At 41.5% G+C, this 259,062-nt stretch overlaps 8 protein-coding genes across 18 annotated transcripts in view; 2 read left to right on the top strand and 6 right to left on the bottom strand.

The window, feature by feature from the left end:
• Positions 1–28,096: 28,096 nt before the first annotated feature.
• On the bottom strand, positions 28,097–70,737 carry LOC115141698 (alpha-2-macroglobulin). 6 transcript variants are annotated; one of them, XM_029680833.2, is made up of 36 exons: positions 70,358–70,737; positions 67,713–67,896; positions 66,249–66,405; positions 65,962–66,014; positions 65,398–65,418; positions 61,883–62,051; positions 61,656–61,740; positions 61,326–61,443; positions 61,080–61,191; positions 60,888–60,997; positions 60,515–60,682; positions 60,115–60,351; positions 59,710–59,773; positions 59,279–59,424; positions 50,904–51,053; positions 50,178–50,414; positions 49,817–49,913; positions 49,599–49,734; positions 49,152–49,377; positions 48,835–48,961; positions 48,144–48,265; positions 47,922–47,973; positions 47,680–47,763; positions 47,380–47,556; positions 46,860–46,941; positions 46,406–46,562; positions 44,289–44,363; positions 42,459–42,624; positions 42,170–42,366; positions 41,634–41,849; positions 41,315–41,433; positions 40,767–40,857; positions 40,468–40,536; positions 40,149–40,254; positions 30,090–30,131; positions 28,097–28,442 (listed from the first exon to the last, which is right to left on the bottom strand). In XM_029680833.2, exons 1-36 carry the CDS (start codon positions 70,456–70,458, stop codon positions 28,420–28,422), a joined length of 4,476 nt encoding a protein of 1,491 aa, XP_029536693.2. In that variant the 5' UTR covers positions 70,459–70,737; the 3' UTR covers positions 28,097–28,419. The 6 variants fall into 6 exon arrangements, with proteins under 6 accessions (XP_029536693.2, XP_029536694.2, XP_029536697.2 ...); XM_029680834.2 differs by having other exon boundaries at positions 49,599–49,731; XM_029680837.2 differs by having other exon boundaries at positions 49,599–49,713.
• A 20,279-nt stretch (positions 70,738–91,016) lies between these two features.
• Positions 91,017–95,814, top strand: atf5b (activating transcription factor 5b). The gene is made up of 4 exons (XM_029680856.2): positions 91,017–91,546; positions 92,337–92,573; positions 92,870–94,055; positions 94,617–95,814. The coding sequence occupies exons 2-4, from the start codon at positions 92,435–92,437 to the stop codon at positions 94,801–94,803; spliced, it is 1,512 nt and encodes a 503-aa protein (XP_029536716.1). The 5' UTR covers positions 91,017–91,546; positions 92,337–92,434; the 3' UTR covers positions 94,804–95,814.
• An 8,590-nt stretch (positions 95,815–104,404) lies between these two features.
• Positions 104,405–121,233, bottom strand: zgc:113279 (uncharacterized protein LOC553749 homolog). Its single transcript, XM_029680851.2, has 10 exons — positions 120,665–121,233; positions 119,304–119,425; positions 119,168–119,192; positions 118,573–118,619; positions 117,662–118,446; positions 116,102–116,207; positions 111,068–111,214; positions 110,729–110,789; positions 108,889–109,052; positions 104,405–107,929 (listed from the first exon to the last, which is right to left on the bottom strand). Exons 1-10 carry the CDS (start codon positions 120,882–120,884, stop codon positions 107,912–107,914), a joined length of 1,695 nt encoding a protein of 564 aa, XP_029536711.1. The 5' UTR covers positions 120,885–121,233; the 3' UTR covers positions 104,405–107,911.
• A 22,299-nt stretch (positions 121,234–143,532) lies between these two features.
• On the top strand, positions 143,533–152,972 carry LOC115141714 (POU domain class 2-associating factor 1). 4 transcript variants are annotated; one of them, XM_029680871.2, is made up of 6 exons: positions 143,533–143,631; positions 149,177–149,304; positions 149,670–149,781; positions 150,844–150,886; positions 151,067–151,281; positions 151,451–152,972. In XM_029680871.2, the coding sequence occupies exons 2-6, from the start codon at positions 149,279–149,281 to the stop codon at positions 151,781–151,783; spliced, it is 729 nt and encodes a 242-aa protein (XP_029536731.1). In that variant the 5' UTR covers positions 143,533–143,631; positions 149,177–149,278; the 3' UTR covers positions 151,784–152,972. The 4 variants fall into 4 exon arrangements, with proteins under 4 accessions (XP_029536731.1, XP_029536729.1, XP_029536730.1 ...); XM_029680869.2 differs by having other exon boundaries at positions 150,992–151,281; XM_029680870.2 differs by lacking the exons at positions 143,533–143,631; positions 149,670–149,781 and adding an exon at positions 145,121–145,240.
• Positions 152,973–162,576: 9,604 nt separating this feature from the next.
• On the bottom strand, positions 162,577–167,765 carry linc.pou2af1 (lnc RNA pou2af1). 3 transcript variants are annotated; one of them, XM_029680872.2, is made up of 5 exons: positions 167,590–167,765; positions 165,551–165,651; positions 164,832–164,883; positions 164,005–164,234; positions 162,577–163,820 (listed from the first exon to the last, which is right to left on the bottom strand). In XM_029680872.2, exons 1-5 carry the CDS (start codon positions 167,594–167,596, stop codon positions 163,497–163,499), a joined length of 714 nt encoding a protein of 237 aa, XP_029536732.1. In that variant the 5' UTR covers positions 167,597–167,765; the 3' UTR covers positions 162,577–163,496. The 3 variants fall into 3 exon arrangements, with proteins under 3 accessions (XP_029536732.1, XP_029536733.1, XP_029536734.1); XM_029680873.2 differs by lacking the exon at positions 167,590–167,765 and adding an exon at positions 166,713–166,790; XM_029680874.2 differs by lacking the exon at positions 167,590–167,765 and adding an exon at positions 166,461–166,706.
• A 1,634-nt stretch (positions 167,766–169,399) lies between these two features.
• On the bottom strand, positions 169,400–183,803 carry si:ch211-213d14.1 (POU class 2 homeobox associating-factor 2). Its single transcript, XM_029680867.1, has 5 exons — positions 183,597–183,803; positions 181,633–181,733; positions 172,468–172,507; positions 171,307–171,602; positions 169,400–170,748 (listed from the first exon to the last, which is right to left on the bottom strand). Exons 1-5 carry the CDS (start codon positions 183,604–183,606, stop codon positions 170,350–170,352), a joined length of 846 nt encoding a protein of 281 aa, XP_029536727.1. The 5' UTR covers positions 183,607–183,803; the 3' UTR covers positions 169,400–170,349.
• A 37,111-nt stretch (positions 183,804–220,914) lies between these two features.
• Positions 220,915–242,688, bottom strand: LOC115141706 (zinc finger and BTB domain-containing protein 44-like). Its single transcript, XM_029680848.2, has 6 exons — positions 242,348–242,688; positions 239,381–240,432; positions 238,510–238,594; positions 234,901–235,052; positions 224,903–225,203; positions 220,915–223,941 (listed from the first exon to the last, which is right to left on the bottom strand). The coding sequence occupies exons 2-6, from the start codon at positions 240,414–240,416 to the stop codon at positions 223,647–223,649; spliced, it is 1,869 nt and encodes a 622-aa protein (XP_029536708.1). The 5' UTR covers positions 240,417–240,432; positions 242,348–242,688; the 3' UTR covers positions 220,915–223,646.
• Positions 242,689–252,374: 9,686 nt separating this feature from the next.
• LOC115141703 (A disintegrin and metalloproteinase with thrombospondin motifs 8) overlaps positions 252,375–259,062 on the bottom strand; it is an 8,545-nt gene continuing 1,857 nt past the window's right edge. Inside the window, exons 2-9 of the mRNA XM_029680844.2 lie at positions 259,012–259,062; positions 258,050–258,182; positions 257,534–257,701; positions 256,119–256,411; positions 255,422–255,605; positions 255,085–255,257; positions 254,779–254,954; positions 252,375–254,587 (exon numbers count right to left, since the gene is read on the bottom strand). The exon at positions 259,012–259,062 is cut by the window's right edge and continues 189 nt beyond it. Of these exons, the coding sequence (XP_029536704.1) occupies positions 253,855–254,587; positions 254,779–254,954; positions 255,085–255,257; positions 255,422–255,605; positions 256,119–256,411; positions 257,534–257,701; positions 258,050–258,182; positions 259,012–259,062 (1,911 nt within the window). The 3' untranslated portion in view covers positions 252,375–253,854. The remainder of the gene's footprint in view (positions 254,588–254,778; positions 254,955–255,084; positions 255,258–255,421; positions 255,606–256,118; positions 256,412–257,533; positions 257,702–258,049; positions 258,183–259,011) is intronic.

Here is a 259,062-nt window from a genome sequence, read left to right as displayed (position 1 = left end):
GGCAAAAAGGCCATGGTGGTAAAGTAAATACAATATATCAAGTAAAACACTGGAATGGTAGTTTTGCAATGGAAGAATGTGCAAAGTAGAAATAAAAATAATGGGGTGCAAAGGAGCAAAATAAATAAATTAATTAAATACAGTTGGGAAAGAGGTAGTTGTTTGGGCTAAATTATAGGTGGGCTATGTACAGGTGCAGTAATCTGTAAGATGCTCTGACAGTTGGTGCTTAAAGCTAGTGAGGGAGATAAGTGTTTCCAGTTTCAGAGATTTTTGTAGTTGCTCCAGTCATTGGCAGCAGAGAACTGGAAGGAGAGGCGGCCAAAGAAAGAATTGGTTTTGGGGTGACTAGAGAGATATACCTGCTGGAGCGTGTGCTACAGGTGGGAGATGCTATGGTGACCAGCGAGCTGAGATAAGGGGGACTTTACCTAGCAGGGTCTTGTAGATGACATGGAGCCAGTGGGTTTGGCGACGAGTATGAAGCGAGGGCCAGCCAACGAGAGCGTACAGGTCGCAATGGTGGGTAGTATATGGGGCTTTGGTGACAAAACGGATTGCACTGTGATAGACTGCATCCAATTTGTTGAGTAGGGTATTGGAGGCTATTTTGTAAATGACATCGCCAAAGTCGAGGATTGGTAGGATGGTCAGTTTTACAAGGGTATGTTTGGCAGCATGAGTGAAGGATGCTTTGTTGCGAAATAGGAAGCCAATTCTAGATTTAACTTTGGATTGGAGATGTTTGATATGGGTCTGGAAGGAGAGTTTACAGTCTAACCAGACACCTAAGTATTTGTAGTTGTCCACATATTCTAAGTCAGAGCCGTCCAGAGTAGTGATGTTGGACAGGCGGGTAGGTGCAGGTAGCGATCGGTTGAAGAGCATGCATTTAGTTTTACTTGTATTTAAGAGCAATTGGAGGCCACGGAAGGAGAGTTGTATGGCATTGAAGCTTGCCTGGAGGGTTGTTAACACAGTGTCCAAAGAAGGGCCGGAAGTATACAGAATGGTGTCGTCTGCGTAGAGGTGGATCAGAGACTCACCAGCAGCAAGAGCGACCTCATTGATGTATACAGAGAAGAGAGTCGGTCCAATAATTGAACCCTGTGGCACCCCCATAGAGACTGCCAGAGGTCCGGACAGCAGACACTCCGATTTGACACACTGAACTCTATCAGAGAAGTAGTTGGTGAACCAGGCGAGGCAATCATTTGAGAAACTAAGGCTGTCGAGTCTGCCGATGAGGATGTGGTGGTTGACAGAGTCGAAAGCCTTGGCCAGATCAATGAATACGGCTGCACAGTAATGTTTCTTATCGATGGCGGTTAAGATATCGTTTAGGACCTTGAGCGTGGCTGAGGTGCACCCATGACCAGCTCTGAAACCAGATTGCATAGCAGAGAAGGTATGGTGAGATTCGAAATGGTCGGTAATCTGTTTGTTGACTTGGCTTTCGAAAACCTTAGAAAGGCATGGTAGGATAGATATAGGTCTGTAGCAGTTTGGGTCAAGAGTGTCCCCCCCCCTTTGAAGAGGGGGATGACCGCAGCTGCTTTCCAATCTTTGGGTGGTGAATTATAAGTGAAATAATGTCCGTAAACAATTGTTGGATAAATGACTTGTGTCAGGCACAAAGTAGATGTCCTAACCAACTTGCCAAAACTATAGTTTGTTAACAAGAAATATGTGGAGTGATTGAAACACTTATGTTGCTGTCATTAACTTGGTTTATGTAAACTTCAACTGTATGTAACATGTGAGCGTTCTCTTTAATACATTTGCAAACATAAAAACAAAAAAACAGGGTTTGCTGTGTCTTTATGGGGTACTGTGTCTAGGTTGATATGTTTTATTAAATCAATTTTAGAATAAGGCTGTAACTTAACATTTCTTAAAAGTCAAGGGGTCTGAATACTTTCTGAATGCACTGTATAACAGCTATCACAAGTAGGATTTTTCAACCCAAAAATCTAGTTCAATTTGCCAGCATGGCTCATAACAAATGAAAAGCCTCACATGCAGAGAAATAGAGGTACTGTATGTATAACAGTGATGTCCTGTGGCCTTACCACTATCTTTTTTTGTATTATTCACAGATAGATGCTTGCAATTGTCTCTATTCAGTTGTCAGTGCAGTGAGCATAGAAAATACTCTTTCATATTTAATATGTTTATAACTAAAATATTTATATCGTTTAGGTTGGCTATTCTACACCTGTATAGCGTGAAGAATTCAGAGTATAATTAATTCCTACATCTGTTGCATCCAGCCAGACATGTAAATTAAAATAGATGATTGTGTGTTTAATCTACTGCTTTCTACATCAAATGTTTTTTAGTGTACTTACGATTTGAAGGTGCTCGATGTCACGGTTTGTATAATCACTGATGTGATCAATACAAAGAAAGGTACATTGAGAGCCATGGCCATAGCTTCGGTAAACAGCCAGTCTTGCTCCGCACTTCGTGATGCTCCCTTCTCTTCCTCGTCCAGGGAGATTGTCAGGAAAGTTGCACAAACGGTGCTATATATACCCAAATGCACCCTCCCGTGTCACTCCCTTCCAAATAGTTTGGAACACTGCAGCCAGCTCCTGTTTCCTCCCAATTACCGCTGAAGTCCTCATCTAGTCACAGCCCCCGACCAATGGGATGGTCAAAATGATGATGAAATCACCTCAGGCTATTTTGGCCGGAACACCTGAGAGAAGAAATACCTATGTAGCCTGGCTAACCTGTCGATTTAGTCCACCTGTCAATTTAGCCATTATTCATGTGAAAAGCCACCATAGCCTACAGCTTTCTGCTTTGACTGATAAAATGCAACACATTAGCTAACCAACTTTACTTTACTATTGATAGTTTTGACAACTTGTACTTTTACTTCACTACATTTCTAAAGAAAATGATGTACTTTTACTCCATATATTTTCCCTGACACCAAAAAGTACAGGTTACAGTTTGAATGCTTAGCAGGACAGGAAAATTGTCTAATTCACACACTTATCAAGAGAAGATACCTGCTCATCCCCATACTGCCTCTGATATGGCAGACTCACTAAAAACATGCTTCGTTTGTAAATTATGTCTGTAAATTTAAAAAACAAGACAATTATGCTGTCTGGTTCCATTTATAGTTATACTTTTACTTTTGATACTGAAGTATATTTTAGCAATTACATTTTCTTTTGATAGTAAAGTATATTTAAAAACCAAATACTTTGAACCTTTTACTCAAGAAGTATATTACTGAGTGACTTTCACTTTACTATTCATTTTCTATTAAGGTATCTTTACTTTTACTCAAATATGACAACTGGGTACTTTTTCCACCACTGGTTATTCTAAACATTTGTTTCTGGGTGCTGAAATGAGTCACATGTCAATGTGAACAGTTGTTATGCCATTATCATGTGGATATCAGGCCCTGCTGGGCATTAAGAAGATAGATACATGGGGTCATATGTTCCCCCAGGAATGAAGAGGAGTAAGTTAATAATGTGGATATCATGGAGAGAGTTTTCCATAAGCCAACCATGGCTGATATAAATAATATGAAGATGGTGAAACTAAAACAATGACATTTCCTAAACAAAATATGTATGCTTGCTCGTCTTGAAGTATTATGATTTAGTTTAGTTTACTAGGATCCCCATTAGCTGCTGCACATGCAGTAGCCACTCTTACTGGGATCCACATAAAATACAGTCACATCTGAAATGTATTAGCACCCTTGATAAAGATGAGCAAAAAGACTGTATAAAATAAATAATAAACACTGAGCTATAATGTTTGCTCAATTCTTTTCTGAGAAAAATATTTACTTTAACAGGTATTGTTTTTGAAATCTTAAAAAGATAGGTGTGGCCAGTCCTTGCAACCATAGCTCTGTGTATGGATGCAGAGAACTCAACTAGTCGCAGCCTTCTGACCAATGGGACGGTCAGAATGACGACCAAAATACCCCCAGGCAAAAACATTTTTTTACACATGCTGGCGGTAACACTTGAGAGAAGAAATACCTGTTTAGCCTGGCTAACCTGTTGATTTAGCCCACCTATCGATTTAGACATTAGCCATTGAAAAGCCACCATAGCCTACTGCTATGTGCTTGGACGGATAAAATGCAACATATTAGCTCACCAATAGCATATTTATTTCCCATTGTGTGAGCAGGAAATGTCCTTTTCTAGTTTCACTATCTTCATATTATTTATATCAGCCATGGTTGGCCTATGCAAAACTCTCTCCATGATATCCACATTACTGACTAATTTAACAGTAAACCTAGTGGATCAATATACAACAACAAGTGTAATTTCATACAAAGGCTATTGTATGCTCCAATGCAGGAGGATTAGGCCTCTTGTTATTCTAAACATTTGGTTCTGGGTGCCGAGATTAGCCTCCGCAATCCAAAATGTGTTGTTAGGAATAATGTGGATATCAGGCCATGTTCCTTCAGGAACTAAGAAGATTAAGTAAATAATGTGGATGTCATGTAGAGAGTTTTGCATAGGCCAACCATGGCTGATATAAATTATATGAAGACATTGTGAAACTAGAAACGTTGTATGCTTTCTAGTCTTGAAGTATTATGGTTTAGTTTCATTTAGTTTATTAAGATCCCCATTAACTGCTGTAACTCTTCCTGGGGTCCAACATAAAACTTAACATACAGTCACATCCAAAATTATTAGCACCCTTGACAAAGCAAAAATTACTATAAAATAAATTATACAAATACTGAGCTGTATTGTATGACCTCATTTTTTTGTATATATATATATATATATATATATATATATATATATATATTTATATATTCAATTATATTATTTTATACTCATACAATTTCCTGGTAAGGACTTAAACTACCCAAGGAGGTTCTATCAAAATAACTATATTAAAATAAGTGAAATCAACACATAAAACCAGACACTTTATCCTTTCAAACCCTTCATTCTATGTTGTACAATCTAACAAGTAAGTCATACCGTTACACACATGCTTCATTACACAATTTCATTCATGGAAATACTATCATCATAATAAAGCTTAAGTCTACAGGCAAGGTATTACTTCTGTCAACGTGACACATACACAAAGGGTCTGTAGACACAAGAGGTAAATACATCTCAATGTTTAACCATTGTTTCCATAGCTCTTACCACAATGGGGTTGCATTGACATACAGTACCAGTCAAAAGTTTGGACACGCCTACTCATTCAAGGTTTTTTTTCTTTATTTTTACTATTTTATACATTGTAGACTAATAGGGAAGACATTAAAACTATTAAATAACACATATGGAATCATGTAGTAACCAAAGAATTGTTAAATAAATCAAAATATATTTTATATTTGAGATTCTTCAAAGTAGCCACCCTTTGCCTTTGCACACTCTTGGCATTCTCTCAACCAGCTTCACCTGGAATGCTTTCCCAACTGTCTTGAAGGAGTTCCCACATATGCCGAGCACTTGTTGGCTGCTTTTCCTTCACTCTGCGGTCCAACTCATCCCAAACCATCTCAATTGGGTTGAGGTTGAGTGATTGTGGAGGCCAGGTCCACATTCACAGATGTGACAGGCTTAAAAAAATCAAAAATCAAAAATCAAAAAGTATAATAATAATACATTTGAAAAAAAAAAAAAATTAAAATGAAAGATTAAGAAAAATAATAAGTGTTTTTATTTTATTTTATTTATTCATTTTCCTTGGTGCATATATATATATATATATATATATATATATATATATATATATACATGCATACCCACACATACACACACATATATATATATACATATATATATATATACATACATACATACGCACACATACTCAAAAATAAAAATAAAAACACAAAAAAAACATATATAACAATTGCAGCAGCACTATCAAGGTTCTTATTAGCTATTTCTAGCCTTCGCTGAGACGACGGGCCAATAATTCGTTTTTAGATTTTACAGCACCTTACACAACATGTATCTGCACATTTCCCTAGTCACCCCGTTCACTCTGTCCAATTTGAAATATAGTTGAATAGTAGAGACCAGAGTCTATCCAACTTGGGCTGTCTCTTGTGGAGGTCATAAGTGAGCTTTTCAAGAGGAAGAAAGTCAACAATCTGGTCAATCCACATTTTAAATGTAGGAGGGGTATTAGAGGCCCACAACAGAAGAATACATTTCTTAGCAAAGTATGTAATAGTCATAAGCAAATTTTCTCTGTCAGGATCAAGAACAAACTCCTGCTGGGCATTAAGAAGATAGATACATGGGGTCATATCAAACTGTACATCTAGTATTTTCTGTGCAGCAGTATGTATAGATTGCCAGAATCTGGCAATCTCTCTACAGCTCCAAAATACATGCATATAGGTTCCACTTTCAGAGGTACATCTTTTACAGTTAGGAGACATATCTGTTTTCATTCTATGGAGTCTCAAAGGAGTATAATAAAATGTGTACAAAAATGTGTAGTTAGATTCTTTCATTAGTAGAGGTGCAGTATACCCTGTTGCAAACCTCAGCCCATAACTCATCACTGATAGTCAGACCAAGGTCCTTTTCCCAAATTATTTTCAAAGGAGTAAAGGAGGAGCCTCCTTTCTCAGAAAGGAGTCTATAGATGTAAGATATTTTGTCTTTAATGGATTGTGCTGTGACAAGAAGGGTTTCAACTTCATTCATCTGAGTTCTAAACCTCCTTTTGGAGGTAAATGAAGAAATTACATGTCTAATTTGAAGATATTTAAAAAAATGGGATCTTGGCACATCAAATTCACTGCAGAGCTCTTGAAAGGATTTCAGTGTAGTGGTTTTCTGATGAAATAGGTCTGAAAAGGTCCTGATTCCTAGAGTCTGCCAAAGATTAAAGTTGGCATCCCTCAGGGCTTTTGGCAAGTCTGGGTTGCCTACTATAGGCGAGTGAGAACATATTTGGGAGGAAATGCCCAGGTATTTCTTACAGTCCCTCCACGCTAGTAGGGTGCTGTAAATCACAAAGGTTTTGGCTATGTTGCCCACTTCACTAAAGTTATTAATGAATATAATTGAGCGTAAGGGCAATGAACCACAGGATTGGGCTTCTATCTGAATCCACATTGACTCTTGTCTGTTTGTGATCCATGTTAGCATGTTGCGGATTTGGGCAGACCAGTAGTACAATTGAAGGGAGGGAAGGGCAAGACTACCCTTAGATTCAGGTTTCGATAGAGTGGGAAACTTGATCCTAGGTTTTTTATTGCCCCATATAAATTTGGTGATGCTTTGGTTAGTTGTTTTGAAAAAGGAAACTGGGAGATAGCATGGGAGCATCTGAAATAAGTAGTTCATTCTAGGGAGGACGTTCATACGTATGACATTAATTCTTCCTACTAAGCTAATTGGGAGGGAGATCCAGGTTTGGAGATCGTTCTTAATTCGATCCAGGAGTGTAAGATAATTTTCCTTGAAAAGGCTATTCAGATCTGGTGTTATGAAGATCCCGAGGTATTGAAACCCCTGTGTTTTCCATTGTAAAGGACATAGTGTCTTCATAGAGCTGGTGAGTGTTGAGAGGGCAGACAGTGGATTTGTTAAAATTGATCTTATAACCTGAAAACTTGCCATACTGAGCAATTGTGTCTAAAATGAGAGGGAGGGATTTCTCAGGGTTGGATATGTAGAGCAAGACATCATCCAGGTAAAGCGAAATCTTGTGCTGCAGGCCGCCTGCAGAAACACCCATAATACTTGGATTGCTCCTTATCAGCTCTGCCAGAGGCTCCGCCCCCAACAAGTAGAGCAGGGGCGACAGCGAGCACCCTTGTCTTGTGCCCCGTTCCAGAGGGAATCTGTCAGAGTTCAGTCCATTAGTAGTCACCATGGCATTTGGATGAGAGTATAGTGATTTGATCCATTAATAAAATTCGGGCCCATATTGAACTTTTCTAAGACTGAAAACAGAAAGCTCCACTCCATCCTGTCAAACGCCTTCTCCGCATCCAGTGAAGCCAGCAGGAGAGGGGTCTTCTGTGCGTTTACTTGATCAATAATATCAAAAAGACGGCGAATGTTATCAGAAGAGTATCTGTCTCTAATAAATCCAGTTTGGTCCGCTTTTATTATTTTGGGAAGAAGAGTGTTTAGTCTTATGGATAAGTATGGCTGTGCCTCTATTGTTTGATTTGAAAGATGAGAAATACACCTGCCACACCCAAGCTCTGCGGAGTTTGGCATGTTCAGCATCACAGAGGTGTGTCTCTTGTAATAGCGCGATGTCTGCTTTTTCCTTTTTTAGAGCACATAGTATCTTTTTCCGTTTTATTGCATGCCCTAGACCATGGCAGTTCCATGTCAATAGATTTAAGGTACTAGTCATCGTCATCGAACAGTAATCGAACTTTAGTGCAAGTCATCGCTGGGTAAAAGTGGATAGTAGTTACAGCTGCGTTCACATAAAAGGAAAATAAATGGTGTACATAAAATAATAATCTCTGAACACCCCAGCCGAGTTCCCAAACAACTCGACACATCCCGTTGGATCTAAGGGTGAAATGTGGCAGCTGGCTTACACAGAGGTCTGATCCCTGACCGCAACACTTCCTCTCTCTGTCTGTAGGCATCTCCCTGCAGTTGCCAAGGTGCACCTGTGGTGGCTCACCATTCCGCCAGCGGTAAATCTCTAGGACAGGTATTCCCAAACTGGGGTATGCGTACACCCAGGGGTACACGCAATGACATCGGGGGTACGCCAAATCAAAATGTGATTCAATTTTTTTTATATATATATTTATTCTTCACAGTTTCAAACAGTCCATTTATTTTTCAACGGGTCCATACATTTGGGTGAGGTTTTTTTCTCGACTGAGTAGCCTCGTTTCACTGCCAAAAATAAAATTAAACCATCTAGTTTTCAGCAAAATAACAACAAAATGTCAAATACAGGTAGCCTAGTCAAATAATTAACGTCCAATCACATTAACCGTTACTCTCTCGCAAGAATTCCACTAACGGTCCGCATGTAGCCAAACGTAGCTGCTGCTCATACCATTTGCTTGTAGCCAAATGTAGCTGCTGCTCATTCCGTTTGCGTGTATGAGCTTAATATTTGTATCTCAGTGCCATTTGCTTGGATAGCTATAGCCTAATGTTAGCTCGCTGACATTGAACCTGGTTGGTTAGCTACATGTAGATTCATGCAGGGTAGTAACGTCATGAGTTGGGATTATGGGTAATTGTTTACCTAGCTAACTAATCTTAGCTGGCTGGCTCGCTAGCTAATGTTACGTGTATGATCTTATTATTCATATCTCACAGCCATTTGCTTGGCTAGCTATAACCTAATGTTAGCTATCTAACATTGAACCTGGTTGGTTAGCTAGCTGCAGATTCATGCAGGGTAGTAATGTCATGAGTTGGGATTATGGTTAATTGTTTACCTAGATAGCTAGCTACATGTCTTAACAAAAGATTCCACTATGCAAGTAACCATTTCAGGTGCGTTCGTAAATTCTGTCTGGCCATCTACTCCGATTTCAAAGCACTCTTGTCTGAGTATGCCAGAGCGCAGAATAACTGATTAATTTACGAACGCTCAACACCTGTTGAATATGGCCGGTGTCAGTAACAGTCTGCAAAAATGCGTTATTCAATTGTTGACAGCAGCCCAGTTACAGTCCCAACGCTCTGGATAACATGAAAACAGCCTAACCAGCTCTGCTAGGGTGAGTAAAATGGTCAGAGTGGGGTATTTTCTCATTTGTGTCTGGAAGTAGCTAGCAAGCTAGCCAATATTTGCTTGGGTGCTTGACTGCAGTTGTGAGGTCAGAACGTTCGGATCAACCCTACTCATCGGCCAGTCGCTGTGAATTATTTAGGAATGTACAATTCTACAGCACAGTTGCAGTCACCAACGCTCTGGATAACATAACAGCCTAACTAGCTCTGCTAGGGCGAGTAATGTTTAGTGAGCTGTTCTCTCATTCGTGTCTGGAAGAAGCTAGCAAGTTAGCTTGGGTACTTGACTGCTGTTGTTAGTACAGAATGCACAGATCAACCCTTAAAGAGATGGGTGGGGCTAAAACTTAAGATGGTGTGAGCGATGCTGAATGGGTGTAGACAAAGAAGGGCTCTCCAGTAGTAGTACCAAATCATTCAAAGGCCATTTTTTCAAAAGTGAGTTTACAAGTTGATCTACTTTCAAAGCACAATTACTTTCCCATTGTTGCTCAACTGTAGTGTATGATATGCCATTTTGTAGCACCGAGTCTCTACTTTTATTGAATGTAAAAAACACAATTTCATTTGAGCCAGTCGGTCACTATGTATTCAGCCACCAATTATTCTGTTCATAAATCAACTATTTAAAAAAACAACGTTATTTTTGGTAAATATATAGTTTTTTCAACATAATACAAACCTGTGTAGCAGCTATTCTATCACGGAGAGCAAAACGCCTCTCCTCATTTCTGTCTCGATGCACCTGCCTCTGCCCCCTGGCTCTCCCTCTAGCCCTGCTAGTCGGACTGCCATCATCAATTTTGTCCAACGCAACCTGTGCATACAATGAATGACGTTAGCTAGATGTCCTGCTATGTGAAATACTTTCTTACAAACATTGGCTATTACTAGCTGTAGCTGCAATTGTGTCAAACTAGCTTTGGTTTAGCAAACATTAGCAAGGGAACCGACAGAACACATCACGGAAAATCGAAAAGTTGGTTCAGAGATCGTTTTGATATTTCAATCTGCGTGTCCTGATCGCGTCTGGTGTGGGTGGACAAAATCAACATGCGCGCGACAGCGGTCTGGTCAGCATGTTAGCATTGCAAAATAAATTGACACATACATTTTATTCAATCATTGCACCCACACTGCTCGCAAGCGTCTGCATTAGTAGTTTCACAGTTCTAGGCAAAAACACATTCTTGACCAGGCATTGACATCGCATTACTAGTTTCACAGCCCCATGCAAAAAACACATTCTTGACCAGGTATGGACATCACATTACCAGTTTAACAACATTCAAGAACACACGATAGGCCAGGAATGGTGGTTGCATTACCAGTTTCACACTGTTTACTTCAGATACAATTTACTGGATTTAATCAAGTCAAACTTTGGGATTATTCAGTAAGAACAGCAAGCACACCAGTAACTAGTAGTAGGAACCAATATAATTCAGTCTGCAAGGGTATATCGCATTATTCTTTAATCCTTCCTCTTAGCAAACACTATGTTTACCAAGGTAAATGTGTGTGCTTGCTAGCCTTGAAGTATTAATGGTTGTGAAATAGTAGTACGTGATAGTGGTAATGAAGGCAGTAGGCCTAGTAATGGTAGTACTTAAAGGTAGTTATTTCGTGGTGGTTTGTAGGTGTGGACTTATTATAGTGGGTTATAGTGGGAAATTATAATAGGCAAGCGTGAGTGCTAGTGCATTATTAGCAATAGAATGGGTTTTTAAAGATTTCCATTTTTGTTTGTTATAATAGTCTGATTGTTCTGTGGCAGTGATTTCAGTTTAAAATGTTGAAGCTTGCATTCCACATTCGAAATGAATGGAGATACAACAAGCTTTATCGTTTATAAAGTATGAATGGTGGCAAAAAGCTGTGTTGAGGAAATCTAAATTAAGTCAGTCAGCACGTGTAAAAATTGGGTGGTTTTTGTTGTTGAAATGGATCAAGAGCAGTGGCGAAAACAATTTTTGCTCCATATTCTAAACTGAAGTCACTGCCACAAAATGTTCAGAATGTTTAAAAATATAATTAAGCTTAAAATCCCATTCTATTCCTAATGACGCTATAGTACTTACTCTAACCTATTATACTTTCCCACTATAATAACTCCACACCTACAAACCAACCCAAAATAACTAACTTTAACTAACCCATAGCCTATGACAACCCTATTACCTATTTCACAAGCCTTAATACTTCAACACTAGCAAGCACACACATTTACCTTCATAAATATAGTGTTTGCTAAGAGGAATGATAAAACGATATTGCAATATACCCTTGCACATCGAATTATATTGGTTCCTACTACTAGTTATTAATGTGCTTGCTGCGCAGTAATATGAACACAATGTGTCCCTACACCCACTCAACCTTCCATGTGGAATCCAACACTGCTCTTGAACCATTTATGCTACAAACACCAAACCAAATTGTACATGTGCAGTCTGACTTAACTTAAATTGCTTCAACACAGCTTGTTGCTACAATTCATGGGTCTTTCAATAAATTAGGGTACCAGTGAGCATTTCTTGTTTGGAGCTGTTACAAAGTCATTAATAATAATTTGCCTTTTTAAAATTGTGAATACATTAACATATAAAGGGGGAACATACTGTAGATGCATTCATTGTAATTCATGAGTTGAATCAAAACCTATGTTTAAACCCTTTCTCGTGCTGTCCGGGTAGCTGGTCAGACGATCCCGCAGGTGAAGAAGCCGGATGTGGATGCTCATAAATGCTCATTATGTACACTTTTTGTGCGTATGATACATTTTGGAATCTTTTATTTCAGCTCCTGAAACATGTTGCGTTGATATTTTTGTTCAGTATGCTCTAAGACAAGCTAGAGAGCACACACATTTTCTTCAAGGAATGTACAGGAAACTGACAAAATAAAGGAAACACAAACATAAAGTGTCTTAATAGGGCGTTGGGCCACCCACGATGCAGAACAGCTTTAATGGAGGGATGTGACACCATGCTTCCATGAGAAATTCCATAATTTGGTGTTTTGTTGATGGTGGTGTAAAACGCTATCTCAGGCGCTGGTCCAAAATCTCCCTTAAGTGTTCAATTGGGATGAGATATGGTGACAGACGGCCATGGCATATGGTTTACATCATTTTCATGCTCACCAAACAATTCAGTGACCACTCGCGCCCTGTGGTTGAGGGCATTGTCTCTCTTGAACAAGGCATATTCCCCATGGACATGAAACACACTAAAGTTATACCTATGTATAAGAAAGGGATAAAGTCTGACCCTGGGAATTATAGGCCTGTATCTATAATCAGTGTAACATCAAAGATCCTGGAGAGAGTTGTACATGAGCAAATGTATGATTTAAGTTGGGTTTTAGAAAAACATACTCCACTTATTCATGTCTACTCAGTTGTGTAAAGTAACGAAGTAGAAATACTTTGTTACTGTACTTAAGTCATTTTTGGGGGTATCTGTACGTTACTATTTATATTTCTGTCGACTTTTACTTTACTACATTAAAAAAGTAGACTTTTACTCCGATACATTTCCCCTGACACCTTCGTTACTCGCTACAAAATCGAATCAATCTGAAGCTGGAAGAAAAAAACGAATCATGTTGGCAAAAAGATTCTAGCAACATCGGAGAGTCGGCACACTCATGGGTGAACTTGTTTTGCTAGGCAGCAGGCAACGACGTACAGAGTTGATCCAATCCTCATCAGTTTGGGCAAATCCAAGGGTCCTAAAGTGTAAACCCCATCCACCTGGAGCCTGTCACTTGCAAAACAGTCATCCACTCAGCAGCACTTCGCCCAATTTTGTCCGAAATCGCACAATAATGTCCGACATCGCTCTACCACCACCGCCAGATGAGGACGAACACCCTTGGGTGTATCTAAAATAAATGTTTTATTTTCTCGGAATGAAGGATTCATCCTACCGGATGAAATGTCTTATGTTTACCAGAAGTTCAGGAAATACTAGCGTTCAAGAACTCACCGTCGATCCTAAAAAAAAACACATTAATGTAAGTCTACTGTTAGCTTGCTAGCTAGCTAGAATAACGTTAGCATGCTAATTAGTTAACCTAACATTAGCTAACCTAACTAGCCCACATTTGCGAATGCAACAAGCAGTGTTAGTTGATGCTAGCTAATCCTATATAGTTCACTAGCTAGTAGCTATCTACATTAGCTGGCTAAAATGTGCCCAGATTCAGAAGCTTTGTTAGCTAAAGCAATCGTTTTGCAAGACGGTGCCGATAAAGATGGCAGCTTCGATTCAAGTCCTTAGGAAACTGCAGTATTTTTGTTTTTTTAGGTGGTATAATTTCTTAAGTGTTATTACATGCAACAGGGAAGAACTATTGGATATCAGAGAGATGTACATTTACCAGAACAATCAGCACTACAACCAGGAATACGACTTTCCCAAAGCGGATCCCTAGTCTGCACCTCCCAGGGCAATTGAACTGATTGCAGAAGCCGACCAAAAACAACACCGTTGGAGGAGAGGGTGCTGGAGCAGTCTTCTAGTGAGGCTTCGGATGCGCGCACACCACCCACCGCTTCCGAGTATATTACTCACTAATGTCCAGTCCCTAGTTAACAAAGTCGACAAAATTAGGGCAAGAGTTGCTTTCCAAAGAGATATCCGGAATTGTAACATACTCTGTTTCACGGAGACATGGCTAGCTGGGGACGGCTAGCTGAGGACATGATGTCGGAGTCCGTACAGCCAACAGGATTTTCAGTGCATTGCGCAGACAGGAACAAACATCTCTCTGGTAAGAAGAAGGGCGGGGTGTGTGTTTCATGATTAACGACTCATGGTGTAATTGTATCAACATACAAGAACTCAAGTCCTTTTGTTCACCTGACCTAGAATTCATCACAATCAAGAGAACTCTCCTCGGTTATCGTCACAGCCGTGTATATCCCCCGCAAGCGGACACCAAGACGGCCATCAAGGAACTTCACTGGACTTTATGCAAACTGGAAACCATATATCCTGAGGCTGCATTTATTGTAGTTATTGTAGCTGGGGATTTTAACAAAGCTAATCTGAGAACAAGGCTACCTAAATTCTATCAGCGTATCGATTGCAGTACACGAGCGAGTAACACACTCGACCACTGCTACTCTAACTTCCGCGATGCATACAAGGCCCTCGCCATTCCGCCTTTTAGCAAATCTGACTCCATCTTGTTGCTCCCCTCCTATAGTCATAAACTAAAACAGGAAGTGCCCATGCTTAGCTTTATCCAACACTGGTCTGACCAATTGGATTCCACGCTTCAAGATTGCTTTGATCACGTGGACTGGGATATGTTCCGGGTAGCCTCACAAAATAACATTGATGTACACTCTAACTCGGTGAGCGAGTTTATAAGGAAGTGTATAGGAGATGTTGTACCCACTGTGACTATTAAAATCTTCCCTAACCAGAAAACGTGACTTGTTGGCAGCATTTGTGCAAAACTGAATGTACGTACCACTGCATTTAATCATGGCAAGGCGACTGGAAACATGACTGAATACAAACAGTGTAGTTATTCCCTCCGTAAGGCAATCAAACAAACAAAGCGTCAGTATAGAGACAAAGTGGAGTCACAATTCAACGGCTCAAACATGAGACGTATGTGGCAGGGTCTACAGACAATCACTGATTACAAAAAGAAAACCAGCCCCGTCACAGACATCGACATCTTGCTCCCAGACAAATTAAACAACTTCTTTGCGCACTTTGAGGACAATACAGTGCCACCGACACAGTCCGCTACCAAAGACTGTGGGCTCTCCTTCTCTGTGGCCAAAGTGAGTAAAACATTTAAATGTGTTAACCCTCGCAAGGCTGCCGGCCCAGATGGCATCCCTAGCCGTGTCCTCAGAGCATGCGCAGACCAGCTGGCTGGTGTATTTACGGACATATTCAATCAATCCCTATCCCAGTCTGCTGTCCCCACATGCTTCAAGATGGCCACCATTGTTCCTGTTCCCAAGAAAGCTAAAGTAACTGAAATAAATGACTATCGCCCCGTAGCACTCACTTCTGACATCATGAAGTGCTTTGAGAGATTGGTCAAGGATCATGTCACCTCCACTGTACCGGTTACCCTAGACCCTCTCCAATTTGCTTACCGCCCCAATAGGTCCACAGACAATGCAATCACCATCACACTGCACACTGACCTATCCCATCTGGACAAGAGTAATACCTATGAAAGAATGCTGTTCATTGACTACAGCTCAGCATTCAACACCATAGCTTGAGACCCTGTGTCTCGACCCTGTGTGCAACTGGCTCCTTGAGACCCTGTGTGCAACTGGCTCCTGGACTTCCTGATGGGCAGCCCCCAGGTGGTGAGGGTAGGAAACAACATCTTCTCTCCGCTGATCCTCAACACTGGGGCCCCACAAGGGTGCGTTCTCAGCCCTCTCCTGTACTCCCTCTTCACCCATGACTGCGTGGCCATGCACACCTCCAACTCAATCATCAAGTTTACAGATGACACTACAGTGGTAGGCTTGATTACCAACAATGACGAGACAGCCTACAGGGAGGAGGTGAGGGCCCTCGGAGTGTGGTGTCAGGAAAATAACCTCTCACTCAATGTCAGCAAAACAAAAGAGATGATCATGGACTTCAGGAAACATCAAAGGGAGCACCCCCCTATCCACATCGACGGGACAGCAGTGGAGAAGGTGGCAAGTTTTATGTTCCTCGGTGTACATATCACCGACAAACTGAAATGGTCCACGCACACAGACAGTGTGGTGAAGAAGGCACAACAGCGCCTCTTCAACCTCAGGAGGCTGAAACTCTCACTAACTTTTTACAGGTGCACAATTGAGAGCATCCTGTCGGGCTGTATCACCGCCTGGTACGGCAGCTGCACCGCCCACAACCGCAGGGCTCTCCAGAGGGTGGGTCTGCACAACACATCACCAGGGGCAAACTACCTGCCCTCCAGGACACCTACAACACCCAATGTCACAGGAAGGCAAAAAAGATCATCAAGGTCAATAACCACCCGAGCCATTACCTGTTCACCCAGCTTCCATCCAGAAGCCAAGGTCAGTACAGGTGCATCAAAGCCGGGACAGAGAGATTGAAAAGCAGCTTCTATCTCAAGGCCATCAGATTGTTAAACAGCCACCACTAGCACAGAGAGGTGGCTGCCTACCTACAGACTTGATATCATTGGCCACTTTAATAAATGGAACACTAGTCACTTTAATAATGCCACTTTAAGAATGTTTACATATCTCGCATTACTCATCTCATACTGTATACTGTATCCTTCACTATCTCTTCTTTACTATCTATTGCATCTTAGCCGCTCTGTCACTGCTCATCCATATATTTTATATTTATATATTCTCATCCAATTCCTTTACTAGACTGTGTGTATTAGGTTTTGTTGTGGAATTGTTAGATATTACCTGTTATATACTGCTGCACTGTAGGATCTAGAAGGATAAGCATTTCACTACACTCGCAATAACATCTGCTAACCATGTGTATGTGACCAATATTGGACACAAGCTAACTAACTAGCTTCTGAAGTTTACGAATCTGGGCACATTTTAGTCAGCTAACGTTAGTCTAGCCAAATACCTTTTTTTCAAACACCCAGTCAAGCTAGTTAGCTAGCTAATGTTAGCTTTCTAATTTTAGCTAACACCCAGTTAGCTAGACATTTTATTATTTGTGTTAGTTGATAAAGTTGTTCTTAACTTGCTAAGTTATTGACATAACCTACTGACTAGCTAGATCAATTAACATATTTGTTTATCATTGTAATATTAAATAGTCACTAACTGTCACTTAACTAATGTTGTTTATAGCTTTAAAATTAGGATCCTATACCTTAAGTATTTGGTGATGGTAGTTATCTAGTAACTGTTTTTCTCTTTTCCTTTTCTTATTTCAGAGAAAGCATGTACTGTCACGAATCCCGCTTCCTGAGTCTGTGTTTGCCTGTGTTTCTGTCCTGGAGTGTGTTTCCGGTGTCCTGGAACGCACCCTGTCTGGTTGCCGGGCGAATAAGCTTGTTGGGAGATCGATGTTCACCCGCACCTGTATCCCATCAGTAATCTGCACACCTGTCCTGATCATCACCTCTCCCCTTCAAAAGCTCTGACCTGACATCCATTCCCTGCCGGATCGTTAGCCATGAACAGTATGTTGTGCCAGAGTATCAGCCTCAAGTTGGATAGAATTTGTTGTTTTTTACGTATTGCTTGCCTTAAACTTACCTCCGTTTGTTCTGTCTTCAGTTACTCACCCGGATCATTTACCCCATTCCCGCCTGGTCGTCGGAGGATTCCGCTACCCCATTGGATCCACCTATTTACTCCCATCAACTCACCACCGCTGCCCGCTACGCCACCTGGATATATCTACCCATTCACATTCACTTGTAAATAAATACTCACCTTCTTCCTACTCTCCTTGTCCTGGTCTGCTTCTGGGTTCGATTTTGAAAGAACGTGACATGTACAATCTAGAAGAAAAAGAAACGCACACCTATTTAGGCGAGGTGCTGGCTAGCAGAGTAGAAAACTTGAAAATTAACCTCTTGGAGATACATTTACATTTACATTTAAGTCATTTAGCAGACGCTCTTATCCAGAGCGACTTACAAATTGGTGCTTTCACCTTATGACATCCAGTGGAACAGCCACTTTACAATACTGCATCTAGGTCTTTTAAGGGGGGGGGGAGGGGTGAGAAGGATTACTTTATCCTATCCTAGGTATTCCTTAAAGAGGTGGGGTTTCAGGTGTCTCCGGAAGGTGGTGATTGACTCCGCTGTCCTGGCGTCGTGAGGGAGTTTGTTCCACCATTGGGGGGCCAGAGCAGCGAACAGTTTTGACTGGGCTGAGTGGGAACTGTACTTCCTCAGTGGTAGGGAGGCGAGCAGGCCAGAGGTGGATGAACGCAGTGCCCTTGTTTGGGTGTAGGGCCTGATCAGAGCCTGGAGGTACTGAGGTGCCGTTCCCCTCACAGCTCCGTAGGCAAGCACCATGGTCTTGTAGCGGAGATAGGGCTGAATACTGCCCCCTTTGGAGGAAGTGCGTGCCCATAGTAAACTGAAAATATTTTTTCCCAAAATTGCTAATATATGCATATAATAATTATTATTGAATAGAAAACACTCTAAAGTTTCTAAAACCGTTTAAATTATGTCTGTATGTAAAGCAGAACTCTCAGGGCAGCCATTCTCCCAAACTCTCTCTTGGCAACAGAAAAGTTGGGCCAACTTTGACGTCATCACCCCCACCCTTCCCAAGCAGCTACGGATTTGGGTTCAGCGCGATGTCTGCTTTCAAATGGCACGTTCATTGTGAGAATCTCGCAGGCTAAAACGTTCGGGTCACTCGAAAATACATGCACTCTATTGCGCGCGGCCGATTTGGGGCGCTTTCTTTTCCAAGAAACACCAATTGATGTCGGTTTGTCTGTTCGCGCTGATCATTGTTTTACACGTTAAAAACTTCAAGCTCGATTCTGCACTTAGTTTGACCAGTTTAGTCGACATATAATATGTAATTTTGAAGTTTTGATGCGCAAGAGTGCGGGACCAGAAGTCATTTTGGGTGCATTTCAGCTGAAGCTGTTAGCATATGCTAATACAGAGACACACAACTTGAAACCAAACGATGTATTGGGTAAGTATGACTCCTTCTACGTCTTCTGATCGAAGAACATCAAAGGTAAGGGAATATTTATGTGGTTATTTTGGGTTTCTGTGGACTCCAAACGTAGAGGAGACATACTGCTAATATCTGAGCGCCGTCTCATAGTATAGCCTAGTGAACGAATTCTGTAACGTTAAAAATAAATGTAACACAGCGGTTATATTAAGAAGAAGTGTATCTTTGTAACTATATGTAGAACATGTATATTTAGTCATGTTTATTGCTTGTTATCTGACGTTATCTGTCGGAGCTATCATTTCTCCGGACATTTGAGTAGCATTTTTTGAAATGTCGTCATTGTAAACAGAGATTTATGGATATAAATGGCATATTATTGAAAAAAACCATAAATGTACTGTGTAACATGTCATATTACTGTCATCTGATGAAGATTTTCAAAAGGTTAGTGAATTATTTATTTTTTAATCCTACTTTTAAATTTGATATTTTCTGGGACAAAATGGCTGCCTCTTGTCTTTTGTTTCGGTGGTGATCTAATATAAATATGTGCTATGTTTTCGCCGTAAAACATTTTAGAAATCTGACTTGCTGGGTAGATGAACAAGGTGTTTATCTTTCATTTGAGCTATTGGACTTGTTAATGTGTGGAGGTTAAATATTTCTAAGAATATTTTTTTGCATTTTGCGTTATGGTAATGAGCTTGAGCCGTAGTCACGATCCCGGATCCGGGATGGGTAGCATCAAGAGGAAGAGCTGTACACTGAAGGAGCTCAGATGCAAAAATGTAATATCCAACGTTTCGACAGCCAAGCTGTCTTCATCAGGGAATAATCACAAACACTGCGGGATGACTCGTTTATATAGTGTCAAAAGACACACAGGTGTCTGTAATCATGGCCAAGAGTGGCCTAATATCATTGGTTAATTCTCAAATATTAAAATGGCGTACAAAGAACATACAAAAAACAAATGGATAGCATACGATCATAAATACATTTTAGACTACACAAGCTTACAAACAATTACAATGGCAAAGTCACAATAATCACAAGAATGGCATCAGACTCTACGTTGAGACCGAAGGGAGCAAGGGTCTTTAAGTTAAAGATCCAGGCAGCCTCTCGTTTTAACAATAAATGATCAAGGTCACCCCCTCTCCTAGGGAGGGTGACATGTTCGATGCCAATATAACGCAGAGACAAAATCGAGTGGCCTGCCTCCAAAAAGGAATTTATGATCGTATGTTATCCATTTGTTTTTAACTTAAGACAGAGCTTCATTGGTGTTACTGCCCACTGTATAGACTCTGACAGTTTCAACAGATGCTCTGCAGCCCTGGCCTGTAAATATGACAGGATCGCACACCTTTGATGTGTTGGCAGGTTCCCTAAATAACATCCATTCCGAGTTTGAAATCATGGTTAAGATTGTGAGAACAACAACAGACAACGGCTCTAACTTCTTGAATGCTTTCCATGTTTTTGATGAAACGATGAAAAACATCGAGACAGTGGAAGCAGTGGGTGGTGAAGCAGCTCAGCCAGGACAGGAAGATTGCGAAGAGGAACAAGAGAAGAGTGAAGAAGTGGAGTTTGTTGATGTGGCAATGATCCTGAATGAAGATGATGGTTTTGAGTACCAGCTGCCGAAGCACCAGCGCTGTGCTTGCCACAGACTCAACTAAGTATCTACAGTCAATGCCCTGAAAGCAACATCCAGAAAAGAAAAAAAAGAAAGTGTCCCATTCAACATTTGGCAAGTGTCAAGCCCCAAGCACTTTGGAACAAATGAGTAAGATCCACACTTGCAGCCGAAACGTTTGAAGATGCTTGTAGCTGCTGCGCCCGAATGCTACAGTACAAGGTGGAACTCCTGGTTCATGGCTGTAGAAAGACTCCTGAGGATCGTCAAAGACAAAGGAGATGCGGCCGTCAGAGTTCTCTGCACAGACTTCGAGGTTCCAATGTAAGTAAGGATTATGTATGATTTTGTCATCATTTAAGTTCTTGAATGTTTAAATCTGTTGCAGTTTCCTGACCCTTTGCTTGGGGACTTATAACTGTTTCACATGTTGTAGCCATACACTAACATTGATCCATTTAGTCAACTACTCATCCAGCCATTGATTACTGTAGTTGGATCAGGTGAAATGGTTGGTGGTCCCCTTTGTATAGGGTTAGGAAACACAGTATTATTATATATTTTTTTTTTCATAGGTTCAATCCAGCTGAACTCACCTTCCTCACGGAGTATGCTGCCACCATGAGCCCAGTCTCAAAGGCCATCAACATCCTGCAGGCTGAAACCAATGTCCAGATGGGGTGGCTACTTGCAACTACCAACCTGCTCATTAAAAAAATTGACCGAATCAAGTTGTCCCTGAAGTACTGTAAGCCTCTGGTGGATGTGCTACAACTGAGACTGAAGAAGCGCTTCAGCCACGTTTCACGGCCCTGAGCTGATAGCCGCTGCAATCCTTCTCCCCAAATTCAAAACAATGCGGACAAAGGATGACGCCACCATCAGAATGAGACAACGTGGTAGATTAATAGTATTTTATTATTCATAAACACTGTGTATAGTGTACATTTTGACACTTCATAGATTTGAGAAACACCCATTTAAAGTACAATCCTGACTTTGTAGTTCAGTCCAACGTGTAGCCTATTTACCCCTGTTGCTTGGTTTATATAGATAGGGGATGGGGATGGATTAATGTAGGCTCTTAACTGCATGATTTCTATGGGTCGTCTTCTTTGTATTTCAGGAATGGACTACATCAAGGACCACCTGGAAGAACCCTTGCTGCAGCTAGGTGATGGAGCCAGTTCATCTGATGAGGACTTCTTCTCTGCCATGAAAACGTCTCAAGCACATGAAAGCTCCAAACAGATGGACGGACACCTGGCCTGTTCAGCGGATCATATGGAGTTGCTCAAGTCCTTCCCGGCAGTCTGTAAGCTGTCTCTGAGGTTAAACACACCCTTACCTACATCAGCTGCCTGTGAAAGGTTGTCCAGCATTGCAGTACTTGTTTTCAGCCCCAGGAGAGCAAGGCTGGATTCCAGAAACTTTGAAAACCAGCTTTTCCTGAAGATGAACCGTAAATTCTTCAACTTCAAGTAATGACAGCTTAACGCTAACAAGCCCAAAGACATGACTGCCTAATGCGTTTTGTTAATTTATGTTTAAAATTCACAAGTTTTACCCCCAAGCCATAAGACTCCTGAACAGGTAATCAAATGGCTACCTGGACTATTTGCATTGTGTGCCCCCCCCAACCCCTCTTTAACGCTGCTGCTACTCTCTGTTTATCATATATGCATAGTCACTTTAACTATACATTCATGTACATACTACCTCAATTGGCTCGACCAACCAGTGCCTCCACATTGGCTAACCGGGCTATCTGCATTGTGTTCCACCACCCACCACCCCCTCTTTTACGCTACTGCTACTCTCTGTTCATCATATATGCATAGTCACTTTAACCATATCTACATGTACATACTACCTCAATCAGCCCGACTAAACAGTGCCTGTATGTAGCCTCGCTACTGTATATAGCCTCGCTACTGTTATTTTTCACTGTATTTTTACTGTTTTATTTCTTTACTTACCTATTGTTCACCTAATACCTTTTTTGCACTGTTGGTTAGAGCCTGTAAGTAAGCATTTCAATGTTGTATTCGGCACACGTAACAAATAAACTTTGATTTGATTTATAGGTGTCCTTGTTACAAAGATATGATCTAACACACCGATTTCTAATACAGTTCCATCAGTGGTGACGTCCTCATATTCCTACAGTGAGGTTGTGTGCAGTTCTAAACATGTACAGAATTGTTTATTTTTTTATGTATAGGATTCTATTTTTTCTAAAGCAAAGTGTCTGATTGTAAGTGCTTGCATTTACCGGCTATAGTCCTTCATTAAGGCATAATTCTATTTTGTCTGTAAGAGATGTATTTTGAAGTGCTGCCTATTTGAGAATCCAGTTGTTGTTTTTTTTGTATCTGAGCTATTCTTGCATCTGTAAGACTACCTTTCAGAAAAGCTCAAACCAAATAAAAGGGCTGGCTGTTTTGCTTTTTGGATTTACAGCTCCTGTGTTTCATACTTTTAATTTTGGAGCCAGATACTTAAGGACATCCAACAATGCTTAAAATAAGGAATTTAATGTACAACTTTTACTTTTACTCAAGTTTGAGTACTTTTTACACCATTGAACTTGAGTACATTTAACACCAGATACTTTTAGACTTTTACTCAAGTAGTATTTTACTTGGTGACTTTCACCTTTACTTGAGTCATTTTCTATTAAGGTATCTTTACTTTTACTCATGTATGACAGTTGAGTACTTTTTCGACCACTGTGTCTACTTTAATTCACTGACCTCATCAGGAAAGAGATTGATGAGGGAAATCTCTGTGGAATGGTACTGCTTGACCTACAGAAGGCCTTTGATACCACTGTCTCCTAATCTCCAAACTGGAGGCACTGGGGTTAAGCAGTATCCCTCTAGGCTGGGTAAAGTCCTATTTATCAGGTAGTGAGCAAGTAGTAGAGGTTAATTGTTCACTGTCTCAGGCAAAACCAATGAGGTGTGGCGTTCCGCAGGGGAGCGTGCTTGGGCCTCTCCTGTTTTTTACTGTATATTAACGATATGAAAGATGCTTGTTCTTGCCATCTTTTCCTTTATGTGAATGACTCCACTTCTTGTGTCTCACAAAAGTAAAACTGTTGGAGAGCATACTTATCACAGAGCTTATTAGCAAATGGCATGGCGATAATAAGCTATCTCTGCACTTAGGTAAAACTGAGGCCATTATTTTTGGAGCCCGACCTAAATTGAGTAGCTCCTCTGAAATCAGAGTGGAGTTAGGGGGTGAGGTGCTGACAACTAAAACCTGTTAGCAACCTGGGATGCTTCCTTGATGGAAGCTTGGGAGGTGTGAGAAGGGTCTCTAAGTGCAAGGGACGGTTAATGCCAGGACTAAGCTTTTGTCTAGAAAGTCCAAGCTGCTTGATAAGGACTCCATGAAAGCGCTAGCCACTGCCCTCCTTCAATGCCATTTTGACGACACTAGTAATTCCTGGTTTGGGGGCTTATCTAGGCTTAAGGGGAAGCTCCAGATAGCCCAGAATAAGCTGATCAGGGTAGTATTGAAGGTGAAACTCAACAGACTGCCTGTTGAGGCTAGGGTGTCCCAGATTAGACTGGGTTTGGTTTACAGGAGTATTTATGGTCCTGCACCCAGATATCTAACTGATTACTTTCCCCATGTTAGGGATACACAAAACCACAGCACCAGATCAGGTGTTGCTAATGTGTGGTTATACAGATTCAGGAGTAATGCTGGGAAAGGCACTTTTTAGTTTACTGGAGCCTCAGACTGGAATGAGTTGCCTCTGCCCAGCTTTAAAAATAAAGTAAAAAACTGTTTGATGTCTTCTGTGTCCATATGAATGACCCCTATGATGTAACTGCAATGATAATGTTCTTATTCTTTGTTTCAAGAGGACCACAACAGAAATGAAGCCCCAGACTTTGTGTTATCCATGATGATTTGACTCATGTACGGCTTTTTCAAGTTTTATGTATTTTTTTTTAAATAGTCAAATTAATAAACTAAAACATCCTATCCATCCTTTGCCATGGTAGCCAAAATCAAGGCCAGCCCAGCAATTTTATACATAATCCTAAGTATGATGGGATGTTAATTGCTTAATTAACTAAGGAATCACACCTGTGTGGAAGCACCTGCTTTCAATATACACTGCTCAAAAAAATAAAGGGAACACTTAAACAACACAATGTAACTCCAAGTCAATCACACTTCTGAGAAATCAAACTGTCCACTTAGGAAGCAACACTGATTGACAATACATTTCACATGCTGTTGTGCAAATGGAATAGACAACAGGTGGAAATTATAGGCAATTAGCAAGACACCCCCAATAAAGGAGTGGTTCTGCAGGTGGTGACCACAGACCACTTCTCAGTTCCTATGCTTCCTGGCTGATGTTTTGGTCACTTTTGAATGCTGGCGGTGCTTTCACTCTAGTGGTAGCATGAGACGGAGTCTACAACCCACACAAGTGGCTCAGGTAGTGCAGCTCATCCAGGATGGAACATCAATGCGAGCTGTGTCAAGAAGGTTTGCTGTGTCTGTCAGCGTAGTGTCCAGAACATGGAGGCGCTACCAGGAGACAGGCCAGTACATCAGGAGACATGGAGGAGGCCATAGGAGGGCAACAACCCAGCAGCAGGACCGCTACCTTCGCCTTTGTGCAAGGAGGAGCAGGAGGAGCACTGCCATAGTCCTGCAAAATGACCTCCAGCAGGCCACAAATGTGCATGTGTCTGCTCAAATGGTCAGAAACAGACTCCATGAGGGTGGTATGAGGGCCCGACGTCCACAGGTGGGGGTTGTGCTTACAGCTCAACACCGTGCAGGACGTTTGGCATTTGCCAGAGAACACCAAGATTGGCAAATTCGCCACTGGCGCCCTGTGCTCTTCACAGATGAAAGCAGGTTCACACTGAGCACGTGACAGACGTGACAGAGTCTGGAGACGCCGTGGAGAACGTTCTGCTGCCTGCAACATCCTCCAGCATGACCGGTTTGGCGGTGGGTCAGTCATGGTGTGGCATTTCTTTGGGGGGCCGCACAGCCCTCCATGTGCTCGCCAGAGGTAGCCTGACTGCCATTAGGTACCGAGATGAGATCCTCAGACCCCTTGTGAGACCATATGCTGGTGCGGTTGGCCCTGGGTTCCTCCTAATGCAAGACAATGCTAGACCTCATGTGGCTGGAGTGTGTCAGCAGTTCCTGCAAGAGGAAGGCATTGATGCTATGGACTGGCTCGCCCGCTCCATCCACCAACGCCACGTTGCACCACAGACTGTCCAGGAGTTGGCGGATGCTTTAGTCCAGGTCTGGGAGGAGATCCCTCAGGAGACCATCCGCCACCTCATCAGGAGCATGCCCAGGCATTGTAGGGAGGCCACACAAAATGATTATTTTGACTTGTTTTAAGGACATTACATCAAAGTTGGATCCGCCTGTAATGTGGTTTTCCACTTTTCCATTTTGAGTGTGACTCCAAATCCAGACCTCCATGGGTTGATAAATTTGATTTCCATTGATAATTTTTGTGTGATTTTGTTGTCAGCACATTCAACTATGTAAAGAAAAAAGTATTTAATAAGAATATTTCATTCATTCAGATCTAGGATGTGTTATTTTAGTGTTCCCTTTATTTTTTTGAGCAGTGTACTTTGTATCCCTCACTTAAGTGTTTCATTATTTCGGCAGTTACCTGTACTTTTCCAGTCATTATTATTCGCCTTCCACTGGAACCTCTGACGCAACAGTTTTTAAAGTTACTGAGACCAAAACAACTTTAAAACCTTTAGGCTGACTTTCTCCAGGTTGCTTGGAAAAAACATTTTTTATAGTACTATTACTTTTCCTACGACAACCACATTTGCATGAATCACAATGGAGTTTACCCAAACAACCCAATATTCAAGTCTATCAAAGTAGTCATAGTGCTAAACATAACTCCACCAATCCTTAGAACCTCCATATGCAGATTACTCTGTGTCAGTCTTAAACAGCACTTCCCAATCTCGGTCCTCGGGACCCAAAAGGGTGCGCTTTTTGACCTAACACTACAAAGCTTGATGATTAGTTGATTATTTGAATCAGCTGTGTAGTGCTAGGGCAAAAAAACAAAACGTGCACCCCTTTGGATCCCGAGGCCCGAGATTTGGAAACCCTGGTCTAGAATGGCAACACAGTACGCTATTGAAGCACGTTCTTTCCGTGGCTTACCGCCCCCGGTTGAGCTGGCTGTGCCTTCACTGCCGTGGCTGAGGAGAATGGTCATTGGAGCCAAGGGGGGGTGGCATTGTACTGTGCTGGCTCTGGTATTTTCTAGACACATTCTCCTTTCTGGCACAGTTCCAGCAATTATGCTGAATGCCCATAGGAGAACCCTTTGAATAACCGTTTTGGGTTCCAGGTAGAACACTTTTCACTGATGGTTCTACATGGAACCAGAAAGGGTTCTAAGCTGGAACCAAAAAGGGTTCTCCTATGGGGACAGCCGAAGAACCCTTTTTCTAAGAGTGTAGAGACTACATAATGACACCACAGACAACAGTACTGGATATGTAATAAATCACTCTGTGCCTTGAGATGTCATCATACTCCTCGTCTGTTAACTGAGCAGAATCGTGCTGGTCTACAATCTTTGTTGTTGAATTCTCATACTGTTAACAGCAATACACAAGTGCATGTGAACAGTAACCTCCCCTGAATTTCAAATCAAGTTCCAACCCCCACTACATCCTATGCACTTTCAGATTCAGGGTACATTTCAGTTTTAATCGAACATCAAATGATCAGGTAGCTTGACATCATCATTGTAAAGGATTCAGATAGGCTACACGATCATAACAACATTTATAATCACCATCTGAATATCTTTTTTAGAGAAGACTACGCTGTGATTTTGAACATGTAAACCTGTTTAATGTATGGATTATAGAGATTTTGTCAGATGTATTTTTTTAATAGATGTTGCTATGGATTCAAACCACTGTAGACTCAACGTGGCCATAGTTTCATTAAAACATTTCATTTTCAGTAGATGCAGTCGTATGCATTTTCATCATCGCAGTAGAAACATTGAAATGTCTCACATAACTTTAATAGCAGGTTTAGGGTTACAACAGCAGGTTGTGACATGTGTTAGCACAAATCAAATTAACCAAATAAAAAAAGGAGTTAAAAAGGTCAAATCCTACGGCCCATCTACGCCCATGTATTAAAATGTTTTTTGTTCACTTACAATATTAAAAACAGATCATGAGTTGGGCAATGTGTTACCAGGAACTTACAAGCATCAAACCAAATCAATGGAGAGGTTCTATGAGCTCTGCCTAAAAATAAAAAAAACACATGACTTCCTACACATGAAAGCACTTGGTCGGGTCCAGGTCCAAGGTCTGTCACACTTCATTGACTTCGTCACCTGTGAAAATGTCAAATCATCAATAGAACATTCCCTGCTTGGCCTAGGATTTTACTGCATATAAAACAATGAACATCAATCTTCACAGGGCCGACCCCCAACCAAATAATATTAATATATATTGAGTATATAAAACATTAAAGAACACCTGCTCTTTCCATGATAGACTGACCAGGTGAAAGCTATGATCCCTTATTGATGTCACTTGTTAAATCCACTTCAAATGAAGGGGAGACAGGTACGTTTTTTATTTTTAAGCCTTGAGACATGGATTGTGTATGTGTGCCATTCAGAAGGTTAATAAACAAGACAAAAAAATGTAAGTGCCTTGGAACGGGGTATGGTAATGGATGCCAGGTGCACCGGTGTGTGTCAAGAACTGCAACGCTGCTGGGTTTTTCACACATTTTTTTGCAGTTTCCCATGTGTTGTGTGTTATAATTGTAGAATACACAAGGTGCAGTTTCGAAATTTTGTTGTGGATCAGCAGTTTCTCTTGTTAAGTCCATCACTCAATCAGCCATGTTAGCTCACAGTTCTTAGATTGGAGTCGCTCTGGATGTGCCCAATTAAAGTAACCGTCCACTTGATCAAGGGCACCAACAGATTTTTCACCTAATAGGCTTGGGGACTCGAACCAGCAACCTTTGCTTTTAGTGGCCTTTTATTTATTTTTTGTAGTACGTTTACTAGTTTCTCCTCAATTTCATAATATCCATTGGTAATTACAGTCTTGACAGTCGCGGCAACTCCCCTCCAGACTCGGGAGAGGCGAAGGTCGAGGGCCATGCGTCCTCCAAAACGCGACCCTGCCAAGCCACACTGCTTCTTGACACACTGCTCGCTTAACCCGGAAGCCAGCCGCACCAATGTGTCAGAGGAACCACCATCCAGCTGGTGACCGGGGTCAACATGCAGGTGCCCGGCCCACCACAAGGAGTCACGTGAGCGCAAGGTGGACAAGGAAATCCCGGCTGGCCAAACCCTCCCCTAACCCGGATAACGCTAGGCCAATTGTGCGCCACTTCATGGGCCTCCTGGTCATGGGATTGAACCCCGCGTCAAGCACTGCGATGCAGTGCCTTACCACACCACTGTGCCACTCATGAGGCCCCTCAGCCCAACGATCTTAACCGCTTGGCTATCTGCCACCCCGCTGATTTTGTTAGTCACTCTCATATCATTAACATGGCATAAGTCTTGACAAAATGTGTAGAATTGCAGGACATTAGCTTTAAAAACATAAAAAATTCTCTCAATCCCATGACAAAATGGGAAGAATTGTAGGAAATTAACTGTAAAACTACACATTTTATACTGTAGAATTGCATGGAATTTGATATAAAGTTGCTAAACTTCTCTCTGAACCATGGCAAAATCTGTAGAATTGCCAAAAGTTTGCTTTAGAAATGCAACATTTTCTTTACTCCCCATGACAAACGTATAGAATTGCAGATAATTAGCTTTACAACAAATATATTTATCTCTGCCGTCAAGAGGGGGGCCACTAAATGTTTTTCCTGGGAGGTGCAAATCTCACTTAGGGCACTCAAAAGGCTAGGGCCGGCCTTGCATCTTCATTCCTGTCATTTAAGCATGAGTATGAGAAATGTAGGTTTGGTTATAGAAAGGTTGTTATGTACTTACTCTCTGCACACGGGGAGCTGTATTCACTCACAGCTTCATCACCTGAGAACAGAAAAGAGGAGAATGCAGAGGTCAGTTCCATTCTAATGATAACTACTTCCCTGTCAGTCAACGTCATTAAATTCCCACTTCAATGGTGAACCAATGGGCCCATACTGGTGATGTCTCATTTCCTTCTTCAGGGAACTAGAGTTATGGACAGTACCAGGCAAAAGTTTGGACACACCTACTCATTAAAAAAAAAATACATTTCGGAATAATAGTGAAGACATCAAAACTATGAAATATGGAATAATTTAGTAACCAAAACAAAGTGTTAAACAAAATCAAAACATGTTATATTAGAGATTCTTCAAAGTAGCCACCCTTTGCCTTGATGACAGCTTTGCACATGCCTGGCATTCTCTCAACCAGCTTCATGAGGTAGTCACCTGGAATGCATTTCAATTAATAGATGTGCCTTGTTAAAAGTTATTTTGTGGAATTGCTTTCCTTCATAATGCATTTGAGCCAATCAGATGTGTTGTGACAAGGTAGGGTTGGTATACAGAAGATGGTATTTTACCAAATAGGGCTAAGTCCATATTATGGCAAGAACAGCTCAAATAAGCAAAGATAAATGACAGTCCATCGTTACTTTAAGACATGAAGGTCAGTCAATGTGGAAAATGTAAAGAACTTTCAAAGTTTCTTCAAGTGCAGTCGCAAAATGATGAAACTGGCTCTCATGAGGACCGCCACAGGAAAGGAAGACCCAGTTACCTCTGCTGCAGAGGATACGTTTATTAGAGTTACCAGCCTCAGATTGCAGCCCAAATAAATGCTTCACTGAGTTCAAGTAACAGACACATCTCAACATCAACTGTTCAGAGGAGACTGCGTGAATCAGGCCTTCATAGTCAAATTTCTGCAAAGAAACCATTACTAAAAGGACACCAATGAGAAGAAAATACTTGATTGGGCCAAGAAACACAAACAATGGACATTAGATCGGTGGAAATCTGTCCTTTGGTCTGATGAGTCCAAATTAGATTTTTGGTTCCAACCACTGTCTTTGTGAGATGCAGAATAGGTGAACTAATGATCTCTGCATGTGTGGTTCTCACTGTGAAGCATGGAGGAAAAGATGTGTTGGTGTGGGGGTGCTTTGCTGGTGACACTGTTGGTGATTTATTTAGAATTCATGGCACACTTAACCAGCTTGGCTACCACAGCATTCTGCAGAGATACGCCATCCCATCTAGTTTGTGCTTAGTGGTACTATAATTTGTTTTTCAACATGAATGACCCAACACACCTCTAGGCTGTGTAAGGGCTATTTGACCAAGAAGGAGAGTGATGGAGTGCTGTATCAGATGACCTGGCCTCCACAATCATCCAACCTCAACCCAATTAAAATGGTTTGGGATGGGTTGGACTGCAGAGTGAAGGAAAAGCAGCCAACATGTGCTCAGCATATGAGGGAACTCCTTCAAGACTGTTGGAAAAGCATTCCAGGTGAAGCTGGTTGAGAGAATGCCAAGACTGTGCAAAGCTGTCATCAAGGCAAAGGGTGGATACTTTGAAGAATCTAAAATATATTTGGATTTGTTCAAAACTTTTTGGGTTGCTACATGACTCCATATGTGTTATTTCATAGTTTTGATGTCTTCACTATTATTCTACAATGTAGAAAATAGTAAAAATAAAGAAAAAAACCTTGAATGTGTAGGTGTGTCCAAAATTTTGACTGGTACTGTATCCCAGACATGTATGGCAGTGCCACCAAACACTGAGCAAAAATATAAATACAAGATGCAACAATTTCAAATATTTGACTGAGTTACAGTTCATATAAGGAAATCAGTCAATTCAAATAAATGAATCACTATCCACAAATGCAATTCACTATCCACAAACAAACACCTTTTGATTCGTAAATCGATATATTGCATTCGATTTTTTTTTTTTTTAGAACTGCAGGTCATTTCCAAATGACTGCCATAGATACAAAACGTTCTCAGGCATAGAAAGCGATTTGTAGTCGTAGAAAAAAAGGTTGATCCCATTGATGCTGTTGACTCAGATCACTGGTTGCTGCGGAAAAGGAGGTGAGTGTAACCGGTGTGAAATGGCTAGCTAGTTAGCGGTACGCGCTAATAGCGTTTCAAACCGGTGACGTCACTCGCTCTGATACCTTGAAGTTGTTGTTTCCCGTGCTCTGCAAGGGCTGCGGCTTTTGCGGAGCGATGGGTAATGATGCTTCGAGGGTGACTGTTGTCGATGTGTGCAGAGGGTCCCTGGTTCAAGCCCAGGTTGGCGCGAGGAGAGGGACGGAAGCAATACTGTTACAAAGTCTGATCCTATGCCTCTCCTGGGGAAACATTTAGAGGCTTCAGAAATACCTATGTCTCTTTCATGCGCATCGTCTGTGCAACTTGAGACAGCGAATGGATTATAATCACTTTCAATGTATGACATATCCTTCACATTTAGTGGTGCTATCACACTTGCCAGTTAATTCAACTATTAGGACGATGAACAGGTGTACACTGCAATAGCGTGTAATCTAGGGTTTTGATTCTATACGTTGGACATTCTGTGATTACACATATGGTTAGCATATTATGGTTAGCATACTATAATTTCTGCAGCCTTGAAAGGCAGGCATCAACATGCCCAAACGAGGCTGCCAGCGATTTATAGAAATCGCTTTCTTTGGGTACCAACCTTTTTTCTACGACTACAAATCGCTTTCTATGCGTAATAACTTTTTTCTATGTGTGAGAACTTTTCTACGCGTTTGAACTGTCTTTTTCTTGTCATCAAATCCCTGCCAAAAGTCAGGTAGGTGACCTAAGTGCTTCCAAATATGGAGTTGCAGGTTTGCCATATCTGTCATATTTGCGCATACGTCTCCAAATCTTTATGGCAGCCATTTTACTTAAGGCCCTTGGAAATGATCTGCATATCTGCAGTTATAAAATATATATATATATATATATATATATACACAAATCAAAAGGTGTATGTGTATAGTGAATTGCATTTGTGGATAGCGATTTACATTTGTGGAAAGTGATTTATATTTGTGAATACATTTGGCGCGTTTTGTGCGTGTTTTGCATGTTATTTTTCCATTAATATGTGTCACATATCAGTTTGCAAACAATGTACAATTTTTATAATCAATGAGTTAATAAAGCTGTATACAAACATGGTCTCTTTTTTTTCTTTGAGTAATGCAGGTGTTTCAGACTAGCCCAGTGCTTTCTGTGGTGATGGGGCAGCCAGCGGAAAATACGGAGCGTAGGGGGTTGGTAATGTTCTCCAATTACGCAGTGATAGGCTCAGTGTTCTGTCACTCATGGGGACACTATGTCACTGCAAAATGTACGGGTAGAGCTAAAAAATTCAAGCCCTTTGGATGCTGCAATAGAGTTGCATTAGAAGTGCCTATCCAAGAAGGCTCAAGGTCATTGGACAGAAATAAAATGACGTCAAATCACGTTATATCTCCCGTAGCTTTAATTGGACTGATCATGTCAACATCGTACTTTCAGAATCTTAGCTAGCAAGCTAGCAGTCATCATCATCATGAATCAAGTCAACAATCTACTGGCAAATCCTTTTCCATCATTGTCATATGAAGATAAATTATGAAGAGAAATGATAGATAAAACACTGCTCATCGGCCATAAATATTACGCAAGTTGGAAAATCGCAAATTCAACAATAAGTGGTTTGGAAGGAATCAGCGGCTAACTGCAAGCTCTGCAAAGCAATCACTAGCCTGCTATTCATTGGATTGGGTGTGTGCTCCAAGTCTGGATTTAAGGGTCAACATTGGCCATTCAACATTGGCCATGCTTTCAATCCAGCATCACTTCAAGACAACTGGGAACTCTGAAACTCTGAAAAAAAAACAAGCTCAGACTGGGAAAATACATTTTGAACGGTCATCTATCTCAGAATTCCAGGTTGTAACTCGGCCTCTTTCTAGAGCTCTTCCGTTTCCTGAAGATCACTGACATCATGATTGGACCTTGTTTTTTTGTTGTGGAGTTCCCAGCTGTCTTGAAAGCCCTTCATCAATAAGTGCATCGATGACGTCGTCCCCACAGTGACCGTACGTACCTGTTAGAATAATTTGCATGGTTTGAGATAATGGCTAAAGTGTTCCACTCTGATATTGTATAATGGTGTGAAATGTTTGAGAATCATAAGAAGATAATATGAAGATGTGTGTAGCTATGTTAGAATTATAATACTAGAGTATTATAGTCTTTAATGGGGGTGTAAGCAGAGTGAAGTTGTAAAACCATCAGAGGTTTTCAAACCAAGAGGGCCCCAAACGGGGGAGGGGAAGTGAAAGCCAAGACATGAAAGCCTTCTCCTTTCCCCCTTCTGATGACCAGGTGGCGAATCGCATCTCTGCATGTCTGGCAGACATATCAGTGTGGATGACGGATCACCACCTCAAAAGCTGAACCTCGGCAAGACGGAGCTGCTCTTCCTCCCGGGGAAGGACTGCCCGTTCCATGATCTCGCCATCACGGTCGACAACTCCATTGTGTCCTCCTCCCAGAGCGCTAAGAACCTTGGCGTGATCCTGGACAACACCCTGTCATTCTCAACTAACATCAAGGCGGTGGCCCGTTCCTGTAGGTTCATGCTCTACAACATCCGCAGAGTACGACCCTGCCTCACACAGGAAGCGGCGCAGGTCCTAATCCAGGCACTTGTCATCTCCCGTCTGGATTACTGCAACTCGCTGTTGGCTGGGCTCCCTGCCTGTGCCATTAAACCCCTACAACTCATCCAGAACGCCGCAGCCCGTCTGGTGTTCAACCTTCCCAAGTTCTCTCACGTCACCCCGCTCCTCCGCTCTCTCCACTGGCTTCCAGTTGAAGCTCGCATCCGCTACAAGACCATGGTGCTTGCCTACGGAGCTGTGAGGGGAACGGCACCTCAGTACCTCCAGGCTCTGATCAGGCCCTACACCCAAACAAGGGCACTGCGTTCATCCACCTCTGGCCTGCTCGCCTCCCTACCACTGAGGAAGTACAGTTCCCGCTCAGCCCAGTCAAAACTGTTCGCTGCTCTGGCCCCCCAATGGTGGAACAAACTCCCTCACGACGCCAGGACAGCGGAGTCAATCACCACCTTCCGGAGACACCTGAAACCCCACCTCTTTAAGGAATACCTAGGATAGGATAAAGTAATCCCTCTCACCCCCCTTAAAAGATTTAGATGCACTACTGTTCCACTGGATGTCATAAGGTGAATGCACCAATTTGTAAGTCGCTCTGGATAAGAGCGTCTGCTAAATGACTTAAATGTAATGTTAAATGAATGAGACAATATTGATGGTTCTTTGTCTACAATGTAGTTATTGGAAAAGTACTGGTCATTTGAGAAGGGAGTGACCTAAAGATAGGAATGTGTGTGTATGTTATAAAAAGACAGTCTTCATTTTTGTCTTTAGAGCTCTCATGAATAAACTATACAAACCTTTTGTATTAATCTGAATATTTGTCTAATTATTATTAAACCTGGGGTCCTGCAAACCTCGGGAAATTGGACAAAGGTTGAATGAATGTTTAATTATCATTATTGAAATTGAAAATTCTCGTGACAATATCCCAACCAGAAGCCATGGATCACAGGGAACATCCGCACTGAGCTAAAGGGTAGAGTTGCCGCTTCAAGGAGCTGGACTCCAACCTGGATGCTTATAAGAAATCACGCTATGCCCTCCGACAAACCATTAAACAGGCAAAGCATCAATATAGGACTAAGATTGAATCCTACTACACTGGCTCCGACGCTCATCTGATGTGGTTGGGCATGCAAATTATTACAGACTACAAAGGAAAGCCCAGCCATGAGCTGCCTACAGACGAGCTAAATGACTTCTATGCGCGCTTCGAGGCAAGCAACAAAGAAGCATGCATGAGAGCACCAGCTGTTCGGCTATGGAGAGCATAATCACACAGTCGTCCCGATGTGAGTAAGACCTTGAAACAGGTCAACATTCACAAGGCCGCAGGGCCAGACGGATTACCAGGATGTGTGCTCCTAGCATGCGCTGACCAACTGGCAAGTGTCTTGTTCAACCTGTCCCTGACCAAGTCTGTAATAACAAAATGTTTCAAGCAGACCACCATAGTCCCTGTGCCAAGGAACACCAAGGTAACCTGCCTAAATGACTACCGATCCGTAGCACTCACGTCCGTAGCCATGAAGTGCTTTGAAAGGCTGGTCATGGCTCATATCATCCCAGAAACCCTAGACCCACTCCAATTTGCATACCGCCACAATCTCGATTGCACTCTGCCCACCTGGACAAAAGGAACACCTACGTGAGAATGCTATTCATTGACCACAATTCAGCATTCAACACCATAGTGTCCTCAAAGCTCATCACTGAGCTAAGGACCCTGGGACTAAACACCTCCCTTTGCAACTGGATCCTGGACTTCCAGATGGGCCGCCCCAGGTGGTAAGGGTAGGTAATAACATCTGCCACACGGATCCTCAACACAGGGGCCCCTCAGGGGTGCGTGCTTAGTCCCCTCCTGTACTCCCTGTTCACCCATGACTGAGTGGCCAAGCACAACTCCCAACATTAAGTTTGCTGGTGACACAACAGTGGTAGGCTTATAGAGAGATGCAAGGACAACAACCTCTCCCTCAACATGGTCAAGACAAAGGAGATGACCGTGGATTACAGGAAAAGGAGGGCCAAGCACGCCCCCATTCTCATCGACGGGGCTTTAGTGGAGCAGGTTGAGAGCGTCAAGTTCCATGGTGTCCACATCACCAACAAACCATCATGGTCCAAACACACCAAGACATGAAGAGTGAAGAGGGCACGACAATGCATATTCCCCCTCAGGAGACTGAAAAGATTTGGCATGGGTCCTCAGATCCTCAAACAGTTCTACAGCTGCACCATCGAGAGAATCCTGACTGGCCACCTGCTATGGCAACTGTTCGGCCTCCGACCCCAAGGCGCTACAGAGGGTAGTGCGTATGGCCCAGTGCATCACTAGGGCAAAGCTTCCTGCCATCCACGACCTCTATACTAGGCGGTGTCAAAGGAAGGCCCTAAAAATTGACCCCGTACGGCCAGCGGTATTGGAGCGCGAAGTCTAGGTTCAAAAGGCTTCTACCCCCAAGTCATAAGACTGCTGAACAACTAATCAAATGGCTAACCAGACTATTTGCATTGAAACCCCACCCCCCTTTTTTTTACGCTGCTGCTACTTGCTGTTTATTATTAATGCATAGTCACGTTACCCCTACCTACATGTACATATTACCTCAATTACCTTGACTAACCTGTACCCCCGCACATTGACACGGTACTGGTATCCACTGTATATAGCCTCCTTATTGTTGCTCTTAAATTTCTCTTATTTACGTTTATTTAATTGCTTTGTTGAGGGCTCCCGAACAGCGCAGCGGTCTAAGGTTGTGGCGTAACTACAGCCTGGGGTTTGATCCCAGGCTGTGTCACAACCGGTAGTGACCGAGAGTCCCATAGGGCAGTGCACAATTGGCCCAGCTTCATCCGGGTTAGGGGCGGGTATGGCGGGGGGGGGGGCTTTTTATTCTGGTTAGGGACAGTTTGTGCTGTTCTGTGAAGGGAGTAGTACACAGCGTTGTACGAGATCTTCAGTTTGTCGCATGGAATAGCCCTCATTTCTCAGAACCAGAATAGACCGACGCGTTTAAGAAGAAAGGTCTTTGTTTCTGGCCATTTTGAGCCTGTAATCGAACCCACAACTGATGATGCTCCAGATACTCAACTAGTCTAAAGAAGGGCAGTTTTATTGCTTCTTTAATCAAAACAACAGTTTTCAGCTGTAAGGTCTAATACCTGTTGTATTCGGCGCATGTGACAAATATAATGTGATTTGAAATCCATAGAATGCCAGACTTTGATGACGAAATTTCCCCACGATGGCCCGCTGCACCACCTTCCTGTTCAAGTGAGCACAGCACAATAAGGTAAGTCGAAAAGTGTATTGTATGCTGCTGCATAAATTATGTAATATGCCAGGGAGATACGTATACTGTAGCTAATTAAGTAATACTAAGTGTATGTTCTGTAATAAGCTATTATTAGCCCATGTGCCTCACCCTAATAATTTGGTCCCTTTCCCCCTCATTTAGGCTAATGTTCTGACTTGGTGGTGCACATGTAGCCTATAGCCTGTTTAGAGAAATGTAGTCATTGAATATTGTAAGAGCTTTCATTGTCTGCTTATATGCCCCTTTTACTTATCCTACGGTTCTGACTTGGTGTACAGGGAGAATACTGTCAGAACGCCCATGTTCTGAATTATGTTGCTGTACATTTCAAAAGTGCTGAACAAATAGTTATATTGACTACGTCCGTCCTAGCTCGCTCATTAATGTCTTAACTTCTTTGGGGTAGGGGGAAGTATTTTCACATCCGGATGAAAAGCGCGCCCAGAGAAACTGCCTGCTACTCAGGCCCAGATGCTAGGATATGCATATTATTAGTATTGAAAACATTTGGATAGAAAACACCCTGAAGTTTCTAAAACTGTTTGAATGATGTCTGTGAGTATAACATAACTCATATAGCAGGCAAAAACCTGAGAAAAAATCCAACCAGGAAGTGAGGTTGGTCGTTTTTCAACTCAGTCCCTATTGAAGATACAGTGGGATATTGGTCATGTTGCACTTCCTAAGGCTTCCATAGATGTCAACAGTATTTAGAACCTTGTTTCAGGCTTCTACTGTGAAGTGGGAGAGAATGAGAGCTGATTGAGTCATGGGTCTGCCAGAAGGCCATGTGCTCAGTCAGGCGTGCACCCGTGAGAGTTAGCTCTATTCCCTTTCATTTCTAATGACAAAGGAATTCTCCGGTTGAAACATTATTGAAGATGTATGATAAAAACATCCTTAAGATTGATTATATACATTGTTTGACATGTTTCTACGAACTGTAATATAACTTTTTTGACTTTGTCTGGACCTAGTGCCTGCGCATTTGGTTTACTGTACTAAATGTGAACAAAAAGGAGGTATTTGAACATAAATGGACTTCATCGAACAAAACTAACATTTATTGTGGGACTGGGATTCCTGGGAGTGCATTCTGATGAAGATCAAAGGTAAGTGAATATTTATAATGCTATTTCTGACTTTTGTTGACTCCATAACATGGCGGGTACCTGTATTGCTTGTTTTGGTCTCTGAGCGCTGTACTCAGATTATTCCATGGTGTGCTTTTTCTGTAAAGCTTTTTTGAAATCTGACACAGCAGTTGCATTAAGGAGAAGTATATCTTTAATTCCATGCATAACAGTTGTATTTTCATCAACATTTATGATGAGTATTTCTGTAAATTGACGTAGCTCTCTGCACTTTCCCAGGATGTTTTGTGGAGGCAAAACATAACGCGCCAATGTAAACAGAGATTTTTGGATATAAAAATGAACAAAACATACATGTATTGTGTAACATGAAGTCCTATGAGCGCCATCTGATGAAGATCAAAGGTTAGTGATACATTTTATCTCTATTTCTGCTTTATGTGACTCCTCTCTTTGGCTGGATTTTTTTTTTTTTTTTTGTAATTAGGTACTGACCTAACATAATCGCATTGTACACTTTTGTCGTAAAACCTTTTTGAAATCGGACACTGTGGTGGGATTAACAACAAGTTTATATTTAAAATGGTGTTTAATACATGTATGGTTGAGGAACTTTAATTATGAGATTTCTGTTGTTTGAATTTAGCGCCCTGCACTTTCATCGGATGTTGGTCAGGTGGAACGTTAGCGTCCCACGTACCCTAGAGAGGTTAATCGAAATAACGTATTGCCTCTTATCCGCTCGTCGTCCCCTTATGCCATAGTTTGTACATCTCAAATGTCAGTAGAAACCACATTTGTTTAGGCAAGTCAGCCATATGAGCCATGTATTGTTTTCTTTTAAAGGCAGTAAAATTAGGCTGAATTAACTTTTTCACTGCCAGACAAGGGTTTCTGCGCATGAGATTACATTTTTGCTGTCTGTGTTAGATGGAATTCTTACTTGTCTGGTAGTAGTCATACACTTTCACCACAGCTGGTTTCAGATTCCTCACAGGCACATCCTCCTCTATGGCCAGGCTGTACGTCTTCGTTTCCTTCTGCTTGAGCTGGAAGAAAAGGAATAATTCATTTGACATTGCAGTTCAATGTTATAGATTCACATAGTGTTACTGTGTAAAACCTCCACTACAGTCTTACTTTGATGTTACTGTTCAAGTTAAATCCAGTGTGTAGATGCAAATGAGACCACATCCAACTAGGTTCTGTAACCGATAAAGACAGCCCCGTTTAGATGCAACATTCATTATTCATGTTCCTACCCCATCTAGGTAGATGATGACATGTCCTTCCTCCAGGTCAACACGTTTGACAGTGGGGTCATTTTTCAACTGGAAGTACAGAACACAGGATAAGATAGTGTCATAGACAGTTCAACTGATACGTTCGAAGGACAAGTACAGGCATTACAATTAGAACAGACACCATTATCATGTTATACATCAACTAATCCTCAAGGGGATTATACTTAGGGCCAGGAGTGTTCCCTAAACTGGTAAAACTCCTGGCCCTGATTAAAGGGTGTTCCCCTCAACTGAGGTTCTCTTTCTTATTGACTCACAGGCCTGAGGGAGGACTTGTCCAGGACGAAGCCGGAGAGAAGCTTGACATTGATGATCACCATGTTGGTCTCCTCTCGCCGACCATTGTACCTGTCAGTCACAGAGTCAGATGAAGGATGGATATTATCTACAAATATGCAGGAATCGCTCTGCCATTTCCTGATTGCTAAAATTCTACTAGTTAGCTTAAGTTAAGTTTGTGACAAACAAGCAAGAAAATCAATGTACATTCTAAACCGCCTTGAAATATATTTTCAGTAACCAAACATTTTTTATGCTGTTCAAAACCAAAAGTAAAAGACGCAAAAACGATACTTAAGAATGGGAATCATAAAAATAGCGCACATAGAACAGATCTAACACTTCTTAGACTTGCTGTCAATAAGGATGACAGATCTATAACTCATATTTCTACATGAATTTGGTCAGGTCGCCCAAAAAGTTACACAGTGCAGCTTTAAAGATACTTTTAAAATGCATCTACACACTGGTGGTTCAGTCATTATTTTCAGCTGCTATTTCAAGGGTAAAAGGAATACCACTGTACCTGACAGCCACAGACACGATCAGAGATTTCTTGGTGCCGTCACATTTCCCAAGCGTCTCTGTTGAGATGTTGAAAGCAGAGAAGTCAGGAGGAGGGGGAATATTGTAGTGCATGGCGATCTGAAAAGACAGACGATACTACTGAGATGCATGAAATCAACACACATTTCAATGAACAGCACAATTGCATTTCCATTAATGCTGAAATTCTAGGGTTGAAACGTTAGTTTCTGTGCAACAGTGTGCTCTACTGAACAAACCAGATACTCAGTACATGCAGTACTGAGAGGCAGCAAAGGGGAAAACGACTGGAGCCTGACCTGCACAAACACGCAGCTCTTGCCCTGTGCCTTGATGTTGTAGTCCCCAGGGACCTCCCTCAGCTGCCCCTCCTGATAGAGCAGCCTGTTGTTCTGATTCACAGTAAACTCCATCTTCAGGCCGCCGGCCGAGCTCACACTGACTGTACTGGCGCCCTCTGGACTGAAGGTGGCAGCACCGTACTTGGCCAGGGCCTGCAGTGCAACCACTGTGTCCTGGTGACAGGGGCGAGGTGGGAAGAAAAGTACTGTTGCAAAAACAAATCCAGGTCGACTATAGCTTGGGTATGGATGGAGAGAATCAATATAATAAAGCAATACATATGAAGATTGTAAAATGAAGCACAACAATTCAAGGAAATCCATGTGTTGTGTTATGAAATTATTGTAAAGCTTTAATACAAATGTCCAATTTACTACATTTCATATACAAATAAGGATTTGGTGTGATCCATGTTTGGCCATGTACTAACAGTAGGATCTATTGGCAGAGGAGTTGCTAGAGGGAATAAATGTCTACCAGACCAATAAAGTACCTGTGTGGAGGCGAATCCTCCGTAGGGGTTCTGCTGCTGGGCCAGCCAGCGGACGATGCCAGTGGAGTAGTCCAGCCCAAATCCTGGCATGGTAGGACCGGAGAGCAGCGCCAGCAGCACATAGGATGTCATCTCCACCTCCAGAGAGTCAGTCTTTGTCCCAGAAGCCTCTGGTCTCTCCCAGTGACGATTGCCACCTGTGGGAATTTTCATTGTCAGTGGTCGGCAGTGATCGTTTTACGGCAGACAAAGGTAGAGAGAGACATTTTCACCAAGAGACAAGACATACCGGAGGTAGCAGCTATCTTGTCCAGGTGGGTGATGAGCTTGGCCCTCATGTCCTGGTTTTGGGCCAGGGTGAAGGTGTACGATAGCAGGGCCATGGTGTAGGTGTTCTCCAGCTGGTCAGACACTGCTGCCTTCAGACACATCAGACTCTTCTCCACTATGGGGTCCTGACACACCCACAACATGATTGTGTTTATTAGGCACCAAACAGAGGAGCACTGATTAAAACTGGAAGGGAATATCTGGACCAATAAGAAACATGCACATTATCAGTTGCAAAATGTTCATGGTTTTTCCATTGCGCTCCCTAATGAATACAACCCAGACCTTTATTCACGTTTTAAATACGGGTATGAGTACCAAATAATTTTTGCAAAATAAATACATTAACTAGTGTAGATACTGTGTAGTGACAGCGCTTGATATATATATATATATACACAATAATATATTTTTGATTTTCTCCCATTCTTCTCTGCAGATCCTCTCAAGCTCTGTCAGGTTGGTTGGGGAGTGTTGCTGCACAGCTATTTTCAGGCCTCTCCAGAGGCAAAACAGTCGGAGGTCCTGAGCGCTCTGGAGCAGGTTATTATCAAGGATCTCTCTGTACTTTGCTCCGTTCATCTTTGCCTTGATCCTGACTAGTCTCCCAGTCCCTGCTACTGAAAAACACCCCCACAGCATGCCACCACCACCATGCTTCACCATAGAGATGTTGCCAGGTTTCTTCCAGACGTGACACTTGGAATTCAGAAAAAATAGTTCAATCTTGGTTTCATCAGACCAGAGAATCTTGTTTCTCATGGTCTGAGAGTCTTTATGTGCCTTTTAGCAAACCCCAAGTAGGTTGTTATCTGCCTTTTACTGAGGAGTGGCTTCCTGGAAGTCTGGCACTCTACCATAAAGGCCTGATTGGTGGAGAGCTGCAGAGATGGTTGTCCTTCTGGAAGGTTCTCCCATCTCCACAGAGGAACTCCAGAACTCTGTCAGACTGACCGTCAGGTTCTTGGTCACCTCTCTGACCAAGGCCTTTCTCCCCCGATTGCTCAGTTTGGCCAGGCGGCCAGCTCTAGGAAGAGTCTTGGTGGTTCCAAACTTTTTCAATTTAAGAATGATGGTGGCCACTGTGTTCTTGGGGACCTTCAATGCTGCAGAAATGTGTTGGTACCCTTCCCCAGATCTGTGCCTCGACACAATCTGTCTCGGAGCTCAACGGAATTTTCCTTCAACCACATGGCTTGGTTTTTGCTCTGGCATTCACTGTCAACTTTGGGACCTTATATAGATAGGTGTGTGCCTTTCCAAATCAAGTCCAATCAATTGAATTTACCACAAGTGGACTCCAATCAACTTGTATAAACACCTCAAGGATGATCAAACAGGATGCACCTGAGCTCAATTTCAAATATCATTGCAAAAGATCTGAATACTTGTGTAAATAAGGAATTTCTGTTTTTTTATTTTCAATACATTTGCAAACATTTTTTTTGTCATGGTGTATTGTGTGTAGATCGCTGAGGTTTTAAAACATGTTTTTAATCCATTTTAGAATAAGGCTGTAACGTAACAAAATGTGGAAATAATCAAGGGGTCTGAATACTTTTCCAGAAGGAACTGTATATTGGGATGTTGTTTAACAAATTCGAATACATAGCAAGTGAGGTGTTCTGTGGGTGTTATCGTCTTATTTAGAATTGTGTGAAGTAGTTGGGCGGCTAAGCAGAAATATCCACTAGGGCCGTTCATGGTTTGATAAAAGCACCAAATGTGGCCTTGTTATTCAATAAGATTTCTTTTTAAATACTTGGATATGAAAGAGGTGATAACTCACAGAAGTGTTGCCATCCAGCTCCAGCAGTGCAGCGGTGATGTAGGCAGTGAGCGACACTTGATCCCCAACACCTCCCTATGACAGCAAAGGATGCCAGTAAACTTCATACAGTACTCCAAGGTGTTAGTTTCAAAGTCACATTAATATCAACTGATATCAGGTAAAAACGTTGCACTGTTTAAAACAACATTCACATGATAATGGTGCACAAAGATAAGGAACGGGGGGCAAAAAAACTGTACTGTTTTGGAGATGAACAAATGCTGTCGGGACTAGTCAGACTGAGGTCCCTTTAGGGAGGTGGTGTGTTCTCGGGACTGGCTAAAACATGCTTGGGATTCTTGTTGTGCTCAGCGTGTGCCATTTTGTGCTCCTTTGGGGCACACGTGGGGTTCTAAGGTTCTCCTGAACAGTACATGTCAGTGCAATATGAAGTATGCAAAGTACAGTCATGGCCAAAAGTTGAGAATGACACAAATATTAATTTTCACAAAGTCTGCTGACTCAGTTTGTATGATGGCAATTTGCATATACTCCAGAATGTTATGAAGAGTGATCAGATGAATTGCAATGAATTGCAAAGTCCCTCTTTGCCAAGGAAATGTACTGAATTCCCCAAAAACATTTCTACGGATTGAGTTTGAATAACAGACTGGAAGCTTCAAAAGGAGGGTGGTGCTTGGAATCATTGCTCTTCCTCTATCAACCATGGTTACCTGCAAGGAAACACGTGCCGTCATCATTCCTTTGCCCAAAAAGGGCTTCACAGGCAAGGATATTGCTGCCAGTAAGATTGCACCTAAATCAACCATTTATCGGATTATCAAGAACTTCAAGGAGAGCGGTTAAATTGTCTTGAAGAAAGCTTCAGAGCGCCCAAGAAAGTCCAGCAAGCTCCATTACCGTCTCCTAAAGTTGATTCAGCTGCGGGATCGGGGCACCACCAGTACAGAGCTTGCTCAGGAATGGCAGCAGGCAGGTGTGAGTGCATCTGCACGCACAGTGAGGCGAAGACTTTTGGAGGATGGCCTGGTGTCAAGAAGGGCAGCAAAGAAGCCACTTCTCTCCAGGAAAAACATCTGGGACAGACTGATATTATGCAAAGGGTACAGGGATTGGACTGCTGAGGACTGGGGTAAAGTCATTTTCTCTGATGAATCCCCTTTCCGATTGTTTGGGGCATCTGGAAAAAAGCTTGTCCGGAGAAGACAAGGTGAGCGCTACCATCAGTCCTGTGTCATGCCAACAGTAAAGCATCCTGAGACCATTCATGTGTGGGGTTGCTTCTCAGCCAAGGGAGTTGGCTCACTCACAATTTTGTCTAAGAACACAGCCATGAATAAAGAATGGTACCAACACATCCTCCGAGAGCAACTTCTCCCAACCATCCAGGAACAGTTTGGTGATGAACAATGCCTTTTCCAGCATGATGGAGCACCTTGCCATAGGAAAAAGTGATAACTAAGTGGCTCGGGGAACAAAACATTGATATTTTGGATCCATGTCCAAGAAACTCCCCAGACCATAATCCCATTGAGAATGTGTGGTCAATCCTCAAGAGGTGGGTGGACAAACAAAAACCCACAAATTCTGACACACTCCAAGCATTGATTATGCAAGAATGGGCTGCCATCAGTCAGGATGTGGTCCAGAAGTTAACTGATAGCATGCCAGGGCGGATTGCAGAGGTCTTGAAAAAGAAGGGTCAACACCGCAAATATTGACTCTTTGCATCAACTTCATGTAATTGTCAATAAAAGCCTTTGACACTTATGAAATGCTTGTAATTATACTTCAGTATTCCATAGTAACATCCGACAAAAATATCTAAAGACACTGAAGCCGCAGTCTTTGTGAAACGTATTATTTGTGTCATTCTCAAAACTTTTGGCCACGACTGTACTCATATTTGATGTTACACTATGTATTATTTTCAAGTCTCTTGTTTGTTAGTCATCTAGGATTTTATGCAGACTCCACCATTGCACTCTAAATAGAAGGGGACACTTGCACCAGAACCTCCTGCGGAATCTCTGCCCATAACGTTACCTTCTCACATTTGGTGGCAGCAGTATAATACTCCTCTTATTACCCACTGAGCTCTGACTCCTCTTTACCTTCATGCCGTTATGGAAGAGTTTCCCCACTGACGCGATGCAGCCATCCGTCTGCTGGTGACTGGCCAACCAGGCCTTGGCCTGGGCAATGTGGGCGGGGTCCACAAAGATGTAGGGCTTGGCCCCTCCAAAGGACTTCAGCACAAAGGAGGTGAGCCTGAGAGGACACAGGTCAGATGTCACTGGAGTTACACGGACTAGATGCCGTGAGCCTTGCCTAAACTATGGATCATAGACTCTAGATAACAGTAGCCATACTGTATTGTGCTGAAGCCAACTATATTTGCCATAGCACATACTAGTATGGATTTGAGACCATCACATTCCTACCTTGATTACATACTACAACCCACTTTGATCTAATGTCATTTTTATGACTTAAAAAAACGAACAAATGTAAATTGAGGAATAATCTAAGAGAAGGTATTAGGACTGTGCGGACAATTGAACCGACCACGTGTTTCCAGACTCATCGCTCTTCCCAAAGGCACTGTAGGAGCCATCGCCATGCTTGTAGTTGAGCTCTCTCTGGTAGCCTGCAACACAAATGGCCAAATGAACAAAGACACTCCTTCTAGGGACTTGTACTGTGTGTGGAAGGTGACGTTAACTGGTTCAGAGCCAAATATATACAACAGGTTGTTGCTAGTCAGAGGCGAGATGCACACAGGATCAGACAAACTGTCAAACAGTATTGATCTTTGCAGAGTCCTGTTCAATCACAGCTCATTATTTAAAAAGTTCAAGGCTTACTGCAAATTCTCTTGTCATATCCCATTCGATGCATTAGGTTAAGCAATAGTCTTCAGAATAGATAGTGGTTTATTTCACCAGGGTTGTGTCCAGTAGGGAGATTACATTTTTATTGAGTAAAACAGGGAGTGCAGGCTGTAACTGAACATGTCTGATAATAATTGCTTGGTTTTCGTTGCAACACATGTTGTGCCTTACTGAACTGGATCCAGCTCACTCACCACTGTCTAGGAAGCCTGTGGCCCTGGTCTGGATCTCCTCGGTGAGCTGCCTGGTGCTTTGCAGGTAGTTGAGGATGTAGATGTTGGGAGCAAAAAGCACCATGTTCTGCTCTCCACAGCCATAGGGCATCTGCAACAGGCTGTCCAGGTTCTTTATGGCCCGACCCATCAGGTCGCCTGGTGAAAGAGACCAACAATTAAGACAATCAAACAAACATAGGTCTCTAGTCAATGGCAATGTATATTCGACCGGCAGATCCCTAATGTGAAAACTCAGCAAAACAGATGAATAATTCTCACCCAGTACTGAGAGGGAGGCCTTGGCAGAGCCCTCCACAAACACCTCAGGCAGCTTCAGAGAGATGTCCTTCTCCACCGGGCCCTCTGGTGACACGAGACAGATAAACGAGACAGACTGAGTGACTTGAGAACCGTTTTAACCAATTAAAAAGTATCTGTCATCTAAACCAAAACAAATGCACGTCAACTTAATTGTCGGGGTAATTATGAGAAAGTATGACTGATAGATGTCAGGAGATTACCTGCAGGGCAGAGCAGAGCGTTGTGGCTGACCGTCTCCTGGGTTCCCTCGGCCTGACAGAGGGAAAGTGACATTGAGAAAAGACAGGCCACTGGCTTTCTTCAGCACTAAAATAAAACGGTCTAATTACGACAACTCTAGTTCATTCCATTATAGAATTTATATGTATAACCACTTAAAAGGTTAATTAAACGTAGACTTGCTATACAGGACAGACACTCACCTCCACCAGCAGTGTTTGCACAACGATGTCAATGCGTCCTTTTTCTGGCACCGTGGCCACCTCGTTGCCGCAGAGCTCCTCAGTTTTCAATGCCTCGGCGCTCACTTTCACACTCACCTCCCCTATAGTTCAGGCGAGGGAGACATTAACATTCCAGTCTAGACCAGTCACACATGAACCTGCCCCTCCATCAGCTTGCTCCCTTTCACCCACTCCACCTCCAGCCTCATGTGCCCTGGATCAACTGTTCCCGCCTTCCCTCCTCATTCCTTCCCTCGTTCCCTGCCTCCATTTCTCCGATAGCCATGGATACCTCCTGAGGGAGAGCTTTCTGAGCATGTCATCAGATATCCCTCCTGACTTGTTAGTACAAGCGATTGTCAACATTTCTTTACAGGGCTAGGATATATACATTTCAGTCTGACAAGAGCTGTGCAAAGTGAACAACCCTGTCCTTATGCACCACAGACGGAACAATTCACATCCTACCCCCTCCACTCTGGCCCTAACCTTTCAACATTTGCATGAATTGAGGGTCTGGATAGCTATAAGCAGTATAGTGGTGGAGATACCACCATATTTCTTAAACCTTACAGAAGGGTTAGGGGGTAAGGGCCTAGGACATAGGGAGTAAATGTGGAGTCTATTGCAAGAGCCTTGTGATAGATTGACAGAGTACTGTAAGGCTCACCTAGAGCAGTTGGGGTGAGGATCCACTTGAAGGTCCTGCTCTCTTCAGCACACAGACACAGTGTGTACTGGCAGCCTTCACATGGCCTGGCTGTGAACTGGTTCGACTCAGCTAGAGTCACCTTCACCTAGGAGAAACACATGGGGTCAATCGCAAGTCTTTACTAGATTCCATGCATTTCTCTCTTCTCTCGTCTTTAAAACGTCAGAGCATCTATAGGTTGTCTACGTCAGAGCATCTATAGGTTGTCTACAGGGACTATCCAAATGAAGTGGGACTGGAGAGGTAAAGAAAGACACAACCCTGGGAGGGCTTACCATGATACACTTGGAGAGGTAGTTGAACACTGTGGCCTTGAGTGTGAACACCTCCCCCCGGATGACAGAGTAGGGCAGCGTCAGGCTCACAAAGAAGGGTTGGAAGGCAGTGAGGCCAGTGTTGGGAGCCAGGCCAAAACCCACTGGGGAAGTACAGAACGCCCCTGCAGCCCACTTAGTGATGGTGTCTGGGACAGTCTTCTCAACATTCACTTTTCCTGTAAGTCTGGTCGTGGTGAAAAGGGCGCAATAAAAACCATGTATATTAACATCAGAACACATAACATGGTCAATTCAATAAATAAACCTACCCCATGGACAAAAACATTCTTGTAGTCTCAGTATAACCCTATTACAAGGCAGTATCAGTTAAGCACCCCATGAAAAGGGATGTGCATTAAACTAAATATAAATGGATACAACTTTGGCGTCTGTTACAATGCTTACCCCACAGGAATCAGGTCCCAGATCCAGGTCTCAGGGAAGTACGTGCGGACGGTCTCCTTAGGCCTGTCAGAGGCTCTAGCGGCTGAGGTCTCTGGCATCATGTTGGCCATTGACACTGGAGTATCAAGTTTTTCTACTGATTTAAATTGAATAGCTGTAAATAGAAACTAATCCTTTATTATTAGGTTAAGACTAGAAAGGTTCACACATTATCGTACCCTCTTCTACCATACCGTCATGTTCCATTGAAAAGGGTATAACACAGTGGTATGGTTTTTTCACGTCAGAGTTGGTCAGGATCTTGATTCCAACTTCCTAAAATGAGAAGTAAAGCAATAGAACAGTCAGTGTAAAGGCCATATCATACCTGTATTTCAGTTTTGCTCAATTATGTGGGTATTGGTTTAAAAACCCAAACATTTGTATAGATACGGTGTATACGTCTTCACAGACTGCATTCCATTTGAATTCATTCAGTGTCTACTTTCTTACTTAAATAAATATTAAGTATTTATTTATACATTTTCCATATTCCAAACAGACAAAAACAATAACATGAAACTTATTTGATCCTCTTACTTTAAAGATGTTGTAAACATCGTTTTTGTCATTGTTGGGGCCAAACCAGAATGAGCGTTTTTTCCTGTCAGGTACGGGTGGTGGTTCTAACTCCTCGGCCAGTTTAGGGACAGGTGGAGGGAGCACTTCCATCTCCTCTTTAATGATTGGAGGAAATGGTCGGCATGGGTAGGGGTCAAAGTCTTCTACCCTGTATGAATATCCAGACAACTTCTGAACAGGCAGCTGACTGAAGACCTGCGGAGAGAGAAGTAATATACCTCTAGTAATACTGACTTTATAATCAGCAGCACCTTGACACGGTCAGAGCGTGGTCGGTGCATGGTCAGATTGTGGTCAGAGGTTATAGGGTCAGTACATAGTTAGGACAAGGTCAGTGCATAGGATAACACCTGGGTTAAATACATACGGCTAATACTTGATCTGTACTCGATTTAGCTTGAGTGGTACAAGACAACCAACTAAATAGTCCCACAAGTTGAAACTTCTAAACTTTAATTATCAGACAGTGGTTAAGACATGGTTAGAGGAAGCTGAAAATGAGCCAAATCCTATCTTGAAAAACATGGGTGCACAAAAACAATGCCAAAGGTGATGTGTTTAGTGCTTCGTGTGGTGAGTGGTGGTGGTGGTGAGTAGTGTGGTGAGTCAATGGTCCTGGTCAAAAGTAGTGCACTACATAGGGTATAGGGAGCCATTTGGGACGCAGAACCATGGAGAACGTACAGAGTCTAGGCTGAGCTCCTGTTCAGGCTGCAGCAGCAGCACACTCTGGTCGATGGCCCTGAGAGAACACAGAGACCCTGGGTGGGCCTGGAGGCTCAGAGAGGTCTTCTCCCCTGGCAACTCTTGGAGGGACGAGAACTTCAGGGACACCTGGAGAGGAGAAAAGGATGAGACATCACAGAAAATGTTTAAACATATCTACAGTGCCTTCAGAAAGTATTCATACTCCTTGACATAATCCACATTTTGTTGTGTTACAGCCTGAATTCAAAATGGATTAAATATGTATTTTTTCATCACCCTTCCACACACACACACAACCCCATAATGACAAAGTGAAAACACGTTATTAGAAAATGATCGCAAATGTATTTCAAATGAAATACAGAAATCTAATTTGCAAAAGTATTTCTCCCCCGAGTTAATACTTTGTATAAGTACCTTTGGTGGCGATTACAGCTGTGAGTCTTTTTTAGTTATTGCGCACCTAGGGCTGTGGCAGTCGGTGATTGTCAAGCAAATAACTGGTCGGTCTGATGGTAATTGACCGTTAATGAACAAACATTTAGCATCTCCTGGCTTACATACATAGCATACATCCATTTTAAAAAGTCTAATAAATCCATGTAATATAGCCTACACCTTCACAATAAAGCCATTATTTATTTTAGACAGGTCTAAAGAAGCATGATATGAAGAAAATGTAGTCCATTTCAGAAGAACAGAACAGCATACTCTGAGTTGTCCTTATGTTAGGTCCTGATGTGGCTATGAGTTACACTTGTTAATTAGCAGACATGATTTGCTTATAATTCCATGGCATTATTTGATATTATTTTATAGTATGAACAATACAATTGAACAAAGCTGAATAAAATATAAATATTTTCTTCAAACGTTTTGAGGGAGTACGCATATGTGGCTATTCTGTGTTGAGCGGTTAACAAAGAAATAGGTATTCCTATATGCTTAATTTAGAGTTATTAATTTAACTTTAGTTCTACAAACGTTGGGCTATATGTTTTGATTTTTAATACATTGTAAGGCTGCATGATGACTAATGATCATTTGAAAAGTCGTTTGAAAGGCATAAGCTCTGCTTTGTTTATAGCACAGGATGTACACACTTCAGTCTCTCATTCACAATTTGACAAGCACTTGATAATGCCTCGCATTTCACGGCGGCATCCCCTTTGTGGCTGTAATGCACCCTAAAAAAATCCATGCCTTTTGCGGCCCGGAGTGCTTTATTGTGCCCTTCGACTGCGCCTCTCACTCACATGGCTCTACGTTACGTGATCGGGTCTCTCTCACTGGCTACAAGTGAAGACAGACACATCGGGGATGCAACTGCGCTCGTCCTTATACAATTGCGAGGTGCATATTGAAGATAATGGAAGAACTGTTCACATTTACTTTTTGTCAGCCAACAAGATGAGTAGGCCTAACGAACAGCAAAAGCTCTAGCTTATGTCAATCTTCTATCCCCTATAGTATAAAAGTCGACCTCTTCTATTCCATGCAATAAATAAATATTCCAAACATAGTCTGGGAAAGTTGTGGGATGCAATAAATCCTAAATTAATACAACCTCTAGCATAAAAAAATATTTTTTACGCACTGTGGCTGACGAAACAAATCAGAACGCTCAGCTTAAAATGTTGATAAACTATTAGGCTATTTCTTCAAAATATAAGCGCAGCAAAGCGCACATGGCAGTAGGCTATAAGCGCAAATGTTCCACTAGCGGGAAAACACCATTATCAAAATTGACCGCAAATGATATTATGCATGTAATGCTTTTATTAGAAAGGTGCATTCTCATAGTGAACCTTTTCTTCCCCAAACTCACGCGCTGCTTATGTATGCCAGTCAGGCTCTAAACCCCTTGTAAAGCGTATTAAAGCGCTTAATTTTAAGAAGTTATTTGGCCACTTTAGTTGTGATACAACCCTTATCAAAACATATAGGCCTATGGACTAGGCTACATGAGGTGTGCAACTATGATTTTTTTTAAGTCGCAAAAAAAGGCAGTTTCTTATGCTGGGCATCATTCACAAGTGATAATATATCATTCACAAGTGATAGGCTAATATTGTCACCCATCAGACTATTCTTGATTTAATCTGGACTTTACATACTAAATAATGTGTGAGAGAAATTTGTTTGGATTTAGAAAGGTGCATGATAATGGTCCAGTCTCGAAACAGGGGCAGCAGGAAAAAATTTCATCTAAGCACTTAAATAACAAATGGAGGACACTTTTCCCATGGTTCATTTTCATGCCAGCCGGGTAGGCTATACTCTTGTTCTAAAGATAAACAATGTGCTTAAAATTAGGAAAGTTGAGAAATAAATAGTAGGCCTAGTCTATAGGAAAGCTGATGGAATCCTCCTCTTTTTAGTAGAGGCAATCACTGTTGTTTTCTCGTGCAATCGCATAGCCTATAGAAATGTTTTGCAAAATGAGCTCATGGGCTCTCATTAAGTGTTTGATTCAATTTTCAATACATTTGCATTGATGTCAGAGTGATTAGAGGGACAATAGAGTGCCGAGTACCAGGCAGTTAGCAAGTTTGGTAGGCTACTAATGACCAGCAGCATCAGAACTTGGAGAAACTAAACGGTCACGTGGAATTTGACTGCCTTCATGACTCGTGACCGATGGAGCGGCGGTAATACAGTCACCGCAACAGCCCAATGCACAGCTGAATTGACAATATTTGCCCATAAAAATAAATCTTCAAGTTCTGTCAAGTTGATTGTTGATCATTGCTAGACAGCCATTTTCAAGTCTTGCGAAAGATTTTCAAGACGATTTAAGTCAAAACAGCAACATTCATTAGCTGAATTTGAAAAGGATTTGGATAAAGTACGACTGGAATTTATATAGAAATGCCTGGAATATTTCCATTTTGGAGAATCTCATAAAATAGGTTAAAAGTTATGGATAATAACCCTAGGTGTACAACTGTAAATAATGGCTACTTCTCAAAAAGTATTAAACTGTCAAGAAGAGTAAAACAAGGTAGTCCACTATCACTATATCTATTTATTATGGCCATTGAAATGTAAGCGATTAAAATCAGATCCAATAATATCAAGGGTTTAGAAATCAAGGGCTTAAAAACAAAGGTGCCATTGTACAGCTGAAGTCGGAAGTTTACATTTACATTTAAGTCATTTAGTTTACATGCACTTAGGTTGCAGTCATTAAAACTCATTTTTCAACCACTCCACTAATGTCTTGTTAACAAAATACAGTTTTGGCAAGTCGGCTAGGACATCTACTTTGTGCATGACACAAGTCATTTTTCCAACAATTGTTTACAGACAGATTATTTCACTTATAGTTCACTGTATCACAATTCCAGTGGGTCAGAAGTTTACACACACTAAGTTGACTGTGCCTTTAAACAGCTTGGAAAATTCCAGAAAATTATGTCATGGCTTTATGACTTTACCATGACTTTACCTAGCAGGGTCTTGAAGATGACCTGGAGCCAGTGGGTTTGGAGATGAGTATGAAGGGGCCAGCCAACGAGAGCGTACAGGTCGCAGTGGTGGGTAGTATATGGGGCTTTGGTGACAAAACGGATGGTGCTGTGATAGATTGCATCCAATTTATTGAGTAGGCTATTGGAGGCTATTTTGTAACTGACATCGCCGAAGTCGAGGATCGGTAAGATGGTCAGTTTTACGAGGGTATGTTTGGCAGCATGAGTGAAGGATGCTTTGTTGCGAAATAGGAAGCCAATTCTAGATTTAACTTTGGATTGGAGATGTTTGATGCGAGTCTGGAAGGAGAGTTTACAGTCTAACCAGACACCTAGGTATTTGTAGTTGTCCACATATTCTAAGTCAGAACTGTCCAGAGTAGTGATGTTGGACGGGCGGGCAGGTGCAGGCAGCGATTGGTTGAAGAGCATGAATTTAGTTTTACTTGTATTTAAGAGCAATTGGAGGCCACGGAAGGAGAGTTGTATGGCATTGAAGCTCATCTAGAGGGTTGTTAACACAGTGTCCAAAGAAGGGCCAGAAGTATACAGAATGGTGTCGCCTGCGTAGAGGTGGATCAGAGACTCACCAGCAGCAAGAGCGACATCATTGATGTATACAGAGAAGAGAGTCGGTCCAAGAACTGAACCCTGTGGCACCCCCATAGAGACTGCCAGAGGCCCGGACAACAGGCCCTCCGATTTGACACACTTAACTCTATCAGAGAAGTAGTTGGTGAACCAGGCAATCATTTGAGAAACCAAGGCTATTGAGTCTGCCGATGAGGATGTGGTGAATGACAGTCGAAAGCCTTGGCGAGGTCAATGAATACGGCTGCAAAGTATTGTTTCTTATCGATGGCGGTTAAGATATCGTTTAGGACCTTGAGCGTGGCTGAGGTGCATGACCAGCTCTGAAACCAGATTGCATAGCGGAGAAGATATGGTGGGATTCGAAATGGTCGGTAATCTGTTTGTTGACTTGGCTTTCGAAGACCTTAGAAAGGCAGGGTAGGATGGATATAGGTCTGTAGCAGTTTGGGTCAAGAGTGTCACCCCCTTTGAATAGGGGGATGACCGCAGCTGCTTTCCAATCTTTGGGAATCTCAGACGACACGAAAGAGAGGTTGAACAGGCTAGTAATAGGGGTTGCAACAATTTCGGCAGATCATTTTAGAAAGAAAGGGTCCAGAATGTCTAGCCCGGCTGATTTGTAGGGGTCCAGATTTTGCAGCTCTTTCAGAACATCAGCTGACTGGATTTGGGAGAAGGAGAAATGGGGAAGGCTTGGGCGAGTTGCTGTGGGGGGGTGCAGTGCTGTTGACTGGGGTAGGGGTAGCCAGGTGGAATGCATGGCCAGCCATAGAAAAAAGCTTATTGAAATTCTCAATCATAGTGGATTTATCGGTGTTGACAGTGTTTCCGATCCTCAGTGCAGTGGGTAGCTGGGAGGAGGTGTTCTTATTCTCCATGGACTTTACAGTGTCCCAGAACTGTTTTGAGTTTGTGTTGCAGGAAGCAAATTTCTGCTTGAAAAAACTAGCCTTGGCTTTTCTAACTGCCTGTGTATATTGGTTTCTAGCTTCCCTGAAAAGTTGCATATCACGGGGACTGTTTGATGCTAATGCAGAACGCCATAGGATGTTTTTGTGTTGGTTAAGGGCAGTCAGGTCTGGAGAGAACCAAGGGCTATATCTGTTCCTGGTTCTACATTTCTTGAATGGGGCATGCTTATTTAAGATGGTGAGGAAGGCATTTAAAAAAAATAACCAGGCATCCTCTACTGACGGGATGAGGTCAATATCCCCCCAGGATACCCCGGCCAGGTCGATTAGAAAGGCCTGCTCGCTGAAGTGTTTCAGGGAGCGTTTGACAGTGATGAGTGGAGGTTGTTTGACCGCTGACCCATTACGGATGCAGGCAATGAGGCAGTGATCGCTGAGATCTTGGTTGAAGACAGCAGAGGTGTATTTAGAGGGCAAGTTGGTTAGGATGATATCTATGAGGGTGCCCGTGTTTACGGCTTTGGGGTGGTACCTGGTAGGTTCATTGATAATTTGTGTGAGATTGAGGGCATCAAGCTTAGATTGTAGGATGGCTGGGGTGTTAAGTATGTTCCAGTTTAGGTCGCCTAGCAGCAGGAGCTCTGAAGATCGGTGGGGGGCAATCAGTTCACATATGGTGTCCAGAGCACAGCTGGGGGCAGAGGGTTGTCTATAGCAGGCGGCAACTGTGAGAGACTTGTTTTTAGAGGGCTGGATTTTTAAAAGTAGAAGTTCAAATTGTTTGGGTACAGACCTGGATAATAGGACAGAACTCTGCAGGCTATCTTTGCAGTAGATTGCAACACTGCCCCCTTTGGCTGTTCTATCTTGTCTGAAAATGGTGTAGTTAGAGATGTCGATTTCAGCATTTTTGGTGGTCTTCCTAAGCCAGGATTCAGACACGGCTAGACCATCCCGGTTGGCAGAGTGTGCTAAAGCAGTGAATAAAACAAACTTAGGGAGGAGGCTTCTAATGTTAACATGCATGAAACCAAGGCTATTACGGTTACAGAAGTCATCAAAAGACAGCGCCTGGGGAATAGGAGTGGAGCTAGGCACTGCAGGGCCTGGATTCACCTCTACATCACCAGAGTAACAGAGGAGGAGTAGGATAAGGGTACGGCTAAAAGCTATAAGAATTGGTTGTCTAGAACGTCCGGAACAGAGTAAAAGGAGGTTTCTGGGGGCGATAAAATAGCTTCAAGGTATAATGTACAGACAAAGGTATGGTAGGATGTGAATACAGTGGAGGTAAACCTAGGTATTGAGTGATGATGAGAGAGATATTGTCTCTAGAAACATCATTGAAACCAGGTGATGTCATCGCATGTGTGGGTGGTGGAACTGAAAAGTTGGATAAGGTATAATGAGCAGGGCTAGAGGCTCTACAGTGAAATAAGCCAATAAACACTAACCAGAACAGCAGTGAACAAGGCATATTTACATTAAGGAGAGGCATGCTTAGTCGAGTGATCATAAGGGTCCAGCGAGTAGTGAGGTTGGTTGGGGTAACGGAGATTCAGACAGCTAGCCGGGCCATCGGTATTGGAGGTGTACCTGTGGATGTATTTCAAGGCCTACCTTCAAACTTTGCTTGACATGATGGGAAATTCAAAAGAAATCAGCCAAGACCAAGATAAGAGCAATTGTCTGTCTGTAAACAATTGTTGGAAAATGTACTTGTGTCATGCACAAAGTAGATGTCCTAACCGACCTGCCAAAACTATAGTTTGTTAACAAGAAATTTGTGAGTTTTAATGACTCCAACCAAAGTGTATGTAAAATTCCGCCTTCAAAATGTATACATATATATTAATAATAATAACCAAACCTCAGGAACATTCAATATCGTCTTGGTAAGCAACTCCAGTGTAGAAATAGCCTTGCGTTTTCAGATATTGTCCTGCTGAAAAGTGAATTTGTCTCCCAGGGTCTGTTGTAAAGCAGACTTAACCAGGTTTTTCTCTAGGATTTTGCCTGTGCTTATAGCTGTATTCTGTTTCTTAGCCCTTGCTGATGACAAGCATTGTATTGGTTTTGCCCCAAACACAACGCTTCATATTCTTTGCATTATTCTGTTGCAGAATTACTTAAGTGCCTTCTTGTAAACAGGATGCAGGTTTTGGAATACTTTTATTCTGTTCAGGCATCCTTCTTTTCACTCTGTCATTTAGGTTAGTATTGTAGAGTCTCTGAGCAGTTCTTTCCTCTCCGGCAACTGAGTTAGGAAAGACACCTGTATCTTTGTAGTAAAGCCTAATTAATACCATTCTCATAGGGATTGTCAGCATCTGTTACCAATTGGTGCCCTTCTTTGAGAGGCACTGGAAAACCTCCCTGGTCTTTGTAGTTGAATCTGTGTTTGAAATTCACTGCTTGACTGAGGGACCTTACAGATAATTGTATATGTGGGGTACAGAGATGGGGTAGTCATTCAAAAATCAAGTTAAACAATATTATTGAACACGGAATGAGTTCATGCATGTTTACTTTGTCTACATACTCATCTCATATGTATATACTGTACTCGATACCATCTACTGTATGCTGCTCTGTACCATCACTCATTCATATATCCTTATGTACATATTCTTTATCCCCTTACACTGTGTATAAGACAGTCGTTTTAGAATTGTTAGTTAGATTACTTGTTGGTTATCACTGCATTGTCGGAACTAGAAGCACAAGCATTTCGCTACACTCGCATTAACATCTGCTAACCATGTGTATGTGACAAATAAATTGGATTTGATTTGATTTTGATTTGATATGCGATTTATTAAGCACATTTTTACTCCTGAACTTATTTAGACTTGCCATAACAAAGGGGTTGAATACATTACTGTCTTAATAAGACATCATCTTTTCATTTTTTATTAATTTCTAAAATGTTCTACAAACAAAATTCCACTTTGACAGTACGGGGCACTGTCTGTAGATCAGTGGACAAAATCTAAATTAAATCAATTTTAAATTCAGGCTAACCCAACAAAATGTAGGGAAAATAAAGGGGTGTGAACCTTTTCTGACGGCACTGTATACTAGCATACATGTCCAACACATTGGTTAATTTCAAGTACAGTAGCATACTGATGTGAATATTGGAATAAAGCCCACACAACATAATAAATACTAGAGGGATAGAAACAGGCCCGACGAACATGATGATCAAAGAGGACAAGTTGAAGCATTTCATATCATAGTCTGATGCAAAGTCATTTTGGAAATGGATGGTGCACATGTTGCCCCAATATACAGTATATACATGGCTCAGGCTCTCTGATGAGACATTTTGACATCTCATGTGGCTGGCAAAAGATGCCGAGTTGCCTACCTTGTTTTTTAGGCAGAGGTGAATGGGGAAGTCTCGGCTGTCTGCTACTGCCTCCCCATCAGGCAACACGGTGTACACCACTACCTGGGCAAAAGGGGTCAGCTCAGGCATCCGCTGCAGCGAGAGAGTCAGCTCCCCTTGGTTTACTAAAATAAGAGATGGACAATGGGATGGCCATTAAGTCACCGTAAACCACCAATCATCCAATACGAACATTGTGTTCTCTGATTAGCGTATGAACTTGAAATATACTGTGCAGTAAGAACTTGTATTGAAGATGTAATCTGGATGATTGAATCCTGTCGTGACAGCTTTTTATCCCATGCCAGCTTAATGCCATTAGCCATGTTCTCTAGTCAAGTGGGGTTCTGAGAAGTTCTAATGAAAAACGGCAAGAAGCATTCGGGAGAATCCAAGTCCAATGTATTTACCTTCTCCTTCTGTAACAGTCACCGGAAGATGGCCGTGCTGCCGAATGCTGCCTCTAGATATAACCTGGGACATAAGAGACAGCCAGGTGGCAGCATCAACATTAATAACCAGAGGGTGACCCAGGGAGACTGGAACATTGGCTAAAACTGGGAGATCTGCTAGCAAATATCTTGAAGTTAATGCATTATTGAAGTGTAAAATTACTGAATATCACCAATGATTAACTTTTCAACTGCATGTAAAGTACTGTACGGTTTGCCCGAGCCATTCTTAAAATATTTCCAGACGCAACACAATATGACAATCAAATACCGCAGTAAGTAAAATTTATATCCCAAAGCCACAGACAAAGTGTAAAAATCATGTTAGGTTGTATTTTGAGTGAAACATCCCTTTAATCTTACCAGATAGAAAAAGTCCAGGGTAGTCTGTCCCTTTTTCAGCTCCACCCCTTGGATGATGTAGTGAGCAAGAACAATACCGTCCTTCTCACAGGAGAACTTCCCTTCGCCCTGCATTATCTTCACAAAGCTCTTGCTCTTAGAATAAAATTTTCTTGTGAATTGGTAATCGGATGAATATTCTGGTCTACGCACACCCTGCACGTACGGATAATCCTCCTCAACCTTTTGATAACGAGCCTGGTTCAAGAAACACAGAAAATATATGAAAAATAAACAATTGTACTAACCTTGGAGAATACATCAGGAGAAATTAATGATCTCACTCAGAACAAACAATTTAATATTTAAATAATATCATTAAATATTTAATAGAGGAAAACATGAGTGAGTGACCACTGACCGACAGAGAGACAGAATCAGAACTCCATAGAGAAGTGTCTAGAGAGAAGGAAGCAATGCCCTTGCTGTCTGTGGTGAGAGTCCAGTTCTCAGATTTGCCACTGTTTTGTAGGAAGAGATACACAGGCTCATTGGGAACGGGACTAGAGTCGGGACCGGTCACCTTGATCTGAAAACACAGGACAGGATGACTGCAGACATCCAATATACTAAATGTACACTCCCATTGCAAACAAGACATCAAAAGCCTAGTTTAGATGCTCCAAATTACATGTTAACATTTATCACCACTTCATGTTCAAATCCATTTTTCTGAGTAAACCATTTTCTGCAGTGTTATTAAAAAGGCATTTGTTAATATAGTTTGTCCTCACCTTCCCCTCGTAAGCAATTCCTGGTTTATATGCTTGGGGCACGTCCTCAAAACGAACAGTTATGATGACATTGGTGAAGCTTGCCTTGCCCCAACCTTTAAGGATGACCCCTGGAGAGAACACAGGCAAGGGTCAGAGGTCAACAGTTCAGCATGTAAACACCTCTACGTTCAAGATAAGGCTCTCTCCTACCAGTTCCATATTCTTCCATCTCAGTCTCCACTTCAAAGTCCCCAAACCTTGATTCATTTAGACGGAACCGGGTCATGTCAATAATTTGGGTTGCACAACCAGTTGTGTCGGTCTAGGCAGAATGAGTACAGTTATTGTAGCTCAGCTTAAATCCGCTACGAAAACGTCTATAAACCTCAACATTTTCCCCACAGTGAGTGTTCGTCATCAAAGAATTTGGCATAACAAGAATAAAAAAATACTTACTTGTATCATAAGATACAACTCGCAGATATAAATAACATCATATAACCAGCGATATGGAATGATATTTCTGCAAACTTTCGCCGTGACAGACCCCAGCACTGGTTTTCCATAAGTGTATCTAGAAACAAAGTCAACAGAAGAAAAACAATTCAAGAATGGCAATCACGTGTTATAAAAATAGAAACAGCTATGAAAATGAGCAAAGATCAAACATGGGACAGTATATATCAAGTGTAGTCTATGCAACACACAAATTAAGGCTTAATATTCTGTCCATAAAGTGTCCCAGTTTACATGATCATCTTACTGTCTATCATCTTATGCACTTACTTTCCACAAACTCTCAGTGTTGCTTGCTTGTCCAGAATAGTGATTGTTTGGGGTAGATAGACTTTGACCTCATATTTGGGTAAAACTGTAAAAAAAAATACATATCAAATGTTATTTCCTCATTGTCTGTTGAACTACACCAAAAACATCATCCCAGACCACAATGGAATCACCATGTAAAAACAATCTAATCTGATTTTTTTTTTATCCCATGCCAATTTCCTCACCATATTCTTTGATGTCAAAGGTTTGGGAAGTTTGCTCTCCCTTCTCATTCCATGCAGTGATGATGTAACTTCCTTGCGTTGCCTCTGCGGACATGGGGTGGGACAGGTCCAGAATTCCACTCACTGTTGACTGGTTCAACCACTGAGCAATGCGGTTGGAGTTTGGGTCCTGTATACAGATTCATAATAGGGTGAAGGTAGGTATTTTTGTTATAGAGACAGGCATTGTATAAAATCATGCCACAGTACATATTGGCAGTTAACATTTTTGAAAGGAGATCATGTCATTATTATTGCTCATGCGGTCTTCTGGTCAGACTCCGGACAAGGGCACATCGCGCACCACTCCCCAGCATTCTTCTTGCCAATGTCCAGTCTCTTGACAACAAGGTTGATGAAATCCGAGCAAGGGTAGCATTCCAGAGGGACATCAGAGACTGCAACGTTCTCTGCTTCACGGAAACATGGCTTACTGGGAAGACGCTATCCGATGCGGTGCAGCCAACGGGTTTCTCCACGCATCGCGCCGACAGAAACAAACATCTTTCTGGTAAGAAGAGTGGCGGGGGCGTATGCCTCATGACTAACGAGACATGGTGTGATGAAGGAAACATACAGGAACTCAAATCCTTCTGTTCAACAGATTTAGAATTCCTCACAATCAAATGTAGACCGCATTATCTTCCAAGAGAATTCTCTTCGATTATAATCACAGCCGTATATATCCCCCCCCCAAGCAGACACATCGATGGCTCTGAACGAACTTTATTTAACTCTTTGCAAACTGGAAACCATTTATCCGGAGGCTGCATTCATTGTAGCTGGGGATTTTAACAAAGCTAATCTGAAAACAAGACTCCCTAAATTTTATCAGCATATCGATTGCGCAACCAGGGGTGGTAAAACCTTGGATCATTGTTACTCTAACTTCCGCGACGCATATATGGCCCTGCCCCGCCCCCCTTTCGGAAAAGCTGACCACGACTCCATTTTGTTGATCCCTGCCTACAGGCAGAAACTTAAGCAAGAGGCTCCCACGCTGAGGTCTGTCCAACGCTGGTCAGACCAAGCTGACTCCACACTCCAAGACTGCTTCCATCACGTGGACTGGGACATGTTTCGTATTGCGTCAGATAAAAATATTGACGAATACGCTGATTCGGTGTGCGAGTTCATTAGAACGTGCGTTGAAGATGTCGTTCCCATAGCAACGATAAAAACATTCCCTAACCAGAAACCGTGGATTGATGGCAGCATTCGCGTGAAACTGAAAGCGCGAACCACTGCTTTTAATCAGGGCAAGGTGTCTGGCAACATGACCGAATACAAACAGTGCAGCTATTCCCTCCGCAAGCCTATTAAACAAGCTAAGCGTCAGTACAGAGACAAAGTAGAATCTCAATTCAACGGCTCAGACACAAGAGGCATGTGGCAGGGTCTACAGTCAATCACGGACTACAAGAAGAAACCCAGCCCAGTCACGGACCAGGATGTCTTGCTCCCAGGCAGACTAAATAACTTTTTTGCCCGCTTTGAGGACAATACAGTGCCACTGACACGGCCTGCAACGAAAACATGCGGTCTCTCCTTCACTGCAGCCGAGGTGAGTAAGACATTTAAACGTGTTAACCCTCGCAAGGCTGCAGGCCCAGACGGCATCCCCAGCCGCGCCCTCAGAGCATGCGCAGACCAGCTGGCCGGTGTGTTTACGGACATATTCAATCAATCCCTATACCAGTCTGCTGTTCCCACATGCTTCAAGAGGGCCACCATTGTTCCTGTTCCCAAGAAAGCTAAGGTAACTGAGCTAAACGACTACCGCCCCGTAGCACTCACTTCCGTCATCATGAAGTGCTTTGAGAGACTAGTCAAGGACCATATCACCTCCACCCTACCTGACACCCTAGACCCACTCCAATTTGCTTACTGCCCAAATAGGTCCACAGACGATGCAATCTCAACCACACTGCACACTGCCCTATAACCCACCTGGACAAGAGGAATACCTATGTGAGAATGTTGTTCATCGACTACAGCTCGGCATTCAACACCATAGTACCCTCCAAGCTCGTCATCAAGCCCTGGGTCTCGACCCCGCCCTGTGCAACTGGGTACTGGACTTCCTGACGGGCCGCCCCCAGGTGGTGAGGGTAGGCAACAACATCTTCTCTCCGCTGATCCTCAACACGGGGGCCCCACAAGGGTGCGTTCTGAGCCCTCTCCTGTACTCCCTGTTCACCCACGACTGCGTGGCCACGCACGCCTCCAACTCAATCATCAAGTTTCCGGACGACACAACAGTGGTAGGCTTGATTACCAACAACGACGAGACGGCCTACAGGGAGGAGGTGAGGGCCCTCGGAGTGTGGTGTCAGGAAAATAACCTCACACTCAACGTCAACAAAACTAAGGAGATGATTGTGGACTTCAGGAAACAGCAGAGGGAACACCCCCCTATCCACATCGATGGAACAGTAGTGGAGAGGGTAGCAAGTTTTAAGTTCCTCGGCATACACATCACAGACAAACTGAATTGGTCCACTCACACTGACAGCGTCGTGAAGAAGGCGCAGCAGCGCCTCTTCAACCTCAGGAGGCTGAAGAAATTCGGCTTGTCACCAAAAGCACTCACAAACTTCTACAGATGCACAATCGAGAGCATCCTGGCGGGCTGTATCACCGCCTGGTACGGCAACTGCTCCGCCCTTAATCGTAAGGCTCTCCAGAGGGTAGTGAGGTCTGCACAACGCATCACCGGGGCAAACTACCTGCCCTCCAGGACACCTACACCACCCGATGTTACAGGAAGGCCATAAAGATCATCAAGGACATCAACCACCGAACCACTGCCTGTTCACCCCGCTATCATCCAGAAGGCGAGGTCAGTACAGGTGCATCAAAGCTGGGACCGAGAGACTGAAAAACAGCTTCTATCTCAAGGCCATCAGACTGTTAAACAGCCACCACTAACATTGAGTGGCTGCTGCCAACACACTGTCATTGACACTGACCCAACTCCAGCCACTTTAATAATGGGAATTGATGGGAAATGATGTAAATATATCACTAGCCACTTTAAACAATGCTACCTTATATAATGTTACTTACCCTACATTATTCATCTCATATGCATACGTATATACTGTACTCTACATCATCGACTGCATCCTTATGTAATACATGTATCACTAGCCACTTTAACTATGCCACTTTGTTTACTTTGTCTACATACTCATCTCATATGTATATACTGTACTCGATACCATCTACTGTATGCTGCTCTGTACCATCACTCATTCATATATCCTTATGCACATATTCTTTATCCCCTTACACTGTGTATAAGACAATAGTTTTGGAATTGTTAGTTAGATTACTTGTTGGTTATCACTGCATTGTCGGAACTAGAATTAACATCTGCTAACCATGTGTATGTGACAAATAAAATTTGATTTGATTTGATTTGCTATATACAGCTTTGGTTTTTAGTTGCAATGGATTTGAATGAGTCTCACCTGAAGCTCCACTGTTAGATACTAGAAAAGAGAAACAAAACATTCAGCATTTAACATTTGTCCCAAAAAAACATTTTCAAACGTATTTTCAAAATATTTTCACAGGAGGCCTAAAGGGAACTACTATCGTGTCAGGAAATGGGTTTAAAACAAACATTTCATTACTTTCCAAAACAGTTTCTACAGTACAGGCATCTTTATCTACAGAGTTACAGTACAGAGGAGGCCTTGAGCTCATGTTGACTCAGATGCTCTGCTCAAACAGCCAGGCCAAATGAACTCTGACCACATGTTTGCTGAGCCACCTACGCACACACACACACACACACACACACTGACCCATTAAACAAATAAAATAATAGTAGACAAAATTGGACTGCAAGAGGATGAAATCATTGCTCCATCACTTGCCTTTCTTACTCAACTACAGTAAACCTCTCCCAAACTACACCTCCCTAAAATGTTCCAAAGCTGACTAACACTCTGCTGTCCTGTTCAACCCAACTTAAATGCTTTGAAAGAGTAACTTTATTTATATTGAACAACATTGAAAGAGTAACTTACCATCTGATTGAATGACAAGAAACTGGCATCCAGCGAGACGATTCGGAACTTGACTGGAAAAGGGGTAGAAACATTTGTCTATATAGTATCAGTCTATGTACAGTATATCCATCATCCATTTCAGGAAGGACCTTTCTGATGGCCTCACAAATATACTGTAAAGTACATGCATAATAATCAATCAAAATCAACAGTTGGCCCAGACAAAAGGGTCAGTTTAGTACATTTACAAGTAATAACTCAGGAAGGGTCAGTTTCAGTGTTCATCAAAGATTGTATCTAACTACCTGTCTGTCCAGGTTTGTAGACTGGTTTGTCTGTTTGGAAAATGGTGAAGAACCTTTTAGGCTTGATAAGGATCTTGGTCTTTTTACTCATCTCATCCTTTCTCCCCTTGATGCTGACAAGAACAGTGGCCACACTGTCAGCCTTCACTGGGGGTACCTACAATATGAAGAACAGAAGAATGGAAGCTTGGTAGAACTTCTACAATCCTCTAGCTCCTAACCAAAGTATGGCTCTCTGACGGAGTAGCTTGAGAACAGAGGGCTTTTTGTTAAGTGGTAGATAGCAAAGTATGATTAATATAACTGCTATTGCCTTTCATAGGTTGGATCATTTTCCATACAACACCCAGCCTGGAATTCAAGTTGAGTTCCACATAACATGACGGAGTTACAACCAAACTCTTCAAAATAAGAAATGAATGTGTTTTGTTGAATGAATGCACATAGGTAACTTAAAAGCTAGTAAGAAGAGTACTTTGTTTAGATGACAAAATGACAAAAACCACAGAAGAGCCAGGAGATTCTATCAACTGTAATCTTACATACACTGAGTGGAAAGACCAGGTTGTTCTTAATGTCTTGTACACAACACATATAGACCCGGTGAATCCAGGTGAAAGCTATGATCCCTTATTGATGTCACTTGATAAAGCCACTTCAAAAATCTGTGTAGATGAAGGGGAGGAGACCGGTTAATGAAGGGTTTTTAAGCCTTGAGCCAATTGAGACATGGATTGTGCATGTGTCCCATTCGGGGGGTGAATTGGCAAGACAAAAGATTGAAAAGATAAGTGCCTTTGAACAGGCTATGATAGTAGGTGCCAGGTGTACCAGTTAGTGTCAAGAACTGCAACGCTTCTGTTTTTTTCACACTCAACAGTTTCCTGTGTGTGATGTGTCAAGAATGGTCCACCACCCAAAGGACATCCAGCCAACTTGGGCCAGCATCTCTGTGGAACCCTTGACACCTTGTAGAGCCCATGCCCTGATAAATGTAGGCTGTTCTAAGGTCAAAACTCAAAATTGGGAAGGTGTTCACAATGTTTGGTATGCTCAGTGTATGTACAACTGATGGGGGTAACTGTTCAACTAAAATCAATATGAAGCGAGGCACAAGTTGTGTAACACCCAACACTGATGGGAAAGAGACCCAATTCAAAGTGTCAGCTACTATTAAAGCTGATGACTCAGGTCAGTGTTAGTCAAGTAAAGAAATGATGTCAACATTTAACCCATTGGCTTGTTGACTGTGGTCGGGATGCTTTTGCATGAGAGACGATAGAATAGGGCCACAGTCAGTAGCTCACATCGTTGTGGAACTTTGCAGTTAGAAATGTCATACATAGGGCTGGCATGATTCCTTAACCCACATGTCAGAGAGGCATGTTAGTTCTACATGAAATATTTATATCAGAGCGGTCCACAACGTTGTAGCCTGCTGAACACAGCACAGTTACAGCTGACCTGGAAGGAGATGCAGCGATAGAAGTCCTGTGTTACGTCTTCCTCCAGTAGAATGGTACTGCTGCCACCCTCCATTTCCAGCGACACATTCAACAACAGAGGCTCTGTGGCTTGGTGGACCTGAGCACAAAGTTTCTCTGTGGTCCCTCCTACCACCTCTGAGCTGACCGTCACCAAGTAAATCCTAAAAGGGGAAAGAATCAGCATGAATGCAGCTGTGGTAATAACACTTAAGTGGCAGTGTACTCAAACAGCTCTTTAGTTCCTTTGTACCCTACTGATTTTTTAAAGTTGGGGACAAAGTGACCTTAATTGTCTCTGGCTATGTGCCCCACTCAGAGTCCAAACAATGAGAAATTGAGGGCACAATTGATTCCGTTTCAGACAGTGTTGGAGGGAATACCAATTAGTTGTTTGATGGTCTGTCAACCATGTATTGGTGAACAAAGGCGGCATGCCCACTCAGATTTGTACTGTTTAAAATAGATATACATATACACACTGGACAAACATATAAAAACACAACATGTACAGTGTTGGTCCAATGTTTCATAAGCTGAAATAAAACATCCCAGAAATGTTCCATTGCGCACAAAAAGCTTATTTCTGTCAAATTTGGTGCACAAATTTGTTTACATCCCTATTAGTGAGCATTTCTCCTTTCCCTACCAGAGAGATGTGGCATATTAACAAGCTGATTAAACAGCATGATCATTATACAGGCGCACCTTGTAAAAGGCCACTCTAAAATGTGCAGTTTTGTCACACCAGAATGCCTCAGATGTCTCAAGTTGAGAGATTGTGTAATTGGCATGATGACTGCAGGAATGTCCACCAGAGCTGATGCCAGAGAATTTAATGTTAATTTCTCTACCATAAGCCACCTCCAATGTCATTTTAGAGTATTTTGCAGTACCTCCAACCGGCCACACAACCGCAGACCACATGTAACCACGCCAGCCCAGAACCTACACATCCGCCTACTTCACCTGCGGGATCATCTGAGACCAGCCACTCATAAAGCTGATGAAACTGAAGAGTACTTGTCTGTAATGAAGCCCTTTTGTGAGGAAAAGCTCATTCTGATTGGCTGGAACAATGGAGTCATGGTTGCTGATAATGGGCCTCTGTATGCCTATGTAGATATTCCATTAAAAATCTGCAGTTTTCAGCTACAATAGTCATTTATAATATTAACAATGTCTACAATGTATTTCTGATCAATTTGATGTTATATTAATGGACAAAAAAGGTGATTTTCTTTAAAAAAACAAGTACATTTCTAATTCCAAACTTTTGAATGATTGTGCGCACACACACACACACACACACAGCATTTGGAAAGTATTCAGACCCCTTGACTTTTCCCACATTTTGTTATGTTACAACCTTTCTCCTAAAATTTATTAAATTGTCCCCCCCCCTCAATCTACACACAATACCCCATAATGACAAAGCAAAAATAGGTTCATAGAAATGTTCATATGTATTACAAATTTAAACTGAAATACCACATTTACAGAAGTATTCAAACCCTTTACCCAGTACTTTGTTGAAGCACCTTTGGCAGCAATTAAAGCCTAGAGTTTTCTTGGGTATGACGCTACAAGCTTTGCACACCTGTATTTGGGGGGTTTCTCCCATACTTCTCTGCAGATCCTCTAAGCGCTGTCAGGTTGGATGTGGAGCATCGCTGCACAGCTATTTTCAGGTCTCCCCAGAGATGTTTGATCGGGTTCAAGTCCGGGCTCTGGCTGGGCCACTCAAATACATTGAGACCTTTCCCGACGCCACTCCTGCATTGTCTTGGCTGTGTGCTTAGGGACGTTATTATTTTTGTTGTTTCTCTATGATACTACTACCCACCTAGCAATTGTATTTAGTTGGCATTAGCTAGCCCAGATATGTTCCCAGTGTCATAACCTTATAAAGCTACCAAGAAGCCATTTCAGGCTATCAATCAAGATAGACAAGCAAGCTACTCTTAGCTGGCATGCCTGTTGGCAAGTTGGGAGACTTTAGAAAAGCAACATTCCACATTCTCCAACTTCAGGCCAGGGGCCTAAGCTCCCTATGGACCACACCCCCCACAGCCATCCTTACATACTTTGTATGATTTTGAGGGTGCATGAAGCCCCTGTTGGGGGTGATTGCACAGAGGGACATTGGAGGAAAGCACACTAATACGGACTATCACAAGTCGGATTTGTAACCCACAAATGTACAGGCCTGCTTGCCAGCATGTCTCATAAGGTATGAAAAGCCTCTCACGTGCAAGAAAGAGAGAGAATGGTACTTTTCCTGTCCCTGTGGCCTTCCCACTTCCAACTTTTTTATATATTGTTATTCACAAATGGAGACAATTAAAATCTGATATTCAGCTATATCAGTGCAGTAGGCATATACACGATTTTGTTATGTAATATTATGTTTATAACTAAAATAATTATATTGCTCAGGTGACCTACCCTACATCTGCAGGTGCATAGCCTGGAAAATAATGAATTCCTCAATTTGATTATAGACTGTGGTATGCAGCCAAACATGTAAACAACAATTGCTTGTTGTGAGTTTAATCCCTCAATTAAATGACGAAAATACTACTTGCCTACTACTGTACGTGAAATGTTTTGTAGCGTACTTACGATTCATTGAAGGTGCTCGATGTCGCAGTTCGTAAAATTACTGATGTGATAAATACAAGGCAAAGGAAGTTGAGAGCCATGGCCATAACCGTGGTACACATCCTCCGCACTTCGAAATGCTCCCTTCCCTCGTCCAGATGGTCAGGAAAGTTGCACAAACGGTGCTGTTTATACCCAAATGCACCCTATTGTGTCACTCCCTTCCAAATAGTTTGGCACACGGCAGCCACCTCCCGTTTCCTCCCAATTCCGAAGAGGTTCTCAAACAGTCACAGCCCCGCGAGAAATGGGATGGTCAGAATTACACCAAAATACCTCAAGCTATTTTTCCCAAAATTCGGCCGTTCCCTGCATATGGGCATTCCATCTACAGGAACTCTTCCCCCCTCGAAAATCCACCGAGGTAAAGAAAGTTTCAAGTTGGATATTCGCGCTTTCAATCCACTTGAGCCAAAGACTCCAAATAAGTGGCATGATGTTGGAAAAATTGCGCACAACATTATTTTCACGATTTGGACATTCATTCGCATTCCAAAGCTAATAAACATGTGGAAATGTGAGCACTATTTGGTATTCCTAGTCGAATTAGTTAGGGAGCGTAAACAAAGTACAGACTTTTTTACTTTCGATTTTCAATAGCTCCTTGGTCATAGGACCTACTTGACTCAAACAAGTGTCAGAATGTCCACTGACTCCCCTTCTGTATTGCACACCCTTTGGTTTGTTCATTTTCATCTCACACGTTTTTACATGAATTGTTCAAACTTTAAAATCGAAATGGCTCCTTGGTCATGTGACCTACTGACTTCAAACAAGGTTCAGAATGTCCACTCAAAGACAATGAGGCTGCAGGCCAGGTATGTTTTTTTCTCCAAATGTTAAAGGATTGTGATAGTTTGTTTTCAGTTCATGTTTAAGAGGACAATAACTGTTCTAAATGTGTTTCATTTGCATATTGCAGGTCACAGCTCTGTGGCGAAGAAACAATTGCGAGGTGGTGGTTGCTGATGTGAGGTCTACAGACAAAAATTCCTCTTTCCTTCTCCAACATTCAGAGTTTAAAACTCTGCAGCCCCACAAATGGCTTGTGGATGAGGTAATAAATACTAGTCGTAACATGACAATAAGCATTTTTTTTCAATCACAATTCTAAACATATCGTGGAGAAAATAAATTCATACAGTAATTAATGATGAACATAGAAGTACATTAGATGTGCACCTAACCAAGTCTAAGGACATGTAATATCATTATGTAGTTAAGGGGAATTGGAGTTGAATGTTTCTGATGTACACCTGAATATTTATGGCCCTTATTCTGTCACTTTAAGTAAATAGTGAAGATGTGTCATCACGTAAACACAGTATTGTCAGAATAACACACTTTTTTGACTACATAACACCTTATGTATGATACTTAATCTCCCTAACAAGGCATATAAACTCAGCAAAAAAATAATGTCCCCTTCTCAGGACCCTGTCTTTCAAAGATAATTCGTAAAAATCCAAATATCTTCACAGATCTTCATTGTAAAGTGTTTAAACACTGTTTACCATGCTTGTTCAATGAATCATAAACAATTAATGAACATGCACCTGTGGAACAGTCAGTAAGGCACTAACAGTTTACAGACGGTAGGCAATTAAGGTCACAGTTATGAAAACCTAGGACACTAAAGAGGCCTTTCTACTGACTCTGAAAAACACCAAAAGAAAGATGCCCAGGGTCCTTGCTCATCTGCGTGAACGTGCCTTAGGCATGCTGCAAGGAGGCATAAGGACTGCAGATGTGGCCAGGGCAATAAATTGCAATGTCCGTACTGTGAGACACCTAAGACAGCGCTACAGGGAGACAGGACAGACAGCTGATCGTCCTCGCAGTGGCAGACCACATGTAACAACACCTGCACAGGATCGGTACATCCGAACATCACACCTGCGGGACAGGTACAGGATGGCAACAACAACTGCCCGAGTTACACCAGGAATGCACAATCCCTCCATCAGTGCTCAGACTGTCCGCAATGGGCTGAGAGAGGCTGGACTGAGGGCTTGTAGGCCTGTTGTAAGGCAGGTCCTCACCAGACATCACTGGCAACAACGTCACCTATGGGCACAAACCCACCGTCGCTTGAACAGACAGGACTGGCAAAAAGTGCTCATCACTGTCTCACCAGGGGTGATGGTTGGATTCGCGTTTCTCGTCGAAGGAATGAGCGTTACACCGAGGCCTGTACTCTGGAGTGGGATCGATTTGGAGGTGGAGGGTCCATCATGGTCTGGGGTGGTGTGTCACAGCATCATCGGACTGAGCTTGTTGTCATTGCAGGCGATCTCAACGCTGTGCGTTACAGGGAAGACATCCTCCTCCCTCATGTGGTACCCTTCCTGCAGGCTCATCCTGACATGACCCTCCAGCATGACAATGCCACCAGCCATACTGCTCGTTCTGGTCGTGATTTCCTGCAAGACAAGAATGTCAGTGTTCTACCATGGCCAGCGAAGAGCCCGGCTCTCAATCCCATTGAGCACATCTGGGACCTGTTGGATCGGAGGGTCGAGAGCTAGGGCCATTCCCCCCAGAAATGTCTGGGAACTTGCAGGAGCCTTGGTGGAAGGGTGGGGTAACATCTCACAGCAAGAACTGGCAAATCTGGTGCAGTCCACGAGGAGGAGATGCACTGCAGTACTTAATGCAGCTGGTGGCCAAACCAGATACTGACTGTTACTTTTGATTTTGACCCCCCCCCCCCCCCCCCCCTTTATTCAGGGACACATTTCTGTTAGTCACATGTCTGTGGAACTTGATCGGTTTATGTCTCAGTTGTTGTATCTTATATTCATACAAATATTTACACATGTTAAGTTTGATGAAAATAAACTCAGTTGACAGTGAGAGGATGTTTTTTTTTTTTGCTGAGTTTATATGTGACAATGACCCAATAAATTGAATCTAGGCAGAATATATTAGACAAATAAAAACAAATGCAAATGTAATTATGTTTGTTTTAAATCTCGATAAACAATCCTGTCTAACTAACCGACATTCTCTGAAATGTCTATGCATATTTAGTTGTTGTTTAATTATTTGTATAATGTTCTTCACATTCAAAGCATTTGTGGTTTTACTTTCTCTCCTTATACAGACAATCGAATGGTACTTTCAAGCCACCATAAAAAGCTGTGGTCACGGGACAAAGAGTTACACCCTAAATCATTACTCAGACCAAGTCATTCTAAATGGAGAAAGAAGTTCAGTGTGCAAGCAAAGTCTGCCCAAGGTACTAATTCAATCTGTTAGTGGAATTTTAAAGGATTAACTATTGATAAAAAATGTTGGGCTTAGTGGCAAACGTGAAATTATTTATTTCAGGTGAACTTCGGTAACTACAATGCTGTCATGAGTTTCTTAAATGTGAACCAGAACCACTGGAAGTTCATTGTGTATAATCCTTTTCCCAAAATTGATTTAGGTACATTTTTGTGAAGAGGTATGAGGGTTGTGATATGGGTGATTTAATAGTAAAACAATTTTAGGGATCAATACATTTCTATATTGCTTCCCCAGTATCTGCATGAACCATCAGGCCAAGTGTTCTTGGTTGACCCTGTCTTTGGTCAGTTAGGATCACCACTTTATTTTAAGAATGTGAATTGTCAGAATAATAGTTGAGAGAATGATTTATTTCAGCTTTAATTTATTTCATCACATTCCCAGTGGGTCAGAAGTTTACATACACTCAATTAGTATTTGGTAGCATTGCCTTTAAATTGTTTCACTTGGGTCAAACGTTTCGGGTAGCCTTCCACAAACTTCCCACAATAAGTTGGGTGAATTTTGGCCCATTCCTCCTGACAGAGCTGGTGTAGCTGAGTCAGGTTTGTAGGCCTCCTTGCGCACACGTGCTTTTTCAGTTCTGCCCACAAATGTTCTATAGGATGGAGGTCAAGGCTTTGTGATGGCCACTCCAATTGTCCTTAAGCCATTTTGCCACAACTTTGGAAGTATGCTTGAGGTCATTGTCCATTTGGAAGACCCATTTGTGACCAAGCTTTAACTTCATGACTGATGTCTTGAGATGTTGCTTCAATATATCCACATAATTTTCCTACCTCATGATGCCATCTATTTTGTGAAGTGCACCAGTCCCTCCTGCAGCAAAGCCCCCCCCACAACATGATGCTGCCACCCCTGTGCTTCACGGTTGGGATGGTGTTCTTAGGCTTGTAAGCCTCCCCCTTTTTCCTCCAAACATAACAATGGTCATTGTGGCCAAACAGTTCTATTTTTGTTTCATCAGACCAGAGGACATTTTTTCCAAAAAGTATGATCTTTGTCCCCATATGCAGTTGCAAACCGTAGTCTGGCTTTTTTATGGCGGTTTTCGAGCAATGGCTTTCTCCTGGCTGAGCGGCCTTTCAGTTTATGTCGATATAGGACTCATTTTACTGTGGATATTGATACTTTTGTACCTGTTTCCTCCAGCATCTTCACAACGTCCTTTGCTGTTGTTCTGGTATTGATTTGCACTTCTCACACCAAAGTACGTTCATCTCTAGGAAACAGAACGCGTCTCCCTCCTGAGTGGTATGACGGCTGCGTGGTCCCATGGTGTTTATTGCATACTATTGTTTGTAGAGATGAACGTGGTACTTTCAGGCGTTTGGTCTTTCTTTTGTTTTCGCCATGATGTCAAGCAAAGAGGCACTGAGTTTGAAGGTAGGCCTTGAAATACATCCACAGGTACACCTTCAAATCAAATCCAATTGTATTGGTCACATACACGTGGTTAGCAGATGTTAATGCGAGTGTAGCGAAATGCTTGTGCTTCTAGTTACGACCATGCAGTAATATCTAACAGGTAATCTAACAATTTCACAACAACTACCTTTTACACACAAGTGTAAAGAAATGAATAAGAATATGTACATATAAATATATGGATGAGCGATGGCCGAATGGTATTGACAAGATGCAGTAGATGGTATAGAGTACAGTATATACATATGAGATGAGTAATGTAGGGTATGTAAACATTATATGAAGTGGCATTGTTTAATTCAAGTGACTAGTGATACATTATTACATCCAATTTGTAATTATTAAAGTGGCTAGAGATGAGTCAGTATGTTGGCAGCAGCCACTCAATGTTAGTGATGGCTGTTTATCAGTCTGATGGCCTTGAGATAGAAGCTGTTTTTCAGTCTCTCGGTCCCAGCTTTGATGCACCTGTACTGACCTCGCCCTCTGGATGATAGCGGGATGAACAGGCAGTGGCTCAGGTGACTGTTGTCCTCGATGATCTTTTTGGCCTTCCTGTGACATTGGGTGGTATATAGGTGTCCTGGAGGGCAGGTAGTTTGCCCCCAATTGACTCAAATAATGTCAATTAGCCTATCCGAAGCTTCTAAAGCAATGACATAATTTTGGGGAATTTTCCAAGCTGTTTAAAGGCACAGTCAACGTAGTGTATGTAAACTTCTGATCCACTGGAATTATTATTATAAGTGAAATAACCTGTCTGTAAACAATTGTTGGAAAAAATACTTGTGTCGTGCACAAAGTAGATGTCCTAACCGACTTGCCAAAACTATAGTTTGTTAACAAGAAATTTGTAGAGTGGTTGAAAAATGAGTTTTAATGACTGCAACCTAAGTGTATGTAAACTTCTGACTTCAACTGTACATTCATAAGTGTACTAATATTTTATGACATACTGTGAAAAACTCTCTTGGCTGCTGGCTCTGTCACTTTCAGACATACGCAGAGCAGACTGAAAGGGGAAGGGTAGCTCTTGACTTGAACCACAGGGGTTCTCTGTAAAGAGAGAGTAATCCAAAAGGCACAGACACACCCCTTGGCTTTCAATTGGCACCGTTGACCTGTATGTATTCTCTCCTGATTGGCTCTGTGGTGCTTTGTCAATAGGAACTCCGTTGCCGGCCCAATCATACTTGGATCCTATTATTTCACAGTTAGATGACACAATGCGTCAATGCAAAAAAAAAAAAAAAAAATACTAATTACTGTCCATGTGTAACTTCAACCTTGTGGGTCTGTGGGTGTTTGGGTCAATAAAGTGCCAACTCAATTCTACCACTGACTAGTCTCTCATGCCCCTATGAATGGGGACTCAGGGCAATAGATTTGAATCTAAACCAGACCTTTTTTACTGGAGGACACTAACCCCTAATTTGGCCTCTTTTCTTGACACACAGTAGCAGTTCACCAGCTAAGAAGTCAAGAAGATCAAAAAGTACATTGTTGTAAGGGTGTATTACATCCTGTGCTGGCCCCATTGTCATATCCATTCTCGATTCTGAGTGGTAAAATCATAGCTGAAAAATGCCTCTGTTTGTGTTTACTGTATGTGGGAATGTCTTATGTCCGTCCTACATGTAGTGTTGGTACATGGAATATTCCACAACTGCATATACCATAAATTGCTATTGCAAATAGAAGTATTATGTTCAACAACTGACATTTTCAGATATTATTTTGACAAACACACTTTAAGACAATTTAGTGCTTACAATTAATTCTCTATTGTCATAGATTTGGTGGGCACTGTCATCTGTGACCTTTGTGATATGACTTTCTAAAAGCACGTACTGATGAATCTGTCACTTCATATTTTTTTCTTAAAGTCTACAAACGCTCTACATTTATTGACTCTGTGATAGGGTTGGATCCTATATGCTACTTTTGTTATTCTCCTGTAAATGGTTCAGTGCCTATAATTTAGGCTGTGTGTAGAATGGGACATACAGGAAACTACCTCTACTAGATTATAGGGATAAGGAAAACAGCATACAGTTTTGGCCTGTGTATTAATTTTCCTATAACTAATCAGAATTCTATTATGTTTACATAAAAAAGAGAATAATTCAAAATGAGAAGATCCTGCCATGGAAAAGACGACTTGGTGGACATAAAGTGGAAAGGAGGGGAAATAACTCACACCATATAGCAGGACACCTTCAGCTGTGGGGTCTTTGTAATGCAGGTTTGATAGTTATATTCTCAATAATGTATGGTTAGCTGTTATGTGACAATTAGGTCAAAAACTCTATTTAATTTTTGGGGTGTAGATGGCCAAGGAAGTTGCACAGAACTTCCCCAACATCCCAAATTGATATAGAGCCTACAAAAACACATGAAGCAACTGCGAAAAGAAATGGCTGAGGATATACTAAAAATGTAAAATGTAAAGTATATGTAAATTCTTTAATTTTATGTATGTAGTTGTGTGGGACAGCCATGTGTTCAGTTCATGTCTATGATGTCAGAGTTCAACAAAGCCAACAACTGCTTCATGTGTGCCACTGATAAAGAACCTGGATGTGGCACAAAGACTGACTGGGTTAGTAACTTTATTTAACATGTTTATAATCTTTTGACAACAGTGACGGCATGTAAGACAATTTATGATATAACACAATGGATGGCTAATTTGTCATATTGCATTGATATTTGATATTATTTATAAAGTGTTACGCTTTGTTTTGTTTTAGATTGAATGTTTTGCATGCCAACGGTGGGTCCATGTGCTGTGCCTAGGAATGAAGACAAAGGAGTTCAACAGAGTAAAGAACACAAACTGGAAGTGCAGTCTTTGGTGTTGAAAATCCACACTGAAGAGGCTCTGAAATGTACATCAACCAGGGATAAAGAGAAAGTTAACACTGTGAAATGTTTTGTACTTTGAAGAAAAGTGTCTGTTGACATGTTGGAAAAGATTAAAGGTCTACAATTTCTGTTTAATTTGCCAAAATTACATTTTTATTCATTGATTTACTGGCCACCATTACTGTGGTTACATGTTCATATATGTATTGACCAGCAAACCCACTGCAGCCTACCTCACTAGCTCACTCTCCATCCCTGCTTTGGACAATTAATAGCATGACTCTCGTACTTTGCCCTTTCCTTTATGGTTGATATTATTGATGAAAGGAGATATTATCTGTACAGCTGTTAAATACTGAGGAGAAATACAATTTTTAAAAAATAGGGAAAATAAGTACTTAGAACTACCAATTATTAAAGATAAATATTAAAGAAAAGGGTAAACACAACACTGGACTGAACCCCCTAATTGTCAAACTAATATTAATGAACAACAATATTGAAGATACATGACTAGAGGTTATGCAACATGGGTGTATATCCACCACATGCTTCCTAGGTGTCTAATTGACCAAGGAGCTATTGAAATTTAAAACTATGAAAAATGTACGGTACACTGCGTGATTTTACAGTACACAAACAAGAGTGTGCAATATATAATGCTAGTCCGTGGACATTCTAAAGTTTGAGTCTAGTAGGTCACATGACCAAGGAGCAATTAAAGTTTGAAAAATGAATGTAAAATCGAGTGAGATGAAAATGGACAAACTAAAGGGTGTGCAATGTGTAGGCCCACTGAGTGGACATTCTGAACCTTGTTTGAAGTCAGTAGGTCACATGACCAAGGAGCTATTGAAATTTGTTTGAAAGTTTGAAAAATTAATGGAAAAACGTGTGAGATGAAAATGGACAAACTAAAGGGTGTCCAATGGTATCAAAAATGTTATCAAAAATCTGTATACAATCAACCTATTCCAGACCGGTCTGCACGTTTTAAAGTTTGAATGGCGTTTCTATCATTGAAATGCATTGGGATTCATGCACATTTATTTGTAGTGTGAAAAGTATAAGTAGTATCAAAACGTGTTTTTCAAGCAACTTGGAGACATTCTGCACCTTTTAAAGTTGCTTTAGTCTCGGTAGCATTAGCTTTTTTTGCACTAGAGGTTCCAGCAGAAGGCAAATCATAATAACTATACTGAACAAAAATATAAACGCAACATGTAAAGTGTTGGACCCATGTTTCATGAGCTGAATTAAAATATCCCAGAAATGTTCCATACACACAAAAGTGTATTTCTCTCCAATTTTGTGCACAAATTTGTTTACATCCCTGTTAGTGAATATTTATCCTTTGCCAAGATAATTCATCCACCTGACAGGTGTGGTATATCAAGAAGCTGCTTAAACACCATGATCAATACTGTGCTGGTGACAATAAAAGGCCACTCTAAAATGTGCAGTTTTGTCACAAAATAAAATGCCACAGATGTCTCAAGTTTTGAGGGAGTGTGCAATTGGCATGCCGACTGCAGCAATCTCCACCAGAACTGATCCCAGAGAATTGTATGTTCATTTCTCTACCATAAGCCGCCTCCAACGTTGCTTTAGAGAATTTTGTCAGTACGTCCAACTGGCCTCACAACCGCAGACCACGTGTAACAACGCCAGCCCAGGACCTCCACATCCGGCTTCTTAACCTGCGGGATCATCTGAGACCAGCCACACGAACAGCTGATGAAACTGAGGAGTATATCTGTCTGTAAAAAAGCTCTTTTGTGGGGAAAAACTTATCCTGATTTCCTTGGCCCGCCCCTGCTCAGTCACGTGAAATCCATAGATTAGGGCCTAATGAATTTATTTCAATTGACTGATTTCCTTGTATGAACTGTAAATTGTTGCATGTTGCGTTTATATTTTTGTTCAGTGTAGAAATCTACAGAAAATGTTTGTGCTTGCTAGGCCCTGTGGGGGCAGGGGCTGGGATTTAAAAAATAATAATAAATGAATTAAACATGCCAGCAGCACAAAACAGGGTACAAACATTATTGGGCACAGACAACAGCACAAAGGGCAAGAAGGTAGAGACAACAATACATTACGCAAAGCAGCCACACCTGTCAGTAAGAGTCTCCATGATTGAGTCTTTGAATGAAGAGATTGAGATAAAACTGTCCAGTTTGAGTAGTTGTGGCAGCTCGTTCCAGTTACTAGCTGCAGCAAACTGAAAAGACGAGCGACCCAAGGATGTGTGTGCTTTGGGGACCTTTAACAGAATGTGACTGGAAGAACGGGTGTTGTATGTTGTATGTGAAGGATGACGGCTACAGTAAATATCTCAGATAGTGGGGAGTGAGGCCTAAAAGGGTGGTATGATAGCAACTGGTTATAGTTGAAAAGTAGATAGATGGGACAATTGATTGATTTATTGATAGGATAGCTAGCCTGAACTTGTGAAAGTAAATTTGTGTCTTGAATGGTTCAAGAGTTGCTATTGTTGTTTGCTGGGATATTAATGATTTATGAAGAAGACCATTTTTTTATCAAGTTTTATAATTTTGGGGTTGACAAGACAGAAAAACACAAATTAACAGACATTACACAGATACACACTTATCCCCCCACCCCTCCCCTTCCCACCCACAATGCATGCTTATTTGAGAACATAAGGTGCATTCGGAAAGTATTCAGACCCCTTGACATTCTGTTACGTTACAGCCTTATTCTAACATAGATTAAATAAAAACAAATCCTCATCAATCTACACACAATACCCCATAATGACAAAGCAAAAACAGGTTTTTAGATTGTTTTATTAAAAAGAAAATTCCTTACTTAAATAAGTATTCAGACCCTTTGGGATGAGACGCGAAATTGAGCTCAGGTGCATCCTGTTTCCATTGATCATCCTTGAGATGTTTTTACATAATAAAATGTCTGCAGCATTGAAGGTTCCCAAGAACACAGTGGCCTCCATCATTCTAACATGGAAGAAGTTTGGAACCACCAAGACTCTTACTAGAGCTGGCCACCCGGCCAAACTGAGCAATCGAGGGAGAATGGGCCTTGGTCAGGGAGGTGACCAAGAACCCAATGGTCACTCTGAGAGAGCTCTAAAATTCCTCTGAGGAGATGGGAGAACCTTCCAGAAGGACAACCATCTCTGCAGGCAGACAGGAAGCCACTCCTCAGTAAAAGGCACATGACAGCCCACTTGGAGTTTGCCAAAAGGTACCTAAAGGACTTTCAGACCATGAGAACTTCATGTCTGGAGGAACCTGGCACCATCCCTACGGTGAAGCTTGGTGGTGGCAGCATCATGCTGTGGGAATGTTTTCCAACAGGACCCCGTCCCTAAGCACACAGCCAAGAGAACGCAGAAGTAGCTTTGAGTGGCCCAGCCAGAGCCCGGACTTGAACTCAATCGAACATCTCTGGAGAGACCTGAAAATAGCTGTCCAGCGATGCTCCCCATCCAACGTGACAGAGTTTGAGAGGATCTGTTGAGAAGAATGGGAGAAACTCCCCAAACACAGGTGTGCCAAGCTCATAGCGTCATACCCTGTCACACCCTGATTTGTTTCACCTGTCCTTGTGATTGTCTCCACCCCCCTCCAGGTGCCACCCATCTTCCCCATTATGCCCTGTGTATTTATACCTGTGTTCTCTGTTTGTCTGTTTCCAGTTCATCTGGTTTGTCGAGTCAACCAGCATTTTTTCTCAGCTTCTGATTTTTCCCAGTCTTTCCTTTTTTCGCCCCCCTGGTTTTGACCCTTGCCTGTCCTGTCTCTGAGTCCGCCTGCCCAACAACTCTGACTGTCCTGACCCTGAGCCCGCCTGCCGTCCTGTACCTTTTCCCCACCTCTGGATTACCGACCTCTGGCTGACCTGACCCTGAGCCTGCCGTCCTGTACCTTTGCCCCTATACTCTGGATTATTGACCCCTGCCTGCCTTGACCTGTCGTTGCCTGTCTCTGTTGCTATAATAAACATTGTTACTTCGACAGTCTGCATCTGGGTCTTACCTTGATTCCTGATAGTACAAACTGGCCATGACTGACCCAGCAGACCTGGGCCAGCTGCGCAACGCCATCTCCACCCAAGAAACCACCATCGGTAAGCATTGCTTCGTGGCTTTGTGGTGGGGGTACAAATATTGTCTGAACGCCATGACTGGGCATTGGACAGTTTGCTGGAGCAATTCCACAGTTGTCTGGGAGGCCACCTGACAATGTGGTAACCCCCACAGCTGCTAGCAGCGCCATCTCATTGGTCAATCCACCTTCTCGGGAGCCTCACTTACCTCCTCCGGAACACCTGTCGGGTGTTCCTAGGTCAGTGTGCCCTCGTCTTTGAGCTTCAGCCCTCCTTCCCCTTGGATCACTCCAAGATAGCCTACCTCATCATGCTGATGGCCAGGAGATTGGGGCGATTTTGGCCTGAACACTTCTGTCTCAGTACCTTTTGATCCGAGGACGCTTGCCCTTCCATATACATTTGGAGATCAAAGTGTGCAGTTTCTTCTAATATGTGAAAGGGGAATCATAGGGCTGTAATAGTTTATCCGTGGAAGTATGTTCATCTTAACGATGGAAATGCATGTATGAACAGAGCTTGAATTTGAGCATTGAGACCGCCTTTGCAGGTCAGACTCCATTTGTTTTAAACACTATTCAAATCGGTGGTGATCTGTAAGGACGGGGAGATGTCAACACCTGGGTATTTGAAATGGCTGACTATTGAGATGTCAGGGGACAAGGAGGTATTCCTCATATCTTCATTCAGTGGTAATAGTGCACATTTTGACCAATTAATTTTGTAACCTGAGATTGAACTGACGTTTTTAAAGATATTGAGAAGGAAAGGTAGAGAAGGAGGAACGTCTCCAACATATATTATCAAATATCATCTGCATAAAGGGAGATACGGTGGTCAGAGTTGTGAGCAGTGATAGGAACATGTGTGGACTGACAGACTGCCTGAGCCAAAGGTTCTAGTGATAAAGCGAAGAGTAAGCTGTTGAGAGAAACGCCTTGCCTTGTCCCTCTGTCAATGGGGAATTGTTTAGAACATCATTTCCCAGGAAGCACCATAGTGGATGGGTAAGAATACAGTACTTTGATCATATTGATAAAACAATCTCCAAAGCCCATATGTTTGAATACTGTCCAGAGGTAGTGCCATTCAAGGCGATCAAAGGCCTTTTTGGCATCAAGTGAAAGAACAGCAGCAGGTAGTTCCACATTTTCAGCTGTGTCAATGATGTGTAATAGACGGCAGATGTTGTCAGAGGCCAGACAACTTTTTATAAAGCCAGTTTGAACGTGATGGACTAAATTTGTCATGTAAGATTCAAGTCTTCGAGACATGAATTTTGCAAATAGTTTGACATCTGAATTTAACAGTGATAGGGGTTGATAGTGAGCACACTCTAATGAATCTTTATTTTTCTTAAGTAAAGCGAGATAATTGCTTTGTTTACATCTATTGAGAATGACCTTTTGGACACAGAGAACTGGATCATATTAAATAGTGGCTTCCCCAACTGCGCCCAAAAACAGTCAATAACTCTATTAGTCTATTGTGAATCCATCATAGCCTGGTGATTTTCCTATGCTCAAGTTTTGTACTCTCTCTTTAAGCTCAGCCAAAGAGATTGGAGCATCTAATTGAGATGCTGCAGGATTAGGGAGATGTCTGAGTTGTACAAAACTGGTGCAATCAGTATCATCATGTTTAACCTGTGATGAGTACAATTCCGAGTAAAAAGAGCGATATGTATTGTTAATGACCTTTTGGTCTGTATGGACTATCCCCTCTGTTGATTCGACTGCTGTAAGGTTTGCAAAGCACTCATTGAGCTGACTTAGCTCATTGAAGTATTCATTTTGCCAAGCTTTGTGCATAACACATTCTGCCTGTTGTCTGTATAGACCAGTCTGTTCTTTCTTAACCAATTCTAAGTCATTCTAATTTGAATTGTTATAGTTTACTAAGTTTTGAAGATGTTAAAGTTGTTGAATGTGTCACTGTCTGTCCATGTGTCCCTGTCTGTCATCTCAAATGTTTCTCTCAACCTGTGTGCACCTATGTTGTAAACCTTCATTCATAGCCTAGGTTGTAGCAAGCTCATGATGGGTATAAGGACATTTTCAGTATCATGGGGTCAATGTCAATAGTCCAGGTAGCCATTTGATGAACTGTTTAGCAGTCTTATGGCTAGGGGGTAGAAGCTGTTAAGGAGCCTTTTGGACCTAGACTTGGCTCTCCGGTACTGTTTGCCGTGCGGTAGCAAAGATAACAGTATATGACTTGGGTGACTGGGGCCTTCCTCTGACACCACCTGGTAGAGATGTCCTGGATGGAAGGAAGCTTGGCCCCAATGATGTACTGGGCCCTACGCATTACCCTCTGTAATGCCTTGCGGTCGGAGGCCAAGCAGTTGCCATACTAAGCAGTGATGCAACCAGTCAGGATGCTCTCGATGGTGCAACTGTAGAACTTTTTGAGGATCTGAGGACCCATGCCAAATTTTTTCAGTCTTCTGAGAGGGAATAGGCATTGTCGTGCCTTCTTCACGACTGTCTTGGTGTGTTTGGACCATGATAGTTTGTTGGTGATGTGGACACCAAGGAACTTAAAGCTCTCGACCCGCTCCACTACAGTCCCGTCGATGTGAATGGGGGCGTGTTCGGCCTTCCTTTTCCTTTAGTCCACGATCAGCTCCTTTGTCTTGCTCACGTTGAGGGAGAGGTTGTTGTCCTGGCACCACACTGCCAGGTCTCTGACCTCCTACCTATAGGCTGTCTCATCAATTTTGGTAATCAGGCCTACCATTGTGTCGTCGGCAAACTTAATGATGGTGTTGGAGTCATGCGTGGCCACGCAGTCGTGGGTGAACAGGGAGTACAGGATGGGACTAAGCACGCACCCCTTAGGGTCACTGTGTTGAGGATCAGCGTGGCAGATGTGTTGTTGCCTACCCTTACCACCTTGGGGTATGCAAATTTTAAATGTTGAAAAACTATAGATAGTTGGAATGTTTGTTTGATTGATTGATTGCTATGACAGGATAGCCTGAACATGTGAAAGTTGATTTGGTGTCTCTAGCTATAACAGTTTGTGAGTTACTATTACTGTTGGTGCGTTATTTTATGCTAATTTGTGCACATTTAAACAGAGTGGTCTAGCCTTCAGCAAGCACATTAATAATACAACTATGTAAGAACTATAGAGTGGTCTAGCCTTCAGCAAGCACATTAATAATACAACTATGTAACTCTAGAGTGGTCTAGCCTTCAGCAAGCACATTAATAATACAACTATGTAACTCTAGAGTGGTCTTGCCTTCAGCAAGCACATTAATAATACAACTATGTAACTCTAGAGTGGTCTAGCCTTCAGCAAGCACATCAATAATACAACTATGTAAGAACTCTAGAGTGGTCTAGCCTTCAGCAAGCACATTAATAATACAACTATGTAATTCTAGAGTGGTCTAGCCTTCAGCAAGCACATTAATAATACAACTATGTAACTCTAGAGTGGTCTAGCCTTCAGCAAGCACATTAATAATACAACTATGTAACTCTAGAGTGGTCTTGCCTTCAGCAAGCACATTAATAATACAACTATGTAACTCTAGAGTGGTCTAGCCTTCAGCAAGCACATTAATAATACAACTATGTAACTCTGAGTGGTCTTGCCTTCAGCAAGCACATTAATATGAATATGTAAGAAATCTGGAGTGATCTTGCCTACAGCAAGCACATTAATAATAAAACTATGTAAGAACTCTAGAGTGGTCTAGCCTTCAGCAAGCACATTAATAATACAACTATGTAACTCTATAGTGGTCTTGCCTTCAGCAAGCACATTAATATGAATATGTAAGAAATCTGGAGTGATCTTGCCTACAGCAAGCACATTAATAATAAAACTATGTAAGAACTCTAGAGTGGTCTAGCCTTCAGCAAGCACATTAATAATACAACTATGTAACTCTATAGTGGTCTTGCCTTCAGCAAGCACATCAATAATACAACTATGTAACTCTATAGTGGTCTTGCCTTCAGCAAGCACATTAACAATATGAATATGTAAGAAATCTGGAGTGGTCTTGCCTTCAGCAAGCACATTAATAATAAGTATGAAACATTTCTAAAGTTGTGCTTGGCTTCAGCAAGCACACCTAATGATGGTTTTAAAAGAGAGACAGAAAGCACAGTCAGACATTGGGAGGTAAACAGAGGAATTTACCAACGGATATGGAAAAGCCTCTCCCCAAGAGGCTGCATGCTCATACATTCTTTTGGTCTGATAGGACAGGATATTATTAGACAGCTCTAGGGCTATGAACATTTCTCAAGACATCCTACTGTCTATATCAAATGTGAACCAGTATACAATTTATTTTCTTTCTGTGAGAAGACGTTTGCCAATCGTTCACTGTGTGTTATAGATTTGTTCATATTTCCCTGTCCAGTAATAATCTTTGATGGGGCTGGAGAAGAGAGCACCTTGTGAACCTTAGAGTTGTTGATGGCTTGACGCCCAGCTCCTACAGACTTGTGAACCACAACACCACACTCTGCCTTGAAGATGCACACACACACACATACAAACACATACACGCACACATGCACCACAAAAACAAACACACACACATACGCACGTACACACACAGATACACACACAAGATTCAGTATGTGTTGTGTGCCTGCTCTTAATTGTTGTTGCTGGACAATCATTTGTTTCTTCTCCACATAATTGTTTTTAGAGAAGTGGTCCTCAAGGATCTCCTTATTAATGTATTGAAGACGATGTGTCAGTTCTACGATCATCTACAGCAAGTAACAGAAGAGGGCAGCAGACTCAAGCACAGTATTATATCAAGAACCCCTGGCAGAGATCCTTGTTTAGTATTTCTTCATTTTTGGGATGGGCTCATTTTGAGGAATCATTGCGTACTTGATAGATGAACATATTTAAACAATGTAATTCAGAATAATAGTACATTCTGGTCAATATCTAATTCAAGGGTACTGTAATGCAGTATCTGAATCACCTCCAGTAGACAAGTCTACTCTATATTTTCCTTGAGGCTCCTTCTGAAGTGATCCTGCTCTTACAACTCAACTGTATCGAGTTGAATCTGCTGCATCTTCATCAAAATGTTCACAATCAGAGTGACAAAAACAAACTCCCATTGACACATTCTGACAACGAATCTTCATCAGAGCACACATCAGCTCTTTTTAGTATTTAGAAGCAATATAGATGCACGTGTGTGGAGACTGTGGAGCTTTGTCTCCATGTGGCTGGCCAGTTTATGAGGGACTGATTAAGCCTGTGGTTGTGGATGACACAGGAGAGCAGCTGGCTGCTGCTGCCTGTTAGTTCCCTATGGACCCAGACTGCTGCTGGGGCTCAAAAGGCCCCTGTTGTCATGGGAAGAGTGACTGATCATGGCAGTACTGCTGTTGAGGAGCATCCCTGTTGCTGTTTCATACCCATTCTGGGTTCCCTATCCAGTATTTAGTATCTATAATCCCTCAGGATAACCCCTAGTGGACTGGCACTCCAAACATATTCTCAGGGTGGGATTCACAATAGACTGTTGGGTGGGAGTAAGTAAGGTGCTGAGGGAGGGAAAATAACATTATTTGAATACTGTAAAACACTTGTTCTCTTTGGCTCTTAGATCAAATTCAAGGCTTATTATTCCTCTGTTGCTGTGATGAAACTACAATGGCTTGAAATCACTGGATTGTTGTCTATTCCAACCCATATTGTTATGTGAGACTGCAGTACTCAAATAAGATTCAGTAATCCAGTAACATTATCTTAACATGTAACTGCAACCCTTTACGTTTTAGTCATTTAGCAGACGCTCTTATCCAGAGCGACATACGGTTATTTTGTGGTTTGCTTCCTTAGCTCTCCTGGTCCTGGTCAGCTCATAGTCAGGGCTGGGGGCATAGGATACTAACTTTCTCCCCAATCTGAGCCACTATCAGTTACTGACTGAAGGTGATTGTGAGGGAGCTCAAGATGAAGGTGAACAGAATGTCACCGGTATGATTAATGAAATGAAATGAGAAATGAAATGTAATGAAAACCTGAGAAGCTTTAAAATGCATGCTTAACAATAGTCTTTAGCCTCTACTTCAATATTCCTGCTCAAGCTCAAACCAGACTTTCCAGAACACTGCACTTTGTTCTGCCACCATCATTCACCTTTTGTGTACAGGAAGTAAGCACAGCAATACTGTTAAACCAAATTAAAATACAATATCTGTCACACCCTGATCTGTTTCACCTGTATTTGTGCTTGTCTCCACCCCCCTCCAGGTGTTGCCCATCTTCCCCATTATCCCTAGTGTATGTATACCTTTGTTCTCTGTTTGTCTGTTGCCAGTTCATTTTGTTCGTCAAGCCTACCAGCGTTTCCCCCTTGCTCCTGTCTGTTTCTAGCTCCTGTTTTCTAGTTTTCACAGTTTTGACCATTCTGCCTCCCCTGTCCCTGAGCCGGCCTGCCGTTGTGTACCTTGTCACATCACACTGGATTATTGACCTCTGCCTGCCCTTGACCTGTCGTTTTGCCTGCTCCCTGTAGTAATACACTTTTGTTACTTCGACACTGTCTGCATCTGGGTCTTCCCTAAAGCGTGATAATATCCTAAAGTGATGCTTTTGGCCCAGTGAATAATTTTTTAAAAATCTAGTTTTACCATCCATATCAGGGTAAGATATGTTATGGTATTAATATTCAGGCTCAATGTCAATATGATTCAAAGTATTTTTGTAAGTAATGTATAAGCATTTGTATTAATTAAACAGAGAGATTATTTATTCTTCTGAATGTCATACAGACCTACAAAAGATGAAGTTATTAGTTCCTGCTGGAGATTGAACCACATTTGACAATGCAGTACATTGCATGACATTGTGCTGCATGATAAGATGACAGGATGACACTCCCTCTTTCTACCAAGCTTCCTCAGGGATGATTGACTTTCAAGAAGGTTTCATCAAATTAAAGGTCATATCTTTGCAAATTTGCCTCTGATATAATTTTTCAAGACTATTCTATACAGATAGATTTTCGTAAAGGATGTATACCTACACCAAGTAAAGGAAGCAATTCCGTTGTTTATTATAGTACAGGATTTAATCGCTATAATGACATCTTACACACAAGTCATGTGAGAGGGAGGGTGTATTGAAGGTTTCAAAAGTGTCACTGCATTGGCAGGAACCTGTAGTGTTGCTTCCCATATTGCCAATCCGTGTAAAAAGTTAATGTAAGCAGGATTCGTAGGGAGCTGGTGATGAAACTATGCTGTAACTGTTACCAATGTGCCATACTTGCGAAGTGCAAGCCCTCCTTTGAAAGCAGTTCTCTCTATGATGTAGAGTCAGATCTCCCAAAGATTCTTGGACAGTAGTTGCAGAGAGGGCAACGCTTTTGCAGCAGAAAATATGATTTGTATTATTTTCCATAAATGAAATTTAGATTTTAAAAAAATTAATCAAATATAGCATAAAATGATATAGGTACGGCATACGAGATGATATGTGACTCATATGCATACAATATGCCTGTTATAATATAAACCTTCTCCGTGACCTCTTCGAACAGAAAAAAGGGGAAAAAACATGAAAATATTTGCACATTGTCCACATCCACACACACAAACATCCGTTCGTGACAGCATGCATCAGTGTTAATTGGGTGCTTCATGTTTAATTTTTCCACTATTCCCAGTCTTAAAGAACCTCTCGAAAAGCAACAGTACTCTCCCATATGATTATAATAGTTACATTCCAATTTACTAGTGCTGGTCTCCTGGAGAGATGTTAAACAATAGCAAGTGGACTACATTCCTCAACAATGCTATTGATAACACCAGGTGGCGTTTCTGCTGCTATCAGATGGTTAATGCTGTGAGAAATTGAAACAGCGAAGAAAGCAAACAAAAAAAGACAAAAAAGTGTGTCCTGTATCCTTATACTATGACCAGTTTTGTGCAGTATTTTGGGAATGGAATAGAGTCGAATTTTAATACATTACAATAGGATATCGGTTGCAGGTTAGGTTACACACGTCGAGAAAGAATAGACGTAGAAAGGGTCAGACGACTGCAGGAAGTTTTCATGAACTTCATGGCACGAATATTACAAATGCAAAGAATTAATAGGTTGTATGCACAAAAGCTGCAAAGAGTGCAATAACAAGAACATTGTAAGCGCAGAGGTAAGGGGATTATTTTAAACCCTTGGCAACAGACACGCCAAAAAGCATGTTTTCAAAGGGGGGCAGTGTTCCCTATTACTATAGCAACAGGAAGACATGGCTGCTTCAATCAGCTTTTGGTTTCTCAGTGAGGAAAATGCATAGCAACTCCAGACAGAGAGTGGTTTTTAACTGTTGTACTAATGAGAGATAAAGTCAAGTTTAAACTGCTTTGACCTCCTGTGTGTCATTTTGTCCTTCTAACCATATAGACCTTTGGAATTATTATTTTACTTTTATTAATATTCTACACACAAAATATGTTAATAAGACATTTTTTTATAGAAGTTTGACCATTTTAATTGAGATGAAATTGATGGCTAGCAGCCTACTAAGCTTTTCTCTGGTTGATTACACTAAAGTGCATTACATTTATAATAGAATTTGCTCATTCGTATAAAGTTATAGGTTGCAACCTTCTTATTATAACTATTAAAGAGGTAATGTCTTATGGAGGAAATAATAAATACTGAAAGAGGCAGGTGGCCTCTATCTCCTTACTACTTGTACACACATATACAAAGTAACATTGGATCTATGACGATTAAAAATAATTTGACAATTCCTAATCGACCAATAAGAGGTTTAGTCTAGATAAACCAATAGTGTGACCACAATCCTACAACATTCCGCGAACCCGCTGCGTAACTGATGCAACAGTGCTGCAACAAAAGTTACACCTTCCAACTGCAAGACTGTATCCTTCCTCCCGTGTGTGTGACTAAATAGTCCGTTATAAACCGTGTCCGTTATTACAGAGTGCTTTATGTAGGACATTCTCTGTGGGTGACAATTTATTTACTAACAAGATATTAGCTCGGAAATATGATCCTTAAAAATGCCATGATTCCTGAGGTGAATTGCGTTTTTGCAACCCAAGTGTGGTTGTAGAAATGTAAATATATATTATTATTTACATGTAAATAATGTAAAGTTACATCGTTTTATTTCCATTTTATTACAACATGTCTTTTGGAAATAACAGGGTGGAAAGTCCCTTGGATATGACGCGATAAAAGGGGTAAAATGTAAACTGCGGATTGATTTGTAACAGTGTGATACGGTCCGGATTTAGTAGTTCCAGAAGAAGTTGCTGATTCCTAAACTTTCTGTTTGAAACTCATCGTCTTCATAACACACCAAATGAGGTCATTGTGTTCTAAGTAAGAGATGACTTATTAAATTGACCTCCCTGTCACTAGTTGTTGTGCTTTGCATTTGCAACGCACTTCCAAACAACTATACTATTGAGAAATAATGGGGTAAGTGAAATTAATTATTTCTCTTTATTCTACAGTTGTTGTCAAGTATAATGTGTTCAATATGTTAGCTTTGACATTGTAATTGTTTTATTAACCATTTCTGAAATGATGTTGGGGTTATTGTAATGACCTTTTAGTCTAACAGAGATATTTAGAATCGACAGTTTTACAGTAGCCTACTGAGCTCAGAGGTGAGAACTGCCACTGAAAAATATTTTATCAGTGGGCTACTAGTAAAATCTATATTTTTCAAATGTAGAAATTTGCTATATATTTAAAACATAAACATATAATAGTTGGAACGAGAGGAAAAAATAATACTTTTTAATATTTGATATAGAATACACATAGGCTAACTAACATAAACGTTGTTTACTATACTGTCGTGTAGGCACTGCTTTCCTGGACTGTGAAATGGATTATAACAAATACAATTTGATATGTTGTTGAGATATTATAGTTGCATTTTATGAGGGGAGTGAGTTTTCATAGAGACAGTGTTATATAGCCCTGTAACAGATTTCCAAACCTAACTTATTATTTCCCTAAAGTTCAGTAGTTTCGTAATGTGAAAACTAAGATGTTGGTTTATGGATGCAAAATGCAATTATCAGGAAACTTCAACCATTTTTGGTCTGTGAAGACCCTCTGATAATTGTACAATTTTAACAGTTGTTTTTAGTGTGTGGTGTTTTTGGGGGTGTGGCAATGGGGTGAAATGGGGTGTTTGGGTGTGGAAATTCAGTAGAGTTGTTGATTGTTTTAAGTAGATTTTTTTTGTCATTCACAGGTCTTCAAGTGTTCCCACCACTCTGTCCATAGTGACACTTCTCTGGAACCCTCGCACACTTAGTGCATTTGACCATTTTGACCGAAATAAAAGACACGATGGCGATATCGATCCTTCGCAGGAAAATTCCTCTTGTTTGCACGGTCGACCTCATCATTCCCTCTTCCCAACAAGCTAACGACAGCCAATCCTGGGGAAGGAAGGGGGTGGAGTTACCGGAGGGACAGCACAGAATTGGTGAGATACGGCAAGACGCTTTTTTATTTTTCCACATTCCAGGTGGAATCGCACTGCAGTACGAGCTTATGTCGTACAATGAGTGAAGCTAAGTGGATATTTTCCCAATGAAGACGATGGCGTTAAATTATTTTCAAATGATCGGTTAGTTTCGCAAGGATATATATATATATTTTTCTACATTTATCGTTTATCGTCAGAAATTAAAGGACCGTTTAAAAAATCCTCATTTAATTTTATGCCTGCGATATGGACATTTGAATTCAATATTTTAATAAAATCATTTTTTTTCATAGGTGATGGTCAGACGGACTGGATGACGGAAAAAGTTGATTTGTCTTCGTTCCAGTCGACTACTGAATCCTCTTCTAGCTCATCTTCTCCGCCCTCACCGTTGGAACATGATGTCAAGGTGCCCTCTGGCTTGGAGGTCATGACCTCTCTTTTGCAAGAGGAGCTTGCTCAGCTTGAGGATTACTTCCGGTCTGAATCGACTTCAACCAAATTGGACAAATCACCAAAATGTGACAAAGGCGCCCAAGCAATGGGTGCCCATTCTTACTACCAGTTGCCCTATGCTTCGTACAGTGGCAACCAATCAGAAACCAGCCCATTGTTTGTTACCCTGGCAACAGGGGAACTCGACCGAGTGAGCTTCTGTGGTGGTCCCATTGGAAGACCCAAAATGGCTAGACAATCCCCATACAACTGTCATCATCATTCATACAATACTTGTCGAAGAATAGTTTCAGATGGTGTCAACAAAGTTGGAGAGGAACTTGAGCATGACACCTGGAGTGCCAAAGGAAGTTCCTCAGGAAGCACAGAGGCTGTTAACCACTTTTCTACATTGAAGAGAGTTGGGAAGAACATTGGCAGTGTAAAGAAAGTCAGAGAATGTGGTGTATTGCTGAAGGAAGAGGAAAGTTATTGTTTTACAGAGGATGTTTTTTGCAGTGAAGAGATGGCCAGAAGTTTTTGTATGGGTGGGTCCTTCGATACCCACCCCAAGAGAGAAGGACAGTTGATGCATGGAATGAAGGTTAGTGGCAGGGGTTATGATGGTATGGGGCTGGAGGTCTTTCATTGCAACAAAGATGGTGGACTCTCTGGAGGTATTCCTCAAGAGCCAGAGGCAAACGGTGGCTATTACCACCACCACCCGAACATTGCTGATACAGAGCCTTATAGCTTTATAAGTGAAATCGAAGAGCCTACACAAGTACATGGTATAGAGCCCCAGCATGGCCACTACCTCTTCCCAGAATGTCTTGGAGACCAAAGCTACGAATGTCTGTCAAGAGGAGAGAGCGAGAGGCCAATGGTGGACTCGCCCATTCACAGGCAAGCAGTACAGAGGCTAAAGGAAGATCCATGCTCCCTGAGCTGCCTCAAACCAGGCCTTGTTGCTGTCCCTCTGGAAGTACATACCGGAGAACGGAAGCAGAAGAAGAGAGACCAGAACAAAACAGCTGCTCACAGGTATGTTGTGAAAAATGTACTGATTTTATAAAGTTTAAATAAAAACTGATGATAGAATGTTTGGTAATTTTTTAAAGTCTGACCAAAAAAATGTCTGTGCACATTTTAAGTAGACCTTAATCTCTGGTTTGAATGGGATCACTGTGTCTTTTCACTGGTGTGAAAGTGCTACAAGAATTTCTCAGATATAAATGTGTTTATAAAATCTGAAATCTGAACTCTTCTAATAGGACCTGCTATCTTGGATGTTCATAGATACATATCCGTAAATCTATTACTTAAGGGATGAGGTTGGGAAAACATGTCCATGTTAAATTCATGACACTAGCTTTCTCTATCTCTTAGCGAGAACTGATATTGAACTGCCAACCTACTGTAGCTCAGTGACTCAGACAAGTCATGGTTACTTCTACAAAGATAGATGAGATGTTGTGGGTGTAGGATAGGTTGGCAACTGCCACTTGTGGTGGGGACTGAGAGGGGGACATAATAAGGGGAAAGGGGAGGGGGCTCCAACGGTACAGCAGGTGCAAGCTGACCCTGGTATTTTGTAAACTGTAGGTATCGACTGCGTAAGAGGGCGGAGCTGGACATACTGGAGGAGGAGCTTCATGGGCTGGAGGAACACAACCGGGAGCTCCGCGACAAGGCGGAGTCAGTGGAACGAGAGATTCAATATGTCAAAGATTTACTCATCGAGGTCTACAAGGCACGTAGTCAACGCCTAAAGCAAGATGCCAGTGCCTAATCTCCCACCCACAACACCAGCACTCACATCAAAGCACTTGTTTGTTCAAAATTATAGTTGCATGATTTTGGTAGTTTTTCAAAAAATAAATAATATAATCGCTTTATTATTGTTACAGACAATAAACAACACAATGTATTTTTACAAATGTTTCCCTGAATGACTTCAGGCCTTAGTTGAATTTAGGAGGGAACTAAAATAAACTGTCCGTGACCACTGTGACACTGACCTGCCTTGTAATGTTTGAGCTTGCAATGATTGACTGTTTAACTGTCATTTTTTAACAGTAATAGAAGCGATTGAATTATGTCTGTGTTATTGACACTCAATGGCAGCATAAAGGAAGGAAGCTTTATTCTGTGATATTGTACGTTTTGTTTTATTTATTCATTTAAGTACCCTTTTGCTTCTTCCACTCATTTGGTATAAGGGACTGAAGAAGGAATGTTTAAAATGCTGTGGAAAAGTTCATTAATAAATGCTGCAAACTACTAGAATATGTGATTGCTAAAATGCTCATGTAGAACATGTAGGAAACCACCTAGACCTTGCTAAAGTACCCAATGCATGTTTGATTGTTAAAAAAGCATGATTGATTGTTATTTGAAAATGACAACATTCTCTGAACTGCATGGCTTCCTGATTTAATGGTTTCCATAGAGCATTTTCTCAAGTCATGCTTTAACTGTTTCAGCTTCATTAGCTGACTATTTCTACAGAGCTTCCCCCTCAAATATTGAATCATACTCAGGATGTTTGTCCACTTTTACATAATGGGGAAAATATACATGGCATTCACTGTTTTATCATCTTGGTTTTTTGTTGGCTGTATTTTGCGAAAAAACAATCACCTGTTGACACAACAATAAATTGTTGTTGGGAATAATGTCTTCATGAGAATCTTATTTGATGAGTATGTGTTCAATTCAGGTCTGCTTGTTTGATAGATGATGATGTCTGGTAACTAACTATCAGGTAAATTGCAGCCAAATAAACTAGTTATGTTTTTTATCATGTATTCTTTGTGGACTGTTATTACAATACATTGTTATTACACTGTTATAGAAGTCAGACACAGTTTACATCAGTGTTGCTCAATCCATTTCTGTGGGACCCACAGAGGGAGTGCACTTTTCTTTTATAGCCCAGCTAACAGTGATTGGTCATGTAGCTTAATGTATCTTCTGGAAGACTTGTTAACGGTGGACTAGATGTCTGTCAAAGTCCAGCAAATAAACAAAAACATCAAGGTAGGTCAATAGGGTGTCTCACCATCAGCCCGGACACCGCTGTGTCGGGCATTACACAGGCCGAAAAGTATCCGCTCAAACACGTACAAACCCAATGCGGTGGTAAGGGGCATTGCAGGGGCATTATCCAGACCGAAAGGTACCCTCTCAAACTCATACAGACCTGACCAGGTAAAAGCTGTCTTCTCATAATCTGTGGCTCTAGTCTGCTAGAACCAACTGCATTCACCATTCTATTTCACTCCACATATTACAGAATGGTGAACGCAGTGATCAGGCTGGTTTCACCAGGCTATTGGGGATCCATCTCGACCTGCCAATATGTCGGTGTGTAGTTTTGAAGGAATCAGATTGTTGTAGTAATATGGCCGAAACCCTGACCCCGATAGAAAGGTTAGGTGTAGTGCTGTATCACCATTTTGTATACACCTATTCAATTCCTTCATATCCCAATAGGCTATGCATTTTATTTAGGCCGTAGTTTCAAAGTGACAGACAAGAGTAGGAATGCGAGATGCCCATCCCTTCTGTGTCTGTTTTGAACAAAGATTTCACTCCCTCTGGTCTGGTTGGCTGCATTGCAGGGAGAGTAAGTAAATCTATTTTTCACCACTAGAGGAATGTACAGTAACAAATGATTAATCATATAATGCTGAAAATGAGTAAAAGTTCTGAACACCATAAAGTCTTGTGTTTTTCAGGGAAATATGGGATATTTTACATGGAAATTACAGGGAGATAGTTCTTAACACAAACTCAATTTCTGTAATGCTTGCAAACAGTCACTACAGTATTAGGAGAACACACTCTCTTGTGTAAAGTCAGGGAGGAAAACACAGAAAGGGTCAGTTATACATACATACTGAACGTACGTACATACGTACATAGATACATACAAACATACATACATACATACATACATACATACATACATACATACATACATACATACATACATCAACAATCTGTTGGTCTCATATTTCTACATAATGGTCAATACAACAATTATGACTGGAATGAAGCTAAAGTACTAATCTACTGCATACCCAGAGGCCAAAGTCACACTGAGGAAGACCGGTATCTGTCTCTTGGAGGGACAACAGAAGATCCCAATCTCATCAACCACCACTAGGAGGGTGTGCGAAACCTCTCCATATCCATACTACATGGGCCTCTGAAAGTATGAGGCAATCTTACACAATTCTTGCAGATCAAAGTTAGAATAGGGAGTCGCTGGAATGAATAAAATTGTATATCTTGCTCTAGTGCTTCACTGTCTTCTCACAGGGTGGTTGAGTGATATCCTCTTCTAATGTTTTGTGATTCAATTTGTATTGATAGTATAGCACATTTGGAGGTTCATTCAGTTACACTTGCAGTTAGATCAGTAAAGATTATACATTTTATCGCTGTGAAAAATAATACATTGTTCACCTGATCAGACAGACAGAAACTTGAACAGAATTTAAAAAAAATTCAGGGCAGTTATTAATGTCTTCACCACGGGATGTCCAGCTCAGCGTTGAAGACTCTCAGAAGTGTGACTATAGATGTGAATTGCAGCCATACCACCATGTATCCCACTGCTGGCATTCCCCTGAAACACGGTTTGGCCTGCTTGATCCTTGGATGGGAGACCAGATGCTGCTGAAGGTGATGTTGGAGGGACAGTAGGGGGCACTCTTCCTTCTGGTTCAAGGACATCTCATTGTCCCAGGGCAGTGAGAGTCAGGGGCATGACTCTGTACAAGCTATCATTCATCAGATAAGATATTAAGATAAAATCCTGATTCTCTGTGGTCTTTATGGTCACCCAGGTGGGTGCAACACATTGGTAATGGAAGGGATGAGTTAAGCGCCATACAATGTAAAGTGCTTTGAACATCTGGACAAGTGTCGTATGTCTTCTCTGTAATGTTTCTGCGGGTGTCATTCACTGTTTCAGTGAGCCACATGGGTTTAGAAACGTCACACAAACATCAAACTTTCTCAGACCACAATCACTGAAAATAAATACAAATGCAACATCCAACAATTTAAAAGATTCTACTGAGTTACAGTTCATATAAGAATATCAGTCAATTGAAATAAATTCATCAGACCCTAATCTATGGATTTGACATGATTGGACAGGGGCGCAGCCATAGGCACACCCACTTGGGAGCCAGGCCCACCCACTGAAACATGGGACAATGAAACAAGGGACCAGCACTTTACAAGTTGCATTTATATTTTTGTTCTGTATATGCTTTGCATGAAAAGTATTCAAGAGGCCTTGAACATACAGTGTATGTGTTTTTAGAGTTTTGTATTGCCTTATATGTCTACCTACACCGTACAAAAAAATATAAACGCAACATGTAAAGTGTTGGTCCCATGTTTCATGAGCTGAAATATAAGATACAAGAAATGTTCCTAAAAAAAAAATATTTCTCAAATTGTGCACACATTTTTTACAGCCCTGTTAGTGAAAATGTATCCTTTGCCAAGATAATCCATCCACCTGACAGGTGTGGCATATCAAGAAGCTGATTAAACAGCATGATCATTGCACAGGCCACTCTAAAATGTGCAGTTTTGTCACACAACACAATGCCACAGATGCCTGAAGTTTTGAGGGAGTGTGCAATTGGCATGCTGACTGGAGCACTGTCCACCAGAGCTGTTGCCAGAGAATTACATTTTCATTTTCATAAGCCGGCTCCAACGTTGTTTTAGAGAATTTGGCAGTACGTCCAACCGGCCTCAAAACCGCAGACCACGTGTAACAATGCCAACCCAGGACCTCCACATCCGCATCTTCACCTGTGGGATCATCTGAGACCAGCCACCGGACAGCTGATGAAATTGTTGGTTTGCATAACTGAAGAATTTCTGCACAACCGTCTAAAACCGTCTCAGGAAAGCTCATCTGTGTGCTTGTCATCCTTACCAGGGTCTTGACCTGACTGCAGTTGGGTGTACTAAATGACTTCAGTGTGAAAATGCTCACCTTTGATGGCGTCTGGCACGCCGGAGAAGTGTTCAAGGATGAATCCTGGTTTCAACTGTACTGGGCAGCTGTCTGACAGCTGGTATGGCGTTGTGTGGACAAGCGGTTTGCTAATGCCAATGTTGTGAACAGAGTTCTCTTTGGTGGCGGTGGGGTTAAGGTATAGGCAGGCATAAACTACGGACAACGAATACAATTGCATTTTATCGATGGCAATTTGAATGCATAGATGAGGCCCATTGTCGGGGAATTCATCTGCCACCATCACCTCATGTTTCAGCATGATAATGCACGGCCCCATGGTGCAAGGATCTGTACACAAATCTGTACTCAATTCCTGGATACTGAAAATGTCTCAGTTCCACCATGGCCTGCATACTCACCAGACATGACACCCATTAAGCATTTTTGAGATGCTCTGGATCGATGTGTATGACAGCGAGTTCCATTTCCCGCCAATATCCAGCAACTTCACACAGCCATTGAAGAGGAGTGGGACAACATTCCACAGGCCACAATCAACAGCCTGATCAACTCTATGCGAAGGAGTGGTTGTTAATTTGCATGAGGCAAATGGTGGTCACTCCAGATACTGACTGGTTCTCTGATCCACGCCCCTACCATTTTTTTTAAGGTATCTGTGACCAACAGATGCATATCTGTATTCCCAGTCATGTGAAATCCATAGATTAGGGAATTATTTATTTCAATTGACTGATTTCCTTACATGAACTGTAACTCAGTTAAATCTTTGAAATTGTTGCATATTGCGTTTATATTTTTGTTCCATTTCAGATCCTGTTCCATTTCATTTTTTTTTTTTTTTTTGGTCACACCCAGACAACGTAAGTAAGTATCTAGCTGCAGAATTTCGGGGGGTGGTTGTTAATTAGATTCGTCCCGCCGTTCTTGATTTTCCAGTTTCTTTAATTGATATATAAAAAAATATTTTGGCTCTATAAAAAAAAATCACATTTTCAGTGATGTTAAGTACTTAAGTAAATATACTTAAGTACTACTGAAGTAGTTATTTTGGGTATCTGTACTACGTCTACCGAATCTTCCGGGTTGGAGCGAGCGGTCGCATTCGCACTTCGGCCCGCAGGTAGTATAACTTTTCATTACATTTCATTACATTTCACTATAGCACAACGGTTTGATTTGTCTAATCTTAGCAATTTCTTCTTAGCTAGCTACATAGCCGTCTTTGTATCAATGATAATTGCGTAATTATCGTATTTCGTCTTCCTAACGTAGTCTACACTGCTATCTGCCCAGCAGCTAGCCAGCTAGCCAGCTAGCTAACGTCCACCGTCTACCGAATAGCAGCACTGTAAAAACTATTACACTCAACTGAATGACTTGATTAGTGTAGTGTTAGCTAGCTACATAGTTGTCTTTGCTGTCTTCGTATCCAAGATAATTGTGTAGTCTAGAGTGTGTAGTCTTAGAGTGATTATCTTAATTTACAGAGGTTAGCTAGCCAGCTATCTGTCGTCCTTAACGTAGGAGACACTGCTAGCTAGCCAACAGCTAGCCAACGTCTACCGAATAGAACTTCCTCACTCAACAACCCGGTCGCATTCCGCTTCGCTCCACAGGTAGTATCACATTTTCATTTCATTTCATTACAGTACAACGGTTTGATTTGTTTGATCGTAGCTAGCTACATAGCTAGCTACATAGCCGTCTTTGTATCAAAGATAATTGTGTAGTCTAGAGCGATTTCCTAGGTTAGCTAGCCAGCTATTGTCGTTCTTTTAACGCAACGTAACGTAATCAACACTGCTAGCTAGCCAGCTAGCCCCCGAATAGCAGCACTGTAGAAACTATCACACTCAACGGAACGACTTGATTAGTGTAGTGTCAACAACGCAGCCACTGCCAGCTAGCCTACAAAGTCAACAACGCAGCCACTGCCAGCTAGCCTACTTCAGCAGTACTGTATCATTTTAATCATTTTAGTCAATAAGATTCTTGCTACGTAAGCTTAACTTTCTGAACATTCGAGACGTGTAGTCCACTTGTCATTCCAATCTCCTTTGCATTAGCGTAGCCTCTTCTGTAGCCTGTCAACTATGTGTCTGTCTATCCCTGTTCTCTCCTCTCTGCACAGACCATACAAACGCTCCACACCGCGGCCACCCTAATCTGGTGGTCCCAGCGCGCACGACCCACGTGGAGTTCCAGGTCTCCGGTAGCCTCTGGAACTGCCGATCTGCGGCCAACAAGGCAGAGTTCATCTCAGCCTATGCCTCCCTCCAGTCCCTCGACTTCTTGGCACTGACGGAAACATGGATCACCACAGATAACACTGCTACTCCTACTGCTCTCTCTTCGTCCGCCCACGTGTTCTCGCACACCCCGAGAGCTTCTGGTCAGCGGGGTGGTGGCACCGGGATCCTCATCCCTCCCAAGTGGTCATTCTCTCTTTCTCCCCTTACCCATCTGTCTATCGCCTCCTTTGAATTCCATGCTGTCACAGTTACCAGCCCTTTCAAGCTTAACATCCTTATCATTTATCGCCCTCCAGGTCCCCTCGGAGAGTTCATCAATGAGCTTGATACCTTGATAAGCTCCTTTCCTGAGGACGGCTCACCTCTCACAGTTCTGGGCGACTTTAACCTCCCCACGTCTACCTTTGACTCATTCCTCTCTGCCTCCTTCTTTCCACTCCTCTCCTCTTTTGACCTCACCCTCTCACCTACACCCCCTACTCACAAGGCAGGCAATACGCTCGACCTCATCTTTACTAGATGCTGTTCTTCCACTAACCTCATTGCAACTCCCCTCCAAGTCTCCGACCACTACCTTGTATCCTTTTCCCTCTCGCTCTCATCCAACACTTCCCACACTGCCCCTACTCGGATGGTATCGCGCCGTCCCAACCTTCGCTCTCTCTCCCCCGCTACTCTCTCCTCTTCCATCCTATCATCTCTTCCCTCTGCTCAAACCTTCTCCAACCTATCTCCTGATTCTGCCTCCTCAACCCTCCTCTCCTCCCTTTCTGCATCCTTTGACTCTCTATGTCCCCTATCCTCCAGGCCGGCTCGGTCCTCCCCTCCCGCTCCGTGGCTCGACGACTCATTGCGAGCTCACAGAACAAGGCTCCGGGCAGCCGAGCGGAAATGGAGGAAAACTCGCCTCCCTGCGGACCTGGCATCCTTTCACTCCCTCCTCTCTACATGTTCCTCTTCGGTCTCTGCTGCTAAAGCCACTTTCTTCCACTCTAAATTCCAAGCATCTGCCTCTAACCCTAGGAAGCTCTTTGCCACCTTCTCCTCCCTCCTGAATCCTCCTCCCCCTCCTCCCTCTCTGCAGATGACTTCGTCAACCATTTTGAAAAGAAGGTCGACGACATCCGATCCTCGTTTGCTAAGTCAAACAACACCGCTGGTTCTGCTCACACTGCCCTACCCTGTGCTCTGACCTCTTTCTCCCTCTCTCTCCAGATGAAATCTCGCGTCTTGTGACGGCCGGCCGCCCAACAACCTGCCCGCTTGACCCTATCCCCTCCTCTCTTCTCCAGACCATTTCCGGAGACCTTCTCCCTTACCTCACCTCGCTCATCAACTCATCCCTGACCGCTGGCTACGTCCCTTCCGTCTTCAAGAGAGCGAGAGTTGCACCCCTTCTGAAAAAACCTACACTCGATCCCTCCGATGTCAACAACTACAGACCAGTATCCCTTCTTTCTTTTCTCTCCAAAACTCTTGAACGTGCCGTCCTTGGCCAGCTCTCCCGCTATCTCTCTCAGAATGACCTTCTTGATCCAAATCAGTCAGGTTTCAAGACTAGTCATTCAACTGAGACTGCTCTTCTCTGTATCACGGAGGCGCTCCGCACTGCTAAAGCTAACTCTCTCTCCTCTGCTCTCATCCTTCTAGACCTATCGGCTGCCTTCGATACTGTGAACCATCAGATCCTCCTCTCCACCCTCTCCGAGTTGGGCATCTCCGGCGCGGCCCACGCTTGGATTGCGTCCTACCTGACAGGTCGCTCCTACCAGGTGGCGTGGCGAGAATCTCCTCACCACGCGCTCTCACCACTGGCGTCCCCCAGGGCTCTGTTCTAGGCCCTCTCCTATTCTCGCTATACACCAAGTCACTTGGCTCTGTCATAACCTCACATGGTCTCTCCTATCATTGCTATGCAGACGACACACAATTAATCTTCTCCTTTCCCCTTCTGATGACCAGGTGGCGAATCGCATCTCTGCATGTCTGGCAGACATATCAGTGTGGATGACGGATCACCACCTCAAGCTGAACCTCGGCAAGACGGAGCTGCTCTTCCTCCCGGGAAGGACTGCCCGTTCCATGATCTCGCCATCACGGTTGACAACTCCATTGTGTCCTCCTCCCAGAGCGCTAAGAACCTTGGCGTGATCCTGGACAACACCCTGTCGTTCTCAACTAACATCAAGGCGGTGGCCCGTTCCTGTAGGTTCATGCTCTACAACATCCGCAGAGTACGACCCTGCCTCACACAGGAAGCGGCGCAGGTCCTAATCCAGGCACTTGTCATCTCCCGTCTGGATTACTGCAACTCGCTGTTGGCTGGGCTCCCTGCCTGTGCCATCAAACCCCTACAACTCATCCAGAACGCCGCAGCCCGTCTGGTGTTCAACCTTCCCAAGTTCTCTCACGTCACCCCGCTCCTCCGCTCCCTCCACTGGCTTCCAGTTGAAGCTCGCATCCGCTACAAGACCATGGTGCTTGCCCACGGAGCTGTGAGGGGAACGGCACCTCAGTACCTCCAGGCTCTGATCAGGCCCTACACCCAAACAAGGGCACTGCGTTCATCCACCTCTGGCCTGCTCGCCTCCCTACCACTGAGGAAGTACAGTTCCCGCTCAGCCCAGTCAAAACTGTTCGCTGCTCTGGCCCCCCAATGGTGGAACAAACTCCCTCACGACGCCAGGACAGCGGAGTCAATCACCACCTTCCGGAGACACCTGAAACCCCACCTCTTTAAGGAATACCTAGGATAGGATAAAGTAACCCTTCTCACCCCCCCCCCCCCTTAAAAGATTTAGATGCACTATTGTAAAGTGGCTGTTCCACTGGATGTCATAAGGTGAACGCACCAATTTGTAAGTCGCTCTGGATAAGAGCGTCTGCTAAATGACTTAAATGTAAATGTATAACTGTTAACTAACCAAACCAGTACTGTAGACAGGGACACATTGTACAGTTTGAACACTGATGGTAGACAGTGGTAGACACGAGGGTAGAAACAGCATAGATCAACTCTCTGACAGCTGTTCATTTGTTTGTTGGCAGGCCTTGCCTTTATTACTCATCTGATAGATCAGATTGTTGGATCACAGTGGTAAACATAAAAGGTCTATCATATCCTTAGAAAAGCAGTGACTAACATTGGCAAAATTCTCTTTATTAAGAGGGGATTTCATAAATATGATTATGAACAGGTCATATTCCAGAGAATATATTTTTCAGATTTAAGGTGGTAGACATACAATAGAAATTATTAGGAGTCCAATTCCAAGATGACTGCATTGAGTTTATGCAGCTATTCTGGTACAGATATGTGTTATTAACATTTATTTAACTAGGAAAGTCAGTTAAGAAATAATCATTATTAACAATGACAGCCTACACATCCCACTATGGGATTCCCAATCACAGCCAGTTGTGATTTGAACCAGGGGTCTGTAGTGACACCTCTTGCACTGAGAGGCAGTGCCTTAGACCACTGTGCTACTTGGGAGCCTGACATGCTCTGACAAAACCTACAGGTGATACTGGACCTATTTATGTGCCTTTACAGTCAGCTGCATTGTGAATAATGTCAAGGCACCTGGTTACAACCTGGTCTCAGAGCATTTCATATCATTCGGTTAATAAATTCGAGACACATGTTAGTTTAATATTGTACGTTTTGCAAATTTGTAACATATAATATGAATTGTAATGTCATTCGAAATGGGTGACGGAGATCAACATACCATACCAAACCTAACATTTCATACTAAATGGAGTGTCTTGGATTTACATACAGAATCATAAGAAATTCTGAGACCAGGTTGCGTGAATGAAAATGTAAGCTTGCGAGATCATGTTGGAACACTGTAATCAGATTGAAAGAAGGCGAAGGCCTCAGGTAAAATTCTTTTGAATCTTTAATAAAGGTCATGGGAAAGTGGTATACATGAATCAACTTAATAAAGGGGCTGTGCACCAGCTATGTAGCCATTCAGGAACAGTGCACCACCAGAAACATCTTATACACTCAGGCATCACTAAACCCAAAGATGTGAGTGACAGCCTATCATTTGTTCAACAACCCTCCTCCAGCAAGATGAAAACAAATGTATAGCTGCTTGCATTCCTATCAGTTTCCAGCTTATCTGTTGATCAACAAAGCCTCAAGACAACCAGTCTAAATTAGAATTGCACACAAATACAGAAATAATGAACATGGATGGCTATATTAGCCTGACTATTGTTACTGAATCCTATTCTCATCACCAGCCCGCTCTCTCTGTTGACCCGGAGCCTGGGGACGAGGTTAGCTGAATTCTAACCTGAGATCTGTGTGTTAATCTTGATTATTTCAGTTTGAAAATCTCCAATCAATTCCAAAGATCTGAGTTGTGCATATATCTCATTCAAAAAAACATGTTTCCATTATATTGATCAATGTAAACAAATATATATAAAACATTACATACCAAACACCAGATTACAGATAATATTCCCTTTATAATGGGATAAAATAGTTACTTTACAGGTGTAGGATCTTCATTTGTTCTGTGCAGAACTTTCCTGCAATGCAGGAAAAGTAAATTGTGTCGTGTATTTAGGTTAAAAAAGGATTCTGAAGTTTGTTCTTTATACTTTGACATTTTTCCTTATAAATAATGTATCCCTTCATACATTTCCATTAATTATAATCCACATCATAATTCCCATTTCCTGTTGATGCAGGACTATTTTCCTGCTGTAGCAAACTGGGTCAAATTAAGATCCTACATCTGTATATTCATGCCAGGGGTTGAATTGGAGATTGTTGAGCTCTATCACCAAATGTTAGTAGACAGGATAGAGTCGAAATTGAATATATTCCATAGAAATCAGGGACATTTCCACCACCTACATAGTCCCAATTCAGCCCCTGTTAAAGCGCTACATGTACGAAACAATAACAAAACCATAATAGAAAAAAAAGGGTTTTCATGAACTTCATATGAGTGCTGTGAACCAAGGCCATACAACTCCTACTAAAAGTACCAGCCAGTACTGCTCCTACTCTCTTTGCGCCACATCTTTCACTACAACTCCTATGATTGCTGTTGTAGCCATAGCTACATTGCTACTGCAGCCACACAACACTACAATTACTACTAGTCCTACCATAAAACATGAAAATAAAATGCATGTCAAATACAATTACTACACCACTACAACCTACTAGATGTGTAATAAAAATTACTAACAACTATACCATTACAACTATAAGAAAAAAAGTGCACATAAAAACTGCTTTAAATAGTTGGAGCTGAAATGAAGCCAGCTACATCACAACCATTACTTACAAAAACAACACCATGCAAACCACCAAATATTTTTAAGTGAAAAAATTAGGTCCTTTCAGGGACTAATAAAATGCTATCGTATCGAAAGTATGCGATATACAGCCAGCATATTAATGGGATTATAAAATGCCAAAGGATTTAGTCAAAGAATTCAGGGTTAACACCCAAGCGCTACCATAAAAACAACAAAGATCAGAGATTCATGGTTGTACTAGTGGACCAGTTCACCTGACCACCCTCTGAATGTACTGTCATCAATACAAAAAGAGCAATGCCGACATACTGTGTGAAATAAAGAGCAACCTTTTTGCTTCATAGTAAATTATATTTTGTGAATGTCTTTAAGATATATATATATATTTCTTTTAAATGACACTTCACTACAATTTCAAAAACCTGTAACCACACACATTACCACAAGCCTTGAATGTGTCTGGTACAAGATGACCATCTTGGTAATATAACGCGACACCAGACAAAAATGTATAACAAAGCAGTAAAATTACAAATTCTTTGTCTCCTGTGGAAATGTCACAAAGTACAATGTGGTTTGATTTAAGCCAATGAATGTGCCTGTTCCCCTACTTCTTTTGTTTTGCACTTGCAATGACCCTCTCCATCGGCTGAGACCAACTTATGGATTTCACCTTTAACGTCATTCAACATATAGGCCTATACACATAAGAATATTGTTGATAACCCTGGTATTCATTACAGAATAAAAAATATACACACACACAGACGCACACACCCATACAGACGTATAATAAACTTTTCAACCGTGTAACAACATGTTGCCAACTTGGTGTCTACTTTCCGGCCAAACTAGCTGCTTTGAACATTATCACTTTCCCTCCAAGATGTGAGTATGAAAGAATTTGACTCCCTTGTTGTATTACATACAACACCAATAACACATTCACCAAATAAAATTGAGCTTAACTTGCATTAACATTTTGCTACTTTAATGTAACAAACAGTGGAAGTTTCACAGAAACCAGCCAATGTGCAACCAAAGTCTTAACGCAAGCCACAAAAACACTCAATTTACAATTGTGTTTCAGCTTACATAAAACCTTGGATGCTTTACATAAGACTTGTACCTTGCCTTGAAGAAAGCCTCTCACTTTAAAGCCACGTAACAAAGAGATAGGTAATTAAAGGCTTTCTAAACCACATTGGCCTTTCTCCAAGACAAGTTCAAGCTTGTAACGACTCAGAAACATTAACTGTCAGTTCTCTGGCATGCCTTGCTTGGCAGATGCACACATAATTTCATAAGGAACAGCTGTGGATGGACACCATCTAAGTCACGTAGTTCCCCTAAGAAAGAGATAAACACCAAATTAGAACCATAAATCTAATAGATTCTGGAAACTATTCATTTCATGGAGGACCCTTTTAAATCAAACTGTAACCAAATCAAACTGTGTTTGATACATCAAAAACACAATTATTTTAGTACAGCAAGAAATGACATTTACATTTGTGTGTGCAATAAAACAAAGACAAACTAAAATGTACAGTACTATAAATAAGGCCTCTTGTCTATAACCCCCCTTGGAAATCATATGAAAAATACTGAACAAGTTAAGTAGCTCACGTTACTGGGTCGGGAGACCACTCCTTGCATGAACTTGTAGGACTCCATTTTGCTTCCACTTTATTTGCATTCTCCCCCCACATTCTCCCCCCACATTCTCCCCGCACCTGCTGTCTCTAACTCTGAACGATCGGCTATGAAAAGCCAACTGACATTTACTCCTGAGGTGCTGACCAGTTGCACCCTCTACAATCACTGTGATTATTATTATTTGACCATGCTGGTCATTTATGAACATTTGAACATCTTGGCCATGTTCTGTTATAATCTCCACCCGGCATAGCCAGAAGAGGACTGGCCACCCCTCAGAGCCTGGTTCCTCTCTAGGTTTCTTCCTAGGTTCCTGCCTTTCTAGGGAGTTTTTACTAGCCACCGTGCTCTTTGGGGTTTTAGTCTGGGTTTCTGTATAGCACTTTGTGACATCAGCTGATGTAAAAGGGCTTTATAAATACATTTGATTGATTATCCTGAGGGAGAGTAGTTGACAGCATTTTAATCTCCTGCACTTCAAGGCTTAACTCAGTCAAGCAAACAGAGCATGAATGGTTATTGACGTACTCCAGTATCTGTATATTTGTGTGGATTCGTTAAAACTTAACACATTCTTAGCTTAGTAACTTAAACACATTATGACTTCCAAATGGAAAACTTTAGCCGCCTATATTATAGGGAGACTGACCAGAGTGTGATGGTAGCTTCCCATTTGCAGCAGACACCCCAGTGTCTCCATCATCTGCTCCTTGCGCAGTGTGTGGAGTCTCATCTGACTAGGTGCCACACTTCTCTCCAGCTCTCGCACGGTGACGTTCAGAGCCACAGCTGCACACTGAAACACACCGAGTCCTGACCGCAATACACACCAAGCACAGACATGAGGCATTGTAGAATAAGACCAACCACCCAAAACCTATCAAAGTATGTAAGGCAAAGGGGAATTTATCACTGTATGAAACATGGGTTATGACAATGACATTGTGGTTGTGCATTTTTCAATGTACAGTGCCTTCAGAAAGTATTCACACCACTTGACTTTTTCCACATTTTACAGCCTGAATTCTAAATGTATTAAATTGAGATTGTTTGTGACTGGCCTACACACAATACCCGATAAAGTCAAAGTGGAACAATATTTGGGGACATTTTTGCTAATTATTTACAAATTCAAAGCTAAAATGTCTTGAGGGAGGTTTTCCAATACCTCGCAAAGAAGGGCACCTTTTGGTAGATGGGTAAAAATAAACAAAAGCAGACATTATTATTATTACGTTATTAATTACACTTTGGATGGTGTATCAATACACCCAGTCACTACAAAGACACAGGCGTCCTTCCTAACTCTGTTGTCCGGAGAAGAATGAAACTGCTCAGGGATTTCAGAGACAGTGAATGCTCCTGAGAGGCAGAGTTACAGTTTTGATTTAAATCTGCTTGAAAATCTATGGCAAAACATGAAAATCAACAACCAATTTGACAGAGTTTCACGAATTTTGAAAAGAACATTGGGTATATATATTGTACAATCCAGGTGTGCAAAGCTCTTAAGACTTACAGAGAAAGTCTAACAGCTATAATTGCTGCCAAAGGTCATTCTAACATGTACTCACTCATTTGCAAAAAATTCTAAAAACATGTTTTCACCTTGTCATTACGGGGTATTGTGTGTAGATGGGTGACAAAATATGTAATAAGTCAAGGGGGGTGAATACTTTCTGAAGGCACTGTATAAACTGTAAATCTAAAATCATCAACTTTTTTGATGTGAATATAACCAGCTGAATAGGCTAGCATTACTGTTCCTTGTTGACCCCTCAGGTAGTATATTGAATTCCTAAAGGGACAGTTCATTCTAAACTAAATGTTTTCATACCTCAAAAGTAGTCTTTTGTTAAGATAATTCAATCTTCCAGGACATTGTGTAATTCCAGCTATATGCCTCAGACCCAAATGAATGGAAAATATAAAAGATGATTTTATTCTGTGCTTATCTTTTCCATTCATTTGTAGTTGAGGCATATAGCTCAATCTGCACAACTAATGCCGTGGGATGTGGATTCATCTTGACATTTGAGTACTTTTGAGGTCTGAATCATATGACAAACTTTCATTTTGGAGTGAACTATCGTTTTAAAAAGGTCCAATATGCAGAATTCGCTCCGCCATTCCGTGGTTGCTAAAATTGGAATAATTTTGCTTAATTTCAGTTTATGTGACAAAACAAGCAATTGTACCATCTAAACCTCTGTGAAATATATTCTCAAACACAAAATATTGTCTTATCAGCTGTTTGAAGCAGGCGTACAAAACCGAAAGTAAAAGATGCAAAAACTACACTTAAGAACGGGAAGCACAGAAATAGAGCACATAGAACAGATCAACCATTTCTTAGGCTTGCTTTCAATGAGAATGAAAGATCTATAACTCACCCAAAAAGTTATATATTGCAGCTTTAAATATAAGACTTGCATTAAGAGTTTGTTAAAAACGGAACGCTCTGAATAGAACAAGAAAGCCAAACATACCATAATTATCTGTAGCTTCGACATCTACATAAATCCCTTCTTTCATCATATTCTTCAGAACCTAAAAGAGGAAATATGTATGTTATTAGACACCATAAGATCTTATTGAGGTTCAGGGTATCAATTTAATTGAGGGAACAAACCAAACTTGACATACTGGGTTGTGAAGGTGATGCAGTAGAATTACATGAATCATAATGACAGGGTAGCACGTTAAAAGGAAACTTTAAAGTACCTCCTAAAAATACTTCAAATACTATTTGAAGCTATCCTTTAAAGAGCTCAGCTCACAGAACAGGTTTGGCCTGTCAGTATTGCAAGTCAGATGGCTATATTTACCTCCAGAACTCGAATGTATCCATTCTCGACACTGAGGTGCAGGCATGTCTTTCCACTCCTGTCCTTCTCGTTCACACAGGCACCAAGGTGAATCAGATCAGCCACCATCAGGTGTTGGTTCTTTTGGGCAGCCAGGTGAAGTGCAGTCTGGGAACAGAAGTCAGGGGCTTAATTCACCAGCATTGCCAGGTTGAGCTAAACATTTTAAACCAAAGATCTCAGAAAACCCGCCCACAAGGCCCAAAAACGAGCCCATTTTCTTCAGCAATGGAGGAGTTGCCACATTTATCCATGAAACCCTTTATTCAGCGAATTAAGAGGGAATATCTACGTCATTTTTAGGCTAAGAAGCTAAATTAGTTTTTCCATCAAAATAATAATTATTGCAAGTTTAAGAATGTTGCAAGAGAAAATAAATTGCCCTTATTAAACTCTCCAGATTATTTTCCATCAACGGATGTCGATTTAAATTGTTTTGACTGCTATGATTAAAGGCCCTAAGAGGTGTGGTATATGGCCAATATACCAAGGCTAAGGGCTATTCTTTGTACTGTTCTTAGCCATGGTATATTGGCCATATACCACAAACCCGAGGAGCCTTATTGCTATTATAAACTGGTTAATACATAATGCGCCGAAGGGGATGGCTGCTGTTTTACGGGCTCCTAAACAATTGTGCAATTATTTTACTTTTTTTCATTGTTTGCAACTCATTTTGTACATAATAATGTTGCTGCTACTGTCTCTTAAGACCGAAAAGAGCTTCTGTACATCAGAACAGCGATTACTCACCTCAACCTGGACAAAATATTTTTTATTTAATGAGTCCGACACAAAGGATATACTGCTTTGTCGAGACAAGGCCCAAATCCCCGTCATCAGCGTGAACAAAATATGGAGAAAAGGGGGGAGGAGGGCGGGGTGCCTTGTAAGAATTTGCTGACGAATAGGTAAACCACAACTACGCTTGGTATTTTTGGCCAATGTGCAATCATTGGAAAACAAACTGGAAGATCTACGATTAAGACTATCCTACCAACTGGATATTAAAAACTGTAATAACTTATGTTTCACCGAGACGTGGCTGAAGGACCACACTGATAATATAGAGCTGGCTGGCTTCTCCGTGTATCGGCAGGACAGAGTAGCTACATCTGACGAGGGGCAGGGGTGTGTCTCTACTTGTCAATAACTGCTGGTGCGTGATGTCTAATATTAAAGAAGTCTTGAGGTATTGCTCACTTGAGGTAGAATATCTCATGATGAGCTGTATACCACACTATCTACCAAGAGAGTTCTCATCTCTCACCTACAGCCATTTTCCACTGCTTTGTCATCGTTATATCAGTTCTAGCACGTTAATCTGTTCCATGGAAAAAGGGGTCTCCATAATGACTAATCTATATAGCCTACCTACCGAAATTCAGCTCTAGCTCCTTGACTCAACAGTATATATATATATATATATATATATATATATATTAAAGAGAAATGCCACGGCGACCGTGGTCCAATTTAGAAGTAGCCCAAACACAGCGACCTGCAACCAATACATTTTCACCCGCGACATAGTTTTCAAAGTAGCTCAATTTGGACGGAAAACTACAAACATGGCAATCCTGTAATCAACTATTTGACCGTCTTATGTTTTGATTGGGCAGCAATCCTGACGTAGCTCAAGCTATTTGAGCTTTATCACTGATTGCATACAGTAGTGCTGAGCAATAAGTGGTGCCGAGTGATTACATTTCTGTAATTTTTCAGTTTATAAAACAACTAATTGACCGACGTCGGTTCAATTATTTGAATTCCATTTTGATCAGTTTTTTTCTGTTAGCTCGATGTGCAGTTTCTGTAGAGACAAATCAGATCAAGCCCGAACTGTGAGATGTAGAGCGCCAGCTTGTCTGGTCTGTTCGGAGCAGACACGGAAAGAAGAGAGAACGCACAAGAGGGACAGAGAGGTACAATGCATTCCGACCCCTTCCATTTTTAAACATTTTATTATGTTACAGCCTTATTCTAAAATGGATTAAAGAAAACATTTTCCACATCAATCTATACACAATACCTCATAATGACAAAGCGAAAACAGGTTATTAGATTTTTTTGCAAAGGTCCCCAAGAACACAGTGGCCTAAATGGACGAAGTTTGGAACCACCAAGACTCTTACTAGAGCTGGTTGCCCGGACAAACTGAACAATCGGGGGAGAAGGGCCTTGGTCAGGGAGGTGACGAAGAACCCGATGGGCACTCTGACAGAGCTCCAGAGTCCCTACGCTGAAACATGGTGGTGGCAGCATTATGCTGTGGGGGTGTTTTTCAGCGGCAGGGACTGGGAAACTAGTCAGGATCGAGGGAAAGATGAACGGGGCAAAGTACAGAGAGATCCTTGATGAAAGCCTGCTCCAGAGCGCTCAGGACATCAGCCTGGGGAAAAGGTTCATCTTCAAACAGGACAACGACCCTAAGCACACAGCCAAGACAACGCAGGAGTGGCTTTAGGACAAGTTTCTGAATGTCCTTCAAATCAAATTTTATTTGTCACATGCGCCAAATACACCAGGTCAAGACCTTACTGTGAAATACTTACTTACAAGCCCTTAAGCAACAATGCAGTTAAGAAAATATTTACAAAATAAACAAAGTAAAAATAATAATAAAAAGTAACAATAACATAACAGTCGAGGTAATTTGTACATTTAGGTAGGGGTAAAATGACTATGTATAAATAATAAACAGCGAGTAGCAGCAGTGTAAAAACAAGGCGGGGGGGGCTAAGCAAATAGTCCGGGTGGTGATTTGAATAATTGTTCAGCAGTCTTATGGCTTTGGAGTAGAAGCTGTTAAGGAGCCTTTTGGACCTAGAATTGGCATACCAGTACCGCTTGCCGTGCGGTAGCAGAGAGAGCAGTCTATGACTTGGGTGACTGGAGTCTTTGACAATATTTTGGGTCTTCCTCTGACACCGCCTATTATATAGGTCCTGGATGGCAAGATGCTTGGCCCCAGTGATGTACTAGGCTGTACGCATTACCCTCTGTAGTGCCTTACGGTCGGATGCCGAGCAGTTGCCAGTTGGTCCGCGTATGCTCTGAGTACACATCCAGGTAAGGTCTTGCTCACATCGGCTACGGAGAACGTGATCACTCAGTCATCCAGAACAGCTGGTGCTCTCATGCACGCTTCAGTGTTGCTTGCCTTGAAGCGAGCATAAAAAGGCATTTAGCCTGTCTGGTAGGCTCACGTCACTGGGCAGCTCGCGGCTAGTTTTCCCTTTGTAGTCCGTAATAGTTTGCAAGCCCTGCCACAGCCGACGAGCATCAGAGCCTGTGTAGTAGGATTCAATCTTAGTCCTGTATTGACACTTTTTTGATGGTTTGTCTGAGGGCATAGCAGGAGTTCTTAAAAGCGTCCGGATTAGTGTCCCGCTCCTTGAAAGTGGCAGCTCTAGCTTTTAGCTCAGTGCGGATGTTACCTGTAATCCATTGCTTCTGGTTGGGGTATGTACGTACATTCACTGTGGGGACCACATCGTCGATGCACTTATTGACGAAGCCGCTGACTGAGGTGGTATACTCCTCAATGCCATTGGATGAATCCCGGAACATTTTCCAGTCTGTGACAGCGAAACAGTCCTGTAGCGTAGCATCTGCGTCATCTTACCACTTCAGTATTGAGGGAGTCACTGGTACTTCCTGCTTTAGTTTTTGCTTGTAAGCAGGAATCAGGAGGATACAATTATGGTCAGATTTTCGAAATGGAGGGCGAGGGAGAGCTTTGTACACGTCTCTGTGTGTGGAGTAAAGGTGGTCTAGAGTTGTTTCCCCTCTGGTTGCACATGTGACATGCTGGTAGAAATGAGGTCAAACGTATTTAGGTTTGCCTGCATTAAAGTCCCCGGCCACTAGGAGCGCCGCTTCTGGATGAGCATTCTCTTGTTTGCTTATGGCCTTATACAGCTCGTTGAGTGCAGTCTTAGTTCCAGAGTCGGTTTGTGGTGGTAAATAGACGGCTATGAAAAATATAGATGAAAACTCTTGGTAGATAGCTACTCTACCTCAAGCAAGAAATACCTCAAGACTACCTTAATATTAGACATTGCGCACCAGCTGTTATTGACAAATAGACACACACCCCCACCCCTCGTCTTACCGGATGTAGCTGTTCTGTCCTGCCAACGCTTGGAAAACCCATGACTCGGTGAAACATAAGATATTACCGTTTTTGGTAGGATAGTCTTGAACGGAGCTCATCCAGTTTATTCTCCAGTGATTGCATGTTGGCTAATAGATCGGACGGTAGAGGCGGGTTAACCACTAGGCAACAAATTCTCACAAGGCACGCTGATCTGCGCACCTAGTATTTCCTTTTCTTCATGTGAATGACGGGGATTTGAGCCTTGTCTGGGAGCAACATTATATCCTTCGCATCTGACTCACTAAAGAAATCATCTTGGTCCAGCTTTGTCATTATGGGGTATAGTGTGTAGATTGAATCAAGGGGTCTGAATACTTTCCGAATGCACTGTATCTCTAGCTGAAAATATATGATCTAAGCGATTGATAGTTGATATTCACCAGTCATAAAAGTATGCCTTATTTACTTTGAAAAACTACTAAAAAAGTGATTTTGTCAGACAGCAGCTCTATAGAGATGAAATTATGACTTGGAATTACATAATAAAGTCATCAAATAAAACAAATATTTTATTAAAGTAATGTGAATAAACGAGGGTTAATAATAAGTGATAAGCAGTAAATGGGCAGCCACTACCATAATGGGTCTTTTATTCAGTGTTAAAGCACTCAACCCACATAATGCCTAGTGCATTTAATGTCTAAACTAAAAAAGTTCATTGAAATCGAAAACCGTGATTATTTTTTAATAAACTAACAGAAACCGAACCAACCTCAAAAAGCACTAATCGCTCAGCAGTAGTATACAGTTGCTTCAAAGTTATCTGAACGTCTGAATGAATCGGAACAACCAGAAAACAATTTAAGTGATGCTATATTTTTCATTTGATTTACCTTTCCCTCTGAGTCTTTGACATCCAGCATATTCAGAGCTGCCATCCTTTTGGCAATCACATATCCCAGGGCCCTCTTGCCTTGACCCACAACTCTATGGAGAGCTCTAAAGAAAGAAGCAATAAACATATTTATAGTGTACTCACATAAATGTCACTGAGTTTCAATGGTTAACAACATGAATGCATTAAATTACATTTTAACATGAATGTACTGGATGATACATAGCAGCATGTCAATCGTACATCAACAATGTGAGAATTTTGTTTTGTTCTGTGGCTGGCCAATGACAATTCATGCGAGTCTGATTCGAATCAGTGGTAGCTTGAAAGTAATAATACATTTTTTAAATTATCAATTATATCAAGAACATGACATTTCACAGCAAAATGTATATTAGATAGATACCTCTTGCTGTGTTTGTCACTAAAGTCAGCCATTCAAACAATTATTTGTCTATTTGTCCTCCTATATCAACATTGGTCATGGATTTTCAGTCATTGTTTACTTTTTGTGCAATTTCAGACAACGCCCCATGAGTCATGATGGTATTGTACTTTATGAGGAAATTTCTTTGGAACACTGTTACAGGATTTTCCATTTATATTTTGAGGTTGGACGTTAGCATGTGGGGCACATCGATCGGTGTCACCTCGTTAGTCCGTATGTGTTACACCTGTGCTGGCTTGTCCATCTCCTTAGTCGGAAGGTGTTTCACCGGTGCTGTTCCAGGTGATATTTAGAGTGACTGGCCCAGTGCTCCAGTTGTCTTGAGAAATGTGGCGGGTTAACACCTTTAATTGGCTTTCCCCATTTGATTTCTAGACAAACAATCCTTTATCTGACCTTCCATGTTTTCGTTTTGCTCCACTTTTTGGTTTGCTTCCTGTCTTTAAGTTTGGTGTGGGGTTTTCTTTTGTTTGCCTCTTGGGCAAATTTAGTGGGAGTGTTTTAGGTCCCAGTTGTTGTCCTAGAACCCCACCTATTCGAAAATGACTCTTTGCTAGTTCCCCCTTCTGTTTGAGTGACAATTTTTGGTTTTCTTGCTGGGGAATGTAACAACACTAACACTTAACTGCTGCCTATTAGATACCCTCAGTATGTCTTGGCATAATTTGGGTGTTTGTGAATTATTGTAGGAAAACTAATATGTCTGTAACAGGTTACTGATTATCTTAGGACAACAAATATCTCATTAAATTACTACAAAGCATCCATTCACCATACTGTCACATACAGGCTCTGTACACTGCCTTTAGTGACAAACTGAGTGATACCATCTCACATTTATGTCTGAAACTCCATAACATTACAGCTATTATACTGCTATAGCCTCCCGGGGTATACAATTTAAATCAACAGTTGGTGTATCTACGATGTACTAGCACTGTCTGCAAGCACTGATACAGTATCAGACACATGCACCCTTTTCACACTATTGTGCCGACCTGAACCGCACTGTGCTAGTTTCTCTGGTGGATGCCTAACAAGACCAGGCTACAGCTCAGCAAGGCTCAGTAATACGAAAAGACTAAAATATCAATTGTGATTCCAACTTACGTCCTTCCGTTCCTGTCTGTGGCCAGAACCTCTGTGTCAGAGACCACCGCCAGTAAGCTCTCCTCCCTCTGGAGCTGGTTCCAGAAGTATGCTGTGCTGTTCCAATTCTGGCCCATGTAGCTGAGCCAATGTGAGCTAAAGCTATCCTGGCACTGGGGGCTAAAGCTATCCTGGCACTGGGGGCTAAAGCTATCCTGGCACTGGGGGCTAAAGCTATCCTGGCACTGGGGGCTAAAGCTATCCTGGCACTGGGGGCTAAAGCTATCCTGGCACTGGGGGCTAAAGCTATCCTGGCACTGGGGGCTAAAGCTATCCTGGTAGTCACTACCTCCATCCTGACCTAACTCATAGCTGGAGGACAGGGGGCTAGCAAAGCCCGAATCTTGGGGAGATGGCACTTGACATTCACAGGTGCTGCTGGGGGAGTAAGTCATATATGAATCTGGACTGGGCATCATATTGTCGGAGTCGTCGTTGATACACCGTCCTTGGGAGTTCAACGGAGGAACACTAGTGTTGTGATTGTGTGCAGAGCGGGATAGCTTTAGCTCTGACATACAGTAGTTTGTAGCTTGTTGTGGCATCTTGTTTTCCTGACTGAACTTCATTGAGTGACTATGCTGGAGTTGCTCTGGACTATTCCATGGTTGCACGTTGGGCTCTGGGCTGTAATCAGGTGACTCAGACTTGTTAGACTGGCTGTATGGTTTGCTGGCTTTGAGATCCTCCTCCAACACCTCCACTATTATGGCGAGTTCCTCCAGGCTCTTTGTAGGTTGTTTTCTCTGAAACACAGCGGCCACACATAATAAGTATGCAGTGTTGAGTGCTGAGCTCTCCACGTTAGAGCAAGGCACACCTGGTGAAAGGACATGTAGGCTTATTCATATGATGTACTGTAAATCACTCACCTTGCTACTTCTGCGATCTCTATTGGTATTAACCCGTTTCTTCTCTCCTGTGAAGAATATAAGGCATTTTGATAAGCAGGTTTCATGAAGTTGACAGTATCTTTGCTGTTGCATGCCCTTACCCACAACAGAAATGCTTGTGTAATAGTACATAATTGTTGTTGTGACAGTTTGTGTTATTTATGTTCATATCGTAATGATGAAATATCAGTAACACGTTTTAACTTGCATTGTTAGAAATCAGAATCCAACAAGTCTCTTTTTCAAAATGGCTGTGATATACTGTATTATTATGAAACAATACTAAGATGTAAAATATGCGTATGTCTTACTACTAATTGATGTGTACATAATTATGCATTATATCTATAGGCTTTAAGTAAAGTTTTGACTACATTTTATAAATGTGAACCGCGTGTGATCAGCCTCACCCAATACCAAGCACTTTATGACACTTAATGTTTGCAGAAGGTAAACAACCCTAATTCCGGAGCAGAACAAGACACACTTTTGAGGAGACAGCCAGAAGTGTTAAATCTTGGTTATAGGCCAAGAACATAAGCATAATAGAATTTTTATGAGGTTTTTTTCTAACCTTTCAATGCCTTGCCGCAGTTACCCTGTAGAAAGATGTCAAGGATAAACTGTGAATATGTCAAAACATCTGACTGGGGAATGTGGAAATGATCTTCCAAGCAATTTAGCCACCATGAATATACAGTATGTCATACCTGGATATTTTTGGGGTCCATTCCCTTCGCTATGCGAATCTTATTAAGCATGTCTCTCACAGGCATTTTGACCCTGACTCCCAGGTACCTTTTCTCACCGTCATAGTTGGAGCGTTTTGGACCTGATGAATAAAACCATATTGCAACAGAATGCAATTGATTTGTGAATTCAGACAGCCTAAAAAGAAACATGATATCTGATGATCATATTATCCTAAAATGTATCACTCATTCCAAAAAGTAAGGCCTAAAATATGACTTAATGTAATTTACAAAAATGTATCACATGTACTGTATGAATCCTATAGATTGCACAGTACAGTATATGAACAACCAACAGTATGAGCCTTGCTTGTTGTAAGACAATATGAAAGCTCATACATGCTTATAACAAGTTATAAAGATTTATACCTGGATGTGCAGCCTGCTCTCATAGACTACACGTAACATAGTAAACTTATTTCGGCGACACTCAAATTAGTTACATAAGACAGGTAACTAGCAACCCAAAGGTTACGTGTTCGAATCTCCTCACTGACAACTTTAGCATTTTAGGTCATTAGCAACTTTTCAAATAATTACTACTTTTTTATATACTTTTCAACTACTTAGCATGTAAGCTAGCCCTTCCCCTAACCCTAACCATAAACCTTTTAGCTAATGGGGGCGGCGGGTATCCTAGTGGTTAGAGCGCTGGGCCAGTAACCGACAGGTTGCTAGATCGAATCCCTGAGCTGACAAGGTAAAAATCTGTTGTTCTGCCCCTGAACAAGGCAGTTAACCCACTGTTCCTAAGCCGTCATTGTAAATAATAATTTATTCTTAACTGACTTGCTAGTTAAATAAAGTTTAAATAAAAACAAACTCCTAAACTTAATCCTAACCCCTAGCCAGCTAGCTAAAATTAGCATTAGCCATAACAAATTGGAATTCGTAACATATCATGTATCTTGCAAATTCGTAACGGATTGTACGTATTGTAATTCTTACTATTTTGTAAGTTTAGGAAATTTGCAAACATATCATACGAATTGTAATTCATAAATTTAATCCACAAATTAATACATGCCATACGAAACGTAACATATCATACTAAATGGACTGTCTTGGATTTCGTACAGAATAATATACACGCTCTGAGACCAGGTTGGGATGTACGGTGTTACCAAAAAGCTTTTGTATTGCACCTTTTAGTCTAATGTAGACTACTCAACACAAGTTGACGCATTAAAGTGGTCATTCTCATTTTCAGTAAGGTTGTGATATAAAACATTTATGCATGTCAACTTCTTAAATGATGATATTTGGTTAGATAATGACATTTGATTAGACAAGGAAGGCATTCACTAAATTGTGCTGACCTGTCAAAGAAGAGTTCATTGTCGAAGGCCCATTCCCGTCGTCCAAACTTGTCAGGATACCTCCATTTGGGGAATTTGGCCCCTCCGAGTAGCTGGCAGGTTTTCCTGGCATAGGTGAGTCGTAACTCCTAAACAGCCCGTTTCCAATGTCCCGTTTCGCCTCAAAAGCATGGATGCATTCACTGCCCGCGTTCTCCTTACTTTTATATCGCCCACGCATCTCGCTCTCCTTTGCAGCAGTGGGGTAATGTATTAGTTGGAAACAAAATCAAACGGAGAACTCTCAAGATATTGAAACAGACTGTATACCTGGGAGTCATAGAGTGTAAATACCCGAGTTCAAGGTCTGTTTTGTCTGAAATCCCTCAGTAAGGCGGTAGCCTGCCCTACACAAAGCACCTGGTGGAGCGAATTCTAAATTGCTCTTATCACCTGTTTTTCAGGTCAGTGGGCGGCAGGTAGCATAGCAGTTAAAGCTTTGGGCTATTCGCCGAAAAGTCCCTGGTTTGAATAAACCATGTGACATCTGTCGACGTGCCCTTGAGCAAGGCACTTAACTGTAATTTGCTCCTTGGGCAGCTTACTACTATGGCTGACCCTGTAAAACAACACATTTGTTTGACTTTATATACTGGGTGGTTCGAGCCCTGAATTCTGATTGGCTGAAAGCCGTGGTATATCAGACCAAATACCATGGGTTTACTGCTCTAATTACATTGGTAACCAGTTTATAATAGCAATAAGGCACCTCCGGGGTTTGTGATATATGGCCAATATATCACGGCTAAGGGCTGTGTCCTAGCACTCCGCGTTGTGTCGTGCGTAAGAACAGCGTTTAGTCGTGGTATATTGGCTTATTGTAGAGGGGTTGGTTTAAATGCGGAAGACACATTTCAGTTGAATGCATTCAGTTGTACAGCTGACGAGGTATCCCCCTTTCCCTTTCCTTATTGCTTAAATTAAACATGTTTTTGGGAGGTTTAGAGCAGTGTCGACCTGTCATTCAGGGCAGGTGGGGCAGAGGCCCACCTGTTTTGAGCCCCACATTTTTTGCAATTTTTTTAAAATATAAAAACATGTTATTTTGGCATTAATATGTGTCACATATCAGTTTGCAAACAATGTAAAAAAAAATATATATATATATAAATATTTGAGTTAATAAAGCAGCATACAAACATGGTCTTTTTTTTCTTGAGTAAGGCACCAAAATGCAAGCCGTTCAGCCTAGCTCAGTGCTTTCTGTGGTGGTGGGTCAAGCCAGCAGAAAATACGTTGCGCCGTGATTGGTTCCATGTTCTGTCACTCATGGGGACACTACGTAACCGCCAAGTCTAAGGGTAGACCTCAAAAATTCTATAGCCGTTGGGTACTGCCATAGAAGTGCCCATCCAAGAAGGCTCAAGGTCATTGGCCACAGATAAAATGCCGTCAAATCACGTTATATGTACAGTAGCTTTTGATTGAACTGATCATGTCAACATCACACTTTCAAAATCTTAGCTAGCAGTCATCATCATGAATCAAGTCAACAGTCTACAGGCAAATCCTCTTTAATCCTTATCATATGAAGAGAAATAATGAAGAGAAATTATAGATAAAACGTATCGGTGCTCATCGGCCATTGGACATAAACATTACACAACAAGTTGGAAAATTAAATAATAAGTGGTTTGGAAGGAATCAGTGACAGTGGCTGTGTGGGCCCAAATCTGGGATTAAGGGGCTCTTTTCCAATGTTGAACTTTTCCAAGTTCAACATTGACCATGCTGTCAATGAAGCATGATTTGTGCCACGCTCAAAACAACTGTTAACTCGGAACTGCGAAAACTTGACTTCAGTGAGTTCAAGACAACTGGGAAGTTGGGAATAAATGAGCTCCGGGTGGGGAAATACATTTTGAACGGTCATCAAACTCGGAATTGTAAATTTGCCCTGTTTCTCGAGCTACGACCTGAAGATCAATGACATCATCATGATTCAACCATTTGAAAGCAACAAAAATCCAGAGAATGCCAGACTTTGATGACAACATTTTCCCACGAAGGACCGCTGCGCCACCTTCCTGTTCAAGTGAGCACAGCACAACAAGGTCCAAAAATGTATTGTATGATGCTGTATAAATGATGTAATATGCCAGGGAGATATGTATACTGTAGCTAAGAAAGTAATACTAAGTGTATGTTGTGTAGTAAGATGTTAGTAGCCCATGTGCCTCACCCTAATCATTTGGTCTGTTTACCCCGCTTAATTTAGCCTACTGTGCTAACTTGGTGGTGCACAATGCACATGTAGCCTATAACCTGTTTTAGAGAAATGTAATCATCGAATATTGTAAGAGCTTTCATTATTTATCCTATGGTTCTGACTTGGTGTACAGGGAGAACACTGAAAGAACGAATAAATTTTTTAATGAATTCTGTTGCTGTAAATTTCAAAGTGCTAAACAAATAGTTTTATTGACTCCGCCCGTCCTAACTTGCTCATTGTCTTAATCGAAATTACAGATTGCCTCTTATTCGCTTGTCATCCCCTTATGCCATAGTTTGTACATCTCAATTGTCATTAGAACCCACATTTGTTTAAGCAAGTCAGCCATATCAGCTATGTTTTTTTAAAAGGCAGTAAATAACACTGAATGAACTGTTTCGTTGCCAGACAAGGCTACGCTGATATCCAGGTATAGCAGTAGTAAAATGTTGGGACAGCTTTATGTTTGTGGGCACCGTTTATCACCATTATAATGCATTTAATGTATTTTTTGTGTTGTGTAGTGGCTTTTCTGGCATGCAAAAATCAGGCAAAAATCACCACAAGTTGAGAGTGACTGGATTGAGGTAACATAAAGGCAGCTAGGACTCGTTAAAATAGGTTGTTGCTTCCCTCGGATGCATTGAGAGGTCTCGGAGAGGATCTTCGACTAACTCAACATTCATAACCCACAAGAAAAAACCCTACAGCCTTACTGTACTGGCCTACCTTGTCCCTCAGTTTCGAACGTGCACAAGGCCTACCATACTTCACTGTCTTTTCTCTTATTGACATTTTTTTCATTTTTATTTGGAAACGAATAGCCTATATCCCTATAGCCATGCTCGCCTCCCTACCACTGAGGAAGTACAGTTCCCGCTCAGCCCAGTCAAAACTGTTCGCTGCTCTGGCCCCCCAATGGTGGAACAAACTCCCTCACGACGCCAGGACAGCGGAGTCAATCACCACCTTCCGGAGACACCTGAAACCCCACCTCTTTAAGGAATACCTAGGATAGGATAAAGTAATCCTTCTCCCCCCCCCCCCCTCCCTCCCCCTTAAAAGACCTAGATGCACTATTGTAAAGTGGCTGTTCCACTGGATGTCATAAGGTGAAAGCACCAATTTGTAAGTCGCTCTGGATAAGAGCGTCTGCTAAATGACTTAAATGTAAATGTAAATGTAAGATATACTTTTATTATACATAAGAGGCGGTTGGTGTGTCACATTTAGGATATTATTTCTTCGTTCAACTGTTCTCTTTCCAGAGAGCCAAGCTGTATTAAACACATTAGGTCTAGGCCTACACAGTATTGCACTGAAACTACACTGAACGAAAATATAAACTCAACATCTAAAGTCTTGGTCCCATCTTTCATGAGCTGAAATAAAAGTTCCCAGTAATTTCCATATGCACAAAACCTTATTTCTTTCAAATTTTGTGCATAAATTTGTTACATTCCTTTTAGTGAGCATTTCTCCTTTGCCCAGATAATCCATCCACTTGACATGTGTGGAATATCAAGAAGCTGATTAAACAGCATGATCATTACACAGGTGCACCTTGTGCGGGGGACAACAAAAGGCCGCTCTAAAATGTGCAGTTTTGTCACACAACACAATGCTAACGAGTTGTCAAGTTTTGAGTGTGCGCAAAATTGGCATGCTGACTGCATGTCCAACAGAGCTATTGCCAGAGAATTTCATGTAAAATGTATCTACCATAAGCCCCCCCCCACTAGCTCTGACTTTGCTGATAGCTACATTATTGAGGAAAAATGTACTTACTATGACTGTGATATGTGGTTGTCCCACCCACCACTGAGATGAATGCGCTAACTGTAGGTCCCTCACAGATAAGTGTCTGAATGTACTAAAATGTAATTTAAATGGAAAATGTGAAAACCATCAACTTCAGTTGACAGAGATGAGCCTAAACAATATTAAAGGCAATCTTCAAAGACCTTAATCAGACCTTAAACAATCTTCAAAGACCTTAATCAGTGTTGCTGCACAACAATAAATGACTGTATCATCAGCATAAAAATGAAAACTAGCATTTGACACCTTGCCATGAAACTGAGTTCTGGCTGACAGGTAACTCTTGAACCATAAGCTACCATACTATTTTTTTAAACCTGATTTAAATTTCGATAAAATGTCATTGATACATCAAAACTTATTTAATTGATTAGACACTAGGGTCTCCAAGATTTTATCTAGAATTGATGGCTTAGAAATTGGCCTGCAGTTATTTAGGTTACAGGGTTCACCTGCCTTTAACAGGAGCAGAACACAAGCTGACTTCCAAGCACTGGGGATGACATTTAGCTCAAGGGTGAGATAAAAGAGGTAGGTAAGGGGCTCAGTGATGTAGTCAGCATCAAGTTTCAATAGATATGGATCAAGAGTTTTAGGACCAGCTTTTTTGTTGAGTCTTTTAGAGCTGTAAGTGTCTGTCTGTCTGTCTGTCTGTCTGTCTGTCTGTCTGTCTGTCTGTCTGTCTGTCTGTCTGTCTGTCTGTCTGTCTATTGTGGTGTCCATAATTATTGACATCCTTGATAAAGATTAGCTAAAATATGGTGTTGGATCTTTGATGTTTTGGGGATATTTTGTTTCCACTGGTCCTGGGGCCCCTGTTAAGGTCAACGGCATCAATAACTTTACCAACTACCAGGACATTTTTGCCAAAAACCTGGTTGCCTCTGCAGGCTGACAATAGGCCGCAAGTGGATCTTCCAGTAAGACATTAACCCCAAGTACTAATTTGTCTGTCTGGGGATTGGGAACACCTGTAACACGATGGGTCTGTTTTGTCTGGGAACACCTTAACCTTAACCTTAGTGGACACTGAGGAATGTGTTTGGACCTAGTGTAAATGTCGTTACTTTGCTTGTTTAGCCAGTGCCTCTTCCTCTCGATACGGCCCATATCTGCCTGGCTCAAACTCGGAACCTATGTCTTACAAAGACATGTGATCTCTCTCCTCAAGCATCTTAGCTGATCGCGCCACCTCAAAAGCTAGCTAATGAGGCGACGCAAGCGGGACATAAAAGGCTGAGGAGTAGGTGTCACACATCCTCATGCACTACATTCACCCCTCAAACTCGCTCAACAGAGACCCCAGCATTGAGCTGAGCATACTGTAGATCCAAGTCACTAGGCACCACTGTAACAGACATTGCACTGCACTGCACGCTTAGCAACAACCACTTCCTCCTGTAAATGGTTTGAAATCAGGACCTCTGCCTTGCAAACACACGTGAGCACCCTCCTCAAGCGTCTTAGCCGGTCGCACCACCTCAGAAGCTAGCTAATGAGACGAAGCAAGCGAGACACTTAACGCTGAGGAGTACATTTGACATATCCCAATACGCTACACTAGCACAGGAAGATGAGGAGTTGGCAAGAGTCAATGCATCATCCTATCATCTGTCAAAGAATGCAGTCCCTTGTTTGACCTTCCAATCAGACCTAATTTTGTACAAATCTGAAGTGTTTTCCGAAGCCATCAGCCCGTTTGGGCCATCACAGTGTTTACAACGTAGGTGCTCTCTTTTTGGTATTTTCTTGATAAACAGAAATAACTACTTGTACTGACACAGGTTACCCTCTAGTCGTTTTTCTCTGTCCCCTTACCCTGAAATAATGGCTGTAATTGACTGTTTTGTCGATGATGCTTTTCTAATTGACACCAACCACTCAGAAGTACTGTCATATTTGAACTTGTGAAAATGTTATACTATGCAAACCTGTACATTTCTTCACAACAGCAATCCTCAATCAGGGAAATGGTGACCACTAGAGGGCCTCAGTGAGTTTTACTGTAATTGACCCTGCGTCACAATTCCTACCTTGCTACTAGCACTGGCATTCCTTTCTTTCTCCCACACATTTAAACCCACTGGATTTGTGTAAATTCCACTTTAACAGGCCTTTCCTTTTACTGTAAATCAATGAAGGGAAGTGAACAAGTGCACACTTGGGGCAGAAAAGGACACACAATTGGGAAGTATTGAGTTCAATAGGGCTCAGAAAGGAGAGGGTTGAGAAAAACAGTAAAACACTGCCATCTACAGGATTTGAACAAGTAGTCTATAGATATAGTATCACGTCTCCAAGAAACTGTAGGCTGGGTTCATGAGTAAATCTCAATTGTATTTCATTGATTCCGCTTGTCCTCCTCGCTGGCTAACAATGCATTTAGCCTACTAAACTACTTCATCATTTGAGTTCTACTATGATGTTTTTGTAAGTGTACATTTGTAAGTGTATATTTTTTAAATTTACATAATTGTTTCAAATCCCATTGCACCCTCTGCTGTTTGTGATACAGTATCGCCTGCCCTATAGTTACTGTATTACAGTGTGGGACCTTGGTGTATTGTGGTAATTCGTCCATATCTACACTAGGTGGCAGTAGTGTATTGGAATGTAGCATAATAGGAGAGGGAATACCAATTCATACATTTTTATTTTAGTGAGTAAGGTACTGAAGTTTGAAGACTAAACCATGGTATTTTAGCAGACTTTGCCTGAGCAAGTCGAAAATTGGTGGTTCAGTTTATGTTACTGTTTCAGCTTATAAGAACAATGTCCAATGAAATAGTATAGGGATGGGCAACGTTGATCGGGGTGGGGAGCCACGAAATGATGAGGGGCTGTGTCCCCACAACCAGACCCACACATGCAGTCAGAGCCGGCCCTAGCCTTTTGGGGTCCCTTGGTGTTATATGGGGTTATGTTCGACTTTCATACTAAAATCTACTATGCAGGGATTTAAATAGGCCACGGCATGTGTAACCAATAAACTGTACTCAGACCATTTAGTCAGAACTTGTGGTTGTATTCCTTTCCATTAGGAATGTGGAATTATCATCCCATCACTTCAGAAAACTTCCCAGAAAACTGTTTATGAATGTAACAGTTAAACTGGTTGGTTGAGTGTAGGGAAAACCTACAAGACATATTTCAGCACCTCCTGTACCACTACTCATCCACAATTTGCAGAAAGTTCTCCTTGAAATAACACATTCAGATTTACAGTTTGTGTTCCTTGAGCAAATATGTACGTTAGCATTTGACTCGCATTAGCAGGGATAGGAATCACATGTCATTGATACATGGAGCACCGTGAATGTGTTGGGTGGGTCTATTGGAGAGTGACTCTCTATAGGCACTATGAAACAGGCCTCTACACGCTCTGTTGGGGCTGCAAGTCATCTTTATATTTGTTTCAATAGATCATGTCAAAATGCTTTCATCGAGGATCATACTTTTCTAAAGATGTTTGTCATTGAGTTAACCCTTACAGAAAAACCACATTATTTCACATGACATTTCACATGTGAAAATGTGTTTTTGGAACACTTTATATGTGACATTTCACATGTGAATACAAAAAACAGGTAACATACAGTGTGTTCAACATTGAATAACATTGAGCAGAATAATATACCCCACCAACATTAGACTATACAGAAAACCCTTAAATAGCTGAAATAAGTCAATTAAATCAATGATGAGAGCAGTCAGATTAACTGAAATAGTAGCAAAGATCACGCTCTTTTGCTAAGTGCAAAGATGTATTATAGGTAGGTGATTGCTACAGACTTAGTGGTGCAACAGAAAGATCAGTGCACCTTCAATCCAGAGGTTGTGAGTTCAAATCCCAGATAGGGTAGTAATTTTAGCTGAACAGCATACCACTTACTTTAACCAACCATACCATTATATGGATTATAATGGTTTGGGACCTTAAGGAACATCGTGCGATGTCTTGACGACTGGTAAAACAAATGTCTTGAGAACATCTTACAACAATCCTAACACAGTCCTCAGCCTTATGGGGAAAACACATGCATTTCAAGTGATCACGTTTTCACGTGTCAAATGTCACCTGAATTGTTCCAAAAACACATTTTCACATGTGAAGTGTTACATGTGAAGTGTTACATGTGAAGTGTTCCAAAAACAAATGTTTTCACATATGAAATGTCACATGTGAAGTGTTCCAAAAACAAATGTTTTCACATATGAAATGTCACATGTGAAGTGTTCTAAAAACAAATGTTTTCACATATGAAATGTTACATGTGAAGTGTTCTAAAAACAAATGTTTTCACATATGAAATGTTACATGTGAAGTGTTCCAAAAACAAATGTTTTCACATATGAAATGTCACATGTGAAGTGTTCCAAAAACAAATGTTTTCACATATGAAATGTCACATGTGAAGTGTTCCAAAAACAAATGTTTTCACATATGAAATGTCACATGTGAAGTGTTCTAAAAACAAATGTTTTCACATATGAAATGTTACATGTGAAGTGTTCTAAAAACAAATGTTTTCACATATGAAATGTTACATGTGAAGTGTTCCAAAAACAAATGTTTTCACATATGAAATGTCACATGTGAAGTGTTCCAAAAACAAATGTTTTCACATATGAAATGTCACATGTGAAGTGTTCTAAAAACAAATGTTTTCACATATGAAATGTTACATGTGAAGTGTTCTAAAAACAAATGTTTTCACAAATGAAATGTTACATGTGAATTGTTCCAAAAACAAATGTTTTCACATATGAAATGTCACATGTGAAGTGTTCCAAAAACATATGTTTTAGAAATGGTGGGGATCCAGTAGCATATTTAGGGCCACGGTCTAAAATATGCTGTATTTGTGGCAACCATTAGTGGAAATGGTGTCTCCAGTTTATCGTTATGTTGTAGAAGGTCGAGCACCTCTTTTGACACTGTCAGTTCTGCCATCAGTTCTGCAATCGCTGTACTGTTAAGAGGTTACTCTGCATTTTCCAGTAGCTTAATGGCAGCTGGTTGACAGAAAGTTAATGTTTAATTTTCAATGACTTACTTTCAACCAGTTGCAATTAGATTATTGAATAATTCACAGTAATTTACTGTAGCTAATCTGCACACTCACTAACCTGATGGTGTAGCAGGGAAGTGAATATTACAATGACATGGTGACTAGCCATATATAAAATATTACATGGCTCTTTGTTATCACATACACTTGATCACTAATAATCAGAATAATTTGATCATCTTCTTGATCATTGATGGCCTGATAAATCCTACCCCCACAAATCTATGTGAACTTTCCTCCACATCTAAATGTGATGAGTTTGCAGCATATTTCAGAGATAAGATAAACATTAGGCTAGGTATCAGTCAAGCAAGACCTGATGAGAAGTTTAATGATATGTGCCCTGTAGCCTACCAAGCAAAGACACTATGAATGTATTTTCCCTGGTTGACACAGACATGCTCAGGAAAGTGAAATCACAACGTAAGCCTTCTACTTGCCTTCTCGATCCTATCCCGATCCTATCCCGATCCTATCCCCACCACCTTCTTCAAAACAGTTTTTAATTGCATACAGTTGATGTAGGAAGCTTACATACACATAGGTTGGAGTCATTAAAACTCAATTTTCAACCAATCCACACATTTCTTGTTAACAAACTAAATCAAAAGAAATCCGCCAAGACCTCAGAAAAAACATTGTAGACCTCCACATGTCTGGTTCATCCTTGGGAGCAATTTCCAAATGCCTGAAGGTACCACGTTCATCTGTACAAACAATAGTATGCAAGTATAAACACCATGGGACCACGCAGCCACCATACCGCTCAGGAAGAAGACGTGTTCTGTCTCCTAGAGATGAACGTGCTTTGGTGCGAAAAGTGCAAATCAATCCCAGAACAACAACAGAGGACCTTGTGAAGATGCTGGAGGAAACCGGTACAAAAGTATCTATAAAACGAGTCCCATATCGACATAACCTGAATGGCCGCTCAGCAAGGAAGAAGCCACTGCTCCAAAACCACCGTAAAAAGACAGACTACGGTTTGCAACTGCACATGGGGACAAATATCGTACTTTTTGGAGAAATGTCCTCTGGTCTGATGAAACAAAAATAGAACTGTTTGACCATAATGACCATTGTTATGTTTGGAGGAAAAAGGGGGCGGCTTGCAAGCCGAAGAACACCATCCCAACCGTGAAGCACGGGGGTGGCAGCATCATGTTGTTTGGGTGCTTTGCTGCAGGAGGGACTGGTGCACTTCACAAAATAGATGGCAACACGGGGAAGGAAAATGATGTGGATATATTGAAGCAACATCTCAAGACATCAGTCAGGAAGTTAGAGCTTGGTCACAAATGGGTCTTCCAAATGGACAATGACCCCAAGCATACTTGCAAAGTTGTGGCAAAATGGATTAAGGACAACAAAGTGAAGGTATTGGAGTGGCCATCACAAAGTCCTGACATCAATCCTATAGAACATTTGTGGGCAGAACTGAAAAAGCATGTGCGAGCAAGGAGGCCTACAAAGCTGACTCAGTTACACCAGCTCTGTCAGGAGGAATGGGCCAAAACTCGCCCAGCTTATTGTGGAAAGCTTGTGGAAGGCTACCTGAAACATTTGAACCAAGTTAAACAATTTAAAGACAGTGCTACCAAATACTAATTCAGTGTATGTATACTTCTGACCCACTGGGAATGTGATGACAGAAATGAAAGCTGAAATAAATCATTCTCGCTACTATTATTCTGGCATTTCATATTCGTTAAAATAAAGTGGTGATCCCAACTGACCTAAGACATGGAATTTTTACTCCGATTAGATTTCAGGAATTGTGAAAAACTGAGTTGAAATGTATTTGGCTAAGATGTATGTAAAATTCTGACTTCAACTGTATCTGAAGTGTAAGCTATTGTTAATCACTACCAGTTCACAGGCACGTTCCCCACTGCACTGCTATGGTGAAACCACTTCTGAAGAAAAGTCATCTAGATTCTTCACTTCTTAGAAATGTTCAGCCAATCTCTAACCTTCCATTCTTAAGAAAAATTCTGGAGAAAATGGTTTTCAGACAGCTACGTTGTTTTTTTCAATTCCGATCTGGTTTTCAGGCCCACCACAGCAGAGAGAAAGCCTTAGTTAAAGTGGTACATTATTTTTGTGCCCACACAGATGCCAAACAGCTCTCTGTCCTTGGAGTACTGCATTCAACACTATTGAGCACGGTGTCCGGTACTATTTTGTTTATATATGTCACCCCCTTGGCAGCATTATCAGAAAGCACAGCGTTTATTTCCACTGCAATGCAGACGACACACAACGTTACATTTTTATGTCACCAGAGAGTTTTAGCTCCGCGGATAAAATATTAGACTGTATTCGTGATTGAAGAACTTTTATGACTCACAGCTGAACCAGCTAAATCAAGATAAGACTGGGGCAGTTATTGTTGGAGCCAAAGCACAGAGAGAGAATCTGGCTGCACATTTCACCACCTGAGGAACATTGAGACCTGAGACTCATCCATGCTTTTATTACAAACAGGTTTGACTACAGTAATGCTCTCCTGTCTGGTCTACCCAAGAAAGCCATTGGTCAACTGCAAAAGAAACAGAATGCTGCAGCACGGGTACTGACCAAGGCCAGACGGAGAGCACACATCACACTGGTTTTAAGGTCTCTGCACTGGCTGCTTGTGAGTTTTAGAATTTATTGTAAGATTCTGCTGTTGGTTTTTAAATCAATTTACGATTGTGCACCCCAATACATGTCTGCCATTATGTACCCAGTTTGTCCCTCAGGTCCTCTGTCAGTGGCCTTTTAACTCTTTTAATCCCAAAGCCTAGGACCAAAAGGCATGGAGAGGCAGCCTTTAGTTATTATGCCCCCAGACTGCCAGAGAACCTGATTGGAGCCGAAACTGTGGACATTTTTAAAAGAGATCTTAAAACAGACCTTTTTAGCTTTGCTTTTCCTTAGGGTGCTTTTTAGTAGTTCAGTTTTTATTGTTATTCTTTCGTTTTTTATCCTCTTATGTTTGTTGTGTAGTACATATTGAAGTTTTTATTTTCATTTTAATTTTTTGCTGTGAAGCACATTGTATTGCATTCCATTCTATAAAGTTTGATTTGATGTCAGCTTTTAACAACGCTTTTAGCAAAGTGCAGAAATGCACTCTTGCCAATAAATCTATGGTCATGTCTCTTTTATGCTCACAGACCTGGTGGTGTAGCAGGACATTACTGTTACTAGTGACCGAGAGGTTATACTTCCAATCCCATGTAAGGTTGAGTCCTAAGTGTGATCAGAGTACAAAATGGCACATTATTTTTTACACTAAGAAAAGTCCGAATAGAGCGGCATACTGCCATTTTATAGAAATAACACCTTCAAGTTGTTGTATTTACTTTAGGCAAAGTGTAAAAATATAGTCTTGGCAATATATGTATAGCCAATCTCAGTTATGTCCACAGAACTAGGGGAGTAGCAGGAACTTGAGGTAGCTAGCAATCAAGGGGTTGCGAGTTCAATTCACAAGTGAGGTTCAGTCCCAAGTAATCAGTTTACAGCAGCATACTGTCTTCTAACGTTAGCGCCTTAATTTAGCTGTAAAAATACAGTAACTTGTAGATTTACTGTATTTTCACCACAACTACACAAAAGCATCCAGGGGACCATGACACAACGTTTTACAAATGTTCTTGGAGACGTTCCTGGAACAAGCCGGGAACAAGACAAAACCTGCAGGGGACCATGACTGTTTAAATTGAATTAATGTCAATTATGCATTTTAAAGTAAAGTAACATTCCTAAAATAATGACAGTTAAAATGGGTTTTCACGTGTAGTTTCATAGTATACCATGTTAAAATATTGCATCCATATGTTGTCACATTTATTTCACATGAGATCATGTTTCCTCATGTGCTCAAATGTTGTCACATGTAGTTTCATGTTATCACATGTTGCACATGTTACCACATTAACTTCACATAAAATCATATTAAAATCATTGGTTTTTAATGGATGTTCAAGCATAGTTTGTATTCAAGGTCAAATCTGTTGTTGCCTAGTTTTGCCAATACTGTCACACCCTGACCATAGTTTGCTTTGTATGTTTGTATGTTTTGTTTGGTCAGGGTGTGATCTGAGTGGGCATTCTATGTTATATGTCTAGTTTGTCTATTTCTATGTTTGGCCTGATATGGTTCTCAATCAGAGGCAGGTGTTAATCATTGTCTCTGATTGGGAACCATATTTAGGTAGCCTGGTTTGTGTTGGGTTTTGTGGGTGGTTTTCTCCTGTGTCAGTGTTTGTACCACACGGGACTGTTTCGGGTTTTCACGGTTCTTGTTTTTGTAGTTTATTTATGTATGGTTTCATTATTAAAGAACCATGAATTATAACCACGCTGCATTTTGGTCCGCCTCTCCTTCACCAGAAGAAAACCGTTACAGAACCACCCACCACAACAGGACCAAGCTGCGTGGTGACAGGCAGCGGAAGCAGGAGCAGCGCAAGAAGGAATGGACATGGGATGATGTATTGCACGGCAAGGAAAGGATCGCCTTCCATGGGAACAGGTGGAGGCTGCTAGGAGAGCAGAGGCAGCCGGAGAGAGAAGCCGGCGATATGAGGGAACACGGCTGGCAAGGAAGCCCGAGAGGCAGCCCCAAAAATGTATTGGGGGTGGCACACAGGAAGTATGGCGAAGCCAGGTAGGAGACCTGCGCCAACTTCCTGTGCTTACCGGAGGGCGAGAGAGACCGGGCAGGCATCGTGTTATGCGGTGGAGCGCACGGTGTCCCCAGTGCGGGAGCATAGCCCGGTGCGGTACATACCAGCTCCGCGTATCGGCCGGGCTAGAGTGAGCATCGAGCCATGTGCCATGAAGCCGGCTCTACGCATCTGGTCTCCAGTGCGTCTCCTTGGGCCGGCTTACATGGCACCAGCCTTGCGCACGGTGTCCCCGGTTCGCCTGCATAGCCCAGTGCGGGCTATTCCACCTCGCCGCACTGGCAGGGCGACCGGGAGCATTCAACCAGGTAAGGTTGGGCAGGCTCGGTGCTCAAGAGCTCCAGTGCGCCTACACGGTCCGGTCTATCCGGTACCACCTCCACGCATCAGCCCTCCGGTGGCAGCTCCCCGCACTCGCCCTGAGGTGCGTGTCCTCGGCCCAGTACCACCAGTGCCGGCACCACGCACCAGGCCTACAGTGCGCCTCGCCTGTCCAGCGCTGCCAGAGCCTTCCTCCTCGCCAGCGGTGCCGGAGCCTCCCGCCTGTCCAGCGCTGCCAGAGCTTTCCTCCTCTCCAGCGCTGCCGGAGTCTCCAGTCTGCCCAGCGCCATCAGAGCCGCCAGTCTGCAAGGAGCCGCCAGAGCCGCCAGTCTGCAAGGAGCCGCCAGAGCCGCCAGTCTGCAAGGAGCCGCCAGTGCCGCCAGTCTGCAAGGAGCCGCCAGTGCCGCCAGTCTGCAAGGAGCCGCCAGTGCCGCCAGTCTGCAAGGAGCCGCTAGTGCCGCCAGTCTGTAAGGAGCCGCCAGTGTTGCCAGTCTGCAAGGAGCCGCCAGTGCCGCCAGTCTGCAATGAGCCGCCAGAGCCGCCAGTCTGCAAGGAGCCGCCAGAGCCGCCAGTCTGCAAAGTGCCGCCAGTCTGCAAGGAGCCGCCAGTGCCGCCATTCTGTAAGGAGCCGCCAGTGCCGCCAGTCTGCAAGGAGCCGCCAGAGCCGCCAGTCTGCAAGGAGCCGCCAGTGCCGCCAGTATGCAAGGAGCCGCCAGTGCCGCCAGTCAGCCAGGATCCGCCAGTGCCGCCAGTCAGCCAGGATCCGCCAGTGCCGCCAGTCAGCCAGGATCCGCCAGAGCCGCCAGTCAGCCAGGATCCGCCAGAGCCGCCAGTCAGCCAGGATCCGCCAGTCAGCCAGGATCCGCCAGAGCCGCCAGTGCCGCCAGTCTGCAAGGAGCCGCCAGAGCCGCCAGTCTGCAAGGAGCCGCCAGAGCCGCCAGTCTGCAAGGAGCAGCCAGTGCCGCCAGTCTGCAAGGAGCCGCCAGTCTGCAAGGAGCCGCCAGTGCCGCCAGTCTGCAAGGAGCCGCCAGTGCCGCCAGTCTGCAAGGAGCCGCCAGTGCCGCCAGTCTGCAAGGAGCCGCCAGTGTCGCCAGTCTGCAAGGAGCCGCCAGTGCCGCCAGTCTGCCAGGATCCGCCAGTGCCGCCAGTCAGCCAGGATCCGCCAGTGCCGCCAGTCAGCCAGGATCCGCCAGTGCCGCCAGTCAGCCAGGATCCGCCAGAGCCGCCAGTCAGCCAGGATCCGCCAGAGCCGCCAGTCAGCCAGGATCCGCCAGAGCCGCCAGTCAGCTAGGATCTGCCAGAGCCACCAGTCAGCCAGGATCTGCCAGAGTCGTCAGCCAGTATGGAGCTGCCCCTCTGTCCCGAGCTGCCCCTCTGTCCCGAGCTGCCCCTCTGTCCCGAGCTGCCCCTCTGTCCCGTGGGGTCATTTAGAAGGGTTGCCGTGGTTAGGAGGCCACGGAAGCGGACAATGGGGCGGACTAAGACTATGGTGAAGTGGGGGCCACGTCCAGCACCAGAGCCGCCACCGCGGACAGATGCCCACCCAGACCCTCCCCAATAGGTTCAGGTTTTGCGGCCGGAGTCCGCACCTAGAGCGGGGGGCGTTACAAATACTATCTATGTGTGGTAGTATGAATTTCTACTGTAAAGGGCAAGCCCATTTCCATGGTATTTTGCTATTTAAATAAAACATAAACTCAACTTAAAGACCTGCTCCTGATTCCGACTCCAGCTTTGCCAGCCCCTTTTTATTTAATTTTTTTTATTTTACCTTTATTTCAATGACGGCCTAGGAACAGTGGGTTAACTGCCTGTTCAGGGGCAGAACGACAGATTTGTACCTTGTCAGCTCGGGGGTTTGAACTTGCAACTTTTCGGTTACTAGTCCAACGCTCTAACCCTGCCTCCTACCTATTTCATAATTTATAATTTCACTGGCATGCCTGTGAGAAGTTTCCAGTAAATCGGCAGTTTCATGATTCTGTAATACATTAAAATGTTGCTGGTTGAAACCAGCCAATGCTAGCTTGGTGTTGTTGTATCGTTGCAATATTACAGTTAATTATTTATTGTGGCCTTACAGTAGTTCACTTTAGTTGGCCTATGAGCTGTCATAGCTCATAGGCCTTTCATTGTGTTTTCATTACTAGCTGTGGGACACATAATACACTCTTTAAAAAAATGGGTTCCAAAAGGGTTCTTTGGCTGTCCCCATGAGATAACCCTTTTTGGTTCCAGGTAGAACTCGTTTGGGTCCAGGTAGAACACATTTGGGTTCCATGAAGAACCCTTTCCACAGAGGGTTCTACATGGAACCCAAAAGGTTTCTGCTGTACCTGAAACCAAAAAGGGTTCTACCTGGAACCAAAAAGGGTTATCTCATGGAGACAGCCGAAGAAGCCTTTTTGGAACCCTGTTACCTAAGTGTCACACCCTGATCTGTTTCACCTGTCTTTGTGATTGTCTCCACCCCCTCCACATGTCGCCCATCTTCCCCATTATCCCCTGTGTATTTATACCTTGTTTGTCAAGTCAACCAGCACTTTTTCTCGCCCTCCTGGTTTTGACCCTTGCCTTGTCTGTCCTGACTCTGAGCCCGTCTGCCTGACCACTCTGCCTGACCCTGACCCTGCCTGCCGTCTGGTACCGTTGCCCCGCCTCTGGTTTACTGACCCCTGCCTGCCTTGAACTGTCTATTGCCTGCCCCTGTTGGATTATTAAACCATTGTTCATTCGACATTGTCTGTATCTGGGTCTTACCTGATAAAGAGTGCATTTCGAGAGAGAAGATCTTCAGATCTCCTGTCTCCAAGAAAATGTACCTTTTAGGCAGTTCTCTGATGTTGTTGTAATCATGTGACAAATGCAACCTAGATTGGCTATTTTGCTTCAGATGTTTATTGGAAGAAAAATAACATTGTGAGTGGTCCACTGACTGACTGCTCGCCTGGCTGCATGGCTGGCTGCTTGATTATACAGTAGGTACTCTTCAGTGGAAAGCTGTTGTTTAACCAATATTAACAGAGAAAGTCCCTCTCATGTCACCATTTATCATTGTTCAGCCACAGAATGAGGGAGGCACTGAAGGGCACTGAAGGGTTTCAATCCAACTTGATCAATAGTTAATTTATGAAAATTAGAGCGTGTATGCAAACGTGTGTGTCCATTTTACAGTATCCCAAAATTGCTCATGTTTCACAGGTGATGTCTTGTTCACAACGTAGAAACCATCATAAATTGTACAGTACATTGTCATCCTCACAGAGTTAATCTAGTGAATAATCTGGAATAATCTAGTGATTCACAAATCTGTGGCTAGGAGGTGGAGCGCTTGCCTAAGTGTTGTCCGCGTGCATTTGAGACCCATGGCTATTGTCTATGAGTGAGAAGATGACAGAGGATTCTCAGGGAGAGTGTACTGTACAGCATACTCTGCCATGGGTATTATGGTACTTGGAAACAGTGTAGCAATGTAGCATTTTTCAGCGTGTCCAACGGCAGATGCTGCTCAGGTGCATTACAAATGATAGTTAGCTCTGTGAAGGAAATGATCCCCATAGGCATCACACACTTGCTGTACATTTGTGAAATCCTCTGTGACATGACGTTTATTAGCCTACAGAGTCACTCGTACAGTAACTGATTTGGCATAACTTGTTTTTAAGAAATTTGTCATCCGTGAGACTTCATCTTTCTTGGGTAGAAAGAGGGGATTTCCCAACTGTTGTACCTTCTAAACTATCAATATGAACATCCTCCTTAGTGTCCTCTAGTTGTCCGTCATGACCATATTAAACATTACAGAACACCTACTGATTAACATTTGATCAAAAAAGAATGCATCACTCAGACAGACGCACAGAAAATCTGGTTTATCTAGAGATTAAATAAAACAAAGTCAATGTCTAAAAACTGCTGTCACTTTTAAGTAATCAAGGGCAAAAGGTAGTGCGTTACAGTGAATAGCAAGACCTAGTGGAAAATGTTAATTATTAGCAGTTAAAGTATTTGGCATTGTGTGGGGCAATTTATGTAATTTATGTAATTCGGTTAAAGTCCACCGTTACCTGTGTTGTATACACAATATACACAAAGGTATGTGGACACCGCTTCAAGTTAGTGGATTTGGCTATTTCAGCAACGTGTATATAATTGAGCACACAGCCATGCAATCTCCATAGATGAACATTGGCCTTACTGAAGAGCTCAGCGACATTCAACGTGGCACCGTCATAGGATGCCACCTTTCCAACAAGTCAGTTCTTCAAATTTCTAGCTGCCCCGGTCAACTGTAAGTGCTGTTATTGTGACATGGAAATGTCTAGGAGCAAAAACGGCTCAGCCGCGAAGTGGTAGGCAAGACAAGTTCACAGAACGGGACTGCAAGTGCTGAAGCGCGTAAAAAATCGTCAGTGCTCGGTTGCAACACTCACTACGAGTTCCAAACTGCCTCTGGAAGCAACGTCAGCACAAGAACTGTTTGTCGGGAGCTTCATGAAATGGGCTTCCATGACTGAGCAGCCGCACACAAGCCTAAGATTACCATGCGCAATGCCAAGCGTTGGCTGGAGTGGTGTAGAGCTCACCACCATTGGACTCTGGAGTGATTAATCACGCTTCACCATCTGGCAGGATCTGGGTTTGAGAGATGCCAGATTTTGTGGCAACAGTTTATTTAACCTTTATTTAACTGGGCAAGTCAGTTAAGAACAAATTCTTATTTACAATGACAGCCTTGGAACAGTGGGTTAACTGCCATGTTCAGGGGCAGAACAACATATTTTTTACCTTGTCAGCTCGGGGATTCAATCTAGCAATCTTTTGGTTACTGGCCCGTACACAATGTGAGGTCCATACAGAAACAGTTTGTCGAGATTGGTGTGGAAGAACTTGACTGGCCTGCACAGAGCCCTGACCTCAACCCCATCAAATACCTTTTGGATGAATTGGAACACCAACTGCGAGCCAGGCCTAATCGCCCAACATCAGTGCCCGACTTCACTAATGCTCTTGTGCCTGAATCGAAGCAAGTCCCCGCAGAAATGTTCCTACATCTAGTGGAAAGCCTTCCCAGAATAGTGGAGGCTGTTATAGCAGCAAAGGGGGGAAAAACTCCATATTGATGCATGGTTTTGGAATGAGATGTTTGACGAGCAGGTTTCCACATACTTTTGGTCTTGTGGTGTAGATACTTGTAGGAATAGTTTTACAGCTGTGTTTCTTAACTAAATTGTACAGATAACTATCAGAATATGTACTGTATATTGATTGATATCAACTTACTTCCTGCAGAACAGGTTCCTTAGAACCCTTTTTTCTGTATTTGCTACTCATTTACTCACTCAGACCTAAAGTATATCCTTCCCACGCTTGGAAGAACCGGGATAGTTGAAGACCAAAACTAAGGATCTATTGACATATTCCATCCCAAATCTCCTGTTGTTGACCATTGTACAAAGACTATCAGCTGTGCAAGCATTTCTATAAACTTTACTAAGTGATTCTTTCAAGACGTCCGAAGTAACCCACATTTTGCTCCTGGAGATATGCGAGGGGCTATGTAGTGCCTTATATCCTCACCTGTGTTAGACCCTAGACTTGTTGATCCCATGGCAGTGGGGTTGAGTGTCGAGTAGAAGTGTAAATGCACAGCCCCTGGAGCAGACAGCTTGTGTTTGTTTTAGCAGGTCCTGGCCTGCTGCAGCTCTCTGGAGAGGTGGCATGTACACACAGGCCGTAAGAACTAGCACAGCCCTCACTTGGCCTGGCACACACACACACACACACACACACACACACACACACACACGCACACACACACACACAAACACTGCTCTGGGTAATCTCATCGATACTGCCCTCACACTTCACAAACATGTGCACACACACACACATACAGTACATGCATACATACACACATACACTTCGTTCCATCTACAAAAATATGTCAGTATTATCTCATTCATTGCCTCCTGAGTAGACAGATGTACTATCTTGATCAGATATGTTCATCAATACACATCGTACACATTGAATCCTGATGCCACTGAATTTGGGAATGTACCCTCATAGAGTACTTCAATTCAGTATATAAATACATATATTAATATTTTATGGTAGAGACAGTCACTCATTTTTATTCCAAGATTGATCGTTCATTTGGGTGCTTTTGTTGCCTCCTTGTGGTCGTATGGAGAAAAGAGATCATACCGATGTTGCTTACCAAATTTAGATTGGCTCAACTACCTGTTATTATATGTTTAAAGCCCCTAATACAGTTTACACTTCCACCAATGACCTTGACTATAACTTTATAACCTTTGGGCTGAAACAGATACATCAGCTTTACCTTGTGGGGCATCCTGAGGAAATTCCCTCTCAGCTCAGCAACATCATGTTACCCCCTCACTGCCTTCCAGCAAGTGAGTGCATGTGACATGGAGACAGGGGCTGAACCGGGGATTAAGATGGTGGGTAAGAGAGAGAGAGAGAGAGAGAGACATACAGAGGAGGTGTGTGTGTGAGTTCCATTTTCCTCTCGGTTCATACTTTTCCCATGTCATCTTCATTTCTGATACCATCAAAATAAAATAAAAACGCAGTGCTGTCCAAGTTTCATTCATATTTCTCTCTCAGAATGTATATTAATCCATTGTTCATATAATGAACCATCAGTTCCAGTAAACTCCTCTGCTTTGTTGAGGGTGTGAGCACTTCTAAATCTAGACTTTACATGTGAGAGAGGAGTAAGTACATTGTCCTAGGCCTACAGAGTGTAAACCCCAGTGTTTCTGACGAGATGTCATGTTAAATGGACTTGACATTGACTAGTAGAGATACAGGAAGATAAGTTACACTTTCTCTGTCCTCAGTATCCCTACACAGGAGCAATAGCTACAGTGCCTTCAGAAAGTATTCATACCCCTTAACTTACAGTATTCCACAATTTGTTGTGTTACAGCCTGAATTCAAAATATATTAAATATATTTGGTTTTCACCCATCAACACACAATACCCCATAATGACGAAGTGAAAACATGTCTTTAGACATTTTAGAAAATATATTGAAAAATGAATGAAGAAATATCAAATTTTCATCAGTATTCACATCCCTGAGTACATTTTTTGTAAAAGCCCCTTTGGCAGCGATTACAGCTGTAAGTCTTTCTGGGTAAGTATCAAAGAGCTTTCAACACCTGGGATTGTGCAACATTTTCCCATTATTCTTTTAAAAAATGTATCAAGCTCTGTCAAATTGGTTGTTGATCATTGCCATAGATTTTCAAGTAGATTTAAGTCAAAGCTGTAACTCGGCCACTCAGGAACATTCACTGTCTTCTTGGTAAGAAAGTCCCGTGTAGATTTGGTCTTGTGTTTTACGTTATTGTCCTGCTGAAAGGTGAATTAATCTACCAGTGTCTGGTGGAAAGCAGACTGAAGCAGGTTTTCCTCTAGGATTTTGCTTGTGCTTAACTCCATTCCATTTATTTTTTATCCTGAAAACTCCTCAGTCCTTAACGATTTCAAGCATACCCATAACATGATGCAGCCACCACTATGCTTTAAAATCCGGAGAGTGGTACTCGGTAATGTGTTGTATTGGATTTGCCTTTTTTTTGTTGTATTACTTTAATGCCTTGTTGCAAACAGGATGCATGTTTTGGAATAGTTTTATTCTGATCATGCTCCCTTATCACTCTGTCAGTTAGTTTAGTATTGTGGAGTAACTACAATGTTGTTGATCCATCCTCCGTTTTCTCCTATCACAGCCATTAAACCCTGTAACTGTTTTAAAGTCACCATTGGCCTAATGGTGAAATCCCTGAACGGTTTCCTTCCTCTCTGGAAACTAAGTTAGGAAGGATGCCCGTATCTTTGTAGTGACTGGGTGTATTGATCCACCATCCAAAGTGTAATTAATAACCTCACCATGCTCAAAGGGGCATTCAATGTCTGCTTTTTATTTTATTTTCACCCATCTACCAATAGGTGCCCTTCTTTGCAAAGTATTGGAAAACCTCCCTTGTCTTTGTGGTTGAATCTGTGTTTGAAATTCACTTCTCGACTCAGGGACCTTACAGATAATTGCATGTGTGGGGTGGGGTACAGAGATGAGGTAGACATAAACAAATTATGTTAAACAGTATTATTGCACACAGAGTCCATGCAACTTATTATGTGACTTGTTAAGCAAATGTTTACTCCTGAACTTATTTAGGCTTGCCATAACAAAGGGGTTTCATACTTATTGACTCAAGACATTTCAGCTCTTTGATTGTTAGTGTGTGCGTGCGTGTGTGTGCCCGTGTGTGTGTGTGTGTGCCCGTGTGTGTGTGTGTGTGTGTGTGTGTGTGTGTGTGTTGTGTGTGTGTGTGTGTGTGTGTGTGTGTGTGTGTGTGTGTGTGTGTGCCCATGTGTGTGTGTGTGTGTGCCCGTGCGTGCGTGCACGTGTCTGGGTAGTTAACTGCACGTGTCAGTCTAAGAGGCCAATGAGCATCTTCCTTTGTGAAAAAAGAAAGCAACTTCTGAGAGATACAATGTCAGTGCTACAACTCAGTAATCCTCAAAATACATCATGGTGAATATAAATGTTTATTGTAATCAAAACACTCATTTTGCTTAAAGCCACAGAACACCTCTGTGATCATTTGAAAACCCCTATATAACAGCTTCTTTGCATCAGCTATCTAAATGAAGCCATACTTTGCATCAGTCAGTGCACTCATTCAAAAGCCATGGGAAGAAAATAGAATGAACAGTGATAACTCCTAGACAAGTATGTAGGACCAGCTGGAACTACAGAATTATCCCACCATGACAATGTAAGTTACAATCTATTGATTATGTTCTGGTCAAAATTATAGCAACTGGTAACATGCCATGAAGGTTACAATGGATATCTCAAAGCCTGGAAATGTTGATTATATGTGTCTTTTGGACACTATTGCGTGTGTAGCCTATTGATATATCAGTTTTTGAGGGCTGGAAGGCAAAGTGTTGCATTGTAACTTTCTACTACAAATTAGAGATGATTGAAAATCGGTTTACGCCACTGCTTTCACTAGTCTAGCATAGAGCAATTGAATTGTCTTATTTTTTCCATGACTTTAAATAGAAAAAATAAGAACTCCCAAATGAAGATAATGCTGATGGGTGCAGACATTGTAAGATTAATCATCACATTTTTGAGAGAACAAACTGCTAAGAAAGGGAACATGAGGTCTCGTACTGCGTTGGTGGTCAGTCAACCTCTAAGTATATGCAGGTGTTTCCTATGCATTTCCTGATATATCTAGTAGACTTGCTTAGTTCAGTTTCAGGGTTGGTTTTGAAAGGCTTAATTTAGGCATCAGATTTGTGCAGATGTGCTCTATGCTAATTTGGTGTGGCGGCTACAAAGAAGAAATCTTTACTCGTCAGTGTTCCAAACGGGACATTATTTGTCTTTTTACCTAAACATGCAAACACCATCAGATAGAATTCATAGCAAGCAGGGCACTGGATTAACCAGATTTGATGAAATATAGCAGAACAGATGAACTTGAATGACATTCACTCTCACAGGATGGGTTGCCAATAAGAACTAACTTAAAGCCACACCCCTAATAAACCTAATCTGAGGCACATTTCACTGCTTCTATGGCTTTATGCACCATTGCCATTGTATTTGCTCAATTAGCAAACGAGACAGCTCATACTAGTATGACGGACCCTTTAAAGCAACACATTCCCCCCCCCCCCCGTCATCACAGTCAACACACCTATGTTTGCTTTAAATTAGCTTTAAAAATGCTACATTTCTCTCAGCCTCATGGATGGTTAAATGTGTAGAATTGCAGGAAATTTTCTCTCAGCCTCATGGCAAAATGTGTAGAATAGCATGAGATTAGCTATAAAACTGCAAATCTTTCTCTTTGTCCCATGCATCAACATTTCTGAAGGCTTTACGAGGGGGGAAGCTGATTCATGTACAAGACTGTGCAGCAACACTTACTCTGTTGTAATCTGGTTTGAATTTAAAGAATGTAAAGAAAGTAGTAACTATCAAAAGTCACTATTTGAATTGTGTGGATAATTTAAAAAAATATTGCAAATTCCTTAGTCCTTGTATTGGTATCATTCAAGTCATTTACTGGATCTTTGTGGACACTGACAGCCGTGTTTAGAGTGTAAAAGAGTGTAGTAGTCAAGCTCTCAGTCAATGTCAGTGGAACGTTGGTGAGACTGGGACCACTCAGAGAAACCTGTGGTTGGAAGAGATGTGACATCACTTGAGGTTGTGTAGCGGCTGTTATAAAGCAAGTCACTGAAGCCCATCACTCACTATGGTTCTGTGTCAAACTCACATCCTATTAAGAAAAGTCAAGCAATTCAACAAATTACTCAGAGCTTGAGATATCTGAAAGCCATAGAGCATGCACTGGAAGAAATGTAAGTACATGATCCTTTTCAAAATTGAATCTAAATAGAAATTAGAAACGTTGACACAAACGTTGTGCTATGTTCCAAAACATTATATTTTTACCTCATCAATGTGATCAAACATTGCCAAACAGAATCATTTAGATGTTTGACTATGGTATGCCAACATCTTATTGCAGGGACAGTAATAGCAGATGACTCAGTGTCAAGTAGCCTACCTCCTCCAACTAACCAGTCATTCTACAATATGTACTGTAAGGGGTTGCTGTGGAAATGTCCATATGATTCCTACAAGACAACAACACTGAAAACTATGGCACGTGAATTAGTATTTTGCACATTGTCATTGCGGGTCAAAAGTTGGGGTCAGAGGTTGAGGGTCGTAATTGATACACCATCCCTTACAGAAAAAGGATTTACTATTCAGTATTCAGTAAACCGTTCAAGTTGTGTGGTGACATGTTTCAGGCCAGTCTTGATGGATAGTTTCCTCCAAGCCTCGTCACCTTTTTTCACCCTAGTGTCATGGTTAAGATGATTTACAGTGTTTGTTTTTTTTTACTTAGAAAGTCGTTATAAAGCAACAACACACGAGGAGCCGTAAGACTTAGACCAACATAAAAGGAATAGAAGATTAGGTCTTTGTTTGGACAGAGGGATTTTTACATTCATTAATCTGCGACAGGGATGGTGTTAAAGTAGCTCTTTGAACCAAATCCTAACTTGCAATCCACAATTTTAACTAGAGTAACTTTCTACTTCAGCATATCGACATGCAGTGAAAGGGCTAAAAGCAATGTTGTCATCACTGGAGAAAGTTTTATGTTTGGAAAGAGGAAGACAATCATTTGGAGGTTGGCTATAATCTTGATATGCAAAACAGCCCAAACACCACACCACTGTAAAACATCACAGCTGCATTGCTTCCTCTTTTGTACAGCTTGGAATCTTGTGTGTGTCTAAGTGCGTTCGGCGTGCGCGTGTCATTGTGTTCATGAAGACGAGGACTGAATTCGTCATTCTTTTTCAAGTTCTCTTGGATCTTCATGTGTTTCATGTCAATTAAATACGTAGTTTTAACTGCTCATTTTCATACTAAATGTGGACACCGCCTTCAACATAATTCCCTCACACTCCGCTCAAACGAATGTCCATTTGTACAGCTTCTGGTCGCTCCAGTTACATTGAGAGTTTATATTCACCCATAGGTAGTGGAATATAATAATGCATTATAGAAAATAAAAATACTAAGGTCCTCCAAAAAAAAGAAACATTTTATTCAGTTTCATAGTGTTATAGCTCATGCTTTACCTTCCATTGACTGGTTGTAACGGTATGACCTCTGAGTAATCCTTTTGTGCTCTAGCTTCCTTTCCCACTGACATGCATGTTATACATGTGGTTACTGCTTGTCAGAGCCTACAGCTTTCTCAGAGGCTGCACGAGGGCTGCCTGCCTGCAGTACAGACACACTTAGTGTAATTAAAGGGATAGTTGACATTTTAAGATTGTGCTCATCTTTTGACTTGCCTAAAGTTTTACTGTAAGTTCATTAGCTGGTTATTTAATAAAGTGTCATTGTTTGGATGAAACAACAACTTCTTACTGTAGTTAAGTTGAAAAAAAAGATACAATTCAGAAATATGATGTTGTTTCAGAATATTTAGGAACGTTAGCTGGCTAACTCATTGATCCTGCTCCAGGTGAAGTAACACATTCAGAATAATCTACTACACTGGGAGGAGTTACAGTCTTTTGCACCACAGTAATTTAAGTGTAAATGTAGGAGGACATTTAGTGCAGCGTTGAGTGATATGTAGGAATGGGGGCTGTACTGTACATTACAGAGGGAAAAGCATTCTTTGCATGTTCAAGGATAAGAAGTCAAGCGGCACTACCTTATTTTCAATGAAGCTTTGTGAAATATAGCACAATCTATTTGCTAGAGATAAGACGAAAGGAGCATTTACTGTAAGAACAGACAATGGCGCCGTTTTTCAAATCCTTTACGACGAAACCGTTTTCCACCCAATTAATTTTGTCTGGTTGATTTTACAAGTAATTTAAAAAAGGCTTATTTGTGATCAACAAAGGGAAAAGCAGGCTGTTTTCCCCCCACAACGGTACACTTCAAGGTGAATTTCCAGTACATTTTTGATCGAGTGAGCCAGAGTGGCTGCTGACATTAATTACTAGGCCACAACATTCCACACCTCAGTATGCAAACAATGGTCCAGCCACCCCGGTTTTCCTTGGAAGTCCCTTATCTCAGTTGTTGGCCATGTGACAACATATTAGTTACTCTCGATGGCTCAGGAGCGCACATACGCACACACACATGCACACAGACTTTCACCTAAGGGCTGTAATGTCTGCTAGTAATTGTGCCTTATAGAGTTGAATAATAATGTGAAGGTCATTTAAAGTTGTTATTTGGGTAGAAAGTTCAATCAGCTGACTGTTCCATTGCTGGGGGGGGGGGGGGGGGGTAAATCAATCTGATATAGATTTAGATCTGGTGAGGGAAGTGGCAGGACTCCACTCCAGCTAACAACACAGCCAGATCTGAGCCAGAACGCCAGTATCTGAAACCATAGGGCCTCCACCTCTGCATTGTAGATCATCATCAGTCTCGAGACACCTGACAACAGAAACCGGTTCCCACGATTTCACACACCTTGGTCACACACGTGTGCACAGACAAGCAGTGTCTTATTGTATGTGACAGTCATTTTTAAAGACAGAGTTTTTTATAAAAAATATTCAAACCTGGTGAAATGTACAAGTTAAATACACAATATGATATTCCTTTCCTTAGTCAACCAAATTTGTATTAAATAAGGAACATTTCTATGGACCAATTTCATGAGCCTAAAGACCATTGATTTCTCCCTCACTAAAATATAAGCAATTGAGTTCATCTGCAGATGCCTTAGCTTAGTTGAGTGATTAATTGATTAATTCATTTACTGAGAAAGAACAGGGAGTTTGTCCGATAGTGAGTCAAGGTTATAATCAATGTGCATTAAATATCTACTGGCACATATCATTAAGAGAAGATGATTCATTCAAAAACAAATTCATTAAGTGGGAGTTGACAAAGGTAATAGAAGTGAAGTGGTAGCAATTCAACTTCCAAAATATCCTTTTCAACAATGACAACAAAGCTGCTCAAAATGTACGTCTCGCAAGTATTTTTCATTCACGCTTAGTTATAAACGTCTGAATGCGTTGTCATTAACGACATGTCTATGGTAAAATGCCTCCCTCTATTTGAATGTATCAACATGAAATTATCTATAGCCTACTCTAGTCTATCAAATTGACAAATAATTTGTCTGTAAAAAGATGACAGTTTATATAGCATGTGAGTATGTGCTGTTCTCATGTTGTTGAAAAGATTTGTTTCACAATAGAAGTGCGTTTCAAATTCCAACTTGGCCTACTTAAAGAGGTCCCCACACTCAGGTCCAGTTTCATTTCAAGCTAGAACTTGCAGAATGTCCGAGGTGTTTCGGTCTCTCTTAGAGACCTACAGACATAAGATTGCTGGGTGTAGCACACTTGAGCTTGAGCTTCTTCTTTTGTTTCTCTTATGTTCCTTCCTGTCCACATATGCAATCAGAACCACTATCGGTGGTGCGAATCACATCTATGATACCTCTTCTTAAAGAGTTTTAACAGAACCTTTTGCTTCTGTGGGTGCTCTCGAGCCAAAAGGTGTCTCCTAAATGGACAGAGATATTGTCTTGAAATGACCTCAGGTCAGAAAGGGACACAACTCCCTACCACAACCATGAGGCAAACAATAAGCAACTGAACCTCCTTGTTACATCTTTAAAGAGCAATCAATGAATAATAGAGTTCTGTAGTTGCAGACTTAACCCTTACGAACACAGATATAAGCTAACTGCCAGTTTCTCCTTTCTGTGATTGGCTCTATAGCTCCTTCCTCAGGGCAGCCTGATGAAAAGCCATACCAAGGAGTGCGAGTCCGAGACCCAGTCAAAGAGTTGCTGAGGAGGAAACGAGGACTGCTTCTCCACAATGCCAAAACAGTGCCCCCTAGAGCGGTGAGGGAAATATAACAAGAACTATGAAATGAGTGTGAGCCTGTCATCCTATAATAGAGGATTGAACAAGACAGAGTAGGAGACAAAAGAGAACAGAGACCAAGTCAGCGAAGCCACAGGAATGCCATCTGAAACATTTTCGATAAGTGTCAACCTAAATTGTCAACCTAAGGCGTCAACCAGAATCTTTAGCATTTTTTCTTGTCTTTACAAAATGCCCTAAAAACGAGAGAGAAGACCTTTCGTTGGGCTGGACATGCACAACGTCAACTGAAAGGAGCCTAGAGAAGATTAGATCAGATTCCACGGCAGGGTAGATAAAGGGGATTTTATCCTTATTTAATACAGGTGTTTTTCCATGACAGTTACAACATGGCTGCAGGGCTGGGCACGGGGCCTATGCAAATCAACTCAAGGAGCCAAGGAGCCCTCTTACCAACCTATGAATTACCTCTGACAACACACAACACACACACAGTAAGGCATTCTCAACACTACACTCCAAACACGCAGGCCCTGATGAGATGGAAAGGTAGAGGGCCTGTTAAAAAAATAAGGGATAGCCAACTAAATGGACTGTATTACAGAGGTTCTCAGAGGTTCAGGGAAAGGTTCAGCAGATCAGTAGAAGAAGTTGGACTGAGTTCAGTTTTTTTGACTAAATGTGTAGTATTTGTCTTTAAAAGAAGATAAACGCAAAATTAGGTTAAAGATGAATATGTCATAGAAAATATGACACACCTTTTGCAACAACAATTAAGCAGTAATTAATGAGGGGGTGTGGTATATCAGCCAATCAGCATTCAGGTCTCTAACCACCCAGTTTATAATATACAGTATACAATGTAGTTCTCCAGCTTGGCAAGTGAATGTGTATGCCTGGATTCAATTTAAATGTCTCCTGTTCTAGAACTCTCCTGCCATTCCACTGTTTCCTTTCTACTTCCATATAAGTCTCACACACAGGCACACACACACACACACACACATACACACACACGCGCGCACACACACACACACACACAGACACACACACACACACACACACACACACACACACACACACCAATGGATATAATTGACTCATTATTGGAGTGTGAAGTAATAAAAGTTAATACATTGTTCTACACACACGCACGCACGCACGCACACACACACACACACACACACACACACACACACACACACACACACACACACACACACACACACCAATGGATATAATTGACTCATTATTGGAGTGTGAAGTAATAAAAGTTAATACATTGTTCTACACACACAGAGTTTAGGAACATGACCTTATAAGCCAGTGGATTTGTAGCTACTGTTTAAATGATGTTGGCATTTAAAAAGATTCAGATCACTCACCACATGTACACCTGGGGTTTACCATTGGTAATGTACATACAGCATTTGATTGTAAAATCCTACGCTTTACAGCTCAAATACCATTCTAAGTCAGCTTGAATAATAAAGGCTTTTGGAGTTAATTTAGATTCCTTTCCTTCAGATAGATTTATCATTATATATTTTTCACAGGTTGGGGTACTAAACAACAACTTGCCTTCATATGCACAGCTTGGTAAGTGAATTGGAGTATATATTCCCATCATTACTTTGGATGGTCAGTTTAAAGCTGTATGTTACTATTGGCTACTAGTGCTAACCCATTATGATATCCACATAGGGACTTCCGGGTTTGAAGTGGCTAGTAGCCTATCCAGTGACTCCTCCACAGTCAATGATGTCGGCCTCTGTGCAGGTTGGATAGCCCAGCCTGCAGCTACTGCTCTCCAGCCCATGAACCATTGGTCTTACCCAGAGTACCTCCAGCAGCATGACCCCACCACCTCAACCACCACCACCCTGCCCCTCACCACTGACACGTACATGCAGCCCATGTGTCCCAGCTACACCGTGGTGGGCCCATCCTCCATGCTCACCTACACACACACGCCTCTCTTTACCAACTTCGGGGTGAGTGAAAGAGCAACAAATCTTGATCATGTGCCAACTGAATAAAGCGTCAACTCTGTAAACATTGCATCTTGTCCACAGAGCATAGGGCAATACACATTTACCTGTACAAACAAGTTGTAACACAACTGGGTTTTGACTACTAACACATCCACTGTTGTTGGTCCAGACCCTAGCACCAACATCCACAGCCCTACCACAAGTGGACCTCCAGGACTCGGTGCTGACTTATATCCCGTGGGCCCAGCCGCTAACCACCATCCCTTCATCAGGTGTGCAGTTTGCCTCTCACCCTGCCACTCTGGCTGGGTCTCAGCTGCTTCCGATGTCCATGCCAGTGACCCCCACCATGCCCCAGCAGGACCCTCAGCCCCAGCCCCTGGAGCAGCACCCTGCTGGGGCTGAAGAACCCAACCCTCTGGAGAAACTTCTGGAGGACCAAGATCAGGATGACAAATACACATATGTGAACAGTTCCTCAATCTTCATCCCCGGTGTCTAAGATATATCAGTGTTGCAGCCAGTCGTAAGCATTAATGAAATGCTTACACAATGCTAATGAATGTGTTATGTTGGTACCCATTATATTTCTATTGCTCAGAATTCAGGTTAATATAGAGTATGTTTGTAGTTATACTATCCTTTATGTTGTAATGTACATTTAAGTACTGTGAATAGCTTTTTTCATGATGAAAAAGGGGACAGTGTAGTTTTACTAGTTCTAATATTTACTGAACAAATGTTTTGCTGAAAAATAACTGCTGTCATGTATTATAGATGCTTTAACTGAAAGACAGGCCTTGATTGATATGTCCCGAATCATGCTAAAAGTTTAAATGTATTTTTTATTTAAATGACTTGTAAGGTATTTATTTATTTTAAGTACCTCCTTTCTGACAGCCATAATCGAATACAGTTGTTTTAAAAGTAGTTACTCTTGAGATGTCTATTCAAATATTTGAAATAATTTCCTAAAGTCATTCAATTGTTAAATCAACCCGTGATGAAAAAGGGAACAGTTTTGTAGTTTTACTAGTTCTAATATTTACTAAACAAACACTTTCCTGAAAAATAACTGCCGTCATAAAATAACTGCTGTCATGTACTATAGATACTATAAAATGAAAGGCAGTTAAATCAACCCATATCTGTATTTATCCAGGGTCTGCTTTGAAGAGTATTTGGCATAAAACATGAAAACCTCCTCTCATTTCCTGTTGCCTTGCTCTCTCTTGCTGTTATTTTTTGAAGCAGAAGTTGGAAGTTATGGCTGTCAGTTAACTATGGTACAGAAGTGGGAAAGCCCATGGTTCTCTGTTTATCTGGCTGTCCCATCAGTGTCTCCCCTGTAGGGTCCCCTCCTCCGAAACAGACAAAGACTGGGCTCTGCAACCCACCTGCCACACCCACCTGAAGCACACCAACTACTGCAGGTTTGAGGTCCAGCGAGACTGTGCTCTTGTGTTCTTTCAGTTTATTGGTTTATGTTTGGAGAAATGTTGCATACAGAAGTGTTATGTGTAGTATGTTCAATGTAAAAAATACATGAAAAAGCCATGTAACATTACAGTATTGAGAAATCCTGAAGCGTCTGAGGCTTCAAAATGTATTATGTCAAACATATTATGTCAATAATTGTCAAACCTCTACTGTTTCTGTTTATTTTTAATTAAAGTTTACTTATAAATTCATTTTAATGCCATGACTCAATATATCTTTAATAGGATACGAATACATCTCAGAGTGGACAGAGCTGACAGTTCTAAGGCCTCATAGGATAGGCACTGAATACAACTATTCCAGAACATTATGATTTTCAGTTGAGGATAAAACAGAAAATGATATCTTTATCTTATCCAAATGATGTACGATATGAAACACAGCTAGCAGTGGGGCATAATAAAAGTGTTTGAAAGTTGAACTAAATCATCAAGGGAACCACAATCAGTCTTATCTGTCAAAGGAAAAATATATTTTGCACATCTTGAAAATCGATCGCCAATGACAACGTGCTCCATCAGGCCATCAACCTCTTATATCTGTTATAACATGTATTAACGCCCTTAGGATGATGTAGTGGATCTGAGGAGACAGGGTCGTGACCTACCTTGTAGCCTCTTTCTGTTTGTGATTGCATTGCTTTATAGTACTTAAGAAAAAAAGATGACAGCAATGTTAGGACGATATGGCATTAGTGCTGAACTATCAAGGGATGCTTGATGCTATCAACTAATGCTGCCAGTGTATATCCTGTACCCTCTTAAGAATACTGCACCTTTAATGTGAGATGCTCCAACATGCCTGCACAGCTGCCCTGAGACTGAGGCCGGGACATGAGCTATGGCTGCCAGTTTAAAAGAACCGGCACAGTGCCAGTCATGAAGATGAAACCTCAGAACAATTTCACAAGAAGTATTGAGTTAGTTGTAGGCTGGAAGAGAAAATGTTGAGAATGTGATTTGTGTACTTGCTCCTTGAAAAATATTAGACAAAAGGTTTCTAAAGGGGTTCTTTGAGGACAGGTAGGATTCAACAAGAAACCTTTTTTCATCTGAAGATGAAAAATGCTTAAATGAAAAGGTTCTACCTGCAACGAAAAAGGGCTATGCTACAGGGACAAGTCAAACAACCCTTTATGGCTTTAGGTAACACATTTTTTCTAAGAGTGTATGTTTGCTTTTCTCTAGCTTTGGTTGGTATCCTCAACTTCTCATACTGGATGATCTATCCATGTTATAATGGTTGGGATCTCTCTCTCTTGCTCCATTACCATATCGCACCACATTTTACTACAGGTGAAAGGTTCACACCACTGCATTCTTTACCAGAATGTAGGCCGGCCCTCTTTGAAATCACATAGGTCGATCCATTGCTGTCTTTTATCTATAAATCCTAACATCATGAATAACCGTACGAGTACGAGTTACCATACCCGTTCTCAGGAATGACTAACTCTGGAAACCCTTTCGGCCTCCTCAGAGTTAGGTACATCTGCTTTTAGCTTACTTGCACACCATGTATGGAACAATTAGAGTTCCCTACAAATGCAGATTCTGGTGCCTCTTGGGCAGTTCAAAATCTTGTTTAGGGACCTCCTTGCTGAGGAATGTGATTGTTTTCCTTGAATATTTGTATTCTATTCTATTGTGTTTTAAGTTTATTTTGTAACTTGTGTGTATGCAGGGTTCCGTTTTAAAATAGATATTGGTCTCAATGGTGACTCATTGGTGATAATTGTATTGTTATGACCTCAGAAGCGAGATAAATGGTAAATGGACCTGTATGAATAAACAGGTATATTTCTCCTCTTATAGCTTTGAGAGATGGGGGAAAACCCAAATCCATTCTCTGCCATGGAACGTGCCATGGATGAGATTACTATTAGCCTGAGATCAGGTAAATCCATCATCCCCTTCAGTTAGTGCTTTTATGGTTGGCCCCTTAGGGCCATCGTAGGCTTACAGAGTAACATTTTGTGATTTTACTATAACATTGAACTTGCTGTGAAACCTTGTTTAATAAATCATTTTACTGAAGTGCGCTAAATCAAGGTCACACGGAGTATTTCAAGGTAGCCTTAAACAAATGTACTTTGAAACAAAAGTATACACCCCACACACATGGTTATGGGCTTAGAAAAAAGAAGAAGACACCTGTACCATGTCAGATATAGAGTTGAAATGTATAAAATGTTGAGTTTGCATCCCAATATTACACTTTATATACATCACAGAAGACTGAAATATAACAAAACTGTTTGACATAGAAACACTGGATCAAAAAAAATATTCTTAATTGTATAATAAATAATGACAAATATGAATAACATTCCACCCATGAGACCAAAGAGGGTGATTTTGGTCATTGCCTGCAGGAAAACTATCTTACATTCGCCACTCTTTTTTAAGGAGTAATTTTTTACAAGTGATCTTGGAAGTAATAATTCTATAATGCAAAGTCTCCGGTGTAGCAAATGTAATTCTATGCCTTGGATTTCATATGCTTGAAATAAATGACTGTATAGTTGTGGAGTAATAAATGAGTATTTTCTGCAGGTGTAAAGCATACATTTTGGAGGGTGTGTTGTGCATTAATAAAAGTTGTCAGGCCATCTTCTTTAACTCATTTGGGCCTGACAAAAGCTGATGCATCAACACATTTTAAAACTCTAGTAATGAACAAAGTGAAAGGGGATGGTTGAGAAAGCAACTTGAAAGAGTTTATCTCCCATCTCCTCCTATTTCATATTGATGGGGCGGCAGGTAGCCTAGTGGTTAGCTGACAAGGTAAAAAAATATATGTTGTTCTGCCCCTGAACAAATCAGATAACCTACTGTTCGCAGGCTGTCATTCTAATTCAAATGTTGTTCTTAACTGATTTGCCTAGTTAAATAAAATGAATGATGTTCTTCAAGAATCAATATGAACATTTCATTCATAAGGAAGTCCAAAAATGGACAATGCGACTGCTGATTACCCCTTTAAGGTCAACTGTATCATGAACTTTACCAAGTACCAGGACATTTTTACCAAAAACCTACCAAAAAGCTGACACCTGATCGCAAGTGGACCTTCCAGCAAGACAATAACCACAAGCAATAATCAAAATCTACAAAGAAATGGTTAACTGACCACTAAATCAACATTTTGCAATGGCCATCTCAGTCTTTCGGACTTGAAACCCATTGAAAACCTGTGGTTTGAACTGAAGAGGGCAGTCCATAAGCACAGATGAAGGATATCAAGGATCTGGAAAGAGTCTGTATGGAGGAATGGTCTAAGACCCCTCCAAATATGTTCTCCAATCTCATTAAATATTTTATGTTTATTTTATAGTCTTTTTTGCTCACCTTTATCAAGGGTGCCAATAATTACGTACCCGACTGTATATCATTAAGGTACAAATGGACAAGCGATCAACCTTCGAGGAATAATGTCCTTACAATGATAAAAGGAAAAAGAGATACATTCAGACAGGTTCAGACCAACCTGCATATTCATCTACTGGGAGAAATGATCTGTGAAAAAAATCTTACATCAACACATTATATTGGTAATGCAATAGCAATGAGCACATCTCATGCTCAGACTTGCCCTCTTGCAACACTGGGAATGTAAAAGTTGCCCTCAAACATCCCTAGTCTTCAAAGAGCAATATGTCAGGACACAATTATACCGGGACTTGTTGGGAAAATATGTACTGTGGATGATTAGGCCTAATGGCAAATGGAAAAGACCTCTACTGGACACATGAGCTTACAAGGGAACACATACAGCAACAAACACCTCATCGCTGCAAAGATCAGACTTCAAATGAGAAAAATCCAAGATCGAAAAACAGGATTTTTTTATTTTACCCACCACATACCCAAAAACCTAGGAGTAAAATATAAATTACACTTGGACCAGGCCAAAAATAAAATCAGCTTGTTTAAAGGAGAAGGGACAAGCCACATAAAAAAATAATTGTACAAAGTAGTGAAGATTTGTATCACTATGACACCAAGACCAAGCAAGTTATTGGCCAGAGGCTTAAAAGGTCTGTAAGGACTAAAGAGAACTGGGTAGTAGGTCTGGAACTAAAACAGCAGAGTGTCGGAAAATCTAGATTTTTGACACAATGCAATAATAATAGTAAAAGGGGTGGCACCAGCACATATATGGAGTTTGGAGTTTGCAGCCCCAAAGTGGAGGGGAGCTCTCAAGACAGAATTAGAATTGCAGGTGTCACAGTGGCGTGTATGGTGCAGCACCTCTCTTCTCTCCCTGCTCTGGCTTCCTGGTGCTAGAGGGCACACTTTCTGAAAGGTAGAGCACAGGTGTGCTAGTCTGGCCAATTTTTTTGGAACAAACATGTATGGCCTTGCTGACCCACACATTTCTCAAAAGGAACAAACACTGTTCGGTACAGACCTGTTCGAAACATTGAGGAATTCATCTAGGGACAATCATTTACCTTTATTTACACAGGTAAATTAATTAAGAATACATTCTGATTTACAATGACGACTTGTCAATACCTAAGGACTGGTCAAAAGGCAAGGAATTGACACTAACCATGCTGAGATGTTCAAGAACGACCCCTGAAATTGCATCGAAAGGCACTGACAGACCGGTTTGAAAACATAGGGGAGTTTATCTTGGGGCACAATCCCTATGGACTAGTCCTATCTGGTTAGTTGTTTTCACAGAAAAAAGGGAGTGGCTGCATGGACCACATTATGCCTGGAATAGAAAGTCACTTTATACCTCATCTTGATCTACTTCAGAAATGCCTTCGACAGTGTGCTCAGAAACAGCATTTGGAAAGACCTCTCATGGCATCCCCCACAAACGTGTTACTCGTTAGCTACTTCTACAGGGAATTTGAATTTGCCATTCTCGTTAACAACCCTAGAACAGACGGGTTCACCGTCATCTGTGGTGTACCCCAAGTATGTGTTCTCTCACCCATTCTCTTAATGGTTGCTATTGACTGGTGCATTAGGATAGGATAGGACTCCATTCCCAGAGCTTGAGGATCTTGACTTTGCAGAGAACATTGCTCTGCATGCTCTTTTCCTAACAAGCCCACATGCAGATGATCACAACTCGGTTGAGAACGTTTGCTAACCAACTGGGCCTGCAGATAAATGTGGGAAAAGAACCAAGAGCTGAGAATCAACACACCACATGTATTGACTTACATCTTTTATGATGCACGGATAGTGAGCCTACATTTGTAGAGGCATATAACTTGTTTTTTCTGTTTTCAAAAGCAGAACTGCTAACATAAAAGTCATAATAATATTGCTTTGACAAACACCTGAAAAAACAACAAAAACAAGACTTTAAATGTTTTACATGAAATTAGGAGAAAAACATTTGTCTGTATTCAAATAAAATCTGGAGACATAATGTTTCTCAAGAACAGATCTCTCCTTATCCATTATTTAGCAAACACTCTGATCCAGAGTGACTAACAGGATCAATTAGGGTTAAGTGCCTTGCGCAAGGGCCCACCTAGACGGCTCGGGGAGTCAAACCAGCAACCCTGTGGGTTAATGGCCAAGTGCTCTTAACCGTTAAGCTACCTGCCACATACCCTGGGCATGGGTGTGAAGGTGTTATCACAGCAACAGATGAATGTGCTCCTCTATTTGATCAGTATTGAAAGGCCTTATGGTTCGAACAGAAGGAACATGTTTAACAGTTTGTGCAGATATCAAACCTTTTGAAATACTTTTATCGGGCCCGCCTTCCTTATACACAAGTAAGGACTTGATAGGAAACATCAACACAATCATTTCAAGTGACATTGTGTCAAGTCAGCAAACATTCCAACCCAAAGACAAATAAGAATACGCTGTGAATGAGTATGAACAGTGAATCAGTGCCTGTGACTTTCAAATGTACACATACATACACATGCTGTACTGGAGTACGTTTTTTTCTTATATGCCACGTGCTATTTTATATCAAGTTCTATAATTGTTTGATATCAAAGTGGTACTTCAGGAATTCATATCTGGTGCACTCATGTTGGAATGAGATTCACTAATAAAGATGACTTGTGGGAGCAGAAAACTGTGAGATTTTCAAACCTTGAATGGTGACTCAGGAGGAAAATGACTCGTTCATCATAAACACATCCCACTTACTGATCACGTTAAGACACATGGTTTTGCACCTTATTTTCCCACATTCATCAATCAATTATTGCAACTGTTTGAAATGACAGGTACTGCAAGGGCAATTACTGTCATATGATCAGCTCCAGGGTAAACTGTTACAGGCCAGTCCTAAAACAATCACTCTCAATCTCAACAGTATATACACTACCGTTTTAAAGTTTGGGGTCACTTAGAAATGTCCTTGTTTTTGAAAGAAAGCACATTTTTGTCCATAAAATAACAAGACACCGGTCTCAACGTCAACAGTGAAGAGGCGATTCCGGGATGCTGGCCATCTAGGCAGAGTTCCAAAGAAAAGGCCATATCTCAGACTGGCCAATAAAAAGAAAAGACTAAGATGGTCAAAAGAACACAGACACTGGACAGAGGTACTCTGCCTAGAAGGCCAGCATCCCGGAGTCGACTTGTGAGGCATCTGTTTCTCAAACTAGACACTCTAATGTACTTGTCCTCTTGCTCAGTTGTGCACCAGGGCCTCCCACTCCTCTTTCTATTCTAGTTAGAGCCAGTTTGCGCTGTTCTGTGAAGGGAGTAGTACACAGCGTTGTTCGAGATCTTCAGTTTCTTGGACATTTCTTGCATGGTATAGGCTTAATTTCTCAAAACAAGAATAGACTGATGAGTTTCAGAAGAAAGTGCTTTGATTCTAACCCACAAATGCCGATGCGCCAGATAATCAACTAGTCTAAAGAAGGCCAGTTTTATTGCTTCAGAACAGCAGTTTTCAGCTGTGCTAACATAATTGCAAAAGGGTTTTCTAATGATCAATTAGCCTTTTAAAATTATAAACTTGGATTAGCTAACACAACGTGCCATTGGAACACAGGAGTGATGGTTGCTGATAATGGGCCTCTGTACGCCTACGTAGATATTCCATTAAAAATCAGCCGTTTCCAGCTACAATAGTAATTTACAATATTAACCATGTCTACACTGTATTTCTGATCAATTTGATGTTATTTTAAGGGACAACGTTTGGGGTCACTTAGAAATGTCTAAGTGACCCCAAACGTTTGAGCAGTGGTGTATGTTCCAATCATGAACCTATCAAAAAGAGAACCTTAATATATTTTGTGTACCATAATATGGTTTTTATTCGTTTTACTATGTAGCTGACAGCTAACGCAGTTTTAAAAGGACAGTTCACCCAAATGACTAAATTGCATTATGGTTTCCTTACCCTGGAAGCAGTCTTCAGAAAAGGGGAGACAGCAATCCATGCTTTTGTTTTGTTTCCGGGAATGCATTTGGTGACTGTCCAAAAACATTCATGTCAATATTCCTCAAGTTAGCATGTTTCAAATATCATGCTCAAATCTTCCCGATATGTATGTGTAGCTCACTTAATTTAGTTTAGGATGATTTGTAACATACATTTAGAATGAAGAAGTGTTCTTTGGAAATGAGCACTGGCTATGATGACACAGACTCTATAAAAACAAACAGCACTCCCAGAGAGTAAATTATCTCTTAGCTTCCCATAAATGCCAAATGTTTTAAATAATATCCTAACAATACTGTATGTTTGGCACGGTTAATAGATCAATTATCTAAAAAATAAAGGCTCAATAGCAGTGTTCTGTCATACGGTCTTGATTTTTGGCATGTGAAAGTGCAAGTTGATCTGGGCAGATCAGGATTAACAAGGTGTAACAGGGGACTTCCACAGGGGACTGTTAATCAGGCACTTGGCATGAGAGTAGCGGGACTTTGGAACACTGAACACACCCAAGAATAAAATAAAAAAACTTTGACACATTCCTTTTCACCTAAGTGAGTGTTGACTCTCAGTGAACTGGTACAGGATAAAACCCCATTTAAAAAAACAACAACAATTATATTTTAATTGGGAAATTGTACGGAACAAATGTTCTGGTACTTGGTAATTGTTTCATTATTCATTTCATTGTGTCTTTATGTTGCAAATCGAGACTGTCCAGACAAAAGAAGAAGAAAATATTATCCTCAAAATGAAAGATGTGTAAAAAGGGAGCTGTAAGAAGGAGGCAAGGAGGAAATATCATCAAAAATAAATGTAAATTAAAAAACTGATCATATTAAATGGAGGGTGGTTCCTTATCCCAAAGGGACCAGTATCCCCAATATCGTTATAATGCATGGAGTTCCTCCAGCCCATAGAGACCTATCTAAATAGAAAAGACTGAGACCAGACAGACTCATTTCTAAGTATGATTAAGGTAGAGATTTCAATATGTAAATGTGTCATTTTGCTGAACTATCCATGTTATGTTAGTGGGGCTACTTTCAGTTGCTTATGAATTATTTGTGAATCATTCATAGACCTTATAAAGGGTTTGTGGGCTTGAGACAGTTAGATGAGCTGAACGTGATGGGCGATGAGGTTGCTGTTCTATATTAGGGACGATGCCTGCTTTGTTTATGAAAAGCTACACAGTGTTCTTGGGGAACTGCCTTTTCATACAATTAACCTTCTTTGCTTGTACCTAAAATCCTGCCTCCCCTCCCCTCCACTCCCACCAATACCAGAACTCAAGACAGTACCAAACCACCTTGTCACATTTGTCAGTTAAGTTATAAGACAGCTCATTTAGGCCATTGACCACCACAGCGAACTTTTCCAATTGTCTGGTATAGAAACCCAGGAACCTATGAGCTGCCAGTAAGAGTTTTACCAGGGTTCATATGTATTTCCTTTCATATACTGTACTTTGAGTATTTGATTGAGCCTGCCTGGAGTGTGAGATGGGTGAGTTTATACTTTTGGGACAATTCCATTGTTTCAGTTGTGCCAGGCAAGCTCAATCAAGCACAGCTAACGTAGCTTAAAAAATAAACAAATGCTATTTGAACCCAGGTCTGCAGAGGACAGCAGTGATGACATCAGGGCCCAGCATTTACTGTAACTGGGGCTCATAGGCCCTATAGATTTCTTTAATTTCATATGAAGTTCACCATCAACTCAAGGTCAGGAGAAAGGACTATACTTGAAGACCCCTCTTTCAAATATTTTACTCTCCTTGTTTCCAGTGTTTGCAATTGCCTCTCTCCTCCTCCCCTTCTCCACCTTCAGTCTAGTATCTCATAGGTTCTTCTGAGGATCTCCTGATGACACGCCAGACACTAGCGTTACCCTCATTATTAACTCCATTCTAATGAATGAGAGCACACCCAGACATGCTTCAGCTCAGCTTGTTTAAAAAGAGAAAAAGGATGGAGGATTTAGAAATCCAAAAAGAAACATCTTACCGAACCCTTCACAAGATCACTATCCCAGAACACTGGTTGGTTGATGAGTTGGACGTCATAAGAGGTCAAGGATCACAGCAGGTACTGTATGTGCTGCATTATGCCTGCAGACTGCATACAAGACAAGGTTTTGATTTTGGATGCGGGCCTACGCTGTAGTAACAATGGCAGCTGCTGGTGGTCTAACAGAACATTTAGAATGTAAGACTGGAGAGTGAGAGTAAACTTCTGGGGGGAAATGTACATGAATAAATTCTGACCCTAAGGTCATATTTCTGATTTGCGCATGCTATTGGCAGCCACTGGATGATGCTTTATTTTACGCAAAACTCGTGCGCATTTATTACGCCCCCTTTGATCTGTTGTGTGTAAAAAAAACATGAAGTCCTTATTCAAGTAGTTATTTCCTTTATTTATTCATCTTTTTGGTCATATGTAATGTTTTGGAAAGGCAGGCCTACTTCTAGCCCTGCTCAACCCTGCTTTATCTCGGCCTCGGAGAAGATAGAGATCCCGATGCAGAGGAGGGTGCGCTCGGAGGCTAGAGTGGAGACAGGCGTCTCTTGAGTTGGATGTGACCTGGTGTGACGTGGACTTGCGTGTGCCTCCATGGGAGACCATTTCCCACATCAAGAACCGTCAATGTTAACCTTATTGTTGTGTTTGTCTTCAGTTGTCATAGGGTCTTTCCGATTATTTTTTGTAACGACAAGCACTATAGATATTAATTATCTATCATTATCGCTTGTCTATTGTCATTTATCTTTCAATCTAGTTAATGTGGTGGCAGGTGTAGTGGTTTTTATTTGGGTCCAACAAGGGGCTGGTTTTAGCCGTAAATATGATTCAATGACTTGAAAAACTCAATTTAAGTTAATGTTTCTAACTAAGTTTCTGTGTGCATCTGAACAGGGAAACTAAACATTGAGTTGATGGGGATGATGCTGCTAATTTCCTTTGGGTAGGCCTTTCAATTATTTTACTAAATGAATGCATCCATAAAAAAATATATACTTTCTTGTAAAAAATGATTTGTTTTTATATATCTAAATCACAGTCAGTAACTAACTAGATAGCTCTAAGCCCATACATTTGCAACATTTAGCCAAACTCATGAATTCTAAAAGCATTCTTCCAATCATAACAAAAACAGAAACTCCGAGGAAACTTTGACAGCAAACACTCCGAAATGCAAAGCAGGCCTACATCTTCAAACAAGTGCCACAAGTGCAACCGTTTGACATCGAGTTACAGACATTGTTTTCACTGTACATTATACTGTATTTACACAGAAAACAAAGACCGAGAGTATCTTTAAAGGTAGCACATCTCTGAACTTGACAATTCCCGCCTGAAATAGTTGGCATCCACAGGCGAGGCGTGTGCACAGTCTGTTGTGCCATAAATAGCGTATTCTGGAGTGGAGATGCTCTCCTGTGTACCCGACCAATGGGACAGGCAGTAGCAGTGCTGGAGGTTACAGTGCTGGTAGTGGTAGTGCTCTGGAACAAACCCATAACTCGAGTCCATCCTGTTCGGAGAGTTGTAACACGACGAAGAGTAAGACTCCTGTGGCGAATAACTATTGTAATCGACCGGACTTGACATATTTAGAGAACCTGATGGTGAGCTGGGAGCCTGAAAAACAATCCAGAGGAGATGTGCATTAATATTGTTGTACAGTATAACCAAACCATGTTCTATTCCGAGCCAACTCTCTGGACGGACGAACAAACAGCCTGAGTTTTGTCAAATATTTCAGCTGACGGCTGGTAATTGCAGAGACAGGTGATTGCGCAAAGCGAATTTGAATAAAGCATACCATGCCATTGACGCAATAGTCCATATTCAGGGAGTGATTTTCCTGGGGCCAAAGTTTTGTTGAAGTAGCGGGATACATAATACCACTGCTGTAGGTCTCGTTGGGCATCATCATGCTTATCAATTGTTGATTATCGAAGCTTTCCATCTGAACGTTGCTGTCTGGAAAGGCCCGCGGCTGAAAGCTGCCGTTGGAATTCATCTCTTGAGGGAAATAATCAAAATAATGGCCTATAGGAATAAACGAGAAGGATCAGTCCGAGGTTGCATACATAAACACATGCAGGGGCCATTTAAAAAATTGAAGACTCCAGAAGTGATGTCACGGCACCACCAGCCAACAGCTAAAAAACACATTTGAATGCAAGTTTATAAAAAGGACCCAGTATATGTTTCGAACTATTCTGCTGTGGTCGTTGATTCTCCATGTAAGTGTCAATCTAGATATTTACCTGACCGAATCTGATGTGCAATTCAGATTTGATTTTATAATAGGTTTATGTGGTGGATTTGACAGCTATTTATCTATTTGCATGTATGATGCATAATGCATTGCCTTCTGCCTTTTTGATCGAAGCTTGTTTATTTGATTATGGTGTACTGCAACGCCCCCACTGGACATGTCAAAAGGATTTTACTGTACTTTACTGTAGGCTACATGTATTTTCGTTAGCAGGTTTGGATACAGTCAAGAGCATTACTTTTTTACTATAGAACATTGATTCTGGACTTTCCATGGTGATGCTTTACCATACAATCATTGTGCGATCAAGACAATGGAATGCTGTGTATAAATACTGACTAATATATGGACATATTGGAACGTACCTGGCAAGGAGGAGGAGACGCAAACATCCTGACTCGCCAAGCTCTGGGATTTCTATTTATTTAGGAAAAGAGAAAAGGAGGGATACAGAGAGAAAACATAAGTCCCCATTGATTTACAACAGTTCGATTTTTGGGCTGGTTATTTTTCATCATTTTTCATCCCAGTACTGTATAGCACTGTATAGCACTGTATAGTACTGTATAGCATAATAATGGCATTTGCCGATTTGTTTATATTCATCCTCTTCATTTCGGAGGGTTGATTGAGTGTGTGTGTTTGAGCCAATTGTTGCCAGTTGCCATAAAGACATCATAAGGACATCTTTTCTGATTTATGCATCTGAATTTAATGTAAAATATCACATAAAACAGCTGCTACAGTTCCTACAGGAAAACAAGTCCCACTGTTACTGCTAAACGATTATCAACTGATAGGCTACTGGAGAGTAGACCTGGTGGTGAATCATTAATGAGGCATGGAACTTTGTGTTTGGGGTAAGGTTGGTAATGAGGAAGTTACTGCAATGGGGATTTCATGGAGAGAGCAACACCTCCAACTATGCTGAGACTGTGTGTGTGTGTGTGTGTGTGTGTGTGTGTGTGTGTGTGTGTGTGTGTGTGTGTGTGTGTGTGTGTGTGTGTGTGCCCCCCGATGCGTGCGTATGTAAGTCCTTGCGTGCCAGTCAGAGCGAGACGAGAGAGCGTGAGGTGATAATTACCATTCTAACGGTTTTAATTGCTGTCTGGAGAGCTCTCTGCTGTTGCAGCAACTCTTTAACAGTTGTCTTCACCCGCACGCCCTGGTACACCTTTGGCTTATCTGTCAGAAGAGAAAAACATTGTATCGGTGTTTACTGTTAGTAACAAAAAAACGGAATGCTCCCAACCCTGCCTCTCTCGAGCACTTTCACTGCCTGCTACATACTTTCACGCAACAATTAATTTGGCCTACTTAATCATTAAAAAACATTGGAAAATTATTACAAATATTAAAATGATTAAAAACACGGATACAAAAGATGGTTTGTATATCCGGGTATTTAATATAATGTATTACACCTAGACTTATTTGTGAATAATATGAACAAACGACTGTCCTTATGCATCCCTCAAATGTTGCCCAAGTTATTGTATCAAACTCGCCGGTGCGAAAGCCAGAAATGTCCTATTATTGTCCTACATAGGTCTATAGTCTCTTCCCTGTAGTCTACCTCTGCGAGAACCTCGAACCGCAGAGACCGGGTTTCGAATTTCACTGTCAATACAGTGGTCTTGCCTTCACACTCCTTTCAAGCACAACGGAAAAACCTGTGCTAAAATGATACTGTGAGTGTAACTTCTCGATTTTATTTAGATAATATATTTATTTTAATTCTATACATAGGCCTAAAACACAGATTGAGCGTTGCGATCCATGAAAGGGGCTGATAGTAGCATATTCCGTGAAAGTAGGCAAGTAAAGTTAGGCAAGTAAAGTTAGGCTACAGATAAAGCTGGCAAACAGCAGCCTCGTAAGAGTCAATAACAAAGAAACCAAAGGACTCCACAAATCCCGCAAAAATGAGGTGAAAATTGAAGATTTCGCTTGAGAAATTCGTCCGATTATAAAAGTAAGTTACTTTTACGCACCGTATTTAGCCTACATATTGTTGGTCGGCTATTGGATAACAATATGAGCTTTAGCCTATAATAAATAAACGTTTTTTGATTATATAATTATTCCCGTTTGCCTATTGAAGCTCCAAGCCTGACAATTACGCAGTGAAACAATTCACTTTTATGTAAAACGCATCCATCGAAGCAGGACTGCATTTTAAATTAAATTGCAGATTAATTTAGGCTGTACTAGGCGGATAGGTTAGAGCCGTTGCCAATACCCACTCTTAACACGTGTTAGTGCAGTAGCATAATTTTGGGATTTTTTATGCTAAAATGAAGGGTACTCATATATGTACGCCTTCAATTGTATGTCATGGCTTTACTTCTAAATATAAGGGGGTATAACGTTCTACTCCAATGACTAAAGTCATTACAGAAACGACGCCACACAATGGTAGAACTCATTAAGGCAGTCAGAGACTGCAAAGTTGGCGGTAAAGGCGATTATATAATAGCAGCTGCCTCGGCAGAATCCAAAGAGGTGTGCTTGGCTGTCAAACCCATCCTTTTAAATATTCATATACTGAAATGTCAGATCATGATTTGTCTTAAATGTGGCAAATAGTAAAGCTGCCCAAAATACACATCCCACTGATTACTGCTTAAAATGACCATTTGTAAGTTTACATATTGCAGTGTAATTACAATGACTACAATTACAGTTTAATCGACAAAAATAATGCAAATAAAATCGCGTTTGAGTTAAGTTATCCTCACGCCCTAACCTGGGCAAAGTGGCCCAAAGTAGTGATGTTTAAGAAATAAGCAAAACCCTATTTTAAAACGTTGTTCGATTCAATTGAAAACTATTGTAATCGAAAATAGCATACATCATGCAGGTAACAAGCATGGCATTAATCCACATAAGCTCATTGTTGAAGGATAGTTTCCATTACTCTTTAGTTAAAAGACGAATTGCATTCTTTATCTCTAAGGTTTTCATTAGAACCTCGCATTTCCCTGAGAAACTAAAACAGCATGTTGTGCAATGTCAATTATTTCCAATCGTTTTGTTCTAACATTTATATTTTTCTTTCTTTCTTTCAGGAAGAACGTAAAAGAGAACCATGATCAGAAGAAAAAGGATTGATGAACTTACCAGACATGTTGTAAAATGTAAGAAAGAGTCCTGGAAGAAAAGCAGTTATGAGATTCCACAATGTCCTTTTCTGGCTCAGTTATATGGGCTATAATGAAATATTCATAAAAATCACACAAATTCTCAACACACAAGTCTTAAAACTGTCTCAGAGCATACAATAATATCCTAATATAGCTAGGGATGTATTAGTTTGTGAAATTTTCTCTCCATGCCTACTTTTTAAAACCCCTAGAACTCAATGATTTGACAATGATTTGATTGCGCGTTACTTTCAATTTGAATATTCAAAGGCTACACAAAAATACATCTTTTTCAGTATAAATCAATATATATGCACTTAAAATAACATTCCATTTAATAGAATACAGCACTATTTTATACCCAAACCGAAAAGAAGTTGATATTTTAAACATTTTATCCATCTTTTGCCCATCTGGCCATCAGTCCCCCTTCATAATGAGGCCCTACAGGAAAGTAACGGTAAGATGCTCTATCTAAACATCACCAACCATTACACATCGCAGATCATATGTATTTCAGGAAGGAGAAGCACATCAACACGTTATGACCATACATTTTTTGTCTTATTTTAAACAACAAAATATTAAATGTCTCGGCTGTGGGCGTGGCATATGGTAGCAGCCATTTCTGCCATCACTGACTCCATTGCTCCTTCAGCAAGCGCATGCTCCCCATCCCCGGAGCTCACATCACCCATGTGTTACCAATTATATTACAGTGGTTTTAGCATTATTTAGTTTAGTTACGTTCATTATATTCATTATTCATATAACCATAAAGACTGAATGTTTCAGTCATTCACATGTGAAACCTGATTTGACATCCCAGGGCTAGGCTACTTTATATATAGCCTATAAAATATAAAGTGTCTATAGACGATCTATAAAGTAGCCTAGCATCATTCGAATCCAGAAAGCTTTTTACAAATGAGTTTCAATGCAAAAACTCTGTTTACATATGATACAATTTGAATTCAATGAGGAGACTCCTTGATTGCTCTACTTGTGTATCCTGGGCCTACTTAGATGTCGGCAAAGTATTTTCAATTTATAGACTTATTGGAATAGGGTTACTGTCCATGCCTGTTTTTATGTATAAGAGTTTACATCTTAATACATATGATATGAACAAACAACATGTTATCAGAAGGCAATTTTCACTCAAATATTTTAAGAAAACATGAGCACATTGCCTTAGAGAAAACTGTTTCCTAGAAGTGTTCTTCCATTGCCATTGTTAGCCTACATTTGAATAACAATTTACAAACATAGAAAACAATAAACACAAACATATACCTAGTTTGAATTAAAAATAGCTTAGCTTTCCGTTTTGGGGTATCATATATCATTATCATCATTCATATATTGAGAAAATACACACACTATATGCCCAATACAATCTATTGCCTTTCCTGATTTATACTGGTAGGGGCCTCTGCAATGATCCTATCATGTCGGTTCAAAGCCCATCTCCACTGGGTAGTTGAGTTGGTGTCTTGACCAACTTCTCACCTTCCATAAAGTAGGACCTAGGCCCATTATCGTAACTGCCAAGAATATTATGCTAGTGTTCTGATATAATATCTAACGTTACAATGTTTTAATGTTTTATTTCTGGGGTTGCAATTTCCTCCCCACACATTACGCTGGTACGGTAAGAGGAAGAGGTAACATGAAACAACTGCGCCATCTAGAGTAGGATATACGTAAGTGGGCTCTCCCGTCTTAATTGAATGTAGAGACAAAATCGTTTTTTTTTTCATGTGTAATTTTAGCAAAAAATATGTTCAATTTTCATGCATTTATTGCAGTCTCTTTTATTATATTGGATTTATAATACACATTCTACTGCCCAAAACATTATCTATGTTGTTTATTTCTTGAAATGTAAAGCAAAACACAGGAACTGTGAGTATGATAAATCACTTGCATCTATTGACCAATTCCGTTCCTTGCATTGTCTCTGAATGTAAAATATTCAGGTATAGATTCCCACTCACTTCTTGAAGAATCCTGTAGATGGTCATCTCTGATTGTCTTTCGTTATACTCAAGACTTTTCTTTGAATTGTCACTGCTGCCTATTACTAGTAATGAATGCATTGCAACAAGCTCCTAAAATATAAAAAACAGAAGAGAAAAAACATACACATTCATTACCAAAGCTTCACAGAGTAAAGGCTCACATGAAGTAGATACAGTTGGATAAACTCTGATTTGGTTATTAAAGCTGACAACAAGATGCGATAAAGTAAAGAAGGTTCAAGTAAAACGACCTTCAGCAAAAAAATAAATGCTAATTGCAATTGTCGCAATGGCAGTATATCAATTACAATGATGTTTTCCTAATATAATGACTATATAAAAACACATCTATTTCAAACATTTGAACACAGGCACAGAATCCTAACTGGTCCATTGTCACGTGCCCATGCAAAGGGTTCCCACTGGGCACAGAGGTCAATTCAATGTCTATTTTAAGTTGGTTCAACATAATTTAATTGAAATGACGTGTAAACAACATTGATTCAACCATTGTGTGCCCAGTGAGTTAGTTCTTACATACCATAATGTCACCAGGGGACTTAGGAGGGTCAAATAAGTAAAAGTTCCACTTTGTACTTCTATAAAAAGATTAGCAAAGTCTACAAAGTCAATATTTGGACCACAAGGAGCTGAGTCACTTGCATCTGCATTGTTTTGGTTTTCTGTGAAGGACAGGATGTTTCCAAATGGATTTAATAAGACCTCCGAATCTCATATGGCGACCAAGAGCTTCCACCATCTTCTTTCACCCACGAGTGCATGTCACTATGTGTGGCGAGGGTACTGTCAGAGTCCTCATTAGCTAGAGGGGCCATCTTGGAGGCTAGGTCGTTGGAGACAGTCATATAGGAAGGACATGTGAAAGTGGAGGCAGCAGGGTAAGAGGTGTGGTAGTGTACTTCGTCCAGAGGGTGAAGGGCATAGGGCTGTGCCGAGGCCATGGAGGAGCTACGGGTGGAGCAGCGGTACTGTGACGGGCTCCCGGGAGGGTCGGGGCTGGGCAGGGAGACTGGAACAGAGGTCAGGCCGTCTGCACACAAACCCTCTCCCTGGGTCACTGGGTCTGCCACTGGCTGCTCCCACGAATCCCTCTGTAGGAGCAACAGCCAGAGAAAAGAATAGAGATGATGGAGAAATTACTCTTATTTGTTGTTATTGCCGATTGCAGAATGCCCTAAGATGTATGTGTAACAGATGGTTAGGAACCATGCTTGTGTGATGATTTACCTTGCTGGAGACCTGAAGACATGTTGGCTCACTGAGCTAATGTCTAGGCTTTATCTCAGTGGGCTAACAAAGCCTTGTAGCGCACAGATCTGGGTTTGATCCCAAATCAGTAACATAGAGACACACTTCTCACCTGTGGAATTAGATGTATTTTTTCCATCGTGCTTGTGTGAAATGTGTGCTCATTCGGATGTACCCTATCCGCTCCATCCCCCATCCCTATTTACATGCTTTGCGCCATCTCACATCACATAAAAAACAATAACACATAGGGTGCGTTTCCTGGATTTAGCCTAGCCTTGAACAATTCTTAGTCCAGGACTAGACTTTAAACCATGTTTGAGAAACTGGCCCATAATGTAAAGCCATAGCTCAACAGTTCCATTCCATCACTAGTACTGAACACTGACAGATTGACTTACCAGGAGAAAGTGGGGGGACTCTCCAGAGAAAGGTGGTAGCAGAGTGGACAGGGCTGAGCTGGGGAAGATGGAGCTCCCTCCAGTGGTGAAGGCTGCACTACGGTAGTCTCCGAACGTTTCCGGGTAGTAGCTGTCTATGACGGACGGGTAGCCAGACATAGCCGATGGGTCACAACCTAGAGGCTTGCCACCCAGGGATGAGGAGTAGACCTCGCCCGAGAACTGCTTGGGAGAGAAGTCCGAGTCGGAGATGAAAGGTCGCCTCATGCCGTAGTAGCTAGGGATCATGTGAGACCCTGTTGTAAAGAGAACCAGGGAGAAAACATTAGTAACAAGGGGTCCTATGTGGCTCGGTTGGTAGAGCATGGTGCTTGCAACGTCAGGATTGTGGGGTGCGATTCTGGCTGGGGCCACCCAAAATGTATGCACACACTACTGTAAGTAACTTTGGATAAAAGTGTCTGCTAAATGGCAACACTTTACTTATAGCCTGCAGGTAGGGAAGGGGGATACTTAGTCAATTGCACAACTGAATGGATTCAATGGAAATTTATTTTCCACATTTAACCCAACCCCTCTGAATCAGAGAGGTGCTGGGGGCTGCCTTAATCGATGTCATCGGCCCCAGGTGTGGAGTTTAACTCCCTTGCTCAAGGACAGAACGGCAGATATCTTCACCTTGCTGGCTCAGGGACTCAAACAAGCAAGCTTTCGGTTACTGACCCAATGCTCTAACTGCTAAGCTACCTGCCGCCGCATCTAGGCAACCTGTCGCCCCATCTAGGCGACCTGTCGTCCCATTTAGGAGACCTGCTGCCCCATCTAGGCGACCTGCCGCCCCATCTAGGCGACCTGTCATCCCATTTAGGAGACGTGCTGCCCCATCTAGGCAGCAGGTAGCTATCAGAACAAAGCATACAATATAATCGGAGTACACATTCAAAGCTCTGGTGGTTACTGTTAACATCGAAACAAGCCTTCACAAGTCTTCACCAGTAAATGGGTTTTATTCTACTTTTTCAGAACGTTGCTTGTAAATGTGACATTTAAAAGCTGTTTTCTATAATACTGTACCTCCCTTACCTCAAACACTATTAGGAGAGTTGATAGGTCAGTGGGACTCATCAATAATTACATCATTTTCACAGAGATTTTTCTCACCTGGCATTTGAACAAATGATGATTGGCTGGATGTTCCTCCCTACAAATGAAAGAACAGACAAACATAAAAATCCTGGATCCATGGCATTATGAGAACAGGTCTGATTCTGGTAACACATATCATGCCACCACACACACGCTGAGGAAGGCACAAGCCGAAGCGTATGTCAGTGTGTGGTCTATTAAGACATGTTGCTATGATATAAAGAAAATTAAAACAAAGCTTCAAGAATTGCAACTTACAGTGCGTTTGGAATGTATTCAGACCCCTTGACTTTTCCACATTTTGTTACGTTACAGCCTTATTCTAAAATTGATTAAATTGTCGTTTTTTTTCTCATCAATCTACACACAATACTCCACAATGACAAAGCAAAGAAAAAATATAGCATTCAGACCCTTTACTTAGTACTTTGTTGAAGTTCCTTTGGCAGCGATTCCAGCCTCAAGTCTTCTTGGGTATGATACAAGCTTGGTATACCTGTATTTGGGGAGTTTCTCCCATTTCTTCTCTGCAGATCTTCTCAAGCTTTGTAAGGTTAGATGGGAAGTGTTGCTGCACAGCTATTTTCAGGTCTCTCCAGCGATGTTCGATCAGGTTCAAGTCTGGGCTCTGGCTGGGCCACTCAAGGACATTCAGAGGCTTCTCCCGAAGCCACTCCTGTGTTGTCTTGGCTGTGTGCTTAGGGTTGTTGTTCTATTGGAAGGTGAATCTTCACCCCAGTCTGGTGTCCTGAGTGCTCTGAAGCAGGTTTTCATGAAGGATCTCCCTGTACTTTGCTCCGTTCATCTTTCCTTCGATCCTGACTGATCTCCCAGTCCCTGCCGCTGAAGAACATCCCCACAAGGGCCTCCCAAGTGGCGCAGTGGTCTAAGGCACTGCATCTCAGTGCTAGAGGCATCACGACAGACCCAGGTTTGATCCCGGGCTGTATCACAACTGGTTGTAATCGGGAGTCCCATAGTGCGGTGCACAATTGGTCCAGGGTCATCCGGCTTAGGGGAGGGTTTGGCCGGGGGGGCTTTACTTGTCTCATCGTGCTCTAGCAACTCCTTGTTGAACAGTGTTTCCTCTGACACATTGGTGCGGCTGGTTAAGCGGGCGGGTGTTAAGAAGTGCGGTTAGGTGGGTCATGTTTTGGAGGACGCATGACTCGACCATCTCCTCCCGAGCCCATTGGGGAGTTGCAGCGATGAGACAAGATCGAAAAAGGGGTAAAAAAAAAACATCCCCACACTATGATTCTGCCACCAACATGCTTCACCGTAGGGATGGGGCCAGGTTTCCTCCAGACGTGACTCTTGGCATGGATCCAAACTTCTTTCATTTAAGAATGATGGAGGCCACTGTATTCTTGGGGACCTTCAATGGTACCCTTCCCCAGATCTGCACCTGAGCTCAGTTTCGAGTCTCATAGCAAAGGGTCTGAATACTTAAAAAGGTATTTCAGCTTCTTCTTTTTTAATACATTTGCAAAACTTACAAAAATAACTGTTTTCACTTAGTCATTATGGGGTATTGTGTGTAGATTGATGTGGAAAAACATGAATCAATTTTAGAATAAGGCTGTAATGTAACAAAATGTGGGAAAATCCAAGAGGTCTGAATACTTACCGAATGCATTCTATATCCAAGTGATGGTAACATTTTATTTGGATAGTCCATCTGTAGATGCTCTACAGACTGTCTACACTCTTAGAAAAAGTAGAATCATATAGGGTTCTTCGGGTTTGTCCCCATAGGTCCCCCCTTTGCAGAGGGTTCTACCCTTAACAATAAAATAAATGCAACATGTAAATTGTTCCATGTAAAGGGTTCAATGTTTCATGAGTTGAAATAAAATATCCCAGAATTGTTCTATAAACACAAAAAGATTATTTCTCTCAAATGTTGTGCACAAATCCCTGCTAGGGAGGATTTTTCTTTGCCAAGATAATCCATCCACCTGACAGGTGTGCCATATCAACAAGCTGATTAAACAGCATGATCATTACACAGGTGCACCTTGTACTGGGGACAATAAAAGGCCACTCTAAAATGTGCAGTTTTGTCACACAACCCAATGCCACAGATTACTCAAGTTTTGAGGGAGTGTGCAATTGGTATCCTGACTACAGGAATGTCCACCAGAGCTGTTGCCAGAAAATGTTATATAATTTCTCTACCATAAGCCTCCTCCAACATCGTTTTAGAGAATTTGACAGTACGTCCAACTGGCCTCACAACCGCAGACCACGTGTATGACGTTGTGTGGGCGAGCTGTTTGCTGATGTCAACATTGTGAACAGAGTGACCCATGGGGGTGGTGGGGTTATGGTATGGGCAGGCATAAGCTATGGACAACAAACCCAATTGCATTTTATTGATGGCAATTTGAATGCACAGAGATACCATGACAAGATCCTGTGGCCCGTTGTTGTTCCATTCATCCGCCGCCATCACCTCATGTTTCAGCATGATAAGGCACGGCCCCAGGTCGCAAGGATCTGTAGACAATTCTTGGAAGCTGAAAATGTCCCAGTTCTTCCATGTCCTGCATACTCACCCGACATTTCACCCATTGAGCATGTTTGGAATGCTCTGGATCAATGTGTACGACAGAGTGTTCCCGCATGTATCCAGCATATATCCAGCAACGTCACGCAGTCATTGAAGAGGAGTGGGACAACATTCCACACTGCTCAACTCTATGCGAAGGAGATGTGTGATGCTGCATGAGGCAAATGGTGGTCACATCAGACACTGTACATTTTTTTATCCACGCACCTACCTTTTTTAAGGTATCTGTGACCAGCAGATGCATATCTGTATTCCCAGTCATGTGAAATACATAGATTAGGGCCTAATGCATTTATTTCAGTTGACCAATTTCATTATATTAACTGTAACTCAGTCAAGTATTTTAAATTGTTGCATGTTGCGTTTATATTTTTGCTTCATTACACAGGTGCACATCTGGTTGATATGCCACACCTGTCAGGTGGATGGATCATTATTTTTGTTCAGTATACATAGAAGCCACTATGAAGGGTTCTTCCTAGAACCCTCCATAAAGGGTTCTGCCAATAACCTTTTTATTCTCTAAAGGTTCTACCTTGAACTCTCTATGAAGGGTTCTATCAAGAACCCTTTTATATTTCAAGGGTTCATTCTAGAACACTCTGTGAACAGTTCTACCAAAAACCCTTATATCGCTGAAGGGTTCCTTCCTAGAACCCTCCATGAATGGTTCTACCAGCATTATTTGCATTTTTTTATGACAATACATTCGATATATCATAAGTTAGTTATACCCTAACACAGTGGTTGAAACTCCTGGTTTGCAGACCACATCAGGCCTTCAAGTCACATTATGCTGGCTTGTAAAGTGATGTGTGATTCCTATTGGAATCTAGCCAGAGTGAGGATATCCAACAGCAGGGACTTTTAATCACCCGCAACCTGCATTCAGAATGACTGCCACGGTAGAGAAGGTTGATAAAGGAGACGACCTAAATCATCTAAACTGAAACAACCATCTCAGTAATGAAACTACTAACAGATTGGATTAGTTTAGAAAAATGTATGTTATTTATAATTGTGTAGCATAAAATTAATCAACCAATCAATGCAAAAAACACAGATTTTGAAACAAACAATTCTGAAAATCAACCTGCAATAGGGTATGCTGGGAAATATGATAATGATGGGCGTGGTTTTGAGTAAAAATGACACAATCACACTTACACCACTTTACAGAATTAATTCAATTCCTGAATCAACACTATAAAAGTTACACTGAAAAATCAACACTAGGTAACACTGGCCAAGTGGCCAATTTGCTGTGTACCATACAATACACTGCTGGTTCACTCAGACTCCATACTATTCTCCTACTCACTGCTCAATAAAATCACAGAAAGTACTTATTTGAAAAATGTTTATCTTGGCAAAGATATCAACTATGTCTGTACTGTATATGTAAAATGATTTGATTTGATTTGATTAAGGGAATACCAGATACATTTACAAATATTCCCCATATACTATCTTTTTAAACTGATCAGATTACTCAAACTCCTGATGTTAAAGTTTAAACATTGAGGTAAACACTAACTCTCAGGCACTATTAAAAAGAATAATACAAAAAATACAATAAAAAAATCTTATTCAGATTCAGAAGAGTTCTACGTAGAACCATTCTTCCCTTCCAAAGAACCCTTCTTCCCTTCCAAAGAATCCTTCTTCCCTTCCAAAGAACCCTTCTTCCCTTCCAAAGAATCCTTCTTCCCTTCCAAAGAATCATTCTTCCCTTCCAAAGAACCCTTCTTCCCTTCCAAAGAACCCTTCTTCCCTTCCAAAGAACCCTTCTTCCCTTCCAAAGAATCATCAAAGAACCCTTTCTTAACCTCTTCAACCTATGGGGGCGCTGTGTCATTATTGGATAAAAAGACCTGCCCGTTTTAAGCGCAATATTTTGTCACGAAAAGATGCTCGACTATGCATGGAATTGACAGCCTTGGAAAGACAAAACTCTGACGTCTCCAAAACTGCAAAGATATTATCTGTGAGTGCCCCAGAACTAATGCAACAGGTGAAACCAAGATGAAGTTTCATACAGGAAATGCCCCAGATTCTGAAGGCGCTGTGTTCCAATGTCTCCTTATATGGCTGTGAATGAGGAATGAGCCCGCGCTTTCTGTCTATTCCCCGAGGTGTCTGCAGCATTGTGACGTGTTTGTAGGCATATCATTGGAAAATTGACCATAAGAGACTACATTTACCTGGTGTCCCGCCCGGTGTCCTGTGTGCGTAATCTGTAGGTCCATGCGCGTTCCATTTCTTCAGAAGAGAAAGTAAACTGCCACGATGGATTTTATCGTCGATAGATATGTGAAAAACACCTCGAGGATTGATTCTAAACATCGGTTTGCCATGTTTCTGTCAATATTATGGAGTTAATTTGGAAAAAAGGTCGCATTTTAATGACTTATTTTTATTTATTTTTCCTTACCCAAACGTGATGAACAAAACGGAGCGATTAGTCGACACAAATAATATTTTTTGTAAAAAAGGAACATTTGCTATCTAACAGAGTCTCCTCATTGAAAACATCTGAAGTTCTTCAAAGGTAAATGATTTTATTTGAATTCTTTTCTGGTTTTTGTGGAAAATGTTGCATGCTGAAATAGAGGCATAATCCAATGCTAGGCTAATACTAATACTAATACTGTTACACAAATGCTTGTTTAGCTATGGTTCAAAAGCATATTTTGAAAATCTGAGATGACAGTGTTGTTAACAAAAGGCTAAGCTTGAGAGCAAATAGATTAATTTCATTTAATTTGCGATTTTCATGAATAGTTAACGTTGTGTTATGCTAATGAGCTTGCGGATAGATTTACACAATCCTGGATACAGGGTTTTTTTCGTAGCTAAACGTGACGCAGAAAACGGAGCGATTTGTCCTAAACAAATAATCTTTCAGGAAAAACTGAACATTTGCTATCTGAGAGTCTCCTCATTGAAAACATCCGAAGTTCTTCAAAGGTAAATGATTTTATTTGAATGCTTTTTCTGGTTTTTGTGAAAATGTTGCCTGCTGAATGCTAACGCTAAATGCTACGCTAAATGCTACGTTAGCTATCAATACTGTTACACAAATGCTTGTTTTGCAATGGTTGAGAAGCATATTTTGAAAATCTGAGATGACAGTGTTGTTAACAAAAGGCTAAGCTTGAGAGCAAATAGATTAATTTCATTTCATTTGCGATTTTCATGAATAGTTAACGTTGCGTTATGGTAATGAGCTTGAGGCTGTAGTCACGATACCGGATCCGGGATGGCTCGACGCAAGAAGTTAACAAAACAGTTCTTAGTGTGAAAAACGTTCTGGGTAGAACCTGTGGCCTTATAAAGAACCCTCGTCTTCCAAAAAGGGTTCTTCAGAAGAAAATTGTTCTTGGTTTATCCAATCTCTCTGCAAATAACCCTTTTAGAACCATTTGTTTTTACAAGTGTAGAGTAACATCTCAACTAACTATCTCCTAACCCTAGCCCTTATTCTAAACCTAACCCTAACTGTAACCTTAGAAAGCAGTTGCTTATCAACAGATAGTCAGTTGCTTATCAACAGATAGTCAGGTGCTTATCAGTAGATAGTTTGTTGATAGTATGATAATCTGTAGAGCAGCAACAGATGGATTATCCCCAAAAAGTGTGACCCAAATGAATACAGGCCATTTTTCATGTTTGATGTGAACACATAACATGGACAGTAACAAAGTATACAGTGACATTCTGTGAAATAAAAGTCATGATCATTGTCATCATAGACTGAAGAAAAAAACCGTCATTAACTTTTATTGCAGACAGTGTGTCACGTTTATGATAGCATTACGAAGAGCTTATAATGCAGAAGTCCGAATGATTTATGGAGTTTAATACACTTCTGAATGGCTTTATTATCCTCTTGGGTGCCGTGGAGTCTGAAGTAAAGATATACTGTGGAAAGGACAAGTCTTTATGGTATCTACGGTTATTGAAGACACATTTTGCATGACATTTATAGCAAGCTTGTTAAAATGTATATTATAAATGTTTGTAGGGTTAGAAAAGGGATATATGCTTACAGGGATTTGTTTTAAAGAGACACACACACACACAGCGAGGGTTAGAAAGGAGGACAAGCTCTCTTTTGTTTGCATATTGCAAACATGAAAGAGTTGATTTTAAGGCTGTGTTGGCTGGAAGGCAAGCAAATTTTGAGGGTTGGATTTGAATGCAATTTGCCCATGCCAAGACTTCCCCATGTGGACCAGGTCAATGCCTCAGTGCTTCTCTGAAGGCTGCGTATGGAAATCATGTTGTTAAAGCCTCATGTACTCCCAGTTCACAGCAAAGCACCTGATGGAGAGACACGATAAACCTGCATGGGGAGGCTAACAATTACCCAGGGCCGTTTCTAACATTTTGGGGGCCCTAAGCAAGATTTTGTTGGGGGGCACCAAATAAGAGGAAAACTGCTGATGCACTACCAAAGAAAATCATAATAATTGAGGTTTCGCTAATGCTTTGAAAAGGTACTGCAACTACCAACCAACATCCCCAGCCACAGGTCTTAATAAAAAGATGATCTGTGAAGCATGTTGGGCTGCAATGTGTTGTATGACAGTTACATTTTTATGTGCTGCTGTATTTGGTGAAAAGGCTGTCCTTAAGGAAAACCAGTTACCGGTCAAAATGTTGTCCTTATAAGAACAAGAATTTGGGGGCATACTAGTGTGCAGATATTTTAGTTCTACATGACTATTTACTCTGATTAATTATTTTAAGTGTGCATACCCGAGTGTTTACAATTGAAAAGTACTCTTTCCTCCACAATAACACAACAGTGAAGGCACACTGGTTGGCCGGCTGGCCCTAATAATGCCCAAACCTCAGTCCGTTTTGCAAAGAGCATAGGCTACTGTAAGTGAGTAAAGAAGAGCTGGCTAATACCATTTCTCTCAGCATTCCTTGAGGTCTAGGTCTAGGATAGAACACATATCTTACTTGTGCCACGATATTAGAGTCTATTAATGCAGAAATTAATAGAGCAGTGTATCTACGGTTATATCTCTTTAATACTCTTCTTTATGAAACTTGAAGTTGTTTATTACTTGAGATTGTGTACGATGGTCTTTGTCCTGTCATTGAGGCAGCATGCCTGTTGTCAAAGACATTTCCCTTTCATTTCTATGGGTTCATGTTGCGACTTGATTTGAATCACTTGGTGGCTAAAGTTTGCCAATGTCTATCAATGGCCTTTCTCTCTAGGATAAAAGACTGCAAACTCGAATGAGAGAGAGAGAGAGAGAGAGAGAGCATAAGAGAAAGTGCAGGCAACCTTTAGATGGTGTGGCCCTGTTATCTGAACGTGTCTTTAGTCCGTATTGTTCACCCATGAACCTGGGCACACACGTCTCATGTGTGCAAAAGAAGACCGAGAATCTCCTAGATTAAAACATAAATATATAGTATAATTGTATCTTTATTCACACAAATCCAATCTAATTTTGCGTTAAGTCAAAAACTGTTGATGGCAACACTGGGGTCTTACCAATCCATCCACAAGATGATATCTGTAACTCTGAGTTAATAGTATTAACTTAATACTGTGAATTAAGAATGACAGAACTCAAGTCTATTACATTTTCGCTTTCAAGCAGAGTTTTCGGTGGTGGCATTGGCAACATCGATCTAGTTTTGTTTAGGAAAACAAGTGACTCATCATTATTAAGCAATAAGAGCAGTACTTCCTGGTGTTGTAATCTTTGCTGCAGTTTGCTTTGGACACATTGCCCCCTGAGAAATCCTTTCCAACCTGGCTTTGGCAAACCTGTGACATTTTTTTCTACAAAAAAAATATATGTTTCTGAAGAGCCATTACAGTCCAGGCATGGAAGGATGGTCACAGAGTGTGAAAGCATGTCTTAAGGCTTACGATGTTGAAACTCATGGCATCTACCTCACAGTTTGTCTCTCCCTTATCAGGATCTGTCCATGAAGAGTGTAGTTACTGTCTACTGAGTGCCAATGGTAATGGAAACAGAAAAGAAATGGAGTCCTGTAAAGGGCATTGACAGGTAGCTTGGGAGATGAAAAACTTTTCCTGTTTGCTCAGGCAGATGTCTCATAGGCCAATTTTGCTGTGTCTGAGGCAACAATGGCTAGCTTGTCTGCGGCCTGCATGGAGAACAATATCGGTCGGCAGGTGTGCGAGAATCTGACTTTGCATAGACCAACCTGGCAGACCAAAAAGGGTTTTGTATTAGCTATCCTCCTCACGACTGCTAGAGTTCATGACCATTAGCCATTGCGTATTATTGTTGTCCTGCTCATCGTGGGGTATTCATGGGTCTGCTTGGCTTTGTTTTTCTCTCTTAAACCAATGTTCTGGTATTTACCCATAGGCTTAGCTTTCACTCATGGCTGAGGAGTGGAGAAATAAAGATACCCTGCCGAGGGACTTATAGGTAGGCATTATGGGCATGATTCGTTAGCATACAAAATAAGCCCAAATGTAAATAAGGCTGAAGATTGAAGGACAACACCCTATTGTCTCGCCAACAGACATCAACTGTCTGGTTAAGAAAGAAGACAATACAAAAGCGAAGCACGCTAGATGTACTTGGAGTACTCACACTGTATCTTGGTCCATTTGTTTGATTTTGTCGTTTCTCTGCCAGTAGATCTTTCACTGTGTGCTTGACCCTCACCCCTTGATAGACCCTTTTAGAATACTCTGGAGAAAAAGAGAAAGAAATATTTCACACACACACACACACATGTGCACACAGAGATACAATTGACTCATTATTTGAGTGTGAAGTAATACAAGTTAATACATGATTCTACACTCATTATTCTGTGGAGGTCACTGAAAACAACCTCCATACAGTACACTCCTAACACAAGGATAGCCTAAAATTGTAGGTATGTTGATACAAAGATTTAACATTTTGCCTCAAGTACATTGCTAGAACAAATTCTATGAACCTCCTTGAAGTATATGAAAAACAGGCTAGAAAAACTATTATTTTCAGGAGGCCTAAATTAAACATAGGAAAGGGGAAGGGGGATACCTAGTCAGTTGTACAACTGAATGCCTTCAACTGAAATATGTCTTCCGCATTTAACCCAGCCCCTCTGAATCAGAGAGGTGCGGGGGGCTGCCATAATCAACATCCACGTCTTCGGCGCCCGGAGAACAATGGGTTAACTGCCTTGCTCAGGGGCAGAACGACAGATGTCAGCTCGGGATTCAATCCAGCAACCTTTGGGTTACTGGCCCAATGCTCTAATATGCTATGCACTTATTGTATTCTCTGTTTTTGGCTCACTTATATTGTAAGTATTTTTTGAATTAGCTTGAAGTAAGTATCTTCAAATTGTACTTACTCAAAGTAAAATATAAATATAACACAAGTACAATATATTGCTGGTTATGTATTTTTCAGATAATATACTGCTCCTGCTTAGTGCCAGTCCTCATTCATTCCAACAAACATGTATTCATTTGAATTCTCACAGTTTTATGCATAGCTGAATTGCCTTTTGGGTTACGTGTAAAGGGCATGGAAATTGTCTTTGGCTTTGGTCAATGCAAATTGACTGTTAAAAAAAGCTATTTAGTACAAACATCATTGTCTAACAGTGATGACATTTTTATACACTGGATAGCCAGCCACTCACACATTTTAAATAGTCTAAATAGGCCTAGTGATAGAAGTATCAAAAGTATCAATATTTATTTGTAAATACATCATAAATCTCAACAGCAAATATGTCTCCAGCCTGATTTTGTAGGCAAATCCCCCCCCCTGAACATATTCCTAGTGAGCATAATATAGACGATATTTGCAATTTAACATGCAAAAGGAAATCGCATGCAAAAAAAAAACGGTACAGTATGTAAAAGATCCCAGCTTTATGAATGGAGTCTTAAGATACGTTTCTATTTTACTATAGCCATCATACGGCCAAACAGTTTTGAAATTCAGAAATGGATGTGGGATCATAATGATATAATTTTCTAGGTGTTGCAGTTTGATATCCAACTGAATTATTTATGAATTGAGAAGAGGGTTTGGATACCGGAAATCCAACACCAAAACAATATTTGCATACTATTCAGCATCATCATGTCCTTTATGCTTTGGACTGGTCACAGCTAAGCAATGCCATCTTTAGATATGAATAATAAACAATCATATTTATGTTCATATGACACACAGTTAACATATTTCCCGATGCAGTCCTCTACAGTACTATACTTTCAGTTTTGTTAGTATGAAAAATACAATCCAATACCTTACAAAGCACAATGTTAGCTTCACAGTACATTTCATTCATTCCATTTTTTTATACTGAAGGATACTAGTCAATTCCAAAAACGACAATGGCATAAACCAGATTGTTATGCTAGGTGACAGCATAAACCAATAACACATTTTAAAATATATATTTTTTAATTATGTCATTATCACCCCCTTAAAGAAGATGTCATAAAATGTATATGGATGATGATAGTTTTGTCAAATCAATATACTATGGAAGTATCTCATAAATGATTATGAATCAGTGTTATGGTTGCATTTAGCCTTACCGGTTTCCATGATGCTGCAGTTTCAGGTCCGGCACTACAAAGATTGAGAAGGTCAATCCTCTATTCCAGTGAAAGTGTAGCTGTACCAATGCTCAAAATCATACTAAAGACAAGCCTTTTCCACCTCTGGAAACGTTCACGGAATCCTTCGCACACTCCACTGATGGAGAATGTATGGACTTTTTCAAATGACCTTTTTCTCCATGCAAATGATTGGTAGGACGTTTTTCGACTATTTGCATCTACAGTCTAGATTAGAGGAGAGCATCTAAGAGACTCATCAGAAGGCATTCTATTTCGTTTCACTGAAACATGTTGTAATAGTTCTTTAGGCCTATTTGGGCTCCCACATGTTTACACACTATCAATGTACAGTAAAAGCTTGAAATGATATACCAAAGAAGTTTCAGTCACACTTCAAGTAAAGGAAACAGGTGTAACGCTTTAGTTCCCTATTTTGTTATGAGCATGTTTGAGACCTTATGAAGTCTCATAATAATGTGTTATGTAATAATGCATTATAGCTGTCAGCCTTAAGTCAAGTGTTAGAGGTTTGTCTGTTCTTGCAGGATGGTATCACTTAGAAAGTCAGAGGAGAAACAATGCCTGCACAAGCTGCATGATCAGTATAACATACTGCATTTAGGAGATTGCATATCCTCCAAATGACACCTTCCAAGTTCAGAGAATATACAGCCAGGTCCATAATTATTGGCACCCTCTATAAAGATGAGGGAAAAAGTCTGTATAAAGTGGGGCACTGTATATATACAGTGCCTTGCGAAAGTATTCGGCCCCCTTGAACTTTGCGACCTTTTGCCACATTTCAGGCTTCAAACATAAAGATATAAAACTGTATTTTTTTGTGAAGAATCAACAACAAGTGGGACACAATCATGAAGTGGAACGACATTTATTGGATATTTCAAACTTTTTTAACAAATCAAAAACTGAAAAATTGGGCGTGCAAAATGATTCAGCCCCTTTACTTTCAGTGCAGCAAACTCTCTCCAGAAGTTCAGTGAGGATCTCTGAATGATCCAATGTTGACCTAAATGACTAATGATGATAAATACAATCCACCTGTGTGTAATCAAGTCTCCGTATAAATGCACCTGCACTGTGATAGTCTCAGAGGTCCGTTAAAAGCGCAGAGAGCATCATGAAGAACAAGGAACACACCAGGCAGGTCCGAGATACTATTGTGAAGAAGTTTAAAGCCGGATTTGGATACAAAAAGATTTCCCAAGCTTTAAACATCCCAAGGAGCACTGTGCAAGTGATAATATTGAAATGGAAGGAGTGTCAGACCACTGCAAATCTACCAAGACCGGGCCGTCCCTCTAAACTTTCAGCTCATACAAGGAGAAGACTGATCAGAGATGCAGCCAAGAGGCCCATGATCACTCTGGATGAACTGCAGAGATCTACAGCTGAGGTGGGAGACTCTGTCCATAGGACAACAATCAGTCGTATATTGCACAAATCTGGCCTTTATGGAAGAGTGGCAAGAAGAAAGCCATTTCTTAAAGATATCCATAAAATGTGTTGTTTAAAGTTTGCCACAAGCCACCTGGGAGACACACCAAACATGTGGAAGAAGGTGCTCTGGTCAGATGAAACCAAAATTGAACTTTTTGGCAACAATGCAAAACGTTATGTTTGGCGTAAAAGCAACACAGCGCATCACCCTGAACACACCATCCCCACTGTCAAACATGGTGGTGGCAGCATCATGGTTTGGGCCTGCTTTTCTTCAGCAGGGACAGGGAAGATGGTTAAAATTGATGGGAAGATGGATGGAGCCAAATACAGGACCATTCTGGAAGAAAACCTGATGGAGTCTGCAAAAGACCTGAGACTGGGACCGAGATTTGTCTTCCAACAAGACAATGAGCCAAAACATAAAGCAAAATCTACAATGGAATGGTTCAAAAATAAACATATCCAGGTGTTAGAATGGCCAAGTCAAAGTCCAGACCTGAATCCAATCGAGAATCTGTGGAAAGAACTGAAACTGCTGTTCACAAATGCTCTCCATCCAACCTCACTGAGCTCGAGCTGTTTTGCAAGGAGGAATGGGAAAACATTTCAGTCTCTCGATGTGCAAAACTGATAGAGACATACCTCAAGCGACTTACAGCTGTAATCGCAGCAAAAGGAGGCGCTACAAAGTATTAACTTAAGGGGGCTGAATAATTTTGCACGCCCAATTTTTCAGTTTTTGATTTGTTAAAAAAGTTTGAAATATCCAATAAATGTCGTTCCACTTCATGATTGTGTCCCACTTGTTGTTGATTCTTCACAAAAAAATACAGTTTTATATCTTTATGTTTGAAGCCTGAAATGTGGCAAAAGTTCAAGGGGGGCGAATACTTTCGCAAGGCACTGTATATATATATTATTATTATTTTTATTTATTTTTACAAATAATGAGTTATTTTGTATGCTCGACAAAAATTGGGAGATTATTATTTACTAATACAATTGTTTAGAGAAGGAGATTTTGTTTAAGAAGTAAAAAATAAAATAAAAAAATAGGGGTCAAAATGATTGTCACCCCATTTTTTAATACTCTAGCACACTCCCCTTGTGAGAATAGTGACACTGAGCCTTTTTCTAACATGTTTTATGAGATTGGAGAACGTATTGGGAGGGGTCTTAGACCATTCCTCCATACAGAATCTTTCCAGAGCCTTGATATCCTTCATCTGTGCTTATGGACTGCCCTCTTCAATTCAAACCACAGGTTTTCAATGGGTTTCAAGTCCGAAAGACTGAGATGGCCATTGCAAAATGTTGATTTAGTGGTCAGTTAACCATTTCTTTGTAGATTTTGATTATTGCTTGTGGTTATTGTCTTGCTGGAAGGTCCACTTGCGGCCAAGTGTCAGCTTCCTGGCAGAAGCAACCAGGTTTTTGGTAAAAATGTCCTGGTACTTGGTCAAGTTCATGATACAGTTGACCTTAGCAAGAGACCTCAGGACTAATGGAAGCTAATAACATCAAATATCCACCACTATATTTTACCATAGGTATGAGGTACTTCTCTGCATATGCTTCTGTTTTTCAACGCCAAACCCACCACTGGAGTGCGTGGCCAAAGAGAGCTCTATTTTCATGTCATCTGACCATAGCACCAGTTCCAATCCAAGTGCCGATGCCGTTTATTAAATTCCAGGCGGTGCTATGCTGTTGGGGAAACAGCTTGAGTCACACAAAATGGAATATAACTTTGTGGATACAGTTCAGAATGACACAATTTCATGTATAGGCCTACAACATCTAAAGACCTACATCACTATACTGAGAGCTTTGCCGTTTAAAAAAAATACGGATTTGGGTGTCAGATGAGGCGGGTGGGATGAGCTATAGGAGGACATGCTCATTGTAATGGCTGGAATGGAATTATGGAACAGAGTCAAACATGTGGTTTCCATGTTTGATTTGTTTGATACTGTAAAATGTATTTTATGCTAGCCATTTCTTTGAGCCTGTCCTCCTGTAGCTCCTCCCACCAGCCTCCTCTGTTAGGTGTTTTTTGAACATTTGTTTGTGTTTTTTTAGAACCCCGATTGAAAGATTAGTGGAATCTGTGTGGGTAGCTGGACAGGTAGGATGACTGACAATGAAGGTGAACAGGTGGTCACGTGTCAGGTGACAGAGGAATGGATGAGACTGAGGCAGGAATTCCTTTAACCATAAAGTGGTATATTTACTGATTAGTCTGTGTTGCATCACAAAGGAAACAAATAACATGTATACAATCAAATTCATAATCAAAGATCAAATCATATCAGTCATTATTAACATAAGTTAGGGAATTCAACAGTCCAGTTCATTAAGAAGTCAATAGTAATCATCCGCGAGTCATTTAGGCTCATAACTATTTATCATAAATCATGAAAGAATACAAACAGTGAATGGTTATACAATTTAAAAATCCTACAATGTGATTTTCTGGATTTTTTTTCTTAATTTTGTCTGTCATAGTTTAAGTGTACCTATGATGAAAATTACAGGCCTCTCTCATCTTTTTAAGTGGCAGAATTTGCACAATTGGTGGCTGACTAAATACATTTTTGCCCCACTGTAGAGACTGGATAAAGGATTTGTCAACCGTGAATTTGACTGCTAGGTGTGGTGTAGGAAAGGAGCAGCTCCGTCCCTGTCTTTCCTTCTGCCTGGCTAGAAAAGGAAACACAATCTGGAAAGAAACAGATGGAGGCGCATTCTCTATAGCAGAGAGGAAGAGAAATCTGTCCGAGTGAGATAAGCTCTTTTTTGTTTGGAGGTCTATGAGAGTGATGAGTAATGTGAGGCTTATTTGATAGAGTAGAAGTTTTGCCATTTTTAGGCTGATACAAATGTACTGATATAAGTGAACGCACAAGTCATTCCAGCAACTTTGAGAAAAAACAACTTAGTTGTGCCTGTTGTTCACACACACACACACACACACACACACACACACACACACACACACACACACACACACACACACACACACACACACACACACACACACACACAGGACATGTATTTCCATTGTTCGAGAAGTCACTTGGCTATCTTGTCAATATCATAGATCATCTTTGCCTACAGTCACAACTGCAACCAATCAAAGACAAACAATTAATTCAAACAGACCAGTTACCTCACCCATCACACTCATATGGCTACCATAATTCACAGAATAGAGGCACCTCCACCTTCTATTTTTTTCTTCTTGCAAAAAAAATATATATATATATATAAATATATATATATATATATTTGCAAGAAGAAAAAAATATATATAATAATGTCCCATTTTCCAGCTAGAAGGTGGAGGTGCCTCTATTTCTGCCTCTATTCTATATATATATACAGGTAATGAGTTCAAACAGGTGCAGTTAATACAGGTAATGAGTGGAGAACAGGAGGACTTCTTAAAGAAAAACTAACAGGTCTGTGAGAGCCGGAATTCTTACTGGTTGGTAGGTGATTAAATACTTATGTCATGCAATAAAATGCAAATTAATTACTTAAAAATCATACAATGTGATTTTCTGGATTTTTGTTTTAGATTCCGTCTCTCACAGTTGAAGTGTACCTATGATAAAAATTACAGACCTCTACATGCTTCGTCTTAGGAAAACCTGCAAAATCGGCAGTGTATCAAATATTTGTTCTCCCCACTGTATATACATACACACATACATACATACACATGTAAATACATACATACATATTTTTTATTTTATATATTTCCTTTATTACCCTCCAACGCCTTCCCCAATTGGAGCAAACTAGTGAACAACAACGCTTAGGCCTGTATTTCCAGCTTACATACTATATACATGTTATGGACACAGTCTATTTTACAATAGTTTTATTTTGTTTGTTTTTAACTAAATTCAACCTCTCCCATATAATTATGATGTCCATCTGGTTTGATTTCTATTTGCCATAGATTTCAAACTGTGCTCTTTCAAAAAAGTTCTTAACCTATATATGTTTTATGGGCACAGTATGTTTTACATTAGTTATCTTGTTGTTGTTAGTCCCAACCTTCAGCTCCATTCAACCCCTCCCATCTATCTCTTAGCACCATCCATACTGGATTTATATTTGCTATATATTTTTCAACTCTGCTGTGATGCTTCACAAAAGTTCTGAACCTTTCTGTTCTCATTGTTCCTACAGATTGAAAATTGAAAAGAACCATTTTTGCTAAAAGTATTATTCGATTATTTGTCGATTGACTATGACTTTTCAGATCACCCAGTAGTGCCATATTCTTATAGGGAATGTGAAAAAGCATATTGTGGACATTCTCTCTCTCTCTAAATGGATGCAGAAGTTCTAATAATGAAGATGAAGTATTTCAGTAAAGCGTTACCTCACAATTAGCGTATTACTTCATTACTGTAAGCCTAGAAACCTGTTATCTATGTGAGGGTCTGTTACACTGTTGGACTAAAGTGATGATAGGCTAAATGGCTATGGTTTGGGCCTGGCGTTTTTTTTCAGACCATGTGACTTTACCAGGAAAAACAACTCTGGGTGATAGATAGGTATTGCACAGTCTCTTTAATCAGTCTGTCTGTAACGAGATACTACTATGTAACATCACATGGCTATGGTGAGACTGTTTTAGCTCAGCTGGTCTTGCTGTGGTGGGATGATGTTATGCTAGTTGACAGTTGTGTGGCGTTATCAGTGACTCATTGCTTCCAGAGAGATAAGCCGGTGGCCTAGCGCACGGCTCTTCCTTGAACACCCGATACCTAATAGGCAACAGGAAGGGATGTGGAAGACCTGCCTGGAATTACTACTGGCCAACTCTCATTCTACTGGGCTCTGAGGTATTACATTAAAGCAAACCCAAGGTAATGCAAACCCAGCGTCTCCTTCCTGTCTGTTTTTGTTTTTTACACACTCAACAATCACCTGCAATTTGAAGTAGCCAAAGCAACCAATATTGTTTTATTACTTGCTCTGAGTACAAATCGTATTATATATATATATTTTTTACATATCCTATTTCCACCTATGTGCGCAAGTAAAGACGTACAACATCTCTTGAGTCACAGTGTTGCATGGTGTCTACTAAAGTTTGGACTGCGTACACACTCAATTGTAAAAGATTGTCAAATCTGACCTCCAGTGGAATCCTTTGGACATTACACCTGGAAAGGTACAGCTCCTCAAAGTGGATTTCTGCCAGAGGAGGCTGGTGGGATGAGCTATAGGAGGACAGGCTCATTGTAATGGCTGGAGTGGAATAAATGCAACAGAGTCAAACATGTGGTTTCTATATTTTGTATTTGATTCGTTTGATATTGTAAAATGTATTCCATTCCAGCCATTACAATGAGCCTGTCCTCCTATAGCTCACCCCACCAGCCTCCCCTGATTTATGCAATACAATCTTAAAATCAGATAGATTGGGTCTGTATTTATGTGATAGACATCCATTAATTGCTTCGTTTCTAATGCAGTACAAACATTGCATAAAATATGCAGTTGGTTATAGGTTATTTTTGATACACCAGAGGGCAGTAAAAGTCTACTCGGCAACTGTATCTCCAAATTCAATCTTGAACTTTTTACACGCAAATGATAAGATAAAAATGATGAGATTACTAAAACATGGAGTAAACTATTGATTTGTAATATTGAGAAATCTCTATTGTGCTGACTGTGTGTACAAGCTTGTGTACAACAAATCTTTCATATGGCACATTGTGTAAAATGGACATATTTCATCTGTAAAGAGAAAGAAAGAGAAAGGATGAAGTAATTTGAGAGCAAGGGAGAGATTGTAAGAGACAGAACACAAAGAACCAAAGAAAGAAAGAAAGAGAGAGAGAGAGAGAGAGAGAGAGAGAGAGGATCATGTTTTCCCTACATCTTCAATGACAGCTCCATTTATGATGCTGGTGAATCATTCATTATCCCATGCCGTGGCTCTGATCCTCCATGTTTTCCCTGCTCCCCCTCTTGTCAACAGAGAACAGTCTGTCCACATTCCGCTCTCTCCTCTCCTCAGCTTGTAGAGGGGGAGAAATGCTCCTCTGGCAAAAAGCTTGACATACTCCCCCAACTCCACTGTTACTGAAGGCCTGGATGCAAGGACTTGGAGATACCTCGGCCCAAGTTCATTGTCAGACTCTGAACTGACTTGTACCCCGCACACTGACTCGGCACTGGTACCCCCTGTATATAGCCTCGTTATTATTATGTTATTGTGGTTACTTTAATTCGTTTTTACTTTAGTTTATTTGGTAAATATTTTATTAACTCTTCTTGGACTGCACTGTTGGTTAAGGGCTTGTAAGTAAGCATTTCACGGTAAGGTCTACACTTGTTGTATTCGGCACGTGACAAATAAAGTTTGATTTGACTTAGGCTGCCTCTCAAATGGCACCCTATTCCATATATAGAGCCTGGATTCTGGTCAAAAGTAGTGCACTATACTGTATAACGAATAGGGTGCCATATTGGATGGATCCTGAGTCTGACTCTCTGAACAGCCCTGACTCTCTCTTTTTCTGCCAGACTTTTTGCTTGTCTCCATTGGCTAATGCTCCAAGGCCCAACTCAAAGCAGGTGCCTTGGAATGTTTGCCCATAACATTTATAATGTGTTAGGATTGGGGCTAACTCGGGGGAGAGGTGTGTAATTGTGAATTAATGATAGGCCTATATCTTCAACTGAATACTTTGATCTTCAACTGTTGTGTTTGTCATTGTTCATGAGTGAAATACATGAAAAATCATAAAAATCACATTTGACTTTAAAATGAAATTATAAACAGTTATTTTTTTCTCAGTCGCCATTAAGAATAACACATCTCTTATCACAGGACATTCTTCTGGCATCATGTAGTGGAATTTTCCAGCAGGCTAAGTATTATGTCATCTGGGGAGCTCTGTATTGGAATTATAGTCTGTGGTTCCTGAGTGTATCATGTACAGATAGCGATTCTTCTCATAAATTCAACCTTGTAAAGCTTGGTATTTCGCAAATAACTCTCAGCCGAATAACGTATTTTTTTTATATTCTGGGTTATATTGTTCAGTCACACTTGAGTGAATACTTTAGATTCTTGAGGAGGTCTGTATGAGGTATTACGCTGAACGGGGAAGTCTAGATGTTTATCCATGTGATGTGCTGCATGAGCAGCAATTCAAGTATATTGCAACATAACATTGGAGTAGAGTAGCTGTGTCACCCTGGGGCCATTCATTTCCATTGCAGTAGAAAGTCATAAATACATGCAGGTGATTTTTAGACAAATGAATACAGGTAATATAAATACATAACATTCCTGCAAAGCAATTTTGGGCAAGATAATGATGATGTTCTTAATCAAAGCTTACTAATTCTATTAATCATACTGTTGCATGTAATAATGGATACTACCTTACAGAGAGTAACTACCATTTTTTTTATGTAGCACAATTTGACAAAAATGTTACACATATGAAATGACAACAATCGTTATTAGTGTAAATCTAGTCGGTCGACCTGGTCAATGTAGCGGCTGAACACGTAAATGGATTGACTTCTGTGAATGTAACTGATAGGTAAAAGCTTTCAGTGGCAGGTATAGTGCCACTCATAGCTTTTATCTCTCAATAGATGACAAAACGGTTGGGTTGTTTAATGGTTTGTTTCATCTTAGAAGAGAAAAAGAGATTGTCTTGGCAGTGGACACTTCTCCTTGGGTTATTAAGATGCTGGCAGGATGGAGCACCACGGAAACTGAGCACCTCCTAGACAATAAGGTAATTGTACGAGTAGAAAGCTCCCGATGTCTTCAACAAATGAGAAAATTGGCCACACATTTCCTTCCATGTCCACTTTCCCTATTCTATTCTTCCAGTTCAAGTGAGATCTCTGTGATTGGTGGAAAGAGCCCCCCAAAAAAAACACACACACACACACACACACACACACACACACACACACACACACACACACACACACACACACTCACACACACTAAAGGAAATGAAGAATGGGATAGTAGCCATTTGAATTAAGTCCTAGTGTCCTCTGAACAGTATGTGATAACAATAAACAGACTCAGTAGCCAGGACACAGAACCAAATGGAGGCAAGGGAACCCAGTACAGCTCCTCAGGACATTATAAGCTCTCCTTTATTCCACTGTAGAGATAAGAATCTAGCCACGTTATTAATCCCATTTAGCAGGGATCTCTCTCTGTCTTTGTCTTTGTATGACCTGCGGCTGTAGTGTCACAGGGTCACAACGAGTTCCAGAAGAGGCGGTATAGGGACCTTCAATCAGGGGTGTCAGTCAGGGACATAGATGGCCTTTGATGAGGCCGTTCTTCTATACGTGGCAACAGTGAATGAAGGCTGTCGACACTGGTAATTAGAGAGAGGAACTATGGGTAACCAGAGGTCACATCCCCCAGCGTCCCCTCTGCTCCCTATATTAACTGGGCTATGGGGCCATCTCCCTCAGCTCAGAACTCATTCACTCAGGCCCTATAGACGTCAACTCAGGCTACCATTGTTGTTATTAATTAAAACAGCAAGTTAATAATCACTCCAAATACAATGTTCATTACATGGGAAAAAAGCTAAAGATACATTTATTTTGCATCTGGTTTTCATGTTCTTCTTAAGAATTGTCTCTAGGCCATTACCCCAACCCCCAGTATCCAAAAAAACCCAGTATCCAAAAGACGAAACACCCCCACCTGATTCCTGACAAAGAAAATGATCCAATAGTAAGCCCTGTGGCCCCAGTGTCCTTTTCACATCAGCTGTCAATGTGACAGACAGGCTTAACGTGGGAACACCAACACCAGCCAGCTTGGCCCACACTGTGGGAATGTCAGCCACCCACAGCAGCCAGCAGTCTCTCCAGCCACCCCTGGTCCTGGTCCTTCAAGGCCATAGCACCCAGGCTCCTCCAGGGCTGGTCTAATTAGTGGATTAGTGTGGGGTGTCTACATGCGCTTAGCACAAATCCCCCCTCAAAGTCATGATCATGATCAAATCAGGCATGAACTTGCCTTCAGTTCACAGAGGGGGTAAAAACCTATTTGGTCAAGTTGAGGTAATAGCTTGAGTTGCCCACGTCAGTCAAGCTTAGAGCTTAGGGAGGCATGATAACTTAAAGTGTAACTAGTTAGTAAGAAGTAATTATAATCAACCATATTCCCTGTAATACAAAACCTAGTTATCTTTTATGCCAGTTAATGTGTTCTAAGTTGATTTCAGGAGTCCTCACTTCTATTTCTCCAGTAACTTCATTGTATTATTCCACCAAAGGCCCTTTGAAGTCTTCATGCATTCATTCACAATTGTGATGATTCAAGATGGATATTTGCGTCAAAGGCCTATGGGTGAACTAATCCATTCTGGCCACCCAGTGGACACTGGTTGATGGACTTTGAACAGGCAAGACATATCCTCCAGAAACGGTTGAGTTTCCTCATAATAATAAGTGGTGGGAAAAGGACCGATGCTTCTTGGGCATTTGCTATCAGTTTATTCTCCTGCTTTCTTTGTCTCTATAATTCTCTGTCCATAAAATAGCTTGACCAACAGTTGAAGACGAACTGAAATGTAAAAAAAAAAGTAAACATTTTTTGGAGTCCATGTTGGCCTATCTATCCTATTTTGTTTGTGTTTATCTACACTCCACTCGCTGCTGTATGTTTACGCTTTCCAACACTGACCTCATCACCTCAAAATAAGTCGAAATACTGTGCAATGTCATGCCTTTTGCATCGCTAATATACTCACCAATAACAACTCAAATTTGCTGCATGAGTACGTTCTTACAGGTGGGCCAGTCAATCTATGTTTCCTTGATGCATCTTGACAAAACTGATTGAAAGAAAATTTTTAATCTGGAGTCCATGTAGGCCTACCTGGCTTTTGTTTGGTTACATTATTAATGCTCGTCTTTTGTCTGTCACGTTCTGACCTTAGTTCCTTTTTTAATGTCATTATTTTAGTTGGTCAGGGCGTGAGTTGGGGTGGGCATTCTATGTTGTTTTTCTATGTTTTGTTCTGTTGTTATATTTCTATGTGTTTGGCCTAGTATGGTTCTCAATCAGAAGCAGGTGTCAGTTGTTTGTCTCTGATTGGGAGCCATATTTAGGTAGCCTGTTTTCTATTGTGTTTTGTGGGTGGTTGTATCCTGTGTTAGTGTTTTCACCATACGGGACTGTTTCGGTTGTTTGTTTGTACTTTAGTTATTTTGTTCAGTGTTCTGTAGATTTATTAAATATATCATTATGGACACTTACCACGCTGCACATTGGTCTGATCCTTGCTACTACACCTCTGAAGAAGATGAATTCTGTTACATTGTCTGTCTCCAACTTAGCCAATTATTAGCCAATAAGCCAATAAAACAGGCAGTGTGATGCCCTTGAAAATAACCAAATAAACATTCCACTCCACTGTTCCTCTGACTGTCTTAAGCATAACATTTGTTGCTTTACTACGATCAGAATTTCCATTAAACTGATTTAGTAGCTATTCCCTTACCGGGATTTATAAATCTTAACTTGATCATGAATACGTTTTAATGTAGTACAGTAAAGACCATGTGTGATCTGTCACAACAAATGCTCTGGTATTCTTCCCCTCAAATGATTGATTACTGGAATGGCCACACATGCGTGAGCTTGTTTTTACAATGGTAAAACAGATTCATTCTGCTCTGCCAGGCTACAAAATACATTCCTTCTTAGAATCCTCAACCTGAGTTGAAATCAGGACATCCAGAAACAGATCTTTTGCACATGACATATCCAGCATGGTGGGCAGGTCCCACATAAGAGATCAATACATTCTTCTTTCTGTCATCTCTGTATATCTATTTGATTGGATTTGGTTGGAGTTTGAAGGGTTGTGATGTGTTTGGGGCTATTTGTGAGGCATGCCTGTTCACAGAGAAGCAGCTGCTTCTCAAACTACTGGCACCATCCCGATCTTGAAGTAGTTGATTTCCAGATGTTTTCTTGCCGCTCTGACTTATGTAAGTGAAGAACACTTTGCGGTGTGAGAAAGCATTTTCTGTCCACTGAGACTGGATCAATAGAGTTGACCCAGTCTCAGTGCACCATTGCACAGTTCTCCTCATAGTACATACAACCCATTGTGCATCAATTCATTGTCCTCCCAGCAACACTGCATTTTCTCAGGTTTTGTCGCTGCACTTGGCTAAATGGCCACAGCTGTTTACTCTAATAACACCAGCCTGGGAGGAGCCCAGTCACCGATGACATCACTGGCTATACAGTATGTCTCTTCGCACCTATTCACTACTTTCCTTCCCTACAGACCTTAGAACAGAGCTGCTATGGAACAGCTTTTGCAATATAGAACCAAAGTATTTATTCAGCATTATGTGTGAATAAACTTCATTCATAATAAGAAGTGCACTAATAAAAATAAATAAACAATGGTATGGTATTAATGGGATGAACCACCCAAGTATGGATGGTTCATGTATGATTGTTATGCCATGTAATAATGGTAAATACCCCGCTAGAGGGCAATGGACAATGTATAACTATGCATAGACCAAAATGTAACCTTTATTTAACTAGGCAAGTCAGTTAATTAAGAACAAATTATTATTTACAATGAGGGCCTACACATGCCAAAACAGGCCAAATCACAAAAGTGATTTATTGGCATTAGACTTAAAGGTTACCAGTGAGCAGGCCACCAAGTCCACTATTTTCAAGTGATAGCATGTGATAGCAGTAAAACATTATTTATTTTCTTCATCATTTTCAGTGTTACCACATTCTTGTATGTGTCTTGTATGCATTCTTGTGTTTTCAAAAGGCCATAAGCATGAAAGAGATAGGGTTTACAATCTTACAAATGATCAAATGTTACCAAACAACATGTCAGATCATCCTGGCTTCTTTATTTGTGCAAGGCCACGTCTGACGTCAGCTTCTTTGGAAAGGGAACCACATTCTTGCAAGGAAGATTCCAGCCGCCTCCCACCACAGCAGAGCAGACACCACCCTAACAACTAGCAGAACCATCCCCTGTCACCCCTGGCCCTCTCTGCACTCTATTACCAGACACACCTGGGTTCAAATAGGATTTGTTTTCTTCAAAATACTTTAGCTGTGCTGGATTGAGCTTGCCTGGTGCAATGTAACTAATTTATTACTACAGTGCAAACCCTGACCACTCGGCACTACAGGCAGGCTCAAGTCAACACTCAAAGCATTTGAAGGGTTTCAAATACTATTTGAACCCAGGTATGGTACCAGAGCATATTACAATAACCATTGGTGGCCCGGTACCCTCGAGCAAGAGGTATTTTACTGATGTCCTTTATAGAGAGGAACTCTAGCTGTTTTACTGCATAGAGAACAGCAACAACATACTCATTCTAAACATTGTGTCATTATAAATCTTTATAAACACCATAAATCTTTATAAACACCATAATCATGCACTTGCATTTGCTCCCAGTAAAATGTATATCATGAGCAGTTCCTAAAAAGGAGTCAAACTACACTTGCAAATAGTTGTAAATCTCTCAGTTTAATATACTGAACAAAACTATAAATGAAACATGTAAAGTGTTGGTCCGATGTTTCATTATCTGAAATAAAAGATCCCAGAAATGTTCCATACGCACAAAAAGCTTATTTCTCTCAAATTCTGTGCACAAGTTTGTTTACATCCCTGTTAGTGAGCAGTTCTCCTTTGCCAAGATAATCTGCCTGACAGGTGTGGCATTTCAAGAAGCTTAATTAAACAGCATGATCATTACACAGGTGCACCTTGTCCTGGGGACAATAAAAGGCCACTCTAAAATGTGCAGTTTCTTCAGTCTAACTTTCAGTATAACTACATTGCTATGTGGTGCTTTGGGAGAAACAACAGTCTGGGATTAAATAAAGCAGATGTGGGGTAAAAAGATACAGTAGTGATGTAACATGTTACCCTGGCTCAACATACAACTGTGTGGAATTTGTGTTTTGGCAGATATACATACTGAGGTATAACATACGATTTTGGGTAACACTTTATCAGTATAAGGCTTTATCACTAGTTCTAAGCATTTATTGCCATTTATAATGTGGTACTGGATGTGTTATGTCTCTTTGCTTAGAAGTGGAAGTGTGCTGAATACTTAGGTTATCTTTAGTTGGATCCTCCAGAGGAAGCAATATCTGAAGTCTAATAAACTATGAAGTAATTTAGGAAATACCAAAAGGGCAAGCACTTTACATGTCATCTTGACTTGTATACAACCATCATTCACAAATAGGGGGGACACTTGCACAGTTGCCACACTCTCCATAATTCATATAGTCTTGAGTTATACACAATAGAACTATGTTGGTGACTTCTGACGTATTATGATGATGGTATTCCTACTGTATGTGTTACTGTAAAATCAAACATAAAACGTGTTGAGGTTTGATTGTTCATTCTTCAACTATCTTTTTCCACCACCATCTCCATCTACATCACTATAAGAAGGTGTTGGACTTTGCGGTCGCTACTTAGGAAAATAAAAGTGCTGTTTGTTCAAAAAAAGAAATGGGGCTGATATAAACTAGTTTTGAAAAACAAGTTCCACACTGCTTTCAGGGAACATAAACTTTAATTGCATTCATTACAAGAACAGTAAATCTTCTTGTAAATACCTTCTTAAACCCATTGAAAATGTCTCCAATGCATCAGTGAGCAGAATGCTTGTGGTTAAAGCGAAGAAAAAAAAACATCCATCTTGAACATAAGTTAAAACCCATTTGCCAATTTCATACAATTCCAAACAAACTCTTGGAGCTTTTGGGACTTGATGGGCATTCAGTCAGTTTGCTTACAGCAGGAAAATAATCCTGCAGCAACAGGAAATGTGAATTATAATTAACAGACATTTTTGTAGGGGTTGATAGATTTTTCATGAGGAAAAATCAAGTCTGACATGTTAACGTGGAAATTAAATTTTAGAAGCCTTTTTAAAAGGCTCCTACATCTGTAACATGACTCAAGATTCCATTTATGCAAACATATTTAATATAAATGTTCACCAAACAAAAAAAGCTAAAAGTTGTATTTCCTTCAGGATTTCTGTGTTTTTCATCTTCAAAAAAAAGGTTGTATATTTAAAGGGATAATCCACCCCAAACCACGAATTCCAAGGATTATCAGTGTTAAATAGCACTAAAATGTGAAAACAATATTTTTTTGTGAACAAATGTTTCATTTTGTCATCATAACAAGGTTGAAAGCAACATGTGAAAATCATTGTGGAAATCTGTTGGAGCTCAACTATAAAACCAACAATGTACTGCTCTCCCTCTCTCTCTCTCTCTCTCTCTCTCTGTCTGGGCTGGCTAGCTAGCTAGCAAACATAGCTACACACGATAATACCAAAGTCAATATCAGCATGTGAAGTAGCAAGCTAGCTGTAAAATTGCCGAAACAAGCTATCTCACCGAGTTCAACTGGCAGTTTATCTCTGTCCAGAGTGAGTGCATAATACGTTGCCATGGCAACAACAGCCCTTTTCCATGTTTCCCACAGACACACAGGGCGCATTACAAGATGGTACTTGAAAGAGAAACTAAGTTGAATAATTTGGTACACTAGACTGAGCACATCAAAATATATACTTTGTCATGACGATATAACGAATGGATGTGTCCTAGACAAGTATGCTCATACCGTCGTTTGGATGATTTGGTGATCTGGAGCGCAGGTAATTGTTTCAAAAGCATTATGAAATTGGATAGTGTGTTATCCGCTATCTCCAGTGACGAAAACTACGACGCGTCCCTACACGATTTCCTGATTTCACAGACGGATCACTTAGAAGTTACATCATGGGGAAAATGTGTATTTTACCCACTGATAAAACATAGGATTTCACCAATTTGACATATTTTTTTCTGGGGTTGGATTATCCCTTTAAATTTAAAAAAAATCTAGCATTCAAAGAGTATTATGTTACAAGATGCTACTTCATTAATTGTGGTGCAACATAATAATTCATAATAATGCAACACAATATTTTGCTGAGCAGGAATTGTATAGGTTTAATAGAGACAGTAGGTATGGAAGGAAACAGTACAAGAGGCTTCCTTCCACCGTCAGTTCTGGTATTGTATCTGCATTGTGCACATACTTGGCAGAGGTACTGTACATTTTAATGGTCTGCCAAGATGAAAAGAGCACCCCATGTTTTGTGTAAAGTATATGCAGCTAAGGGCACACTGCTGCAGAGACAAATAGGCCACATCCTGATCCGCTTCACCTGTCTTTGTGCTCTTCCCCATTATCCCCTGTGCATTTATACCAGTGTTCTCTGTTTGTCTGTTTCCAGTTTGTCTTGTCTCGTCAAGACTACCAGGATGTTTTTCGTTCTCCTGTTTTCTTGAGCCCCTGTTTTTTAGTTTTCCCGGTTTTGATCATTCTGCCTGCCTTGAGCTTGCCTGCGGTTCTCTACCTTTTGACACTGCCCTGGATTACTGACCCCTGCCTGCCCTGACCCTGAGCTTGCCTACCACTCTGTACCTTATGGACTCTGCCCTGGACTACTGACCTCTGTCTGCCCTTGACTTGTCGTTTGTCTGCTACCTTGTTTTATAATAAACGTCTGTTATTCGAACTGTTTTGGTCTTATCCCGAGTCGTGATAGTACGAACTGGCCATGACGGACCAAGCAGACTCGGACCAGCTCCACAACACCCTCTCCTCCCAAGGAGCCACCATTGGGAGGCACGAGGAGTTGCTTTGTGGCCTTATGGAAGGTTTCCAGACCTTGGCAGAACGCCATGACCGGGTGTTGAAAACATTGCTGGAGTAATTCCGTAGGTTGTCTGTTAGGCAGCCTACCATGATGGTAACCTTCCAGCCCCTCAGTAACCCAGCTGTCAGCAACGCATCTCTCCCGGCCACCCCGGCTTCACGAGCACCCCGCTTACCTCCTCCGGAATGCTTCGCTGGAGAGTCGGAAACCTGTCGGGCGATTCTCTCTCAGTGTTCCCTCATCTTCGAGCTGCAGCCCTCCTGCTTCCCCTCGGACCGCTCAAAGATAGCGTACCTCATCACGCTGCGTCCTGGAGGACTCTCACCTGGGCTACGGCAGTGTGGGAACAACAGTCTGCTGTGTGCTTCAGTCTGGAGGAGTTTGTGGCTGAGGTGAAGGTTTCCGATTCTCCTTTGTCCGGGAGAGAGGCTGCCCGGAAGTTGCTTCAGCAAGACTCCTGCAGTGTGGCAGACTATGCGGTGGATTTCCGCACGTTGGCTGCCGAGAGTGCCTGGAACCTGGAATCCCTGTTTGACACGTTCCTGCAGGAATTATCGGAGGAAGTTAAGGATGAGCTCGCCGCCCAGGAACTGCCATCGGATCTCGACTCGCTCATCGCCTTGACCATCTGGATCGATGGCCGGCTACGGGAATGTAGGAAGTAGAGGAGGCCCGATTCTGGTCCCCCTCACCCGCCCAAGGATTCTACCTTGTCTCCGAGGCATCCCGGAAGTCCCCGACATCTACGTTTCCGAGAGAATCCGAGGCTATCTGAGTTCCCCCGAGAGTCTCCGAAGTCTGCCGATTCACCTCTTCCCGAGCCGATGCAACTAGCTAGGTCGTCTCCAGTCGAACGTTTACGCAGACTTAACACAAAGAGTTGTCTGTATTGTGGGACTACCGGTCATTTCGTGTCTACATGTCCACTAATAGACCAGGCTCACCGGTAAGTGCGGGTACTCTGGTGGGCCATAGAGAGAACTTTCATTCTCCCCTTACTCCCCTGCTATGGAGAAACCAGTTGAAATCTCTCCGGGTAATCATCGACTGGTGCCGATGAGAGTTTTATGGACACTACCCTAGTGTCAGAGCTGGGCATACCCACTCAGCCCCTCTCCATTCCCATGGTTGTTAGAGCGCTGGATGGGCGCTCTGTAGACAGGGTCACCCACATACTACTCCCATCAACCGCGTGTCAGGGAACCACAGTGAGGCTATGAAGTTCATGATTATTAAGTCTCCTCAGGTTCCTGTGGTATTATTATTATCTTGGTTCAAATGACACAATCCCCTCATCAACTAGACTGCTTGTGCTATCATGGGCTGAAGTCCATTCTGCCACGGCCATAGGTTGAAGTCAGCGCAGCCTGCTGCGGGACATCTTCCTTTGGGCTCGGAAGTAGCCTCGGACCTCTCCGCCATTCCCGCAGAGTACCAGGACCTCCGGGAGGTTTTCAGTAAGGCCTGGGCCACTTCGCTTCCTCCGGATCGACCCTATAACTGCGGGATTGATCTTCTCCCGGGCACCTCACCACCCCAGGGACGACTGTATTCACTGTCAGGTCCGGAGACCAAGGCTATGGAGACCTACATTGAGGACTCCCCGGCTGCAGGGTGTATCTGTCCTTCTGTCTCCCCTGCTGGCGCAGGGTTTTTCTTTGTGGAGAAGAGGGACAAAACCCTGTGCCGTGCATCGACCACCGGAGTCTCAATGACATCACTGATAAAAACCACTACCTGCTACCACTCATCGCCTCGGGCTTTGAGCCGCTCCAGGGGGCCACCATGTTCTCCAAGATGGACCTGCGGAATGCCTACCATCTTGTGCGGATACGAGAAGGCGACGAGTGGAAGACAACCTTACAACATGGCCAGCGGACACTACAAAACCTGGTAATGCAATTTGGTCTGACCAACGCTCCAGCTGTGTTTCAGGTGCTGGTTAACAACGTTCTCCGTGACATGTTGAACCAGTTCGTGTTCGTCTACCTCGACGACATCCTCGTTTTCTCCCGCTCAGCCCAAGAACATATGCTCCACGTCCCACAGCTCCTCCAGCACCTCCTGGAGATCCAGCTTTTTGTGAAAGCGGAAAAGTGCGAATTCCATCACTCCACCATCTCCTTCCTTGGTTACATCATCGCTGCAGTTAATGTGCCGATGGATCCCGGAAAGGTGAGAGCGGTGGTGGATTGGCCCCAACCTACGTCCAGAGTGTAGCTGAAATGCTTCCTGGGATTTGCCCATTTCTATCGTCTCTTTATCCGGGGTTACAGCACACTGGAATTCCCCCTTTCTGCAATCACCTCTCCCAAGATTCCGTTCACGTGGTACCCAGCAGCTGACCAGGCGTTCCTGGACCTCAAGAACTGCTTCACCACAGCTCCCACATTGGTCCATCCTGACCAGTCCCGTCAGTTCGTGGTGGAGGCCGACGCTTTGGGTGTCGGAGAGGGGGCTGTCCTTTCCCAGCTTTCTGCCCTGGACCTTAAGCTGCATACACAAAGAGGAATTACTTAGTGGGGAATCATGAGATTCTCGAGGTGAAGATGTCGTTGGAGGAGTGGTTGTCTTCACCAACCCCACCACCTGGAGTCAGCAACTCGTGTGGGTAGAGTACGCCTGCAACACCCTCCCCTGCTCAGCCACTGGGTCTCTCACCTTTTGAGTGTTCCCTGGAATATCAGCTCCAACTCTTGCCGGAGGAAGAGGTCAGCAGGAGGTGTCCCTGGTGGGAGGGTTACTGTCCCTGATCTGTTTCACCTGTATTTGTGCTTGTCTCCACCCCCTCCAGGTGTTGCCCATCTTCCCCATTTATCCCCTGTGCATTTATACCTGTGTTCTCTGTTGGTCTTTTGCCAGTTCGTCTTGTCCAGCCTACTAGTGTGTTTTTCGTACTCCTGTTTTCACTCTGCCTTCCCTGGCCCTGAGCTTGCCTGCTGTTCTGTACCTTTTGACACTGCCCTAGATTACTGACATCTGCCTGGCCCCGACCCTGATCCTGCCTGCCACTCTGTACCTTACGGACTCTGCCCTGGACTACCGACCTCTGCCTGCCTTGAACTGTTGTTTGCATGCCCCCTGGTTTATAATAAACGTCTGTTCTTCGAACTGTCTGCATCTGGGTCTTATCCTGAGTCGTGATAATATGCTTGCTGACATGAAGATTACTGGAAAGTATCACAGGTGTCCTAGTTTTTTTTACTGTCACTGGTGTCAGGTTGAGTTTTCCATTACTTCCCAAAAATGCAATGGAAAGAGTCTGTCGTGAAATAATGGAAAATAGGTCTAGAAGTTCCTCTACTTTTTTTTATGTCAGCCTGCTTTATAACATAGCTGTGATACTAATTTCACAAATCCAGTCATCCAGAATATTTCAGAAATGTAGTGTTTTCTTTACTGGATGAGTAACACACATTCTGAAATTATTGGCAAAAAAATACTGTACCCAATCCTGACTTGGCCATTTACAGACACACTTAAGTGAATCTCACTACGCCAGTTTGACTTCTTCATTTCCTGAATTTACCTGAGCAGGTCATAATAAGCCATCACTGTAGATTCGGATCAAAAGTATTACCAGCTCCTGCACTGTGTAAAAACGAAGGCATGGGTAAACATTTTTTGCATAATGGCTCTTTAAAAAGCAATTCAAAGAATGTCCGACCGCTCATACCAGAGACCACAAAATGGGATCGAGAATGAGAGACTCCCTTTAATATTCTTACCTCATATCTATTCCCCTTGACATTATCTAGCTGCTTCATGTCTGTTAACTTGACAATATTTAACCCAGCAGATACATATCAATGGAATCCATTTAAACGCCATAACCACAGAAGATCACTTACTTACTCTAGAAACTATCCGTAAGTGGAAACTATGTCAAATCATTTGAGGGAAAAGTTAGTAACAGGTAATCAATTTGCAACAACGTCTCGTGCAGATTAATAGCAAAGACCTTTCGGTGACCCATAATGAAAATGGAATCCTCTTCACCTTTGAAGATTAGGTTCTAATATGACACGATCCCAGTGGTTGACGTCAAAATGAAATTGTGTGGATAGTGTCCCTAGCAACGGTGATCAACAACGGAATGACAATATGAGTAAGGCTAGTACAGTCAAAGATGGAGCCAAGAACTTGATCCCAATAGTGTTACAAATATAACACATTCTTGGAAATATTTGGGAATGTTTGAGAGGTGAATCATGCTTTTATCGGATGTCTTCTTTCACTGGAAATGTCCTCTGGTCTGGCAAATAAATGCTAACTCCTTCCCTCCGCTATTACTACCATATGTACTTTATCAATGTGAGGATTCATTATAGCATGGAAACTGGCTAACTGGAAGTGGCCTAAGTGCTATCACATGATGTAATTGACCATGTTTGATCAGGGTTCAATTGACATGAACAACACAACAGTAACAGGGGACACTTTACATTTGATATTTAAACTATAACATAATCATTCAATGAAATGAGCTTTTCTGTTACCAGAGTCAGTTTAGTCATGTTAGAACGCATGAGTGACAACCGTGTCAGTAACCTTAACAGTGCTCGTTGGTTAAAAGTTACCATGACGCTGTAATGGCAGAGATTAAACGGGAAGATGATATTCCAGCAGTGAATGGTTTCAAAGGCCCAAAGTATGTATCATGGCATGAGACACTCAATGTACATTTACCATTTTCCATGTACCTTTTTTAACAAGTATACATATTTCTACATGTTACCTCTTGCTTTTTGAATAGCAAGATTGCAAGGCAAATGCTGATTAAACTGTATCAGAGAAGTCCATCACTTCAATACCTGTACAGGAAATGTGCGGTATGTACAGTATAATGGGTACTTTTCCATCATAACTTGTAGTCTGCTTCATCTTAACAGTACTGCAATAAAATGGCTGTCAATGGCATTCATATGATATCCATGTGTCAAATGTCTCACTTGGCCAAGCGAGACAGCAGCAGCAGGTTTCGGAACTCTCTGGGAGTCCTTGAGGTATGAGTAATCACTTCCATAAAGTGGATGAGTATTCTGGAAGTTGACACCACAGATTCATAACAGCTCCGGTAAGAGCACTGCCTTTTATGATCTTCCTTATAAACAGATGCTGTTTACAAAGATAATGACAACACCCACTGGAGAGGAGCGTGACATGTTTCAGGCAGCACACTCCATTGTGAGGAAGAGAATACAAACTGCTCAGTAGAATAACTACTGCTTAACTGGATAACCTGCTTAAAATGCCAGATTCACTGGCAGATTTCTATGAAGCTTGCCACAAGAGTGATATTAGATCACACTGTAAACTGGTCTCAACTTCTGTCACAGGTGGTATATCATCAGTCTCCCCATGACAGTATAACTCAATAAGATGACAGGTGGCATATCATCAGTCTCCCCCTGACAGTATAACTCAATAAGATGACAGGTGGCATATCATCAGTCTCCCCCTGACAGTATAACTCAATAAGATGACAGGTGGCATATCATCAGTCTCCCCCTGACAGTATAACTCAATAAGATGACAGTATAACTCAATAAGATGACAGGTGGCATATCATCAGTCTCCCCCTGACAGTATAACTCAATAAGATGACAGGTGGTATATCATCAGTCTCCCCCTGACAGTATAACTCAATAAGATGACAGGTGGTATATCATCAGTCTCCCCCTGACAGTATAACTCAATAAGATGACAGGTGGTATATCATCAGTCTCCCCCTGACAGTATAACTCAATAAGATGACAGGTGGTATATCATCGGACTCCCCCTGACAGTATAACTCAATAAGATGACAGGTGGTATATCATCAGTCTCCCCCTGACAGTATAACTCAATAAGATGACAGGTGGTATATCATCAGTCTCCCCCTGACAGTATAACTCAATAAGATGACAGGTGGTATATCATCAGTCTCCCCCTGACAGTATAACTCAATAAGATGACAGGTGGTATAACGTCAGTCTCCCCCTGACAGTATAACTCAATAAGATAACAGGTGGCATATCATCAGTCTCCCCCTGACAGAATAACTCAATAAGATGACAGGTGGTATATCATCAGTCTCCCCCTGACAGTATAACTCAATAAGATGACAGGTGGTATATCATCAGTCTCCCCCTGACAGTATAACTCAATAAGATGACAGGTGGTATAACGTCAGTCTCCCCCTGACAGTATAACTCAATAAGATGACAGGTGGCATATCATCAGTCTCCCCCTGACAGTATAACTCAATAAGATGACAGGTGGTATATCATCAGTCTCAATAAGATGACAGGTGGTATATCATCCCTGACAGTATAACTCAATAAGATGACAGGTGGTATATCATCAGTCTCCCCCTGACAGTATAACTCAATAAGATGACAGGTGGTATATCATCAGTCTCCCCCTGACAGTATAACTCAATAAGATGACAGGTGGTATAACATCAGTCTCCCCATGACAGTATAACTCAATAAGATGACAGGTGGTATATCATCAGTCACCCCCTGACAGTATAACTCAATAAGATGACAGGTGGTATATCATCAGTCACCCCCTGACAGTATAACTCAATAAGATGACAGGTGGTATATCATCAGTCTCCCCCTGACAGTATAACTCAATAAGATGATGACAGGTGGCATAAGATGACAGGTCTATCATCCCCTGACAGTATAACTCAATAAGATGACAGGTGGTATATCATCAGTCTCCCCCTGACAGTATAACTCAATAAGATGACAGGTGGTATATCATCAGACACCCCCTGACAGTATAACTCAATAAGATGACAGGTGGTATATCATCAGTCTCCCCCTGACAGTATAACTCAATAAGATGACAGGTGGTATATCATCAGTCTCCCCCTGACAGTATAACTCAATAAGATGACAGGTGGTATATATATCAGTATAACTCAATAAGATGACAGGTGGTATCAGTCCCCCTCAATAAGATGACAGGTATAACTCAATCAATAAGATGACAGGTCAGTCTCCCCTGACAGTATAATCAATAAGATGACAGGTGGTATATCATCAGTCTCCCCTGACAGTATAACTCAATAAGATGACAGGTGGTATATCATCAGTCTCCCCTGACAGTAACTAACTAAATGAAGATGACATCAGTGACAGTATAACTCAATAAGATGACAGTCATCAGTCCCCTGACAGTATAACTCAATAAGATGACAGGTGGTATATCAGTATAACTCAGGTGGTCAGTCTCCCCTGACAGTATAACTCAATAAGATGACAGGTGGTATATCATCAGTCACCCCCTGACAGTATAACTCAATAAGATGACAGTCTCCCCTGACAGTATAACTCAATAAGATGACAGGTGGCATATCATCAGTCTCCCCTGACAGTATAACTCAATAAGATGACAGGTGGTATATCATCAGTCTCCCCTGACAGTATAACTCAATAAGATGACAGTATATCATCAGTGACAGTGTAACTCAATAAGATGATCAGTCTCCCCTGACAGTATAACTCAATAAGATGACAGGTGGTATATCATCAGTCTCCCCCTGACAGTATAACTCAATAAGATGACAGGTGGTATATCATCATAACTCAATAAGATGACAGGTGGTATATCTCAGTCCCTGACAGTATAACTCAATAAGATGACAGGTGGTATATCATCAGTCTCCCCCTGACAGTATAACTCAATAAGATGACAGGTGGTATAACATCAGTCTCCCCATGACAGTATAACTCAATAAGATGACAGGTGGTATATCATCAGTCACCCCCTGACAGTATAACTCAATAAGATGACAGGTGGTATATCATCAGTCACCCCCTGACAGTATAACTCAATAAGATGACAGGTGGTATATCATCAGTCTCCCCCTGACAGTGTAACTCAATGAGATGACAGGTGGCATATCGTCAGTCTCCCCCTGACAGTATAACTCAATAAGATGACAGGTGGTATATCATCAGTCTCCCCCTGACAGTATAACTCAATAAGATGACAGGTGGTATATCATCAGACACCCCCTGACAGTATAACTCAATAAGATGACAGGTGGTATATCATCAGTCTCCCCCTGACAGTGTAACTCAATGAGATGACAGGTGGTATATCATCAGTCACCCCCTGACAGTATAACTCAATAAGATGACAGGTGGTATATCATCAGTCACCCCCTGACAGTATAACTCAATAAGATGACAGGTGGTATATCATCAGTCTTCCCCTGACAGTATAACTCAATAAGATGACAGGTGGTGAGACATGGTCAGACCGTATTTTTTGAGTAAGTGCCGATTCAATCAAAATGCTTCCAACATTTTCTGTGATATACAAAATCTGGAGAATTGTTTCATTATAAGTTAGCCATAATATGCGGTTAAGTTTATTTTCTTAACTAATTTGCATTTGACATAAACCGTCAAATCTGATTAGCGGTTTTGATTGAATAGGGCCCTTGGTATTTTCTGTGTTGGTTTCTCAGTCCATCTCTGACAGGTTGTTAAGTGGGAGCTCTTAGAAACTAGGACCTGCCTCTCAGAAAGAGTTTCACTGGACAAGAAACAGACAATTGGCTGTGTTGAGGCTCACAGTGCCACGATTGAGCGCCAAGCCTATTTTTCAGACACTGCTTTTATTTACACTAGTCCTGCATGTGCCATATACCCATTAATTTCCCATAAAGCATATGCACTACAATTTATACTCAATCATTAACATGATGTCCACATAAACATCCAGGAAGCTCTGTTCAGGAACCTGTGTTGAGACGCTGACTCAACTGAAGTCTAAAAAAGCTCTAATGTCTGGTTTGGATGAGAAGCATCTGTTTGATCACTATGACGCAGAAACACATGACGCACAACATCCCGATGTATCTCCTGCAGCCTTATATACCCTGACTCCCGGCAGAAGCCGAGGGGATTGCACATTTGTCTGATACAATGCATTAGCACTAATGGGGATAGCTGAGCTAGGGAGTCTGGCTTTAAGACAGCTCTTTATAAATGTCAGCTCTGTTCTTTAATGTGAAGTATCATTCAGGGGTTGGGGGCTCCCATTACTGCTACTGAATAACAGGACTCCTGCTGGGTTAATGGGACTAGCCTTTCATTAGCGTAGCATTCAAGATGCTGTTCACATGGAATCCGAGCAAACAGGCATCTATTTGGTGACGTCAATAGAAATACACTGACACTTTGCTAACCGGTTTTATTACTAGTGTTGTTGGTATATAATCCATAATGAGTCCATCTTTACAACCAATCAGAGAGCTAAAGTTGTTTTGTCGTTTTTACACACAGTATATTCAGAGGACCTATATTCAGACTCATAGGTGGCAAACAGGGCTCAGAGGTAGTCTTGGTGAACTCCTTATTATCTTTAGTTACAGTGCATTCAGAAACTATTCAGATCCCTTGACCTTTTCCATATTTTGTTACATTATAGCCTTATTCTAAAATGGATTAAATAGTTATGAATAATGAAAAAGAAAAAACAGGTTTTTCGATTAAAAATAAAGAACTGAAATACCACATTTACAGAAGGATTCAGACCCTTTACTCAGTACTTTGTTGATGCACCTTTGGCAACAATTACAGCCTCAAGTCTTGTTGGGCATGACACTACAAGCTTGGCACACCTGTATTTGGGGAGTTTCTCCCATTATTTTCTGCAGATCCATTCAAGCTCTGTCAGGTTGGATGGGGAGCTTTGCTTTACAGCTATTTATGGGTCTCTCCAGAGATGTTCGATCGGGTTCAAATCAGGGCTCTGGCTGGGTGACTCAAGGACATTCAGAGACTTGTCTCGAAGCCAGGTCCTGCTTTGTCTTGGCTGTGTGCTTATGATCATTGTCCTGTTGGAAGGTGAACCTTAGCTCCAGTCTGAGGTCCTGAGCGCTCTGGAGCAGGTGTTCGTCAAGGATCTCTCTGTACTTTGCTCTGTTAATCTTTCCCTTGATCCTGACGGGACTCCCAGTCCCTGCCACTGAAAAATATCCCCACAGCATGATACTGCCACCACCATGCTTCACCGTAAGCATGGTGCCAGGTTTGCTCCAGACGTGACACTTGGAATTCAGGCCAAAGAGTTCAATCTTGGTTTCATCAAATCAAATCAAATCAAATCGAATTTTATTTGTCACATACACATGGTTAGCAGATGTTAATGCGAGTGTAGCGAAATGCTTGTGCTTCTAGTTCCGACAATGCAGTGATAACCAACAAGTAATCTAACTAACAATTCCAAAACTACTCTCTTATACACAGTGTAAGGGGATAAAGAATATGTACATAAGGATATATGAATGAGTGATGGTACAGAGCAGCATACAGTAGATGGCATCGAGTACAGTATATACATATGAGATGAGTATGCAGACAAAGTAAACAAAGTGGCATAGTTAAAGTGGCTAGTGATACATGTATTACATAAGGATGCAGTCGATGATGTAGAGTACAGTATATACGTATGCATATGAGATGAATAATGTAGGGTAAGTAACATTATATAAGGTAGCATTGTTTAAAGTAGCTAGTGATATATTTACATCATTTCCCATCAATTCCCATTATTAAAGTGGCTGGAGTTGGGTCAGTGTCAATGACAGTGTGTTGGCAACAGCCACTCAATGTTAGTGGTGGCGCTAAGAACCTTGGCGTGATCCTGGACAACACCCTGTCGTTCTCAACTAACATCAAGGCGGTGGCCCGTTCTTGTAGGTTCATGCTCTACAACATCCGCAGAGTACGACCCTGCCTCACACAGGAAGCAGCGCAGGTCCTAATCCAGGCACTTGTCATCTCCCGTCTGGATTACTGCAACTCGCTGTTGGCTGGGCTCCCTGCCTGTGCCATTAAACCCCTACAACTCATCCAGAACGCCCGTCTGGTGTTCAACCTTCCCAAGTTCTCTCACGTCACCCCGCTCCTCCGCTCTCTCCACTGGCTTCCAGTTGAAGCTCGCATCCGCTACAAGACCATGGTGCTTGCCTACGGAGCTGTGAGGGGAACGGCACCTCAGTACCTCCAGGCTCTGATCAGGCCCTACACCCAAACAAGGGCACTGCGTTCATCCACCTCTGGCCTGCTCGCCTCCCTACCACTGAGGAAGTACAGTTCCTGCGCAGCCCAGTCAAAACTGTTCGCTGCTCTGGCCCCCCAATGGTGGAACAAACTCCCTCACGACGCCAGGACAGCGGAGTCAATCACCACCTTCCGGAGACACCTGAAACCCCACCTCTTTCAGGAATACCTAGGATAGGATAAAGTAATCCTTCTCACCCCCTTAAAAGATTTAGATGCACTATTGTAAAGTGGCTGTTCCACTGGATGTCTTAAGGTGAACGCACCAATTTGTAAGTCGCTCTGGATAAGAGCGTCTGCTAAATGACTTAAATGTAAATGTAATGTAATGTAACAGTCTGATGGCCTTGAGATAGAAGCTGTTTTTCAGTCTCTCGGTCCCAGCTTTGATGCACCTGTACTGACCTCGCCTTCTGGATGATAGTGGGGTGAACAGGCAGTGGTTCGGGTGGTTGATGTCCTTGATGATCTTTATGGCCTTCCTGTAACATCGGGTGGTGTAGGTGTCCTGGAGGGCAGGTAGTTTGCCCCCGGTGATGCGTTGTGCAGACCTCACTACCCTCTGGAGAGCCTTACGGTTGAGGGCGGAGCAGTTGCCGTACCAGGCGGTGATACAGCCCGCCAGGATGCTCTCGATTGTGCATCTGTAGAAGTTTGTGAGTGCTTTTGGTGACAAGCCGAATTTCTTCAGCCTCCTGAGGTTGAAGAGGCGCTGCTGCGCCTTCTTCACGACGCTGTCAGTGTGAGTGGACCAATTCAGTTTGTCTGTGATGTGTATGCCGAGGAACTTAAAACTTGCTACCCTCTCCACTACTGTTCCATCGATGTGGATAGGGGGGTGTTCCCTCTGCTGTTTCCTGAAGTCCACAATAATCTCCTTAGTTTTGTTGACGTTGAGTGTGAGGTTATTTTCCTGACACCACACTCCGAGGGCCCTCACCTCCTCCCTGTAGGCCGTCTCGTCGTTGTTGGTAATCAAGCCTACCACTGTTGTGTCGTCCGCAAACTTGATGATTGAGTTGGAGGCGTGCGTGGCCACGCAGTCGTGGGTGAACAGGGAGTACAGGAGAGGGCTCAGAACGCACCCTTGTGGGGCCCCCGTGTTGAGGATCAGCGGGGAGGAGATGTTGTTGCCTACCCTCACCACCTGGGGGCGGCCCGTCAGGAAGTCCAGTACCCAGTTGCACAGGGCGGGGTCGAGACCCAGGGTCTCGAGCTTGATGACGAGCTTGGAGGGTACTATGGTGTTGAATGCCGAGCTGTAGTCGATGAACAGCATTCTCACATAGGTATTCCTCTTGTCCAGGTGGGTTAGGGCAGTGTGCAGTGTGGTTGAGATTGCATCGTCTGTGGACCTATTTGGGCGGTAAGCAAATTGGAGTGGGTCTAGGGTGTCAGGTAGGGTGGAGGTGATATGGTCCTTGACTAGTCTCTCAAAGGCGAGAGAATCTTGTTTCTCATGGTCTGAGAGTCCTTTAGGTGCCTTTTGGCAAACTCCAAGTGGGCTGTCAAGTGCCTTTTGCTGAGGAGTGGCTTCCGTCTGGCCACTCTACCATAAAGGCCTGATTGGTGGAGTGCTGCAGAGATGGTTGTCCATCTGGAAGGTTCTCCCATCTCCACAGAGGAACTCTGGAGCTTTGTCAGAGTGATCATCAGGTTCTTGGTCACCTCCTGAACAAGGCCCTTCTCCCCCGATTGCTCAGTTTGGCGGTTGGCCAGCTTTAGGAAGAGTCTTGATGGTTCCAAACATCTTTGATTTAAGCCACTGTGTTCTTGGGGACATTCAATGCTGCAGGCATTTTTTGGTACCTTTCCACAGATCTGTGCCTCGACACAATCCGGTCTCGGAGCTCTACAGACAATTCCTTCGACCTCATGACTTGGTTTTTGCTCTGACATGCACTGTCAACTGTGGGACCTTATATAGACAGGTGTGTGCCTTTCCAAATCATGTCCAATCAATTGAATTTACCACAGATGGACTCCAATCAAGTTGTAGAAACATCTCAAGGATGATCAATGGAAACAGGATGCACCTGAGCTCAATTTCAAGTCTCATATCAAAAGGTCTGAATACTTATGTGAATAAGGTATTTCTGTTTTTTATTTTTAGTACATTTGCAAATGTCTGAAAAACTGTTTTCTCTTTGTCATTATGGGTTATTGTGTGTAGATTAATGAGAATTATATATTTTTTAAATACATTTTAGAATAAGGCTGTAATGTAACAAAATCTTAGGCTTGTATGCGTCTGCTCCGCCATAGAAACCCATTTCATGAAGCTCCCTACTAAAAGTTATTGTACTGACATTGCTCCAGTGGCAGTTTGGAACTCGGTAGTGAGTGTTGCATCTAAGGACAGACTATTTTTACGTGTTTCAGCACTTGGCGGTCCCGTTCTGTGAGCTTGTGTGTCCTACCACTTCGCGGCTGAGCTGTTGTTGCACCTAGAGGTTTCCACTTGACAATAACAGCACTTACAGTTGAACGGGCCAGCTCTAGCACGGCAGACATTTGACGAACTGACTTGATGAAAAGGTGGCACCCTGCAGTATGAAGGCACCATGTTGAAAGTCACTGAGCTCTTCAGTAAGGCCATTCTACTGAAAATGTTTGACTGTGGAGATTGCATGGCTGTGTGCTCGATTGTATACAACTGTCAGCAAGGGTGTGGTTGAAATAGCCGAATCCACTCATTTGAAGGGGTGTCCACATATTCTATGTACAAAAGTGTCTCAAAAACTTTTGCCTTTCTGATACATGTTTTGTTGACTGTAAATAGCATAGAACATGTCTGTGTTTTCTATAAGTGCTCATTTCCACCACCTCCAGTATGGCAGTCTCCCCGTCCTAGTGAATCTTTTCAAGCGTTGCCTTCTGTTGTGAACCATGGGACTGTTTTTCTTCTCCAAACCACATGTCTGAAACATCATTATTTTACCACAGTCAGCATAACCCTAACCATACAATAGCCTTAGTGAATGGATCTTATTTTACTAGCTGTTGCATATCACTCCCAGTCATAAGCACTGGATCTGTTTCTGTGATTCTGCAGCAGAACACAGTCTGTCAAAGTAAAACATTTTTGGTTATTCAAAGCCAACAAACACAAGCCAGACACAGACACTTGACCTAGGTCCAGTTATACAACAAGAACATTTAACATTTTGTACAGACAGAGTCACTCTCCCTATAGTCACAATAACAATATATAGTCCCATAACTAATGTACATTACAGGGCTCAATTGCAGAGCCCTTTTGGACTCATAATCACAGCCTTAAATGAACAAGTGGTTCATCAGACAATGTGACTATAAAAACCCTGGAGTGCAGCGATATGAAACCATATTAGGCAGTGATCTGGAAGAATCAATATGGAGACTCCCAGCCAGCTGGGGAGAGAGAGAAGAGGTTACTTGGAACGAGCAAAGCTCTTTTACAGTCACACTCATATCAACAGTTTTGCCCATATGTACTGTTAACCTATACAGTAACTAGAATGTATCAATGGAGTACATTCTTAGAAAAATGTGTTATCTAGTACCTAAAAGGGTTCTTCAGCTATCCACATAGGAAAACCCTTTGACTAACCTTTATTGGTTCCAGGTAGAACCCTGTTGGTTCAAGGTAAAACTATTTTGGGTTCCATGTAGAACCCTTTCCACAGAGGGTTCATGGAACCCAAAAGGGTTCTCTCACGGATTCCCCCGATATTGCTGCTCATTCCGTGCACCAGTTCCGGAGCTCTACATCACCGGCCTTCTAGGCTTCATTGAACTGTCTAATTACGCACTCCTGGTTCCCATTTCCCCTGATTAGTAATTGTATATACAGTCGAAGTCGGAAGTTTACATAAACCTTAGCCAAATACATTTAAACTCAGTTTTTCACAATTCCTGACATTTAATCCAAGTAAAAATTCCCTGTTTTAGGTCAGCTATGATCATCACTTTTTATTAAGAAAGTGAAATGTCAGAATAATAGTAGAGAGAATGATTTATTTCAGCTTTTATTTCTTTCATCACATTCCATGTGGGTCAGAAGTTTACATACACTCAATTAGTATTTGGTAGCATTGCCATTAAATTGTTTAACTTGGGCCAAACGTTTCAGGTAGCCTTCCACAAGCTTCCCACAATAAGTTGAGTGAATGTTGGCCCATTCCTCCTGACAGAGCTGGTGTAACTGGGTCAGGTTTGTAGGCCTCCATGCTCGCACACGCTTTTTCAGTTCTGCCCACAAATTTTCTATAGGATTGAGGTCAGGACTTTGTGATGGCCACTCCAATACCTTGACTTTGTTGTCCTTAAGCCATTTTGCCACAACTTTGGAAGTATGCTTGGGGTCATTGTCCATTTGGAAGACCCATTTGCAACCAAGCTTTAACTTCCTGACTGATGTCTTGAGATGTGGCTTCAACATATCCACATCATTTTCCAACCTCATGATGCCATCTATTTTGTGAAGGATGAACCAGACTTGTGGAGGTCTACAATGTTTTTTCTGAAGTCTTGGCTGATTTCTTTCGATTTTTCCATGATGTTAAGCAAAGAGGTACTGAGTTTGAAGGTAGGCCTTGAAATACATCCACAGGTACACCTCCAATTGACTCAAATTATGTCAATTAGCCTATCAGAAGCATTTAAAGCCATGACATCATTTTCGGGAATTTTCCAAGCTGTTTAAAGGCATAGTCAATTTAGTGTATGTAAACTTCTGACCCACTGGAATTGTGATACAGTGAATTATAAGTGAAATAATCTGTCTGTAAACAATTGTTGGAAAAATTACTTCTGTCATGCACAAAGTAGATGTCAATACCGACTTTCCAAAACTATAGTTTGTTATCAATAAATTTGTGGAGTGGTTGAAAAACGAGTTTTAATGACTCCAACCTAAGTGTATGTAAACTTCCCAGTTCAACTGTATGTGCCCTCTGTTCACCAGTGTCTTGTCAGTTATTGTTACCATGTTCATTGGTTCTGTGAGTACCCGTGTTGTTGTTTCGGCTTTCGAGCAGTGCTTTCGTGCATCGTTATTACGGGTCTCGTCCCGTGTATTTATTAGAGGTTTAACCTCGGCCTTTTGTTTGTGTTACATCCCTGTGTATTTTCTATACGTGCATTTTCATGGCATGTTGTGTAATTTGGGTGGAGTATTAAAACCCCCTATTACGTATTGCTGCGCCTGTCTCCAATCATTTATACAATGTGACATCTACCTGAAAGCAAAAAGTGTTCTCCTATGGGGACAGCCGAGGAACCCTTTTGGAGCCCTTCTTTTTGTAACAGTGTAATAATACCTTCTATTCTCATTCAAAGATGGTTGCATTGAAATGTACAGTATGTATGTGACCCTGTGCTGAACTTGGGTTTGTCTCTGGAACTCCAGACTGTGCTAGCCCGACAATAACAGATTGATTTGTAAGGTCGACATTAGTCTTCAAACAAAACAATCCATACCCCATCAGGAAAGTAAATCTTCAGGGTTATAAAGGTGTGTTTAAGAGTTGTATTGGCCAGCCACATAAACCATGTCGTATGAAGGAACATCACCCTATTCCCAACAGATCGGTGCCACACAGGTGTAGTGAATTCATTCCCAACATAACGGTATGCTATGTAAGTTCAGTTGTGTATTCAATGCACATGGAATATAAAGATGACATTTTCTAAACGCACGTTAATCATACAATATGAGTAGGGAAATCCTGAAAAGAATTATATCCCAACAGTACATGCTAAACAACTGAAAATAATCATTTATAATAATGGACCTCAGCTTAGGTGCTTCGGCGGGAGTGACGCTGGCCCATTACGACGAAGCATAACAGTTTACAAATGATTGTTCAAAGGCAAATCTCTATCACAATGTAAAATAAAACATGTCTGGCATGCCTGGCAGAGGGCCAATGACACAGCAGGCAGGCATGATGGTGAGTTCAGACAAACGCTTCGCTTCCACCACGGAAGTGCTTTGAAGGTCCAGTGGTGAGCCACTGTGAAAGAACTCATGGTTGTTCTCATTGAATGCATATGTAACCCCTGGAGACAAGTTATGGTTCGATGACAGGTACAACATTAAAGAGACCTATTGCCCTGATTTGGTAGGTCACAGCAGGTGTTGATGACATATGGTTTTGCACAATAAGTAGATGTATCAGTAATATTTAAAACAGGCTGAACACTTGAGTTTTACTGAGGTGTAACATCTCATGTTGAATGGAAACGATGTATCGAGCTGTAAGATGTCGTCACTTGTTCATTATTATCCAACTAGTAGACATTCCACTCACATGTTTACCCCTGCTTCCTCCTATCTCTGGGGGTCTTGTGTATGCAATGGAATCATAACTGGAATAAAGGCTCTATTTTACACGTCTGGCTGAAGGGAAGGTTTTCCAAAAGGGCAGAGGATTACATTCGGAGCCGTAGTGGAAAGAATGAAATAGCTAATTAAATGATGAGGTCGTCCAAAAATTGCTGGAAACAAGCTTAAGTGCATGCATCCACTTAATACCCAATGTTTAGTACTGTCAGATTAAATGACTCGGGCAATGCTTTTGAGATGAAACACATTGTTTTGAAATGATCTCTTGTTTATTTCAGTTGCAGTTATTATCAAGGTATTTACATTTTTGGTTGGACAAACTACTAGACAGACTAGACTAGATAGACTAGAAAACAAGCTTATAGGCATATTAACTATGATATGAGGTCAGAGTTGAGACTAACCAGAGAGTTGCATTGCTGAGTAGCTTATGATTCTGAAATGGTATTAACAATATGTTTCATTAAAAAGAGAAAGGTCCACAAAATAGTTTCCTTTTATTGCAAGAAAACCCCAATGAGACTAGGGTTGATTTAGTTATTTAAATTGAGAGAAGGTTGAAGTTGAGTCAAATCATTGTCTCACAACACATCATTCTGGGGTCACCCACATAGAGGTCAGCAGGATTATCAAAAGGACCGAGGGAAAGTGTGTGTGTGTGTGTGGGGGGGGGGGCAGTGCAACCGTGAAATGCCTCTTTTGTATTTCAAATGACAACTTTGATGAATAAGCCAATATAAATTATTATAAATGTTTGTTCATGAAGTTTATTATGAAGCGCTAAGAATATCTGAACATTCTCATATGCAGCCTTGAAATCCCTGTAGAGATTCTGAGGCTCTAAGTTCGCATCGGATACAATTATCCAAGTCATAGTAAAATTGATGGTTTAGACAGAATTGATTGGAGATACAGCTGTGTTCGACACTGTATGTTGTTTTCGTGGCAAAGCAGTTTGGCGCTATCCCTTCGAATCCCCTCGGGGATTGCATGTCTACAGATAAGTCAAGGATGTAAACAAGTCATAAATGCATCTGCAAACACATTCCTGGCTCTCTAGTAAAACTTTACAAGTAACAAAGTGACAGCCCAGTCTTATGTAACATTTTAATGAGGCCCACAGCAGGAGAAAATACTATGGGTTTCACTAAGTTCATTCACCTTTATATGCCCACACTTCTGTACATTTTTCTTCAACACAGTAGCCATCAGCAAAGTCAGAGCTACTAAGGAGGGGGGAGTCAAACCGATAGAAAGGGTATCAATTACAAGAACCTGGGTTTCTTAATAAATGATTGTCTCACCTTTCAACCCAGCATAGAAGGTCTTGTGAAAAAACTTAGGCTCAAGTTTTGTATTTCGAAAAATAAGTCATGTATTTATTTTAAGGCGAGAAAGAGTCAAGTGCGAGTGTTCGTTCATGAAAGGCTTATTTTGTGTATTTTTTATTTTTTTACAAGAGAAATATGTTTCTAATAAGGACATTATTTGTGATAAATGTTATATTGGATCTCTGAGGATCCAGAGTTTTCCTTTCCTTGAGTCTAAAATGTAATAAAAGCTGTAATACTTAGAGCTAGTTTATAGGGTAATCCATCCACGGTAATGACTGATAACATAAGCTTCACTGATGCTGGCCTAATTCCTCTATATCTGAAGACCAATTCGGAGTCACAAACAAAGAGACAGGGAATTATACGCAGGTGGTTGGGATCATCTCACATATATCATAAATCTTCATTAATGCTCCAGACCTCACTCTGTGGGCTTTCACTATTTAAAGTAAACATATTTCCACAGAAGGTTATCTTTTGTATCGTTGTTTCCACATTTTAATCAAAACATGCATCAGTAATTACAGAGATTTGTGCAGAACTGTAGGGAGAAGTTTGGATATGAGGGGCGTGTAGTTATTTTACAACACATGCAAAACCCTATTAATTAAAACAATAAATGTTTTTTTCACTTTCATTTACCAACCACATAATGCATCTTAGAATTGTCTTAGACTTTAAGTATATAATAGATAAATGCCATGAAAAATAAAAAATGTGCATAAAATTAATCAGAATAATCAAGAACAACTATATTTGATGAACTTAATTTGTTGCCTACAGTGCTTTTCATAGCACTAGGCAGTAGTCAACAGGGTTATGAGCAGGAAAAACAAACACAATCATTAGGCAAGTGTGAAAGCATAATGATTCAGAATTGTGTTTTTGAGGTTGGTGGGTTTTATCGTTTTGGCATAGAGCTAAGAACAATCCTTTATAGGCATGTGCTCCAGTCAGAAGACTGTGTAGGTGATATATACCAGATAGGTTGTCCTTTCATGTCCGCAAAAATAAATAACTTGGTCAAGGGGGTGGGAATCGATGCAAGTTTTTATTTATTTTGTCTGTCCAAGTAAATACTTGCTTATGAAACCAAACATTTTTGCTCTTGCACCATATGCGAATTGCATTATGGGGATGTTTAAAACCATTAAATGAAAGTCAAATAGATATTTTTCAATCATCCAAACTAAGTTGGAAATTAACCTACATCATAAAGAAAAAACACACACACACACACACACACACACAATACAGATGTGTTTGCAGACAAAGTGAACACAAAAAGGCCCATACTCCTTAACCATTTTGTTTTATTCACATTTAAACGAGAATATCCAAAAGATGGCATATTCATAAAACGGCAAACATAATACAAAAAGTCACAAAAATATATCATGTATAACTAAGAGCTACTGTTTTTTTTTCATATTTTCAACAAACAATATGAACCAGGAAATGTATATATCATGTATACGTTAAAAAGGCATATGTAATCAATACATGTTTTAAACATTGCACAAAAGAGAAGCTACATCTGGGGAACAAAGAAAAGACATGCTAATATCTGTAAAAACTTTTGATGGAGTAAAATCAAGAACAAAAAGCTGATATGTGCCGAGGTCTAATGCCTCAACAAGACCTTATTGAATAGGAAACAGCAGAAAGCACGTTCTCGGATTCACAGGACTTTTAAATGGACGCGCATTTCACAATCCTAGGCGAAATGCAAAAATTTTAAATATCAAAATGTAAGTTTTGTTCACGATTTTCACAGATGAGTGGATTCTCACTTATTTTTTCTTCAGGTTAAATTTGTCACATTGTAAGTACACAACACAAAAACAGTACATTCTTTTCTTTCATTATTCAGACAAAATATAAACAGCTTGTCCATTTATTGCACACATTAGGTTCACAAAAAACATTTGGGCACTTTAAGTTAACAAAACAGCAGCATTTCTTTATTAAAAAGGTATATGAATACACACAGAAACAAACACAGGCAAAACACAAGCTTACTTAAGCGCTAAAATGCTCAAACGTGAGAAAAAAAGAAAATGTCTCAAGATTTTAAATTGTGCAGGTTGAATCTATGCAAGGGCCAATATAAGGCTATACTCTATCGGAGCAAAAATGACATTTCCTGTTTCAATAGCATGGGGAAACCAAGCATGATTAGCTCATTACTTTATAACGTCAACAGCAACGATAGATTCAAATGGTAGATAAGTCAACCCCAAAGGGATTGGGAACATTTGGTGCAATAGGAGAGCTTGATTGTTACCCAGACATAGGGTAGTTAGGCTAAATGCCACATCTTTTAGGAACGGCTGATTGGATGGCACCATACATAATCATAAAACAAATTTCTGAGCACCCATTCTATGATAGTAAAACAAACTGTTACTTCTCTGAACCCAAGATAACAGATTCAACATGTTAATTGTCATCAAATTCTTATTTTCCTGGTAATATTTTTAGAATCTACTGCTCCAATGTCAAATTCCAGAATTTCCTGGTTGAGGGGTCAAGAATTAAATACCAACAAATGTTAAAAGTTTCTAATCTAATTTGCATTTCATTGGCATGCAAAAGTCCTTTCGTTTTTTTGCAGGACTACCAAGATTAAGTGAATAAGGACTACACTTAAAGGCATGGAACACAATGAAAAATGAAATACCAGTAGCATTTAAATCAATGGAGTATCACCACCTTATTATAAAGGCATGGTGATATGCAACTGACTAGTGATAGCTCAATGTAACAGGTGTCCAAGCAATGTACAGTAACAGGTGTCCAAGCTAGGGGAAGATTTCTGTTCAAAATTTTACCTGTACTTGAAACTGGAAAATTGCAAGGTGAACCTAGAACACCATGAAGACTAAAATACCTATCGATCACACTTCATGATACAAAGCAATGTCATGTTTGCCATGTTATTGAAGACCTCTCCTGGCTCCATATACATTGAATTACACAACTCAACTCACAGTAAAAGCAAGGCACCCAGCTACAGATTCTAATGTGCTGACCACTTGATTAGTACAACGTTAGTCCGAAGAATGTCACCCACAGTCATGACACTAGCTTCTGAAATGTCATGTCCAAAGTAAACATTCAGTGTAAATTGACCAACACATTCTCCACCAAATGCAACATAGTCTCATTATATGTCAAAATAGTGACATTAATTAAAGTATAGTACTTATGTCACCAAAGTTGACATATTAGTAATACGTCACTTATGGTGGTGATATATTACTTCTATAATTGGTGACAATTGTTTTTGACATTTAACAAATTGTTGTTATAGTGAGACTCGTTTTTTTGTCACACAGCTGACATATTACAAATATCTCAGTATAGAAACTTCCACCACACAAGAAATGTTAGGGACAAGTATTAATGAAATAGGTCTGACAAATTTACTCCACTTCAACTTCACATTTGAACTTAGCCTAGCTGTTCCAGATATCGGAAAGGGCAGCCGCTGCACTGTGTCTCTCTTGATGGTTTAACGACTGACTTAGCGTATGAAATAAAATGCTGCCATGCCTTTGAGGGTCTAAGCCACCAGTAGACACCTACATTAACACCCAATACAAGTCAAGTGTAGTAGCTACAGTTCATTTCATAACGAAAGTGAGAGACAATTTCACGGTCAAACTTTTTGTGTGTGAAAAGGTTTCAAATGTACTGTGCTCCTCCTCACAAAGGAATGCATACACACCTCTGACATAGTTCACGACAAAATCAAATGTAGCATTCGATTATCAAACAATATTTAGTAACACTAAGTTTGCCCAAAGCGACGGCACTCAAGAAGTAAGACGGCGTCTATTATATGAACTTCATTATGCAAAAACAATAATCCAATAAGGAAGGAAAGAAACTACTTGTCACTGTTAGCAAAGTTAAGAACTCCCATTCTAGAGGTGAATGTTAAGAAGGGCAATCTCAGGCACTTTCCAAAGTCAGGGCTTTGGATTGGAAGGGGGGGGCGAGGGGGACAATTAGGTGACGGTCACTCAATCGAAATGGAAGCCAGCTCTTTGATATGGGCGTTCTCCTCCTCAGAGCCATCCGGGGAGCTGCTACTGCCGTTTGTCTTTGGCTCCTCCGACACCTTTTCGTCCTTCAGGGATAAGGGGTCCAGGGGGAAGGTGCTGCTCTCGCAATTCTGGGTGGAGGAGACCTGGGAGATGACCGCCATCTGGACAGACGAGTTGTTGCCTTCGAAGCCGTGCTCCACCAGCTCGTACTGCCCCAGAGTCTCCTCCTCCTGCACTTGGCTCAGGTAGTCGGGCATGAGGAAATCACTGGGACCACGTGGAGACATAACAGACGAGAAAAGGCTGTTGATAAAAGTGTCTCTAAACCTCCTATATAAAGTAGACTACACAGTAAATATGGTGTAAGTTTGAAAGCAATTTGAAAAACGGATGGAAATCGGCCCATTTTCTTGAAAAATAATACGGTGACAGATCTTTTATGTGAGGGCTGTGTGAGGCCTGTGATCTGTTTTTTTGAGAATTAAACTGGATCGCCAAAGAATTTTCCATACAGTGTTATGATCTCAGGCATAGACATACTATACTATAACATTTTAAAAAGTCAGTGGCCCATTTGAGCCCTAAAAAACCTGTGAGGGCTTGAGTTGATTAAGAAGTGGAAAAGTCTAGAATATATGAGTCCATGTCTGCTTTATGTAGAAGTACTTTAAGTTCTATGAGTAATACATTTGAATGAAAGCCATTAAACGCAGTGAAATTCCTATATGGAAAAGCAAAATGCATTGACAGAAATAGGTTATGTAATGTATCCAAATTGTTGCAAGCAAGACGAAAGGATTTAAAGACCCTAGCACGCATCATTTGATACTGTATGTTTCTCAAAGGCTAGCAACTATGATAACAGCATTGGAATGGTTCAATTAAGAAATTGGACAACAAAATACACAATAGTAACTAATGTAATAGTCTATTCTACATTAAATATATATATATATATATATCCCACTATACAGGGATGAGGAAAGTGGCCAAAGACTGCTTTGAAGCACATATTCAGCATGACTGAGATGTGTTGTACTGTAAATTGTACAGTATGCTTAGTGTGCAACACTTAGTTGGGCCTGTGTAATGAACCAATTCTGAAAAGCTTGAAATAGTATTTCTCCCTGAACACGGCCACTATGGGAGATTAATTTGTATTTTTTGCTTATTTCCTGTGTTACGTTAAGCTGAGTAAATGAAGGGACGACACCCCTGGACTCCTCACCTGCTCTGGAAGTAGTTTGCTAGTTCAGATGCCTCATGGTTCAGACTCCGCAGGTGAACAATTAAATTGCCAGAGTTGGTAAACATGGCGCCGCACGTTTTGCACTCGTAAATCCGGGGCTTGCGGATTATGTGGCGGGACACCCTCATGTGGTGCTTGTATTCGCCGAAGGACGTGAATGTTGCACTACAAATCTGGCACCGGAAACAGCGTTTACCTTCGTGCTTCAGCCGGTGCATCTTCAGGGAGTAGGCCCGTGTGAACTTTTTCCCACAGCGATCACACTGGAAGGGCTTAATACCTGTTGAGAAAGGGATGAACAAAAGAGAAAGATTACTTCTGTTACACATTAGAATCACTACAATAGATTAACTATGAATTCTGCATTATGACATAGTTTTAATATTAACAGTTCTAAAAAAATCAATCACAAAACCAAAAAAAAGGTGTTAAAAATGTATCACAAAAAAAGTAAAATGTGAGTGTTAAAAATAGGTGTATAAAATTTGTCAGCGTAATAGCTACAGAAATGGGTAGAAATCATCATTGCATGACCTACAGTATAGTATGCATGCACACTAAAGAAACTTGTTTTTATTTTTATTTCACCTTTATTTAACCAGGTAGGCCAGTTGAGAACAAGTTCTCATTTACAACTGCGACCTGGCCAAGATAAAGCAAAGCAGTGCGACAAAAACAACAGAGTTACACATAAACAAATGTACAGTCAATAACAAAATAGAAAAATCTATGTACAGTGTGTGCAAATGTAGAAGATTAGGGAGATAGGGCAATAAATAGCCCCTAGAGGCAAAATAATTACAATTTAGCAAATTAACACTGGAGTGAGACGTACAAGTAGAAAGCGTGTCTGTGCCTCGACCTAGGTTGGGCAAAACTAAACATGGCGGTATTCGCCTTAGCAATCTCACTAGGATAAAGACCTCCTCCATTCCTGCCATTATTGAAAGAGATCGTGATACCTCACATCTCAAAATAGGGCTACTTATTGTTAGATCCCTCACTTCAAAGGCAGTTATAATCAATGAACTAATCACTGATCATAATCTTGATGTGATTGGCCTGACTGAAACATGGCTTAAGCCTGATGAATTTACTGTGTTAAATGAGGCCTCATCTCCTGGTTACACTAGTGACCATATCCCCTGTGCATCCTGCAAAGGCGGAGGTGTTGCTAACATTTATGATAGCAAATTTCAATTTACAAAAAAAGTTTTCGTATTTTGAGCTTCTAGTCATGAAATCTATGCAGCCTACTCAATCACTTTTTATAGCTACTGTTTACAGGCCTCCTGGGAAATATACAGCGTTCCTCACTGAGTTCCTATCGGACCTTGTAGTCATAGCAGATAATATTATAATTTTTGGTGATTTAAATAATTCACATGGAAAAATCCACAGACCCACTCCAAAAGGCTTTCGGAACCATCATCGACTCAGTGGGTTTTGTCCAACATGTCTCTGGACCTACTCACTGTCACAGTCATACTCTGGACCTAGTTTTGTCCCATGGAATAAATGTTGTGGATCTTAATGTTTTTCCTCATAATCCTGGACTATCGGACCACAATTTTATTATGTTTGCAATCGCAACAAATAATCTGCTCAGACAACCCAAAGATTCCTTGATGCCCTTCCAGACTACCTCTGCCTACCCAAGGACATCAGAGGACAAAAATCAGTTAACCACCTAACTAAGGAACTCAATTTAACCTTGCGCAATACCCTAGATGCAGTTGCACCCCTAAAAACATTTGTCATAAGAAACTAGCTCTCTGGTATACAGAAAATACCCGAGCTCTGAAGCAAGCTTCCAGCAAATTGGAACGGAAATGGCACCACACCAAACTGGAAGTCTTCCGACCAGCTTGGAAAGACAGTACCGTGCAGTATCGAAGAGCCCTTACTGCTGCTCGATCGTCCTATTTTTCCAACTAATTGAGGAAAATAAGAACAATCTGAAATTTATTTTTGATACTGTCGCAAAGCTAACTAAAAAGCAGCATTCCCCAAGAGAGGATGGCTTTCACTTCAGCAGTAATAAATTCATGAACTTCTTTGAGGAAAAGATCATGATCATTAGAAAGCAAATTACGGGATTCCTCTTTAAATCTGCGTATTCTTCCAAAGCTCAGTTGTCCTGAGTCTGCACAACTCTGCCAGGACCTAGGATCAAGAGAGACGCTCAAGTGTTTTAGTACTATATCTCTTGACAACAATGATGAAAATAATCATGGCCTCTAAACCTTCAAGCTGCATACTGGACCCTATTCCAACTAAACTACTGAAAGAGCTGCTTCCTGTGCTTGGCCCTCCTATGTTGAACATAATAAACGGCTCTCTATCCACCGGATGTGTACCAGACTCACTAAAAGTGGCAGTAATAAAGCCTCTCTTGAAAAAGCCAAACCTTGACAAAGGAAAAAAATAAAATAAACTAACTTCCATTCCTCTCAAAAATATTAGAAAAAGCTGTTGCGCAGTAACTCACTGCCTTCCTGAAGACAAACAATGTATACGAAATTATTCAGTCTGGTTTTAGACAACAACATAGCATAGACTGCACTTGTGAATGTGGTAAATTACCTTTTATTGGCATCAGACCGAGGCTCTGCATTTGTCCTCGTGCTCCTAGACCTTAGTGTTGCTTTTGATACCATCGATCACCACATTCTTTTGGAGAGATTGGAAACCCAAATTGGTCTACACGGACAAGTTCTGGCCTGGCTTAGATCTTATCTGTCGAAAAGATATCAGTTTGTCTCTGTGAATGGTTTGTCCTCTGACAAATCAACTGTAAATGTCGGTGTTCCTCCTATTGTTTTCACTATATTTTACCTCTTGGGGATGTCATTCGAAAACATAAGGTTAACTTTCACTGCTATGCGGATGACACACCTCTGTACATTTCAATGAAACAAGGTGAAGCCCCAAAATTGCTCTCGCTAGAAGCCTGTGTTTCAGACATAAGGAAGTGGATAGCTGCAAACTTTCTACTTTTAAACTCGGACAAAACAGAGATGCTTGTTCTAGGTCCCAAGAAACAAAGAGATCTTCTGTTGAATCTGACAATTAATCTTGATGGTTGTCGTCGTCTCTAATAAATCTGTGAAGGACCTCGGCATTACTCTGGACCCTGATCTCTCCTTTGACGAACATATCAAGACTGTTTCAAGGACAGCTTTTTTACATCTATGTAGCATTGCAAAAATCAGAAACTTTCTGTCCAAAAATGATGCAGAAAAATGAATCCATGCTTTTGTTACTTCTAGTTACTTCTACTTCTAGACTACTGCAATGCTCTACTTTCCGGCTACCCGGATAAAGCACTAAATAAACTTCAGTTAGTGCTAAATACGGCTGCTAGAATCCTGACTAGAACCAACTAATTTGATCATATTACTCCAGGGCTAGCCTCTCTACACTGGCTTCCTGTTAAGGTAAGGGCTGATTTCAAGGTTTTACTGCTAACCTACAAAGCATTACATGGGCTTGCGCCTACCTATCTTTCCGATTTGGTCCTGCCGTACATACCTACACGTACGCTATGCTCACAAGACGCAGGCCTCCTAATTGTCCCTAGAATTTCGAAGCAAACAGCTGGAGGCAGGGCTTTCTCCTTTTGAGCTCCATTTTTATGGAATGGTCTGCCTACCCATGTGAGAGACGTAGACTCAGTCTCAACCTTTCTTTACTGAAGACTCATCTCTTCAGTGGGTCATATGAATGAGTGTAGTCTGGCCCAGGAGTGTGAAGGTGAACGGAAAGGCTCTGGAGCAACGATCCACCCAAGCTGTCTCTGCCAGGCCAGTTCCCCTCACTCCACTGAGATTCTCTGCCTCTCACCCTATTACAGGGGCTGAGTCACTGGCTTACTGGTGCTCTTCCATGCCGTCCCTAGAAGGGGTGCGTCACTTGAGTGGGTTGAGTCCCTGATGTGATCTTCCTGTCTGGGTTGGCGTCCCCCCTTGGGTTGTGCCGTGGCGGAGATCTTTGTGGGCTATACTCGGCCTTGTCTCAGGATGGTAAGTTGGTGGATGAAGGTATCCCTCTAGTGGTGTGGGGGCTGTGCTTTGGCAAAGTGGGTGGGGTTATATCCTGCCTGTTTGGCCCTGTCCGGGGGTATCATCGGATGGGGCCACTTTGTCTCCTGACCCCTACTGTCTCAGCCTCCAGTATTTATGTGTCGGGGGGCTAGGGTCAGTTTGTTACATCTGGAGTACTTCTCCTGTCTTATCCGGTGTCCTCTGTGAATTTAAGTATGCTCTCTCTAATTCTCTTTCTTTCTCTCTACCGGAGGACCTGAGCTCTAGGACCATGCCTCAGGATTACCTGGCATGATGACGCTTTGCTGTCCCCAGTCCACCTGGCCATGCTGCTGCTCCAGTTAACTGTTCTGCCTGCAGCTATGGAACACTGACCTATTCACCGGATGTGCTACCTGTCCCAGACCTGCTGTTTTCAACTCTCTAGAGACAGCAGGAGCGGTAGGGATACTCTTAATGATCGGCTATGAAAAGCCAACTGACATTTACTCCTAAGGTGCTGACTTGCTGCACCCTCAACAACTACTGTGATTATTATTATTTGACCATGCTGGTCATTTATTAACATTTGAACATCTTGGCCATGTTCTGTTATAATCTCCACCCGGCACAGCCAGAAGAGGACTGGCCACCCCTCAGCCTGGTTCCTCTCTAGGTTTCTTCCTAGGTTTGGGCCTTTCTAGGGAGTTGTTCCTAGCCACCGTGCTTCTACACCTGCATTGCTTGCTATTTGTGGGTTTAAGCTGGGATTCTGTACAGCAATTTGAGATATCAGCTGATGTAAGAAGGGCTATATAAATAAATTGGATTTGATTTAGATACTGTTGTGCAAAAGAACAAAAAGATAAATAACAATAGATTGGCTATGTACAGATACAGCCCTGCCAGCTGATGCTTAAAGTTAGCCAGGGAGATAAGCTTCAGTGATTTTTTTCTCCAGCTTCAGTGATTTTTGCAATTTGTTCCAGTTATTGGCCGCAGAGAACTGGAAGGAAAGGCGGCTAAAGCAAGTGTTGGCTTTGGGGATGACCAGTGAAATATAACTGCTGGAGCGTGTGCTTCAGGTGGGTGTTGCCATGGTGACCAGTGAGCTGAGATAAGGTGGAGCTTTACCTAGCAAAGACTTATAGATGACCTGGATCCAATGGGTTTGGCGACGAATATGAAGTGAGGGCCAGCCAACAGGTCGCTGTGGTGGGTAGTATATGGGAATTTGGTGACAAAACAGATGGCACGGTGATAGACTACATCCAGTTTGAATGTTGGAGGATATTTTGTAAATTACATTATCCTATTTATCCTTGACTTTAGCAGTCAGTTTTACGAGGGTAAGTTGGCAGCATGAGTGAAGGAGGCTTTGTTGCGAAATAGGAAGACGATTCTAGATTTGATTTTGGATTGGAGATGCTTAATGTGAGTCTGGAAGGAGAGTTTACAGTCCATCCAGACACCTAGGTATTTGTAGTTGTCCACATATTCTAAGTCAAAACCGTCCAGAGTAGTGATGCTAGTCGGGCGGGCGGGTGCAGGCAGCAATTGGTTGAAGAGCATGCATTTAGTTTTACTAGCATTTAAAAGCAGTTGGAGGCCACAGAAGGATTGTTGTATGGCATTTTTATTTACTTTTACCTTTATTTAACTAGGCAAGTCAGTTAAGAACAAATTCTTATTTTCAATGACGGCCTAGGAACAGTGTTTTAACTGTCTTTTTCAGGTGCAGAACGACAGATTTTTACCTTATCAGCGCAGGGATTCGATCTTTCGGTTACAAGTTCAACACTCTAACCACTAACCACCACCTGCCGCCCCCATTGAAGTTTGTTTGGAGGTTTGTTAACCTCTCTTGGGTAGGGGGCAGTATTTTGGATGAATGAGGTGCCCAATGTAAACTGCTTGTTACTCAGGCCCAGAAGCTAGGATATGCATGGTAGTATTGGATAGAAAACACTCTAAAGTTTCCAAAACTGTTAAAATAATGTCTGTGAGTATAACAGAACTGATATGGCAGGCGAAAACCTGAGGAAAATCCACCAGGAAGTGGCATTCTTTTGAATGGAGTGTTTTTCCATTGAAAGCCTATCCACCATATAAATGGATAGGACCTAGATTGCAGTTCCTATGGCTTCCACTAGATGTCAACAGTCTTTAGACATTGTTTCAGCCTTTTATTTAGAAAAATTTGTAAGAATGACAATTTTCTGAGTGCGCCCTCGTTCTTTTTCCTTTGTATTGAATACGCTATTGTCCGGTTGAAATATTATCGATTATAAAGACAATAGACAACCGGAGGATTAATAAAAACATTGTTTGACATGTTTCGACGAACTTTATCAGTACTATTTGTATCTATTCGTCTGCCTGTTGTGACCGCCTTTGTGCCAGTGGATTACTGAACAAAACGCGCCAACAAAACTGAGTTTTTTGGATATAAAGAGGGACTTTATCAAACAAAATAAACATTTATTCTGTAACATGGAGTCTTGTGAGTGCAACCATATGAAGATCAAAAGGTAAGTGATTAATTTGATCGCCATTTCTGACTTTCGTGACTAATCTACTTGGCTGGAAAATGTTTGTCTGCTTTTGTAAGCGGGGCGCTGTCCTCAGATAATCGCATGGTATGCTTTCGCCGTAAAGGCTTTTTGAAATCTGACACGGCGGCTGGATTAACAAGTAGTTCATCTTTAAGCAGATGTATAACACTTGTATGTTTTATGAATGTTTATCATGAGTATTTCTGTATTTTGAATATTGCATTCCGTCCCACCTGCCCAAAAGAAGTGAACAGTTTCCAAAGAAGGGCTGATGTATACAGAATGGTGTCGTCTGTGTAGAGGTGGATCAGAGAATCACCAGCAGCAAGAGCGACATCATTGATATATTTTCAGAGAAAAGAGTTGGCCCGAGAATTGAACCCTGTGGCACACCCATAGAAACTGCCAGGGGTCCGGACAACAGGCCCTCCGATTTGACACAATGAACTCTGAGAAGAAGTTGGTGAACCAGGCGAGGCAGTCATTTGAGAAACCAAGGCTGTTGAGTCTGCCGATAAGAATGCGGTGATTGACAGAGTCGAAAGCCTTGGCCAGGTCGATGAAGACGGCTGCACAGTACGGTCTTTTATCAATGGCGGTTATGATATCGTTTAGGACCTTGAGCGTGGCTGAGGTGCACCCATGACCAGCTCGAAAACCAGATTGCATAGTGGAGAAGGAACGGTGGGATTTTAAATGGTTGGTGATCTGTTTGTTAACTTCTTATGGGTAGGTAGCGTCCCACCTGGCCAACATCCGGTGAAATTGCAGAGCGCGAAATTCAAACTACAGAATTATAAATATTTAACTTTCATAAAATCACAAGTGTAATACATCAAAATAAAGCTTAACTTCTTGTTAATCCAGCCGCTGTGTCACATTTCAAAAAGGCTTTACGGCGAAAGCACACCATGCGATTATCTGAAGACAGCACCCCGCATACAAAAGCATGAAAAACATATTTCAACCAGGCAGGTGCGCCACGAAAGTCAGAAATAGCGATATAATAAATGCCTTACCTTTGATGATCTTCTTCTGTTGGCACTCCAAAAGATCCCAGATACATCACAAATGGTTCTATTATTCGATAATGTCCTCCTTTAGATCCATAAAAACTCAGTTTAGCTGGCGCACTTCAGTCAATAATCCACCCGGTTTCCCTCCATCAAAATGCATACAAAATGAATCCCAAACGTTACTAATAAACTTTTCCAAACAAGTCAAACAACGTTTATAATCAAACCTTAGGTACCCGAATACGTAAATAAATTATAAAATTTAAGACGGAAAATCGCTATGGTCTTTACCGGAGAAAAATACCAAAGAACGTGCTCTCTTCCACTCGCTTGGAAACACTACAGCCAAAATGGGAGCCACTTAGAAAAACTACAATTTCTGGCTAATTTGTCCAAAAACCAGCCTGAAACTCTTTCTAAAGACTGTTGACATTTGGTGGAAGCCCTAGGAACTGCAATCTGAGAGGATTTCGCCTTATAAACAAAGTGACAGCCATTGAAAACAGTGGTAGGCTGAATTTGTTTATTTTTTTTCGGGATGGTTTGTCCTAGGGGTTTCACCTGCCATATCAGTTATGTTATACTCGCATACATAATTTTAACAGTTTTAGAAACTTTAGAGTGTTTTCTATTAAATCTACCAATTATATGCATATCATAGGTTCTGGGCCTGAGTAACTGCCCCCTACCCAAGAGAAGTTAACTTGGCTTTCAAAGATTTTTTGAAAGGCAGGGCAGGATGGATATAGGTCCATAACAGATTGGGTCTAGAGTGTCTCCCCCTTTGAAGAGGGAGAGATGACCGCGGATCTCAGACGATACGAAAGAGAGGTTGAACAGGCTAGTAATAGGGGTTGCAACAATTGACAGAATTTTAGAAAGAGGGTCCAGATTGTCTAGCCCAGCTGATTTGTAGGAATCCAGATTTTGCAGCTCTTTCAGAACATCAGCTGTCTGTCTTCTGTGACAAAGGCATCCAGTCTCCAATGTCACTCATGGTTCATTGACACACACGGGTCGTAACAACCAGTTCTGTGCCGAACGGACCAGGGGAACAATATGAAGGGAGATTGGCACACGAGTCATTATTTCCATAGAACTCAGTGGCTATGGAATACAACAAAAAGAGCTTCCGTTGACTCAGTTATTTATGGCCCTCGTAAACATGCCACGACTAAGAATAAGCCTGACTTTTTTCAATGAGAAACATAAAAATACATCAACGGCTCTTTTTTGGGGCATACGTTTACAATGAAGAATTTACAATGAAGCCCATTGCGCAGAGCCAGAGAAGGATCATTTAAGCAGACGTGAACTGCATTACTTTTAACTGCATACAACACTATGGATCGAGCTTAAATGACCCTGAAGAAAAATACTTGAGCCCCATGAAGTATTTAACCAGATAGTCAACCTCTACTCTACGGTATACTTGACTGACCAGTTTAGAATAATAATACCACATAGGAGCTACAGTAGTGAAAAACCTCTGGACACAGCTACAGGGCAGAGCACCCCCCTTCTTGCTTTGATGGAATACTCCACTATATATTTCATAATTTGGTCTAGTAGATGTGTGTGTTGGGTGGGGGATAGAACCCTGATGAATACCTTGGTGATCTTCTTGATGAATGTGAGCAGTGTGTCTGATGTTTGGAGTACCAGAGACAATTATCCCATTATTTGTTGGGACACAATATGGAGTCCTTGCCTGCAGCCTATAGTTAGTTACTTTCCACATGCTGTAACTGTGCATGGCTGAACAAATGGGACTGTTCACATGCAAGCCTGATTACTTTTGGACAAATTCATGCTTCAAGCTTAGAGAAGACGTTAAATAGGACATTTATACTCCAAAAATCAAACTTGTTGTATCAAGGGCTGGAAACGTTGAAACAACAACACTTGATCTCATTGAATGTAGCACTGCTTGTTTGTGAAGGTTAAGAGTCAAGTTGAAATTAGTGTAGATATTTGGTTGACATTTCCTGTTATAATGTTCCACTGTCATCAAGCATGAGTTTGGGTATGTGTGCGCTTGATGAGTGTGTTTTTCCGATGTCAACCGAGGCGGGAGACACCAAGCCTCAAGTGTTTCCAAAATCAATGTTTCCTGGAATGCCCTTCATCCTTCTCCACAGTGTGCCATGAGTCAAACCATTAAATAGCCATTCATACCATTGATCTCCGGCTCCTATCATCGGGTGGATAGAGGACGCATGGAACTACTGTAGGGGGCAATGTAAATATGGTACAAGTCACATGAGCTACTTTCCAGATGGGTACCTATGACATAACAGATAGGACATAACAGGTCGCAGAGCAGTAGTTAGTCTACACAGACTTCTCCAACTGCATAGTGGATGTGTGGAAAAACCTACCAGAGTGGATGAGCATATGTTGCTTCAAGTTCTGTATGCGGGTGAATCGGACGCCACACGTGGGGCACTGGAAAGGTCTGTCAGGCCCGTTAGTGCCAGGGCGGATGGAAGGGCTTATGTACAAGTGGTAAGGGTACTGGAGGCTTTCTAATCTGAAAATCAAGAAAGAGGATGTGGTGCTTCAGTGAGGTATGCACAAATTGTATTTTCCACCATAATCTGCAAATTAAATTCATCCAAAATCCTACAATGTGATTTTCTGGATTTTTTTTCTCATTTTGTCTGTCATAGTTGAAGTGTACCTATGATGAAAATTACAGGCCTCTCATCTTTTTAAGTGGGAGAACTTGCACAATTGTTGGCTGACTAAATACTTTTTTGCCCAACTGTATATATACACATACACACACAGTATCAGTCAAAAGTTTGGAAGAGCATACTCGTTCAAAGGTTTTCACATTTTTTGTAACTTTTCTACATTGTAGAATAATAGCGAAGACACCAAAACAATGAAATAATGTAGTAACCAAAAACGTTACTTAAGAGTTAAATGAATCAAAACATATTTTATATTCTTCAAAGTAGCCACCCTTTGCCTTGATGTCAGCTTTGCACACTCTTGGCATTCTCTCAACCAGCTTCACATGGAATGCTTTTCCAACCGTCTTGAAGGAGTTCCCACATATGCTGAGCACTTGTTGGCTGCTTTTCCTTCACTCTGCGGTCCAACTGATCCCAAACCATCTCAATTGGGTTGAGGTCTGGTGATTGTGGAGGCCAAGTCATCTGATGCAGCATTCCATCACTCTCCTTCTTGGTAAAATAGCCCTTACACAGCCTGGATGTTTGTTTTGGTTCATAGTCCCACTAAGCGCACACCAGATGGGATGGCGTATTGCTGCAGACATGCTGAGTGTGCCTTAATTTCGAAATAAACCGACAGTGTCACCAGCAAAGCATTCCCACATCTCCTCCTCCATGCTTCACGGTGGGAACCACACATATAGAGATTATCCGTTTACCTACTCAGAGTCTGGAACCAAAAATCTCAAATTTGACTCATCAGACCAAAGGACAGATTTCCACTGTTCTACCATTGCTGAAGTTTCTTGGCCCAAGCAAGTCTCCTCTGTTATTGGTGTCCTTTAGTAGTGGTTTCTTTGCAGCAATTCGATCAGGAAGGCCTGATTCACGCAGTCTCCTCTGAACAGTTGATGTTGAGATGTGTCTTGTTACTTGAACTCTGTGAAGCATTTATTGGACTGCAATTTCTGAGGCTGGTAACTCCAATGAACTACCTCTCTGCATCAGAGGAAAATCTGGGTCTTCCTTTCCTGTGGCGGTCCTCATGACAGCCAGTTTCATCATAGCGCTTGATGGTTTTTGCGACTGCACTAGAAGAAACTTTGAAAGTTCTTTATATTTTCCGTATTGATGGACCTTCATGTCTTAAAGTAATGATGGACTGTCATTTCTCTTTGCTTATTTGAGCTGTTCTTGCGATATGGACTTGGTCTTTCACCAAATAGGGCTATCTTCTGTATACCACCCCTATCTTGTCAAAACACAATGGATTGGATCAAATGCATTAAGGAAAGACATTTCAGAAATGTACTTTTAACAAGGCACACCTGTTAATTGAAATGCATTCCAGGTGACTACCTCATGAAGCTGGTTGAGAGAATGCCAAGAGTAAGTACTTTGAAGAATCTCAAATAAAATATATTTTGATTTGTTTAACACTTTTTTGGTTACTTCATGACTCCATGTGTGTTATTTAATGTAATGTAATGTAATGTTAATAGTTTTGATGTCTTCACTATTATTCTACAATGTAGAAAAAAATCAAAACAAAGAAAAACCCTGGAATAAGTAGGTGTGTCCAAACTTGCGAGTGGTATTGTGTATACAGTTGAAGTCGGAAGTTTACATACACGTTAGCCAAAAACATTTAAACTCAGTTTCACAATTCCTGACATTTAATCCAAGTATAAATTCCCTGTTTTAGGTCAGTTAGGATCACCACTTTATTTTAAGAATGTGAAATGTCAGAATAATAGTGGGGTGATTTATTTCAGCTTTAATTTCGTTCATCACATTCCCAGTGGGTCAGAAGTATACATACACTCAATTAGTATTTGGTAGCATTGCCATTAAATTGTTTAACTTGGGTCAAATGTTTCAGGTAGCCTTCCACAAGCTCCCCACAATAAGTTGGGTGAATTTTGGCCCATTCCTCCTGACAGAGCTGGTGTAACTGGGTCAGGTTTGTAGGCCTCCTTGCTCGCACACGCTTTTTCAGTTCTGCCCACAAATGTCCTATAGGATTGAGGTTAGGGCTTTGTGATGGCCACTCCAATACCTTGGCTTTGTTGTCCTTAAGCCATTTTGCCACAATTTTGGAAGTATGCTTGGGGTCATTGTCCATTTGGAAGACCCATTTGCGACCAAGCTCTAACTTCCTGACTGATGTCTTGAGATGTTGCTTCAATATATCCACAAACTTTTCCTACCTCATGATGCCATCTATTTTGTGAAGAGCACCTGCCCCTCCTGCAGCAAAGCACCCCTACATGATGCTGCCACCCCTGTGCTTCACGGTTGGGAGGGTGTTCGTCGGCTTGCAAGCATCCCCCTTTTTCCTCCAAACATAACGATGGTCATTATGGCCAAACAGTTCTATTTTGTTTCATCAGACCAGAGGACATTTCCCCAAAAAGTACAATCTTTGTCTCCATGTGCAGTTGCAAACCGTAGTCTGGCTTTTTTATGGTGGTTTTGGAGCAGTGGCTTCTTCCTTGCTGAGCGGCCTTTCAGGTTATGTCGATAGAGGACTCGTTTTAGTGTGGATATAGATACTTTTGTACCCGTTTCCTCAAGCATCTTCACAAGGTCCTTTGCTGTTGTTCTGGGATTGATTTGCACTTTTTGCACCAAAGTACATTTATTTCTAGGAGACTGAACAGAACGAGTCTCCTTCCTGAGTGGTGTGACGGTTGCGTGGTCCCATGGCGTTTATACTTGCATACTACTGTTTGTACAGATGAATGTGGTACCTTCAAGCATTTGGAAATTGCACCCAAGGATGAACCAGACTTGTGGAGGTCTACAATGTTTTTTCTGAGGTCTTGGCTGATTTCTTTTGATTTTTACATGATGTCAAGCAAAGAGGCACGGCGTTTGAAGGTAGGCCTTGAAATACATCTACAGGTACACCTCCAATTGACTCAAATTATGTCAATTAGCATATCAGAAGATTATAAAGCCAGGACATCATTCTCTGTAATTTTCCAAGCTGTTTAAAAGGCAGTCAACTTAGTGTATGCACACTTCTGACCCCCTGGAATTGTGATACAGTTAATTATAAGTGAAATAATCTGTCTGTCAACAATTGCTGGAACAATTACTTGTGTCATGCAAAAAGTAGATGTCCTAACCGACTTGCCAAAACTATAGTTTGTTAACAAGAAAATTGTGGAGTGGTTGAAAAACTAGTTTTAATGACTCCAACCTAAGTGTATGTAAACTTCCGACTTCAACTGTATATATATCCATCTACTTTTTCCGTACCATCCGTTCTACTAAGGCTTCAACCAACCATATTGTTACCTTTCATCATCCTCAGCATGACCTCCAGCATTGGATGTACTTTGCATTGAGGGCAACCCTTCTGTGACTCCCTCATCTATCGAACCTATGCCAAAACAAAGATGAAATATAATTTCCCCCAGTTACTAGCTCTTTCTCAGTCTGATTTCCATAAGACATGGGTCGGGATCGAACCCATACACAGATGTAATGCAAAAAATGAATAACTTTAAAGTGGCAATCCACAGTTGAAGCAATAAAGTGTCCTTCCCACCACTGTTTGGGAAAACAGTTGAGGAATGGGGCTGGCGAAATGCAGCCACTCAAATTCATAGACAGAGCTATCGATCCAAGGATTGACCATCCATGATATTAAAATTATAGTTGAGACTATACAGTGTTTGTTTATATTTAAGCCTACTTTGTTACTTTGAGTAAAACAAGATGATATTTTGGGTTCTGATTGGGTATGACAGTTGAACAAAGTTCATGAGGACTTTATAAGTTATATTCTTCAAGAATCAAGGGGTAGGCCTAAATATAATGAATTTCTAAAACAAAAAAAGTATGTAGCAACTGCAAATTAGCCCTTTAAATTGAGGGAAATTACACTCCCAAAAAGTGTAAAGAGGAAAAAAAGTTGGTGGTCTTGTATAGAGAAGTCCACATCCTAGGTCCTCCATTATGTAGACCCAGCTACATGCCGCAATTCAAAACAAATGGAAAAGATATGCACACCAGACTGTGGTTAGGCCTAGCTCTTCCATTAATTTGGGGACGAAGCATTTAACTAAAAACACACAACCATAGGCGTGGGATGTGATCTCACCTTGACATGACTACTGTTGAGGTCTGAAAACATCTGAGTGTTGTCAGTTTGAGAGACCCATACCTATGGAGGAGGACTGTGGGCTGATGAGGAGGTCCTCCTGGACCTGTTCGCTGCAGGGTACCGTCTGCTGGTCACTCAGGGAACTCTGGGAAGCGCTGATGGGCTGTGACGACGTCTCCTGGACCTCCTCGTCACTCAGCCTCTCCACCTTCACACGCACGTCCTCCTCAGGGCCCGCCAGCAACAGCGGCGCCTTAATGGAGCTTTCACAGGCCAGGAAGTCACTCAGCCGGCGGCTCACCTCCGAGGGCCCTGCCTGGTCCAGACGGCGTGGGCTATCGGGAAGCTTGGGCTGCTTATCTGGGTGGAACCTCCGGTCGATACCGAACGGGAAGGTCCATGGGAAGGCCAGGGAAGAGTCCACTGGCTGGGTGGTGGTCTCCGAAAAGGAGGAGGGCGATGGGTTGGGCATCTGCGGCGAGGTGATCTGCGAGGTGCATTTGAGTGGGCTCTCTGGGGACATCATGATAAAGCTCTTACGTTTGCGGCGCGACTCGCGACACACAGGGATGTTCCTCTCCATCACGCTGCAGTCAGACGATACAGGTGACAGGCTGCTGTCCAATGGGGTCAAGGCGCAGTGGGAGGAAGCACTCTCGCCGAGAGCCGACTCCTGCGGTTTCTCCTGCCCCATGCTCCCAGCACTCCAGAGGATGCTGGACTTCATGAATTCTGAGCATGTGCTCGCCACGGCGAACATCTGCATGTAACTGGCGGCGGCTAAAACGTCGATGATGTTCTCCGTGCTGATGGAGAGGGTGGAGGTGTAGGCATACTCCAGCAGAGGGGTGAAGCCGCTCACCGTGACGTGGTGCAAGTCCAACACAAACTTATCCTCTTCATCAGGCCTGCCTACTAGTTTAGAGCGGAAGAACTCGCTGCAGCAGGCCAGCACCACCTTGTGCGCCAGAAACAACTTGTCCTGCACACGGATGGTGACGTCGCAGAGGTGGCCCTCGTTGCGCAAGGCGTTTAGTTTTTCCAGCATCTCTTGACTGTGCGCGGGGGAACTGTGGGTAAAGGTTTTGACCCCCATCTTTGCCTTAGTGTACCTACAGGAAGAATGGAAAATTATCCTACAATGTTGGCCTACATTGGGCCATTGCTATAAAGTCAATGTAATGTTTGTATTTCATTCTTTTGATGGATGTTAAACAATGGCAATAGCAAACAAACAAAAACAACCTAAATATAAACCCAGTCATGGTATTAAAAAATAAAATACCACATACTATAGTAAAATCTACTCTGTCAGATGATGGGATTAGAGGAGCTCAGTTAAGCCTACGTAACCACACAGAATGACAATTTAACAAATTAAGTGTTAACAGAGAACAGTCTGTATTGTCTGGGGTGAATTTAATTTGGCCTCACGACATGGTCTTAACAGGGTGGCGGAAGAAATGCAGAAACAAATGGCGATGAAGGAGTGCAGAGCCAAGAGAAACATCCCTCTTGACATTTGTTTACGCACTGAAACTCAGATTGATTTAATCTCCCAAAAATCTAACGTAGAAATGTGCTACTAGCAGAAAATAAATGTGGATGTTCAAAGCCAGAGACAATGTATTTACAGCTCTTGCAATGGTTTAGAAAGAAGATAAACAAATCTCAAAACAAACTTAACCTAACACCAAACAATCTGCATTTTATTTCTGCTACAAGTTTTTGTATTGTTGATGGTTGAGGACAACTGAAGTTCTGCTTATATTATCCTACAATCCAATGAAACCATACAGCCAAATTGTTCAAACAAATGATGTAATTGTGTAAAAGCCTATCAAATTAACCTAAAAGGTCCTGCTTGGTTTCTTCCAATAAGTTACTATGAAAGAGAGAGGGCAGTGAGAGGGTGAAAGAGAGCGGGGCAGTGAGAGGGTGGAAGAGAGAGGTAGACAGCAAGTTATGTAACAACAATCAAAGCAGATGCATCATGGTGAAATCCAAATTCATGTGGAGTCCACACTACAAGTGCAGCTGCCCCTCTCAGACATGTGGCTGCTCTGAGGCATGAGATTTTCCATCAAACAAAACTCTCCTGAAGGGGCTCTCTTTGGGAGAGCTTGTCTGTTCTCACTAAGAAAAAAAGGGAAAATACTCCCAGGCTGTTGGCCCAATAGAGGCATTGCAAATTAGGCTTATGCCACTGATTTTAGCTGCAGTGGAGGAGTGTGGGTTGTTGTCTACCTTTCAATATCATATTCTCTTAATTCTAAATTTTGGCTAACCTAATCCAAAACCCGACTCAAGCATTGCCAGGCTTGAACTTTCAAGAACTGGCCTTAAGTTTTTATAGGTGAAGGGTCCATAAATAGGCCTAGATAATTCACTGTAGAAACATAACAAATCAAAGTCTCAAGCTAAAAACCTATTGACGAGTAACTAGGCCTAATAGCCTGCATTACGAAATAAAACATTATTTCTAGAAGGTTATCCCTTCTTGAACAGCCTCCACTAACGTTCTTGGGATTTCATCATCATAACTGACGAAAATAGCTTACTAAGTTACGTTAGCTGCTGCAATGAAGTTGTTAGTTCTTACTAATCAAATCAGGTGCGACACAAATAGCCAATGGATCTCCTCCAAAATTGGGACAGACTTTATGTTTACAGACGAAGGGGGCGTAGGCTCAACTGAACCTAGCTAGCATTTTCACTTGTAAACATTAACAGTGCTTTGCATACCGCAAGCAACAATAAGTTGCAATCTAGCTAGTTGGCTAGCTAACTACAAGCTAGTTAGCTAAAAAAAGAAAGCTTGGTAAAAAAAAGTTTTTTTTAAATAGCTAGTTAGCTGGTTATGAACAATTACAGAGCCTTGTACAAGCCACCAGCTAGCTAGCTAGTTATCTAATGTGACGTTTATTTGACTGGCAAGTAAACTACAAATACACACCAAGCTTCCACACCTTACAGCTAGCTAGCAGTGTTCCGCGATCTAGTTACTGACTAGGCAACAAAATATACCTTCAGTCGATAGAACAGTGTGTGATTCCGTCTGTTGTTCGACTTGATCGGCCTCGGGTTGTCTAGTCAAATGAGGCCGATGTAAACACACCACAGCTGGGCGTGCAGCAGCCTAACTTGCAAACTGTCTGGTTGTTATCCTTGCCTATTTAGCCCGTTCTTTGGAATTCCTTGGGAAGCATTCGTTGGCCAAAGACGTATACATTTGAGATTTTCATTAATACTTGGAGCTGTCGATAGCACAAATTGTTTTTAAAGGTTTACAAAATGATTTTTGTTTAGCGTTTCGTTGAGATAATTTTAGCTAGCCTCTCTGTGCAAATCCTTTTTGCACTTTATTCGTGTCCCATAATGCAACGCGCAACTCCAATTACAGTAGGCAAGATCTGATTTGGTAAAGACCATGTCTGACGGCTCTCGAAAGCAATTTATGTAGCTAAATATGGTTGTTGTAATCACAGGGTGGAAAAGTGGCAGGTTATTTTTGAGCTTGGTTGAGCAGGCAGTGTGAAGTACCGACAAAGCACAGGCAATTTACCAACATTTAATACATATAAGGCATGGTTAAATTCAGTTCAGAATGCACTTTTCCTCATTTCTGTAGCGCTCATGAACACGTTTGAAACCAATACAAGTAAAACATTTATCAATAGACCAAAAATGAGACACAGGACGTGATGCACCCTAGAAGGCAAGTGTCCATTTTCTTTAAACAGTTCTTCTCACAAGCCTCAGTAGCCATGTGGTTTCACCAAATGTTGCTCCATGCACTCGACAACCAGTGCTCCACCATGCCAGTCTAGACTGCTTCACTTCTTCTTCGGTGGGGTTTATCGGCGGTTGGCATCCAACGTTATGGTGCATGACCGCCACCTACTGTACTGGAGTGTGGGCCAGAGACGGAGAAACTAAATCCTACCTTCCAGCCCAGTTTATCTTTAAAAATATATTTGAGACTATATCTAATGACGTTCTACTCAAAATACTATTTAAACTAATTCCCTGTAGCCCCTTCTCCCTCATACTAAATCTCGACATCTCTTTCCCTCTGATACTGCCCACGCTGTAGCAATATATGCTCCGCAGTCCCTGTTTCCTGGCAATAATCACACTTTCCTGTTGGATGCTTTCCTATCACATTTAAGGACGTATTCAACTGGCTGTGTCCCATCCTTAATATTGTACAAAATAGTCTTCTCTCTTCTGTCCCTTCCTGCCCTCCCTCTGTACTTGAAATAAATGCCTACCCTTAGTATCTCTATTCCTGCCATCTCTGTACCATCACTGTCCATATCAGGCTTTTTGCCTCTGCCTTGCTCATTGAAACTACAACATCAACAACCCCACTTCTAAGTGCTTGTTTAGCCAGTACATCAAACGCCTCATTCCCCTCCACCCCCACATTTTTATTTTATTTAACCTTTATTTAACTAGGCAAGTCAGTTAAGAACAAATTCCTGCATAAAGCAGGTCTTGTCTGCTACGTGACCTAAAGGACTGGAGACTCATTAACACTGCACACGAATCAGAGAAAATAACTACTCTGTCTGGCTTGACTTTCACCCACTGCAAGGCCAACAGTATGGCCATCAACTCTTCCGTTTATACAGCCAGATGATCTGTAATATGTTTCCTGACTTCCACCCCACATTCCTGAACTACAAATGCTGACCCAGTACATCCTGTCCTTGGATCTTTTGAACCATCTGTGTAAATGGCCACAAAATCCTGTTAAAACAGTGTTCAGACGTATATTAAACAAATCAGATGGATCAACACCCATCTTTCTGTAATCTCTCCAACGCTTCTAGATCAACTACTGGAGGCGGGAGTAGCCACGGTGGATTTACAGGAATAGCTACCGTTGGACTAAACTCCCTTCCATACAGTCCCATCACCTTCGCCTGGGTATTACCCACTCACCCAAAGCTTGTGTTCTGTCTTCGCTCATGTTCCCAGCATGCCGGTAAAATCCCTTTTGCAGGATGAGACACCCCATGTCCCTGTAGGTTGACCCAATAATTCATTGCCAGCTGCTGTCTCCTAATCTGCAATGGCATATATCCTCCATCTCCACCTGTAATGCAGCCTCTGGGAGATATCCGAAAGGCCCCACTACATATTCTGAGTCCTTGTCCCTGTATGGCATCTAGCCTTTCCTATGATGTCCGGGCTGCCGAACCATACACTATACTGCCATAGTCTATTACAGATCGAATCAATACAACATACATGGTCCTCAATGAGGAATGCCCAGCCCCCCACTCCTTCCCCGTCAGACAGCACATCACATTTAGCACCTTCTTACACTTTCCCACCACTCTCTCTATGTGTTCTGCCCAAGTCAGTCTAGTGTCAAAGTATACCCCAAGAAACCTGAAAGGTCCCTACCCTCTCCAAGTTTCTCCCATATAACCTCAAGCATACCTCATCTCCCACCTTCCACCTGGTAAAGAACACTGTCTGAGTTCTCTACAGAGAACCTGAATCCCCACATTAATGCCCACCACTCTACCTCATCAATTGCTTCCTGTACCTTCCTGGCTATGTATGACACATTGCTTCCTGTACCTTCCTGGCTATGTATGGCACATTGCTTCCTGTACCTTCCTGGCTATGTATGGCACATTGCTTCCTGTACCTTCCTGGCTATGTATGGTACATTGCTTCCTGTACCTTCCTGGCTATGTATGGTACATAGCTTCCTGTACCTTCCTGGCTATGTATGGCACATAGCTTCCTGTACCTTCCTGGCTATGTATGGCACATTGCTTCCCCTCTTCCATAAGGCCCCATCATCTGCAAATAAAGACTTCCCAATAACCGGCTGTACCGGAGGGTAAACATCATTGATCATGATTGAGAACAGAGGACGAATCACTCTCCCCTGTGGTGTACTACTGCTTCACTTCCTGTGTGCTGCCTCCTGAAATACATTCTTATTCTTCAATGATGTTTAGCAGCGGTCGGCATCCAATAAATGTTGCATTACCGTCACCTGCTGGACTGGAGTACAACTCCCTTTTACTTTGCTTGAAAAAAAATATATATATATATTTTTTTAAATAAACATATACCCTACCATCTAACACTACAATCACAAAAAAAGTAATAATAAAAAATAACACCACCCTAACCCACTATTTAAATCTATTTAGTACTACCTCAGGCCATCAACCTGAAAGGGTGGGACACCACCACTTAACATACCCTGTAACTCTTCTGATGTCAAGTCTCGGACACCCAAATACCTCTCTGCTGCCACCACAACCTCAATTTTCTGCGACTTACGTTCCATCTCTGCAGTACAGTTGATAACCATAAATGCTATAAAGTTCAATCTTACTGAAACATATATCACTTGTTTGCCTATCGCTCTGTACTAGTACATATCTACTACTCACAACACTCCTCTCAGGATCCCTCCCCCTTGACCCATCTTCCTCTACTTTCTTCACTGCCTCAGCATTTGACAACTTCTGCACTACTCTAACCCTGGAAATCTCAACCTGCCTCTCTACACAGGACATTTCTGATCCTCAACCCCATGGGCACCCCTGCAATTAACACATACTACTACTTTCCCCAATGCTACACATTCCTTTGTCTCATGCCCTTCTGCATACTTCCCACACCTAGCAACCTCCCTCCTACACACTGCTGCCACATGCCCATAATATTGACACCTGTACTTTAAGTAGTAATGAGTGACAAATTGGGACATTTCACTACTGGTGAACACTACATATTTCCCACTCAAATCACTACATAATTCTTCCTTAATGACCACTGTGTAACCCACATTCTCTATTGAATTACTACACAATGCCTACACATTACTGCTGTATGCCTACTCAATCCCGAATGAATTACTATTGCTATCTGTGTGTGCAGTGTTGTGCCACTGCTGATCACTACCGAATTGCTTCGGATCCTTTTTCATTTTCTACATACAGTGCATTTGGAAAGTATTCAGACCCCTTGACTTTTTCCACATTTTGTTATGTTAGAGCCTTATTCTAAGGACATGATTTGGAAAGGCACACACCTGTCTATATAAGGTCCCACAGTAGCCTCCATCACTCTTAAATGGATGAAGTTTGGAACTACCAAGACTCTTTCTAGAGCTGGCCGCCCGGGCCAAACTGAGCTATCGAGGGAGAAGGACCTTGGTCAGGGAGGTGACCAAGAACCCGATGGTCACTCTGCCAGAGCTCCAGAGTTCCTCTGTGGAGATGGGAGAACCTTCCAGAAGGACAACCATCTCTGCAGCACTCCACCAATCAGGCCGTTATGGTAGAGAGGCCAGGCGGAAGCCACTCCTCAGTAAAAGGCACAGTCCACTTGGAGTTTGTCAAAAGGCACCTAAAGGACTCTCAGACCACGAGAAACAAGATTCCCTGGTCCAAGATTAAACTATTTGGCCTGAATGCCGAGCGTCACATCTGGAGGAAACCAGGCACCATCCCTACGGTGAAGCATGGTGGTGGCAGCATCATGATGTGGGAATGTTTTTCAGCGGCAAGAACTCGGACGCTACTCAGGATCGAGGCAAAGATGAACGGAGAAAAATACAGAGAGATCCTTGATGAAAACCTGCTCCAGAGCGCTCAGGACCTCAGACTGGGGTGAAGGTTCACCTTCCAACAGGACAAGGACCTTAAGCACACAGCCAAGACAATAAAATAGCGGTTTCAGGACAAGTCTCTGAATGTCCTTGTGTAGCCCAGCCAGAGCACTGACTTGAACCCGATCGATCGAACATCTTTGGAGAGACCTGAAATAGCTGTCCAGCAACGCTTCCCATCTAGCGTGACAGAGCTTGAGAGGATCTACAGAGAAGAATGGGAGAAACTTCCCAAATACAGGTGTGCCAAACTTTTAGCATCATACCCAAGAAGACTGGAGGCTGTAATCACTGCCAAAGATGCTTCAACAAATTACTGAGTGAAGGGTCTGAATACTTACGTAAATGTGATATGTCAGTTTGTTTTTCTTTATACATTTGCTCAATTTTTTAAACCTGTTTTTGCTATGTCATTATGGGGTATTGTGTGTATATTGATGGGGGGAAAAATATTTTCTCAATTTTAGAGTAAAGCTGTTAAGGAACAAAATGTGAAAAAGTTAAGGGATCTGAATACTTTCCGAATGCGCTGTAAACCCTTTTGTATTAATATTGAAAAATGACACATTTATTACTTTTTGCCTAATAAAAATTTACTATTGACATCTTGTGTCACTACAAGACTAGTGCACATGTTATTTCCTCAAGTCTCTAACTGTAGTTATATAATTCAACCATAAATAATAAGCTTATTAACTTAATCTAAATTTTTATATTTTATCAAATGAATTACATATTTATACATTTTTATGAATCCCTTTGTATTTGTATTCATTATGGATCCCCATTAGCTGCTGCCAAGGTAGCAGCTACTCTTCCTGTGATCCATTAAAACTAAGGCAGTTTGTACAATTGCAAAAAATATTACAGTGCCTTGCAAAATTATTCCCCCCCCTTGGCATTTTTCCTACTTTGTTGCATTACAACCTGTAATTTAAATAGAGCAAATTGAGATGACTAAACTGCTTGGAGTAACCATGGATTGTGGAGTGGCCTAGCCAGTCTCCAGATCTCAACCCCATAGAACATCTTTGGAGGGAGTTGAAAGTCCGTGTTGCCCAGCAACAGCCCCAAAACATCACTGCTCTAGAGGAGATCTGCATGGAGGAATGGACCAAAATACCAGCAACAGTGTGTGAAAACCTTGTGAAGACTTACAGAAAACGTTTGACCTCTGTCATTGCCAACAAAGGGTATTGAGATAAACTTTTGTTTTTGACCAAATACTTATTTTCCACCATAATTTGCAAATAAATTCATTAGAAATCCTACAATGTGATTTTCGTATATTTTTTTTCTCATTTTGTCTGTCATAGTTGAAGTGTACCTATGATGAAAATTACAGGCCTCTCATCTTTTTAAGTGGGAGAACTTGCACAATTGGTGGCTAACTAAATACTTTTTTTGCCCCACTGTATACACCTGTTCTGAAAGGCCCCCAAGTTTGCAACCCCACTAAGCAAGGGGCACAATCAAGCAAGTGGCACCATGAAGAACAAGGAGCTCTCCAAACAGGTCAGGCAAAAGTTGTGGAGAAGTACAGATCAGGGTTGGGTTATAAAAAAAACGTTTTAAAAAAATCCCACAGAGCACCATTAAATCCATTATTAAAAAATATGGCACCACAACATACCTGCCAAGAGATGGCCACCCACCAAATCTCACAGACCAGGCAAGGAGGGTATTAGTCAGAGAGGCAACAAAGAGACCAAAGATAATCCTGAAGGAGCTGTAAAGCTCCACAGCTGTAACGTTCGTCGTCTGATGAGGAAGAATCAGACCAAAGCGCAGCGTGGTAAGTGTTCATGATTTTATTAAACTGAACACTAGAACAAAATAACAAAGTGAATAAACGAAACCGTCCTGTCAGGTGCAGAACACTAAACAGAAAACAACTACCCACAAAACATAGGTGGGAAAAAGCTACCTAAGTATGGTTCCCAATCAGAGACAACGATAGTCAGCTGTCCCTGATTGAGAACCATACCCGGCCAAAATAAAGAAATACAAAACATAGAAAAAATAACATAGAATGCCCACCCCAAATCATACCCTGACTAAACCAAAATAGAGACATAAAAAGCTCTCTAAGGTCAGGGCGTGACAACAGCAGAGATTGGAGTATCTGTCCATAGGACCACTTTAAGCCGTACACTCCACAGAGCTGGGCATTACAGAAGAGTGGCCAGAAGAAAAAAAACATTGCTTAAAGAAAAAAATAGGCAAACACGTATGGTGTCTGCCAAAAGGCATGTGGGAAACTCCCCAAACATATGGAAGAAGGTTCTCTGGTTAGATGAGACTAAAATTGAGCTTTTTGGCCATCAAGGAAAACGCTATGTCTGGCGCAAACCCAGCACCTCGCATCACCCCAGAATCTCATCCCCACAGTGAAGCATGGTGGTGGCAGCATCATGCTGTGGGTATGTTTTTCATCGGCAGGGACTGGGAATCTGGTCAGAATTGAAGGAATGATGGATGGTGCTAAATACAATACAGGGAAATTCTTGAGGGAAACCTGTTTTCACTCTTCAGGAGATTTGAGACTGGGATGGAGATTCACCTTCCAGCAGGACAATGACCCTAAGCATACTGCTAAAGTGATTTAAGGGGAAACATTTAAATGTCTTGGAATGGTCTAGTCAAAGCCTAGACCTCAATCAATTGAAAATATGTGGTATGACATAAATATTGCTGTACCAGAACCCATCCAACTTGAAGGAGCTGGAGCAGTTTTGCCTTGAAGAATGGGCAAAAATCCCTGTGGCTAGATGTGCCAAGCTTATAGAGACATACCCCAAGAGACTTGCAGCTGTAATTGCTGCAAAAGGTGGCTCTACAAAGTATTGACTTTGGGGGTGAATAGTTAGGCACGCTCAAGTTTTTTGTTTTTTTGTCTTATTTCTTGTTTGTTCAAAATGGTAGGCATGTTGTGTAAATTAAATGATACAAACCCCCCAAAAATCTATTTGAATTCCAAGTTGTAAGGCAACCAAATAGGAAAAATGCCATGGGGGTGAATACTTTCACAAGCCACTGTGCAATACATTCACAATCCCCTACTTCACCACCACCACATATCTACAGTACAAAATCCATGTATACGTGTGTATATTGCGTATGTTATCGTGTGTGTGTATGTATGTATGTGTCTGTGCCTATGTTTGTGATGCTTCACAGTCCCCGCTGTTCCATAAGGTGTATTTTCATCTGTTTTTTAAATCTGATTGTACTGCCTGCATGAGTTACCTGATGTGGAATAGAGTTCCATGTAGTCATGGCTCTATGTAGTACTGTGCGCCTTCCATTGTCTGTTCTGGACTTGGGGACTGTGAAGAGACCTCTTGTGGCATGTCTTGTGGGGCAGTCATGGGTGTCCGAGCTGTGCGCCAGTAGTGCAAACAGACAGCTTGGGGTATTCAACATGTCTCAACACCTCTCATGAATACAAGCAGTGATGAAGTCAATCTCTCCTCCACTTTGAGCCAGGAGAGATTGACATGCATATTATTAATATTAGCTCTCTGTGTACATCCAGGGGCCAGCCGTGCTGCCCTGTTCTGAACCAATTGCAATTTTCCTAAGTCCTTTTTTGTACCACCTGACCACACGACTGAACAGTAGTCCAGGTACGAGAAAACTAGGGCTTTTAGGACCTGCATTGTTGACAGCGCTGTCAAGGAGATAGAGCATTGCCTTATCATGGACATACTTCTCCCCATCATAGCTACTATTGTATCAATATGTTTTGACCATGACAGTTTACAATCCAGGGTAATTCCAAGCAGTTTAGTCATCTCAATTTGCTCAATTTCCACATGATTTATTACAAGATTTAGTTGAGGTTTAAGGTTTAGTGAATGATTTGTCCCCAATTGTATTGTCCCATTTGTATACAAGCACATACTTATTAGCTAGCATGACGAAAACAGAGGCTACATAGCTACATTTCAATGGAGCTAAAAAACAGCTAGGCTAATACTTTACATTTACATTTCTATTAAAACGTATAACGGCTAAGACCATTTTGGCCAACAATCTTTTTGATGTAGCAAAAAGTGATATAAACAGCTAAATAACAGCATAAAAAAGTGTTCATAAAACATCAAGGATAGTTAAACATACAGCACAAGGCCTATGAAAGACTGCATGGTGAAGGATGGAAGATGATTACATACGGGATTGTCAAATGTTATCAAGGAAACAACAACCAACTACTTCTGGTTTTGTCTTCTTCTGTGGTCTTGAGCACAGAAATCCACGAACTGCAAAACTTTCACATGAAATAAAAAATACAATTATACCTGCACACTGAATCCCTGGTGAAGTGAAAATAAAAATAAAATAATTGAATATTATGCAAGCTTTATGCAACATATTTTTGAGTGAGAACCCAATACACCTGTTTGTTTGGGTCATTTTTCTCTGCCACACACATTTTAACTTGCTGCTCGCCGCCCGTGTTGCCGCCAGAGTTTAAGATTATTCATAAACTGTAGGGGGCTACGCCAGGTTTTGCAGCTCCCTGCGTGTAAGGCCCTTAACACATAGTCCAACTGGGACTTGAACACGGATCTCTGTCAGTCTAACACCTTAACCGTAACACCAAGAGGTCCAAACCCGTTGACAAGGTTGCTTTGTAGTCTACTAGGCCACTAGTAACACTAGTTTTCTTAGCCTATCATGTTATGTAGCCAACCCACTGGGCACAAACGTCAATTCAAAATCTATTTCACGTTGGTTCAATGTAATTTCATTGAAATGACGTGGAAACAACATTGATTCAACCAGTGTGCCCAGCGGGAAGCCTACTGGCATCGAGTTGAATTGCCCTAAGAATGCATGAGCAGAATCCATGAGCTGTGCCCCAAAATATTTTGTTTGGAAATGACAATGGAAAAAAAATATGAATTAGCTATAATTTCTGCAGGCACAGCTGCAGGTTCATCTCTGAATATTTTATTGTTATACTGTAGTCAAGAGTCTGCACACACAGTTCTGGACCATTCTATTAGATGATACTGGAGATAGCCTCTGAATTTTTTTGTTTGGATGAGGATCATGCTGTCAAAAAGCTCCTTTCATATAGGCTACGGTACCTCTGAAACTAGCTGATCAACTATTTGCATGTAATACAATAAGCCCATAAATGCTAGCCAGAAGAAAACTAATTATGGACCAAGTATCATTTAAAACACACTTTCATTGTCTGATGTGTATGTCCATCTAATAGTAAGATTGAACAATGTGTGTAGTGTGCACATATTTGTATTTTTATTCTCTGTGTTTAAACCAGAAGACTGCAGTGGAAGGAGAAGCAGACCCGTTGTAGGTCAAACATAGCTAAAGTGGGTCTTTAACTTTCCAAAACGGGTAACAAAAGAGACAATGTTTACTGCATATAGTAAAATGTGATGTATTTGATCATTTTATTGTAGACATAAATCTCAAAGACAGCAGCATTTGAAAATGTTATAATTTCAGGTCCAAGGTAAAAACTTACAAATAAATAGCTTTAAAAGGAAGCTACAATAATAATAATAATATAGTATGGTCCTTCACTGAAGGTATATCATATTTAGCCTTTTTGTTTTATGACATACAAACTGGAATGAGAAATCAAACACATACAGACATCTGACAAACAATAGAGCATTCATCCCATTATGAATAATATATATTTTTTAAATCAACTATGAAATTATTACAAACAAAAGACTTGTTCTTTATGCAAATTAGTTTTGATGCACCATAATATACCATTTCACACGTGTTTATATTGAATTTGGTTGTACTTACAATTCCTTAAAAAACACTACATAAAAAGTACAGAACAGAGAAAAAAAATCCCCGTTACACTGATTTGCCTCAGATCAGATTCCTGACCATGGTCTGCTAAACTAAATTTTACACAAAGAGTGTGTACACTCATTTTAGGAACCCTAAAATGTCTGTTTCATTCTTACTACTAATTAATGCTGGTTGCTTTTTTGTTACAAAGTATATTATTTGATTTAATGTCTGTCAATGTCTAATCTCGAAAACCCGAAACTAAAATGTTGCTTAATTGCATCAGATTGTTACGTTGTCTGCCCACCAGAGATGAGTCAATGGCAGACCTAATCACCTGTACCATTTGAATGATTATGGGTGAACTTACATTTTCATCTTTAAGCATATCAGTTCCACAAATCATTCATCAACAATAAGATAGCAGATAGATTCTTTGACACATTTTTTTACAGGCAGTTAACACAATCTCACATTTAGAAAAATACTTATTTTTCCCAAGGAAATTAAACAAAAGAGCAAACCACAAGCAAGGTATCCACAAGCAAGGTATTTTACAAAGTTTTCCATCTTGTCCACCTAATCAAATGTTTTACACAAACCCTTTTTACTCAAAAATAATACGCACTGCAAGTCATTGTCTTGCAATGATAATGTCACATGTTATGGTAGGAATAGTATGCCTTTAGACTAACTTTATTAGCCCAGTTCATTTATTGGCTCTGAGTCTCTGACTGTATAGTTCTGGGTTATATGCTGGAAAATTGAGGTATATTTAACAGCAATGGTGTTTGTCAGTAGGTTTTATGCCAAGTAATTGCTTTTAGGAGAGAATAATATTTTGCACACAGTACCTTTGTCTATTTAAAAAAAAAACACATGTACATCCTGAGGTAGCTAGATCTCTATTGGTTCAAACTTCTCTAGTGGTTGTCCTATTGTCCTATGTCCTATGACTTGTCTGGGTTAGTTAGTGCACTCTTAATTTCCAAACTAGGGTTTCCCTGCTTTTCTCTAAAGCACGGTCGGGTCGGTTAAGAATCCACTACACTACCCCTCCCAAAGTTCTCTCTGTCTTCATGTCTCCTCGCTAGCACTCTTGGTAAACACACTCTCCCGACACTGGCGCAGGTTGCTTGTTAGCGTCACACTTCTCCGACTCGACAGTCTTGCCGGTGTAGTCTATACAGACTACACTGCGTCGGCGTTCCCCCTGGCCACAAGTTCGTGAACAGGATGACCAAGGCCCCATTTGCCAGATGGGGCATGGCAGATCAGCACAGGGTCTGATATCTGTGGGTTTCAGGTCCTTATCGCAGGTATTGGAATGGAAACCAGCGTTGTCTCTGCATTCAACGTTCCTTCGGGACCACCCGGAGCTGCAACTCTTGGAGCACTCTGACCATTTGCCCAAATGCCACTGGGGCACACCGAAAGCCTGGATCATATGCAACGAAGCCTTTTTCTCTTTGGATTTAGTGAAAGACACATCTTTGGGGATAAAGAATGTGTATTTGACCTTGGGTGGAAATGCCTCCCCAGCAGTGGCCAGCAACTGGATGGTGATGGCCTCCCTCAGTTGTCTGAAGCTCTGGATTCTCTCCAAGGTGGTGGACGAGCCACTGTACTTCAGCACAGCCCCGAGAACAGGGATATCCTGCTCCACCGTGGACACAGAGAAGTTACCATTCAGTATGTAGCCACCGCTCTCTCGCTTGACCGCCAGGTAGTTTCCATCGTGTGTGATGTTTCTATGGCTACGCTGTTTGATGTCAATATTGGTAGCCCCGACAGGAATGGTCACAATGTCGCTGTATCCGTAACTGAAAGAAAAAAGCTCAATGTCTCATTACAGCTGTAATCACATCAGCAGCACAAAAGACAATCAACCAATAATGCTTTCTAAATATGACTGTTATTTATTCTGGCTCATAATAAGACGATAATGGCTAAGACATTAGGGTCATAAATGATTGTTACCATAATTGCAATTGGAATATTTAGGTGTACTCACGTGGCTTTGTTGTATGAACCAGTGATCTTCCTGCAACTGAGGCCATCCCCACCACACAAGCCACACTTGTCAAGCCTCTTGTTTGAGCCGATCTCTTGGTCACAGCCCGCCTTGACACATTGGCCTTGTACACAGAGAGACGTAGTGTCAGGACCACATGTCGTGCCGTCGATAACCTATGGACCACAAATGCAAACTTAAGGTCTCAATTGACTTAACACTGTGATTCACCAAACAGTGAAGGCGAGCTGTAAAATATTTATTTACAGTGGCCAACATTCTACAGATGATTTTTAGTGAACGTACCTTGGCTTCAAAGACTTTGAATTCACTGCTGCCTTTGGCCCGGCAGAAGAGTTTACACCTGTCCCGGGGCGACACACCAGCGTACTTTGGAATCCATTGCTTCATGTTCCCCAGAATGTCCAGATAGTTGAAGCTGTTGTACTTCTCACACTGCTCCTCTCTAAAACTCTTCCCTAAGGTTGGAGAAATGACAAAGGGGAAAAAAATGATCCATCAAACTAATATCAAAGCAGAGACATTTATTGAAAAATCTAGGTTAAAAACACCACTATAGCTCACCACTATATAAATGAAAGGAAATTCTGTAGTGCAAGTGCCTAGACAAAATATGGCTCACCATTTTCCTCACACGTCTGGGGGTTGCAGGATTGGTACTGGACTCTCTGGCCCTCGCAGTACTTGCCGCCCTTCTGGGGCACGGGATCTGTGCACTCCCTGTAGGAGAACTCCACACCCCCTCCACATGTCCTGGAGCACTGTTGCCATGGTCCCCAAGCACCCCAGCCGCCATCCACAACCACCTGTGGTAAAGCCAAAACGAAACAGAGTGAGTACTGAGTGCCATGATAACATCAGCCGTCCAACTCAGCCACAGTCTAGGCTGAGGCGTCTCTTGGCATGCCATGACTTGGGTAAATCTGTCCGTCAGTGTGGCACGCTTCTGCTGTCTCCCACATTCCTGTTCTATGTGTCACCACTTGCAGAACCCGTGGCGCACTTGGCAAGACTAAAGTGTGTGTGTGTGTGTGTGTGTGTGTGTTTTCACAAGCTTTTACTAGTGGGTGAGCAAAAAGTATATTAACTGCAAGCATGTCAATTTATAAATCAAGTTTATTGACACATGCTACAGAGCTTGTACTCTCAGAAGTACGGTCTTCCTTACAAAGCAGGAAGGAAATACTCTGTCACAGATAAATTAATCCACATATAGTAACTAACAAGGCATTCTGAGACAGAGTTTGTCAAAATGCAATACTACAAGACCAAATATAGATATTTTTTTCTCCCCTTTTCTAAGAAAAACTAGGGCTTACCTTTGGCTGCATGACCTCGTGGGCTGCCATGCATGCACCGTGCAGACAGCTCCTGTTGGTGGCGCACGTGGTGCCATCCGCCCAGTGAAGGCTGCCATTATTGGTGGTGCAGTGGGGCTTGCCCTCCTCCCTGCACCACAGCTGGCTGCAGACATCACTGTCAGAGGTGTTGGGGCAGTGCACAAACTCCTCCCCAAACATCTGCTGACACTGGCGGTCGAGGCTGTATGTGGTGCCTGGGAGTTCACTGGGTAACGGTAAGATGCTGTCCGGTGGATCCAAGAGGCAGTCGCCTGTGATTGAACACACGAGAGTTCTGTTTTTAACATTTTTGAAATCAACAGGTTGTATAATGTGGAGACTTGACAGTGACAGAAGCTGACTTTGTTGGAGTCTTCACACAATCACATTTTGGACAGTTGGTGAAGCTTCTCAGACCCATGATCTCTTATTTGGATAGATATTCAATGAACTTTAGTGTGATGTTGTTCTTGACCCGGTGATCAGATCACTTTCTTAGCCACATACACTCTCTTTGGAATCACTGACTAACTGATAAAGAACATATTATTTGCTCACACCAGCTGTTACTTTTGGCTTGTGAGAACCGAAACCTTCTCTGTATGTATGACTCAGAGGAACGGAAGGTCTTGATTAAATGTTACAAAATAATATGAATCTCTTCAAATAACAAACAGTGCCATTCACGCCCAATTTCAGATATAAGTAGTAACCACAAACAATTTGTCAGCCAATCTCTAAATTCCTTAGGATGTCTCCAATTTATCTCCATTTTGAGATTTATTAGTGCATATTTTAGTGACTCTTTTGCATATAAGCAAACCTGCGGTGAGAAACTACAGGTGGAGTTAACATTGTGAACACGTGTGAAGCCTGCAGGTATAATGCTTTGTAACTTGTTCTAAGCATTATGAGCCTTTGGAATGGCTTACAATAAGTAACTTCTACTGGAATTATTCATTGTCGTTGTCAGAGGCCATCATTTCTTTAAGCGGGTAGATGTTATCAAATAAAATACAGAAGTGAAAACTGGGCCCTCATTACAGAGTGGTTTGAACTAGAAGGCTCTAGTAAAAACAGACCTAGAAGGCTTTTGTAAAAATGGATCTACCAGCAACTGCTGAGTTTTAAAAACAATGTATGTGATTTCATTCAGGTCCAGCCTACTGACCTCAACACACAGTGTTCATATGTTGTGATATACATGCAGTAGAATTTAACATTTTAATTAAAAAAAAAAGTATAATAGTTGTAAAAAAAATGACTAATATCAAATCATTTAAAATATTTTAATAAAAATAAACACTTCAACACTTTCCTCATAGAAAGTGCTACCAAATATGTTTCCTTTGCCTACATCAGAGTTGTCAGTGTTGTTAATCAGCATGACATACCGTGTCCGTTGTCAAAGAACTCTGTGATGTAGAGAGCGCTGCAAGGGGACCAGGGAAAAGTTTTGTTGAGGTGAATGAACAGAGGGGCCATCATGTGATGGCCGCCCAGATTCCCAAACATCCTCTCGCAATTCTTGGAGTCGTCGTGTGGCATACTCAGCACGTGGCCTAAAGCAGAACAATACCATTCAAATTAAATTAATACTATTTAAGGTATGCTATGGAAGTAAAGTTGCTAATAGTTTACATCTACTTTAGGTTTGGGGGTCGACTGTATGGTTCATATCAAGTTCGTATCTCATTAAACCACACAATTATTAGTTGTAGGCTAACCCACTTTTGCATAAGCTTTCGGCTCAAGGGTGTGCCCCTTTCTGTACAAATGAAGTTATTTGTGGACAATATTTCTGTACATTTAGCAGACCCTTTTCGACAAGAGGCAAAATGTATGTAGACCTATATATGGTCAATATAGAAGTTTGAGAAAGTTCAAATTGTTTAATGCACAAGTCATACCAAGTTCATGGGCAGCAGTGAAAGCTGCTTGAAGTCCATTGTCCTCAATGACAGAGCAACTCCTTTTTGGATCGCACGCAGTTCCCACATCAGCAACCCCTAGGGTGTCACAACTCTGATGTCCACAAATATCCTGGAAGACAGACAGCAGCGGTTTCAAACAGTGAATCTTTAGACAGCATTTCTATTTGTCCCTGGTTGTTTTTTTCTCTCTTTTCACTTGAGAGCTAATGCCAAAAAAACGTGTTTGTCAATGTTTCCATCATAAAATGAAACAAATAAATATTCCTGGCAGACAGAAGCAGATCTATGATGTGGGGAAATTAATGGTGTGGTATTAGATATATATTTCAATGACATGCCTCAACATTTTCCCTTCACATGTCAGGCTCACTCTCTGCGACTGAGATAAATGTTTCCTGGGGCCTATGTCCCAAACCACAAGACATAAGCGTACATGATTCAAAGGACATCTGGACTCAGAGTGACATGCTGAATTCAACTCAGCACGTGTACACCTTGTTTTGCAGAAGCATAGCTCACTGGAGACCGCGTGTGCAAACTACTTCCAATTTAAGTCTCAAGTTTTGGGGTTTCTCTTATGGCGAGGCATGTGGCACACATTCTTCGGCAGGTCAAATTCAGGGCAGCAACATTACACTCTGGCCATTTTAAGGGATGTCATCATCACTCAAGGATGATTTGTAGCAATTCTAAAATAAAATAAAGACCTCATAGGAGACCATTCAGCCCTATGCTGTATGTTTTGAAGCTCATCCAATCTGATTCAGCCAATTGTATTTCATTAGAGGATACATAATCAAATAAATCACTGTTTGCTTACATTATTTCATTAACTCTCCAAACCATATGGTAACATCATTATGGAATAAGGGGTTAGGGAGATCCTGTGACATTGATGTAATGTGTGACAGTATACATATGGGGCAGGCAGTGCTCACCTCTCGGGTGAAAAGTAGAGCAGTGTCGTAGTGCTCAGGATGCCTCTGGCT

This window comes from Oncorhynchus nerka, unplaced genomic scaffold, assembly GCF_034236695.1.
Source record: "Oncorhynchus nerka isolate Pitt River unplaced genomic scaffold, Oner_Uvic_2.0 unplaced_scaffold_17___fragment_2___debris, whole genome shotgun sequence".
Classification (NCBI taxonomy): Eukaryota; Metazoa; Chordata; class Actinopteri; order Salmoniformes; family Salmonidae; genus Oncorhynchus; species Oncorhynchus nerka.
Note: the sequence above shows the minus strand (reverse complement) of the source record. Positions and strands in the feature narration are given on the sequence as shown.

Bases quoted from the DNA above. Each gene is read 5' to 3' on its own strand.
- atf5b (XM_029680856.2), top strand. From the start codon at position 92,435: ATGGCGATATCGATCCTTCGCAGGAAAATTCCTCTTGTTTGCACGGTC. The intron at 92,574-92,869 runs GTGAGATACGGC...TTTTTTTCATAG, and splicing joins GGAGGGACAGCACAGAATTG to GTGATGGTCAGACGGACTGG. The intron at 94,056-94,616 runs GTATGTTGTGAA...TGTAAACTGTAG, and splicing joins AACAAAACAGCTGCTCACAG to GTATCGACTGCGTAAGAGGG.
- linc.pou2af1 (XM_029680872.2), bottom strand. The intron at 164,884-165,550 runs GTAATTATCACC...CTAAATAAATAG, and splicing joins CAATTAAAACCGTTAGAATG to AAATCCCAGAGCTTGGCGAG. The intron at 163,821-164,004 runs GTATGCTTTATT...ATTGTTTTTCAG, and splicing joins ACTATTGCGTCAATGGCATG to GCTCCCAGCTCACCATCAGG.
- LOC115141706 (XM_029680848.2), bottom strand. From the start codon at position 240,416: ATGGGGGTCAAAACCTTTACCCACAGTTCCCCCGCGCACAGTCAAGAG. The intron at 238,595-239,380 runs GTATGGGTCTCT...GTTTTGGCATAG, and splicing joins CCCACAGTCCTCCTCCATAG to GTTCGATAGATGAGGGAGTC. The intron at 223,942-224,902 runs GTGAGGAGTCCA...ACGTGGTCCCAG, and splicing joins GCAAACTACTTCCAGAGCAG to TGATTTCCTCATGCCCGACT.
- si:ch211-213d14.1 (XM_029680867.1), bottom strand. The intron at 172,508-181,632 runs GTGAGTACTCCA...TTTCATTTGTAG, and splicing joins CAAATGGACCAAGATACAGT to GGAGGAACATCCAGCCAATC. The intron at 171,603-172,467 runs GTGAGAAAAATC...TCTTTACAACAG, and splicing joins ATCATTTGTTCAAATGCCAG to GGTCTCACATGATCCCTAGC.
- LOC115141698 (XM_029680832.2), bottom strand. From the start codon at position 70,458: ATGTGTACCACGGTTATGGCCATGGCTCTCAACTTCCTTTGCCTTGTA. The intron at 50,415-50,903 runs GTACGTTCTCCA...CTCTCTCCGCAG, and splicing joins AGGAGCTCAGCCTAGACTCT to GTCTTCAGTCAGCTGCCTGT. The intron at 42,367-42,458 runs GTATGTCTTGTC...AAATTCCCACAG, and splicing joins CAAGATAGCTGCTACCTCCG to GTGGCAATCGTCACTGGGAG.
- LOC115141714 (XM_029680868.2), top strand. The intron at 150,887-150,991 runs GTAAGTGAATTG...ATATCCACATAG, and splicing joins GCCTTCATATGCACAGCTTG to GGACTTCCGGGTTTGAAGTG. The intron at 151,282-151,450 runs GTGAGTGAAAGA...TTGTTGGTCCAG, and splicing joins CTCTCTTTACCAACTTCGGG to ACCCTAGCACCAACATCCAC.
- zgc:113279 (XM_029680851.2), bottom strand. From the start codon at position 120,884: ATGCGTGGGCGATATAAAAGTAAGGAGAACGCGGGCAGTGAATGCATC. The intron at 119,426-120,664 runs GTCAGCACAATT...TTTATTCATCAG, and splicing joins AATGAACTCTTCTTTGACAG to GTCCAAAACGCTCCAACTAT. The intron at 119,193-119,303 runs GTATGACATACT...ATCTTTCTACAG, and splicing joins TGGACCCCAAAAATATCCAG to GGTAACTGCGGCAAGGCATT.